This window comes from Amblyomma mixtum, chromosome 2 (genome assembly GCF_055824585.1).
Source record: "Amblyomma mixtum isolate Tamu chromosome 2, ASM5582458v1, whole genome shotgun sequence".
NCBI classification, from domain to species: Eukaryota; Metazoa; Arthropoda; class Arachnida; order Ixodida; family Ixodidae; genus Amblyomma; species Amblyomma mixtum.
In genome coordinates, this window is record NC_143013.1 from 131677381 (window position 1) to 131965738 (window position 288358).

Genomic DNA, 288358 nt, shown 5'->3' on the forward strand with positions numbered 1-288358 from the left:
AAGTCAACATCTGGACATATGTGGATCATTATAGCGACCGACTACCTGACCCGCTACGCCGAGGCACAAGCCCTACCGAACGGAACAGCCGCGGAACTCGTCAAATTTTTTGTGTAGTGAATTCTTCTACGGCGCGGTGCCCCCGATGTAGTGATCACGGACAGAGGAACAGCATTCACGTCGGAACTGACGCAAGCTATCCGGCGTTACAGCAAAACGAGCCACCGGAGAAGAACTGCATTCTATCCGCCGATCAATGGACTGACCGAGCGCCTGAACAAAACCATCGCCGATATGCTCGCCATATATGTCGATGCCGAACACAAGACATGAGACGGTATCCTGCCTTACATCGTCTTCGCCTGCAACTTCGCAGTGCAGGAGACCGCCCAGATGGCGCTTTAGGCTCGTCCATAACAGGGAGCCCACGACCACGCTAGACGCCATGCTGGCCAATATCACCGAAGAAGATAACGTCGACGTTGCCGCCTACCTTCAATGCGCGGAAGAAGCCCGAAGACTTGCCATATTACGGATCAAAGAACAGCAGCAGACCGACGCCAGACGCTACAACCTACGAAGACGCAACGTGGAATACAAGCCAGGAAACCCAGTCTGGGTTTGGACGCCCAATCGCCGCAGTGGATCGAGTGAAAAGCTTTTGCGCCGCTATTTCGGCCCGTACGAAGCCTTGAAGAACTTGACTATGATGTCGTCTCTGACGAAATGACTGCATCCCAGCGACGCCGCGTACGACGAGAATTTGTCCATGTCGTCCGTTTAAAGACATATCCGCGCTGAAGGACGCCGTGTTTCCACACCCAGTGTACATTTTTCCACAATCCGTTTTTAATTGTTCGTAGCCGCATTATGTTCTAAAGCACCGGGTAGGTGCTTCTTTGAGAGGGGAGCAATGCCGGGAATGTTTGTAGTGTTTGCTTGCTCATTCTTCAAAGTTAGGGCCACCGCGCATTATCGTTTTGCATGTGATTCAAGACGCGCCTAGATTTATCGCGATGAATCGTACCCAGGCAGAGCTGATTCTCTTTTGCGCCAGAATGTTCTAGTAACTTTCCAAGCTTTTTCTCAAATGTCGGCTGTCAGCTTTAAAAAAAGCATAGCCGAGAGCGGCTGGCATTCCGTTCGACGACCGCCCAGCACTCTTGTTGCTACGCCGCCGCCGAGTGATTAAATTCTTTGCGGGCGCAAGTCAGCCCAAATAGTATTCCGTTTAGAAGCCATTCTGGCTGTTTGCCTGTCCGCCGGACTGCAGTCACTACTACGTCACAATATTCTACCAATGAAACAGTTATTTAAACACTAGCTCTCACTGGAGACCCTACGCCAGTAGAAAATAAACTAAGTCGCCTTCTTGTTCTGTGCCGTCTTTGCGCTGTAATAATGAGTGAAACTGTAAGTCGTTTCAAGAAAAATATCCTGTTATGCAAACCATATGAACTAAGACAGAATGCGCCGCCGCGGTGGCCCAGTGGCTATGGTGCTCGGCTGCTGGCCCGAAAGACGCGGGTTCGATCCCGGCCGCGGCGGCTGAATTTCTTTGGAGGAGAAATTCGAGGCCTGTGTACTGTGCGATGTCAGTGCACGTTAAAGAACCCCAGGTGGTTGAAGTTTCCGGAGCCCTCCACTACGGCGTCTCTCATAGCCTTAGTCGCTTTGGGACGTTAAACCCTATAAACCAAGCCAAACCCAAGACAGAATGCAATGGCGCATAAATTATGGTCTACAGAGATTAGCATCACTAAGTCCAGAACTCGTGAATGAATACCGCTTTATACTGAGGCTCCTGCAAAATAGGGTCTCTTCAAAAACAAAAAAAATAAAAAAAAATTTTCAGATTTTGTGAGCTTAGAAATTACTGTTTAAACCATCTTTTTATATAAGTCTGGTGCATTGTTTCTACTTTATATTTATTTAGTATGAAACCGCTGTTCCACTGTAAAAATATTGTTTTATGTGTAAAATTTTCCCTTCGAATATATCCCGCCTTTGTTTCTTTTGTTTCTTTCCTGAATTTAGGCATTTTAAATAGACGGTTGATTCTTACAACTATTTTTTATCACGAACTGTATTGTGTCTGAATGGTGTCGGAATCATATCAGATTACGCTGCTGTGTTTGCTGCCAGGGAGGCATACCCACGTCAGGCTCTTTCGTGCCTCTTATTGTGCCTTCCGAGGCAATCTGTTCTTGAATTTTCGCTATTAAAAAGAAAAAGTAAAAAAGAAAAAGAATCGCCACGTGTTAGCGACTAATGTGAAAATTACAATTAATCGACCTTTATTTCATTTTCTTCTAAATTACGGCATATTAGTATGGGGCTCGACAACCGAAGAAAACATACGAAAACCACGTGTACACTTCATGTACTGCAAAAAGCTTTTTACGCATAGTCAAACGAGTGCTACTGTCAAACCACTCTAGCTAGTTTTTCTTGACATCTGAAATGATCCTAGTAACATAGCTTCCTCACTACATGTGTCTGACTACACACGAAAAATTTCCAAAAATACTTGTTTTTTTCGAACACTGGCCAACCTACAAAGACGAGAACAAGCATACGAAGCCCGCAGCGGAGACTCTTCACATACCACCTACACACATTAGAAAATAGACCACCTTGATTACTTAATAATTTATCTCAAGTAAACATTTTCCACTCAGAATCATCACTTCAAGGTCTACTTTCACACTTTTTTTCATAAATCCAGCTCCCCACTGAAATAACGTCTTTTTTTTTAAAAAAATAATGTCACATTGTCTTAAAAAACAGTGTACACATAAACGGGAACTTTTCCTCCCCTCATATGATTATTTGTATTCGCGTTTTGCATTCCCGTTTTCCTGTATGCGAATCATGCATTGTATACCTTTTCCCTTCTTTTCCTGTGTGCGAAATCATCCAGTTTTATACGTTAGTATTTCACAATTTTGGTGGTGTATAAGTTCATGTTTTGACTTTAAAATGTGACTACTGCTGCTATGCCATCGCCAATGTGGGGGCGTGTGGCTTTGTCCAGCTGCAATATGGCGGCTTTTACTCCAAGTCTATGCCATCAGGTACATTTTGACGGCAAATAAAGTTATTATTATTATTAATATTATATTACACCCAACAGTCTTGCAGCGACACTCTGCTTGTTTTACTAAACAATTCAAATGAAGAACTTTGTAACCGTTCTCAGCATTCAAATATCGACATAAACAATTTTTGAAACTGTGTACAGGACAATATTGCGCAAATTTTTCCAATTATGGCGGAAGTTTTTCTTGTTTCCCTTCCCCTAAAGCAGGCTGCTACGAATACCTCTACTTTTTCCCTAGCGCGTCCTATTACGCGACGGGGTATACAAGCTCGTTCGGTCGGAAAGCCGTCGGCATCGTAGTAGTAGTAGCTGTGCGCACCGCGCGCCGGAAAAAATTAGGCAGTGGCTTAGCTCTGGTTAAGCCTGGATATACAAGCGAACAGCTTCAGTTATGCTTGGTTTGACGGCCGTCCACGCACTGCCTGTACTGAGGCGGAGGAGGAGACGGAAATCGGCGCGGTTAAAACTGCCCGCAGGAATACGGAGAGGAGGGTTGCCGGCCGCGACGCGGGAAACACGCGGCTGCAACGAAAAGTCAAACGGTGGGCGAGGAGGCGAAGCGCGCGCAGTAGTAGCGACAGCGGGGAGGCGACGCACATGCGCAGTAGCGTGCGGCTGCGCCGAAAGGTCAGGCGACGGAGCCGGCGGCGGCGACGCCTGCGGCAGCGGCGATGAGCGACCACCTTCGCGGCGCGTGACGTCACTCGGTTTCGCGCATGCGCATAACTCGTCAGTTCAGCTCACGCGAAAAGAATCTCGGCTCTAACCCGCGTAGTGAAGTTTTCGCTTCAAAAAATTAGGCAGTTGCTTAGCTCTGGTTAAGCGAAAAGCTGCAGTTACGCTTGGTTTGACGTCGTCGCTGTCGCACTTGGCGAACAATGCACTGGGAGCACCACGATAACGATGGAGGCGTTCAGCCGTCCACACACTACCTGTACGGAGGCGGAGGAGGAGACGCGCGTGTAGTGACTACGGTGCTGTCTTGGAAGGTTGCTTTAGAGACATTTACTGTGGTGTCCATTCCTTTCGGGTGTACACCAAGATATGAGAGACAAGCATTTCCTTTCCTTAAAACCAACTTTCATTTCATTTCATTTCCCTTAAGGCCCTTACGGCGCGGTTCGGGTATCCACCGAGATATGAGAGAAAGCGGCTTCGTTTCCTTTCCTTAAAACCAATGTTTATTTTCCTTCCGTTACTGCGCGGTTCGGGTGTCCACCGAGATATGAGAGTTTCCTCGCTCACTGTTTGTCTTTTATTTATTTTTTTGTGTCGCATGTGACGTCACTCGGTTTCGCGCATGCGCAGCTGTGGCAAATCTTGGCTCCGATGGCTGACGCGAAGCGCGGCTGTGGTGCGGGTAGTGAAGCTTTTCGCTTCAAAATGTGTCGTGCCAACCATTTCCCAGAGCATGTTCTGGGTGGTGTCTTACGATTCAGCGTTCCGTGCAGCATAAACTGACTAAAATTAGAGCCTAGCTTGGAGCAGGATTTCGAAGCAGCTACCTATAATCGGGTGCTGCGGGTGTGCGCCCACATATGTGAGACAGTTACTGCATCATGACCTGCGCCTCGACAGAGAAGCTGATGAACATGGGGGTGTACGGCACCTATGAGGAGCACAGCGAAACCATGCTCAGATTTCAAATGGAAAGACTTAAAAGAACAGCCGCTGGCCGCGCACTACTGATCAAGCTAGGATACCCGGCAGAAGACGAGGGCGAAGACAAGACAGACATTGACAACCAAATAAGGAGCACTTTCTTGGTTAAACCAGTGCCCAGAAACATGGACCCGAAGAACCACGAAGGAAGACGGGCGGCGAGATCATTGGAGTTGGACAGGTTCCTAAAGAAGAAACAGATGGGCTCCGGCGGATATCCTCGACAGAGAGCAGGCCACCACGCTCAGACGACTACAAACAGACACCTACCCAAGCAGAGCCATGTATCACAAAATGTGGCCGAACAGATACGCGAAAGAGTGCGTGTGGTGTGGGGGCTACGCCACAACGTACCACGCCACCTGGGGCTGTGAAAAAAGCCCTTTACTACCAATAGTACATAGCCCTAGTCTATAGCGGTGGGAGGCCCTCCTGGCTGACTCCGACCCGAGCACTCAGCTTATGCTGGTGACGAGGGCCAAGGCAGCGGCGGAGGCCAACGGTATCCTGGACTAGGGAAGACCGACCACTGTAGCTCCACATCTATCTATCCCCATACCCCTACTCCCTAACTCTTCCTTTTGAAAAACAAAAATAAATAAATGTTTTTACTACTACTACTACTGCGTCATTTCTATTTCCAAATCCAATTTTCGTCTCTTTGAGCGGGCCGAGAAGGCAGTAAGAACAAATGGGATCCTGTACTTAGGAACACCACCTGCTGCTCAAGACCCCGAACCCTAAAGCCCGTACCATTTTGTGGAATAAAGTTTTATACTACTACTACTTCATCACGGCACCTATTTCTTCTTTCACTCCTACCTTCCTCCTGTCCCTTAGGGTGCGGTTCGGGTGTCCACCAAGATGAGAGACTGTTACTGCGCCATTTCTTTTCCTCCAAAATACGTTGCGTTCAAAGGTGTTTCCAACGGGCAAGGATTCACGCTGAACTCGCGATGGCGTTCCGTGAACTCCCTTGTAGGAAGGAAGACGACCATCTAGTGGGCGGTGTTGTGACTTTGGGCATCCCACCGCAGGCCACCAATGTTGTGCCATAGAGGTGGTCCCGTTGCGCTCGTCACCTGTTTCGTGACTGAGCGTTGCCAGCTCTCTTAGCGGTAGCGAAGACTCCGAGTCAGGCGTCGGTAAGACTAAGAAAATGCTTTATACATTATGCACAGGGCATAATATAGTTCAACATCGGCACGGGGGCCGAGAGCTATACAACGCGACTGTTCTCGCACAGCGACGATCAGCGAGACACCAGCACGTCACACCATCCGACTCCACTCATGAGCAGCACTCGACTCACGGTGGGTCGGTCACTCGGTCACTCCGTCACACACTTCCAAGCTGCAGCGTTGGGGCTTATATAGCCTGAGGAACGGTGGCCCCTCAGAACTGGCCAATCCAAAGGCAGCACTCGACGGCAGTCCGAAAGGACCAATCAGCGATCGCGCGGGCCAACCGCTTCAAATTTTGCCGCGCGCGGTGGCGTCCGGGAGAGAAGGAATCTGGCGCCTCGCTGTCTGGCCTCTTGCGACAGGTCCACGCGTGTTGCTTGCAGATGCTTCTCCTTAGGACTCCGCTGCCGTACGGCGCAGCATCGTGGCTTGTCAGGGAGCGTTAGGGCGCGTGCCTTGCGGCGCAGCACCAGGGCTTGTCAAAAGGGACGCTCGTAGGAGAAAGTTAGCGGCCGGCAGAATTGGAATCCGGGCGGGTTTCCCGGCATGACAGCATCCCCGCCATCAGATAAGGCGCCGGGAAGACGAGCTGCTTCCACGTGGCTCGGATGCCAGGCGCGCATCTTCGTCAGGCTCTTCCAAGTTCACGTCCAGTCCAGGTAACTTCACGAGCACCAGGTCCCACTCGCAGGCCAGGAGCTCTGCTGACCTCGTTGTCGCCAAGGCACTCGACCAGCTTCGCTGAGGTCGTTCCGATCCCCTTGCTTCTCGCCACTGGTCATGGTTGGTAGTTCTGCAGACTACAAAACCGACCGGCAAAAGGCAACACCCAACACAAGCAAGTGCCCTCTGTCTCCCATCAAACACCAGACGAAGACATAATCCAAATTAACCTAACTAAATTGATGTCCCCATTTATTCCCACTGCAACAAGAGGCATGTGTACGATCTGGTACACAAGATTCAAACAACCATTTTGCAAAGTATCAACACATCAAAATAGCAGGAGCACTTAATAATCAACAATAATAATGAAAATAAGATTGGTCCCCTTGAAATCATTTGGACCGAAAACACATTACTGAGGAAGCAAATGAGGTCATTCATTTTTGCCCCTTTCTTCCTTCGAACATGATAGTTTGCTGCAAAGCGAGAGAAGGTAAGTAACGAGGAGGTCACTGAAAGAAGCGAGGCCTAGAATGCACGACTTAGAGCATCGGCGTTCGCGTTCAACCTTCCCTTCTTATCGCGGACAACCAGATTGTGCTGCTGGAGGGTCATGCTCCACCTCAGCAAACGGCCGCTTTTAGACGACATGTTACTTAACCAGGTTAGGGGGCAATGGTCCGTTTCCACAACAAACTTAGAACCGGAGACATAACAAGCCAGCTTCTGAACTGCCCACACAAGGCAGGCGCACTCTTTTTCAGAGGTGCTGTATGCCTCTTCCCTACAACTTAGTTTTCGACTCAAGTACAAAATTGGTCGTTCATGACCACTAGCATCTTCTTGGCATAGCACCGCTCCCATTCCGCGATCACTCGCGTCACATTGAATGATGAAACCTTTCGAAAAGTCTGGCGCCGTTAGAACCGGCTTATGGCTCAATGCTTGTTTCAACATTTGGAACGCATTTTCTTTCTTCGAGTCCCACGTCACCTTAACGGGCTCCGATTTTCGAAGCGCGTCTGTTAGCGGGCTGGCAAGGTCAGAGTAGTCTCTCACATAGTGTTGGTAATATCCAGCTAAACCTAAAAAAGCCCTTATATCCGTCTTAGTGGTTGGCCGGGGATAGTTTACAATAGCGGCTACCTTGATGTCGGAAGGTCTACGCCGGCCGCGCCCCACCACATGGCCCAAATAAGTCACCTCACCGCAACCTAGGTGACATTTAGCTGGTTTCACAGTGAGGCCTGCCTCTTTCAACCTGCACAATACAACTCGCAAGTGCTCGAGATGTTCTTCCCAAGTGTCCGAAAAGATGGCAACATCGTCGAGGTATGGCAATGCAAACTCGCCCAAACCATGAAGCACTCTGTCCATCAGGCTAGAGAAACAATACGGCGCGTTTTTAAGTCCGAAGCTCAGCATGAGTGGGCGGAAGGTTCCGAACGGGGAATCGAACGCGGCGCAACGGCTAGCCCGTTCCGTAAGGGGTACTTGCCAATAGCCTCGCACGAGGTCCAGCAGAGATATATAATTTGACTTCGACACCGTCTCCACTCTTTCTTCTAGGTTCGGTATCGGATATGTCTGATCTCGGGTGATCGCGTTCAGACGCCGATAATCAACGCATGGCCTCGGATCCTTTCCCGGAACCTGGACAAGTATCAGGGGCGATGTGTAGTCGCTCTCACTTGGCACTATAACCCCCAAGTCACGCATGCGCTGAATCTCCTAAGCCATGATTTTTTTCTGCACGGGTGAACAACGATACGGTTTACTGCGGATCGGTTGCTCAGATGTTAGCTCGATGTCGTGCTCTAAGACCGTGGTCTTTCCGGGACAGTTCGAAAAAACCTCCTTAAACTCGGAAACTATTCCCTTTAAATCCTCCTTTTGGGTGGTACTTAGACGCGCGTCCAAAGTCAGCTGTTCCAACATTAGCTCTAAACCACAATCTTTCATGTCAGCTGTCGTCAGGATTTCCGCCCCTTCCTCATCGGCAGCATTTATCGTCATGCTTACAATCGCGTGACGCTGAATGTAGGGCTTCATCAAGTTGCTGTGATAAATTTTGTTGGGCCGTCTCCCTAATTTCACTTCGTAGTTGGTATCGGAAAGCTTCGATACAACCTTCGCGGGTCCTTCTCAGTGAACCTCGAGCTTGTTTTTCTTCGACGGACGCAGCAACATCACTTGACTACCCACTTCGAAGGTGCGTTTTTTTGCTGACTTGTCGTAATATCCCTTTGACAAGATTTGCGCCGCCTTCATGTGCCTCTCTACAATATCTTTTGTTTTCCCGAGCCTCTGAAGAAGTTCGAGGACGTAGGAGACTACATTTGGGTCGTCATCACTGCCTTCCCAAGACTCTCGCAACATGCGCAGCGGAGTTCTAAGGCTTCGGCCATACACGAGCTCCGCGGGGCTAAAGCCTGTGCTCTCATGGGGAGCAGACCTCAAGGCGAACATAGCGGCGGGAATGCAGGCCTCACAGTCACAGTGACGCTCAAAGCACAGGGCTCTCAATATGCGCTTCAGCACCGAATGCATTCACCCTACTGGATTAGATTGCGGGTGATGGATAGAATTCTGTGCACCACTTTAATGCCGCATCTTTCCAAAAAGGTAGAAGTTAGGCAGCTGGTGAAGACGCTGCCATTGTCGCACTGGATCTCAGAAGGGAACCCGACGCGTGCGAACATTGAGAGCAGAGCGTCCACGACCTGGGAAGAATTTAGCTCCTTAAGTGGTACCGCCTCCGGGAACTTGGTCGCGACGCACAGGGCCGTCAGAACATACCTACACCCGTTCGTTGATTCTGGCAAAGGACCTACAATATCAATTACCAGTCGCCGAAAAGGTTCTGTTATGACTGGCACTAACTTCATCGGCGCCTTCCACTTGTCAGTGGATTTGCCCACTCTCTGGCAGGTTTCGCAAGATCGCACGAATTGTTCGACATCCCTCCAACAATACGGCCAATAAAACTCCTGAGCCAATCTAGCCTTGGTCTTTTTTTAAGCCAAGATGCCCTGCCCACGCATTTTCGTGCGCGAGTTCCAGTAATTAACCGACAGCGATATTTTCGAGGGATCAAAATCTGCTCATATTTGCGACCCTGCTTATCGGTGTAGCAGCGATACAATAAGCCAGATCTCTCGTAAAATGAAACCCTCTTTTTCTCCACTCCCAGTCTGACGCTCTTCATCAGATCGGCTATTGAGCAGTCTTGCTGCTGCTCGCGAATGAGCGTTTCCTTTTCAACTGCGGCCAGCTCCTGCCAGCTGGCGGAAACCGGAGCGAGTATGGAGCCCGCGTCGCCTAACTGCGGCGTCGTGTCCAGATCGCGGCTAGCAGTGCACGTATCACTCTCAGTCTCGTCCAAACCGCGCTCTCCCAAGCCAGACTCCGAGCTCTGCATCTCCCGTGTCTGCCCGCCACTCAAGTTACTTTGATCGCTCCGCGTGCCGCACGGCTGTTCGTTCACCGACCCAAAGTCCAGTTCCCTCGACAGTTGGCGCGCTTTGGATCGCGTGAGGGCCATGTACGCCACGTCGGCAAAGAATGATTTGCCCTGATCCTTCAGCATCTGCTCCGAGCTATTTGAGAACAGGTAGGGAAAGTGCTCCGGAAGGGCGGCAGACACAGCGGCTTCTGTGTTAAGTTTTCCAAACTCTCCTTCAATGATGACCGCTGCGATCGGTAAGCAGACACTCTCATCCTCGGCCACTTGCCGTATCCAAGCGCATTCTCCTGTAAAGTCACTAGAGGAGACGAAAGACGGGTGGACGACGTCCATAGTTGCTGCCGAGTCCCGTAGTGCTCTGCACTTCTTGCCGTTTACTTTAATTTCCTGCATGTATGGCTCCAACAGTCGCATGTTTTTGTTTGTTTCCCGTATCGTTGCAAAAGCAACTTTCTCTTGGCAGTTCGCCGCGATGTGCCCTTGCTTTTTGCAGTTGTAGCAGATTAACGGCTTCCGTTTTTCAAAAGAACGCGTCGCATCGTTTCGCTGCTTGGGACCATCGCTAGCATTCTGAGATGCATTCTGCCCTTCCTTCACAGTTTCTTTGGTAAGGGACTCGTCTTTCCGAAACTCGCGACGCTTGATTTGCTTCCGTTCGTCGGGCTTCCTTGAAAACCCGTCTCTCTTATCTGCTTTTTCTACACGCACTGCCCTGCTGTGCAAGCTGCGGCGGAGGTAATACTCTCCAGCTAATTCTGCTGCCTTGTCTAGCTTAACCTCCTTTAGCCTATCTTGCAGCCAGAGCTTGACATCCTCATCAATGCAATGGTAGAACTGTTCTAACGCGATGCATTCGACGACTTTATCGCGGTCGTCGTAAACCTCTTCGCCTTTCAGCCATTCAACCAGGTCGGCTTTTAGACGAAACGCGAAGTCACTCCCTGCCCTTCTGTGCATACCGGAACCTCTGCCGGAAAGCTTCGGGCGACAGTTTGTACTTTCGCAATAGCGCCTCCTTCACATCACTGTAGCTCTCAAACGCCTCTTTCGATAAGCAAGTTATCACGTCAGATGCCTCCCCGGGAAGAAAGGCTAACAGATTCTGTGCCCAGAGGGATCGCTCAATGTCATTCCGTTCGCACACATGCTCAAATTTAACGAGGTATTTAGCCATATCCTCGCCGACTACAAAGGGCGGCAGTTGGTCGCGTATTTTTGGAGCGTTAGAGGGAACCGTCGTCGAAGCAAGACTAGGCGCTGGCGAGGTTTTTCGGAGCTCCAGCTCTTTCATTTTAACCTCGTGCTCTCTAAGCGCCTGGCGCTCTCGCATCTCCTTTTCTTTCATTTCCTCCTCGCGACGTTGACGTTCCTTTTCTCTCTTTTCCTCCCGTTCACGCCTTTCATTGATATCAGCCCAGGCCTCTTCGGCTTCCTCAGCCGTCACGTCCGCAGTCCTCATGACCTCAAGGATCGCATTCTTTCTTTTTGTTGAGCCCAAATCAATGCCCAACTCTTCACAAATTTGGAGAAGTTCTTTAACCTTGTAACTCTCCATCGTTCACACTGCCTCTTGCTGTTTGCCCTTTTAGAAACTACTTGCCGTACACTACTATATCGCTACTAGTTCGGTACGCGCAAGAATTTCACACACTGCCTTGTTTACCCCTTCAGCATCCCTTGGTTTTCAAAACACTCTTCCTAGGCTTGAAACACACAAGGTTAACGCAATGCTACACCAATTCTTTCTCTAAGCTACTATAACCTGTGTTAGAGAAAGTCTGGCGTTTGAGGAAAACTTCAGGCACTCACCGCGCCGAGGTAGCTGATGTCGGTCGATCCCACCGCTGCCACCCAATGTTGTGACTTTGGGCATCCCACCGCAGGCCACCAATGTTGTGCCATAGAGGTGGTCCCGTTGCGCTCGTCACCCGTTTCGTGACTGAGCGTTGCCAGCTCTCTTAGCGGTAGCGAAGACTCCGAGTCAGGCGTCGGTGAGACTAAGAAAATGCTTTATACATTATGCACAGGGCATAATATAGTTCAACATCGGCACGGGGGCCGAGAGCTATACAACGCGACTGTTCTCGCACAGCGACGATCAGCGAGACACCAGCACGTCACACCATCCGACTCCACTCGTGAGCAGCACTCGACTCACGGTGGGTCGGTCACTCGGTCACTCCGTCACACACTTCCAAGCTGCAGCGTTGGGGCTTATATAGCCTGAGGAACGGTGGCCCCTCAGAACTGGCCAATCCAAAAGCAGCACTCGACGGCAGTCCGAAAGGACCAATCAGCGATCGCGCGGGCCAACCGCTTCAAATTTTGCCGCGCGCGGTGGCGTCCGGGAGAGAAGGAATCTGGCGCCTCGCTGTCTGGCCTCTTGCGACAGGTCCACGCGTGTTGCTTGCAGATGCTTCTCCTTAGGACTCCGCTACCGTACGGCGCAGCATCGTGGCTTGTCAGGGAGCGTTAGGGCGCGTGCCTTGCGGCGCAGCACCAGGGCTTGTCAAAAGGGACGCTCCTAGGAGAAAGTTAGCGGCCGGCAGAATTGGAATCCGGGCGGGTTTCCCGGCATGACAGCGGATACGTGTCCGCTTCTAACTGTGTTTTTGCCTTGTTTTGCCTGTTTTCTCGCGTTTTGCGTAGGTGGAACAATACCCTCCATGGCAACGAATGCGGAAGACGCACCTGCGAAGAGATTCCTGGCAAGATGGGCTGATTCTCAAGTAAAAAAACCCAGCCGGAACCCTAAGGCGCAAGCTAGGCTTAGCTCGACGCTGCCGAGCGAGGCATCGTCGTCGACAGCAACGCGGGCGCCCGCTGATTTGCCACTTGACGCAGCCTCCACGTCCACGCTACCTTCAACGTCTACGGGCCTCCAGCTTGCTCCGTCTCCCGATGCAAGACACTGGCCTGTACCATGGACTACTCCAGCGCCTCCATGCCTGTGGCACTTCCTCAAGAAACGGTGCCCATCACATCTGTTCAGTACTCTCATCAAGGGCCGACACCAGCGTTGGAGCCCTGCCGCCTCCACTGATGCTTCCCGTGAGTCAAGCCGCGCTTCCACCTGCCGCTCACTCTTTCCGCGTCATCATCAAGCCCACATTGAGCTTTGATATGACTGAAATCACTGCCCGGAATGTTCAAGCCACAATTGACCACGCTCTTTGCTCTTGGAACTACTCCGGATTATTCGTTCATCGCCCAACGAACACCATCACTGTAAACTTGTCATCCTTGGTGGAAGCCCAAAAAATGTGCCCAGTAACACAGATCCCCCTGGACGATAGCAAGCGTTTCCCGGTGCAAATATATTTTGCATCTAGCCCTGATGCCCTGCGCTGCATGGTTTAGCATGTCGACATCACAAGTCCTGCGGATAAGGTGCGCGCAAACATTCGCTGTAAGGCTCACGTAGTACTGCAAGCATGGTCTATTGGGCGCCGGGGCTCATACCTGCTCGCTCTTGCAAGGCGCTTTGACTCTGCCAGAGTACCTTACCAACTACGGTGTGATCATTAAACCACAGCCCTTCCCACCACGTCGTGTTTTTCGCTATCATTGCCACAATGAAGGGCTTATGAAGAATACCACCCCTAATTCTGCTGCTGTGGTCGATATGAATGAACAAACAGTTGTGTGTGCCCTATGCAAATCGCCGGACCATGACATAACTGCCATCTGTGAAAAAAGGACATTCCCACAAGTAATCGCCTTGCTGCTCTCGCATGTGACGACGACGACTTCCTTGAACTTCCTTAAAATAACCCCGTCTGCTCAGCAGCGTTCATACGCACAAGCGGCTCACCTTCGAGGATCAAATGGTACACCAGAATGGTTCTTAAGAATGGTCTTCAGAATTGTTCTGGCAGCCGCGCATTCTACGTCTGCTAACCGCCACTTCTTGCGTGCAGGCATTTTCGAAATGCCCCCTATTCCCAACGGGCGCACCGGCTGTTGGAAATCAACGCAGCCAGAGTTCAATCAGGCTGACCTGCTACAATTCCACGTGGCTGACCGTCTGACAACGCCCCACTGTGACGTCATTATCGTCGACCATATAAACGAGGTGCAAACTGCGATCGACACTTCAGTACGGTTCTGGCAGCCGCGTATTCTACGTCTGCTAACCGCCACTTCTTGCGTGCAGGTGGGTTAACCAAATTCAACCCTTCGCATTACATTGTAGACCTTGCGGCTGCTGAGCGCTTCTGAAGCTGTCATGTTCTTGTGGTATTGATCATGCGAGTGTATTGATTGATTGGAGCACATCTTAGGAGTCGTGATGGCTGGTGAAAACAGTGACACCATTTCCAGCTTCGCCGCCACCCTGAGTGAGAAGGCACCAGGTAGCATCAAAGAGGTCGCAAAGGTTCTTATTGTGTATGACTTCAAAATTTGCGGAAGCCCTTTCTGAGCTTAGAAATGAAGTCAGAAACATTGACGCATCCACTAAGTCAATCAAAACTGAAATCACATCAGTTTGTTCTTCAATGGACTTCAGTAACGAAACCTTTGAGGAATTACGGTCCGAAATGAAGTCGTTACGAGAGGGGTTGACAGAAGTGAAAACTCAGAGCAAAGAATTCCAAAAGGAATACCTGAAGCTAAACAAGGAACTGAAGGACTTAAAACTAGATGGAACTGAAACATTTTAGCAGGAAAAACAATATTGGAATAAAAGGTGTTCCAGTAACTTCGAATGAAAACCTTGGTGAAGTGATTGAGAAAGTTGCCAAATCACTTGAAGTAGATTTTTCAGACAGCGATGTCGAAGTTTGCCACCAGGTTCCAACGAAGGCAAAGGGACCTGATAACATCATAGTGCGGTTTCTTTCACGAGCTGCCCGCGATAAGGTCTTGCAAGCAGCCAAAAAACAGACTGCACACATCCCCCCTGGGCTTTGAGGAAGAAGACACAGTGTTCATCAATGAATATCTGTGTGCTGAAAAAAAAGATACCCCTTAGAAACGTCATCAAGGCAAAACGAGAGAATGAGTGGCGCTTGGCATGGGTTTCTAAAGGCAAAATACTGTTGCGGAAAACAGCAACTTCCCAGGTCATTCATGTGACGTGCGAAGAAGACCTCGACAAATTATTTTAGCCGCATCTTTTCATATTCCCTCACAAACCAGTTCCCTCATGGCGTCGCTAACGGATGGCATCAAAACCATTTCCGTCTTTCACAGTAACATTCGAAGTATTTGAAAAAACATATATCTACTTATCTCCTTTCTATCATTACAAAAAAGAACATTTCACCTAATCGCAGCAACAGAAACGTGGCTGAAAAAAGGAAAGAGTGTAGTCGTTCCAGGTTACACGATGATATTTCATCCACGTTCGTCTTCCACTCGTGGTGGTGGCGTTGCGTTTTTGTGAAAGCAGGTCAACATTTCTCGGTCTTGCATGATCACACATGTAGCACTTCTTTTATTGAAGCCCTCTTTATTCATTTAGAACCCTGGCTCACAGTTGGTGTCGTTTATCGGCCTCCTAATTCTTGCCAAGCTTCTTGATAAATTTGAAGCAATTTTATCCTGCCTGACACGAAAGCCAAAGAAACGCATTCTTATTGTGGGAGATATAAGCATTGATATGAACAATGCAACGCACAGCGAATGCGCGTATTTACTCAAGTCTTTTTCCTTTCAAAATATTATCAACACACCTACTCGTGTTACGAGCACATCAGCAACGTTAATTGATCATGCACTCGTTAATTTCACCACAGGTATTACTGCTGATGTTTTCCATGACCCCTTGTCTGATCACCATCCCATATTTGTCAACATAGATAATTTTCCAAAAGCAGAAACCTATTTTCTCACCGCCTTAGCAAAAGAAACTACCAACTATTGCGTGAAAATCTTTTATCAGTAACTTTGGATGAGATTTATCACGAGAATGTTGACACCGAATTTTCAAACTTTATTAATATTCTTCCAGGTGCGATATCAAACAGTACTGGAAAGATGAAAGCTTGGTCTCGCAGCATACCAATTTGCCCCTGGATGAACGAGCCCATTCTTGAAGTTTTAAACAGAAAGGACTACTGGTATAACAAATGGAAGCGTAAGAAAGAGAACGACTTTTATCTGCGTCAATTTAAGGCGATGCGTAACAAGTCGGTAACGATGATGAGGGCTCGCAAAAGGGAATTTCGCACACAGCGCATAGAGAGGGCAAATGAAAAGTCTAAAATACTCTGGCACATTGTCAAAGACATTGTGGGTATCAAACAGGCATCGCATATACTCCCTGAAACAGTACACAGGGGGACAGTGGAAAACTTCAACTCAACTTTCGCCTCTATGGGCCCACTCCAAGCGCAGAACCTACAGGACTTAAAACTTAAATGTAATACACCTTGAGTCTAAGATCCCTAATAGTTTTTTTTTTTCCCAGTTGAACTAGAAGAAATACAGTCTATTGTTTTAATGATGCCGACGAATGAAGCGACAGGTTTGGATGGCATAAGCAATAGTGCTGTGATAGAAAATTTTGACATCTTTGGTCCCGTCTTGTGCTCGCTTTTCAACCATTCTGTTAATGCTTCCAAGTATCCGTCTGTATTGAAAACAGCGAAGGTAGTACCAGTATATAAGGACGGTGACCGGAACAACGCAAATTGCTACAGGCCAATATCTCTTCTTAGCACAATTAACATCTTTGAAAAAATTCTTGCAAACAGATTCAACAAGTTTTTAGATAAATACGGTATCCTCAGTACACAACAACATGGTTTCAGGTCACACTATTCAACTTCCATAGAAGTTCTGTCACTTACCCAGAAAATTAACACGGCTGTGCACAATGGCATGCTAGTTGGAGAAATATTTTTGGATTTAAAAAAGGCATTCGACACAGTTCATCATTCTATACTGATAACAAAAGTAAAACACTACGGCTTTCGTCATAATAATTCCGACCTACTCACTAGTTATATCAATGACCGTCAACAAGTTGTGGTGATGAATTCCTTTACATCCTCACCGCACATGCTTTACACTGGAGTTCCACAGGGATCCGTACTTGGTCCATTGTTGTTTTCCTTATACGTTAATGACTTACCTTCATTTATCGGCTGTTCAAAACTTCTGATGTATGCTGATGATACATGTTTAATAATATCGGCAGATACAATGAAAGAGCTAGAAGAAAAAGCGAATCAAGAAGTCCATAAAATAGCGCAATGGTTCTCAGCTAATAAGTTGACAATAAACACGAAAAAAACTAAATACCTGATATTCCATTCAAAGAAAAAATTAATCGACCCAACTGATGTCAGAATCCTAGTAAATAATGCACTAATAGAACACACGTTTTATTTAAATATCTAGGTGTCACATTTGACAGCCACTTACACTGGCAAAACCAAATTCAGGCAGTCTGCGGGAAGTTGGCATATGGACGTCATGCTCTTCATCAGGTTAAGGAATTATATGACATGTCTACATTAAGAATGCTTTATTTTGCCTTCATTGAAAGCCATCCATCATACTGTGCCGAAGCATGGGGTGGAAATTACCGTACGTACTTCAATCCTATTATCCGTCTTCAAAAACGTGCATTAAGAATAATAAACAAGTCTAACCGTTTTGAGCACAGCAAACCGTTATTCCGCAAGTCAATGATCCTTCCATTTGATTCATTGTACCGATTAAAAATCCTTATGTTTTCACAACATAGTAAGACACAACCACCCTTTTCATGCATCAATACTTTATCCCCCGCTTCGGTCCACTAGAAACCTCTCCTTCGGCAATTTCAACCTCCCTCCCATCCGCAATGTATATGGTGAGCGTTTAGTGCAGTCTGCTGGGGTAAAAATTTGGAACGCGATACAAATTTCTCTGAAAAACTCACACAATTTTGCTGGTATGTTTAAAAAACACCTAACTGAAATAATTGATTTTACCTGAAATTCTTTTTTCGTCATAGTTTTCTGTTATTATGTACTCTGTATGTAACACGATAGTTTTTACTAACACTCGATGTCCGATACTTCTTTTTGCATGTCATGTTTTCAGAGCTATTTTTTTTCTTTTGCCTCGCCGAATGTTATCTACTAGTGTTATTTAGACTGCATTGCTTTTAATCATGTAATACGCTTACGCTTTTCTGTGTAAGTCTACCGTTTTTGAATTTGCTTTTACGTATTTTGTGTACTTGGACCCGAACTAGCCCTTGGCTATGGGTCCAAAAAGTGTTTGTATTTCCTGTAAAAGAAATTCGAAATAAATTGAAACTGAAATTGACCAGTGCATCCCTCACAAGTGGACTCCACAGATTACACAGCTTCAGAAAATGCCATCACAGAGGCTCGCCAGCGATTAGAAGAACTCACCCAGCGTCGGGAACAGCGTCGTTCTCACTGCTCTCGAAGAATACTAATCGCTCGATAGCAATCTTCACAAGAATCATTTTCAATAAGCACTGGGCCACAATCAGGAGCCGACCACCCGTTAACCATGACTACCACAAGAGTGGATAAAATACTGGCGCTCATGAAGCAGTTGACCTCTCTCATCATACAAGGTCTTCGGCCTCGCCATGGATAGCGCATCATCTATGGTGGTGAAATGGAACTGTCGAGGCTTTGCTAAGAAGGCCTCTTTGTTGAGCATTCGCCTTTGCGACGGAAAGCTGAAGGCATGGGAGTTCCTGTTGTTAGAGCATAAATCACTTCCACTCGTTTCACGATTTAAGCATACTATTCACCATCTATCCCTGATCGCCGTTGCATCGCCTCCTTCCTCAGCCCAGGTAAATCTACAATTTATATTCACAGCTGAATTCCCCATACTCCGCTAGACCTTTCACGGGTGGTGCAACACGCGTCAAGAGGTCGTCGCCCTTCTTGTTAAACCAGCACGTACCCCCCTTATTGTAGTTTCTTTTTATGGCCATCCAAACTCCGCATCTACCAATCTTGGATGGGTTCATTTTCTCCGTTCTACCAACCCGCGTAACCCTATTCTAGTTGGTGGAGACTTCACTGGAGCACACACTTCGTGGGGTTACCCATCAAATTCCTCAAGGCGTGCAGGCATCCAAGGCAGCTTTACGGATAATTCTTTTCAGCTTTTAAGCCACCCGAATACCTCTACCCGTCCACGAGGCGGCCCATATTCACCTGACTTGACTTGGTGGCTAGGCCCCGGTAACCCTCGTTGGGATGTTGAATCATTTCCCTTACTCCTTCGCGTCTACGGAAAATACGCCGCAGCGTACGCATAACATCATGGGACTCTGTACGTGCTGACAATCGTTTATCTACATTCAATCCGTCTTCAGCACTGTATACTCTTATAGCGCCCGGCGACGCTATAAAGCGCCGGCGCTGAGATAGGCGTTATAGCACGCGCTAGAAGAAAATAAAGATGGACAGCGCGTGCTCGGGGCGCACACCCGGCACGGGCAGTTCGGAACTAGAAGCCTGCCACGCTGGTCGTCTCTCTCTGGTGCTCCGGTGCGACCCCGCAAAATCCTCAACAGTGGTGACCCGCGAACCGTGCCTTCTATCGCAGCGGCGTCCTAGCATGGCGTACTGGCAGGATCCAAGTTTCGACCCGCCGCTCCCAGCGTTCCGGCCTGCAGGCGTCGGCGGTCGGTTCGCCCAACTGGAGGCTGCGATGTACCTGAACGGCATCACCATCCAGCCGTTTAAACACGCAGTCCTTTGCGACATCCTCCCTCCCGACCTCCTGCGTCGGCTCACCTACTCTGCCTTCGGCTGCCGGCCATACGATGAGCTGCGTGCGGCCGTCTTGGCGGACTTCGGCGCCTACTACGTTCCGCCGCCGCTCTACGACGCAGCGGACCCGTTTTCGCCGCCGCCAGCCTCTGGCCCTGCACCGGCCTCGCTCGCACCCACGCAGCCTCAGCAGCCCCTCGCCGCATCGCCGCCACTCCCGTCCAGCGTCTCCAGCCCGGCTGTCTCTCAGCCTTCATTAGAACCCGGCCCGCCTCAGCAGCCCCTCGCCGCATCGCCGCCACTCCCGTCCAGCGTCTCCAGCCCGGCTGTCTCTCTCGACGCCACACCAGGTGGGATCCGCACGAGCTCCGCCTCGCGTCCTGCTCCCACTACTATCCGACCCGCGCCTCTGGCTCTGCCTCCTTGCGCTTCAGTGGCGTTGTCGCCAGAGCCTCCTGCAGCCAAGGACGACTCTGCGGTAGCAGCCGTGCCGAGGCTTCCGGCATCTCCATCTACCTCGTCACTACCGCCAACAGCTCTGCAGGCCTCTGCTGTGAGGTTGAAGCCGCCACCGCAGCATATGCCACATACCAGCCCCACTACCCTGCCGACCACACCGCCTGCCCAAGAGGCCTCACCCCAAGCCCTCAGTACGGTCAACCGCTTCTCGGATTCTGACCCTGGCAGCTCGACACCGCCGCAGCAAGCGTCTGCTTTGGTGCCTGACTTGAGCCACCTTCGGCACCGTATGGTCGAGCTACCCACACCGAGTAGTGCGGCAGTTGTCCATCCAAAAGCTGTGTCTTTTGCTGCCAGCCAGCTATCTGATGTAGCAGTCTCAGCTGCACGGCCTGTCATTACAACAACCTTCTTGCAGCCACCCACAGCCGACCATGCTCACACGCGCATCATCCCTCTCCAACCGCTCCGGAATGTCGATCCTCCTTCCCCCAAGTGCCTGACATTGCGCCCTGCAACTTCTTCCGCCATCGTCACGGCTCTCACCGTTGTGTCGACGGTCATACCTGTGCCAAATATTGTTACAGCTGCTGCTGTCGCAGCACAGCTTCTGTCAGTCCACGGAGCCGATTCGCCCGCTCTTGTGCTTGTGACGACGTACTCGGCGCATCAGATTCCCACCGACACCGGCTCCAACGTTCCCACACCGACGACACTTGTGTCCGCGGGCAGCACTACAGTCGGTGACGGCCCGACCATGGCCTTCCCTGCCCCCATGTCCTTTGTCAACTCGGCACCCAGTATCATTCGCCCGTTGCGAAGCAGCCAGGCTCGTCCACCTGAGCCCGCGCACTCCACCCGACGGCTCTTCCCGGCACCTGACATGAACTTACCGGACTCTCCATCTCTGCCCCGTCGGAGCGCAAATTTCGCTGTTCCGTCTAGGCGGGGGGCCCTATAGCGCCCGGCGACGCTATAAAGCGCCGGCGCTGAGATAGTCGTCATAGAACGCGCTAGAAGAAAATAAAGATGGACAGCGCGTGCTCGGGGCGCACACCCGGCACGGGCAGTTCGGAACTAGAAGCCTGCCACGCTGGTCGTCTCTCTCTGGTGCTCCGCTGCGACCCCGCAAAATCCTCAACACTCTCTATGCTATTCTCGCAACTCATACTATTACCAATACTGTAAATGAAGGCAACCCAAACCTGTACCCTACACCTCCTGAATCTGTGGGCTCTTCGTCGCCAGGTCGATCATTATGCTTCACGCCACCCCGAGGACCCCTCTACCCTCTCTTCACTGAGCTACCGCACGCGCGCGGCGTTATGCGAAGCGACTAGGCAGGCTACGCTGGGCTGCATGGTGTGCCCGCCTGTGCTCAGCGCAGGGCAATCGACATCTTTGGAGAGTGGAGCGCCCTTCTCAAGTTTCAGATTACACAGAAAGCATTCGTCTCGCGCTGAATGTGGATGGGCATCCATTTGCACAAAAAGCAGCCCGTCTGTTTTTCCCGCACCATGACTGCACCTCTACATCTCCTCTTGACTTATGGGTTGCAGAGCCCTCCGATGAGATTAATTCTGACCTAACCATGGCAGAATTGCTGGCCTCCATTGAACGCCAGAAAACTACCACTTCTCCCGGGCATGACGGCATACCTAACTCTTTATTACGTAACTTGGAAGGGCTTGCTTTCAAAAACCCTACTTGATACTTTCAACCAAGTGGCGTATTCTGGCGTCATGCCTGGAGAGTGGAAGCATTCCATTGTGGTCCCAATACCAAAATCAGGTCAGCCTCCAGTATCTCTCGTCCCTTCGTCCAGTTTCTCTCACACCTACCATCTGCAAGCTTTGCGAAAACATTCTCTACGCACGCTTGTCGTGGTGGCTGGAATATCGCGATAGTTACCCAGATTCTGAAATCGGTTTCCGTCCAAAAATTGTAGCGGAGGATGATCTTCCCACTTTGGCTGGTGACGTGCTTCACCACTTTCCGCAGTCACCTTGTTCGAACCCTGATCGCTACAGACATAACAAAGGCATAAGATATCCTTCACTCTGCCAATCTTGCCTTTCTTTAAACTCTTGGTCTCTCTCACCAGTTTCTCCTCTCCATTCATGCCTTTTTAACAAATCGAACCTTCAGTGTATGTGTCCACGGAAAGCCCTTTGGTAACTTCACTTCCAAAAGAGGAGTGCTCCAGGGCTCCGTTCTCCCCCCCCCCGCCCCCTTATTCAATGTGGTTTTTATGCGAAGCATATTACTAGAGCTACACTACAGCCCGTCGAGCGCGGCGGTGGAGCTACCATTGACCTTGAGCGTGACCACGTGACACCACGTGACAGCGTGACGTCACAGCAGAGGAGAGATGGCCTGCCGGCTCGCGCGGTCGGCCGCGACGGTGGAGGCTCCACATCAGAGGCGCGGCGGCTGACCACGTGACAGCATGACGTCACAGCACAGGAGAGATGGGCTGCCGGCTCGCGCGGTCGGCCGCGGCGGTGGAGGCTCCACATCAGAGGCGCTGCAGCTGACCACGTGACGCTACAGCAGCGGTATAAAGCTGAGCTTGCCTCGCTCTCCGGGCACTTACGAGGCGGCCAGGTTTTGGGATGCCGCCTAGAAGCAGGGCTGATTTGAACGAGAAGCGAAAGCTTCAGCGTGCCACGGAGACCGATGAAGAGCGGGATGAACGTCAACGAAGGAAAGCCATGTATTACCAAGCCTAGCCATCAATATGCTTCGCATCTGACAAGGCTTAACCTTAGCTAAGCCTCAGCGATTTTTTATTCCTATTATTCGAACCCTAGAGACCATATTTTGTATCCGTGTGCTTGTGTACGCTGATGACATAACCTTGTGCTGCTGTCACCAATGTGCGTCTATCCATCAGTCGGTCCTCCAGCACGCGCTGCATGTCTTGACATCACGCCTCCCACCTCTGGGTCTAACCCTTTCGCCTACTTAATCATGTTTATTCGCATTGGAAACAAACTCGGCTTACGGAAAGCTCTCCCTTTAAATTTTACAGTAGATAGTTCTCCAATTTCTCAGGTAGAAACTGTTCGTATTCTTGGCCTCCTCCTTCATACATCTGAGACTGGCACTCCATGGCTGGCAGCCACCCGTAAACCGGCTCACGCTACTATAGGTCTGATTCGTCGCATAGCTATGCGATCTGGTGGCGCGCGTGCTCATACCGCTTTCCAGCTTGTGCGCTGTATCCTTCAGCCACGAATAATATCTCAGGCACCATTTTAACGTCTCACCCGTAGACAGTGGGACTCCCTTGAAGCTATCAATCTTGAGGCTATGCGCGCAATAACATATCAGCCCCGTTTAACATCCATACCCGTGCTTCAGGAGTTCGCCCAACTTAATACTCTCAGGGAACTCATCGACCAGCGGGTGGCAAACAGTGCTCGCAAAGAGTGTCAGAACTTTATAGTTTCAATACGCTCCCCATGTGGTTGTACTGTCCGCTCACAGAAAATCGCCCCACTGTTTCCACGTAAGTATCAGCCGCGTATCTGCCTGAAGGGTGCATATTGTACACCGATGCATCACATACTGCACATTGGGGAGTTATTGCTGTACATAGTCCCTCCCATCCGCATTTCAACTGTCGTGTGACATACACCGCAGATACATGCACCCCCGGGCATTGAAACATCAAGCCATTTACAATGCCATTGCTTCCCTTCCGCTCGTTCCCACATTCAATGCCATTGCTTCCCTTCCGCTCGTTCCCTCATTCAATGCAGTTCTTTACACCGACTCCCTCGCCGCCCTTACACAGCTTAAGGCTGTTCGACGCAAATTCCATATTACACAATGAATTCATCTGCTCTGCGTAAACTACCCATGCCCTGTACACATACACTGGATTCGCCGCCATGCTCACGATCCACATAACATTCAAGCAGATGATATTGCTCACACTGACACATCAGACGACCTGCCACCTTCCCCTCTTCCCCTAGATTCGTTCCTGTCCCACGTCTGCGATTCACAAGCTCTGCGCCAGCGAACACGCGCTCTAATTCCTCCGTGTTCGCACCCTCCCCCCCGAGGTCTCACTCGGCAGGAGGAGGTATCAGTGCGGCGGATTCGGGAATGAGCGGCTCTGTGTTCATCTGTCCGTCATCGGTGGCGTGATAAAGATCTGCCAGCAACTTACAGCTGCCATCTCTGCCGCGCTGCACCGGAAATTTGTGATGTGCGGTACCTGTTGTGGACTTATCCAGCGACGGCCCCTATTAGAAAACGGCCCCTCAGGGAGGTGGGCCTGCGGTGAAACCGCGAAGGTGACTATCTGAAGTGGACTATGAACAATCAGTTCTCCAGCAGCCTATGCGACTGCCTCGCCTAAACTGGTCTCCACCTCTTCTTTTAACTTTCTATATCCTACATTCCACTCCCCCTAGCTCAACTTATAAGCCTCATGGCAGCCGGCGCCGTCATTTCGGCAGACGGGGTTGTTTCGACGCGCGTCTTTTCTTTCGATCTTTACTCTCACATCTTTCAACTCTTCTCTGTCTGCACGTGGCAGCGAGTGTGGCTTAGCCCCAGCGAGTGGGCAGGCCCGTACACTTTTCCTTTCATCCTTCCTACAGTCGCGACAACATAAACGAGCTGTAATGCCAAATTGAAAAAAGGTGAAGGCGCGGACAAGAGAGACGAATCACACACACGAGTGCTTTCGTCTCTCTTATCCGTGTCTCCGTTTCCGGAAATCAAGATGAACGACCAGCTCGCCCAACAGGAGATTTTAATGAAGGGGGAGGACCTTTAGAATATTCTAATGAAATAAAAGATCGATTCATTGATTGAATGATTGATTAATTAATTCAATCATTCATTCATTGACTGAATGATTGATTGATTGATTGCTTGATTGATTGATTGATTGATCGATTGATTCGTGGAAATCGTCTGTTATTTAGTTTCAGTATTATTGATTATGGCGCACAAGATGACACCGTTTCAGAAAATCTATGAAATATGATACGACTTTTCTCTTGAATCTGTTATGACAAACAATATTAATTCAAACAGTTCAGAAACGGTTCACAGCCTTTTACGAAAGCCATGTCGTCTACTATAGATTCCGCAATTTTCTTACAGGTAGGTTATGACAGCTTCCTGAATGGCTTGCTCCATTATCTTCCAAAAAGATCTCATTAATGAAATTGGTAGGTAGGTGTTTTACAGCAGCTTGTTGGCACCTTTGCACAAACAGGAATCTGAAACAGTCATTTTAGCGCGAGAACTCGGCCTACATGTTCCGAGCATTTTTATAAACTTCGCATTATTATCCTGTCTAGCCGATTTCCCTATTAGACCGAATTAAACGTCCCGGGCCCCAGCCTTTATTTTGCACTTCATCCGAGAGTAGGAGTCAACCTACGCGTGGAGTCCTTTCAGCCAGTCGCGTGGTTGGCTCGCTTTAGCTTTTATTTAGTTTTTTTCGTTTCCGTAAATAAATAGTTTAAGGCGCGGACTACATCGCCGGAAATTAGGTCCACAAAAATAAATATACGCGTGGAATACGCGTGGACTCTGCTTGAGCCGGTCGCTGCGTATCACTCCGCCGATGGCAGAGCAGAGCGGCAAGCCGCCACGCGACTGGCTGAAAGGCACACCACGCGTTGGATAACTCCTCCTCTTTTCGAAGGTGAGCTAAGAAAAGAAGGCGGGAGCCGGGACGTTTAATTCGATTTAATAAGGAAGTAGACCGCAGACGACAATAATTCGAAGCTTCTAAGAATACTCGCAACGTGCACATCGAGTACCCGTGATAAAAAGACGAGCTCAGAATCCTCTTTAGTGTGCTATTAATTAAGTAAGAAAGCCTCCAATATGCTCGTACGAGAGGCACTAGCTGATCTGCGCAACGCTGATTTACATGTTGGAAATGCTGGTTGGTTGGTTTATTGGGGTTCAACATCCCGAAGCGACTCAGGCTATGAGGAACGCCGTAGTGAAGGGCTCGGGAAATTTCGACCACCTGGGGTTCTTTAACGTGCACTCACAACGCACAGTACATGGGCCTCTAGAATTTCGGTTCCATCAAAATTCGGCCGCCGCGCCGGAATCGAACCCGCGTCTTTCAGGCCAGCAGCTGAGCGCCGTAACCACTCAGCCAGGAAATGCTGCCAGGGCTTGCGGACGTTTCTGAATAAAATGTAAAGGGGGGATGGAGGGGAACGGGGGGGGGGGGGCTGAGCTCAATCAACGTAATCTGTGACTTCTAAAAGCGTTCTAGCTTGACGTTCGGGCTGGAAGCGAGCCCCGCGGCTCGGAGTCGCCGTCTTTTTTCACACATTGACTCAGCGTTGTTGTCAAGCTGCACAATAGGTGATAGCAAGTTTGAACTCCTGCTCACGTTCTTACAGCCTCAGATTTGGGATCCGTGTGCCATGCTAGGGCCATATTCACCGAAGTGTCATGCTTAAATACAAAATTTATGTGTGAATTCAAGAAGCTTCTCGAAATAGGAAACCCATATTTCCAAGGGTACAACCAAAAGTTGCGCTGTTACTAAGTTATAAAAGCAGACTGCGTGGACCGAAAAAGCAGATGCTTTGCATTTTATTTTCTGTTTCAAATCGTGTGTGACTTTCATCCGTTCTCTTCAAGTCCTAATATTACGTGAATTAACTTGCAGTGCAAGCACCTTAGCCAACTTTGTTATAACAACGTTATTGAAAACAAAAGGAAAAGAACACAGGACTGTATCGAATTCTCGCGAGCCACGCAACTTGTGTTGAGCTGACACATGACTCCGCAGCCACAAACTGATCTTTTTAAATTTTTGGCCATTCCAACCAATGTTAATGGCCTTGGTTTTTGGGTGGTTTTATTGATGTCATACACCGTTGCTGACTACGCATTTTCCACTCCTAATTTAGTCTTTTAAAAAAAAACTCGGGAATACAGGAAAAAAAAGCAGTGCAATGAACTTACCACTAGTAAGGCAAGCTAGTAAAATATTTCTACGGAACAAGACAGAACCTGTAATTCTACACTTCTATCCTAAATTTAGTTCTAAAAATTACAGCATCTTAGGCTGTGCCTCCTGCTTCACCTTCTTTTCAAACACACAAGGGCGTCGTTCACCAGCTACCATTTGCGGCAAGATTGCTCACATAACTGCCTTACAACGTGAATAAATAAGCTTGTGTGGCATGCAAGAGTTCATTACACACATCCAAAGACGATCTGCAGTTTAAAGCTATTTGTTGCACAATAAAAATTGATACTTGAAGAAACTGGTTTGCTTTCAAGATAGATTAATATCAGCTATGTGGGTTTCTTTTACGAATGTTAACTTCTTCAGCCCAGTTCAGGATGTCACTAAATAGGCTCTTCCCCTTTGGCGTGAAAATACCAAGCCATAAGTTGGCCATCTTCACTTGCTTGTATTAAGTTTTTCATGTTGTTGTACTTTTCGCAATTGTTCTCTTGTTGATGAGAAGGTTTGTTTCGGTGACCTGGTTATTTCTTCTATTTCTTGGGCTGTGTTTATCATTGTGAAGACAAAAAGAATGAAGAGATGTTTTAACCTTTTTCACTTACAGGCAAGAGTAGAACTGTGCATATTAAGGTGACACACCTGGTTTGCTTTCAAGATAGATTAATATCAGATGTGTGGGTTTCTTTTACTAATGTTAACTTCTTCAGCCCAGTTCAGGATGTCACTAAATGGGCTCACATTGTGAAGACAAAAAGAATGAAGAGATGTTTTAACCTTTTTCACTTACAGGCCAGAATAGAACTGTGCATATTAAGGTGACACACCTGGTTTGCTTTCAAGATAGATTAATATCAGATGTGTGGGTTTCATTTACTAATGTTAACTTCTTCAGCCCAGTTCAGGATGTCACTAAATGGGCTCTTCCCCTTTGGCGTGAAAAGACCAAGCCATAAGTTGGCCATCTTCACTTGTATTAAGTTTTTCATGTTGTACTTTTCGGAATTGTTCTCTTATTGATAGGATGGTTTGTTTCGGCGACTTGGTTATTTCTTCTATTTCTTGGGCTGTGTTTACCATTGTGAAGACAAAAAGAATGAAGAGATGTTTTAACCTTTTTCACTTACAGGCCAGAGTAGAACTGTGCATATTATGGTGACACAAACATGAAAACCAGGTGTGTTAATCAATTTCAACCTAATTATTTTGGCATCGAATGGCTTTCTTTCAGAGGTTACCTACATTCAACTATGCATGTAAAGAGCAAAACTCCCTCGCCAAATTATCAGGACTCCTGCGTACACCAGGACTGTTTTAGAGCAGGTTTGTTTAGCAGCGCACAGGGTTTCGGCAATTTTATTTTTCAGGAGGAATCAAGCCTCCAAGAACTGTAGTGGGCATGTGATCCTCCTGTCGGGCGCCAGTCACGACTGCCCCGGTGCTCCTGGAGTCGCCAGAGTCACCGCTGTCTCAAACGCTGTGCTTGTAGAATGGCTTCTTCTCGACACGTGGTGCGACCGCCTTTTTTTTTCCATCATCCTCCTTTATGAGCAGCCGCTCAAGCGATGAGCGGTTCGGCAGCAGGCGGACAACGACTGGCTCTACAGATGGTGTGTTCGTTCTCCTGCAATGCCCATCAAACCAGAAGTTTTAAAGTCTCTATCATGAAATATTTGGTGCTGTTACAAAACATTCATCTCATATTTACGCAACAAAGGAATGCGTTTCTTTATTTTTATTTTATTTCTACAACTGCCTGCAGCACCCAGGGGCATTATAGCAGGGGGCACAATAACAGTAAACATATACCTAAAATCAGCATGTGAACAATACTGAAAGTAAACAGTAAAGCACATTTGCTTAAAAATAAAAAAGAAACGCATCACTGAAATGTCAGTACGAGAAACAACTTTAAAATGGTGGAAGAAAGCCTCTACGACAAATTGCACGCCAGGAAAGACTGAATATGTTTACCCGTTTTGCATTGTTCTATGCTCTTGGGAAGCCTATTCCAATGTGAAGACGTATGAGGAAAAAAATGATTACAAAACACATTAGTTCGACATCGCGTAACAAGAACTTCCAGCTTATGATCGCGCCGTTCAGAGATAAAATGTGGAGGTAGAATGTACAAGCTCTTGTTTATTCCCGTGAGATAAGAGTATAATTGGAAAAAAAGTTCTAATTTTGCGGTTAGTCTCCGGTAAGCCAGTGGTTTCCATCTAAGGTTTTCTTTAACTAATGTGACGCTACTACGGAAGTTATAGTTGCCAGAAACAAACCTAGCAGCGTGGTTTTGGATGCGTTCAAGTTTTTCAACAAGATTAGAGCTTTGAGGGTCCCATGCCGCACAAGCATACTCGAGTACTAGACGAACATTAGTTACGTATAGCTCTTCTTTTACTTTTGTGGGGGCCTCATAAAATTTGGTCTGATAAGGTTTAGCGTTCTAGATGATTGGTTGATGGGGTTAAACGTCCCAAAGCGACTAAGGCTATGAGAGACGCCGTAGTGGAGGGCTCCGGAGATTTCGACCACCTGGGGTTCTTTAACGTGCACTGACATCGCACAGTACACGGGCCTCTAGAATTTCTCCTCCAAAGAAATTCTAGCCGCCGCGGCCGGGATCGAACCCGCGTCTTTTGGGTCAGCAGCCGAGCACCATAACCGCTGAGCCACCGCGGCGGCCGTTCTAGATGACTTTAAGTTTAAATATTCTAAGCGTCGATTCTATGTCAAATTTTCTGAAAAATGGACCCTTATATACTTGTAATGTCGGACCTTTTCAAGTGGTAGTCCGTCCAAATTACAAACTGGTCTCACAGGAAGACGTTTACGGGAAAATGACACATACTGACATTTAGCGCTGTTCAAAGACAGGCCCCATGTAGTGCACCAACAATGAATTTTGTTCAGTTCACTCTGTATACTGCTTACATCATAATCATTTCATATAATCCTGTAAATGACACAATCGTCGGCATATAATCTCATTTTACATTCAAGCCCTTCAAAAATGTCTTTTATAGACTAGAAATAGGCATTAGGCCTCATTTACGGAACATGCTTTGACGTGCTTGACTGTGAAGCGACAGAGGCCATGCATCAACACCGCAAAGCGGCACGGTACCCGGAAAAGGGTGGGTTGCTATTAAACCCCAGGCGGATTTAATGCATTCAAAATCAAAGAGAGTTAACGAAGGTTCCTTGAAGCAGCAACCAAACCCCGAAAACCGTTAATAAGTCGTGTTTGCTCCTACTGCCAGAGGCTGAAGGCACTGGCAAGGGTGCTTTATGTTTAGAATATCCTTCTATTGCGCATTATACAGGTCTTCGTAATGTCTGTAGCTGTAGTTTATATAATTTATTCCTTAGAGGGGAAGGCTGCAATCGCTATGATAGTGCAATGCGAAGCCTAAATTTTCAACAATATTCTCAAAAGCGCATAAAAGCACCAGGCGCCAGCGACGCAGAGAGCATGCTGCACCCGTATGCTCACTCAGTGCAAAGGTTAATCCTAAAGGCCTGAGCAGCTTATGGGATGAATTTTAATACTATCCTACCATGCATTACTCGTCTTTTCGTGCTTCGTGTGCTTCACCGTTTGTCCTCGCACGCTATTCTCCAAAAGCAAAGCTGCAGTTTAGCCCGTTTCAGGGCGAAAGCACTCGTAAGCTCACCAACATCAACCAAGAATCTTGTCACCATACGTGCATACACGTAGGTACGATCTTCTGCCGTTGCTAGCAACCCTAGTTACAACGCGAGCTTACTCGGATAAGCTCGGATAAGGAGCTGCTCGGACAATCTGGGGTATTAACGCTAGTAAAGCTCGGGTAAGTTCGGAGGAGCGTCGCGCCAGCTGAGCGAGACGTTTCTCAAGAAGAGCAACATAGAACGCACAATTTCTACCAGTTGCTCTGATAGAAACAGGCCCCTACCAGTGCAGTGGAGGATCGCTTAACCCCTGCGTCATTGCGCTGGTAGTGGTATGAGGATTCGACATCCTTTGTGACTGTTAAGCAGAGAATAACCAATTCTGTATACAGACGTCATCTATGACATTTAAGTAGAAAATAATAAATTCTGCATATGTTGGCAATAACCCACTAAAGGTATACCGTCTTACCCCTAAGGTGGAGTTTATGTGCCCCCTCAAATTGAAGAATGAACACCTGCTTTCGCTCGTCAACTCAGTTTAACTTCGTTAAACTCCTCTCAGTTTTCGTTCAGTTTTCGTGCACGGCACAGCAGCTGAGTAATTTTTCCGGGCGAACACAGCGAGTGCGAACAATTTTCAACGCCTCTGCCCTAACAGACTGCATGAGAAGGCATGCGACAGCAGTGCGGTCTGCGCTCTTTTGACGAATGGTGCACAAGTAAACAGTGCAAGCGAGCTCACCTCATGAGCGGTGGTCGTCCGCAGTGCGCTATGTAGTAGAGTAGATCGATGCAGCACAGATGGGCGCAACACTTGACGGCGAGGAGGACGAGAAAGCACACGAAGACGCAGAACGTGGTGAGCATCACGGAGAGCAACAGCGCCACGTCCTCGCGGGGCGCCGCCGTCGGAATCTCCACGGGAGCACCGAATTCTGCAGGTGTCTCGGATGTGGAAGACCACGGAGACGAGAACGAGTTTCTGTTCGTCTCCGCAGGGCTGCGCGTATGGAGCAGCGAACGAGCTTACACCCATGCACGATTCTGCAACTCTGGCCAGCTGAAGCTAGGCATCACAATAACCATAACACCTGAGCAGTACTGGTGCGGCCATGACATTGCAATTTTCAGTGGGCATTTCGAAAATCTGCAATAAATTGTTAGGCTGTAGTGTAACCCATGCGCCACCAAGCAAGCACTCCAATTCTCTTGGAGAACATTGACTTAATAAATCAAAAGGATATTTGTTGCAAACAAAGCGCGTAATATACCACTCCAGCTACTTCTGCCATTTTGTTGGCGCCCCTGAAGCCTATTCATCCAACCGGCCAACGAGTTAGAGATGCAACCTTTTATTTATTCCGCCGATGCTGACCTGTGCGTATACTTCACTGCTTAAATGAAACCAGTCGTCTTTATTTCAATGAAGAAAGCCAGGGTGAAAATCCAGTGTCAAAATTGACTTTAAATCAAAATATAAATGAAATAAAAACGCAATCAATCGGAGGACTGACAATGAGAAGTTTTTTGTCTGCCTTCAAATGACTTTAAAGAAGTCATTATTTGGACATTAAAAAGTTTTAATACAGCTTGTCGTTTTGCTCTGGACTCCATTTGGCTTCCGAAAAGGCAACTTTACAGATCCCAAGTTTTTATCATTCATGCATACCTCGAAATATGGAAGACATATCCTCACCCTTAGAATATTTCAAATTAATTTTTGTCTTCTTTTCCATTTATTTCGCCACAATAAGTTAATCGTGTAATGTAGCAGGCAGGTCTCACGCATTGGTCACAACCGTCTTTGTCCTCTTCGTCGGTCGCATGAAGCAGCTCTGGTACAACTGCGGTGCCCTCCCGTCCCTGCAGCCTACGCTTCGGTGAACGCCTATTCTTCTCATCCCTCTACCTTCACTGAATTGTCACCGCCACCTTCTCGAGTGGTGTCTCCACTTCGCTCTCGCGCTGCTAACCCGTGGCGCACCACGGATAATCGCCCTATCTGCTGCGCATGTGATCTGCAGGGACACGTGGCCAGGCCCTGTTGCCAGCGGCTGCCAATGCCTTACTTTCCGGCTCCTGCACAACCATATGGCTAAGATGCACCCGCTCCAGCCTTCTCTTACCCTCATCCGCTGTTTCCCTCCTCGTATCGTGACTCAAACGCTACCTACCGGTCACCTTCGCCTCGTGGTGGTGGTGGAAAACATTTATTTACAGATAAACTTCGGGAGGTGAGGTATGAGCTGACCCAGAGGAGGCCAGCCCTCACAAGTACTAGGTGGAGGTCCCTAGTTCGGGACCTCAGTGGCGTCGGCCGCTGCCCGGGCTCGCGCGAGGGCCTGCTGGTCAGAGCAGCCGAGCAGGGTCGCCTCCCAGTCTTCCCGGGTTGGGTTGGGGTGAGGGGGGATAGCAAGGTTGGAGGGGCAGGCCCACACCATGTGGTAGATGTCCGAAGACTTCTCCGCACAGTGCGGACAGCTGCCCGAGAAAGAAGGGTCGAAGTGTTTCAGAGCTGCCGGGCACAGCAAAGTATTAGTATACAGGGGCAGCAGAAGCCGCTCCTCCGCCTTTGACAGACCTTTACACGGGCGGGGATAAAGACCATGGCCAGATTGATAGAGTAAAACGATGTCTTTAAACGAGTAAGCTGGAGTGAATTCGAGTTCCTGATCATCGGGGTCGGAGGGGAATGTCCGGTGAGAGAGCGCGCGGGCGGCGGCGTCAGCTGCCTCATTTCCCTCAAGGCCCATGTGAGCAGGAGCCCAAACGATACGCCGCTGAGCGGGGTCCCCGGTATAGACGCTGTTTTGGAGAATGCGGTAGGCTAGATACGGTACCCAGCCCTGCTCGACGTTCCGACATGCCCCTCGCGAGTCGTAAATAATTGTTTTTGAATTGGAATGAGATGCAGCCAACGCAATGGCGACCTCCTCCGCGTGTCTTATGTCACGGCCTCGGCAAGTATGGCCGTTCACTGTTTTGGATTCGTGGACGACTGCGGCCGTGAACCATCCCCCATGGTGGGGGCCGGAGGCATCCACGTAGAATACGCCGGGTTTCGATCCATAGTGGCGGGCCAGGGCTTCCGCCCGCGCCAGGCGCCGGCCATTATGGTCCTCACGGTTCACGTTCGCGGGAAGAGGGCGCACGTGGAGGGCGCATCTCCACTGGGATGGAATACGTACGCGCTCTTCCATGAGGGTGGTGTGTTGGATGTGTAGTCGGGCAAGTAGGCGGCGACCCGACGATGTCTTCGAGAGACGTGTGTATTGGTTGGTCAAGTGAGCTTCCCGGAGCTCCCGAAATGTGTTCACCATGCCCAGCCCCAGGAGGCGCTTGTTGGAGGTGGTCACGGGGAGGTCCAGAGCCCGCTTAATAATTGTGAGGAGGATGACTTCGAGTGAATCCTCGTCTTGCTTCCGCAGGTGGAGGTATGGAGTCGATTATAGAATTCGACTGGTTATAAATGCATGCGCCAGCCGCAAGGCGTCCTTACATCGTAGCCCCCCGCGCTTGTTAGAAACCCGGCGGACTAAGCGGCCCACCTGGTCCACCACCTAAAGGAGTTTGGCGAATGTTGTTTCTGACCGTTTGTCTTGATGTATAAAGAGCCCCAGTACCCGGACTTCGATTTTTTCAGGGATTGGACCTGTCTCAAGAGACAATGAAATTTTGGCTGTGCACTTTGGTGAGGGGCGTATGTGCACAAATTCAGACTTTTGGGTGGAGCATTGGAGGCCGCAGCGGCGAGCATAACGGTCCACTATGGTCGCCGCCTCCTGCAGGTTGGCCTCAATGTCTCCAAGGCAACCCTGTGTGGCCCACAGGGTGATGTCATCGGCGTACAGCACATGCTGTACACCGGCGACAGCGCCCAGCTGGGCCGGTAGGCGCATCATAGCCAGATTAAATAAAAGGGGAGAGAGCACCGCGCCCTGTGGCGTACCCCTGGTTCCTAAATGAAAAGGGCCATGTTCCTTATCCTGGATTCGAATGTAAGATTGTCTATCTGTCAAAAATTGCCGAATGTATTGAAAGCCGTTTCTGCCGCAGTTAGTTTGAGAGAGGTGGGTGAGAATGATCTCGTGGGTAACGTTGTCGAATGCTCCCTTCAAATCCAAGACGAGTACGACCTTGTCATTGTGAGGACATTCGACGGGGTCGAGGACAGCCCGATTGAGTTGTAGCAGGACATCCTGTGCAGATCTGTGTGAGCGAAACCCGAAAATGGTGTCTGCGAAAAGATGTTTGGATTCCATGAACTTGGACAGCCTGTCGCGTACCATCGTATCCATGAGTTTGCCCACACAAGAAGTCAGAGAGATGGGGCGGAGGTTGTCCGTGTTGATGGCCTTTCCAGGTTTAGGAATGAAGGTGACCAGGGCGGTCTTCCAGTCGATGGCGAATGGTACTTCCCCAAGCCAGACTGAGTTAATGTAATTCAGTGAAGACAAGTATGTCGGGTAGGGGAGGTTGGCTAAAAATTTGACTAATTTTGTCCCGACCCGGAGCGGTGCCACGTTTCATTTTTGCCAGGGCCGCCCTCAGGTCATGGAGCTGGAACGGTTGATCCAGCTCAACGTTCTCAGAACCTGCATAAGAATACGCCGGCCCGCGGGGGTCCTGGGTGGTGCACAAGTACTGGTCCCGGAGCTTGTGCGCCAACTGAGTTGTATTGCCCTGAAAGCTGTGTATGGCTCTTTGGAGGTGTTTTTGAGTTTCCGTGCGTGTTTGCGTGCGGTCAATTAGGGCGCGAAAAAGTCGCCACGTGTTCCGGCTTGACATTTGCCGCGCGGCCGTGTTGCATCGTGCCACCCAGTTGGAGTCGGCGAGTTGGGCCCAAGGAGGATATATAAAACTTGCTGGAGTGGAGGGGGCGCTTGTCAAGTGAAGCCGGCCGCCGCCATCTTGCCAGTGGCAGAAAGCGCGCTTGACGCCGGCTCGCGCTGCTGCTTTGGCGCGCTGTTTGAGTGCAAGCTGACGCGACGGGCATGCAAACACCAACAGTTTGATAATGGTTGCCTCTTGCGTTGCCTACGGATGTGCAAACAGGCTGAAGAAGGGTTGTGGCCTCACATTCCACCTGTAAGTACACGAAAACGTGTTCAATTGAGCCCTACGCGCGCGTTGTCGAGCGGCGCAAACTGATGTGGTAGATGTGTGCAACAAATAATAGCGCCTAAATTACTGGCAGGTTTCCAAAAGATCCCGAGCTGCGGAGCCTGTGGGAGCGGGCCGTTCGCCGTGAAGGATGGCATGCAAAAGATGGAGATCGCCTGTGCTCCGTACACTTCGCGCCCGAGTGCTTTGACCGCACCGGACAGACGACGCGGCTGCGCGCGGGAAGTGTGCCTTCTGTGTTTCCTGCTTTTCCGCAGCACCTACAGAAGCCCGTGAGTATTACTGGAGAATGTTAAACCATGACACGCCAGGCAGAATTATTCGCCTTTCTCACGTGAGAAGTGTTCGTGGCAGTGTTCAGAAGGAAGTGACGTCTTCCAATTCTGGAAACTGCTCCCAAGACATCGTCTCCATCTTGAATTCAACCACTACTGTAGCCATGGTAGATGCAAAAAGCACGGTCACTGACATGCGCAGGTCATCAGTCTTGCAGCCCGATGACCACGACTACACACATCGCATTGACTGGCCCGAAAGTCTTTCTGCTTTTGTCGGTGCCGTGGGGCCATATATAGCAGGCTTCATTGTGCGAAAAGTTAGTGCAACGACAACATGCGATTAGTGCATCACAGCCCTGCACTCTGATGCGCTTGCGCCTTTAATTAAGCAGAAGAGCCGGGGTGGACTTGTTTCGCCGTCGCAAGACGTCATTGGCCTGTGTGAAGCAGTTGAGAAGGGGCTGCGACGGCTGCAGGCTGAATGTGATGCCATTACAACGGTGCTGGCAAGGGCAAAACACCTTATCTTGGAAGTCCTGGGTGTGTCCTCAGAGAAAAAGTGGTTCCAGAAACTGGAGGAGCACATCCTTGACTTCGATCCGCTTGACAATCATATCTACAATTTGTGCAAAAAAATCGCTGAAGAGTACGTGAAAGTGAGGATACACCACATGACAAAGGAACGAAATCGGGAATTGATCAAGAATAAAGTCAGACCAGTTCTGTCAAGGGTGATTATCTTCAATCACCAGTAGGTTGCCTCTCACCATTATTTTTACTGTGCGTCTGATTATTAAGCTTTTTTTCCTTAATATTTGTTCAGGTTAACTGCTTTCTACATGCCAGTTGGCTGCTGATGGATGAAAAATAAACGTTTACAACTCCAACCGCTTGCTTTCATTGTTTTGTAAACGCGAGCAACTTCATAGGCAGCGCGAAGAAGCACGAGCGCGGTTGCGCACTGCTGCTTTTTGCCACTGGCAAGATGGCCGCCAAGGCTTCACTCTCCCGTATAGGCGCGTATAGGCGGCTTCCACTCCAGCAAGTTTTATATATCCTCCTTGGTTGGGCCGCATACTCAGCCGCTCGTTGAGTGAGCTCGGCGATGCGAGCTTTAAGTTTCCGGTTGTGCTTCTGCCGGCGCCACCGACGGACGAGGCATTGCCGGGCCTCCCAGAGGTGGAGCAGGTGGTTGTCCACATCAGAAACCGCCTCTGAGAGCTGAATTTGAGTTTCGGAGGAGCGAACGCTAGAGAGCAATTGTTCTGACCAAGACTGGTAGCCTTGTTCATGTATTGGTGTGGCAGTGTTAACATTTTGCCTGAGCTTGGTCCAATCTGGGAGTCGGGCTTATGTTGTTGGTCGCGCGAAAGGATAGGTCCTAATCGTAATGTTCATAAGGCAGTGGTCGCTGCCGAGGGTTTCCTCGGTGTTGACCCAGTCTGCATACTGAATGTTGTGGATGAAGGTCAAGTCCGGACACGTATCCCTTGTCACGGAGTTGCCTATACGAGTTGGATGGATGGGGTCAGTGTGAAGAGTGAGGCCCAGCGTTGACGCAAGCTCCACCAACTTGCGTCCCCGCTTCTCTTCACGGCAGTAACCCCACATCCGAGAGGGAGCGTTGAAATCGCCCACATTCAGGAGGGGGTCCCGACCCGCAACTCTCAGCGCGCGGCTAAAGAGGTCCGCGAATGATACATTCGGCAATTTCGGATTGCAGTATATATTGAGTATGTGTAACGGTGGGTCCTGCTTGCGGAGTGGGAGGAGGGTTATCATTACATAGGAGTATTCAAGTTGTACGTCTAAGTCGACCTGGTTGGCTGTATAATTTCTATGAACGCACAGACAAGACGAGGGGTCCTGCTGGAACGTCGTATAATTTGTTAGTGTGGCGCCTTTCCCTGGCTCTTGGAGGGCGACCACCGCTGGCAAATGCTCAAAGGTTGATAGGAAAAGCCGGAGGTCGGCGCGCTTGGAACGGGACCGGAGCCCCCGACAGTTCCATTCAGTAATCGTAATGGGGAAGCCGATTTGGAAAGGGGGAGCGCCTACACCGAGGGTGTCCCGCCATGCTCAGATTTTGACGGGATAGGTGGTAGTGAGGCTGCCCCCGAGCCAGATACAAGGGGCTGAAGCTCAGCACCTGGAAGGGGGCAGCTGTCTTCGTCATCGTCGAGATTATTGACTCGCCGGGATAATCTGGAGGGCCGACCAGATACGTCCTTAAGGGGACCGGCTCTGCGAGAAAGGCGGGGGTTAGTCGCGACGTGTTGAGCGATCATAGAGGGGATAGCCTCCATGACTCCAGCTATGAGGCGTCCCATCGCTGTCTCCAACAAGGTGTCAAATTTGGCATTGAGACGGGCTTCGAGTTCGGCAAGGGAAGGTTCCAGAGCCGGTGTCGCCGCCGTCTCGCTCTCCATAGCCTCTGTGTCGGGGCTTTCTAGAGGGAGGGGGAGTTGTTCTAGCCTCTAAGGCTTTAATTTTGGCAAGTAGCATCTCGTTTTGGGCCCGGAGAGAAGCTACAAGGTTGTAGAGCTCAGCGTCAGCCGCCGAGCGAGGGGCATAGGAGATGGGGTGGGAGGTGGAAGCAACCCTGCCTGAACCGCTCACCTGTTTGCCAATTTTGACAGCGTTGTCCCAGGAACCGGCCGGGCCATTCATGTCTTGGGAGCGGGCTTGCTTCTCCTGGCCGCCGTGTGGGGGTGGTGGTGGCACTTCACAGCCCCTGACGTCCTTCCCGCTGGTAGGCGTCTGTCGCTTTGAAGCGTCGCTGCCGACGTTACCAGGGTGATGTGGCTGCCTGCCCGTCACGCTGGATTTCCCGCCCTTAGGGACGGCTGGCTTGTTGGGCCGGTATTTTGCAGTGCAGTCCCGCGAGTTCGTGGCATGGGCACCACCACAAACTGCACACTTGGGCATAAACTGGTGAGGGGCCCGCACCCCCTCTTCTAAGGCTGCCTGCTGTCCACACAGGCCACATTTATCTTGTGCTGGGTTGGGGCAAGCGTCTGCCCGATGGCCGACAGGAATAGTGCGCAAATACGGCTGCACTGAGACGATTTGAGAGTTGTAGTGGACATATCTTGGCTTCACCGTGCCGGCAAAGGTGAGCCGGGCCTTGTTTGAGTTGCCGAACTTGCGGATATCCAGTAGAGTGCCGCTCCTCCACTGCACGCTAGGTTGAAGAGATTCGGACGTCTCATCGTTGGCCACCGTAATGACTCCGGGCGGCGGCAACCGCCACTGGGGTCCCATACTAGGGACCTCCACCTAGTGTTTGTGAAGATCGGTTCCTTACGGGCTGATCCAAACATACCTCTGTTCATTCGTAATAAATGTTTTCACCACCACCCATAGCAGACGTCGTCTTCATGTTCTTTGAGATGGCCGGCGAGGGGCACATCTCCTTTGGTCGATTTGATGGAAAAATCTCCCAGCAGACGGTCTGCGCCGTGGGCGTTCCGGGTGCTGGCGAGGATCAAATTTTGTTCCTTGCATAAAAGGAGGCTCAACTCAGATGCCTTAGGCGCCCCGAGGAAAGCGCCGAACGTGGCACCGAGCTCGCCGTATTGAAAGACGTCCCGGATGGCCAATGACTTCCGGCGCTTTACGACGATGAAAAAGTCGTCTAGGTGAAATTTTAAGGCGAAAGGCTTCAATGTCTCATTGTTGTAAGCAGCAGTTGTCGACAGAAATGTAACGCTTTTCAATTGGTCGAAATGGTCGTGACGTCAAAGTGCGCGAATTTCAAACGGGGCCAATTGTACTTTGGCTAGTAACCATGCAATCAATTGAAGGGATCGTATAGTGATCCTCCAAGTGGGACTGAGCTTAGTTAATTGCTTAATTACCCAATTAGCCTAATTAATATTTCTAGTAAGCCCATATGAATAAGTAAAAACGAGTAGAAAATTGGTCCAGCTCGGGAATCGAACCCCGGTCTTCGGCGTGCGAGACGAGCATGCTACCCACTCCGCCATGCCAGCCAGATGGCTTGGAATGAACAAAGACGCGTCTAGTGAACACGGTGTCTTCGCTCACTCTCATCCTCCTCCCTTCCCTTCCGGCGAGGTTTAGGTGTCCACCGAGATATGAGAGAAAGACACATTTCCTTTCCTCAAAAACCAATTTACAGTCGAGCGAGGCATAGAACCTAATAGGCGATGGCGTTCTATGGACTCCCTAGCAGCGTTGCAAGACGCTGTCGCGTTCCACTCTTAGAGGCGAAGATTAACGTCTTAACCACACATCAGTGACCACACTAGGTCATATAAGGTATAAAATGTCCTGAACAGTGACTTAACAGTGAACAGTACACGCGGTGATAGGATCAATGCGGTGCGAAGTTGCGGTGCGGAGGGAAACGTTGGAGACTGGCGTAGTGACGTTGTGAAGCCGGCAATACAGTGCTTCGCTTAGAACTGACACGGCAGCTCCTGTGTCAACGAGCGCAGAAACGGTGATAGATTCGACATGTACAGGCAGAACCTCGGCAGGGGAAAACGGAGGACTTGTAAAGTTCTACGAAAGCACAGTGCTTGCCTCCGGCACTGCGGCTCTTAGTTTTCCTCAGAAGCTGAAGGGAGTCGACGGATCATGAAGAAAGGGATCGGCGACGAGGCGGAGGAGGATCGGCGGAGCGTATCGCGTCTGCAAAACGTGTGGCGCTTCGGCTCCGTCATTTTTTGACAGGAGCCACGACTCAAGTCATTGGATCCCATCAACTTCGCTCCCTTTGGATTCGGCAAGTTCATCGGCACCCGTGGACACCAAATTCATTTAGGTGGGCCCCCTTTTACAAATTTTAACGCGGTTTTTCCTTCCCGCCTCCGGCGCCGACGCTAAGCCTAACGGCTGCGCCGGCGTTCGGCTGTGAGGGAGCCGCTTCTTTCGGCAAGATGGAAGAAACACTTCTGCAACGCGGCTATGACCCGGACGCCATGCCTTGGTCGACCGTTCCCGTCACTGTGGAACCGAAATCGGCACCCGCGGGCTCGATCCGCAATGCAAGTCTTCTGCGTCTGCTTGAGCGCCGGTCCAGACGTGAGGCCAAGATAGCGGCGAACGCCACGCCAACCACCGACAAGGCTGCTGCTACCCGCCAAGCTCCCGCCTCGGAAAAGACGAAGGACGCCGGCCCAAAGGGCCTCAACCCAGTTAGCAAGTGGAGGCCCAAGCCTTCACCAAAATTTCAGGGGCACTTTGACTGTCTAAAGTGCGTAGAGGTGAAAGCGTTTTCCGCACAACTTTCGGTGCTTCTGTGGCACTGGTGGCGTCACATATAATTGAGTACTAATTACTGAGTGATGACAAATCACTAATTAATAGTTAATTACTGATTAATGTCTGAATGTTAATTAACTGCTAATTAATGACGCTTAAGCATCGCCTTTAGGAGTGGAACGCGACAGCGCGTTGTAGCGCTGCCAGGGAGTCCACAGAACGCCACCACCTGTTCGGCGCGATGCCTTGCCCTTCGAACGCAATGCTTTTTGAGGAAACGAAATGGCGCTGTAATTCTCTGTCATCTCTGTGCACACCTGAACCGCTCCGTAGAGGGAGGGAGAAAGTGGGAGTGAAAGAAGACAAAGAGGGCCCGTAATGAAGAAAATGAAAATTGTACTTGAGGAAATAAAATCACGCAGTAACTGTCTCACATAGGCGGACACCCGTCAAAATTCAGGGGGGCACTTTTTTGACCTAAAGTGTGGTCACTAATGTGTGGTTAAGATGTTAAGCTTCGCCCCTAAGAGTGGAACGCGACAGCGTCTTGCAACACTGCTAGGGAGTCCATAGAACGCCATCGCCCATTCGGTTCTACGCCTCGCTCGACGGTAAATTGGTTTTTGAGGAAAGGAAACGTATCTTTCTCTCATATCTCGGTGGACACCTAAACCTCGACGGAAGGGAAGGGAGGAGGATGAGAGTGAGCGAAGACACCGTGTTCACTAGACGCGTCTTTGTTCATTCCAAACCATCGAGCTGGCATGGCGGAGTGGATAGCATGCTCGCCTGGCACTCCGAAGACCGCGAATCGATTCCCGAGCTCGACCAATTTCCTACTCGGTTTTATTTATTTATATGGGCTTACTAGAAATGTTAATTAGGCTAATTGGGTAATTAAGGAATTAACTAAGCTCAGTCCCACTTGGAGCATCACTTTACGATCCCTTCATTTGGTTGCATGGTTACTATTGATTGTAAAACATTTTATTCGCCGGGAAGAGCTTGGCAAGAGGTCGCGTTAAGTGGTCGAGAGTACATAGCCCTCGACGACTTTGTCAGCCCACTCCACCGCCAAAACTTGCGTTCTGTGGTCAGAGCTAGCCAGCACGGTCTCCCACCGCTCGAGAGAAGGAGCTGTAACTAGATCACCCGGAGGTGGCTCTATTTTGCAGTCCCACAGGATGTGATCGTAGGTAGCACGTTGGCCACAGTGTTTGCAGTTTGGGTTGTAAAGATCTGGATAAATGTGCGCGAGGAGTGATGGGGTGCGTATCGATCTCGTCTGTAGACGACGCCACGTAACCTCTTGTTCTTTAGTAAGTCTTTTGTCTGGAGGGGGGAAAATTCTCCTCTCTAGTTTAAAATGATTGGTGAGATCATGATATGTGATCATGGAGTCCTTCGTGAAATTCAGGGAGCCAGACTCATCCACTGCCCGGTCGACGAAACCTCGGGCTTTATTGTTGGCTGCCTCGTTCCCCGGATTCCCCGAATGGGCTGGGACCCATATCAATTCGGAATAATTTGGTGAGAATTTGGTTGCGTTAAGGATTCTAAGGGAGGTGTTTGTAATTCGTCCTTTAGCGAAATTACTGATAGCCATTTTGGAATCGCTGAAGATGATGCTCCCTTGGGTATGCGCTAGGGCGAGGGCTATAGCCGCCTCTTCTGCCGTTTCAGAGGATTTCGTTTTGATTGTCGCCGAGACGATGTGGTTACCATTCTCGTTCACAACCACAATTGCAAAGGCATTGGTATTTTTGTATTCTGCCGCATCTACATAAAGTGTTCCAGCGCACTGTCTGTATTTGTTATGTAAGGCTTTGGCTCTTGCTTGTCTTCTACCCTCATGGTGTAAGGGATGCATGTTTTTGGGGAGTGGTTTGATTAGTAGGGCCGTCCTATAGTCGCGGGGTAAGTCTACTTTAGCATCGTTATTCGTAGGTTGAAAGTTAATTCCGACCCTGGTAAGAATACTCCTGCCAGTTCTGGAATTGGCTAATCGCGCTGTTTGAGCCATTAAATGGGCTTCTTTCAGTTCATTGTAGGTGTTATGTATTCCTAACCTCATAAGCCTTTCAGTTGAGGCATTTAGTGGGAGTCCTAACACAGCCTTATAGGCCTGCCGTATCATACTATCCAATTTGTCCTTTTCTGCTTTCGAAAATTTGAGATAAGGGGTGGCATAGAGTATCCTGCTTAGCGCAAAGGCCTGCACTAGTCGGCATAAACCTCTTTCCCTCACCCCTTGTCTGCGGTTAGCTATGCGGCGGATTAATCGCGCCGTCGCTTCTACCGTGCGTTTTAGCTTAGTGAGTGTATCAGTATTCTTTCCATTTGTTTGTAAATACAACCCCAGTATTCTCATGGTCTGTACCTCTTTGACAGATCGTCCATTAACATAGACGTTTATTTGCGGGGGGGATGTCGTGGTACGCCTACCTCTTTGTTTACGACGGGTCACGAAGAGTTCAGATTTTTGCTCAGAACAAGTGAGGCCGGATTCCCATGCGCATGCCTCAATGATGTCCACTGCTGCTTGGAGTGTGTCTTCTATGTAGCCTTCGCATCCTTTGGTTACCCAAAGTGTGATGTCATCTGCATAGAACGTGTGATGTAGGTCTGGTATTTGTGCGAGTTTGGGGGGAATTTTGATGAGGGAGAGGTTAAAAAGGAAAGGGGTCAGGACGGAGCCCTGTGGCGTTCCTTTACTTCCTAGTGTGATTGGGGCAGACTCTATTGTTCCGACCGTTATCACTGCTGTTCTGTTAGTGAGGAAGGATCGGATGTAGTTGTACGTGCTTTCTCCGGGGTTGATTTCTGACAAGTTTATCAAAATGGCTTTCTGGGTGACGTTTTCGAAAGCTTTAACAAGGTCTAAACCCAATATTGCTTTCGTTCCTGTTCCCTCGTCAGCTTCAATATGTCCTTGTTAAGCTGCAAGAGTATGTCCTGGGTAGATAGTTGGGCCCTGAATCCTAACATTGTTTCAGGTAGGAGGTTCATGTCCTCCGCATAGTTTTGGAGCCTATTGAGGATGACATGCTCCATGAGTTTGCCTAGGCATGATGTCAATGAAATTGGGCGTAGATTCTCAGTGCTGAGTTTCTTACCCGCTTTAGGAATAAAAGTGATTTTCGCGTGTTTCCACTCTGGTGGTATGTTGCCTGCATGCCAGTATTTGTTCATAAGGTCTGTAACCGCCGCGATCGACGTTGCGTCTAAGTTCCTGAGAGTCTTATTTGTTACTTTCTCTGGTCCTGCCGCAGATGTTGTCCGCAGTTTTCCAATTGCGTACCAGACCTCTGCGTCTGTGATGTCTGCGTCTAAATTTGGATTAGGAGTCCCCCGGTAGTCTGGTTGAGTGGTACCATCATCCGTGTTTAGATAAGCCAAAGTACAATTGGCCCCGTTTGAAATTCGCGTACTGTGACGTCACGACCGTTTCGACCAATTGAAAGGCGTGACATTTCTGTCGACAACTGCTGCTTACAACGATGAGACATTAAAGGCTTTCGCCTTAAAAAGTGCCCCCTGAATTTTGACGGGTGTCCGCCTATGTGAGACAGTTACTACGTGATTTCATTTCCTCAAGTACAATTTTCATTTTCTTCATTACGGGCCTTCTTTGTCTTCTTTCACTCCCACTTTCTCCCTCCCTCTACGGAGCGGTTCAGGTGTGCACAGAGATGACAGAGAATTACAGCGCCATTTCGTGTCCTCAAAAAGTGTTGCGTTCAAAGGGCAAGGCATCGCGCCGAACAGGTGGTGGCGTTCTGTGGACTCCCTGGCAACGCTACAACGCGCTGTCGCGTTCCACTCCTAAAGGCGATGCTTAAGCGTCATTAATTAGCAGTTAATGAACATTCAGACATTAATCAGTAATTAACTATTAATTAGTGATTTGTCATCACTTAGTAATTAGTACTCAATTATATGTGACGCCACCAGTGCCACAGAAGCACCGAAAGTTGTGCGGAAAACGCTTTCACCTCTACGCACTTTAGACAGTCAAAGTGCCCCTGAAATTTTGGTGAAGGCTTGGGCCTCCACTTGCTAACTGGGTTGAGGCCCTTTGGGCCGGCGTCCTTCGTCTTTTCCGAGGCGGGAGCTTGGCGGGTAGCAGCAGCCTTGTCGGTGGTTGGCGTGGCGTTCGCCGCTATCTTGGCCTCACGTCTGGACCGGCGCTCAAGCAGACGCAGAAGACTTGCATTGCGGATCGAGCCCGCGGGTGCCGATTTCGGTTCCACAGTGACGGGAACGGTCGACCAAGACATGGCGTCCGGGTCATAGCCGCGTTGCAGAAGTGTTTCTTCCATCTTGCCGAAAGAAGCGGCTCCCTCACAGCCGAACGCCGGCGCAGCTGTTAGGCTTAGCGTCGGCGCCGGAGGCGGGAAGGAAAAACCGCGTTAAAATTTGTAAAAGGGGGCCCACCTAAATGAATTTGGTGTCCACGGGTGCCGATGAACTTGCCGAATCCAAAGGGAGCAAAGTTTATGGGATCCAATGATTTGAGTCGTGGCTCCTGTCAAAAAATGACGGAGCCGAAGCGCCACACGTTTTGCAGACGCGATACGCTCCGCCGACCCTGCTCCGCCTCGTCGCCGATCCCTTTCTTCATGATCCGTCGACTCCCTTCAGCTTCTGAGGAAAACTAAGAGCCGCAGTGCCGGAGGCAAGCACTGTGCTTTCGTAGAACTTTACAAGTCCTCCGTTTTCCCCTGCCGAGGTTCTGCCTGTACATGTCGAATCTATCACCGTTTCTGCGCTCGTTGACACAGGAGCTGCCGTGTCAGTTCTAAGCGAAGCACTGTATTGCCGGCTTCACAACGTCACTACGCCAGTCTCCAACGTTTCCCTCCGCACCGCAACTTCGCACCGCATTGATCCCATCACCGCGTGTACTGTTCACTGTTAAGTCACTGTTGAGGACATTTTATACCTTATTGACCTTTTTGTTCTTCCGCGTTGTTCTCACGACGTCATTTTAGGCTGTGACTTTCTTTCGACCCACCAGGCAGTGGGTGGGCCACACCACCCAGCTCGTTACTTCGCCGTTTGGAATAATATGCTCTACCACGGTAACTACCTCTCCGAGAGGCGCAAATGGTCCACGTGAGCTCTGACGTCTGCGCTGGTTTCCACGCTTACCGCCGTGTGCTCACGAAGTGAGTTGAAAACACATGCAGGCTTGCGTTTGCGGTACTACTGGCGAGGCGTGTGTCGTTCTGTGCGACAATATATTTTCTCCTGCCGAGTTTTCCAACGCCGGAAGCCACCTCACCTAGCCTTCCCACCTCGCCCATGCAGCCAATCCCCTGTCCTTCCCGCCCATTCGACCGCTTTGGGATTGATCTTTGCGGACTCCTTCCTCCGACTCCTGACGGCTATCGTAAAGTCATCGTCGCCATCGACCACCTCACCCATAGTGCGGAAACTGCGCCGTTGGAGCCCGTCTCCGCGAGTGATGCGGCACATTTCATCCTTCATCACTTCATCCTTCGACATGGCGCACCCAAAACCTTCTTCGTGACCGCGGCCGCGTCTTTCTTTCGGAAGTCGTCGAGGCAGTACGCAAAAATTCAGGGGGCACTTTGACTGTCTAAAGTGGGTAGAGGCGGAAGCGTTTTCCGCACCACCTTCGCTGTTTCTGTGGCACTGGTGGCGTTACATATAATTGAGAACTAATTACTAAGTGATGACAAATCACTAATTAATGGTTAATTACTGATTAATGCCTGAATACTAATTAACTGCTAATTAATGATGCTTGAGCTTCGTCTTTAGGAGTGGAACGCGACAGCGCGTTGTAGCGCTGCCAGGGAGTCCACGGAACGCCACCACCCGTTCGGCGCGATGCCTTGCCCTTTGAACGCAACGCTTTTTGAGGAAAGGAAATGGCGCAGTAATTCTCTGTCATCTCGGTGGACACCTGAACCGCACCGTAGAGGAAGGGAGGAAGTGGGAGTGAAAGAAGATAGATAAAGAGGAGCCATAATGAAGAAAATGAATATTGTATTTTAGGAAAGGAAATGACGCAGTAACTGTCTCACAAAATTCAGGGGGGGCACTTTTTTGACCTAAAGTGTGGTCACTAATGTGTGGTTAAGATGTTAAGCTTCGCCCCTAAGAGTGGAACGCGACAGCGTCTTGCAACGCTGCCAAGGAGTCCATAGAACGCCATCGCCCATTCGGTTCTACGCCTCGCTCGTCGGTAAATTGGTTTTTGAGGAAAGGAAATGTATCTGTCTCTCATTTGTCGGTGGACACCTAAACCTCGCCGGAAGGGAATGGAGGAGGATGAGAGTGAGTGAAGACACCGTGTTCACTAGACGCGCCTTTGTTCATTCCAAACCATCGAGCTGGCATGGCGGAGTGGATAGCGTGCTCGTCTCTCACGCTGAAGACCGGGGTGAAGGATGGCGGCCTGAGTCTGGGACACTTATTTCTGCGGCAGATTGTAAGCAGATTTTGTTTTGTGCGCGATGTAAGCGATCTGTTTTTGCGCACTGTGTGCCAATTAAGGCTCGGAAATGCACTGCCGGACTTTGTTGTCACAACCGAAAGTTTCTCGGGACGTATTTTTGGTTACTTTAGAGAGGTTGTCGCGAGTGTTCGATTCCTTTCTGTTCGATTTTCGTATGAATATTTATCTTCTGTTAGCAGGAAAAAGTTGTATAAAGATTTGTGCGATGTAGTTCTTCCACAACCTATGTACAGGGCCTTATACAATGGAGGCCAGGGACGCGACGTACTTAAGCGTGTGAAGGCGATGCAGGTGCCGCCAAGTGCAAAAACTTTTTTCTTTAAATTACATACCGGAACACTACCAGTAAAGGAATTCTTGGAAAGGAAGCAGTTATTTCTACCTTGGGGATCACATTGTTTAATTTGCAAACAACCAGAAACAATAGACCACGTTTTTTTGCACTGTTGGGAGGGGGTATACTTTTGGGACATCTTGCAACGGACTTTAAAAAAGGAATTTCGGCTCGACGCTCATGGTATCCGGTACTTGCCTGTAGAGAGTGAGGATGGGACACCATTCGACCTCATTATGCTAATGGGCCTCCATTGTATTTGGCGCTCCAGAATGGCAGGATATCATTGCGATCCTGATGCACGGCCAGCACGGATCTATTTTCGGGAGTGCATGCATAAGTATATTGAAGTTCAGAAACTTGCTCCTGAAGCTCCCGAGTGGCTCGAAAGAGTCGAGCCTTTGGTGACGCTTAAGGAGTTTTAATATGACGAAGCCATAAGCACCCCCGGGCGGATAGTGTTGTTAATTATTGCTCATTGCACTCTGTAAGTGTATTTGTGTACTGTGGTTCTTGCCGAAGTCAGGCAATAAATAAAAAAAAAAAAAGCTGGCATGGCGGAGTGGATAGCGTGCTCGTCTCTCACGCCGAAGACCGGGGTTCGATTCCTGAGCTCGACCAATTTCTTAATCGGTTTTATTTATTTATATGGCCTGACTAGTAAAGCTAATTGGGCTAATTGGGTAATTAAGCAATTAACTAAGCTCAGTCCCACTTACTTGGAGCATCACTATACGATCCCTTCAATTGATTGCATGGTTACTAGCCAAAGTACAATTGGCACCGTTTGAAATTCGCGCACTGTGACGTCACGACCGTTTCCACCAACTGAAAAGCGTGAGATTTTCTGTCGACAACTGCTGCTTACAACGATGAGACATTAAAGGCTTCCGCCTTAAAAATGTCCAATTATTCATCGCACTACGTCTGCTTACCGTCCCGAAACCAGCGGCTCAATCTAGCGTTTCAACCGCCCTCTTACAGACGTGCTCGCTAAGTATGTGAACAGCCACTACTCTAATTGAGACAAAATCCTTTACTTCGTTACATACGCGTATTACACCTCCAAGAAAGCTACCACTGGGTTCTCGCCTTTTTCCTGCTCTGCGGTCGCGACATTACGTGCACCATAAACGCCATCCTTCCTTATCGTTCTGACGCTTCCGAGTCAATGCCACTTTCCCAGGTTGCTCAGTACGCCGAAGAGTGCCGCCAGCCTTGCCCTGAATTGACCAGAGAAACAGAGCAACGCCAGCAACTCAGCCGTGACAGCTTCACTACGACGCTCTCCTACCCTCTAGACTCGGCCGTCTGACTCTGGGTCCCTTCCTCCCCCACCCCACGCTCGTTTTTGCATGAAAGTTCTGTTCAGCTACAACGGTCACGCGTCACTGAGCAAACTTCGGCGGTCACCTACCACGTCGAGCCGCTCGCCTCCTCATCAAACCTGCGCCGTCGTGGGCGTGAAATTGCCCAAGCCAAACGCCTAAAGCCTTACTATGACTGCCGAGTTGTGTGCTTGCCTTGAGTCGCCAGGATGGCTCTTTCTTCGCCGGAGGGTCATTGTAGTATAGCAGGCCAGCGCAGGGACAGTGCAGGCAACCGCCGATGAGGACAAAGACGGTTGGGACCAATGCGCGGGACCTGCCTGCTAAACCGCATTTTTTAACTAACCCGACGTCGCGCTGGCGCTCCCTTGATTACTGCCTTGCCACTGCCTTCTGGTCTTCGCACGGATCCCCCTAGCCCCCTTACAGTCCGCACAATTTAGCAACACAAGATCTGCCGAATACCTCAGAAACTGTTCAAATCGTCGTTTAATAATCAACGTCAATCTCGTTTTACAGCAAGCGATTATTCATCATTTTCCTAGGTACTAAACGGTGTGTGCTGCTTCTAGATTGTCGAAGCTTCACTCTCCGAGACTTCACACAGGCGCCAAGATTTTCCAATTGCGACACCAGTAAGGCTCTCGCTGTAAAACAAAGTTACAGGGGATGGACAAGGCCTGGTATTCGCCAAATTTGGCAGTCACCTATCAAGAATTCATCGAAGTTCAAGTGCTTTGCTGGCGTCAGCTGTCACGGTCTGCATTGAAATCAGCAAGAAATCAGGGAAGTTTCATCTACGGATGATTCCTTTATGCAAGTGTCCGCTGGTTTCAGCTTTCGTCTTCGTCTTTCAATTGCTAAAGCATGACGTTCGTCTTTCGAACCACTCGTTTGGTGGTGAACGTTCCACCCTTCCTCAGGCTGCCGTGAACTCAGTGACTTGTTCGTAGGAATATTGAGGATGGTTTGTGTGTTCACAATCAGTTACACTCGACTTGTTGTGAGCACATGCCCGTCTCCTGTAGGAAAAAGAATCTCCCATTGATGTCCAGTAACACTTGCCCTTCGCCAGCTACGGCCATAATATGCACACGAACTTCCTCATCTCCTCTGGCCACCTCAGTCGCTGCTTCGCTTGCCTGGTTCCGGAACGGCCGGCTTACCCGTATGTTCTGTTTGCTCCCAGCGGCAGCCGCTGACCGCGATACGCCTCGATGTCGCCGGAGTGCAAGTGCACCGACAGGAAGACCTTGAACAACCTGGAGAGCGCCTCGCGGTCCATGTACACCAGGCCATCACTGCTGTTGGTGCCGTTCTTCACGGTGTTCATTACATTCATAGTGGCGGCGTCCCCGTGGACCGTGTGCGCCTGCCCAAAGTGCGCAGTGGAGCCGGCGCTTAATCAGTCCCACACCGCGTTACGGGCAGTCGCAGCCTCACGAGCGAAACGCTAAACGATCGTGACTCAGCCGTATACGAAGGCACCTACCTGGTTTGCCTCATACAGTGGAGGCCATGGGCGTCCCACTGTACCCAGGGGCGCCTAGTGCCCTGGCGTCAGGACCCCCCAACGTGGACGCACCGCGTTACTGCGCTTGGCAGCGGACAGCGCACGTTGGCGTTCTGCTGCCCCCGGTGGGAAAACAATGCGCCCCCTGGGAATTTCTCGCGAACCCAACGATCGCAAAGAAGGAAGAAGAGGTCATGTCGCATGACAACAACAACCCATTATAATGACAGCCCCACAAGCATGGTCTATTTAATTTAGTATCTAACGTCTCGAATAACTTGCTGCTCTGTCAGGTTAACAGAAGAATTTAATCTGCTTCCGTGCCCCGTTTACTTCTCCTGCCGGAAGTTCTTGCCTATTTTTGTTCTTATTACACTTGTTATCGTAAACATCACTTTAAAAGTGTCCAAGCGACTTCGCCGTAAGAGGCGGGAGCACAATACGATCTGTTCTGTCCAGTGCTTCTGTAAGGAACTGCTACTCTTAACTGAGACTCACACTTTTGCTCTCAGTTTAAACACTTAAAATGGGGAGCTCTTCAAGTGGTCCACAAAATACCTCTCGTCACACTCGTTATGTTTGTACTCATCAGTAACAGGCAGTCGTCGACGAAACAACTACCATGACCATGTAATAAGCTTGATGTTCCCTCTTGCTGCAGTGGGCGTAGACAGGATGATGACGATGTAAAAGTAAAAAAAGTTCTCCATATTTATACATGTGAGCATTTTTCTCTCAAATTCTTTACCTAATATTTGACGAAATGAAGTTGCCTTTTCGGCTCATGCTGAATCTCGGGTTACCTACTGGTAGCCATACTGTGAATTTTTTGCTCGTTCTTTGATTATTGCGTGGGTCATCTAAGGTTTTGCCCATCCGCAGCAGGTGATGTGTGGGTATGAACACTGTAAATAAGTTGATCATTAAAGTAGAATTGATAGTGCTCTACGAAGGCATGCAAGAGCGATTGCGCCGTTTACCAGTTTGTAAGACCGACTTTCTAAGCGTAAAATGAGCTCCTGTTAGACTGGATTGTACATACAGCCCACTGCTCGTTCTCGAGCGAAATTCTCATACGAAAAGTTTGGTGCTCGTTAGTTTAGGACATTCACTGGCGAATTTTAGTCGGAAACCATTGGACCGCTTTTTCTGTACGTATCTCGTACGTTCTCCTTCAAATAAAGGTGCACTGCGCTTCTCTATAAGAAAATCATTATAATAACAGATCACATTTTCATTTGAAAGGTGGCTAAGGTTGACGTTAATCCGTTTTCCCTCCGTGAAAGAAATATTTAGGACCAACCGGTTTCAGCGGTTTACAATTTATACACCTGCCTTTTGTTCGAAAAAGTGACCGTTTCGTACCGTTTTATTGCATGCGAAATCTTCCGAAGGCAGGAAGCGTATCACTCGTAACTCTACCATACTACTATAGCAGTTCAGCTACCGCGAAAAAAAGGTAAGTTTGGTTTGGTCTATTGGGGCTTAACGTCCCAAAGCGACCCAGGCTATGAGGGGCGCCGTAGTGAAGGGCTGCGGAACTTTCGACCACCTGGGGTTCTTTAACGTGCACTGACATCGCACAGTACACGGGCCTCTAGAATTTTTCCTCCATCGAAATTCGGCCGCCGCGGCCTGGATCGCACCCGCGTCTTTCGGGCCAGCAGCCGAGTGCCGTAACCACTGCGCCGCCGCTGCGGGGTGGAAAAAGATAAGCACAAGTGATTGATGACCGGTGCGGGGGAAGGGGGGGGGGGGTCCCGCTGCGCTGAAGTTCACGAAAACGCCAATAAGTAAAGCATGCTTTCTTCAGCCCTCAGTCTTAGCGAAGGTTCAGCAGAAAGTTCCTGCTTATAATTAAGTTTTATGTTAATTCTTGCGCCTAGTTGGTCGTCGGTCACTTGTGACAAGCTTTTTCTGATGCGGCTATACCTCACTGCTCTCAGCAATGAGAGTTAGCTTTGCGGTGACAAGCTCTGCATGCTGAACCGAATTACACAGCTCCTTGTTGTCGATGAAGAAGTGTGCAAGGCAAACCTTGAACTACTTCATAACTTTACCCTAGCTTTACAAAAGAAATGAATCATTGCAATTCGGTTTGTTCATCCGCAGAAGTAGATAAGCGCTACTATGTTTCCGTCATGCACCGTTTCAGGAGGTAATTCAGTTTCTTAAATTTGGTTGGTTTATTGCGGTTTAGCCTAGCTTTACAAAAGAAATGAATCATTGCAATTCGGTTTGTTCATCCGCAGAAGTAGATAAGCGCTACTATGTTTCCGTCATGCACCGTTTCAGGAGGTAATTCAGTTTCTTAAATTTGGTTGGTTTATTGCGGTTTAGCGTTTCAAAGCAACTCAAGCTATGAGGGACATTAAATTTGGCAGTGTACTAAACTTTAAAAAAGTTAGTCTTCGTACATGCTACTGTTCATTGTACATATTCAAATCTACTACTTTCAGCACTGCAGCTTTACTATGTAGCTGAGAGTCATAGGTTACGCGTTTAGAGTTATTCTTACAATATTGAATGCAAAAATTATTGAATTATTGAATGTCGGTCTGAGAATGCTTTTCGAGCACTGTTGTCGAGCCTGCGGCGTGCGTGAGTGCTCACTTACACTTTATCGCCTTTTCTCTCTTTTGCATTGACGCCACTAGTAATTCTCACATCTGTACACACAGTTGATGCCGCTACTTTCTTTCCATTTTCTTTATTGCCATGTGTCACTGACTGGGTAGCCGATGTTGTTTATTTGGCATGTAGGTATGTATGTATCCCCCCTGCAATTATGCTGTCACGGCGCTGCAGGAAATTCAAGCAGTAAATAAATTATCCGCGCCATTCTCTCGAAATAACCCATTTGATTGAGCTGCAAAACCTCCTTTCTTGCCAGCCTGTGCCAGGGTTACTTCAGCTTGCTTGAGAGTAAGGGCGGCCTCTAAGCACACCAGCTTCGACAGCTTCCCGCAAAGACAGCTTCTTATTTCCCCAGTCCAGTTGTAGCGTGCACTGCATTGCGAGCATAATGGAGACGTGGTAGGTATAGCAGTTAGCCGGAGCAATAAAAAAATTCTACAGTCTTAACGTAGTTGAACCGAGTAGGCTTGCGAAAAGATGTGTTTAGCCTGCTATGAAAACGATTTCTCCAAGAGTCCTTGCAGCTGCCCCGCCACCAGAGCGGCGCATGCGTCCCCAGCAGCGTCTAAGGAGTGAGCGTGACGTCACGCGGCCAGCGTTCGCAAGCCCAGTTTTTATGAAGTCGTTTTCTCCCTCAGTTTTTCACTCTCCCAGTCAGTCCTTCATGCTTTGATTCTGGTATGTTTAAAGACCCAACTCCATCGCCGCTTTTCGGCGCACGTCCTGCGCGCTTGGAGGTCTACGCGTCGGCCAGAACAGGTCTGCGCATGTGCGACGCGTTGGCCGCCGCCGAGCGCGTCCACTACGCGGTCGCATCCGACAGTGCCAGATATCGGCCCCTGCGCATGGGCTCTAGCGCGCGCGTCGGAAGCGGGTCCGGTTGAAAACAACTCGAGGATCACGGAGCTCTCGGGGACTCTTTTCTTCAATGCTGGAGCTCTATCAGGTTCCCTCAAGTTTTCTTGGAATCCTTGCAGCTCCCCAACCATCTTTTGTTCACGGCTTGACATTCTTTCAGACGGCTCGCGAGGGGGAGCGAGCCAGCAACAGGAAGGAGCATGCAACTGCATGCCACTTTTCGATGCCCGTCGCGGCGCGTGCTCGCCGCTCAGGCGCTCCGCATGCGCGCCGAAAAGCGCCGATGGAGTAGGGCCCTTAGTGCGCGCGTATGCGCGACCCGCGGCGCGGCCGTTTACAACAAGGAGGTTGATCTACAGTCAGTTTTCCGCGCTAATCCGCGCATGCGCGCGCACAGCGGAGCTAGATTTTACCGCACGCTATCACGTGGCGTGATCACGGGGGGACACACTCTCTTTTTTTTACTATATCTTTACTTGTTAAGACTAGGCTTCCAGGTTGTCACCGGACGCTCCCTCCTTAGTTTTTTTTTCCTCCATGCTCGTAGTGGACGAAGCCAGCACAAGGCGCGAAGGAGGTCCAAGAAGCGCATGCGCAGTCCTGATGGCACATACTGGCAGAGGCGGCAACGCCACGTAAGCTGCCGTCATTAAGTAATGCGCGCGCTGGCGGCACAGGTGCGGTAGCGCCGTCTACCAGCACGGCCAATAATGAGCCCCTGTTACGAGGGTTACCCTCAAGGATCAAATCAAATCAAATCTTTATTTCAGCATTGCAAAAATGCTGAGGATCGTGGACAAAAAGCCTCTTTATGGGCTTGACTAGGCCCACGGCCCTTTTCTACATGGCAGCATGGCATACAGCAAGAGAAAATTGTTCCAAGTTAATTGTACACAGCTCTCAGAAAAGAAGAAAAAGAAAAAAAAGACAAATGAAAGTTCACAGAAGGTAAGCGACTTGGTACAGTTATTAGGAATATAAATACAGGCATGTATGAAACAAATCTACGATGGAGGCAGTTCTTAATGCCATAGAATATTGCATGAAATGTCAACAAGAGAATGACTGCAATAAAAACTAAACAATGACTAAAGGAATAAAACATTCATAACAAAATGAAAACCGAAAGAAAGAAACTTCTACCTACATTTGTTAAAGTATGAGGGAAGGAGATGATGCAACATTTGAAGTCCATAATTTCATCGTGAGAGTGGAATTTCCCAGGTTTCAGCTTGTCGTGTAGTACGAATACTAGTTTTTAGCTTTAGGTTTCCAATCTTAACTAATGCGGTATTATTCTTTTTTATGCCAGCTTCATAGCGCCTGAACAAGTTAGCATCGTACATGTCCGGGATAGGAAGTAAGTTTAATTCAGCAAAAAGTGGTTGCGTGTGACTGTCAAATGAAGTCTTCATGATGGCGCGAATTGCTTTCTTTTGAGGAATATACAGTTTATTTTTGTTTGAAACAGTAGTAGTGCCCCATACTAGGTGACAGTAGTTTAGACTTGATAGAAATAATGAATTACATATTAGAAGTTTAATGCATTTTGGTAAATATGATCGTAACTTTGAAAGAATACCAGACCCGCGAGAGACCTTTGTAGCAACTGATTCCACTTGCAAGTTCCATGACATGTGTTAATCGAAGATACTCCGAGACACTTGACTGCAGGCACGATGTCAATCACTGAATCATTCAGCTTTAAAGCAGGTAACTTGCCCAGTATACGATTTTTTGATCTGAAGAAAATCGCTTTAGTTTTTTTGTGTTTATATGTAGTGAATTTGAACAGCTCCAGGATGATAATTTTACGAGTGCTTTGTTGGCGTCTTTAATTATGTCAGCGGGGTTTGATCCGGTAAGAAGCATGGTGGTGTCGTCACCATACATTACAAACATTGCTACAGTGCTAATGTTGATGAGGTTATTAATGTAAATGCAAAATAATTGAGGCCCCAGGATACTTCCTTGTGGTACACCTGCAGTAATTAACTTCAAATCAGAATTTTTATTATTAATGACCACCATCTGTTTACGGTTCTTGACAAAAGCTTGTCACAATTTTCTCGACTGGGGTTGGACCCCTTTAAGGAGTGCTTGCGCGCTAAAATTGGTACCGTGCAATTCAGGGAACAGCCCTCGAACCCCGACCGTGATGGCCAATTACATTCGACTGCGTGTGGTTGCGAGAACAAAAAATTAAGATAAAAAATTTGTCGCGATGAGTGCTTGTAACGTTTTCAGCAGCTAGCATGCTACTACTTGAGCAAAAAAAGCTAATTCTTTAAGGAGACAGAGTACGCGCTATAATTCTCATGTATTTTAGCTGATGTTCGAGGTCCTATCTCTCAGGACGAATTAGCTGTCTGAACGTTACCATTGTAATCAGCTTTCCCTGCTGTCTTTGCTGAACATACAAAGAGTGTTTAATAGCCATTTATTAATTTTTGCTCCTTTCTTTACTGAACCATCACAGTCTTTGAGTTAAAATCGGCAATAAACATCCTGTAAAAGAAAATTTACCGCATTAATTTTCATAATTATGGTTTAGTACACTCTTTATAGTATTTGTTAAGCACAGGACAAAAATTATATCCTAGTGCTTGTGGTTCCTGAGAAGAAAGAAAGAAAGAAAAAGTATTTATTAAGCATAAAACATGAAATACAAACAGACAATTTCAGGGACCCAACAAAATTTGTTTAAGGGTGGAAATGTGGAAAAAAAATGATGCTTCAAGATAATTGCCCCTCAACATGAAAAGTGCTGTATATGGAGGGGCAGATTGATAAACAAATACGAGCCCAGGCCTAGATGGCATTTGTGTGCGGCATTTGAATTAGCTGCCCCTATTTTATCTGATGTGATCAGCTATATATTCAACCTGATTTTAAAAACTGGAAAATTCCCTGATATTCAAAAAAAATCATTCCCGTGTTTAGAAAAGGTCACAAAGAGCTTGTAAATAATTATCGACTCATTTCTATACTTTCCTCGCTTCGTAAAGTTATTGAAAAGTATTTACACTCAGAATAAACAATTACTTAAGCAAGTTTAACTTACTGAAAGCTTCCAATTCGGTTTTCGTTCGGGAAGTTCTACCAACCTTACATTGCTTTGCCTGACTGACTATATTAAACATTTACTGGCGGGTTGCTCAGTGGTTACGGCGCTCGGCTGCTGACCCGAAAGACGCGGGTTCGATCCCGGCCGCGGCGGCTGAATTTCGTTTCGATGGAGGCAAAATTCTAGACGCCCGTGTGCTGTGCGATGTCAGTTCACGATAAAGAACCCCATGTGGTCGAAATTTCCGGAGCGCTTAACTACGGCATCTCTCGTAGCCTGAGTCGCTTTGGGACGTTAAACCACAACCAAACCAAACCAAACAGTGGTCTTCTTGTTGGCTTGGTATTTTGATACTTTACTAAAGCGTTTTGCACGATTAATCAAAATATTTTCTTTACCATACTTGAAGCTTATGACATAACTGGTTCAGCTCTAGCCTTTTTAAAATTTATTTACTTGATAGACACAATGTGGTGTTCGTAGCTGGTGCATTTTCTGAATTTCGGATTACTATCATAGGTGTCCCCCAGGGATCGATTCTTTGCCTTTTGCTCTCTTTAATTTACATTAGTTATCTTCCTGATCAACTTACTGTCACAAGTGTGTATTCTACACGTTTGCATAGCATGATGCCCTGGAGCCATGACATCCATATAATTTAGAACTAAGTGTATGCTTTTGCGATCAAAACAAAACTTCAAAGCACATCATCATCATCAGCAGCAGCAGCAACGCATCATCATCAACCTGAGAGGGCAAAAGCCTCTCCTATGTCTCTCCAATTAACCCTGTCTTTTGCCAGTTGCGACCACCGTATACCCGCAAACTTCTTAATCTCATCCGCCCACCTAACCTTCTGCCGCCCCTGCTACGTTTGCTTCCTCTAGGAATCCCCTCCGTTACCCTTAAGGAACAGCGGTTATCTTTCTTTCGCATTACATGCCCTGCCCAAGCCCATTTCTTCCTCTTGATTTCGACTCGGATGTGATTAACCCGCGTTTGTTCCCTCTCCCACTCGGCGCGCTTCCAATTTCAACGTTACAGCCACCATTTTTCTTTCCATATCTCCCTGCGTTTTATTTAACTTAAGCTGAACCCTCTTTGTTAGCTTCCACGTTTCTGCCCTATAGGTGACTGCCGGTAAGACAAAGCTGTTGTACACTTTTTTCTTGGCGGATATTGTTAGACCGCCATTCAAGATCTGAAGAGAACATGCCATGTGCGCTCCACCCTATTTATATCCTTCTAGTTACTTCCCTCACTTGATCCGGATCGGCGGTCACTACCTGCCCTAAGTAGACGTATTCCCTTACCACTTCCAGAACCTCGCTAACAATTGCGAACTACGGTTCCCCGGCTAGGCTGTTGAACATTACTTAGGTTTCCTGTATCTTAATCTTTAGTCCCACCGTTCTCCTCTGCCTGTATAACTCATTGATCATGCTTAGCAGTTCATGTCCTGAGTGGCTTAGCAAGGCAATGTCATCAGCGAATCGCAAATTACTCACGTATTCTAAATTAACTCTTTACCCCAATTCTTCTCATTTCAGGCCCCGGAGTACCTGCTGTAAGCAGGCGGCGAATAGCATTAGCGAGATCGTGTCTCCCTGCCTGACACCTCTCCGAATTGGAATTTTATTGCTGTCTTTATGGAGGACAATAGTAGCTGCGCTATCTCTATAAATATCTTACAATATTTTCACATAACAATCTTCCACTCCCTGATTCCGCAATGCCTGCATGACAGCTGAGGTTTCACTGACCCAAATGCTTTATCGTAATCAATGAAGGCTATGTGTAGGGGTTGCTGATATTCTGCGCATTTCTCCATTACCTGATTGATAGTGTGAATATGGTTTATTGTCGAGTATCCTTTACGAAAGCCTGCCTTATCATATGGTTGGTTAATGTTTAAGGTTGTCCTGACTCTATTAGCGATTACCTTAGTAAATACCATATAGGTAACGGACAGGAAGCTTTTCTGTCTGTAATTCTTCAAGTTCTTAACGTCTCCTTTCTTATGAAATAAGGTAATGTTAGCGTTCTTCCAAGCTTCTGGTACTCTCGAGCTTACAAGGTGTTGCGTATACAGGGTGTCTAGTTTTTCTAGCATAATCTCTCCTCCGTCCTTCAACAAATCTGCTGTTACCTGATCCTCACCAGCTGCTTTCCCCCTTTGCATTGCTCTTAAAGCTTTCTTTACTTCCTCCTTCTTTACTGGCGGGTTGTTCCATTGATGTGCTCGACTGCCTCTCTCTGTAACTTGATGATTACATTCACTACTGTATAGGTTTGTGTAAACTCTTCAGCTACTTCAACTATGTTATCCGCATTGCTAATGACATTGCCCTATTTATCTCTTAGTGCATACAACTGTGGTTTTTACCTATGCCCAGTTTTCACGGCTACCTCCTTTCTTTAGAGCATGCTCGATTTTCTCCATGTTAAGCTTTCTTATGTCGGCTACCTTGCGCTTATTTATTAAGTTTGATAGCTCTGCTCTGTCTCTGGAGTTAGACGATTAGAGTTAGATTAGAGTTTTAATTAATTAGGCCTTATTAGGACTGTGCCTCCGAGCCTGGTCCCCACGGTTGGGACTGGAGCATCTCAGCCTACTGCCTCTGTTGCGCAGAGCTGAGCCAAGAAACGGTCGAGGCGATGGCGAGTCAAATGACGCTTATGTACAATATGTACAAGGGCTTTTACATGATAGATACAAGAACCAAGAGTACCACGGGCTAGCAGAAAGAAGTAGGGTGGCCGCGGACAAACGTAGCTCCGGCGTGATGGCTCTTCTGCTGTCTCTCTGCTGCTCGGGCTCAGCGCGGCTCCGTTTTTATAGCCGCCGGTGTCCGTTGCGGCAGCCAGCCGTTAAAACCCTCCAATTAGGTCACGGCACTGACCACCGTTCAAATTACACGTCTGGTCGAGAGGGGCTCGGCCGTTGAAGGCTTGCAGACTGGAAAGGGCGGTCGGCGAAGCGTCATAGGAGTTCAAACCAACCGTGAGGAGGAGGAGGAAGAGGAAGGGTCCGCGTCGGTGAGGCGGGATGATTCACGCTGCAAGCCGCGACATGCCCGATGAGAGTCGGGGCTTGCTTTGCGCGATGACGGGCGCACGGCGCTGGTTTCCAGAGAGGCCAGCGGAATGTGGGCAAAAGCACAACAGCCTCAACCCCCTTCAGCTTGTACCTCTTATTAAGCCTAATTACGATAGCTGCCACGCTCTAGTTTACTGTAAAACTCCTCGATGTTGCCAGCTATATCCTGATTTATGAGGAATCCCACAACTGGTTCTCGTCTATCTGCTAATCAACGAGAGCACAGTACTCGCCCGCCCTTTAGTACTGTATGCGCCTCGTCTGTCCTCCTAACCTCACTAAGCCCTATGACATCCCATTTAATGCCCGATCATTCCTCCAACATCAATGCTAAGCTAGCCTTACTGGATAAGGTTCTTACGTTAAACGTTTCCAGGTTCAGTTTCCAATGGCGGCCTGTCCGGGGCCACTAATTCTTAGCACTCTCCGCTGCATCACAGGTCTGACAGCCCCTTGGTCAATTGATACGCAGCCGCTGGGGATTGAGGTCCGAGGGTTAATTGTGGCAGCGTGACTTTCCATGGTATTCAACTTGATTCTCCACTAAAATTTCATCATGATTTGGACCCGGTGAATAAAAATCCAATTGGAATTCGTGCATTAATAAAGGCTCCTCCAGCACTCTTATCACTCTACTTTGCTTTTATTCACTCACGAATCAATCGCGACCTTGTAATTTTGGGGGAACACTTACATCTGTCATTTTCACTGGATCCAGCATATTCAAAATCAGGCAGTTCGTATCATTATCAGCAGTCTATACCTTGTTACTGCTATGACTTGGAATCGACAATGTAATATCTTATCTTTCAATAATTTGTTTCATTACAACCTAGATATCATGTATTTTGGATTAATGAACAACACACTTTCTTTTGAATCTTCTGGCAAATGTTATTTGAAGAATTATAACCCTACTAGCTTTGCAGCTGCAAAAAATATTTTGCTACCTCAAGTTTTTACTAATTATGGAAAACGGTGTTCTGATTTTCCATGCATTTCTCTGTGGAATAATTTACCCCCAATATAAAATCGCCTTTGTCTTTGTCGATGTTTAAATCAAATTTGAAAAAGTTTTCTTTGCTGAACTAAATGGAGTGAAAAGCTTCTGTCCCTTTCTGATATTCTTGTTCTTAATTGTTTACTAGAAATTTTTCCCATATTTGTTGTGGTTCAACATTTGTATCCTGGTATCCTAACTGGTATGTTTCTATATCTCTTTTAATTAATATCTTGATCGTTTTTCACAGCGCTGTTTTTGTTTTTTTTCCAATACTATTTATAGCGGCTTGTTGTTTTTCTTCTGCATATCTCTCATGTTCTTCGCTCTGATAATATCTCAATTCATTTCCATCAAATATGAAGTTTCTCTATACAATATATGTTGTTATTACTGATAATGTACTTGTCTTTGTTGCTGCTTATTTGTTATTCAATTTAGTATAGATCTATCGGAGGTCCCATGAAAGTCGCTTGAGTTTGGGACCCTCACCTGTATTCCGGTTGGTTGGTTGGTTTAGGGGTTTAACGTCCCAAAGCGACTAAGGCTATGAGAAACGCCGTAGTGGAGGGCTCCGGAAATTTCGACCACCCTGGGTTCTTTAACGTGCACTGACATCGCACAGTACACGGGCCTCTAGAATTTCTCCTCCAAAGAAATTCAACCGCCGAGGCCGGGATCGAACCCGCGTCTTTCGAGTCAGCTGTCGAGCACCATAACCACTGAGCCACCACGGTGGCACCTGTATTCCGAATTTATATACTTATCCAATATGTACCCAATAAACTTATTCTTATTGTTAATCTTTAGGCATCACCTTCATTCATTGTTCCAGCCACGCAAAAAAAAAGCAGCCGCGGCGCTGGGGCGGGGCGGTGAGGGGGGATTTGAAATACGACTTACACATCACGTAAGCAGCATGAATAGCGGAGTGTTCTAGATATAAAATCAACCAGCTTAATTTCATCGGCAAAGCGAAAAAGTATGCAGCACGCAGTTTTTGTGACTGGGGCATTGTTGCTATGCTGCCAGACTTGCGTGCGTAACTTCCAGAAACGGTATCTGGCGCGCCTTTCTCGTGGCATTGTTGGCCTGTTGGCGTTGTTCACGGGCGTAGCCAAAGAAGCTCTCCGCTCAATTTTTCTTGTAATTGCGCATGCTCGTACGAAAACACTCTGATCCGATATAGTTATTTTTCTACCCGTTCAAGCATACATATATACATTGCGTTCCGTACTTATCTGTTCGTGTTGCAAAAAATTATCCTTCGCAAACCGCAGCTCTATTTCTGCTCAAGCACAGAGCTCAGGGTAGCTTATAAGAGTCTATAATTTTATATGAATAATTTAGCATCAGAACACGCCTGGACTGCCCGGAATCGGTGAAAAATCAAGGCGAGTGAGCTAGCCGATTTGAGAGGCTGCGCCATCTGGCGAACTGCGAAGGAGTCAGTATCCCTCCTCGGCGCTTGGATAGGTCTCGCAGAACCCCAAATGGCGCTACCTGTCTAAGCTGCTCCTCCGCTCTCCAAAATATTCTCCGCGTAGACGACAGCAGTTCTTCGACCGTTCAGGACAATTCAGGCAAGTTCCGATGTTTAGATTCTTATCGGAAATCGCAGACTATCATAAGCTACCCTGTGCTCTGTGCTTGAGCTGAAATAGACCACTGGTTTGCTCAAGGTAAGGTTTCACAACTCGGACAGATAAATACGGAACAACCTGTATATTGCCCGAAGGCGGTTTTTTATTTCAGTATGCCGCAAATTCGGAATAAGAGAGATGACAGTGTGTTATAGTGTGTATTTCTCTTCCGCGTTGCATCCGAGATGATTTCCCGCTGCAGGCTGAATCAGGGAAAAAACTGGAACCAGCGACAATGCTTCCGAACTGTCTCTTAACAATAAAAATACAATATTAACAAATGCTGCTGCATTTTTGGCAGTCATATCCTCTCTAATTACGCTCACTAACATATGCTACAGACTGCACATTTTTACAGCAAACTAAGCTACCTGTAATTTACATGTAGTTTAGGCTCACTTTTCGCTAAAGCAAGGCTCTCATGCTTTCGGTTTTTCGCTTTCTAAAGAATGCTGCCACCCAATATTAGAAGATTACGCACAGCTGACCTGAAAGACGACGATGTAGCGCTTGCGTTATCGCTCATCGACCGCCATTGCCGCTATACCGAGGACAACAACATCCGCTTCCTCCTTCCTGGCTCCAGTTCTTCAAGAACGCCACCCTGACAAGTACACGTGACATTATTTACGGCAAGCGTCAGGTCTGAGGCACTGTCGTTTCTGTGCCATGATGGGGATTCGCGGCACAGAAAGATTTATGTCGCAGTCACTATAGATTAAATCACCGCAATAAAAATTCGCATCTAGAACGTTTGTCGCGAAGGCTAGCTGCGCCACACCCATCCATTCTTCAGAGTTTAGCATCTTTTGGTAAGGCATGACAAGGCGTGACCCTTCCCCCGCCGCACTACTCTTACAACCTTTAGAGGAATAATAGTTTTGCACCCCCACCCTGTGCTGGTCTGGCAGCCGCATGGATGAAATTCGAGCTCAAACGGCTCCGTACACAAGCGGCGGCAGTCGCAGCGCGCCTTCTTCGTTGCGCGTAGCGTCCACACAGCTGCAGGACCCGCACGCCGTGACGCCGAAGCGGCCGGGCACGGAGGCAGACAGATGTGTAACGTCACAGCTTTCAAGGAGCAGTAGTTCGAGGCGCCACCGCCAGGTGCAACAGTTCAAGGAAAAAATGAGAGGGAAAAGTGCTTTACGCGTTTTCATCGTGCAAAACACGATGCGGCTTCAGTCGACTAAGTAATGCCACTTTTTATTCCAGTACAAAATTAGAATGCCTGAAATATAATGCCTATCTCTTTAATGTGGTGTACTTCTGTTGAAGCGCAGAAAATGGCGCAGCGAGCGACGCATGCGCAAAACAGCAAAACTAGCATGTATTTTTTTTTCGCTATATCATAAATTTTATCGCACTTCCGATCATGAAACTGCCCCGATAACACGTGCGCATCGTTTTTCTCGTAATAGTCACCCTAACGCCGTCTACCGTGAACGGGCCCGCACCGAAACATATAAGATGTAATTTTTTCTTCGAACAGCCAATGACTGGAATGACCTTCCATCCGAAGTGGCGACCATCATCAATCATGTTGCATTCAAAACCTCAAAACCGCCATTGAAGACCATCTGTGTTTATATTAACTCTTTTGTTTGCCCACCCCTCATGTAACCTGTGGACCCTTGAGGAAACAATAAATAAATAAATAAATAAACTTTTCATCTCTTATCACTTTTTTCTTTCCTGTAATCACTTCCACTTTCTCACTTTGCTATCACTTTTTTACCAAATACTACTGCTGATCATATTCACAAAGTTTACTTTTGACACAATGTGGCAGTCGACAAGTTCTTTCGCAGTACTGCGGCCTCACAGCAGGGCAATTTATTCTGGCAAGCTACCGATTCAGAGAAGCGAAAATGAAGAGCGAGAAAGGAGAACATCGGTAAACTATACAGCCAGGAGTTGAGCGACGTTGTGCAATTCAAGTCTAGTCGCTGATTGCCTAAAAAATATTTTTCAAAAATTGAGAACAATGGACAACACACTTTGTCTCTCCAGCTGAAGTCTTTATAAATCGAAATTTTTAATGTCAAAGCGCTTACGAAGCAACGCATTTCTTGCATGAGGAAATTCTTCTTCCGCTTCACGTCTCACTTTTCACTTGAGAGCTTCTTCGTAGCACTTCTGAAAAGCAGTTCAAAATAACCAGCTACATAGAGCCATCACTGTTTGCCTCGTTTTTTACCCTGACGCGGCGTCATGTCATAAATCTTGTCGAGGCAGTAAATTGATGCGGAGCCCTCTGCATATTTTCGGCTCTGCTTTGCTCTCTATGTAGCACTAAAGTTCATTACTGACCGCACCTGATCACCCTGTTGTAGTGACAGTAGTAATTACTCTGCCATTGTGTTTTTCATGGAGCACACTCTGGCTTACATCATCCCCGTAGCACTTCTGTTAAAGGGATTTTTAAGCGTTGTCTAAGTTTATGGTTGCTAATATCCTCTGGTTTAAAATTATAAATTGGAGGAATTCAAAGCGAAGAATCTCTTTATATACCGCGGGAAGCACAACGCACTAATACGTATGTTTAGTGCCGAAAGAGGTCTTCCTGCTCCAAATATCACCATCATCGTCATCAGTCATATTACACCCCCTGCAGGAGAAAGGCTTCTCCAATATCTCGCCAAATAGCCGAGGCCTGTACAGGCTACCGCCCTCTTATCTCCGCATATTTCTTGACTTCATCGATCCTCGTAAGTTAGTTGCGCTTCCTACTAGGCTTGCGTTCTCTTGGAGTCCAGTGTGTCATCCTTAACCACCGCCGGTTGTCATGCCTTCGCTTCGAATTACGAGGCCTGCCCAAGCCCATTCTTTTTTATTTAGAAGAGGATATGGAGATATCGTCTTTCGTTTTAGATACACCCTGGACTCTTTCTATCTCCTATCATTTTTATTTCGACACCTCCCTACTTTTCGTTCAATGTAAGTTGAACCCTTTTCCTTAGCTTACGCATTTCTGCTTAATATTTCCTCATAATATGTTTGTAACATATAGCAGTCATATACTTTTCCATCGAAGAATACTGATAGTACATATCAAAAGCGCTCACCCATATCTTAGCCTCGTAGCTATTTAACTTTCGTGGCTTGGATATGCCGGCACTACCTTAGCTGAATAGATGCAATCCCTAAGCATTTCAAACGCTTCCCTGCCTATCGCAAACTTCTGTTTCCTTCTGGGGCGTTTGAACATTATCTCAGTTTTCTCCATATCATTATCTCGACGTATCGACCCGGTTTGCCTTCAGGTCTAAGTAATTGATCATGCTATGTAATCCGTCCACTGAGTTACTTCAAAACGCAATGTCATTAGCTAATCAAAGAATACTAAGGTATCTTTCACTAACTCTTATCCCCGAATGTCCGCAATACAGGTCGATGAATGCGTCCTGTAAAGACGCAGTGAATAGCTTGGGAGAGATAGTGTCTCTCTGCCCTACACGCCTGTCAACGCAGCTGCTCGGGAGCACTTCAGTCGACGCCACACTTGTGGATCGCCGGAGGGCAGTCGAGCTTATCGACGCAAACTTTGTAGAATTCCCAACAAGAGCCACTGTTCCGCTCCCTCCGCATTTGCACCGGCAAATTATTTATCATTTTATGGGGGTTTAGCACACCAAAGTGACTTAGGCTATGAAGGGCGCAGTAGTGAAGGGCACCGGAATTTCCGACCACATGGGGCTTTTTCACGTGCACTGACATCGCACAGTGCACGGGCCTCCAGAATTTCGCCTCCATCGAAATTTGGCCGCCGCGGCATGGATCGAACACGCGTCTTTCGGGTCAGCAGCTGAATGCCATAACAACTGAGCCACCGCGGCGGCTCACAAGGAAATGAAGCTAAGGGTGACGATTCGTGGCTGTGATCGATGAGCCTGACTGCGTTTTGCAGCATCCAGCAAAAGACTGTGGACAATTTCGAGGACGCTTTCGTTGGCGCTGTAAGAAAGAGAGTCCCCACATTACAGCGCAAAAGCCATTACACAGATGATTCTGTTACCCACGACGGTTCCTCTGTTAAGCCACCGCGGTGGCTCAGTGGTTATGGTGCTCGGCTCCTGACCCGAAAGACGCGGGTTCGATCCCGGCTGCGGCGGTTGAATTTCTTTGGAGGAGAAATTCTAGAGGCCCGTGTACTGTGTGATGTCAGTGCACGTTAAAGAACCCCAGGTGGTCGAAATTTCCGGAGCCCTCCACTACGGCGTCTCTCATAGCCTTAGTTGCTTTGGGACGTTGAACCCCATAAACCAAACCAAACCGGTTCCTCTGTTGTAGCAGCCTGCTTTGCGCCAATGGTCGGCACAACAGGGCAGTGTGCGCTCCTTTCGCTTCTTCTTCGAAAACCATCGAGATTGCGGCAGTGCTGTTGTTAGCTCTGTTCCTGTTTGGTCGCCGCTCTAAACCACGGCTACGAAGCTTAGCAAGTCCGCAGCTGCTCTCATGGAGCTGCGCTGGCCAACTCACACACTCCCAGTTCTGCAAGCCCACTACTGTAATGTCGTACGCCGAAGCACAGCGGGTGAGACATCCTCTTTCACTACATCCCCTCGCCTAACTGAATTGACTGTGTCGACTTCACCGACGACCTCGTGAAACGGGCGGGCTCTTAAGATACTCCGTTCACTTCGGCTGTCCCCCGACTCGATGACGCGCGTCGGGCCATGCGTCGTCTTGTTGGGCCACATCATCGAGACGCCGGGTCTCTGCTGCAAACCGCCGCCTCCCCTCTTCCTACGTGGTTTCAACTCCCCTGTGCATAGACGGCCGAGCTTATTCATCCCTTCTGTGGAATCGGTGCACCCTGTTATCAGGACTGCGGCGAGGTCGAAACACTTGAGCACCTTCTGTGCCCTTATTCGGCTTCAGACATGTTCCAAGAGAACTCGCTAACAGAGAGAGAGAGAGAGAAAGAGCTATCTCCACAAACTAATTCTCCCTTCCGCTAGCAGTGATAGCCTTGTCTTTATTCTTGTCCCGCACGACAAAACGCGACACGCCTTTAAGCTTATAACTCGATTTATCGAGGAGGCGCAACTGCTTGCGTGCATCTAAGCTTTCAGACTTCTTTGTCCTCGCCTTGCCTCTCTTTCTGCATTTGCAGCTCTTTTACCATCACTGTCTTTTTAACCTGTTTTACCCCAGTGTCGCGCTACGAAGGCGACCTACTCGAAAGTCAGTTGCACTGACAGCGTTCCTCGATTTATTTACTTCATCATCATTAATAATCTCCACTCCACCCGCTCGCTTCGCCTCCACAGCCCAAAGGTATTGAAACGTAGGCCTACCCTCGACGCTCGCTAGTCTAGCGGGTGAGCTAGCTCTAAGTCTCTCGAAGAGCAGCGAAACAATGTGGAGTCACATTTGCAGCTCGGTTACAAATGCCCCACGATGGGCCCTCCGGAACGCCTAATGCGAAGAAAAATATGTACGTTATATTCCTGTGGGTAGTACTCCTCTCCGAAGTCGCCCGTATTATGACTCTTTCTATGGAACCGTATGTACGCATTGCTGCCGAGACGCAGCACTAGACAGCTAGCATGCTTGATGGATCGGCGAGCAACCTTGTAAAGGCGTTAGCAGAAAGTCATTTGCGATCAAATCCTAGCTTGCAGAGGATATCCGTTCAGAAAATAGTCACTCTGGTGTCATTTTTAATTGCTAACAAACTCAGGAACAACCATAGCTGCTCGGCCATAACTTATATTATAGTTATGGCCATAACTGGACATAGCAAACTCAAACCCTTTAGCGCAACATCATCTGGAAACTGGCCATACCATCGACTGGGACGCAGCACGTGTAATTACAAAAGAAAAATCATTACTGAAACGTCTTCTCATAGAATCATTGTACATTCAATCCACGCCAACCACGATTAACCGGACCCGTGATAATCTCCAAGAGATATATACCTGCGCACCCATCGAAAAATCAACCATATATAGCTCCCCTTGCCGTCCTTCGTTTCATTGTGATCAAGGCACCCGTACGGGCGCCGAAACGTCACTTTCTTTTATTTTCTTTGTATCATTGGCGAGTGTATGTTTTCTTTGACAAATCAGCATGAATTTCCCTCCCCTTCCCTCCCCTAGAATTCTGCACATATATTTTAGTTAATGATAGTCAAATCGAGGAATTTTCGGGAAGTCAAGAACATCTGTGGACCCTAATTCCGCTTACCTAACAAGTTCATATTGCCACGTATCATTGTAGCGTCCGTTCATTCGCGCAACGCCGCAGAAAAGGGGTGTTATCATTTTTGTTCGTGACGCGAGAAGCGGCCGGGCTAATCTCGATTGTTCACAGCCATGAACTGCATCTACGTGTTTCTAGATTAGTCTAGACGATCTCCACCTGTTACCTCGAAGTTTCCTTGCCGGCTTTAAATTGAACGATGCCGCGATCAGCCGGCATTCGTAGTTCGAAGACTGACGAGCACGTTTGTTGCTTACGCCGCCGCCGAGTGATTCAGTTCTTTTGCGGGCGCAAGTGAGCCCAAATAAAGAGCTTCGTTTGTAAGGCTTGTTGCTGTTTTCCTGACTGCTGGATTGCCGTCACTACAACGTGACATCTGGTGGAGGTGCGGGGTAACCTTCCATGTTCCGGACACCCCCTACAAGTCGTGACGCCAGCCCTCTGAGTCATTCACCGCAGGACCTGAGTCCAGTCCACCGCGCAAGCCGACGTCTGCTAGGTGACGCACCTGAGTTCGGGACTCTGCCGGACCCTACCCGGAAGCGAAAGCAAGTAGCAACGTCCACCATGAGCTTGCCCCAGACGACGACTCCAATCATTTTTCACCAGCCCAGGGTGCCATCAACCTTCGACGCTACGCCTGGTACCGGCCCGAAAGAACGGCTGGAACAGTTCGACCGTGTGGCTATCTTCAACAACTGGGACGATGCCACTAAACTTAGGTATGTCTTCTTCGCCTTGGAGCGACCAGCAAGAATCTGGTTTGAGAATGAGGAAGCTAGCCTGACGAATTGGGAAACCTTCAAGGAAAAGCTTCTCAAGACCTTCACAAACGTCGTGCGAAAAGAGAGAGCCCAGCAGCTCCTTCAGTCTCGCATACAACACCCAAACGAGACCGTTGTAGTCTACACTGAGGAGATGAAGCGTCTCTTCCGGCGGGCCGACGCAAACATGAAGGAACAAGAGAAGGTGAAGTTTCTTATGCGAGGAGTTAAAGAACAACCCTTTACGGGCCTCGTACGGAACCCACCCAAAACTGTCGCGGAATTCGTCGAAGAGGCATCCACCATGGAAAAAACACTTGATGCCAGAGCCCGCCAGTATGACCGCCAGCAGCGTTTTTTGTCAGCAAGCTGCATGGACGCCGCTGACAACGATAACCTGCGGGAGGTTATACGTGAAATTGTGCGAGAAGAGCTCCGACGATTGCTGCCAACAGGAACGCAGCCGCAGCTCACTTCGCTCACCGACGTCATCCGGGACGACGTGCAACAGGCCTTGGGTGTGACACCGACCACCACGCAGCCTCTGGAGCCTCCAGCCATGAATTACGCCGCAGCAGTGCGCAGTCCCGCACCGCGACGACGGGACCCAAGCCCCTATCGGCCTGAGCCAGCTGCGCTGGACCGCCGCCCTATTGCCCCAACCCGACCGTCCTACGAGCGTCGCACAGGGCCGAGGAAATGCGACGAGTGGAGAACACCGGACCAGCGCCGCCCTCTATGCTTCCATGGCGGCGAAGCCGGTCAAGTCCTCCGGCACTGGTCATACAGAAGACTGGGCATCCGAGGGTTCTCTTACGACGCTCCACGACCCCGACCCGGCCAGCGACCAGCCGAAATCGAGGAGTTTGTGCGTGGGGAAGGATGCTCATCGCCGAGCCGCCTATCAAGTTCCCCGTCGCCATCTTCACCGCGCTTTGTATCTCCTAGCCGAGGTTACGCGATGCGCGGACGCTCCCTCAGCCCCCGAAGGTTAAACTGAATAAAGCAGCCTCTGGAGGCGAGGTTGCTTCTGAGCGCAAGAACAAAGATCCTCCATCGATGAAAACGCAAGACCATGCCTCAACTACGACGACAACACCCACGACGACGACGACGACGACGCGGCCAGACATGAGCCTTATACCACCTCCCAGAGAAGTAACGTCGGAATACGCGCACCGCAGTCTCACTGCCCGACGAAGCCGAGATCCTACACCGAAGACAACGTGCAATACGAAAACGCGAACAAGTGACCTTGAAGTTATGGTCGACGATCACGCGGTTACTGCCTTGGTGGACACCGGAACTGACTACTCCGTCGTGAGTGGGCTGCTCGCTGTCCGATTCAGGAAGGTAACAACAACTTGGGTTGGCCCCCGCTGATCCGCACCGCAGGCGCCAACTTGATTACGCCGTCAAGACGCTGCACCGCGAGAGTTACTGTAAACGGGAGAACCTATGCGACAACCTTTCTGTTCCTACAGCAGTGCTCGCGAGACGTGATTTTGGGAATGGACTTCCTGAATGAACATCGAGCGATCATCAACCTTCGATCTAAGTCGATCAAGCTGTCCACGGACAAAGCCATACCTGTTGCGACGAGCGCGACTCATCACGTTGCCTTAAACATCCTCGACGAAGCACTCAGCGTGCCGCCCCGATCAAGTGTCCTCGCCTGCGTAGGTACTGGAGACATCGAAAATGCCGAAGGCGTCATCGAAGGGAACACCCAGTTACTCCTGGATCGAGGATAGGGCGTCGCAAGGGGTGTCGCCGAAATCCGACATGGCCAAGCCCAGGTGTTGCTAACCAACTTCACCGAAGAATACCGGCATCTAAACTAAGGTACGACGATCGCTTTCCTCGACGAGCTGGCAGACATCAGAGACATAATTGCCCTACCCGACCAACCCATAGAACCATCTGACCAAGGCCATCAACCAACTTTTGATATCAACCGAGCATTACCACGGAGCAGACAAGACCAAATACGCAACTTCTTCAAAAGTACAGCGGTTGCTTCTCATCAGCATCGAATGTGCGACGAACCCGGCTTGCTAAGCACCGCTTCACAGACGAACACGCCCGACCACTGCGACAGAGCCCCTACCGCGTATCGCCGCTAGAACGCTAAGCTATCCGCAAGCAAGTTGAGAAAATGCTTCGTGACGACGTCATCCAGCCATCGAGGAGCCCCTGGGCAGCACCAATCGTCCTAGTGAAAAACAAAGACGGCACCCTTCGCTTTTGCATCGATTACCGCCGTCTGAACAGCATTACGAAGAAAAATGTCTATCCCCTCTCCCGCATCGACGATACATTGGACCGGCTGTGCAACGCTAAGTACTTCTCATCGATGGACCTGAAGAGCGGCCACTGGCAAATTGAAGTCGACGAAAGATATCGCGAGAAGACTGCGTTCATCACACCAGACGGACTCTTCGAGTTCAAGGTGATGCCATTCGGCCTCTGCTCTGCCCCAGCTACGTTCCAGCGGGTAATGGATACGGTGCTCGCAGGCTTGCAGTGGCAAATTTGTCTAGTCTACTTAGATCACGTTGTTGTCTTCTCCTCAAGCTTTGAAGACCATCTCAGAAGGCTTCAGATAGTGCTGGAAACATTCAAGTCTTCATGACTAGCACTGAAACCAGAGAAGTGCCACTTCGCCTACGAGGAGCTGCTGTTCCTTGGCCACGTCGTAAGCAAGGATGGAGTTCGCCCAGACCCTCAGAAGACGGTTGCGATCGCAGAGTTTCCACAGCCTAATGACAAGAAAGCTATACGCAGATTACTTAGACTGTGCGCGTATTACCGGCGATTTGTGAAGAACTTTTCGCGCGTCGCTGAACCTTTGACCCAACTTACCAAGGCTGACGTGCCTTTTAAATGGGAAATGCCGCAAACGGAAGCTTTCAAAGAGCTCAAGCGCCGCTTACAGTCGCCTCCTGTGCTCGAGCACTTTGATGAAAACGCCGAAACCGAAATCCATACCGACGCAAGCAGTGTGGGCTTAGGAGCGGTCCTCGTTCAGAAAAATGGAAGACAGGAGAAAGTTATTGCGTACGCTAGCAGTTCACCGTCGAAAGCCGAGGCCAACTATTCGACTACCGAGAAAGAATCTCTCGCCATTATTTGGGCCACGTCGAAATTTCGCCCCTACCTGTACGGACGACCATTCAAGGTTGTGAGCGATCACCATGCTCTGTGCTGGCTAGCCAATTTGAAAGATCCCTCCAGCCGCCTTGCTCGTTGGAGCCTGCGCCTTCAAGAATTCGACATAACTGTAGTCTACAAATCTGGCCGCAAGCATTCCGACGCAGACTGCTTGTCACGAGCCACCATCGACGCAACACCGGAAGAGGAAGACGGCGACGCTTTCTTAGGACTGTTAAGCGCCAGCAGTTTCGCGCAGGAGCAGCGCTCGGATCCTGAGTTGCAAAGCCTAGTTGATTATCTGAAAGTAAAGACCGCATCGCCTCCCCGAGGGCTCAAGCGCCAACTGTCGTACTTCGTATTTCACAATAATGTCCTCCTGAAAATGAACTTCGCGCCCAACAGGACAGTGCATCTTCTTGTCGTGCCCAAAAATCTCAGGCAAGACGACCGCAGGGCATCTCGGGATTGCTCGCACGCTGCACCGTATACAGGAGAAGTACTATTGGCCGCGGCTAGCTACCGACGTTTCCCATTACGTGAAAACGTGCCGTGAATGTCAGAGACGCAAAACGCCTCCGACTAGACCAGCCGGACTCCTGAACCCCATACCACCGCCAACTAAGCCCTTTTAGCAAATGGGGATGGACCTCCTCGGCCCCTTTCCGACTTCCTCATAAGGTAACAAGTGGATCATCGTGGCCACGGACTACATGACCCGCTACGCCGAAGCGAAAGCGTTCCCTATTGGTACCGCAACAGAAGTTGCAAAATTTTTTGTCGAACAAATTCTCCTGCGACACGGCGCCCCCGAAGCGCTCATCACAGAGAGAGGAACCGCATTTACAGCGGAGCTGACGCAAGTCATCTTAAACTACAGCCATACAAGCCAACGGCGGACAACTGCCTATCATACACAAACCAACAGACTCACAGAGCGTCTGAACAAGACCATCGCAGACATGCTCTCCATGTACATCGACGCCGAACACAAGACGTGGGACTCCATTCTGCCCTACGTGATCTTCGCCTATAATACTGCCGTCCAGGAGACAACCAGGTTTACCGCATTCCAGCTGGTATACGGCAGGAAGCCCACGACAACACTGGACGCAATGCTCCCGCACGTTTCCGACGAAGACACCGTCGACGTCGCCGCCTACCTTCATCGTGCCGAGGAAGCCCGAAGACTTGCGCAGCTTCGCATTCAAGACCACCAGCACACCGACGCCCGACGCTACAATCCGTACCGACGAGACACGCATTACAAGCTAGGTGATCGTATTTGGATATGGACGCCAGTTCGCCGCCGCGGATTGAGTGAAAAGTTTCTGCGACGCTACTTTGGCCTGTACAGGGTTCTCCGTCGCATCGGTGACCTCGACTATGAAGTCATCCCCGACGGCACGACAGCATCTCAGCGACGCTGCACACGCCGGGAAGTCGTACATGTCGTACGCCTGAAGCCATATTATGAACGCTAAAGGACTCGAAGTTTCCATTCTCCTTGTTTATTTTCAACTTAAAGCATCGAGACGATGCTTCTTTGGGAGGGGGGTAATGCCACGTATCATTGTAGCGTCCGTTCGTTCGCGCAAGGCCGCAAAAAAGGGGGTGTTATCAGTTTTGTTCGTGACGCGAGGAGCGGCCGGACTAATCTCGATTGTTCACAGCCATGAACAACTCCATCTACGTGTTTCTAGATTACTCTAGATGATCTCGACCTGTTATCTCGAAGTTTCCTTGCCGGCTTTGAATTGAACGATGCCGCGAGCAGCGGGCATTCGTAGTTCGAAGACTGACGAGCACGTTTGTTGCTTACGCCGCCGCCGAGTGATTCAGTTCTTTTGCGGGCGCAAGTCAGCCCAAATAAAGAGCTTCGTTTGCAAGGCTTGTTGCTGTTTTCCTGACTGCTGGATTGCCGTCACTACAACGTGACAATATGCATGTACAAGAATTTCCTTTAAATAAGCAGGTAGCATGAAGCGATAAAAAACATTGACTTGCCCTGAGGTTAATCTCGTTTCGTTGGATGCGAACTGTTTTCGGTGCGATAATTGCTTCCTGACGCTTAAACGCCTTAAAAGGGCTTGATGTTTACACCTGCAGCATGCGCAAACCTCAGCAGGAATTTTTCTGCCGAAGCAGTGAGTGTCACAGGATCTTCACTGTTTTCATATGCAGACATCTGATAGTCGAACTCTTTCACGTTAAGAGGTAGGACCACATATGTTTAAGCAGACCTACGCTGATTGAATTAAGATATAAATGTAGGGTCCACATATTATGTTTCAGATAGACCTGCATTGATTGAATTTAGATATAAATGTCCCTTGAGGACATCCTGGTAGCTGCGGTTTTTTGGATGCCACTCCTGTCATAAAAAAAATGGCACCTGTGAGAGGAATCTAGCACACGCGAATTCATGACCTGTAGCTAAATGTGACTTTGTGTCTCGAATATCGCAGGCGAGGGTGCCTAATAGAAATGAAAACAAACATGGCTAGAAATCGATAGAAGATACGTCCACCCTCTTGATATATGCTGTATATGGATATTTCTCACTGGAGTGTAAGTCGTCTTCAAAGTGTGCGCACTGAAAAGCTGTACGCACTACAGCCTTGTTGTCTCCTCTATGTTATGCAGGCATCGACAGATGCGGGCATCTGAGCAGTAGGCCAGAAATGGTGCAAAACAGTTTTCACATCGAAGACTGCTCATGGTAGTGTCCATCGGTTTCTACCATGACAAATATTTCATGTATCAAAAAAATACTCCAGTAGGTCAAACGAATGCCAGTATGGACCTCGCTTCCAAAACCAGCGACCAAAGTTGCCAAAAATCCTGATGTGAATTTCTGTCTATCTTGCTCGATAGATTGGTTTGGTTTGGTTTATGGGGTTTAACGTCCCAAAACGACTAAGGCTATGACAGACGCCGTAGTGGAGGGCTCCGGAAATTTCGACCACCTGGGGTTCTTTAATGTGCACTGACATCGCACAGTACACGGGCCTTTAGAACTTCTCCTCCAAAGAAATTCAGCCACCGCGGCCGGGATCGAACCCACGTCTTTCGGGTCAGCAGCCGAGCACCATAACCACTGAGCCACCGCGGTGGCTGCACGATAGATCACAAATCTCTTACGCTCGTGTAAACCTCAACAGCGAATACTGTAGTGTCGCCTTACCAGTATTTCCCGACCTTTTGAACGGATTTGGTGGTTGAATATGGTATTCTCCTGTGAAAACAAAAAGGAATTATGAGGCAGTCGACGCATGCAATGCATGTAATGCTCAAAAGGTTATTCATATTATTTTTAGCGAACCTCAATGTGAAGAAAAAAGCGGAAGTGACGAGTAAAAACTTACAATCAAGGCGCCCGCAAGGTCGTTCTTGAAACATTCAATGAACTGAAATTGAAATACAACGCGAAATGACGTTAAGATCTTCGCGACAATATCTGTTTTGCTGCAATCCTAGCAACGCATTTCTTCCTTTGTTGAACTCTGGTCATACTCAAACGATTAGGAGACCACAACTTCTAATGGAAGCTCGGCAGTACAAGGCAAGTTGAAGAAGATAATAAGAATTTTAAAAAGATAAGAGTGAAAGCTGCCTTAACTCCATTGATATCATTAGCCTCCTCGCAGCACAACAGTCTAGAAATGTACTGCAACCCTTAATGTAAGCGATAATAAAGAATTTAAGTAACTACACAATGACATATGATCAGTACCTGTTAGCCAGTCAAGGGTGAACAGCGGCAATGAAAGAGAGGGCGCATGGTCTGCGAAGCCTCATAATGGCATACATAATGTCGAAAGTAAAAATGCTCCAAAAGGGCTGAAGTCGCTAATGTGTGCCGCAAACTGAAGTGGAAGTTTCTGGTCATGCGACATACGGAAGTGAATAAAAAGTCGCATTTTCTCAAAAGCCTTTCTCAGAGTGAAACACACACTGAAAACGATAAGTTCTTAAAAACTTCTGTGAAAGCCATCTTCGTATTAGACAAACATTTCACAAAGCTTTATACTCAAGAAAAAGAACAACCTACATGTAGCTCGCAGCTCAGTTTTGGCACATTTTGACCGGCTCGTCGATGATAGTTCACCGGCTATGGCACAGCCAAATTACAACGTATGGCGCAGATAAACGAGCGCCGTAAAATGCTTCTGCAAGCCAAACGGGCGTATTGTTCGAGCTCAAATTCCGCACAGAAATGACATTTGGTCGGCAGAATTGTTTTATACTACGTTGTTTCGATTACTTACCTGATTCGATCAGAAGTCGGACATTCATATCGTCTGCAGTGACAACGAGGGAAATTAAGCTGCTCTGTCATCGATCGCACCGGTGGCGCGATCTCTTTTGTTGGCCCGGAAGATTCGGCAAGGGAGGATGGTCGAGTTGTTTTGCGAAAGGGTTGAAGATTGTTTTTCAACTGCTTTGTCGATAATCACAGTAAACGTAGTTTGTTGAAAACCTCACTAAATTTCAAGTCCTTGGTGAAGGAGAGTCTTGAGATATCCCTCCTATGCCGAAACTCCATGGTCGACAGACCAGACGGCGCCACCGGTGCGATTGATGACAGAGCGGCTAAATTTCAATCGTCGTCACCGCAGACGACGCGAATATGCGACTTTTTGGATCGATTCGGGCAAATAACTCGAACAAATGTAGATAAAACGATTCTCCCGAGCAAATTCCGTTTCTGTGGTAAATTTTAGCACGAACAATAAACCCGTTTATTTCCACAACAGTCGGTATATGTTGTGCTTCGCTCGAGGAACGAAAGCACTGTGAAGGAATCTAAAAATTATTTCTTAAAGTATTACGCTGATGATGCAGACACACTTCCCGGTTTTCAAAAACAAAGCTTATTCGACTAACTTCCGATTTTCAGTGATGAAACTGACAAAAAAAGTAGACAAATATGCCAACGCTAACACAATGCTTAAAATGTTTCTTCAAGTGCCATGGCTATGAGACAGAGTATAGTGTATGTTAACGTTTAAGAGCGAGAAAATGAGCACCTTACTACGCGATGAACGATTAAATGTTACTTGTGTTCTAACGTGGAGGACTGCACGAGAGCAAATAAACACTACCGTTTTGAACCAGCTGTCTGGTTAGAGAATACACTGGGGGCATTGCATTCTTTTTCAACTGGGCAGGCCAAAAGGCGAACTCCGAAGTTAGCTACAACAACACACCTTGTCTCGGGTACCTCCTTTAGATCGAATAACCAATCCAAAATTTCACAACCTTGCGGAATTTTCGTTCAGCGAAAATCTATTTCACAGTTGCCCATTTTGTGGCCTCGAAGGAAGAGGAAATGTATGTTTTTAGGATTATTTTAGGCAGTTTATGGACACAGTTGTCAGCTGCTCTCAGAAAATGAACCTCTATGCGCCCCCACGCAGATTTATCTCATGGTATATACAACGTGATCGCCAGGTTGTGTGACGAGCATAGCGAATTCTGGACGCCCTGGGGCTTGTGATTTCAAAGCTATTTCACTCAGACTTTTGAGAAACGTCCAGAGAGAAATGAAGAGGGCGAATGAATTCTGAAAGAATGTACCATTAATTGCTCACAACAGCCTAAATGTTCTCAACCAGGACTGAAATAATTGTTGAAGCGAATGAAGGACTAAGGGAGAGCTGAAGCCTTTTCAGTGCATTTACAGTGCTTGACTTTACAGGTAACGCCCGTAACGCCTCTTATAATAGAGCCGGAGACGCAGTAAAACTTTGTCCACACTGGTACCCACCTTTCGCTTGAGCACAGGCGTCCCACAGACAGCCTGCTTGAGCTGGTTCACGTCCTGCGTGTCACCCTTCACTTCCTTGAGGCATGAGACCATGGTAGACTCGAACGCCTGTTTGGCCTGCACATCAGGTCGAGCGCTGGATTAAGCGGCTAGAAGACCGCCAGCGAATTCACGGTGTACAAGTGCTATGACTGCGTGCGTCGGATGCTGCGGCCGTTCGTTTCAAATCCCGTCACGGGTGTCGCACTCTCATCCCATCAAATTCAAGTCGGCAGCTAGATTATTCGAATATTAACGCTGACATTATTCGAATACTAACGATGAATATTAACGAAAGATGTAAACGAGTTGTTTCGGGAGCGTGCAAATGTTCTGTCTACATCTGAAGTGCCCTTGGAGGATTCTCTCCGCTTTTTTTAGTATTAAGTTGTCATTCAAGAACGACCATATTTCTTGGCTTTACTCCCCATGGTCCCAGAAACACTTATCACACTATTCTTCCCGACACACAAAAAATGTAAAAAATGGAATTGCTCTGTCTGCCCTTCGCTCGAGCTTACAGAATTCGTATTTTCACTTTATCCGAGAGAATGTATTGTTACAGGTCAGCAGGCTGAAAACTGCTGGGTTCAATGATTCGGCTATTTCGGCAACGTGTGAAAAGTTGGTGAGGACGGATTTCGTCATATCAAAGAGGGAAAAGGCATGTAAGAAAATGGCGGTCATTCCCTACATGCACAAAGTAGCACATAATTTGAAAAATGTAGATGGAAGGTTTGAAGTTGATGTTGTTTTTTCGGCACCATATAAATTGAGCGCGCTTTGCCGGGCCACCAGGAACCGCAGTGAAAAGGTCTTAGGAGTTAGTCCGTTCAAATGCCCTGTTACTCACAAATCACTGGTGGTTGATTGCGCATGTTCTGTTGTTTATGAACCTCCACTATCATGCAAAAAAGTCTATATTGGTCAAACAGGTCGGTGTATTAACGTTTGCCTGCGGGAACACCTTAACTCACTTTCAGACAGAAGATATTCGCATCTTAAAGATCACTGCCGCGGTTGTGGGAAAGAAAATGATAAAAAGAGACAGAAAAAGTGCCGCCCCTTGGTCACAGAAACCAAAATTTTGTTTCGCCACCGGTATAAAATGACCAGGGAAATTACGCAAGCTTGTTAAGGCGGAAGCCTATGATGCCTCATGGTTGTAAGCAGGAGTTGTCGACAGAAATGTCACGCTTTTCAATTGGTCTAAATGTCGTGACGTCACAGTGCGCGAATTTCAAACGGGGCCAATTGTACTTTGGCTAGCAACCATGCAACCAGTTAAAGGGATGGTACGGTGATGCTTCAAGTAAGTGCGACTGAGTTTAGTTAATTGCTTACTTAACCAATTAGCGTAATTAACCATTATGTTGTGACCAGATAAATAAATAAATCCGAGTAGGAAATTGGTCGAGTTCGGGAATCGAACCAGGGTCTCCTGAGTGCGAGACGAACACGCTAATGACTCCTCCGAGTAGGAAATTGGTCGAGGTCGGGAATCGAACCAGTGTCTCCTGAGTGCGAGACGAACACGCTAATGACTCCGCCATGCCAGCTTTTTTTTTCTTTTTTTCTTTATTTTCAAGATTGACATGGAAACAATAAGAACACTTCAGCTACACTTGAGCAGATGCGGGTGAAGTTAAAATTTCTTAAGTTTCACTAGATCATCTAGTAGTGTTACCCACTGGGGTGGGTCACGCTGCGCCTGGTAACATTCCCGCAGATAAACAGCACTTTCAACAAAGTTCTCACGCGTACTACGAGTGTTTATATCCGCATGCCTTACTTGCATTCGCGTTTTCCACAAGCTGTGGAGGCCAAGAAGGATTAATAAGTCATAGGGTACCTCTTTGCGATCAACTGGTAGAAATCTGATACCATAAGGGTGTAGTGGTAGTTCTTTCTTGATGGTTCTCTGCAGGACATCCCAGAAAAATATGGCGTCCCAGCAGTATAGGAAAACATGTTCAATTGTCTCCGGCTGCTTACATAACAGGCAATTTGTTGTCCATGGGACAAAGATTCCTTTCTCATGGAGCCAGGTTTTAACGGGTTGTGTATTAGAGTGCAATTTGAAAAAGAATGTTTTCACTGGCGGCCGGACCGGCATCTTTCTCACCCGTTTTAAAATATCGTGCCCTAGGCCTCCACGGCAAGGTGCACGATACAAAGATACAAAAGTGGCGGCAGCATAATATCATCCAGATCCTTATACAGCTTCTTTTTGTGAACGTTATACAGGTATTCTAGTGAAAAACGCACTTCCAACAACCTGAAGGAAAGGACAACCTCACGCAAATATCCGTTTACAGCACCACACATGTTTCCACACGATGACACTATGATTCCGGGAAGCAGCCTTTGCAACCGCATTTGCATAACAGTTCTCAAAAATATGTCATTTTGATCACGAAGGAAAATAAAGCGCGACACCACTTGACGCAAAAACAAATGAACCAGTCCAACACCACCGCTTTTGACTGAAATAAACAAGTTTGTTCGCCTGGTTTTCTCCCAGGTCGACGCCCAAAGAAAAACTGCAAACACTCGATGGATTTTTTTAATATTGCTGCGCGACGCACAGAGCACATTCTAGCTCGCTGGTTCGGAATGAACAAAGGCGCGTCTAGTGAATACGGTGTCTTCCTTCACTCCCATCTTCCTCCCTTCCCGTTACGGCGAGCTTCAGGTATCCACCGAGGTATGCGATTCAGATACATTTCCTTTCCTCAAAAATCAAATTACCGACGAGCAAGGCATACAATGACGTTATGTGAACTCCCTGGCAGCGTTGCAAGACGCTGCCGCGTTCCACTCGAAGCTTAACATCTTAACCACACTTCAGTGACACAAGCAGCACCATCACGCTTATGGCTTTCGCCTCACCGCAGTTTAGGTCAACAAGTGCCCCTGAATTTTTTCATAAAGAAGAAGGAGTCACAGTGTGTCAGCCAGCCTTCATTAACGTTAGTTGGTAACCAGGTATCATTTTTAGGTAATTATTTTTTTTTTCGCTTGGGTTTCGGGGGCCTTTGATCGGACTTCGCCACGTGGCATTTGTTGCGATTGTTATTGATCTTGATTTTGCTGGACCAATGCTCTTTGCTCGGTTTCTCCGGTGAATATTGTATATATATATATATATATGTTTTCTCCTTTCAATAAAAAATTCAGTTTCAAGCAGTCGCTCGACTGTGTAGTCTTCGTGCTTCGTCCTTCGCCTTGTTCGCGCGGTACCCCCCAACGATGAAGTACAAAGTTTACAAGTGAACATGGTGAACACCCCCGGATTAAAGTCCTGAGTACTTACGTCTTCTTCCATTTCGTGTACCTTATTGTTGCAGTCAGATCCCGATCCTGTAATAACAAGTATTGAATGAAGCAGTAATTAAGCACACCTTATTTGATGAAAAACTGTAGCGCTCGAGAAAAGGACAAAACGAAGACGATAACATATGCGCTAACTTTCAACTGAAACTTTATTCAATGCACAAAGAGCTTTTAAATACTGCGAGAGCATCAAAATATCGTCCCACGAGCCTATCACACCGCAAGTCACTTTTCACTTTTTGTTCGGGCCATCAAGAAAAAATCATCTCCTTCTTTGATAGAGATACAGACCGGATGCTTACACACTTATCTTCTAGGGTTTTTATTCGTCTTGCTTCAATAATCTCCCGTGTTAGCTGTTTCCTGCTTTTGTTAATCACCTGGCATTCGTCGAACATCGCCATGCATATATCTGGTTTACATTCCTCACAGTTTTCTGAAAGATTGCCTTTACCATTTCCTATATTCTTATTGTGCTCGAGTAGCCTCTCGTTTAGGCATCTCCTGGTTTGGCCTATGTAAACCTTACCACATGACAGTGGCAAGGAATGTACACACGACACCTTCTGCGCAGTCAACAAATTTCTTCTTTTGATTCTTTGTACAGCTTTGATTTTTCACAGAGCAAGGGTTTGTGATCTTACATAGTTTTGCCAATTTATCTGGGGCCGACGACACTACCTGAACGCCTACTCGTTGACCTATCTTTTTTAGACTGTGGGAAATGCTGTGCATGTACGGAATCACTGCTGTTTTTCTACATTTCTCAGGCAGAGTTTGACATTTGGAATTATTCTTAGCCATTGACACCAAGATAGCTTTAGGATACCCAGACTCTTGCAACCGTTTTACCTCTTCCTGAAAACTACTGTTCACCTGGTGCCCACACGACTTTTCCAGAGCTTTTTTGAAACACGTGTGGACCATACCTCTTTTTATCAATTTAGAGTGCGCTGAATTGCAAGCAAGCAAGGATTTGTTGGCACTAAGCGCATAATTGACAGCACCCTGACAGCTGAAAAGCGAGAAGAGACTGCTCTTCCCTTCCGACAAGCGCACACGCTCTCAGGCGTATCATTCTGATGACGGCTGTCCAATCTTGTATTTTGAGTGTATCTATCTACCCCTGTAACTAAACCTTTAAGTGTCGGTGTTCACTGGCACCGCCCTCGACCATAGCGACGTAGTACCTGAAACGTCCTGTAATACTGTCATAACAAGTGCCTCATTCATTCACCCTTGCACGCAGGGGCGCCGAGAATTGCGCGATACTCAGCATTGCAATAAGTATGCACGCAGGAGTAAGTAAAAAGGCGACACAAATTTTCCTATGGCTGCTTTTTTTCGATATTCTCATCAAATATATATTGCACAGTAGTCGGCCACCATCCTCGTACCGAGCTCAGTACATATGAAAAGGCTAGCTGAAGTGGAAGGCAATTAATTTTTTTTATTCAAGAAAGAACACAATGAGGGCTTTCGCCCCATCCATCGGAGAAAAAGGAGACAAAGCAGGAGGGGAGATGAGACACCTTTCCAGTATTAAGACATAATTCAAGCTTGCAATGAATTCACATGCGGTTAACTACGTGGGTACCAACACAATCTGTGCAGTAACACAAATGGTACCCAGACGAAGCTCGACGCAATTTTTTATTTCATAATTTGTTGCAGAATACGCACATGAAGCTATCAGTCACCGAATCAAGGGAGCACAGAGATATGTCTTCCATCTGTTTTTTTTTTAATTTCAGGTGTTGATCAATAGGAAATTAATAGTGCAGTTATTTTATCGCTGAAAGATAATTACAAAGAACAAAAACAACACACGCCATCAGTGGCATTCGAACCCACTACCTCCGAATGAGCTGTTCAGCAGCCAAGCTTTTCGCAGAGCTCGGTTACACGATTTTTTTGTATATCCTGCCTAATTCGCAGCTTTTCTTTTGTTTTTGCAAGACTTGTGGTTTCGCTGTGCGCCTTTCTGTCCCAAGTGCGGAAATCAGAGTAGGCAGAACTTAATTGGGGCAAAAAAGAAGTATCAAGATAAACCACATGAGATTTGGTTCCATTAACTACGAGCGACTTTAAGTCATACTGAACACACCTCGCTTCATTGTCAAAGATTACAGAAAGTGTTTCCTACACTCGAAACGGAGCGAAACCACGGAAAACATGAGGCGTTTTAGCAACGGCGATAGCCTAGTGGATGACACATGATGGACCGACATTGTGAATCTGTTTTTTCTGCCAAAGACCATTCTGTAGAATGATTGTACACCTAAAACAATCAAATAATTGCATGCCCAGACCCAGTATGAACCAGAGTGGTAGTCACTCTTAGTGCTTAGTTCATTGTTGCTTAGATGTGTCGAATTATGATGTATTCGCTATGTGCTCCGAATTGACTCTTTTCTCGTGCTTGTTTGTTGATGTGCCACTGTTTGTAGATAGCTCATGTACATAAAACATCGCATCATTGTAATAAGTACCATGTAAAAAAAAAGGCGATAGCCAAGGCGTCTAACTGAGCGGCCCTTAAGGAGATCTGTTGGGGCAGCCACGGGTTCCACTCTCACTCATAGATATTGATTCCATTTGTTTTTCATGGTTTGACCTCTAACTCAGCTGCAGGTCCAAACTAGGCACCCGGCGAAGCAACAGGTCCCGTAGGGAAGCTTTCGCTTCAAAACGTGTTGCACGAGTAGCCACCAAATTTACTCGCCGGGAAGTGCACGCCGCTCAGGATTTAAATAAATCCTGCGGTGTTCCTAACCATACCATTCCTAATTTTCATTACTGCTTGGTAGTGGGCGTCTTTCTTTCACAGAAGTCAACACAGTGTTTTTTTTTTGGCTTTGAGACCGTCCTACCGACCACTAATGAAGAGTGTAAATGTTAGGGAGCAAGCAATAAAACACTTCTCCTTACCATTCTCTTTATGCATTGCCGACCACCATATTGGTGAATTTCGCTGCACCTGTGGCTTGCTAATAAATAGTTTCCTCGTACGAACACGGGCTGCACACACTGTTAAACTTTGAATAATGTAGGAGTAAAAACTAGTTTCAATAAACAATTATTTGTGTTAAGCCACGACACTTGCTGCCTTGAACTGCAAGGTGTTGTGAAAGATGGCATCCAGAAATTCACGCCTTCAGGACCGCTACCTCGTTATCAGATGTCTAATCCGTGAGTCACTTCCCGACTTAAAAAGGCCAGTCTCGTTAGCTTTAAGCATAAATTCTGTGGACGTGTGGTGGGTCATGCAGACTCTACATTCAATTAATCTGACGGAATGACAGAAAGCAGCAAAGTGACCAGTTTCGCCCCGCTCTCCCGAAATACAAGTGAGTTTGTCCATAATGGGTCCACAGATAGGAGTCTAATCTCTGGGTCTGTGGAGGGAGCGTGGACACAGTGTAGCAATCACTGCCACTTACTCCACCCTCTAAAGATAAAAACTCCTTTCTTTCTTTATTCTGTGTTTCTCACGTCACTTGTACGAGCCTTTACAGTGGAGAATGGGATTCAAACCATAGAGTTTATTTTACATAATGCTGCGTGTCCAGCATGCAAGTTGTCCCACTAAACTTCCATGATTTACTAATTCCACGCAACTAGCCTCCGCCGTGCAGCCTTCTCTGGATTGGTTTTTTGAGGTTTAACGCCCCAAAGCAGCTCAGGCTATGAGGCACACCGTAGTGAAGGGCTCCAGAAATTTCCACCACCTGGGGTTCTTTAACGTGCGCTGACATCGCACAGTACACGGGCCTCTAGAATTTCACCTCCACCAAAATTCACCCGCCGCGGCCGGGATCTAACCCGCGTCTTTTGGGCCAGCACTAGAGTGCCGTTGTCACTGAGCCACCGCGGCTACCGCCTTCTTTGGAGTTTCCTGGCTATGGATAACAGGCATCTTCCTCCCCTCACCTCTCAAAAGTGGCTGCTCACCGTGTCGACCACGTCCTGGTCCTTTTGCGACCGTCGAATTACGTGCTGCTCAATGACTATGCCTACACCCCAGTAGCATTTTTTAGGTGGGACAATAAACGGGCGCCTCACCGCCGTCTTACTCTCTCAGGAGTAGTAATCTTGTGTTAGCTAGGCACACAGCGACGCGAAGCCGCTTAATCGGCTTCCTAGCGGAAGCGACAGATTCCAGCTTAGCCTTATAAATGAAGGTGCTCGGATATCATAGAAGCGGTACCCATAGGTACGTCCAAGAAGCATATAACACAATTTGAGGTTTTTCAACTTGAAATATAACGTAGTTCATTTGATACAACTCAGAAATAAAACACATGGCTTTAAACCATTGGCTGGTTAAACTCGAAATGGACACCGCATTTTCAATTAATAAATCTACAGATATTACCTGTGTGCTGGTATTACCTGCTGCCTCTCGAGCAACTGCAGATTCCGCACATCGCAATCTCTAATTTTTTTTGATACACTACCGTATCGTCTTTGTTAAAAAGAGTTCTTTTTGTTTAGCGCTCAAATCTTTAAATCATTACCTAATGCTGTAGAAGGTTTCGGGCTGAGGCACCTATCTTCCTTAACTTTTATAGGTCAAATTCACCATCACTAGAGTATACCGAAATAGGTTCAGAGGTCGCTGAAAGGACTTTTCTTGTACATTGGCACTTTCCTAAACCAATCACTGGCATTAAAGAGCTTGAAAAGAATTTTCGATGTATTTATGGTTGAGATTATATGATTATCTCTGCAATCAGGAAGCCAATATGGTAGTCTACGTATATAGAAAAAAATCATAGCTGCAAACGAACCTGAGGTAAAGCAATCTTCTGCTGCAAATGCAGAAGAACACAGCAGAGCAGCAAAAAGGAATGATGCGAGCGCCATGGAGTCGAACACAGGAACCCCGCCGCGCACCAGTTACTCAGAGTGGTTTGTCAAGCCGAAGGCTTGAAAATCAGGCTTTTAAATGCTGCCTATGCTATGTGGCCCCTGTTTTCTAATGGTTTCGCGAAGACATCGCGTGGGCCGGATGGAGCCAAAGCTTCAGCGACCGCTGTCACGAATGACCCATCCTTCGTGCTCAAAGATCATTGTCAACCCAATGAAGCCATCAGGGAATCTTGTTTGGCCGCACTGAACACGCTACGAACACAATCCTGCCTCACCACGCGGGATCAGTGGCCACAAAGGCTAGCGTAGAAGAACGATTCATGCGGTGGTTCCCAATAGGCAGTGTTGGTACCGTTGCGAGCTGGAATTAAAAAAAAATGAAGCTCAATCTTTGAATCCACACAACAAGCAATTTTTGCTTAAATGACTCCATATATGTGGTCATCGGGTGCGCTGTCTTTTGTCGAAAATTCTTTTTGTTCGCTTCAATTATATCTGGGTACCGTTTCTCGGACCCAGCGAACGCTATATCGTTCTTTGTCGCCACGAGGATGCGTGAGTAGGGGACGTTGTCATTGTGTACCCACGTGCTTTCGAACGAGAACTGCGGCAAAGTAGCTTCCGAAGCTGGCGGCTAAAGACAAAATAGCACGCAGGCACGCGAACAAGCAATAGGAAGGCTTGTTCAGGTAAAATTTAACTTGCCTTGATTTTGGTGATGAGAAAACGGGTAAATATTAGTTACTAAAATTAAAGCGTGTGGCTCACGCTGCGTTAAGCGTAAGTGTATCGTCGAGAAAGGACGATGGCGTCAGGCAGGCACGACAGCTTCATGTGCAAAGGACCTTCGGTGACTATCCTCTATTGGTACCCGCTTTGTTGGTTAATTGATTTTACACACTTAAACGAGTCACAAGGATATAACAGCAGTGAGGAAACAAACACAAAGAGTATGTACATTTCTCAATTTAACCATTTCTAAACAATACGCTGAAAGTAAAGTGCTAAGCACGAACACCTCAGTTGCAAGAAACAGCATCTAAAAATTGTCTTGAAAGGTGGAGGGCATGGAGCGCCTAGAAGGGAGCTCAGATTTATAAGGCGGAAGCCTTTAATGCCTCATAGTTGTAAGCAAGAGTTGTCGACAGAAATGTCCGGCTTTTCAATTGGTCGAAATGGTCGTGACGTCACAGTGTGCGAATTTCAAACGGGGCAAACTGTATTTTGTCTAGTAACCATGCAACCAATTAAAGGGATGGTACAGTGATAATCCAAGTAAAAAATAGAAATAAAATCGAGTAGGAAATTAGTCGCGTTTGCGAATCGAACCAGGGTCTCCGGAGTGCGAGGCAAGCACGCTAACCACTCCGCCATGCCAGCCGGATGGTTTGGATTGAACAAAGGCGCGTCTAGTGAATACGGTGTCTTTGTTCGCTCCCATCTTCCTCAGTTTAATGACGGGAAAATTGAAAAACGAAATAACAAGAAAAAATAAATAAAGAAATTAACATATACAAAACAAAAATAAAAGGCTAAAAATAAATAATTTTTTTTAGAAATAGAGAAATCAGTGCTAACCAGTGCGCAAGGAAAGGCTATCGCCTTGCAGCACTTTACAGAGACAAAGTGCCTCCAGAATTTTTCGTGGTTCACGTTAAAATTATGTTTAAATAGGGTCGCATGACAGCTTAAAGTTGCAAAAGTTAAGATATGACCGCTTCTTCCTGACGATACTGTAGCGCCACCATATGGACTGCCGCTTTGGTAAATGCAGAGGAGTTGCCAGGCACGTGCTGAGTAGAACGTTGAAGGCACAGTGGACGTATTGTTCGCCGGCCGTCGCCACTTATCGGGCCTGAAGCCGTCTACAATAAATGTGGGGTCGTGCCTCGCGCCCACAACAGCTTCGAAATCATTAGTCAGATGATAAGTGCTCAAGCAGCTTGAAGGTAGTTCACGTGGGCAAGAACTTTAAACATTCAATGTTTGCTGGGGGGCCTAAATCATATAGGATAGACGAATCAAGAAATATCTTATATTTCAGCCGCAGCGAGTCTCGATCGCCGTCGGCACTGCTCTCCCGTTCACCAAGCAGCCGTCGAGCAAGCTACAGGGGACGCCGTTCTTCTGTTGCAATAATCGTCAAAGTAAAACGTACAGATTTTTTTTGCTCATTCTTATTTAGAACGAATAGAATACATGAGAACTTTATTCGAAGTTTGAGAAAGAAATGTTAATAGCGCTACAGCAAGACGTACACAAGAAAGACTGACACAGGACATGCGCTAACTTAATTCAAAGTGCTTGTGTACACGCGGTGGGAAGGGGGTCAAAAGTCGCAATACTCTAAAAGCCCCTCCATGGTGCACATGATGCATCCGTAAGTTTACAAATAAAAATGAACGCGGGAGCAGAGTAACTAACTGGTCCTAACACTTGTTCGCTAAAAATAAGAAAAGAATTAATGAGAAACAATATGCCCTAATATAATTGTGAGACATTCCAGCGGCGCAAACAGACACGGGCGAAGGTAGAAGAAACAGGACGAACGCCGCTGGAATGTCTCACAATTGTACTAGCAGTCAACTAGCCCAGATGTCTACGCCCTTATGTAATACAGGAATGACTGACGTTAGAATAACTCACACGCAAAATAGAGAATCCATGAACATCCCACACCTCAAATGAGTAAACAGCAGTGTGACATAGATAATAAAAAAACAAAAAGCTGAATAGCAGAAGTTAACTAACACTTGTTCAATCTTTGCTTAGAATTTAACCTGAACTACAACACACGATGGTCATAAACAAGAATTATAGCTTTGCTGATACAAGACTAGTTCACTTGTTAAAATTCAATACGTCAAATTAGATAAAAAACTAAAAGACAAGACCTAGTAAGCAGTAAAACCTTCAATCAATTGCCCCTTGTACGCTTCTGACCTTGACAGTGATGTTACGGTTAGACAGTGATGCCCAGTGAGGCAGTGAATACATTGATGCACGGCATGTTGAACGTCACTCTGTTTATTTAAAAATGGAATAATCCCATATTCACAGCCTTGAAGCTCTATTTTGTCCTTGCTTCTGGTGCTTTTCTCGAAATGTTTCGAAGGTTTTGTGTGATTGGGCCTCTAGAGCGGGTTATACGGGCATATTATCTTGAGCATACTATCAAGGAAAGAACCAGATGGAGCTGGTTTTTAGGGTGCCAGCACTTATCATGGCTGTTCCCTGCACGTAGCAGTTGCGTGTTTGCCTGAAGCCTGCTTCTGGCAGGTGGTCCCCTTGGCACGGCAGCACGATGGCAACCTGTCCACCGGGTTGCGGGTGTTGTAACTACAACTCAAGAAGACAGCAGACGAAGAAATCGATCTCATGCAAGTCGTTCTGTATTCTTCCTACAGCAATTAACAGCATTCATTCAAAAGAGTTGGGAACGGGGGGAGATACCCGGGGAGTGGAAGAAAGGAAATCTAGACCTCATTCCCAAACCAGGGAAAGAACTCAAACTACAGAACCTTAGGCCAATATCGTTAACCTCCTTTGTAGGCAAGCTCATAGAGCATGTCATACAGAATAGGCTCAGTGGATACTTGGAAAGTAAGGAACTCTACCCAGACAGCACGCTTAGATTCAGACAATAACTATCCACCAACGAAGTCAAGCTACAACTCAAAGAACTGGTATTGGAAAGGAAGACTAGCGTCTCGAGAGTCGTAGTGGTACCAGACGTCAGCAAAGCGTTTGACAACGTCAAACACTAAGCGATCCTGTCACACCTCAATCAACTAAATGTAGGTAGGTAAATGTAGGTTGATAAAACTATATCAAAAGCTTCCTCACGGACCGAATGGTGAACATAGAAATCGGGGGCATAATAAGAGAAAACATTAAGCTATGAAACAAAGGAACACTGCAGGGATCGGTGCTACCGCCTAACCTTTTTAACATTGCAGTAATCAGGCCGCCAGAACGCCTTAGAAAGCTAGAAGGTCTCTGTCACACTCTCTAGGCTGACGACCTCACCCTTTCGGTCGACAGAGGGAGGAGCGATGGCCAAACAGAAGGCACCCTACAAAGGGCAATCTGGGAAACGGAAAGCTGTCTGAGACCCATAGGGCTAAAATGCTCGCCGGAAAAATCGGAGATGCTAATCATGAGCAAGCAGCAGGAGGCTGGTGGCTCCAGCTCGTGGTGAACAACACCCCGGTCCAAAGGGTGGACAAGATCAGGATACTGGTTATGTTGACACAACAAAATGGTAGAAACGCCGAAACAATAAACAGACTGGAAGCCACGACCAACCAAACATGCAGGCTTCTCAAGAGGATAGCAAACAAAAACGTGGGGATGAAGGAGGCGAACCTATTTAGGCTTGCCCGCTCTTTCATCATTAGCCGAATCACCTACGCTATCCCGTACTTAAAGACAACTAAAGCAGAGTGAGACAAGGTAGGCATCCTCATCAGGAAGGGTGTGAAAAGAGCCCTAGGTTTGCCAGCGTGCACATCAACCGAGACGATCGTCAACCTAGGAGTGTCAAACACCCTAGAGGAAATGTGCGAGGCGAAAATCACGGCACACTATGTCAGACCAACTGGCAGCAAAACGGGCAGATCCATCCTTAGGCAAATGGCCAACCAAAACCCAGAAATGCGAGAGGGCATAACGGCCATCCTCAAAGAAATTGCCAACAAGTTAAGACTACCCCCATCGAAGAAACATGCACCCCATACACAACGAGGAACGCAGGAGAAGCAGAGTCCAAAGACTCCAAAGCTCCCTCCACAAAAAACAAGGGGTAGTGTACAACGATGCGGCAGAGTACGCAGTAGGGTACTACGCTGCAGTAGTAGTGAGCGACAAAGGCGAGCTAATCTCGCGCTGTAACTTAAGACACTCTTCATCAGAGGAGGCAGAGATGACGGCAATTGCCCTGGAAATCACAAATCCATCAACCAGAATAATCATCACCGATTCTAAAACTGCAATAAAAGCCTACGACAACGGTAAGGCGTCCAAAGAGGCCGGAAAATACTGCTAGCAGGCAATGAGAACGTACCCAACGAACTAATTAACAAAATATGGGCGCCCGCCCTTAGTGGACTCACAGGGAACGAGATCGCCAACGAGGTCACCCGAGGACTCACACACAGTCTCCAGCGCAGGCAGACTACTCCCTGTGCAGAGAGCGAGGCTTAACCACATACAGAGAAGTTCTAGTACACTACAGAATGGGCAGGACAACCCTCCCCCCCCCTTCCCCCCATAGATCTCTCACAAAGAAGGAAAAAGTAATCTGGCGAAATCTGCAGATGGGTACCTTCCCAAACCAGTATATTTATTTCTTTCTTGTACACCTGAAATCCCCCTGAATAGGGGTATTACATGAGAGGAAACAATACACAAAATGAATCTGAAATTAATGACATGGGGTTTAAAACAGAACATTTTCAATGACTTTTTTAAAATGGACGGTGCTGGTTTGGAGGGCACAAATGGCATCCTGAAGTGCCCTCTTCCAAATGCAAAAACTGTGATGGCATAGCGACCCTAAATCATATGCTCTGGGCTTGCCCAGCGCTGAACGGTCTACATGGAATCAAATAGTAATGGGAATCCTCTCTCCATAGCCAGGAAGAACAAGCCCAAAAACAAGTCATCGGTCACGCCCAGGCCGCCGCCGGAAGCCTACTGATTCCAGCCGACGTCTAGTGGGGAGATAGACGGTGAAAGGGCCAGCTGCGCCTCACCCGATCACCCATACTCTCTTCGGGGTGCAAATAAAGTGCTTTCTCTCTCTTTCTCTTATGCTTCGTTCCTCATTTCGCGTGCGCGCGTGCATCGCGCCTACAACGCTTCGTCTCCTTCACTACAGCGGTCAACCTGGTTAGCTCTATACGTGTTTACCTATGGTTGGATGGAAAAACTTTATTGTTGATAAATTTAAAGTGTTCTTGACCCTTACGGGTCACTGGGTACAATGGTCGATCCTTGGTCCAGGATGCCGCACTTGACTGCTGCCATCGTGGCTCGGCGTACGAGAAATCGCCCTCGTCCTCGCTGGCCAGCAAGTGCTCCCACTGCATCACACTCGGGTTGTTTATTCTTGGCTGTAAGTCTGGCTTAGGGCAGCTCCATGTGAAATGTTCTAGAATAGGTTTACCGTGACACCATGGACATTCGTCTCCATATTGTGTAGTTTGTGCGCGCGTACGTACCGGTTTGTAGTCTGCGCCAGTCTACCGCCTGCTCTTCGGTAAGCTTTTGTGGCGGGGGTGGGTAGCGTTTCCGCTGTCCCCTGCAATGATCGACTATTTACGTATTTACCCATGGCAGGTTGTGGTGACGTCACAAGGTCGCGTGACCTAGCTGGCAGGTCAACCACCTGCTTTCATAAAAAATACACACCTCGCCAAAAATTTGAGCGTAGCAGTGTTTAATGACGCCAGAATTGCGGAACACACCCTGACATATCCATTTCGCATCATCATCATCAGCCTCACTACGCCCACTGGAGGTCAAAGGCCTCACCCATGTCTCTCCAATTAACCCTGTCCTTTGCCAGCTGCGGCCACCATATCCTCGCAAACATATTAATCACATCTGCCCACCTCAGGCACTCTATTCAGGCACTGCTATTCATGATCTAAGAGCGCCTGTCAAAATACACTTCCGCCACGTGCAGTGTTCTAGTAGCAAAGGCCCGAACGGAGAATTGGCGACCGTGCACAAGAAGGAACTATACCAGTAGCTGCCTAACAACAAAGGCATCGGAAGCAGTGCTGGAATCCAGAAGGCGGCGACGCTCCTTATCGACGATGAGGCCACGTTTCCTGATAAAGCCGGCCCTAATGAAGACGAACGGATTTCAGCAACAAAGAGCAGGCTTTGAAAAACTTTAGCCGGCCCAAGTTCAGCGTCACAGACCCTTCCTAGCTGAGTAGAAAGCGCGTTTTGTTCGCGGCGAGGGGGCACGGACGAGCCTGGTCGTGGCTCATAGCGGAAGGGGGACCGCGCCGCAGTCAGTGCCGCGCCGAAACGTTCCGCGCCGAGCCCCCGGGCGGCCCCGCACACGCCTGAGCCAGAATTCCGCGTACAACAATATGCTCAAATATGCTTGTACAACAATAACAATATGCTCGATATATCTTTAGCCACATCCGTCACTGGCAACTGGAGGCCACTGGACGGACAACTGCTTTCTCGCCGTCGGAGACCATGCAGCGAAATGTGCGTGCGTGAGGGGTGGGGAGGGGGGGGGGGGGGGGAGCGTGGGAATGCTGAGGACAAAGTGCCCGTCGCCGGGCTCAACCGCTGGTGGAAATCGCAACTTGCGCGAATTCTGCTTCACGGTGTTACAACTGCTAGCGATACGGTCATGGCTCACACATCTGCCGGGGCCGCAAAACATGCGCGAAATGCCCGTCACATCACGTTTCTGAAAACTGTGAAGCAGCGCCGTGCTGTGCGAGCTGTGAAGGAGACCATCCATGTTGTCCAACATGGAAAGCAGGCAAGTAATTACTCTCAAAACAAAGGAAACATTTCGTTCAGAGAAGCTCGTCATCGACTTTCACGACCATTGCAAAAACAAAATTCGCCGATGTGGTGCAACGGGCCTGAGCAGCACACCAGACTTTGGCACCTGCCCAGGCCACACACAGTGCGCCAGCGGCAGGGTCATCTGCGCACCCGGCAAGCGCGGCGACGGGCGCCCTGCCACCTCTGACGAAAGGCTCGCCGGCTGTATCGGCACCCCGCAAGGCTTTTCTAATAGGGAGAGGCCTAAAACTCGTGATCCCGCAGCTATCCTGCGGTCATCCAGAGCCTATGGGGAGGCGATGAACACAACGCTAACATCACCCTTGTTTCAGCGGAGGCGTAGCTCTCTTCAGCAAAAAAGAAAAATCCAATAACGGGCCCAAATGCTCCCGAGATCTGTTTTTTTCACTACACCCCCAAAGACTTTTTCACATGACATTTTTAATTTACTGGAATTGTAGATGTTAGAAAACTATCGCGATCTAAAAGGCACTTTGAACTTGCTTTCTCCGGTCCTCCTATGTCTACAAGAGACCAATTTAGGAGCTCTACAAAAGATACTTTAAAGAGATATAAAAACTTTCGGTGTGACCAAGAGCAAGCAAGTAGGCTGTCTAAAAAGGGTGCTATTGTTGTCCAAAGCTATGTTGGAAACCACGAACTAAATCAACACCAATTATGAAGCTTTATTTGTAACTATCCTTTATTTTAAAACAATAACAATATGCTCGATATATCTTTAGCCACATTTGTCACTAACACTACATGACTTAGAAGCACTGTTTGAAGAGGTCTACACTGAAGAAAAATGTGGCAGCAAGTTCGAAACCTAAATGACAGCTGCTCACCCTTCGCAATTCCTCTTTTAACAACACCTGGCACACAAACAAGTATAATGTGTAATGTTGAAACTCGCACAGTTAGTGTGGACAGCCACAGTCCTTGTCCCAGCGGTGCTGCTCAGCAGGTCGGCGTTCGCAAGCGCGCACCCGAGCTTCGTCAGCTTCGTCTTCTGTCTTCTTCCTCTCCTTCGGCAGCGCTAGCCGCTGAGGCAGCAAACCCCGACAATCTTTCTTACAAAGGGAACATTAAAGCACACTGGGGGAGCACTTCGCCAATTTTTCAAGTTCTTCGCACTATAGCCAGTCATTTTTAAAATGCAAGAACATAGCCGAAATACGAGGTCTGTTAGAAAAGTATCCGACTTTATTTTTTTTTTGCGAACACCTGATGGATATGAAACAAGTGCGCTTACAGCAGTCAACCTTGAACCCTCGGGCGCATGCACGAATTTTTTCCCGCCTGCCGATAGCGTCAGTCCCTGGCAAGCAGCGTTTGAGTGAGGCAGTGCGCAGTGCTCTCGTCGTTTTTTTGTTGCAACGAAAATGGCGGAGCGAGAGGAGCAGCGCTACTACCTCAAATTTTGCCAGAAACTTGGCGATAGCCAAGTGGAAACCATTCGAAATGTTCAGACGGCTTTCGGTGATGATGCTATGAGCAGCACACAGATTAAGCAGTGGAGCAACTGGTTTAAAGACGGCCGCACATCCGTGGAGAGAGAGCCACGCTCCGGTCGGCCATCAACATGCCGAAATGACCAGGTAATTGCCGAAGTGAACGCTGTGGTGATGCGGGACTGTTGTGTGACTATCCGAGAAATTGCGGGAGAGGTGGACATCAGCAATTTTTCTGCACATTCCATTATCACCGAAGATTTGGCCATGGAGAGAGTGGCAGCGAAATTCGTGCCGAAGCTGCTGACAGTGGAGAAAAAGCAGCTTCGCGTTGAAGTCTCAAAGGAGATGCTGCATTCCACAAACAGTTACCCTGACTTCACCGACGCCGTAATCACTAGTGACGAGTCTTGGGTGTACGGGTACGACCCGGAAACCAAATCACAGTCGTCACAGAGGACGCATTCCACGTCATCAAGACCAAAGAAGGCCCGCCAAGTGTGCAGCAATGTCAAAGTGATGCTGACTGCTTTTTTGACTTCCTCTGTGTGGCACACCACGAGTACGCACCCCACAGGGTCAAAGAATGACTAAAGAGTAACAGAGATGTCCTCCATCGCCTACGTGGCGCTGTGCGGCGCAAGAGACTGGAATTGAGGTCAACAAGAAATTGGCGCATCCCTCGCGGCATTGCTCCTGCACATTCCTCGCATTTGATTCAGACTTTTCTGGCGAAAAACCAGACTCCTGTAGTTCAACAGGCTCCTTACTCTCTTGATATGTCCCCCTACGACTTCTGGCTGTTACCTAAAATCAAGAGGCCATTAAAAGGAGCGCGATTTAAGAAAAGAAAGGACATTATGGCTGCTACGACAGCAGAGCTAAATTCCATTCCGAAAAGGGCCTTTTCGGAATACTTCCAACAATGGCAGCACCGCTGGGAGATGTATATGGAGCCCCAAGGAGACTACTTTGAAGGTTATTAGGTTTGGAACGCTCCAGTTATGCCAGTTTTTTTTCTTCGGCCAAAGGTCGGATACTTTTCTAACAGACCTCGTATAGAGGAAAAATACTATATTCTAATTACCCTTCAACAAATCAAAAGCACTCTTTGCCGCCAAAGAAAAAAAACTGCTCCAGGACACTACCACATACACTAAGAAATGCTTGCCCTTCTTTCCCACAGTGCCGTAAAAGCACTCTTGGATTTCTTGAATAAACAATTCATAGAAGGAAAAATACGCCGCGAGTGGAAAAGATCCATTATAGTACCATTTGTGAAACTTGGAAAGCCGTCATCTACCCTGTCTCGCTGTCTCGCCAAATTTCTTGAAAGTATTCTTAATATAAGATCACCTTTCTTTCTTGAAGCTCGCAAACTTCTTGACATGCATCAATGTGGTTTAAAAAGAGTTTCTCAACAACTGACAGTCTAGTCCGCGTCGAAAATACAATCAGATAAGCTTTTATGCACAAATAGCACTGTCTTGCCGTCTTCTTCGATATGGAGAAAGCATACGACACAACATGGAGATTTTAGATTCTTCGCTACCTAGCAGGTCTGGGCATCCGCGGAAGGATGTTAAACTGTCGAAATTATTTGCAGTCGAACCGCTCAATTAAAGTAGGCCTGGGATCAACCCTTTCTAGCTATTTTGTTAAAGAGGACGCGATTAATCAGGAGCGTTTAGCAAACACTTTTTGTTGTAAAAGTACATTCCATAAATAAAATAACCCCGAAGTCTAGTACGTATTCAGTCTATGTCGACAATCTTCAAATAGCCATCACGTCCTTCAACGCAGTAGCAGGCAGGAGAAAAATACAGGTGACAATAAACAAACTAGAAACATAAGCCGACAAAAATAGATCCAAGTTTTCCACACAGAAAACAGTGGCTGTTCTGTTCTCACTAACACTAGGCCGACAATCCGGCCCCACCTTCCATATAAGCAAAGCCAAACTACCTATAAAAATGAAATGAAATTTCTAGGTGTCACCTTTGACAAAAAACTACCATCCCTACCTCACGTTAATGCTATCAAAAAGAAAGCTTCCCGATCCTTGAATATACTTAAGTACTCTCACGAAAACACAAGGGTTAAGATAGGGCATACCTCTTACAAATTTATCGCTCCGTAGTACGCTCTACATTAGCTTACGGATGTGAGGTATGTGGGTCAGGGAGGTCATCGTGTCATAAATGACTGGACACGGTATATTATTTAGGTTTGCGTCCTTCGACTGGCGCATACAGGACGTCACCCATGAACAGCCTTTATGTAGAAACCAACGAGCCACCACTTACACACAGAGGAGCCATGCTCAAATGTTCGTTCATTCTAAAAGTCCTTTCGCTGCTAAAACATCGATGTTACCCTATAGATATAAAGTGCCCATCTAGAACACTGCAACAACAAACCGCAAGTGACCAGGCCACAGCTCTTGTGATTAGACGAGATGTGCCAGTATATTGGCATACTGAGCACATTGTCTGGTACGGTACTGCGTAAATACGATATCCATTGCCTCCATGGTACAATATCCTGCAATCTGTGACTTTACTCATACACAGTTTCGTAAAAAGAAACTCCACAATAATATATAGTACAAGAATTTCTTACACTCGAGGAAAAGTAAAGTACTTTCACAGCTTTTCATACAAATGGTTCAAAAACAGATGTTTGTGCTGGAAGTGCACTGGCATAATGGTAATGGAATTTAATAGTAAGGATTTCCGCAGTATGCACCCATCTTCACTGCTGAATGTTACATCTGTCTAGCCATAGCAAAAATAGTAATCGAGAACAACGCACGTAGCATTATTTACACAGGCTCGTTAAGTGTACTTATAGCCCTTCATTCTAAAATGCAATCGCTCCGCTGCTTGGCGACACCATACACAAAGTAACAACGGCCATAACTCAAAGACAAAACATAATAAGTCTAGGTCATGTCGGAACAAAGGCAATGAGAGAGCTGACTTGTCCGCTGCTCAAGCTGATGGGAAGCCGATAAAGGAAGTAAAATACTTTTTACAGATTGCACTAAGTTCGAACACCATAAATTAAAAAAAGGCAGTTGGCTTCCAAGTAGGAAGTAAACTACAGACTACACTTGATAAAGCCATTTTTAGGTGAATGGAAGTCATGTCTGCACCAAAAGCATTTCACTGAAGTTATTTTATGTCGCCTTTGTATAGGCCACGCACATCTTACACACAAATTTCTATTGACAAATGAAGACAAACCTGTTGCTAAAAAATTTTCAGATCAACAAAGAGTTAATCACAATTTATTATCAGTACGAATGTCGAAAAACTTAGGAAAACGTATTATACTTAGTTTATGATAAACGCATTTATTTATTAATTTATTTATTTATTGAACCTCACAGGCCCCAACGGGCATTGTGTAAGGGGGGTTGCAATATCAAAAAGGATTTCAGTAACAAGAGGCAAACACTGGGTATATCAGTTTCAAAACAGAACATAATTCACAAGAACTAACAGAAAACAACATCGTACCTACACAGCGCGATAATTACAGGTGCATACATACGTATACACAGAAAAGTAAGGCTAACATGGTAACACTTGTACGTTGTACAAAATAACACATGTACTTAGTGCTAGCAGTACAAGTTTAGCAAATGTTCACAGAATGGCGCAGGGTTAGGTAACGATGTAATTGCATCAGGAAGATCATTCCAGAACGAAATGGCACGAGGAAGTGCAGATGAGTTGAACGCTTTTGTACGGCCGAAGATGAGAGAAAAACTAAGATGATTACGCAAGCGTCGAGATGTGCGCAGTGGATTGCTGAGTGGCAGAGGTGATGGCCTATCTGCGTACACGTACTTGTGTATCAAGCATAGAAGCGAGACTTGGCGGTGTTTTATTAAGAGCAGGGGATAAAGTTCTTTTTTCATTTCAGACACACTTGATTGGCGGGTATAATTGTTAGAAATAAATCTGGCAGCTCTGATTTGTGTCGACTCTAATTTTAAGTTCAGACAGTTTTGATGTGGTGACCATATCGGAGATGCATATTCAAGCTGGGGGCGAACGTAAGTCACGTAAGCTAACTTGCGAAAATGAGCAGGCGCATTTTTAGGTTACGGCGGAGATAACCAAGTGAGCGAGATGCTTTAGCCCAGATGGAAGTTCCTTATACCTTACACCATTCCTTATACCCATTGTTACTACTCTTGGGAAAAGATGCAACCGTCGACATGTCTTGCGTGCTCATCTTTTTAAAAGGAACAGGTTTCCTCGACGAACTCTAAACTTTACACACTGCTTCATTTTATTTTTTGATGCACGTCAGCCACCTTCTCATTTCTGGAAAGAAGGCTGAGGTTATGTTTTATTGCTTGGGAAGCTAAACATACTTACCAGCCAAGGATGGCTGCTGGGGGCAGCCTCCCTTCTTTAAGGCTATTAATATTAGCCATTCATAGCATTTCTTACTTCAGCACTAGGTAATATAAAACAATGTTTTAGACCACCTACAGCACTGATATTATTATTTATATAAAATTCTGCAGAAGCCCTATATCTAAATTCTGTAGAATCCCAATACCTTGAGTTTGGCACATGATGGCCTGAGTTGCATATGTGCCATAAACCCCATCACAACAGACTCTTTTTTCTCTTTACGTGAATGGCCTGCCAATACATATCCGAAATCTCGTGTTGTCATGTACGCAGACGACACGTCTCTGTTGGTTGAAGCTGTCTTGAAGATGCTCGAATGATAATAAATAGTGAGTTGCAATGCACTAAAAATTAGTTCGTCTCTAACAGAGTCTTCAAGTAACAGCGCAAATAACACAGGCGGGACACAGAACGAGAACACACAACGAGCGCTGACTTGCAAAAAACACACAACGAGCTCTCGTTGTGTGTTCTCGTTCTGTGTGCCCCGTCTGTGTTTTTGCGCTGTTACTTGAAGATGAATAGCCAACATGCCCAAGCTGCTGTTCTGTCTAAGAAAGTGGCTTTAAATATGGCTAAAATTAAATACGTTAATTTCAAATCACTGTTAATTTCAATGTCAACTAATGCCATTGTGGGATTGTGGGAACGAAAATCATAAAAAGAAACAGAAAAAGTGCCGCCCTTTGGTCACAAAAACTAAAATTTTGTTTAGACGCCGGGATAAAATGACCAGGGAGATTATGGAAGCTTATTTCATAAGGAAGAAGGAATCACAGTGTATCAGCCAGCCTTCTTTGGCTGAGAAAGAAGCTAGTTGAGAAAGAAGTATCGTTTTTAGATAATTCGTGACTTGTTTCATTTCGGTTCTCAGGGGTGCCTTTGTTCGGAGTTCACCACGTGGCATATTGGGCGATTGGTGATCTTGATTCCGCTCGACCAATGCTCGTTGCTCTGTTTGTTCACGTGATCATGATGTATATATGTTTTCTTTTTTCAATAATAATTCAGTTTCGAGTCAGCGCTCGTCTTTGTGTCTTCTTGCTTCGTCTGTCGTCTTGTTCGCGCTGTTCCCTCCCACGATGTATTATATTTCAGCCTCTTCCAATCAGAGCTGGCGTACTGCATTGCATCCTCGGGTGTAATTTATCCATCATATGTTGATCCTGTAATAAAATTGCAGAAAAGAGATATTAGAGTAATGAATTTTGCAGCGGTCAGACCTTCATATAAATATTTATTTGTATAGCTAAAATTTTGCTATTTTCAAATTTACGAGACTATATAGAAAAAAATTTCCCCACTTTCAGATTTACGAGACATTCGCTTAGCCGTTCCTATCCATAACATTATTAATATGCGATACAACTTCCCATTATTTTCGTTCACGTCGCGTACGCCCAATTGAAACTCAGCCTCGCAATGAATAAACTTACTTCCAAGATCGCACAATCAATATGGTCCCTGACGTCTTAGATTTTGTGGTATGAATGTTTGTAACACCCTCCTCCCATCCTCTATCTTGCTTTCACCTCCCGTTAAACCGCTGAAGAAATTTTCCATTTCTCGAAATGTGCCCTAATTACTTGCCTTCTTGTGGTTAAATCGTGTTTTCATATGTTATGTATAATAACACTGCTATAATAGGGTTTCTGGCAACCTTTTTTTGTTGTTCTGCGATGCTTAATCCGAAAATAATTACCGTATGTACTTTTCTATTCTGTACATTTCCTCATTGCTCTGAATCGTGAACTAAAATACTTTTGTTTTAAATAGGGATCCATCACTAGCCACCTGCTAAGGATTCTTGAATTTCTTTGTATGCATGACATGTATGCATTCAAGAATAAAAATTGAACTGAATTGTCGACAGACTGCCTGTGGACACAATTACACAAAAGTAAAAGGCCGAACATTATACGAAGTTTAAGACAGGCGGTTATTAAACTTTCAATGCACTTTTCTCAATTGCCTGGGTACGCACAAATATCTGCAGAAGGTTTAAAACTAAATAAATAGACTGCCTTGAGTGGCCTAAAGACTATATCGACAAAATTTTCAGACAGCATTGTACTGTCTAAATAGATTTTTCTAAGTCCACTTGTTGATTCAATTGTTGCCGCATTAATTTAACTACAGAAGCAAACTAGCTTTGAAGAAATATAAATAGAATTTCTTAAAACATATAGGCTACATCAAGGTTGCGTGCCGTTCAAGTAGAATACAGGTAGCAGTAAAGTTAAACACCACTACAAACAATTTAGAGTGGCACCACAATTCCTTCGATATAGCCGCTGCTGGGTTACAATGGAGAGCGACTTAGGTTGCTACTGAGTGGGTTCAACTGCAGCAGTATATATCGAGGACAACATAGCTGGCGTTTAGTGTGCCACAATTCTACGTTGCAGGAGCCATCCAGACACCCAGCGAAAGCCCACCTGACGGCTGAATATGCGTACATGAACGGATTATGTCAGCCTTGCACACACGCGTCTATTTCTTCTGCGTCCTCCAGGGCCTTCATCGCCTGCATGGCCTCCAGGCCCTGAGAAATAATTTTGTAGAAGACAGCTTGACTTCTTCCGAATATCATGCTGCGTCTTCTGCGTGCTGAAACCGATGTGTAATGCTGTAAGAGGACACTATCACTTCGCGGGTACTCGTTTTGGTTGGCTTTTCCGCATGGGCCACGAGCACGCGGGACACACCAGGTCGGAGCTTCACCAGATTATCTTGTTGCCAAATCGTACGTCAGACCGAAGGCTTTGATGACCGCCGCATTTTCGTCAACAACTTTCCCTTTTCGCTTTCCAGCGCTCGTCCCTGTGAAGCCAGTGGGACGACGATTTATTTATTTATTGCTTCCTCAAGGGTCCACAGGGGACATTACATGAGCCCACACCAGAATATTGTCAAGCACAGCATGCGCGCTGAAAAACAGTTTTGAACATGCGACCACGCTAGGAGAACAGAAAATAAACTTCAAGCGTAGCCAGAAAACCAGAGGGTTTCTATTAAGACATGAGGAAATTGAATAACGCTAGAACTACAAATGCCTTTGCAACTCCAACGCCCAGCAGCATCGCTGAGTGGACAGCGTACCTAATTTTTACCAAAGGGAGCGCCAGCTCACATGTCGTCCAGGCAACACTCCATGCAAGCCTCGCTTCAGGAGCCATTAATTTTTCCTCCTGTGATTTCAACATCCCTCATCGATGATGCACGGAAGATGTAGCACCGTTACAAATCGACATACTGTTCAAGAAATGGCCAGTGGGGTGCGCTCGAAGTTCGTTATATCATGTTGCAGAAATTTTTTTTTAATAAACAGATTCACAACAGCGCTACGGAACGAGGACAGAAGGAACACGAAAAACACAGGACGGGCGCTGTAGGCGCTGTGTCCTGTGAACACAGGACAGCGCCCGTCCTGTGTTTTTCGCGTTCCTTCTGTTCTCGTTCCGTAGCGCTGTTGTAAATCTGTTTATTAAGCATGAACCAACTAGCCCACACCAGAATCCTCTAGGACAAATTTTGTTTCATAAAAACCTCACACCAAATGCACTGGCTTCGATGGGAGTTGTCAAAGGGAATGACTTTTTCTTCCTTATTTACCGCCGGGGACAAAAGTATCTAGACCACGTGCGCCTAAAACGATTCTGAAAGCTCTGCTATTAGCTGGCGGTTGGAAACACACTTGTGGAGGTGAAAGTAAAAAATTTGTTCTTTCATCTCCTCAATTGCAGTCTCCAGCCGTCGGGTTATAATAGAGCTATCGGCTAGGTTTGAGGACCCCGTGTTCCACTGACTTTTGTCCCAGACTGTAAAGCAGCAGTAACGAAGTTGAGGAAGTGTATGCATCATCAAGGAGAAAGAGAGGAACATGAGGTGATTAAAGCTGGAGCGTTCTAAGGAACGGCGTTTTAAGGAGCGTTGTAAGGAAAAGAAGCGTGATCGTTTTTTATCGCTTATATCTCATTTTTCAAAAACCATATTGCTACAAGATTTGACTGCACCTAGTAATAAAAGAAAAGCGTTGCCTTCCCAAGAGTGAACACTAAGCCTATGCGTTTAAGCAGAAGACACAGCTTACTATGTGAACAAACCAATTAACCCTCGGCCCTCAGTCCCCAGCAGCTGCGGAGCAACTGACCAAGGCGGCGGTCAGATCTGTGACGCAGCGGAGGGTGCTAAGAATCTCTGGCTCCGGACAGGCCGCCATTGGAAACTGAACCTGGCAACGTTTAACGCAAGAACATTATCAAGTGAGGCTAGCTTAGCAGTGCTATTGGAGGAATTAGCCGGTATTAAATGGGATGTCATAGGGCTTAGTGAGGTTAGGAGGACAGATGAGGCGTATACAGTACTAAAGGGCGGGCATGTACTGTGCAGATGTACTAGCAGATAGGCGAGAACTAGGTGTGGGATTCCTCATTAATCAGGATATAGCTGGCAACATCGAGGAGTTTTACAGTATTAACGAGAGAGTGGCAGCTATCGTAATTAGGCTTAATAAGAGGTACAAGCTGAAGGTGGTGCAGGCCTACGCGCCTACATCAAGCCATAATGACCAGATAGTTGAAAGCTTCTATGAGGATGTGGAATCGGCAATGACCAAAGTAAAATCACAGTACACTGTACTGATGGGCGACTTTAATGCAAAGGTAGGTAAAAAGCAGGCTGGAGACAAGGCGGTAGGTGACTATGGCATAGGTTCTAGGAACAGTAGGGGAGAGTTATTAGTAGAGTTCGCAGATAGAAATAATTTACGGATTATGAATACCTTCTTCCGCAAACGAGCAAACAGGAAGTGGACGTGGAAGAGCCCCAATGGTGAGACTAAAAATGAAATAGACTTCATACTGTGTGCACACCCTGGCATCGTAGAGGATGTGGAGGTCCTCGGTAAGGTCCGTTGTAGCGACCACAGAATGGTAAGGTCTCGTGTTAGCTTAGATTTGAAGAGGGAACGGAGGAAACTGGTGAAGCGAAAGGCTATTAACGAGTTAGCATTAAGAGGGAAGGTAGAGGAATTCAGAATGTAGCTGCAAAACAGATTCTCCGCTTTAACTGAAGAAGACGACCGTAGTGTTGAAACAATGAATGATAATCTTACAGCTATCGTTACAGAGTGCGCCGCAGAAGTAGGTGGTAGGATGGTTCGACAGGATACCAGCAAGCTATCTCAGGAGACTAAAGATCTGATTAAGAAACGTCAAAACAGGAGGACGTCTAACTCCACAGACAGGACAGAACTAGCAGAGCTATCGAAGTTAATAAATAAGCGCAAGGTAGCCGACATAAGAAAGTTTAACATGGAGAAGATCGAGCATGCTCTAAGGAACGGAGGTAGTCTAAAATCAGTGAGGAGAAAACTGGGCATAGGTAGAAACCAGATGTATGCGCTAAAAGACAAACAGGGCAATGTCATCAGCAATGTGGATAAGATAGTTGAATTAGCCGAAGAGTTCTACAAAAATCTATACAGTAGCGAATCTAATCATCAAGTAACTGAGGGAGGCAGTCGAGCACAGCAATGGGGCATCCTGCCAGTAACAAAGGAGGAAGTAAAGAAAGCCTTAGGAGCAATGCAAAGAGGGAAAGCAGCTGGTGAGGATCAGGTAACAGCAGATTTGTTGAAGGACGGAGGAGAGATTGTGCTACAAAAACTAGCCACCCTGTATACGCAATGCCTTGTGACCTCGAGAGTACCAGAAGCTTGGAAGAACGCTAACATTATCTTAATTCATAAGAAAGGAGACGTCAAGGACTTGAAGAATTACAGACCAATCAGCTTATTGTCCGTTGCCTACAAGATATTTACTAAGGTAATCGCTAATAGAGTCAGGACAACCTTGGACTTTAGTCAACCAAATGATCAGGCAGGCTTTCGTAAAGGATACTCGACAATAGATCACATTCACACTATCAATCAGGTGATAGAGAAATGCGCAGAATATAACCAACCCCTATATATAGCCTTCATTGATTACGAGAAAGCATTTGACTCAGTGGAAACCTCAGCTGTCATGCAGGCATTGCGGAATCAGGGTGTAGAAGAGTGCTATGTGAAAATATTGGAAGATATTTATAGCGATTGCACAGCTACTATAGTTCTCCATAAAGTCAGCAATAAAATTCCAATACGGAAAGGTGTCAGGCAGGGAGACACGATCTCGCCAATGCTCTTCACTGCCTGCTTACAGGAGGTATTCCGGGGACTGAAATGGGAACAGTTGGGGATAACAGTTAATGGAGAATACCTGAGTAATTTGCGATTCGCTGATGACATTGCCTTGCTAAGCCACTCAGGACAAGAACTGCAAAGCATGATCAATCAGTTAGACAGGCAGAGCAGAACGGTGGGGCTAAGAATTAACATGCAGAAAACCAAAGTAATGTTCAACAGCCTAGCAAGGGAACAGCAGTTTGCCATTGGTAGCGAGGTGCTGGAAGTAGTAAGAGAATATGTCTACTTAGGGCAGGTAGTGACCGCAGATCCGGATCATGAGAGGGAAATAACTAGAAGAATAAGAATGGGGTGGAGCGCATATGGCAGGTTCTCGCAGATCATGAATGGTAGCTTACCAATATCCCTGAAGAGAAAAGTATACAACAGCTGTATCCTACCGGTACTCACCTATGGGGCAGAAACGTGGAGGCTAACAAAGAGGGTTCAGCTTAAGTTAAGAACAACGCAGCGAGCTATGGAAAGGAAAATGATAGGTGTAACGTTAAGAGATCGAAAGCGGGCGGAGTGGGTGAGGGAACAAACGCGGGTTAACGACATCTTAGTTGAAATCAAGAGGAAGAAATGGGCTTGGGCGGGGCATGTAATGCGAAGGAAAGATAACCGCTGGTCCTTAAGGGTAACGGAGTGGATTCCAAGAGAAAGCAAACGTAGCAGGGGACGGCAGAAAGTTAGGTGGGCGGATGAGTTTAAGAAGTTTGCAGGGATACAGTGGCGGCAACTGACAAAGGACAGGGTTAATTGGAGAGACATGGGAGAGGCCTTTGCCCTGCAGTGGGTGTAGTCAGGCTGATGATGATGATGATGACTATGTGGACGACTTTACACTTAGGCTAGAGAAATTAAATTTTAGTGTTCTCGAAATTGTGCACTCGCAAAGAAAATGTGATTGCAGGTGTACAGTGGAATGTTACTTAACCATTGCTCATATTTAATGGATACACATGAATATTATGTAATTTTGTGCCCGCTGCGGCCCAGTTTCCATTGAATATCAATGATTTCGTGAGCCGCACTAGCGATGAAAACGACAGTCGTGTGACCTACCTGCGTCGCCGTCTCCATGCGGCCCGCCGCTGTGGTTTACACAGCCGCGGGCCATGACACAGGCATACGTAGTCCTTGCGTCAATTATGGGTAGAAACGGCCGTTTTCTTCAGCCTCGTCGTATCCCGCCACTTGTGCGGTAGCTGCAGCGTGTGCAAGAAGCAGCCCACCCAGCTATGCGTCGCAGCGAAAGGGCGATCACCGCCAGTATGCTTCTCTTCGCCTTTGTCGGCAGCCCGACAAACGGAATGGACTGTCCGTCAATCCCTATGCCATGTGAGAGAGCTAACGCCAACCTTTCAGCCGCAGCCTACGTTGTAGTGCACGTTCTTAATATGAGCAAGTGGTTCCTCTTGTCGATATTGACACTGGTTATCCATATCCCTGCAGTCGCGGGGACTGCAAAATGCGTTTTCAGCTTGACGAAGCGAAGATTAGATGCAATGATGCATCGGTCTGGGAGGTTATTGTGCTAAGAGAAGTAAATTCTTTCTATTAGAGCTCACTTGAATTGCAGTTCACGTGAAGTGAAGGAGACCTCAGGCTAAAAATTCCTGCTTCATTTTGACTCGTGTCGAGCGTATTTCGGTAACTGAAAAGGCGATCATATTCAGTGTCCAGTCTTCTTTTTAAGGGAGGTCAAGGGCTTGAGGCCTTGCTACTTTTAGACGGACATTTCGCTGTTTTTTTTTCTGAGCTCTGGGCAGCTCAACGGTGAGAACTGCGTTTTTGCAGGTAATGCGAATACATTCATCTAATAATTGGGCACATTAGGGGCTACCTAATCAGTAGTCATTGCGCAAAGCTTTGTTCGTCCAGTATAGATTAGGGAAGGAGTGATCGAGTCTTGCATTTTATACAAGATTACACCTGTGTGGCTTCACACACCTCCTATGCCAGTGCTCTTCTCGACGGGAACCTGTGTGCTTGGGTTCGCAGTGGCCGAGGCGGTGATGCAAGCGCACGGCTGCATGACCAAGATGAGCCGACCTGTTAAGCCCGAGGAGTTCGATGTGAGTGTCATACTTGCAACTATAGAGCAAACTCGCGTACGATGAGGCAGTGTTGGAAGCCAATGGGAAAACAATGACAAGCTGACCGCTTTCGGAATGCTTTGAAGTCTCTTGTTCACGCAGTTGTTCTTGGCGTATCTGTATGCATTTTTCCTACCCTATTTTTCGGACCACAATACGCGGATTATACATGTTTAAAAGCTGAAATTTCGCGTTGTGTGGACATGCGAGGTTTAGTTTTTAGGATTGTTGAGTAAAGAAAACGACGCCTAGCGTCTAAGCCGAACCAAAAAAATACGTGGCCCTACTGCGCCTGCGGCTTTTTACCCAGCTCAATCACATAATCAAGTCAGCACCCATAAGCAATCATTTCCGATATGCAAGTGCATGCTGCTCGTGCTGGCTGGTTTCCGATCAGAGCTTCAACTTGTGAGTACAACTGCAGAAGCTCATCGAATAACGACACGGGCGGAGAAGTAACACCTTGTGCTGAGGCAGCTGATGTAGGGATCCCGGAAGTTCACCAACGGCTTCAGGAAAGCCCGGCTAGAACCTGCTGTAATAACGACGTCAGATTCTGACGGCAATGATTACACTGGCGAACATTTGCCATGTGGGAACTGCGCTGGGCTTAGGCAAAAGGCACTGCAGTAACGACGACAGACGAAGAAGACAGCCCTGGAGAAAGTGATTTTTACAGAATTTATAACTGACTTCTATGCGGTCTGTGAAGGGCCCAGAAATATACTGCTGGACAAGTAAATTTTTGCCTTCCGGTTGTGTGCTGCTGACTGACAACGTAAGAAACCTACTTTCAATCAAAATTCGCCCTACCGGATTATGCATCGGATACGGAATATCTAAAGTTTTTACGTTAAGCCGAAATTGACTCCTGCTACAATACATCGAGCGCACGCTAAGCTCAGGAAAATACGGTACTTATTGCGCAGACACGGGCGTCATGCGCATTACGCAAGCTGATCCGCAGTGTCTATTAAAGTCGCTTTGAGAGAAAGGTAGCAACCTCTTCCTTGGTGGCGTAAATGGTAATGTTTCGCTAAACGAAGTTTGGTATTCGTGCGTCTCCAGAGACCATTGGGCAAATCGTGCGTCGGTGTTGTATGCAGTCCGTCGCGCGTGTTCATCTCAGTGGGATAGCCTTCGATCCAAACAATCTATTATTGTAAAAGTTTCTTTCATCACCGCGCGTGCTTACTATGTGCACATAGCCTAAAGAAATTTCGCTTCAATAAAATCAAAGGAGTACACATGAAGGCTGTAAAGCATCCTTACTCGTTCCTTATTTGAAAAACAGCCTACAGCACGCGGCCGATGGCAGTTAATATTTGTGCAATTAATTGCCTCTCCTCTTTTATCCCTTCTCGCTCGGGGTGGCGCTGGGAAGCATCCCGAGTTAGCTTTCACGCATTTCGTTTCTTCGCAGACTACCTACTCAGCGAAGACCGAAATAAATACTCTTTGTATTTACCGCGAACTTTGGGCCATAATCCACTTGGAAGCAATGTCGTTTCAATGTTAACGGATGAATTCTGCACTTCATTTGTTTGGTTCGTTTCTGCGATACACGAAAGAGGATGCTGCAATAGATGATACGCGAAATAAGCGGCGCTATCTCATTTCACTCCGAGAACTACGGCCACCATGCTGGCTCCGTCAAGAATACAAAGCTGCAGCCCGGATCAAGTTTGGTAACGGATTAAAGAAAACTTTGTGCAGATTAACACAAGACGGAGGGAGAAACACCTACACACACGCGAGCGCAAACCTAAGTTTGCGCTCGTGTGTGTTCGTGTGTTTCTCCCTTCCGTCTTGTGTTATTCTGCGCAAAGTTTACTTTAATATGTCGCTACACCAACTGGCCTAACGTTCTGCACTACCAAGTTTGGTAAAGAGGGTTGCGCTTTGTGTGCACTGTTAGAGGTGAAATTCCGATGCCCTGTTGCTCTACGCTGTGCACTCCGCAAGGACACTAAGATGCGTACAGGAACAAGGTATGCTTCAGCCTCACGCCTGTTATTGTTGTTTTTATTTTCGCCGGGCGAAACAGTTTTTTGAAGACCTACGCAAATGCCAGGTTTCATGTGCATGCATGCTCCGGTTTACAGCTTTTCGTTTCTCCGATCATTTTATGCAAACCATACTAGGCGATGCGTGTTAAAATAAAATACGAAAGAGAGTCTGTTGTCTCTGATCAAAATGGAGAGCAAATTTTGTACACTTATTAACTCTGCGAAAGCGCATAGTCGGTCTGATATTAACGTATCTGCAAGTATATGAACGATGTTATAGATGAGGAAAATGTTTTCAGCTGGCGTACGCTGGGTGGTGCTCAGGCCTGTAGCCCGTTCGCAAAAAAAAAAAAAAGCTTTCAATAACTGGCCGTCAAATCGTAGCCCCATGCTTGCATTGCACTTGAGCTACCAACCTCGATCGCTCGTCCGTGTGCAGTGGGATGTAAGTGCACGTCAAAGAACTCCGGCTGGTGAAATTATTCAAGAGCCCTGCACTTCGCTGCTGCTTTCTCTCTGCCTTTTCTTCTCTTCTTTCTCGACCCCTTCCTTTACTGAGCGGTTGAGGTGGACAGATATACATTGCAGTGTCTGCGTCTTTCCTTTTCACAAAAACAAATTGTCAATTATTTCAAGCGCCGTAATACACTTAACCAAAATACAACCATGCGCAGATTAGTTGCTGAGCTCTCTGCATGCGCAAATAAGGATTAACATTTTATTCCCTATTTATTTATCGTGTTCAAGCGGCAACAGCTTACTCTGCAAAAATGCAGTTCTATTTTTCTGCTCGTTTGGAATCCAGCCAAGAGGTGGAAGCCAGCCTGCCGCCCTCAAACCTGTACCCACGGTTTGGACGGAACCGGTGTAGCCTATTCCCTTCCTTCTTTCTTTCTACCTTTCTCTTATTCCTTTCTTCCTCTTTCCTTTCTTTCTTCCTTCCTTCCTTCGTTCATCCCTTCCTTTGTTACTTCAATTCGTTGTATTTTCTGTTCTTCTCTTCTTCTTTCTTACTATCTTCGGTCTCCCTTCCTTCATTGCTTTCTTTCTTTCCCTCTTTCCATTTTCATTCCTTATCTTATTTCTTTCCAGCTTTCTTCTTTCCATTCTTTCTGTCTTCCGTATTTCTTCTTTCCTCGCTTCTTTCCAGCTTTCATCCTTTCCTTCTTTCTCTCTCTCTTTCTTTCTTTCTTTCTTTCTCTCTTCCTTTCTTCCTTTCTTTCTTTCTTTCTTTCTATCTTCATTTCTCTCCTTTCTCTACCTAACAGTCTTCCATCTCTCTTTCTGTCTTTGTGCCTTCCTTCCTTCCTTTCCATCTTTCTTTCCTTCTTTTTGTAGTTTTTCTTCCTTTCTTTCTAGCTGTGTCGTCCTTCCTCCCTTCCGTTCTTTCTTTCCTTTTTACTTTATTATCCTCTTCTTTTCTTGGTACCTTCCTTTTCTTATTTCTTACCTTATTCCTTGCTTTACTTCCTGCCATCTTTCTACCTGTCTTCCTTTGTGTTCTCATTCCTTTGCTTCTTTCTATCCTTATTTTTTGTACGCTTTTTTCTTAGTGTTATTTTAACTTTCCTTCTTTACTTCTACATTTCCTACATTCTTTCTTTCTCTCTTCTCTTTATTCCTTCCTTTTTTTCTTCGCTTCTATCATCTTGCTTTCTTTCCTTCTTTGATTCTTTTTATTCCTTCCTTCCCCTCGTTCTTCCCTAGTTTCATTCTTTCTGGTTTTTTATCCTTCTGTCTTTGTATGTTTTGCACCTCCTTTATTTCTAGCTTTCTTTCTATCTACCTTTCCTCCATGTTTTCTTTAATCCTTTCCGTCCTTCTTATTTTCTTTATTTGCGTCCTCCTTTTTCCTTCATTTTTTCTTTTTTGTAGCTTTTTTTATTTCTTTCACCCGCCCTTTCTTTCTTTTTTCTAGCTTTCTTTCATCTCTTTTTCCCCCTCTCTTCCTTCCTTTCCTTCATTCTTTACCTCTCTTTGTACCTTCCTTTCTTTGTTCCTTTCCTTCTCTCTCACTCGCTTTCTCTCTTTGTTTCTTTCTTCTTTTCCTTCCTTTCTTTCCTTCTTTCCTTCCCTTTTCCTTTCTGTCTTCTTCCCTCCTTTCCTTCTATTTTTCTTTCATTCTTCCTTTCATTGTGAACTCATTCATTTCGTTTTCCTTCCTTCCTTCCTTCCTTCATTCCTTCCTTCCTTCCTTCCTCTCATTCTTCTTTTCTTCCTTTATTTCATTCTGTCTTTCTAGCTGTCTTCTTTCTTTGTTTTCGTTCTCTATTTACTTTATACTTTCTTTTACATTTCTTCTTTCTTTCCTTCTTTCTCCCGTCATTCTTCCTTTCATTTTTTCTTTCCTTATTACTTCCTTTATTTCTTTCGGGTTCGATCCCGGCCGCGGCGGCTGAATTTCAATGAAGGCGAAATTCTAGGAGCCCGTGTACTGTGCGATGTCAGTGCACGTTAAAGAACCCCAGGTGTTCGAAATTTCCCGAGCCCTTCACTACGGTGTCTCTCATAGCCTGAGTTGCTTTCGAACGTTAAACCCCAATAAACCAAACCTTTATTTCTTTCCTTTTTATTTCTTGGTGGTGAGGTGCTGGAAGTAAGAGAATATCTCTATTTAGGGCAGGTAGTGACAGCTGATCCGGATCAACAGAAGGAAATAATTCAAGGAATAAGAACGGGGTGGAGCGCATATGTCAGGTTCTCTGAGATTATGAATGGCAGTTTATCAATATCCCGCCAGAGAAAAGTATACAACAGCTGTATCTTACCGGTACTCACCTATGGGGCAGAAACGTGGAGGCTAACAAAAAGATTTCAGCTTAAGTTAAGGACAGCGCAAAGTTAAGAGATCAGAAGCGGGCGGAGTGGGTGAGAGAACAAACGCGGGTTAATGACATCCTAGTTGACATCAAGAGGAAGAAGTGGGCTTGGGCAGGGCATGTAATGCGAAGGCAAGATAACCGCTGGTCCTTAAGGGTAACGGAGTGGATTCCAAGAGAAGGCAAGCACAGCACGGGGCGGCCGAAAGCTAGGTGGGTGGATGAGACTAAGAAGTTTGCGGGGATACGGTGGCCGCAACTGGCGAAGGACAGGGTTAATTGGAGAGACATGGGAGAGGCCTTTGCCCTGCAGTGGGCGTAGTCGGGATAGTGATGAGGATGATGATGTCTCCCTTTCATTTCTTAATTCATCATTCCTCCATTTCCTTACCTCTTTCTTTCCTCCTTCGTTTCTTTGCGGCTTCCTGCCGTTCCTTTTTTTCCTTCCTTCTTAATTTTTTCTTCATTCCTTCTGTGCCTTTGTTTCCTGTTTCGTTTCTTTCTTGCTTCCCTTCTTCCTTCCTTTGCTTCTCTTTTTCTTTTCTTCTTTTTTCTTTCTGCCTTACTTTCTTTCTTTTTTTTTCTTTTTATATGTCCTTCCTCTGCCCTTCTATCTTTCTTAGTTCCTTGCTTCATTTCCTTTTTTCTTCCTTTCATTCCTTCTTTACTTCTCTCTATCTACCTTTCCATCTTTCTTTATTCCTTTCTTTGCTTTACATGTTGCGCAGACATTTTCCTAAAAGTGGCTGAGGATAAATGCTCATTATCGCCCGGTGGCGCCTTAGCCCCCCGCTACACACCTTAAGACTGATGCGTGAATATTTTTGTTGGCATTTAGTACTTACCCCTTTCTTAGCCCTTTCTTACCCGCGGGAAGCGCTTTGTTAATAAAAAAACTCTGAGTCTTTTTCATAATTTTAAAATTGATGTAAATATCATTTATTTTTGAAATACCTGACAGGCCAATTGTAACAGAAAAAGCAGAACAGAATGCAGTAAACAGTAAAAATATTTGAACACATGAAAAAAGAAGAGTACGGTTGGTTTGGTTTGGTTTATGGGGTTTAACGTCCCAAAGCGACTAAGGCTATGAGAGACACCGTAGTGGATGGCTCCGGAAATTTCGACCACCTGGGGTTCTTTAACGTGCACTGACATCGCACAGTACACGGGCCTCTAGAATTTCTCCTCCAAAGAAATTCCAGCCGCCGCGGCCGGGATCGAACCCGCGTCTTTTGGGTCAGCAGCCGAGCACCATAGCCACTGAGCCACCGCGGCGGCAGAAGAGTACGAGACCACATGACAAGGAAATACGAAAGAAGATACGCAGTACGGGTTGAAGCACAACATTAAAATGAAATAAAATGCATGTAGGTCACGTAATTGTCAAGTACTATGATTATTACTATTTAAAAAAACAACAATCAAACAAACAACGCACATGGCTCACCAGAGCCGAAGAGTAGATTAGTCCGCAGGGTGAGGATGAAAGTTTTTTACGGTAATTTTCATTGTTGAACCTAATTTTATGCACTCATATCTTGTTTGCTGCCCAATGCTTGGTCAATAAAGTTACTGATGTTGCTACACCGACAGGCACAAACTGTGTAATATTGACACAGAGTTAGATCATGAGAAAAATCAATTTTCTGTAAACGTAAGTGAAGGGAAAAAAATTGGCGCCATCACGTTTTATTTTGATTGCAATAGTATGGCTGTAATCATTCAGACGCCGTCGATCTCCTCGGCGGCAAAAAAAAAAAAACACTTCTTCTGTTGTCCCTTGTATTCAACCGCGAAGGAAATAATCCATAGCAGTCTCATTAACCCAGAATTATCCATAAAGCGACATTATGACGTGTATAAGCGGGTGCGTTCGCGAGTCTGAATCGATTTTCTCTTCAATAGGTTGTTGCGGCGTGGAGTCTTATTTTCGCAAATCTTTGCTAGACTCACCTCAGCTCATAGGCTGAGAATGATGAAGGGCTAGTTAAGGTTATGGGAGTCTGAAAATGTGAAAAAAATTCGGTGTGTGCCTGTGCAGAGTTCTTGTCAAGCGGTACAACCCAGTCTGCTATGAAGTTCTCAGAGCTGCGTGAGGTTGCTGCCGTCAGCATGGTGAAAATCCTCTCCGCAATTCGCAATTTTATTCGTGAGATCCTGTGAATTTTATAGAATTTTTTTTTTTTTTTGCGGTATTCGCCGCACCATAGTGCGCACAGGTGACTTCGGCTGAGTGTAGAAGGTAGAGGTAGCCACCCTCGTAGATCAGAAGCGGAAGTCATTTTTATTTTTTTTTAATTTTTCATTGATGTTCTGTGTATGACTACCAAACTTCCGGTAGTGTATAAATAAATTTCAAAAAACAAGGGAGTGTGTACAGGCCGCCCCCAGGGTGTGAGAGAAATCACTGACACACAAAGAATTAAAGAGATGCTGCATTACACAGCGACTTTCTCTATAATCACCGAAACTGAATTCAGAGGGTGCGCTTATCTAAAGTTTCAATCTTTGTTTCGTGTATGTTTGCGCGGATGGCGTTATTTTGTACGTTTTATGTGCGCGTGCCAGCTGCCGCCCGCCCAGGCGGGAGGCGTGCGTGACGTCACACGCCTCGCAGCGGCCTGCTCCCGTTGCGCCGTCCTGGCATCGGTTGAGCCGTCGCGCCTGGAAGTTCAGAGTTGGCGGGATGGAAACATAAAAGAGATCGACCGCCTAGAAAGTGGCAGTGAGAGTAACGATTATGTCACTGAGATATCGAAATGGCCGTGGACTATAAAAACGGATACAACCCTCCGCCTCATCGAGCGACAGTAAAACTTGGGTTGGGCCTAGTTGGTACATGATGTTGTGAAGGAGTAGGTTGCGCAACCACGGGACGAACCACGAAGAAAAGACACAGAGACACACACAAGCGCACTAACAACTGTTTACTTCTGCCTGGGAACGCTTACTTATACACCTGGCCACGCATGCTCGAACGCAATCTATAACAACAATAGTCATGCCAAGGGCTGTTAACGCTTTGGAAGCTTTCCACATAAAGGAAAGAGCTGTAGACTGTATCAGTGACACGTCCGTCGCTCTGTACGTAGCCGAAATCAATTTTTTGCGATCGCGCCTGCGTTAACAGCCCTTGGCATGATTATTGTTGTTAAAGACTGCGTTTGAGCATGCGTGGCCAGGTGTATAAGTAAGCGTTCCCAGGAAGAAGTAAACAGTTGTTAGTGGCGCTTGTGTGTGTCTCTGTGTCTTTCTTCGTGGTTCGTCCCGTGGTTGCGCAACCTACACCTTCAATCAATCAATCAATCAATTTTATTTCCTTAAAGACCCCTTTTCAGGGGCATTACATAAGGGGTGGGTACAACGTTTGGTGCGACAAAGTAATCATGCATTATGATGATGACAAAAAGGTGTTAGCTCTGCGTGCGAAGTTCGCGGGACAGGTTATTGTTGCAATGTCAGCGGGAAGGCCATTCCAGTCCGCGGCGGTGCGTGAAAAAAATGAAGCTGCGAAGGTGACTGTGCGTGCACGTGGACGGCTGATCTGGAGTTGATGGAGAGTGCGGTGAGATATGCGTGCCGGAGGGACCATGTAGGGTGCAGTTCGTAGATGGCTGTAAAAGAACTTGTGAAATAATAAAAGACTGGCTGTGCGGCGGCGCAGCTCGAGTGGCTGTATGCCTGAAAGCGATTTCAGATATGTAACACTCGTGCTGTAATGATATGAAGAATGAATAAATCTGACTGCGCGGTTTTGCAAAATTTCTAATGCGTTGGTTAGATAAGCTTGATGTGGATGCCAAATGGGTGATGCGTATTCTAATTTCGATTTCACAAGTGTTTCGTAAGCTAATAACCTAACATGCATGGGCGCATCGTGTAGATGACGTTTTAGAAAACCAAGGGATTTGTTAGCTGAAGAAATGATGTTAGTTATATGCGTTTTCCAGGAGAGGTCAGCGCACAAGGTTACCCCTAAATATTTGTATGATTCTACTGGCAGCACGGGAACGGAGTCTATGTGATAGAAGGGCACGAGCGGGTTACGGCGGCGATGAAAAGAGAGTACGTTGCATTTGTGAGGGTTAAGCTCCATTAGCCAAATTTTACACCAATCCCGAATCTTGTTAAGGTTGTTTTGGAGAGATAATTGATCAGAATTGTTATTAACTGCTTCATAAATAACACAATCGTCAGCAAACATGCGAATTTTACAAGACACATGCGAGGGCAAATCATTTATGTATATTAAAAACAAAAGGGGACCTAGTACGGAACCTTGAGGGACGCCAGATGTTACAGGAAGGAAGCTGGAAGTGTGTTCATTTACAAAGACGGACTGAGTGCGGTTAGTTAGGAATTCTTTAATCCATGCAACAACATTAGGATCGATATTAAGGTTAGATAACTTGTATAACAGGCGTTTGTGGGGAACTTTATCGAAGGCTTTTTTAAAATCAAGAAATATAGCGTCAGTTTGCAGGTTAAGATCTAGGTTGGCATGCAAGTCATGAATAAAAAGGCTAGTTGAGTGTCGCAAGAAAAGCCTTTCCGGAACCCGTGCTGCGCAGGATGAAAAAAATTGTTCGAATCCAAGAAGGCAATGACATGGGAGAATATGACGTGTTCCATTAGCTTGCAAGGCACGCTTGTTAAAGAAATGGGGCGATAATTTAATGGAGAATTTGTGTTACCGGATTTGAAGACTGGAATGACCTTCCCATTTTTCCAGTCACGAGGAAGTTGGCCAGAAGAGAGTGACTGCTGGAATAGCAAACATAAGTAACTGGCACTGGTGAGTTTCGCATCCTTAAGAAATTTGGCGTTGACATTATCGAAACCGGCCGAAGATGAAAGTTTCATTTTATCGATTAGTGACAGAATTCCCGATGCGTTAAATTCAACAGGTGACATAACATTATAAATAAAAGTGTTTGGCACAGAAAAGGGGGCATCATATTCATTAGTGAACACTGATTTAAATGCAACATTGAACATGTGAGCACACTCTGCATGACTAAGCACGTCTCCTTCACAACAACATCGAGCGACGGCGAGTAAAACGAGCCTGTAGGATAACATTTCGCACAGGCGTGCGACCCGCAGTGGTAGTTGTGCACTTATAATCCAATTTGACATCATCCAAACTAGTTTTCCTGAATTAGATATTGAAGCATTTCTTTTGTCGAAGGTAAATCACGGCATCGCCTTCATTCATTGCTCCAGCCACACAAAAAGACGCGGGTTCGATCCCGGCCGCGGCTGCCGAATTTCGATGAAGGCGAAACTCTAGAGGTCACTGTACTGTGCGGTGTCAGTGTACGTTAAAGAACCCCAGGTGGCCGAAATTTCCGGAGCGGCTTTGGGATGTTAAACCCCCAAAAAAACCAAACCAAACACAAAAAGAGCGTCGGGGGCGCCGGGATGGGGCGGGGGAGATTTGACTTATACACCACGTAAGTTGCGCGAACAGCAAAGTGAGTGCTCGACATATAAAAGCAGCCAACTTAATTGCATCGGCGAAGCGAAAAGGTATGCAGTGGCCGTTTTCGGGACTGGCGCACTGTTATTACGCTGCCAGACTTGCGTGCGTAACTCCCACGAACGAGATCTGGCGCGCGATTCTCGTGGGCTTGGCCTCGTTGGTAGATTGTCACCGTTATTACTTTCTGATGGGCTCGGGCATGAGCCAAGAAGTTCTCCGCTCATTTTTTCTTAAAGTTCAGCATGCTCACCTGGAAAATCATTACTTGATATATTTATGTTTCTACCCGTTCAAGCATACGTACATATTGCCTGCGGGCGGTGTGGTGAATGTGGCTGCAAATTCGGAATACCAAAGAACTGTGTGTTTGTAATTTGTATTTCTCTTCCGCGTCGCATCCGAGATGACCTTCCGTCGGAGGTCGGTTGAATCAGTGAGAAAAGTGAAACTAGTGAAAATACTTCCGAACTCTCTCTTCGCAAGGAAAATACAGGTGTAATAAATGCTGCTCCGTTTTTGGCCTTCATATCCTCTGTAATTCAGCGCACTAACATGTGCTACACAGAGTGCACTCTTTTTTTTTTCTACTAAACTCTGCGGTCTTTACAAGTGGCCTGTAATTTTCATCTAGCTTAGGACCCCTTTTCGCTAAAGCGCGACTGTCAGGCTTTCGGTCTTGCGCTTTCTAGGGATTGCGAGGTGGCGCACAGCTGACGTGGAAGACAACGATGTAGCGCTTGCGATATAGGTTATCGCTCGCCATTGTGGCTATATTGACGATAACAACAACCGCTTCCTCCTGCTTGTCTCTAGGTCTCCAAGAACGTCTCCCTCACAAGTACACGTGACATTATGTTCAAAAAAGCGTCAGGTCTGAGGTACTGCCGTTTCAATGGCAGGATGAGGATTCGTAACAGAGAAAGGTCTACATCCTAGTCGCTGTCAATTCAATCGTCACGATAAAAATTCGCACCTAGAAGGTTTGTCACGAAGGCTAGCTAAGCCACACGGATCTATTCTTCAGAGCATAGCATCTTTTGGCAAGGCACGACATGGCGTGTTCCTTTCCCCACCGCACTACTCCTACAACCTTTAGCGGAACAATACTTTGGCAGCCCCACCCTTCGCCGGTCTGGCAGCCGCGTGGATCGAATTAGAGCTGAAAGGACTCCGGAGACAAGCGGCGGCACTGGCAGCACGTCCCATGCGTGGCGCGTAGCGTCCACGCAACTGCTGCAGGCACATACCGTGACTACGAAGCGGCCGGGCCGGCAGGGCGCGGAGCCAGGGGACGCGTGACGTCGCAGCTTCCAAGGAACAGTAGTTCAGGGCGCCGCCGACGGATGCACCAGTTCAAGGAAAAAATGAGGGGAGAAAGTGCTTTCCACTGGCTTCGTGCAAAAAACGATGCGGCTTCAGTCGACTTAGCAACATGAGATTTCCTTCCAGTAGAAAACTAGACGCCTAAAATTTAATGCAATATCCCTTAAAGTGTTTTGAACTGTATGCTTTTTTGGCTTATCAGAATTTAAATAATGCGCACTGGTTTCTGCTGTCTCTTATTTTGCTTGTTTGCTTTCTCTTGGGGTACGCAGACGATTCAGAACTTCCTGATGCAGTGTGCTGAGCGGCAGCAACCTGGGACATCCAACCCGCTAGTGTTCCTTATGGTGGCCTGCTCGGACACCAAGTACCTCGATGGCGTAAGTGCATGCGAATAGATACAGGGGTGCCGGCTAGAATCGTAAACGTAAACGTCTGATAATGTAGCAAGCACTTCTTTACACTTGTACACCAGTAGGTACGGACAGAAATAAAGAGTAATAAGTAATTTGGGCTCGCGAAAGCTCTGCTTATACACCAAAGAACACGGTAGTTGGGCTTTCGTAATTTTAATGACGATGGGGGTTTATGCACGATACTGTGCAGCCTGTACGCACAATGGTTTCTCATTTCGCTTTCAAGAATATCCCACCGACGCGGCTATAAACATGCGTGTGGTGGTTGAACGTAAAGGGGCTGTGGCTGAAGTATTTTCAGAGGTTTCAAGAGTTAAGGCTCCAATTACATCCAACGGGGCGCTGATTGGGATGCTGATTGCCATTTCATGTGTACATTAGCATGGACATACCGCATCCTGCTCTGTACTCTCAAGCAGCAGCTATGAAAATGCTCGTTAGAGATAAATCATAATGCGCACCCTTTCTTATGTGCACATTCCTTTTCTCCCAAAGTATAGCACAAAATACGCCTTGTTCTCGCGCTCAGGTTGGTAATAGTGCATCTGATGTGAAAGCCACGAAACATTTGACATTTCTTTTCTTTTATATCTTTTTTAGGTTTTATATCTTTTTAGGTTACTAAAGAAGCAAATCGAAGGCACGTAGTCACACGAGAATTTTGAAATCTCCCTGGCTCTCTTTTAAGCTTGGAAAGCGGAGCAGAGGTAGAGTTGCTTAAAAGAAACCAAATTAAATTGGCATCAGTAAACATTTTCCACTACTTTTGCAATTTTGCTTGCTTTATGGATAAAAGTGAGAATACCATTGTTAACCAGTCAACCTGGCACAACTAAAATATCCTAGCCTTGTCCAGAAGACAGCTTATAAAGCTGCACAAGTCAATACATCGCGTTATCATGTTCTAAATATTGGCACAAGTTAGCCATTACGGTATCATGACATGCGTTAACTTGAAAATGTCTCGATAGCCCTTTCTCTAGTCGTTTTTATCTCGGCAGGCTGTTGAGTAGGCGCTGCAGAGAAGCATTTGCTGTTGAGACTACGCCAAGTATTGTGTGTTCATCGATAATTAGGAGGCAGCGTTTGCGTCCCTCTACATGTATGGTGACTCAGGCAGCGAACAGCGCGCTTAGAGATGATGGCTACTCGCAAATGAAATAGTAAGTTCACACTCTTTAAAACCGCTCACATAGCAGCCGTCGGGAACGTCGAATCCGACGGCAGCTACGGCTGCGCTCCAGCTGACGGTTGTAAGTAGATGTGTCGATGCTAGTTCGGAGTAAATAACAATTCTCATTTTTTTTATTAATGAACAGCAGGTGCCCACGGGTTGCTTTCTAATTTATGACAACTCCGTAGCAAGCATTCTGAGTGGATCAACTGAAACGAGGACACGAATTAATATAGGCGCTAGTGATGTTACGGCTCATGAATAACGCAAACACGGCGTAAAGGTACAAAGAAGAAGAAAACCTCGTGGTTTTTTTTTATTTTTAGGAAATCTTGAGCTCTTCAACCGCAACTCATTACATGCTATACCAGAATGTGTGAGCGGTTTCCAATGAGGAGCATGTATTTTCACCAAAATGTTAAAACTGAGGGCGTATTAGTTTTCACTGGGGAGGAGAATAAAGGAAAGAAAGGCCCCAGGAAGAGGAACCGTAAACAGTCTAAGCACGAAAAATGCGTCGAAATAAAACTGGCGGCCATGTGATCGTGTAGAAGAACGCAGCCATGTGCAGTATTCTTGGACAAAAAAATTGAGTATGGAAATATTATGTGGTACTGTTATGGAAATACTGAATTTAATGGTCCATTCTCCCGACGCGTAGCGATATCCTTCTTATAAACATTTGCCACCGCTGGTATCGTGCAGTTAAGACTGCCATATAAAACCAAAGGGGAAAGTTTTTGACAGGAGCCATTTAAGACTGCCGAAAGGAGATCTGCAGATATACTGATTAGTATAGTGATATCTTGCAATATATGCACGAAATCGCGTTCATCAACTCTTTCCCAATGACAAATGCGCTTCTCCAGAATTGCTGCTACGCTACTCTATGGCGAAAACAAACTGAAGTTAATCTATTTGACAAATTTATTCAGGATAAAAACTTATACTGTACAAAGCTTAGTGCTGCTGTAAAAAGCATGTATGCGACTCTGAATACATGCTTTTATGTCATAAGTGGTGTTCAACAGCTTTAAATTTTATGGACAGAAATATTTTGCCAACGGAGTAAATTCGACAGTACTTCTATGTGGCATAAAACGAGACCCATAGATTTAACGAAATAAAACAACATAAGCTCAGTTTGTGCCCTTTCTTCGAGTTGGGTTCTTTCTTGAATCTTTCGTCTAACTGACTGGTGGTCTAGAAGAAAGTAAAAGTTTCTCTTGATCCTAATATGGCCCGCATAAAGTGGTTCGGTTTGGTTTATGGGGTTTAACGTCCCAAAGCAACTAAGGCTATGAGAGACGCCGTAGTGGAGGGCTCCGCATAAAGTGTTCTTGCAACTAATAGTGTTCTTGTCCAGCCAGATTCCATGTAGTTTTTACGTCCTGAAACTGTTTGGCTTATTGTTATTCTTTCATTCTTCCTTTCTGACTACAGACGGCCTACTGCATGTTTGACCAAGAGGAAGCTATTTTCGTAAGTTGCGTTAAATCCGAACCTATCCATATCTCATTGCGTTCTCCTAAAATGGCACTACTCGGTAGTGCGTAGTAACATATATGAAGCGGCAAATATCCTTGTGCGCTACGTAGAAAAAGCCAGGAAATATTAGACTAAAGATAGATACTACCAAGCTGTCAGTGTGGTAGCTGAGTTTTTAAAATCTGATTTTAGGCAGACGAGCTAAGGACGCGAAATGCGATTAAAATGACCAACAACGAGCTCAGTGGCAGTCCTTGATGCTAGTTTTCTTGACGTCAGTCAGTTTTTCTGATAGTTGCAATTTTTTCTGGTCATTGGCGACGTGCGCGTTTGGCGCTGAAACCGCCGATGAAGATGTATTAAATTGTCAAAAAAAAACTGAACGTGAAAGACTTAGTCGAAGACGCACCGGACGTGTTAGGATGGCATCACTAGCCTCACCTGAGCTCCATATTCTTACTCAGACTGCGGGATGATTCACGCAGACAGCTCATCGATAGTGTCATTACAAAAGAACACTTCCTCCATAAGAAGAGATGATGTAGCCAGCTGTGTTTCATGATGCTAACATTTTACAGCGACAGTTGTTAAGGCCTGGTTTTTGGTCTGCTTGAAACCGATGTTGATCAAAGATGAAGGAGTGCGAAGAAGAAGAGCGAGAAAACGCAAGTACAACGCAGCGCTCTCATAGGTGGAGACACAGCGACGTTAGCTCTGACGTCACGTATGGCTTACGAGCACGTCAAATACCTCGCAGGGTGCCGCTGCCCCCTCCCTTCATCCCCTCTCCTCTATTCCTGGGTTTTTTCCCTACCTCCACCCGTCACATCGGGTGCCCGCCTTATACTCACGAATCAGTGGCCCTGCGTAGCAGTGAGCGCCACATGGTCGCACGAGAGACGCATGCCTGCAGGCACCCCCACATCCACGTTGTGGGGTTTCAATTGGGGTCGAGATAAATACGTTTCCCACGTTTAACTTCGGCTGACACAGTTCAAAGCCGCGCGGACCCCACCCCGTGATAGCGTACTCTACCGAGCGCACGCCGACCGCGGCGCGCCTTGCTCGGGGGGAACAAAGGAACGACACTGTGGCTGACACAAACAAGGCATTTATTGCTGCAACAACAATAACGCCAGCTAACAACACAATACAGTGGGAAATCGAGGACGACCGACCCACCAGCACAGTTACGAGCGAACGTTCGCCCACGCTAGGGCAGGGGGAAACTCCGAGGCCAGACGGGACGAGCTTGTGGGAGCATGTTCCAAACACGAGGCCTCGCGCCCGCTGGCGAAGAGTGGAATTCCGCGTCAACACGTCCGTGCGCGCCGAAATCCCGATCCGAAGACTGCAGTCTGTCCGGCGGGCGCGCGCAGCAGTCATTCCATCCATGGCGCTCGTGGCGCTGCGACACCGATACCCTCCCTTGTTAGTTAAGGTGACTAACCATGCTAAGGAGGGTGCATCGCGGGGAAGCCAACCAAAAGGGGAAGATGAGGGGCAAAGTCGCACTAGCACTCTCAGCGGAAAGTATTCGCTAAGCCCACCCAAGGACCTAATGTCAGTCGAAGGGCGCAAACGCTAGAAACAAACATTCACATGGCCGCAATAGTAAAAATCCAGCGATTTTTTCTAAATAATTCATTAAGAAAAAACAGTTGTTTTTGACTTGATTATGTATCGTACGTCGTCGAGACCACTTTCTCTAAGTTATTTGCGCATAAAATTGCAAACTATCCGAAGAATCAGAAGACCAATGCAAATTAAAGACTCCACCTTCTCAAATAATAAGAACTTGGTACCCCTGTCATACGAGCACCGCAAAGGCCTTTGAAAATCCGTTCCTCACTTTTAAAGGCGGACGATACGCAGCTACTTGGCACTAGTTTTGCGTCCTTGTCACTGACGGCCTTCAAGGCGAAGGCACCTGCCCGGGACATCTGCAGCCCAAAGAGCGCCCTGCGAGCACGATTGATCGCAGTGCCATCCAACACATCTCAGAAAATAAAAACAAAAAAGAAAAACTAGGCCTCTGGAAAAGAGTTTAATACTCTTGCTTTCTGGACGGCAGGTATGATTCATGCTCAAAATTGAAGGTAGTAAAAAAGTTTGAATATCACGACAGAGAAAAATTGGAGGACGCTTAAGCTTCACCTTTAAGAGGGAAACGCGATAGCGCGTTGCAGGTGGTGATGTTGTAAATAAACGCATTTTTCATTTGTTTCCATTGTTTCACTTAATTAGTTATCAATTACACATGCTCTCTAATTTTTTTAAAACAACCCGACTGTCGAGCTAAGCGGCGGAGTTCTGCTTTACTGGCGCCTCGATAGGTTGCATGTTCCAGGAAAAGTGTGCGGTCCGCTGAGTCGGGCTCTGGCGAGCACTGGGCTCCGCCCACTTGTATGCACAGTGCCATTGCAGTGGTATTGGTCGAAATTGGGCGAGAGCAGATTTACTAAAGCTCCGCCTAGTTATCGAAGGGTTTATAACCCGCTTCAAACAAAGAGCGAAGGAAGGAGCGGCCTAGCCGCATTGGATATTTATTTTTAGCATTCTGGCACCTTTGAGCCCCCCTCTTTATAATTTTTTCACTTCTTGTATTTAATTTCTTAATCACTTAATTACAACAACTTCATTAACTTGTCATCGCCTAGCACGCACCAATCAATCATCAATCAGCAGAGCCACAAGTTACCATGATAGGGTTTTTTTTTTCGTAGCGCCCGATCATCTCCCACACGCGGTGCCGACTGCTACTACGCCGACGTCTTTTCGACCGGACGAGCTGCATGCGCTGTTGCGTAAAACCTGCTGCTCCTGATTCCAGAACCCATCAGTGTTTTTTTTTTACAGAGGGAAGAAGGATTAAATTCTAAGGTGCACGCATGATTAAAATACTCCACTCTTGCTTTACAACTTTCACTTCAGTGACCTTATGCACCGTAATGGGTGCCAGAACTCAGACTGCTTCACCTTCGGCCTCTACCATGTAATACCTTTCTGGCTGATACTTCGAGGTTTTCTTCCTTAGGTGAAAATAGGTGCACTTCCTCTGTAGGACTTCGATGGGAGTCACGTTACACGGGTATTAATTGCTTTGGGGAGAGGCAATACCTTTGTGTCATCACTTTTAGCTGTGTGAGCTGGCTGTGGGCTTGTGTAATAAGAAGGCGCGAACATGAAAGACGCACTCAGGAGACGACGTTAACAGGGAGAGCGCACATATTCAGCTGATTTTTATCGCCTCCGTGTGCCAGCTTGTCTCGAGTGGTTTTTTTTAGAAGGTCCAATATTTTAAAAAAAATGCATCTTACTTTAGATTTCTTTAGCCCTGGGGCTATATTGGGTTCTATGGCGGGCACCAGGCAACAGGCAAAATGGTTTAATTGCTTCTCTAAAGAACTAAATAAGTTAAGCAACTATCGTATTTTTTATTTATCGATTATGTTTTAGGAGCACAATTGCAATATAATTACAGTTCATTGCAATGACTAACGTTAAAATTAATTCACGATTTAACAAGGCCCTTCATCGATTACGAAATAAATAGAAGCGCCTGCACAGAAAAGCCAAATCTGCTCCCTCTCCGTCCTGTTAGGCACAAACAGTTTCTGAAAACATACTTTTCTCCTATTACCGCTGCCAGAAACAAATAATTTACTCGCAATCTCCCGTAGCTACTACATACTAGTCCAAAGAAATTTTGGTAAACTGTACCATATCTCCTGAAAGCAAACGAGACCATATACAACTAAAAAATACTTGTGGCTTGCCACTAGCTTACACTCAAAGCCCAAACGCGTTAAATGGATATCTTGCATGTGTTTACTGAGGAAGATTATTTCAGCATGCCATTTTTTTCCGATTGTATCTAGCCATTCATACAGCTCGTCACCATTAGTGCTCAGGATATTGCATCACTAATTAAAAACTTTGTTATCTGTCGGACCGGACAACATAAACTCGATTATTCTTAAGAGCACTACTTGAATTTCCAGTCATATTTTGTGCCATTTATTTCAGCAATCATCATCTTCCGGAGAACTGCCTACTTACTAGAAAGTAGCCAAGGTCATCTCTCTCTTCAAAACGGCCAACAAAAACTCACCTGATAATGATCGGTTTATTTCGTTATCACCCATATGCTGCCAAATACTTGAACATATTATCGCTTTTTCAATTTACAAGCAGCTGGAATGAAATGACAATTTGATACCAAGTTACCTCAATTTACCATTGACTTCATTCTAACATAGATAACCAGCAAACAGACTGCATTTCTATAGTTTTCTAAAGCATTGGACACAGTTGCACACAGCAACCTGTTTACTAAATTATCTACCCTTTCTCTTGATTGTCTCAAATTACCTTGGCTTCGCAACTTTCTTTCATTTCGTGAACAATTCGCAGTTGCAAACAGCTATTTCCCACCACTATGAGACGTATCCCCAGGAGCACCACATGGAACCATACTCGTATCCTTGCATCTTATAATTTACATTAACGTTAAAGCGGACCTTCTCTCTATCACTTCATCCCGTTTACGTCTTTTTGCAGATGACGTTGTTTGCCGTAAGATCACTTATATATGAACCTACGACATTCAAAACGATCTTCAGACTGTTGTTGATTGTTGTAAAAACTGGAAGATGATTCTAGTCTAACAGATGTAAATCTTCTATGACTTTCACCGCAAGCATGATATCTCTAACTTCAACTACTCTACAAATAATATCTTCCTATCCAAGGTTATGTCATCAGAAGGTTATGTCAGAATTCCGTTCACACCGACCCTTTCATCCTATTGTCACATTTTTACAGTCTACAACAAAGCATCGAAGACATTAGGTTTCATAAGTCGAAACCTGCGAAACTCGCCTAGCTTCATTCGCAAACTCGAATATCTAAGGTTTGTTCGCACAAATTTGGAAATCGCATGATCTATAATGATCTTCCCATCAAAAATATCTTAGAAATGCCTGAGTTCACTCAAAGCAGGGGGGCCAGGTACATTTTGACACATTACGGTCCCTCACAGCCGTCTCCCAGCTTAAAAAGCGTAATGATATACACATACATGAAATGCGGCGTTCAATTTCGCTTTTCTCTTTATTTCATGAACATGGTAACCGCTACCTTTCGTTTCAGCGTCTCGGATCACCTCCCCGAACTTCGCGGCACTTATATAATCCTCTCAAATTCAACCGCATATATACGGCAAAACTCACTCATTTAATTCACCTGCCTTTCCTTGAGCAAATAAGCTCTGGAATGATGTTCCTGACAGCATAATCTCTTTCTCTAAACCTGGAGACTTGAAAAAGCACCTACGTATGCGTTTATCGCTTTGTATTGTTCCAAATTTTGTACTATGGTTTCCGCTGCTCTTAATATTTGTTTCTTATGTACCGCTGTTCTTATTCCACCTGGTTGCACTTTTTCACATATTTAGGTTTGGACTTTCTTCCTGGTTTCTATTTTGGTGTTCAGAGTTACTTTTATTCCCTTCCTGCTAAACTTTGCATTCCTACAGTGTAATTGCTTTGTAACGCGTCCAGTGCACCGTTATTCTGGTTTATTATTTCTGCATGTTTGTTTTCTTCGATATTCCCCTTGATACAATGGTTCTCAAGGCCTGTGAGGTAAAAGTAAATAAATAAATAAATAAAGAGAGTGCTGCCAAGAAAAAAAAGTTAAGTTAATTTCAGCGTGTGTTATGAGGTAAGAAGTCACCCTGGTAGTCTGCTTCACACTCCAACTCAGTGCCAATGAGCGCCTCTGACGTCGGTCGCTGAGCCCTGCGCTTTGCATCACACTGCTGACGCCACCTGATGCCCAGACGGGCGGGCCGGGCGGCGGTATAGCTGCCAGTTTCGCTTCGCGCCGCGCCTGCGGAGGTTACCACTGCGTCGGAACATAATGCGTGCTCTCACTGTGCTTTCAATACACCTCAAGACACCTGCAAGGTAGTTATCGTCTGTTGCAGCGGCAGAAAGAACGGTTAAAGTAATTTGCAACCGCTGAGCGCGCGACGTGAGCTGCTTTTGCATACCCAGAGCTTTTTATTCGCTGAACTGTGCCCAAGCACCACGCATGTTTCAGCCGTCTTGACACCCTGGATGGAAAAGCTGAGCGTAAAGCCTCTGTGTGAGAATACCTATTGCAAACTGTGATTTTGCCACAGCTTCAGGCCGATGCAGATACTTTCTGCTCAAAGAATTTATTCCGCTCGAGAAAATAAAAAATGCGAAATGTTTCGATAATTGAGCTTTCAACCAATGTTAACGGACTGAATTGAGCTCGAAGTGAGGCATTAGGGGCTCACGACTAACTTATTTACAGCGCATCTAACGTTCAGTGCGTGATGCATTTCGCTACTGAAATAGGTTTTCTTAATCGCTTGCCACCCGCCGCGGTGGCTCAGTGGTTATGGCGCTCTGCTACCAAGCTCCTGTTTTGGGTTCGAACCCGGCCTCGGCGGCCGCGTTTCGCTGGAGGGTAAAAGGTGAAAGGCGCGCCTGTGCCGTGCGACGTCAGTGCACGTTAAAGATCACTGTTAAAGATTTATGTGCGGTAACCCTCCCCCGTGGTCTTACCCGTGCAGAGGAGGTTTCACTTCGGAGGATCCGGGTCGGGGTTGCCCAAAACTCCGGTCATGACACGAAACTCGCCGCCATTCGAAGGTTTATATCCCCGCCCCGGGTGTCCAGTATGCAAAAACCGAAATCCTGAGGCCGACATTCACCACCTGCTGTGGGTTTGCCCGGCGCTGAAGCCGACAAAAATTCGGCCTCTGGCGGCTTGCGAAAGTCTTTCTCGCCCAATATTAGTGCTTCATACACCCCTTGGACACAAGGAGATCATCGTTCACTCCTCAATTTCATTAGATCAGCGAACATTTTCTGATTTATCTAGGCAGCCTCATCAATCATTACGTACCGTTTTACGCCCTGAGGCAATCAACATCGCTAAAAAAAAAGATCACCAGGTCGTCTAAATTATTCCAAAGCCCTCCATTACGTCACCTCTTTCTTCTTTCACTTCCGCCTTCCTCTCTTTCCTTATGGAGTGGTTCGGGTGTACACCGAGTTGTCAGGCAATTACTGCACCATTTCGTTCATCAAAAAGCAATTTTTAATCGCTTGCTACAGTAAACTTGCCTATATGAAAAAACTTGCCGCAAACACGGAAGCCAACCGCCACCGAAACCAATGTGCATAGGTGATGTTTTTTTTTAATTTTTGGCGTTCATCAGTGGAGGATTAATAGGGTAAATATTGAAAGGTAATTGATTAGAAAGCAGAAAAAAAACACCGCATCCCGCCGGTGGGATCCGAACACACGACCTCCTAATTTCATTTCCGGTGCTCTAGCAACTGAAATACACCGACTGTTATCCAATCTTTTGCCTTCAGGTTATTTACGTGTACTGGTAGCTAACCTTGAGTGTGTTTTCCAGCGCCACCATCATCCATAGCGGTGGACGCACAACGACCTCTATTACAGCGAATGCCACGTCGTAGAGCACCGGACGCGAAATTCGGAGGTCGCTGGTTCGGCTCCCACCGACGGCATTTGGTTGTTTTTTATTTCTGCTTCCTAATCAGTTATCTTTAAATGTTTATCCTATTACTCTCGCACTGATGAACACCAGACATTAAAAAAAATCCCCTAGACTCCTTTGGTTACGGTGGCTGTTGGCTTCCGCCATGTGTGTCAAACGAGCCTCTCTTTTCTCTTTCCTTATCTGCTACTTACCGAAAGTTTTTTTTTAAGCGAACGTCCCTATCATGGTTGATGTGTCTGCTTAGGGCACAACCTAAGCAGACATATTCTCTTACTACCTCCAACACCTCGGTAACAATTGCGAACTGCTGCTCTCTTGCTAGGCTGTTGAAGATGAATTTGGTTTCCAGTATGTTAAATATAAGACCTACCGTTCTGCTCTGCCTGTCTAGCTCATTGATCGTGCTTGCAGTTATGTCTTGAGTGGCTTAGAAAGGTAATGACGTCAGCGAATTGCAGATTACTTAGGTATTCTTCATTAACTCTTTTCCACAACTGTTATCATTTCATGCCCTGGATTACATCATGCAAACAATAGCATTGGCGAGGTCGTGTCTCCTTGCCTTAGTAGAATTTTATTGCTGACTTCTGGAGGGCTATCGTATTTCTGTGGTAGCTATAGATATCTGCCAATATTTTCATATAACACTCTTCTACACCCTGATTCAGCAAAGCCTGCATGAGAGCTGACGTTTCCACTGAGTCAAATGCTTTCTTGCAATAGGCGTTGGTTATATTCTCCGCTTCTATCACCGGTCGGTCAGTCACAGTCAGTAAGTTCAGGTGACGGTTGTATTAATGCTGATTTGATGCCCCGGCAGTCCAGCGTCCCAGTGCCCAGCGCCAATCATGCCGATGCTCCAGTATCATGACCCATGTTGGTCAGGGCCATGTTACCACCGGCCGACCTCTCCACCTTTCCCTCATTAAAAATCCTTTCTCTCTCCATGTTGGTCCAAAAAACAGATACAGCACTGGGACACTAAGTGCAATGGCAATAAAGTATTTTTATACAACTTCTGGTTTGTACTATAGTTTGGAATGATCATGTATAAGTCTTCAAGAAAATGTTTCACAGACATTTCCTAAAAAGTGGTTGGCTTAGCCCAGTTGGAAAGCGAATTTCAGTGACAGCTCGGGAGGGGAAAAATGGTGATGCCAATGAAAGTGTAGGGTTGGCGTGAGTCCGTCTTGAAACTGACGGTCACCCATCCATACATTCTTGCACATATATGGCGGCACGCTGGTGCGCCGTTGACAGTGTTGGTGTAGCCGGATGCAATGAGGAGACAACGGGTGCGAGGGTTCGAATCAGGGCTGTGGGGTGAGGTTGGGCGTTGCGTTTTTACAGCGCTGATGGAGTGCTGAGGACAAACTTAAATTTCCGGTTTACTGAGGTGACTTCCGGTTTAGTGAGGCGATTTTTCAGATTGCATTAAATAGTGGTTTCGGGTTTTGGCGATGCGTCGTGCGCGGACAGGGCCAGCGACACGGTTCGAATGACAGCCATACAACTTTCGGTGCCAAAGAAATAGATCCATCTCTCTATTGAGATAAGTCTTGTGATTTAGGTGCATGACTATTCATTTCAAGAGGAAGACGATGCACTGTTTCTCGAGTAGACTTTCGCTCGAGTAGACTTTCGCATTTTACGCACTTTTTAAGGCCCCGCCCTAATGCGGCATGTCGCATTAGGGCGGGGCCTTAAAAAGTGCGTACAGTTGCTCGAAGAAACGGAAAACGCCGCCGGCACTTTCGTCTGCGATGCTTTCATTCACTACGAGAAGCGACAATTTACCACTGCTGATTCACTAGCAGCAGTAGTTTGGTATCTTTGATTAGTAGTTGTTAATTATAGCAGACATGATTATTTTTTATTTCAAGCAGCATATTGTACATACTACAGTCAATGAGTACTTATAATGCCATCTCGTCGCCACGGCAACGTCTGCTTCATCGACTGTTTACGACGGTGCAAAGTAAGTTCGCATGGCGAGCGGCAGCCCGGCTCAGCAGACGGTAATTTGACCGCGCTGCAAGAATCCCTGCTTCGCTGCTGCTCGCTCCGCTGGAGTGCGAGGAAAGGAGACCCAGTGTTGTGGTGTGCCGACTCGCAGGATAGCCGTGGCGACATGGAAAAGCTTCGTCGGTAAAAGCAAACGAGTCGCGGTGTCCGCATACACGGCAGACTTCTTCGCGGCTCAAAAAAACAGGCAAGGAGAGTGGGATCCATGGCGTCTAGTATCAATTTCCTAGCCCGTCGCTCGCACGAATCGCTCCAGCGCATTCCGTTGTTCGACTAAGTGTAGTAAATTGGGGCGACGTCACGATGACGTAGCAGGAAGGCGGATCCGTGTCGTCATGCCGCCGTCACCGCGGCTCGAGCCAATCAGCGAAGAGCGAAGGCGACATGTCGCAAAACGCGACATGTGACGAGTATTCTATTACCACTGCAGCATTTAGGAATGCCGTAGTGGTTAATTACAGCTTTCAGGGAATGCGAGCTGTGGTGTAAAACGCTTCTTTCGCGCAGTATAAAAGCGCAACAGGAGAGAAGTGTTGGTGCCAAGCGTGCGTTCCTCCCATTAAGCCTACTTCTTTTGGGGGATTTAGAATATATCAGTTTATATGCAGGCTGTGTGGTTGTTACCATCACTGCGTGCTATGCAAACAATCGGCCTTCGAATTTCTACCATTGGAGATGTTGTGTACACGTGGCAATCCTCGACAGCTGCTAAGAGCAAAGGAATATACCATATGGTGCATGGCGTGCGGAATAATTAGACCAACTTTGAAGGGCCTTAAATATTTGTCCTGAATTTTGCAGAAGTGCTCTATATTCATTAAATGCGTTATGATACAACCTTCTCCCTCATCTACGCAGAAAAAGCTCAACCTTCCCCCTGCGGAAAGAGAAGTCGGTGACCTTGTGTTTGTAAGTGCTTCCCTGGTAAGGTTTTACAACTTCATGCATTTCTCGAAACGCTTTTTTTTTTCACGAAACCAGTAATCTTTGTACACAAGGCTTATTCCCGCATTTCACAGCCTAGGATAGAATTTTCAACAATGTTCATCTGCTTTCTCTACAATTCTAATATCAAGGTAAGTGACGGAAACATCATAGCACCGATTCTTTCTTGTTAATGCAACTTGAACAATGTAATGGCATATTTTTGTAAATTCGGAACTTCGATTCAGAAGAGGGCTGATGCGGGTTGAGGTTGAAAGTTTTTGACAGTTTAGAACCGATTTCAAGGAATATACACCAATAGATCCCATGGTACAAGGCCTTAGGCAGACTTCTAATTTAAATATAAGTAAAATTCTATAACCGCCTATACAGTGCATGTAATGCAGGGACCAAAGACAAAGCGAACGATACAGAGTAAATGTGTATCGCGTTCCCTTTGTCCCGTCTTAAGCGCTGTGACATCCTTCCGCAAAGCTTTGATATCTTACATTTTTCGCAGTATTGGTAATCATGCATCTCTGAATAATCCGAAAAAGAGTTTTGACGCAGGAACTTTTAATGTGTTATACAGGGGACCCGTAAAAGTGGTTAATAAACTGTAGGATAATCTGCCTCTATACTTCGTAGCAGTTTTGTAATGCTGCAGCAAATTAAAAAAAAATTGATTCCGAATAGACAGGTTGAAAAGAAACCGACCATGAATTCTTAGAATACCAGTCAACATCCACCGCGTGGCAAAATGTATATTCAGTAGTCAGAAATCAAGTATGCATCCTAACATGAGTTTTCGTTTTGTTTCTATCCCTATTGGTCTCCAGGGTCTCTACTCTCCTGTCTTGCGCAGCGCTTAAACACGTTGACGGGTCAAGAGCGCATGGGCTTTGTATAGATTCAGCAAACAAAGATTATTTTGCCATTACCTTCCGCTCCGACGCATTCTTAAGCATAAACAGTAGAAGTCTTGATTCGATAAAGGCATCATTTCTGAGCCATCATTTCTTAAACCCAAATGAGGCGTTAAAAACAGGCAGCATCTACTGTTTTCAGCGCGTTTCAAGACGTCTCTCTACCGCAAGCCTTCCACGCACAGCTTTCTGCGACTGCATTGCAAAAGAGTGGGATGGATATAAAGGCATTCCTAGCAACAGTTACAGCCATTTCCAGGTCCCCGATGCACGCAGCCGAAACAGGAAACTGGGAGCTGGTTAGATCATTGGTGAATGGCCGACTCGCTATCAGGTGGCGTTGCCAGGTTTCATTCCCTTGACTAAACGAAACACCTGGACAAGTGGTAATGATGCTCTTAATAGGGCTTTATTGTTCGTCTTTCGAAGCAACTTAGAGGGAAGAAGTGATTCGCTCCTTGAAAGCTTGGCATTGTATAAAACCCATCTTTTGTCTCGAAAATACCACGCTGAAAACAGAATAATTAACGACCTTTTTTGCTTTTAAGAAACGTTAATTCTGAGAAAGATGCAAAAAAAAAATGGGCGCTGAATTAGTTGCGCACCACTTCAGTATTCACTCCGGTTTCGGTTCGAGGCTCGGTTTTAAAGTCAAGCAAGCTTTAGGCAATGATCAGCGAAATCGAACTTAAGCTCCGCCTTAAAGGAATGACGCGATAGCGGTATTGCGTTAATAGAGAGCGATAGTGTATCGTTCCCTGGTTTACGTTACCGTTTACAAGCGCGCCCATTACTACGCCCATTGCCGGGCCGCTAGCTCTTTGCGCAATCTCTTTTAGCGTTGCGGAGAGTTAGCGTTAAGTTAACAAACATGGCGGCACCCTGCACGGCCGCTTCGGGCCAAACACACCCTCGCTGCCGCATTCTTCGGCGCCGTTTCCCGCTCTAAATGAGGGCATTCGCTTTTAATTGGCTTATTTTCACTCATACGTAAAGGTTAAGCTAGCCCATGTTTTTGAGATAATTCAGCGATTTTCGAGCAGTTAGCCTAACTATCCACGTGAATGGCCAAAATAGCAAAGACAGCACTGTAATTTTTGTGCCAGCTTTATCATTTCCCTCTATTCTTACATTTTTACCCCTTTAAACGCAAAAAGTCTGTAGTAATGCTAATCATAATCACCACTAAATGCAGAAAAAAGTTTCTCCACTAGAGTTCAAACGCTTTGACTTACTGTCACTAGATGGCGCTATGTTTACATGTTTATGCACAGCTATGCACAGGTGGCTATGCACAGGTGGCAGCTGGGAATTCGAGAGGCGGTACTGAGAAGGGGTCCGAGCTATTTCCAGGAAATGAGGGCACAGTCGCTGATAAGAGGCAGCAAGATCTGGAAGTTAGGAGGGAGTGGCAGAATACCCTAGTGCTTATCGCTGGTGACTCAAACATGGGGCGCTGCAAAAGAGCTATTCTGGACCGGGTGAAAGGTGATAGGCGGGTAGCAGTCGGGGTGTTTCCAGGAAAGACAATGGACGATGTCCTGAGAGCGACTAAAAGTGAACTTTCCGAGAAGGCTGCAAGGCGTAACTTGGTAGTGGTAGCGGCGGGGCTAAATGATGTCCTGAATGGTAACGCCGCACAAGTAGGGAAAACATTAGCTGAGGGAGTTGACGGTATAAGGGCGATAGCACAGCAAGCGCAGATCGTGGTGTGTACAGTGCCGGAGGTACAAGGAAGGAATGCAGAGGTTGCTAAAGACGTTGTGAATCTTAATCGCGAGATAAGGCAGTTAGGCCTCGAGAAAGGCTTTGAGGTGGTAGAAATAAACAAGGAAGTGCACAGGGCAGGTTCGGGCAGAGACTTTGGACGAGATGGCATCCATTTCAGTGGAAGGGTAGGAGAAGAGATAGGCAGGCGCCTGGGAGGCCGAGCGGTAGCTTTTTTAGGGGGTCCACGGTGGCTCAGGGCGTAGGTGTAAGGAGAAGCGATGTAAATGTAACAATGGCGGCTGATCCCAACAAAATGGCCACTAGGAGGCCCAGAAAGAAAACTACGAAAAAGAAATTTAACGCCAGGATCAGTTACATAAACATGCAAGGGGGTAGAAAGAGAGCGAAATGGCTAGAAATAGAACAGCAGTTAAAGGACGAAGCAGTAGGTGTGTACGCTCTATGCGAGACACATCTGAGGGATCTAGAAGATCCACCTTTCATCGATGGCTATGTCTGGGAAGGTGCAACAGAACAACAACGGAGAAGAAGGGAGGAGGAGTAGGTATGCTGTTACATCAAGGAACAAATTGGCAAAGAATGAAATCAACTTGCAAAGAACATGTTTGGGTATCAGGTACAATTGCTGGCAAAAGGACATGGCTAGGGGTAGTTTATTTAGGGACCGGGGACAAATGCAGGCAAGAAAACAAGGATCTAGTTAAGTGCCTCAATGACGATATAAAGCAGATTGGAGACGGTGTCGATATTATTTTGCTTGGAGACATGAACGGCCACATCGAGGATCTGGGTGGATACACAGATTGTAACGGGAAGTTAATGCTAGACTTGTGTGAGCGGCACAACTTTGTTATTGTCAATAGAGAAACTAAATGTGAGGGACAAATCACGTGGGAATCCCGTAACAGGCAAACAACCATTGACTACTGTCTAATGTCGCAGGGCATCTATAGCAAGCTCGCAATAATGGAAATAGACGAAGAGGGGAAGGAAAGCCTAGGAAGTGATCATAAACGTATTAGTCTACAGTTGGGAGCCCTAGTCAAAAGAGAAATGCAACGAAGTCCAAAAGACAACGCAAAATTAAATGATGAACAAATAGCGCTAATATCAGCCGATATAGAAGAAGTAATTGAGAAACGCCACATGGAAAATTGGGATTATAATCAGTTGGAACTGCTCATCGCTACAAAAATGAAACAAGTGAAAGGAGTTAACCGCTGGAGAGGAAAGAGGAAGCCACGAAGCTGGTGGAATATGGAAATTAAGGAGGCCATCGAACAACGACGGGTGGCTTCAAGGGAACACAGAGAAGCAAAGAGGGCGCAGTTATCTGTAGAGGAAATAGGAAAAAAATGGGAATCTTATCGACAAAAGAAACAGCAAGTTCAGGTCCTAGTCCAGGCTAAAATAAAGCAGTCCTCTGATAAATGGCTGGCTGAAGTTCGCGAGGCAAATAAAGGGGGGCCAAGAAAATTCTGGAACCATATAAGCTGGTTGGGAAAAACAAATCAAAGAAAGCAGGAACAGATTATAGATGCTGAGGGAAAATGTTTGGAGGGAGACGATGCTGTGGACTACATTACGTCATTTATAGCTGCGTCTTTTAGCGACGCCAATGGGGTAATCTCCCCAAGTGAGGCGGCAACACAGGACAGCACAAAAGAGAACAGCTTAGAACTGACTAGTCTTAACTGGGAAAAGGCGGAAGCGAATATTCCTAAAACCACATCCGCAGGGACAGACGAAATTCCAATTAAGCAGATTAATGAACTTGGCCCAAGAAGCAAGGACGCGCTGATAAAAGCACTGGAGGCAGTCATAACAAATCGGCAAATTCCGCACAGCTGGAGACAGAGTAAAATGAATTTGATTTATAAAGGGAAAGGAGATAAGATGAACATAAAATCCTTCCGTCCGATTACGATAACATCTGTTATGTACAGGCTGGCAATGCAGGCGGTGAAATTAAAAATGCAGTCATGGGTAGAAGGGAATAGGATACTCGGAGAACTTCAGAATGGGTTCAGAAGGGGTAGGCGGTTAGATGATAGCCTGTTCGTGCTTACCCAATGCATAGAAATAGCTAAGGCGGAAAATAGACCTCTGTTCATAGCCTTTCTAGACATAAGCGGTGCATACGATAACGTGAACAGGGAACTCCTGTGGAGCATATTGAAAGATTTAGGTATTGGTGATGAGGTAATTGATTTTCTACAGGAAATCTACCGAGATAATGAAGTTGAAATTACATGGGAAGGAAAAAAAAGTACCACAACGGTGGGGGTGCACAAAGGATTAAGGCAAGGTTGCCCTCTATCACCGCTGCTGTTCATGCTTTACGTGATAAATATGGAAAGAAGGCTAGAAGAAAGTAATCTGGGTTATAATCTATCGTACAGATTAGGCGGAAATGTAGTTGAGCAGCGACTCCCGGGTTTAATGTATGCGGACGATATTATACTGTTAGCAGATAGCCAGGAAGATTTACAAACTTTGGTTAATTGCTGTGGAGACGAAGGAGACGCTCTAGGATTCAGTTTTAGCGCAACTAAATCAGGTGTGATGATTTTTAACGATACAACTGATCAGGTGTTTACAATACAAGGCCACGAAATACCCAAAGTGGCCGAATACAAATACCTCGGGATATGGCTAAACGAAGGGCAGATATACACAGAAAAGCATGAACAGGCTCTTAGGGCAAAAGGACGAAGAGACGCCGGGATAATGAAACATAGGGCATTATGGGGGTACAACAAATATGAAGTACTAAGAGGTATTTGGAAAGGAATAATGGTGCCGGGACTTACTTTCGGCAATGCGGTTCTGTGCTTAAGGGCAGAAGTTCAGTCGAGATTAGACGTAAATCAGAGAGCTGTTGGAAGATTAGCACTAGGTGCCCACGGCAAAACCACAAACGAGGCAGTACAAGGGGATATGGGCTGGGCATCGTTCGAGGCGCGGGAAGCTAAGAGTAAAATACTATATGAAGAACGCCTGAGGAAATTGGACGATAACAGATGGGCAGCTAAGGTATTTAAATACTTATACAGAAAGAACGTTGACTCACAGTGGCGGAAAAGAACTAGAAAACTAACCAGTAAGTATGCCGGTCATGAGGACGGAGAAAGAAAGAGCATTAAACGACAGGTTAAAAACGCGGAAGTTAAAAATTGGATGAATTCAATGGAAAAGAAACATAGTGTAGAACTATATCGATTCTGGAAAAGGCAGATCAAGAAAGAATTTTTCTATGATAACTCAAGAGGCAGTGCCCTACTTTTTGAAGCTAGATCAGGGTGTCTTAGAACGCGCAGCTACAAAAAGAAATTTAACGAAGAAGATGACACATGTGCAGTGTGTGGTAGATCTGTGGAAACAATTGAACACCTCATAATCAAATGTGATGGTATCCATCCGGATGTCGATGCAGGCACAGTCACTCTTTCTGAGGCCCTAGGGTTTAAAGATAACAATGGTCATGTAAATAAATCTGCAGTGGAAGTCCGTCCGTCCGTCCGTCCGTCCGTCCGTCCGTCCGTCCGTCCGTCCGTCCGTCCGTCCGTCCGTCCGTCCGTCCGTCCGTCCGTCCGTCCGTCCGTCCGTCCATCCATCCATCCATCCATCCATCCATCCATCCATCCATCCATCCATCCATCCATGCATCTAAATATTCACATGAGCGACGCTGCGCGGTGCAAACGAAGGTGACGCATCTGCGTTTTTTACACGGTTCGCAACGCATTGAGCACAGCGTACACAAGCTTAGGGCGTCATGTGCAATAAAAGTCTATACTGTTACACTTCAAGAATAAGGCGCTACAAAACACACCGTCATCATCATCACTCGTCTTCCCCTTACGGTAACATTCAAGGGAGAGACGGTATGCTAAAACGTCTTCTAACGAGAGCAGCGCTAGCCGAAAAGTCCGGCGTCCGGTAACACCGTAAAGGATAACCTGAACACGGCAATGATGTACTAGAACTTCTAATGCCACTATATGCGGAATTGGTCATTCTCTACTTCACATTCATAGATCGCTGGGAGTCCCCATATTACTCCTGGCGCAATGTTGCAGCGGTTAAGCGATGCGCCACTTACGTGCAATGGCGGTGCTCAAGGTCAAGGAAAGAGGCTTTGAATAGACGTTTTGTTACACTAGTGAAATCAGATTAAGGGTGTAGGGCGCATGCAAGAAAAATTGGCAGTGGTTTAGCTCTGGTTAAAGCTGGAGGATTTCTTTCTTTATTTACTTATTTATTTATACAAAATACCTACAGCGCCCCCACTGGGGTGATGTTGTAGGGGAGAGCGAGAGAGGCGATGGAGAGCGCGCGGCAGCGGCGGCGGCCCCGGCACGCTAGCTGTGCGCCGCTACTGCGCATGCGCAACTGGCGAGCGCGGCGGCGGCACCTCGGTTACCTCGGAGTCACCTGCGCAGGGACGGCGGCGGCGCGCCAGCTGAGCGCCCTGTGACGTCCCTGCTCCTAGCGCATGCGCAGTACGGCCTTCCCTCAGCTCCGCGAAACGGCTCGGCGACTCGCGTAGTTTTCTTTTTGCAACAAAAGCAGCCAGGACGAGACGTCTGTGTTGTAGGCCTGCTCATTCTCCATCTGTGAGGTGAGCTGCGGCGGGCCAGCGCGCTCGGCGAGGGCAAAACAGGAGGAAAAGATGGAAAGTGCGCGCCTGCCGCCCGAGCGCTCCAGTGGCTCTCTCTCAGTTGGCTAGCGTAAACAGCACTGTTCATGTGCAACGCAGGTGTGGAAAATCACACCCCCACTTTTCTGTGGCGCCGGCACCGTTGCACCAGTACGGGGCTACCCCTACCCAAGGGAGGTAGCCAAGACGACGAAGATTGCTTCCGCGAGTAGCTTGAGTGCCAGTGGACGCAACGAGCCGGAGGTGTTTTGTGCTGGTCGGGAAGGAATGCGGGCGCCGCGAGTGCAGATCCCTTCGAAAGGGAAAGACAAGAAACAGGGGCGTCGCTGTGCGCTGGCTTCAACCGCTCGAGCGCTAGATCATGCTCTGTTCAAGTTGACGGGAAAAGTAGAGAGACGGCGTTCGAGGATACGGGAGGGGCCGAGATAATAGAGTTTCAGCATAGTGAAATCCACGGTCCGCGGCCAGGATTCGCTTCTACGGGCACCACTCCGTACGAGCTGACTGTAGTGATGCACAACTATTGGAAAATTGACTATCGATAGTATCGAGAGTTTTTTTGACACTATCTATAGTATAAAATAACTATCGATTGTTCTACTATCGAGAGTATTACTATCGATAGTGCTGCTATCGAGAGTATTACTATCGATAGTGCTGCTATCGATAGCATTACTAGCGATAGTACCGCTATCGATAGCAAGACTATTGATAGTGGAACTTTCCATGGTAAGACTATTGATAGTCACAATACTGATATTATGCATTTGTTGGCCTGCAGTATAACCAAAAGACTTGTAATACAAAACATTTCCGACACTTTACCTATGGAACGTCTGCAGAGCTCGACGACGCGTAGGCCGCGAGAACAGGCGAGTCCTCTCAGTTACTCATACCATTACCTCCATACCACACACTCGGGAAACCAAGTTTAGGGTGCAGTGGGTACGTGTGGTTTATTTTATAGAATCAATAGTACTATAATAACAAGTAGTATCGATGCGGCTATCAATAGCACTATCAATAGAACTATCGAAAGTACTATCGATAGTACTATCAATACTACTATCGAAAGTACTAACTATCGATAGTACTATCGATAGCGTCCTACCGACAGTACTATAGTCTTTTTAACCATCGATAGTTCGACAGTGAATGAACCATCCATAGTATCGATAGTACTATCGATAGTTTTGTATCACTAGCTGACTGGTCCTGACGTGGCAGGCGCGCATGCAGTTGACGCGCATGCGGCGCCATCTATCGCCCTCAGGGCGTTCTACGCACGCGCAGTGGTGCTTACCGGAAGCGGATCACGGTAGCGGATCGCTGATGGCGCTATGCTATAACTCTGTAATGGGGCTGAAGGGCACCGCGCACTAGGCTGTAGCACACAAAAACATGCGTCGCTGTGTTTAGTTCTGCAGTCACGTGCGCAGTGCTGGGGTGGCTTGCTCTCGTCAGCTGTGGTCGAAGATGGCGAACATCGCGGAGCTTGTTGGCTTATTGGCTTGGTGTGGGCGAGGCGGCGTTTACTGTAGCTTCGAAAAAGCCTGCCGGTAAGCGAAGAGAGGTTCCATAAACAATCTCGGCGCAGATGCATGAAAGTTCCTCCGTGAATGCAGATTTGATTCCGAGCACGTTAGTGGAAGAGCATCGACGCACTTTACCGATGGACCGTGTGCTGTCAGCGCTGCTTTGAAGTAGGAATGGAAGCGCTCAAGTATTCCGTTTGTTTGGGGATGCTAAGAGGCATTTCGCAGACCAGCCGCTGCGTCAAGTTTGAGGAGTTTCGTGAAAAGCGATCACTTCAACTGACGATCCGTGAAGCTCGCATTCTTCGCCGAATACAGTTTAATCTCCTATGTACACCAGCCAAACTTTCTCTGTACCGGCACACTTCCACACCTCAGTGCCCAAACTGTCCACACACATATGCAGATATAGAACACTGCCTTACACAGTGCCACGTAGCCTTCCAGTCCCCCGCCTATCCTTTCCCACCACCCCCACCGTGGCCCATCTGGCTTGCCTCCCGGGACCTGAAACTGCAACGCGCCCTCGTCACCTTGGCCCAGGGCCTATTGAACGCCTGACATAAAGGCTGTTAATAAAAAGTGTCACACCACCACCACCACCAACTGACGACCGGGGCCCGTGGCAATAGTTGTTGGGAATCCATGTAGATCGACAGAAAAGACGAGGGAAAACACATGAAGGGGACAAACAAAATTAACAGCACTCGACAGCTCCCTCTCCCGGGTCTATGCGACGGGCCAGGATCATGTTCCTGGAGCCGCGAATTGTTACAAAAATTTATGGCTCCGGCGCGTTGACATTGTCAGTTCAAGCAAGAAATGCCGCGGTAAACGTCATCGCATCTGACGTGAACACTTCTGATGAGCAGCGCATTATCTCAATCAGAGCACCGGAATGGACTCATTGCATTCGGCGGCTGATCCGCTGTGCGACTGCAGCTTGTATGGTATCGTGTGTTAGAAGGCGGCTTGGGCTGGTGAGGTGCATTATAGGAAAGGTCCTCTGCATGAGCAGCATCCCCACTAGGATGTTCTACAGCGGTGACGCAGCCTGAGAGCCTGACTTCGAACACAGAGGAAGGCTGGCTTAAAAACTGAAACAGGCTCAAAGCTATATTTGGTACACTTGTGCATACAATCAGAGTTAAGAAACTTGGCTATGGGAATACTCGCTTGCACACGGGTTCCTCGTCGGGACAGGAGTAAGCATGTAGGCAGTGGTGTTCCTAGGTTGTCTCACACCCGGGACAAGTAGGTCTTCGTCACGGCCCGTAGTAGTGAAGCCAGGAAATCATGTCGGATGGGTGCTTCCTTCCAAAAAAAGCGTAAGAAACGTGTGCTTAGGAGGCTATGTAGTGTCGTCGGTGCCGCGGAAAGGGGCAGATTCCTGCGCGCGGGTTGCAGGTAACCGCAGCATTCATTACCGTTCATGCCCTGTCAAGCCGGCGGAGGGAGTCTGAAAAAATATGACCCCCCCCCCGTTGTTACCACTCCACAACAGAGAGGTCAGCCGCATTGTATTTAACCGCCACATAGAGGATTCCTGATAAGGAGCTTCCATCATTTGGTGCCGATTGAAAACATAGCTCGTGCCGCGTGGTGTGCCTACAATGAGTCAGCTCCTGCTTTGCCGCGCCTTTTTGTGTACCTCGCCTCTACACAAACTTTTGCCGCTACATTCGCTGCAGGTGCGCATATAGAAACTCATCGTTCTGGCGAAAATGTGCCGCTGAATCTAAGTTATAAGCAGCAGAGTCGTATGAGAGCTCCCTGTCGAACCCACACACAATCGTGTTCGTGGTGTCTCCACAGGACACATATGCCCACAAAGCATAGTCTCTATTCCGCGACAAGTCTATACGTGCGCGCCCTCCCTCTGCACGAGAAAACTGCATGTCTAGTCTCTCGTCTGAGGTAGCCGCAGCTGGTTTTGGAACGAAGTCTCGGTTTTTAGAATGACGAATGCAGAGAATTGGTGCGAAACTACACCTCAGCCAAAACCTTTTCATGCGAAACCAAGGAAATGCTAAAAAGCAGAACTTAACCTGCACTGGTGTTGTTACTTGACCAGTGCTGTTAAGACTGGAGAACTCTGCAACCAATCTAGAAAAGGCTAATATGACAATTTTTGAATGATAGTGTTTTCTTTCTACTGCAGAGATGCACCACGCCTTATTCTTGCCAGTCCTTACCTCCATTTGTGGGACGCGCAACTCTTTAACCTGGGCGCAACAAGAGAACAAAGCATTCAAGGAAAACATGAAAGCAACAGCATTAAAAAAGTATAGCTATGAAGACTACAATGAATTCTTGTTGAATTTGACAGCAAATTACAGGAATAAAAATGAGATGAATTATTGCACACCTTTCCGAAAAAAAAAATTTAACAGAGGGACTGGCTGTGACAGTAGACTGTTGGTTATAAAAGTTACATGACACACATTTATTGCCAAATAACAGAAAACCAGGCTATAAAAGTCATAATGGTTTATTTTGAAACTTGCATGACTGAACTGAGTGAGGAATGTTTCAGGTATGTTAACGACTTCGACATTTCTATTTGTTCTCACTGCCAACAGAAGTTCTGAAGCGGGACATTTTTCACTTTTTCTTCTCTTCCTGCTTAGAAATGCCTCAAGGACTTCCACGCAGACCTCGTCAAGAAGAGAAGGAAGGCCTGAAGTCTTAACAAGGAGAGCCATAATAAAGAAAAAACTAGTGTGATTTTACCTAGAAATATATTGCGGGTAATAGTTATCACCACAACCATCTCTTGCCTTTTATAGCGTACTTAGGGTAACTAAGTCTATACTGCAACAGGATTTTAATTTAGATCGGCAAAAATATGGCAGTCACATCGGCGCTCGTGGAACAGTGGAGCTGGCATAAAGAACAAATACGAACTGGCACTTGCTCCGCTTGATTAGTGACGGCTGGACAAAGCGCAAGAATGGGGTTCTGGAAGCGCAATCACGAAGCGCGTGGCGCTTTTCTTGGTGTGTCCTTCAGCCACACGACCCTTGCACATCACTGGTATTCTGAACTATGTCACAAGGCGAAAAACGCATAATATTTTAGTTGCCGACTTTGCTGCCTAGGTCCCAACATTTAAAGCTACAGAGTGAAGTGTCTATTCTTCGGTGACTTTGCGAAAATCACCTAATTCTTTATTATTCTCAAGGGTCCCTATGCAGCACATTACATGAACAGTGTGCATAAAAAGATAAAAAAGAAACGTGCATGATTTAGAATGCTGGACTGGTGATATGGACTGGTAGATTTGCCTCTTAGATGGCGGAATCAGAAAGTAGAAGGCTGGTAACTGCGGCCACTTTGGGCTAGAGGTTATGTCATTCACGGCCGATCTTCAAGAAAAATGTTTGCTGTGGGTTAATAGCTTTCGGTTGGTACTGGCGGGAAATAGGATGTAGACGTGGGTCTATTGCAAGTTGTAAAAACAGCGGAGAAAATATGGAGCATTATCCGTTTTTCATTAAAGCTCATCATCTAAAGAGTAGCATTTCCTCGTCATGTGTTTTCCGTCCATAGCCCAATATCGGCGGTGACCTCTGAAGGGTTGGTGGCCACTTCAGATGACCCTGGAAGCTGATTCTCAATAGAGCAGAACGTGGGGCCAGCTGGTGCAGCGACATATTCAAGAAAACACTGGGCATATCAACACAAGACGGAGGGAGCAACACGTACTCACACAGGCTCGAACCTGTCATTGCATTGCCTTAAATGCAAACACTACATAGACAGGAATAATAAGAAGAAACAGCAGTGGCGCCCTCTCCTCCGATCTACGGTGGTTATCGGGAGAACTTCCGATAGGGTGACTCGGGAAATTGTGGAGGCCCTCGAGATATCTACTACGGAAGGCTGCGTGAGTAAGGCATCGGTAGCCGTTCTCAAAAAAGAACTTGATTTTCTTCGCGACCGATAACCCGCTTTCGTGGTCGTGCTTTCTGGGCATTTCAGCTGAGTTTGAATTGTTTTGTGCCTATCACTGATGCTTTATTTGCTGTACCAATGTGCTCCCACAGGTGTTGCACTGGCTATTGTACGCTTGCGCCCTTTCTGCTTCTTAAGGCGATGTATCCTTTCCGAAAATACAGTGGCAAGTTTGCGCTAGTGTGTGTGTACGCGCTTCTCCCTCCGTCTTGTGTTACTCTGCGCAAAGTTTTCTTGAATATCTGATTCTCAAAAAAGCACTCAGCGTCACCCAGAAACGATTATGAAAATGCCGGTGGGCAATTCTTACCAGTAGCTGGAGTTAGTAATCTAATTCGTTTCTTTTTTTTTTCACTTGGAACAAGGCAATTAGGAGGCTGCTCCAGGAAAAAAAACAGCAGTTGGAAAAGTTGGAAGGGAGGTCTTCTAAATCTGTTGCAGAGTTAGACCACACGGCTACGAAGCGAAGTATGCGAACGTACAAATACATTGGCTTATAGCACTACTGCGCGAGAAGGGGTGGTCGTATTATGAATACATCAATTTCGGACATTTCTTCCCTTCTTAGGCGATGACATTAGAACCGCCCTGCGTCGTCGTCTGGGTGAATCCTCCGCCTACCAATTTAACAGGTGGAGAGGGAAATCCTCCTGTCCACTTACAGGCGAGTGGAGTGAGAGCCAGCACTAGTAAAATTACAGCCAGCACTAGTAATGGCTAAAGAAAAATGAAAATGAGTAAGAATGAATCAGTAAAAGTGATAAAAGAAGCCTTTACGAATAAAAGTGGATTAAGAATATAATCCGAATTGTAATAGAAAGCAATGGGTACGCAACCAGAATAGAACAGGTGTAGATCATAATGGAATTAAAATAGAAACAGAATTTAAGTATACTGATGAGTTAAAGACAAGAAAATCATAATTAGGTTAGGTTTGAAAGTGATGAAAATGCATTTCTCCGAATTAATCCAATCGATCACCCCTTTTTTCTGTCAAACACCACGTTGAACAATGGAAAGCTCAGTCCTCTTATATTGGTAGCTGCTGACAAAAGACTATTGAAGCGTGCTTTTGTCTTTCTTTCTCTGTCGCCGTCGCTTTGTTTGCGCTGCTCATGTTTCCGTACTCTTGTCTCCCAAAACGGCTCTATTCTGGGAGTTCTTATATGTGCTTGTGCTATCGAAAACCAAGCGCCTCCTCACAATTTGGCAACCAATGGCAAGATGTTTTACACGACTTAATGTTTCGTTTTCCATTTCCATCTTGGTGGCTTTAATTTACCGGAAATCGGCGGCTAACGGCGCAACCCGACAATCAAGGTCGCGTCCGGTGAGTGCGCATCTTTTGTTTCTACCTTGACTTGGGGCTTATATAACTTGTATCGCAGCCTACCAGAACTGGTCCCAGTTCGACTAACCTACTTAATTCTAGCAACCGCGCCTGAACTCCTACACGCGATTACATATTTTCCAGGCTTCAGCGGCCATTGCTTTACCCTTTTTAGGACAGATAACAGCCCACCACATCCGACTGATACATCTAAAATATTCAGAGACTATAGCAAAGCCAATTGTACTGCAAATAATTAAAAGCTTGAAATCTTTGTCGACACATATATGCCCGATTTCTTCCATCGTACGGTCGAAGAACATTAGATTTCATTCAGAAAAAAATTAGGAAATTAATAAATAATTACGTAAGATTGTATTGACAGCCGAGTAAAAACCGCAGCCCTTGGTTCACAGGTTGTTTCCAGAGGCTGCTGTACAAGAAAAAAATGCCCTTCCATAAAGCCAAGCTAGCCAACAGTCCGTTACATTGGCTTCCATACCGCGACGTCCTTTCACAGTATCGCGCTGCCCTTAAACAAGCCAAGAAATCATTCCTTCAAAGTGTTATCAGGCTGCCTAAGAAAAATGCCATAGCAATTGCTGACGATGACGGTCAACTCATCCCTAGTAATGGGTGCTACAGTGTACTGAATGATATTGCCGCCAGGTGTCCCCGGGCGGCGCCGAAAGGACGAAGAAGTGAGGAACTCGCGTGCTCTCGGAGCTGGGACTCTGCTTCTCTGTTGGCGGCTTGCGCCTAGCCTGTGTGATTAAGGACCCATCCGTGACATTTCTGGTGGAGGTGCTGGGTACATCGCCCTGGAATATGTCGCACACCCCTCCTAACACCGAGGACCCCAGACCTCTCCCTATCGACACGCCAGTGCATCGGGTCAGTCGCGGCAATCTAGGACTGCCCCCTGAGCATAGGCTGTTGGAGACTACCTCGGCACCTGGCCGGCTGCCTCCTGAGCTCAGGCCATTTGACACTACCTCGGCGCCTGCCCCTCAACCAGTCATGCAAGGCGCCGCGTACTACACCCTCCAAAACCCACGGCTACCAAAATCCTTTCACGGGACTCAGCTGGAGGATGTGGAAGATTGGCTCCTCCAGTTTGAACGGGTCGCCGCATTTAACCAGTGGGATGACGCCGCCAAACTGAGGAACGTTTTCTTCAGCTTGGAGGACGGTGCTCGGACGTGGTACGAAAACCGTGAGGACGCTCTTTTGTCATGGCATGAGTTCCGACGTCAATTGCTCGCCACGTATGCCAGCGCTGATCGTCGGGAGCGAGCTGAACGCGCCTTACAGTCCCGCATGCAGATGCCCAATGAAACGGTTACCATGTACGTCGAAGACATGACGCGTCTCTTCCGGCGGGCTGACCCAGCCATGTCGGAAGCCAAAAAGCTGCGCCACCTAATGCGTGGTGTGAAAGAACAGCTTTTCGCCGGCCTCTTGCGCAGCCCCCCAAGCACTGTTGCCGAGTTTCTAGCAGAGGCTGTCACGATGGAGCAGGTTCTCCGGCAGCGTTCCACCGCGTACGACCGGCCAGTCCTTGCTGCTTCTATAACGGAGCCTCTCCCGGCGTTCAACACCAATACCGACTTCCTCCGTGACATGATCCGCAATGTCGTCCGTGAGGAGCTGCAGAAGATCTGTGGTACGTCCCTTTACCCTTTTCCCGCCACCTGTCCTCTTTTTGTATTCGCAATGGCGTACTCTACAAGAAAAACTCACGTAACGGTGACCGGACCTACCTCCTAGTCGTGCCATCAGACCTCCGCGACGACATCCTTTCAGCGTGTCGTGATGAGCCCACATCTGGCCACTTGGGATTTGCACGCACGCTCGCCCGAGCGTCAGGCCTATTATTGGCCTAAACTTGCAGCGACCATCCATCGCTACGTCAGAGGTTGCCGTGAGTGCCAGCGTCGTAAGTCGCCACCGCTAAAGCCTGCAGGTTTGCTCCATCCAATTGAACCACCTCGCACACCTTTTGACCAAGTCGGCATTGATCTTCTGGGCCCATTTCCTGTGTCAGCATCTGGCAATAAGTGGATTATAGTTGCGACTGATTATTTGACGCGCTATGCGGAAACCAAGGCGGTGCCGCGCAGTACATCCTCGGAAATCGCGCATTTCTTCATACACCACATCGTTTTACGACACGGCGCCCCGTCTTCCGTAATCACCGACAGAGGCACTGCGTTTACTGCACAGCTCTTGCACGAGGTGTTCAGCTGAGTCACACGACCCACCGCAAGACTACTGCATACCACCCGCAGTCAAACGGGCTCACGGAGCGCCTCAACAAAACCTTAGCGGACATGCTCGCCATGTACGTCGATGTACAGCACAAGACCTGGGACGAGATCCTCCCATACGTGACGTTTGCCTATAACACGGCGCTTCAGGAAACGACTCGCTTTACGCCGTTTCGCCTCGTCTACGGGCGTGACGTACAGACAATGCTCGACGCCATGCTTCCGTGCGCCCCTGACGACCAGGAGCTCACGTCGGACGCTGAGGAGTTTACCCAGCACGCAGAGGAAGCCCGGCAACTGGCCCATATGCACATCCGACGGCAGCAGGCCACGGATGCACAACGCTACAACCAACGACATCGACACGTAGAGTACCACCCCGACGACAAAGTGTGGGTATGGACCCCAGTACGTCGCCCAGGCCTGTCGGAGAAGCTCCTGAGCCGCTACTTTGGACCGTACACAGTGTTGCGCCGTATCACGGATGTGACGTATGAAGTCCTCCCCGATGGCACTCTACCGAGTTCGCGCCGTCGACCTCAGCCTGAGGTCGTGCACGTACTGCGCATGAAGCCTTACTGTACACAGTAAGGGACGTAGCCTCTTCCGCGTGTTCTTTTTATTAGTGCCTGCAGCGGTTGAGCGGCATGTGACCGTTTGTTCACTTGCTTACTTCCTCCCGTTCACTCAATGTGCGCCCACGTTTTTGCTTTCTTTTTTGGGGAGGGGGAATAATGCCGCCAGGTGTCCCCGGGCGGCGCCGAAAGGACGAAGAAGTGAGGAACTCGCGTGCTCTCGGAGCAGGGACTCTGCTTCTCTGTTGGCGGCTTGCGCCTAGCCTGTGTGATTAAGGACCCATCCGTGACAATATCTTTACAAAGTCCTTTTCAGGTGCCACGACTGCTCTAGTACCCAAGCTACACAATCAGACTTTCTTGCCGATGGATCCTATCATCATAGATTCAGTCGGAGTAAATATGTTGATCCCAGGTTCGCAAATTTCGTCCTCTTGCGGTGTTGGTGAGATTAATTCAAAATTTTTCGATATCGCTATATTCATAAATCATTTTGGCCAACATTCTTTACTAGTGCCTGCACCACATCATACTGCGTAAGGACAGGAAGGTGGGTAAAGTGGTCCCGCTTTTAAAATCCGGTAACGCTCATTGCCCTCTTAATTATAGACCAATCGTATTAAATAGCATCCCATGCAAATTATTAGAGAACATAACATATTCTAACCTCATAACTAGAGACCGGATTTTAGGCAAATGCCTATTTTTTTCAACGCCTCGTAGGTACACTGTTTTCACATATGAGCACGAATTAGGTGTTGACAATATGTTTAATACTCTATTTATAGTGCCTATAAATGCCTATTTTGGGTTTCAGTGCCTATAAATGCCTATTTCCGACGTCGGTGCCTAAAAATGCCCTATTTTACAGAAAATGGGCCTGAAATACGCTGTGGTTTTGCTTTCAGATTCGTTTTGCTTTCGAATCCATTTCGGTTTTGAGTAGAACACACACGTGGCAACATTAGATGACCTCGTCAGTTGGCTGTGGTGTATGCTGCACCTACGCCGGCTGTGTACACAATACCAACCACGTCAGCCGAAAATATCGAAGCAACCTTTTTCCTATTTTCTGCCATTTTATCGTGGCAGCTTGTTGATGTCTTTGGCTGTTAAAGTGGTAGTTGACCAGATGGCACCACATTTCGGAAAGTATACGGAGTAAGTTATAGGTTCGTCCAAATAATTCCCAGTTGGTTCCAATTGAAACCAACAGTAAAATGGTCCATAAACCTGCTGGAAACAGTTTAACTGATTAAAATTTCCAGCTGGGTAACCTGCCTTATTTTCGTTCCTTGTGCCCCAGATGGTGCTTGTCTGCTACTGCTTCCGTAGCTTTAACAGTGATTTCTAGGTGGATGATGTTTATTTTACCATGGATCCTCGTGGATGTACATAGGCCCGTGCAGAACTATGATTAATTTCGGCATATTCCGCATCAAGCAACACTGTGTGTAACATTTTCTAGCATCTCGAATTTATGGTTTCCACACCCTTCTAATGGCAAGCACCATTTGATAGTCGCGTGGCTTCAGACACGTGAAGCCACAATATATAAAACACTGTTTACACAAATGACAACATATTTATTACTGTTGAAGCATCGTGTATGTCTGAAATAAATTAGTTCAATTACTGTGTGAGCGAAGACTGAACTCATTTGTCAGATGCTTTGAATTGACAATGTTTCTATCAATTTCTAAATACATGGCCTCCTGTTAAGGTGTTCATTGTATCTACTTTTGTACACGACAAGCCAATTGTTTGTTTCGAGGTATACCAAAGTGTTTTAAACGGGTTGGTAACCGTCCCTTTTGCTCTGCTGAAGCATGTGTATCGTACGAAAAGTTGTGGGACAGCCTTAAAAAACGACTTCTAATGTTCGTACCTTGCTTAAGGTCCCAAATCATTCCTGCTCTGTTTTTGTTTTATTTTACGGCAGATATTGCGCGCTGAAGTCCGGAACTGTGTGCACTTTTGATAAAGTTTATAGTGCCTATTTTTCTCCGTTACGTGCCTAAAATGCAATTTTATCCGCCTATTTATGGCGCCTAAAACGTGTTTTTTAGTGCCTAAAAATACGGCCTCTACTTTTTTTGTTACCATCCCCTTGAGATTCTGCTGACTTTTAGCCTTTTCACCCTGTTATGTTTTTATCGCTTTTTTGGCTCTTTACACCATGTGACATTAACTGTGTATAGTCATTAAGTGTAGTTTTCATTTTGTTACCATCCCTTTTGATATTCAGTTAATTGTTAGCTTTTTCACCTTGTTTTGTTTTTATCGCTTTTATGGCTCTTTGCACCATGTGACGTTGACTGCATATGACTATCTTTGCCACTGCCTTCCTATATATTGCGTGAGTTTCGCTCAATAAATTCAGTTGTCAGTCAGCGCTCCTTCCTGTCACTTCCTAGTTTCGCCTTCGGGCTTCTTCTTTCGCGCTGTTTTCACCAATGTCTACACATAACGTTCCTCAAATGGAAATCGTTTTTTACTTGCGTCCAGCATGGTTTTCGCAAACACAGTTCATGTGAAACACAGCTGTCATCTCTTACTAACAACACATAATGCTCCCTTTACCATGGATCAATAGTAAACTGCATCTTCCTTTACTCTGTAAAAGCTTGCGACAAACTCCCAACGTACTTTTAAAATTAGGTACTCCGGATGGATTGAATGTTTCTTCTTTAACCCCCTCCCTGTTTGTTACAGCTAACTTTTATCTCATCTAATTTTTCTGTACAATCCGTTGCCCCAGAAGGCTGTTTTGGCCCCGTTATTATTCCTGATATATATTTACTTCCTGACTGTATTTCCTCATCCATAAATCTTTGCGCCTTTGACTGTATTATGTAACGTGACATAGCTAACGCTCATGATAACATGTTCCTGCACATTGTCCTTGACGTTATCTCCATTTGGTTTAACGAGTGACTTATGAGTTATATGCCAGTAAATGCAAAATTATGACAATCTCGCTCCATACGAACTTGCAGGGGGTGTAAGAAAGTTAGGTGGGCGATTGAGATTAAGATGTCTGCGGGGATCCATATGTATCAGCAGCGCGAAGACCACACAGGAAGAAGAAGGAGAAGAAGGTAAAGAGCGCTGAACTTCCAACTTTTATTTGAGCAAAAATTGAGCCCGCACTTTTATACACATACCAGGTAAAATCCCACCAGGGGGGTAATCAAGGCGTGCATCGAATTGGGACCAACACAATGTCCAGGGCATCAAAATGATAACTACTATCGCACTATACAAAGACTTCCATGAAAAGAACGAATGACGTGCGGAAAAAACAAGACAATGTAAAAAAACAGGGTTGAGTGTGCGCAAATGGAAAAAATGGAAAAACAGGGTTGAGGGCGCGAATTTTGCTAAAAGAAGAAAAAAAACATGAGAAGACGAGACACGGTAACAACGTAAGCGATGCGAAGGGATGAGCGCCAACAATTAACACGGCTAGAACTGAAATGCAGTGTGCCCCTAAAAACCAGGTAAAATCAGGTAAAACCAGAGAGAAAGGTGATTTCTTTTTCAGATAATGAGATGGAAGGGGTGCTTACGCAACCTTCTTTGAGCCCTGAGATGTAGGTAGCTTCAATGATTTCGCGTGTTAGTTGGTTTTTATGTTTCTTTAAGACGGTTGCTTTCTTAAAATGAGGAATGCACTTCTTTTGGCTGTCACATACGCTGCAATGGGCGGGCAGGTTCCTCAACGGCGCCCCAGTTAGATCGTTCCTATGTCCATTAACCTTTCGTTTAAGCATCTTCCTGTTTGGCCTATGTACGCCTTACCGCAAGCTAAAGGTATAGAGTATACAACACCCTCCGCACAAGGCACAAAAGGATCTCGGTGCCTGGTTGTACAGCTACTATTCTTTTTCTTTTTATTAACTTTGTTGCACAGGCTTGACAGGCGCAGAGGGGCTGAAAAGACTACGTCTACGCCTGCTTTTCTGCCAATTTTCTTCAGATTATGCGAGATTTGGTGCAGGTATGGCAGAACGGCGACCCTTTTGTTCCGCTGTCGCGTATCATCCGGGGATTCACATTCATGCTTCATACTTATCAGGACTTTTTTTGCAACAGACGAAAGGAGAGATTGCGGGTATCCTGATTGCGTCAGCCTCAGCACTTGGCTCGAAAAACTGTCCTGCAACCTGTGTTCACAAGATTTTGTGAGTGCGTTCATAAAAGTTGACTTCACGATGTTCCTTTTTACAAGTTTTGAATGGGCTGAATCGTAGGGTAGGATGGGCTTATTGGCTCTTGGTTCAAATAACCAGCACACATGGTCCTCTCCAAAAAACAACGAAATGAGATGTAGGTAGCAAAATCATTGAAGCTACCTACATCTCAGGGCTCAAAGAAGGTTGCGTAAGCTCCCCTTCAATCTCATTATCTGAAAAAGAAATCACCTTTCTCTCTGGTTTTACCTGATTTTACCTAGCTTTTAGGGGCACACTGCATTTCAGTTCTAGCCATGTTAATTGTTGGCGCTCATCCCTTCGCATCGCTTACGTTGTTACCGTGTCTCGTCTTCTCATGTTTTTTTTTCTTCTTTTAGCAAAATTCGCGCCCTCAACCCTGTTTTTCCATTTTTTCCATTTGCGCACACTCAACCCTGTTTTTACCTTTTTACCGTGTTCTTGCCTTCTCATGGTTTTAGCAAAATTCGCGCTCTCAACTCTGTTTTTTTCCATTTTTCCATTTGCGCACACTCAACCCTGTTTTTTTACATTGTCTTGTTTTTTCCGCATGTCATTCGTTCTTTTCATGGAAGTCTTTGTATAGTGCGATAGTAGTTATCATTTTGATGCCCTGGACATCGTGTTGGTCCCCATTCGATATCACGCCTTGATTACCCCCCTGGTGGGATTTTACCTGGTATGTGTATAAAAGTGCGGGTTCAATTTTTTGCTCAAATAAAAGTTGGAAGTTCAGCGCTCTTTACCTTCTTCTCCTTCTTCTTCCTGTGTGGTGTTCGCGCTGCTGATACATATGGATCGCAACCAACTAGCCCGACAGATGGTGTTATTCTGCGGGGATGCAGTGGCCGCAGCTTGCAAAGGATAGTGTTGATTGGAGAGACATGTAGTTAGGCTGGTGATGACGATGATGACCAACACGCTTATACCCTACCCCTAGAGAATTAACTCTATAGCTATCGAAAATACCAATTTCTACAAATATATGTGAGTTCACCGAACAAACAACTTTTCATGGCATGTTCATGCCAACCATATCGCTAGCAATGCTAATTGCGTGCTTGGTTATCAGCGTAGGAACTTCTCTGAAGCGCTAAAGCATGTCAAACTAATTTTGTAACGCACATTAATTCAACCTGAAGTAGAATATGCTTGCGACAAACCGACCGAAATTACACGTTCGAAGGAAGGCCTCCCGTTTGTGCCTGTTTCAGAAAATTTATTTCACTAAGGCCTTACTGAAAACTGAACCCGTTTCTGAACCAACATATCAACACGTATCTGTCAAGCATATAATGTTCGCGTCCCACAATGCCATATAAATCTGTTTTCTGAGTCTTTCCTGCTGAAAACTATAACTGATTGGAACCACCTGCTCTTTCCATTGTCTGCGTTCAGGATACTGTGGCATTCAAAGATGCAATAAAAAAATTTGTTTCTGCCTAGCCCCATCATTTGTTTGTTGTTTGTTTTTTGTTACTGTGCGCAGAGCCATTTCTTTAAAGATTCGATATGTTCAGTCCACGCGTCCGCTTTACTACCCCGTAAGCTTACTTTGCATCTTCAGATCTTGTTTTCGTCCGTCCTTGTATTCACTCCCTCTGTAACGCCTCATAGGCCTTGAGGGCATATAGAAAAATTAAAGAAAAAAGAAATGCGCGTGACTTAAACTTTACATAAATTAAAAAAAAATTTAGCCGAGGAATATACACATTCCACCCAGCATTTGCCGTTTGCGAACGGTCGTATTAAACTTAAGAGCTGTGGAAACCAACATTACGTTCCTGAGAGGTATGGTTTGTGATTCCATTACTTGGAGCTCATCAATCGAAGAAAGCCTTTGCGGCTGCACTTTGAACTCGACTGTGCGCTCTCTGAATATCCCCGCGACTGTATTTTACTCACTTTCAAAAACTGATAACTTACTAATCTCCCTTCACTGGTGGCCGACAAAAACTGTTCTCGTAACAAAGAACTCTTGCTCGGATATTTCTGGTGCGATGTGAATCAAAACTGTGAAGTAACTACTGAAGAAACTATCTAGAGAGAAAAAATTTAAGGTAGCCCAATCGAATTTCGACGAGAATTGGACATGATAACTATCTTGAGGAAGTCGAAATATCATCTATGTGCTTAGACTCGGGTACATTGTTCAAATGGGACTCAGCACTAATTTGTGAAAGTATTACTACGTTTTACTATTACGTAAGTACTTCTGAGTTACCCATTGCGTTGCAGCGTCCCCAGACTAACACCCACAGGAGAAAGCAAAGTACGAAGAGCTTATACGAATGGAAAGAGTTTTGTCGTTTGCATGGAGTGTGTATGCCGAAAGTGGTACACGCGCAGTCAAAGTCACAATAAGAGGAAGCAAACAAATGACGCGTGGTCGCACCGCTGCGCGACCGCCGAGGACTACGACACGCTGCAGAGTGTCCGTCTGGCACGAACCGATGGGAATCTGGCAGGTACGCGATATATTGTCACGGCGCGCTGTTTAGGCTGGCCGACGGCTCCGCTGTCCTGGCTGAATCAGACCCTCTCAAAATACACACTCTGGGCACCCGACACCGTCTTATATCGCAGGCTTTCTGCCCTACTCTCCTTCTTTCGGTGAAAAAGCCGTGATGTGTGCGTCTGGGTCCCCTGGAAGCAGTGCATCCAATTTTAAGGCGAACGCCTTTAATACTGTCGGCCAAAATTCTGCCACTGAATAGCTGTCAATCAAACTGATGACGCTATCGGTGGTGTAGTATGTCGTAGCCATAAATACTCATATCTTGGTCATTAAGTGCATTGCGAAGTAATTAGTATTCAATTAATTAGCGATTAGTCAACGATTAGGTATAGTTGGTTATTAGTTAATTATTAATTAATTATTACTGAGTGATCAGTAACTTATTATTGATCAGGCATGAATTAGTGCTTACTCATTATAGTGATTAGGTGTTATTTAGTAATGCTTAGTAATTAGTCATGTATACGTAATCAGTCATTAATCAATACTTAATCACGAGTTAGTAATAAGGCATTGAATAATTAGTAATTAAACAGTAATTAGTCTCATTTAGGTCAGACGACATCCAGTGATGGCGTCGGCAGTGCCACTGATGAACTCAATGAGTTAGTCGCTTCTCCTAACTACGCATGCGCTTGCCGCTAGGTGGCGCACCAGCAGAATAATTCAGTCAAATAAAGTGAAAAGAATAAGCCGCAGAAGCGTTGTCCTTCCACCAACAGCAAGCAGTAAGCAACAGAGGCCGTCAGAGTTTTGAGGAAAAGGCTTTTGATTCTATGCACTTTAGAGAATCAAAGTGCCCCTAAATTTTTTTATTGCTTTCCTCGACAAATACTGAAGCAGGCTGAATGAAAACGGTCATCAGTTAACTTTTTTCTGGGAAGGTGCCAATGTTGAAAACCTAAAAGCTAGAAAGCTGGCAGAAACCAGTTTCAAATTATGCTCGTATGTTGGTGTTGATGTGAAAGCAGCCAACAGCCACAGAAACCAAGGGGCACAGGGGATTTTTTAATTTATTTGTTTATTTTGTGGTGTTGATCAATTTAGAATATTACTTAACATGTTATCGCTTAAAGCTAATTGATTAGAAAAGCAGAAGAAAAAACAACCACTGCCGCCGGTGGGATCCGAACCCACGACCTCCGAATTACGCGTCCGGTGCTCTACCTCTGAGCTACGGCGACGGCTGTCAAATCTGCTTTCGGGGGTATTTATGTTTACAAGTAACCTAACCTTGAGAGTGTTCATCAGTGCCACCCACGTTCATAAGCGGCGGACGTAGAACGTCCTGAGTTACCACAGGTGTGACGTGGAACGTCAATTGTTAGTTATTGTGCTGGTGCCAGAATGTATTCATTGAGTAACACTGCTACATCCAGCATTATTTTTCGTTAGTGTTTGTTGTTGTTTTGCATTGTCACACTTTTTACTGTATTGCCTCTCCTGCTAGGGCCAGTTTATTGGCCTGCAGTATCAATAAATAAATAAATAAATAAATAAATAAATAAATAGAGGGCGGAAGCTGCGTGAGAATCCTCTTATGCTTCCTATGGCGTCAAGGCTGCCAGAACCGAGGCCTTCGCTAAGCAATTAAGCAAACAAGGGAAGGGGAATGAGGGGCTCGTTATAAATATGAAAGAAGCCAACAGCCACAGAAACCAAGGGGCACAGGGGATTTTTTTAATTATGTCATTTGTATTCTTTAAAGGCAACTGTTGTGTAATCTCTTTTTGTTTTTGAGAAGGGGAGGGGGAGATCGCGTCTTCTCCGAACGGCTGCATCTTTGATACTGTCCGCTTCTTCTCGTCGCCTGTTTCACCCGCTTTGCACTTGTGTTTATCTGTGTGTGAAGGCCCCGTCCACCAGAAGCCCAAGCAGCAGCGGATTCAAAAGCGAAGGCGAAATCCAATCCATACACAATGGGAAGACGATCAATACAAAAGCGAAATGACAGCCAATACTCCTACCGAATATTTCGAGCATGACGTCGTACGATCTCCTGTGCCAATCCTCTTGTGAAAATGTTGGCTAGCAGACTGAGGCTCCCCCCTTAACTGTTCTTCACTTTCTTTTTGCTGCGAAAGCAACACTCCGACAGCCAAAGCGAGACCTCGGGTGGCCGCCGTCATGCCGTAGCTACGCTGACCTTGTTTCAGTTTGTCGAAATGGTCGTGGCGTCACAGTGCGCGAATTTCAAACGGGGCCAATTGTACTTTGGCTAGTAACCATGCAACCAATTAAAGGGATCGTATAGTGATGCTCCAAGTAAGTGGTACTGAGTTTATTTCATTGCTTAATTGGCCAATTAGCCTAATTAAACTTTCTAGTCAGAGCAGATAAATTAAACCGAGAAGGAAATTGCTCGAGTTGGGGAATCGAACCAGGGGCGCCGGAGTGCGAGACGAGCACGCTAAACACTCCGCCATGCCAGCTCAGTGGTTTGGAATTAACAAAGGAGCGTCTAGTGAATACCGCATCTTCGTTTACTCCCATCTTCGTCCCTTCCCGTTATGGCGAGGTTCAGGTGTCCACCGAGATATGCGAGACAGACACATTTCATTTCCTATAAAACCAATTTACCGACGAGCAAGGCCGAATGGGCGATGGCTCTCTGTGGACTCCCTGGCAGCGTTGCAAGAGGCTGTCGTGTTCCACTCTTGGAGGCGAAGCTTACCCTCTTAACCCTCTTACCCTCTTACCCTCTTATCGGTAACGTTATTGGCGAAGAAATCTCGGCCTCAGACCTTGATGCATGCCATCGCATTCCTGTGTATGGAAACCCTTCTGCATTTAACGTTGTTGCCCAGTTCGTCCTCCGCAAAAAACGCGATGCAGTCCTTCTAAAAGCGAGAAGCAATAAGAACCTTTCCTGCAAAGAACTTGGGTTGAAGGAAAAGACACAGGTGCATATAATTGAGCATTTATGCCCTGATCGCAAGCGTTTGCTAGCACTGGCAATCACAAAGAAAAGTGAGGCAGGCTGGAAATTTGTCTGGGTCCGTGGAGGTCATATCTACGCACGAAAAATGGAAAAGAGCAAAGTGCTAAACATTATGACCACTGAGGACGTGAACAAAATGACCTAAGTCAGTGCACTAAATCGATGGCTCCTCTTGAAAATGGAGAGTTATCATTTGCTTGCTCCGGTAGCTTTAAACAAGGTTGCCGAGGAACCAAGTCTGAAGATTTTCCATTTGAATTGCCGATCAGTGAACAACAAGAACGATGAAATACAGTCACTTTTCGACGCTTTTAAATTTTCCTTTGAAGTCGTAATGTTCACAGAAACCTGGTATCATGACGAATCGAACTATTTAATTTTAGAGGGCTACACGCATTTTGCCCTCAATAGATCTGACCGCAAAGGTGGTGGCGTTTCAATCCAAGTTTTGAATACTCGCGCAGTTACAGAGGTAAAGCAGTACACTTTATCTACTGCTGACTACGAAATGCAAACTGTTGAGCATGATCGCGAAGTTTACACTGTTTTATATCGCCCCCCAGACGGTAGTTTCGAGAAATGCCTTGATATGCTTGAAAGCCTTTTTGATTATGTGTCCATCAATCGACAATCACTGGTTTTAGCGGGTGACGTGAACGTTGACATGCAAAGCATCTCGACCAGACAAACAAAAATTATGTCCCTTTTTGATGCTTACGGACTTTCAAACCTTATCAATACTCCCACTCGCATAACCTGCTCTACATCTTCCTCTCTAGATATAATCGTTACTAACTCGGAAATTTCTAATGCAAAGGCTGGCACACTTCTATCAGACGTAAGTGACCACATTCCAACTTTCGCTTTCATTCCTGCTGCAAGGTCCAATTCTGCCCGACAAAAAGTTTGCAATAGCTATCAGCGCATAGATATGATAACCCTGGAACGCTTCCGAACGGATATGTGTGCAGCTAGGTGGGATGATGTGATGCGCTCAAAGGATGCGAATGACGCATACAGCATCCTGGTTAAGAAACTAAAGGCTGTGTACGATAAATGCTTCTTGGTTGATCGTCCTCGCAAACAAAAAGCTATAAAGCCGTGGTTAACGCAAGACCTACTGCGCAAAATAAAGGTTAAAGAAAAGCTGTTTGCACAGTTTATTAAATCCCGCGACCCGTCAAAGCTAGAGAAATACAAGAAATACCGCAATTCTCTTAACCGAGAGCTGAAATCCGCGAAGTTCAATTACTACAACAGCACTTTCTCATCCATGTCTGGTAAAAATGTGAGTGCGAAATGGTTCCAACTAAACAAACACTTATACCGAAATGCCAAATCTCCTGTTACCTCAGTAACGAAAGCCGGCATCGTTATTACCGGAGACGATCTCTCAAATGCATTTAATGAACATTTTTCGAGTATCACAAAAACCCTACTTTCTTCCACCGCACCGAATCCCGGCTACGCTTTGCAAACACCAATTGTTGCCGAGTCTATATTCCTTTTCCCCACAACTGAAACTGAAGTCGTAACCGTTTTTAGCAACCTAAAATGTAGCAGTGCAGAGGACAAAGATGGATTCCGCATAAAACCTTTTAAGTTTATTATTGACTTACTTTCTGCACCGTTAACTCACATTTACAACATTGCTCTCGCTACAGGGATCTTTCCGACAGAAATGCAAGTCGCAAAAGTTATTGCCATTCATAAAGGAGGCGACACATCAGAATTATCAAATTACCGGCCGATCTCGATCCTGCCTGTGTTATCAAAGGGTTTAGAAAAAATTATGTGTTCAAGAATAACTAAATTTTTAGATAAGCATGGTGTCCTATCTGACCAACCGTTTGGCTTTAGGCCTAAAAAATCGACAGAGACAGCTTTGATTAAACAAAAAGAACTAATAGTTGAAGCCTTTGAGAAGAAATGCCTGGTCCTTGGCATTTATGTCGATTTTTCAAAAGCCTTCGACTTGCTCAACCATAATCTGCTGCTGCAAAAACTGGAACACTACGGAATTAGGGGAGTCACTTTGTCTCTGCTCAAATCATACTTAGCTCATCGCAGACAAATGGTTTCTCATAATAACAAGTTATCTAGCCTTGAGCCACTTCTCTCTGGTGTTCCCCAGGGCAGCATAATGGGGCCCTTACTTTTTCTTGTTTACATTAATGACATCTTTTCAACCCCTGCCGTTGACCTTGTGAGCTTTGCTGATGATATTACAGCACTGTTGTCGGGTAGCACAGAAGCCGAATTATTTTCGCGAGCAAATAAGTTTCTGGAATATCTTCACGAGTGGTCAAGAAATAATCGTCTAAAAGTTAATTCTGAAAAAACGAAGGCCGTCTTATACCGAACAAGAAACAAAACTGTTCACACCAATTTCACCCTATCATTAGGAGGCAAAACAATTGCAATCGTGAAAAACATAAAATGCTTAGGAGTTATCTTCTCAGAGTGTCTCACCTGGGACGAACAGGTCAATCATGTTCGGAAAAAACTGAATCGCTTCAACGGTCTTATTTGCCAACATAGGGACACACTTCCGTCTCGAGTAAAGGTCCTCATTTATCAAGCATTCTTTCTCCCATCACTAACTTACTGTCTCACAGTTTGGGGAACGACGACCCAGCACAACATATCCAAACTAATAACAGTACAAAAGCGGGCAATTAGACTCATAGCAAACGTATCGAGGCAGACCCACACACATCCATACTTCATTAAATTTGGCATTCTAAAGTTCACTTCTTTGTTTCCTTTCAGATTGCTATCAATACACAACAGCGGTTTTTACTAACAATGAAACCACTCTCTCACTTCTAAAAATGTCTCGCTATTCAACCGTCTACGATACCCGCTCTCATTTTCCTTGGTCACTGCCTCTTTGTCGGACCAAATACGGTATGCAATCTTTATCTTTTATTCTGTCGAAATACCTAAACATTTTAGAAAATAAACACATATCGCTAAAATGCATCACGGTAAAGAGCCTAAAAATCATTTCGTATCTTTTTGAAGACGTTTAATTACAACTTGTTCCGAACTGTGATTAAAGCTGTAACACGTGTGAATTCTGCTGTTGTACACCTGGTTGATGTGATGCTTTTGGTATTTTGAGTATTTATGACGCTTTTTGTTGTGATTAGGATACTAATGTTTAAGTGCCACTGTAGATATTATATTCATGTTGATACTTTATTTATTGTTTTCGAGTGCCTCACCTGTAGCTGTCTTGTAAACTAACAACTGAGGCAATACGTTGCCTCAGCAGTGTGGGCGCAGGGTGCCTCTCAAGCTGCATTCAAGCAGCTTTTTTCCCTGCGTCCTCTCTCTCCCAGTAATACTTGTACTTGTACCACTGTAATACTTGTAATACTGTAATACTGTAAGTAATACTTGTACCACTGAGAGCGAGAAATAAAACTTCAACTTCAACTTCAACCACACATCAGTGACACAAGCAGCAACACCGCGCTTAAGGGGATATGTTAGGGTAAAACCCCCCAAAAAACGAATTTTCAATTTTGGCACACAAAAATCGACCGCACTACAAGGAACAGGCCTGTGGAAGCGCGACGTCGAGCGCCCGCTCAAAACCGTTTAAATATCGCGCTAAATTGTTCCGCGCATCCTGGCGTTTAAAAATGGCGGACGGTCGTCGGAGGCCGGTTTGTTTATCGTTGTATTTCGCGGTTTTCTTCATTATCGCCTGTTTTTTTTTGCTTGTATGTGCGTGGCAAGTAAACGGTAAATACTAAACGATCATATGCTGTTGAAAACGTTTAATTATTAGCAGATATGCCGCTAGTGGTGCTCTTGTCGTGTGTCGTCTTTGCATGCGTCTTTGTTGTCGTTCCCGCAGTTACCATCGCCGTCGCCTCTGTTTATTGTTTCAAACCTATTCCTTGCCCACAATCACTTGAGTGATTGTAAAGTTACGTACGATGGGCCATATGGTGGAATGGAATCTGCTGGAGCTCTAAAAATCTTTGGACGACCTGTTGAAAAGCACCAACTAATGTACACAAGTTACATCGGTGATGGAGTCAGCAAGGCATACATTTCTGTCAGAGATTCGCAACCCTACGAGAAGGCCATAGAAAAACATTAATGTGTAGGACATGTCCAGAAGCGAATGGGCACCAGGCTCAGGAACATCAAGAAGAATGAGAAGGGGAAAGAGCTTGCCGATGGTCTGCCACTTTCCGGGAAAGGACGCCTTACAGAAAAGGACATCGACTACCTTCAGGTTTACTATGGCAAGGCTATTCGGAGAAATACAGACAGTTTGGATAATATGAGACGAGCTGTGTGGGCGATGTATTTTCATAAGTTATCCGCAGATACCAAGCCCAACCACGGACTCTGTCCAAAGGGGCCATCTTCATGGTGTGGGTATAACCGAAGCCTTGTTGAGGGAACCCTTGAGACCTACTACCACAAAAACTACATTCCTGAGGCTGTGATGGACGTCATCAAGCCGGTGTTCAAGGTTTGTCAGATCCAGGTCTTCTGAGCAAATGTCTTCATGGGCGAACACAGAACACCAATGAGTCACTCATCCAACTCATCTGGTGCCGCTGCCCTAAGACAACATTTGTCAGTGCTGACACATTGAAGACAGCAACTAGCGATGCTGTAGCCTACAACAATGACGGCAATTCTGCACGTAAAGCTGTTGTGGAGGCTCTTGAAATTGTTCCAGGTGTGTTTTGCAATGTTGCCCTCGACAGGATGAACAAGGAGCGTGTTGACAGGGCAAAATTCTATGGCTCTGCCTAGAGCAAGGAAAGACGACGGGTTAAAAGGAACAATAATAAGGGTTTTGGAGACACCAGCAAGAAAGACAGCAATGAAATGTATTCTCCTGGGGCATTTTGAGCATCCATAGGCAGTATGCGAACATAAAACTTCATTTTTCTTAAATTGCGTTTTTTATGAATTCTTCAAATTAATGTACCTTTTCTCAGAACGTGCTCATCCGATTCCAGTGAAAGTTTGAAGACGTGTACTTCAACCAGTTCTAAATAATCTGAACTAGCAAAATTACTGATTATTTGAATGATAATACTAGAAAAAAATTAAAATTCAAGATAACCTTTCTTGTGTTACTGTGCATGCAGTTATATTATTTCTTTCTCACAAAAACCGACGGAGATATGACATCTATTTAGTTCAGATGTAACCTGTGGGTATTTAGAATAACACTGCCCAATATCATCACATTCCTCTGTGTGGCTACAGAGAAAAGGTACACTGCATATTTAAACACACCTGAAATTTTTGGACTACGCCACAGAAAGGTTACGCCATCTAGACAAAAATAAACTGCGTCATAGTGTACCCAGGGACATCTTCTGTAAGCACGTGAAACGTGATGTGATTATCTGTAACCGTTTATAAAATATAGCGTTAAAACTAACATGCAACATTTAGCCTACCATACCATAGAGAGTTGCGGCGACATTCGTGCCGAAGCTGCTCACGATGGAGCAAAAGCAGCTTCATGTTGAAGTCTCACAGGACATGCTGGATTCCACGAACAGTGATCCCGACTTGATCAACACCATAATCACTGGTGACGAGTATTGGGTGTACCGGTACGACCCGGAAACCAAATCCCAGTCGTCACAGTGGAAGCATTCCACGTCACCAAGACCAAAGAAGACCTGCCAAATGCGCAGCAACGTCAAAATGATGCTGACTGCTTTCTTTGACCCCCGCTGTGTGGCACCCCACGAGTACACACCCCACAGGGTCAAAGAATGACCACACAGTACTACAGGGATGTCCTCCGTCGCCCACGTGTTACTGTGCGGCGCAAGAGACCGGAGGCGAGGTCAACAGGAAATTGGCGCATCCATCACGACAATGCCCCTGCACATTCCTCACACTTGATGCAGACTTTTTCGGCGACAAACCCGACTCCTGTAGCTCAACAGACTGCTTACTCTCCTGATATGGCCCCCTGCGACTTCTGGCTGTTTCCCAAAATCAAGAGGCCACTGAAACGAGCGCGATTTCAGACAAGAGATGACATTATGGCTGCAACGACAGCTGAGCTAAACTCCATTCCGAAAGGGGCCTTTTCGAAATACATCCAACAACATGCAGCACCGCTGGGAGAAGTGTGTGGAGTCCCAAGGAAACTACTTTGAAGGTGATTAGGTTTCCAACGCTCCTGTTATGCCAGTTTGTTTTCTTCGGCGAAAGGTCGGATACTTTTCTAACCGACCTCGTAAACTTGAAACTGCGTGTTTGTAGTGCGGGTATTAGTGGACTGCATGTGGAGATAGCAGATGGCGTACAGCGTTGCGCGCGCAACGTGGTCTGCTCTATCGAATTCTGCTGCGATAAACATTTGAAGGCTGGTCAGCCCTGGCAGGGGAACAGCGAACATACAACCAACTCTTTCGAATGACACCTACGTCAAATCACAGAGTTTCAAGGAACTTCTAATACACGATTTGATGGTACGTATTCTCTTCGGATCGATCAAAGGCGTTTTTTTTTTAAATCCTTGTAGAAGTCAATATATCACCTCCTCTGCATTAATTGTCAGTTATGCGGTATTTTTTTATTTATGTGACAAGAGACTTCAGTGCAAAAAATCTTAGTTCTGACTTCACATCCATTCACTGATTGTTTCGATGAACAAACTTCATGAAAGTCAAGAGCAGGTGTAGCATGGTAAAATTCCTTGTAAATTGGCAGATGATCATTTATAGCCAGTTGGGACGGCAACGGTAGCACTTCAAATGTTGTTTGCCTATAAACAGAAAGAGCACAAAGGGAAACGTGGAGACTAGGCCGAACGACAGCGGATCAGTCCCAGAGTGCGCACTTGTTGGGCGGGTTCATGCGGGCACCCGGTGAACAGCTAAATGCAGTTGAGAACTCAGGCATGTTCACCAGTGGCACGACGCAGCGAAACCGACCCGGAATATACAGTGCCGTCGGTCTGTGCTCATCCTCGCACCACTTCGCGCAGTGGCCAACGAAGAAGAGCTGCTCGGCCGTCATGTTGACGCTCGGCAGCGTGGTGTTACGCCGCTGCTCTGACAGCGCCAAGAAGGCAGCGTACGCAGTCATCGCTCCCGCGTAGTCAGCCATGTTTTCCAGGTCCTCTTGGTGATGTGGCAACATAAGGCCGGCGCTAGCCGCTACCTGCGAGAAAAAGCGATGACATCAGTAATCCCCCATTTGATCATCGTGAGAGAACGTCCCCAGTAGCACAAAAGAGGTTCTGAATTTTGGGCCCTTGTGGGCCCGGCACGGGCTGCCCATAGAGGCCCGACGTGGGATATGTGGAAGATTTGCAACTCGGCATAGCGCGGGACCCATAGGGTAGCCCAGTCGGCCTGCTACATAGCACCAGTAGGTGGCCCCTATGGTTTACATGCAGAAAAACGATAAAGAGGGCTTTCCTCGGTCTATTGTGGGACCCAGAGGGGCACTAATGGGCTTTTAAGAGGCGACCTGCAGGAGGGCTAAGGTGGCAGTGGAGCGGGTACCCAAGCGGGCTACCCGTGCCAGGAAACCCATGACCAAGATAACTTCACGGGAACACTGTCGTAGCACTACGAAGGTTGTGGGATAGGTATGTCCCTTCAGCGTCACTCGCGCTGTGCATGTTCCTGATGGCGTTATGAGGTGGCCCCCTGCGGTGCGAATTTACGGGCCGTCCAAAGCCATCGTTACTTTCCTCACCTGCGCAGCGAATGGTCCATTCATCATCACAGAATAATCGGCTCCTGGGTCGACTAGAGCGGTAACTTTTCGGCCGTCGATAACCACTTCTAACTCGGATGTCCTGGCTCTGGAGTTGCACGTCGTCCTCGGCGTCGGGTCACGGGTTCGTCGGGTATGTGAATCGTGGGTGGGGCTTGTGGTCGAAGCTTTTCTTGATGGCGGTGTAGTTTTGAAGGCGGTTCGCGTCGTGGTCGGCGTAGTAGGTGCGGCGTCTTCATACGGCGTGGTCGCTGTAGGATCTTCATCGTTTCATCGGCAAGCAACCTGGCCTCCACAGGTTGCTTTGTTTAGTTCCCCTACGGTGGCTAGGGGACCTTCCTCGAGCAGCCGTGGCGTAGCTTCGGCCCGGTGATGCAAAACGTGCGTGGACGGTAACGGGGAGCGGGAAAGACGGCTTGGCGACACGTACTCCCCTCTGCGCAGGTAGTCGTAGGTTTCCCGTGGTCGCTGGCCGGGCAGCGGTTGTGGGGTGTCGGTGGCGAAACCTCGAAGGCCGATGTGCCTGTACGGGCAGTGGCGGTGAAGGATAGGTGCACTTCGCTGAGTCTTCTACTTTTATCGGAGGGCACGTACTGCGAAGTTGTTTCAAGAGCCATCCGGTCCAACGCACGTGCGAGCACCGGCTTTCCAGATACCAGGAGGCGTAATCGCTGGCTACGTACGCCTGCTACTTGCAGCTTCGTGTGCGCCTGCGTCGTCGTCTTCGTCTGGACGCTACAAAAAGAGCCCCTTCATCCCCACAGCCTTCACTTGGCAGTAGCGGTGAAGCATGTGTGCACTTCGCTAAGTCTTCTGCTTTCATCGCTGGTTAGTGCTAAGAAAATTTACACTCCCACTAGACTATTTCTGTTCTACGCTTCGCAGCTGCTGCCTATCCAGAAACCGCTCATTACTAGTGTGGTTACAGGTGTACAGTGCTTTGTTTCCATTTCGTGTTGCTGTGTGCCGGTATTTCTCTTTTTTTTTGGTTTTGTGCAAAAGAAACTAGCCACCTTCGTCATGAGTAAAGAAATAGCCAAACTAAAGGAAGACGTGAGAACTGAATTGGCTAAATTAAAGGAGGAACTGAAGCAAGGAATCAAAGCTTTTCGTGAGTCGCCTGAACGAGACTTGCGAAGTGAAATCCGAGAACTGAAAAATGAGCACAAAAATATAACCCAGAGTATGGAATTTGCACATAAAACGATAGACGACCTGGAAGAAAAGCTAGACGATGAGGTAGCAAAAAATGCGCAGCTAAAAATAGCAAATGAAGCACTGCACGCAAAATGTTCATCCCTAGATATCAAAATAGAAGATCTCGAATACAGGCTCCTTCAGTCTGAACAATATTCCAGAAAAAGCAACCTTGAAATTCAAGGCGCAATCATGAAGGAAACTGAATCACACCCCGAAATACTGTCCCACATTGGCAGCTTGATAAGTTAGCCTATTGAGCAAAACTACATTGAAATCTCCCATCGCGTTCTGACGAAGTAAAACGCCCACAAGACCAACATTGCCGTCCAGTTTCGATCACGAGCAAAGCGGGATGCTGTTTTGAGAAAGGCTAGGAAAAAACGGTTCACGAACACTGACCTGGGTTTCGAAGATACAACCCCAGTTTATGCAACTGAACATCTCTGCACAGCGCTGAAAAAGCTTCTTGGAATGACCTTGAAAAATAAATACGAACACAGCTGGAAATCAGTTTGGACGAACAAGGGAAAGGTTTTCGCAAAGCAAACAGATAATACGCCTATCATTCAGATATGGAGGGAATGTGATGTCGAGAAGGTTGTTTCCAGGCAGATAGGCGGCACATCCGCTCGTGACGAGAGTGTGCAGGAATGATGACTCTGCAAATCCAGAACATAAGTTGTACAATGAATTATCAAGAGCTCGCTTTGCCTCCCGAAGTCAAATGTGATTTCCCCTTGAGCGAATCTGTTATTCATATAAACGCGTGCTCAGTTGGTAACAAGGAGGATGATATTGCTCTGTTTTTGGATCAGTTTCGCTTCAAAGTTTACATTCTTATGATTTCTGAGACATCGCATTCAACTGATTGCAAAATATTAAATATATATGCTACGGCAATTTTTTTCGCAATCGTCCAGTAAGACGAGGTGGTGGCGTGGCAGTTCTTCTCAAGAAAGCAAAGAAATGTTGCCTGCTGTTGGATTTCAGCACTGTAACGGATGACTATGAAATCGTGACTGTCAAAAATAGGAGCGATATCATCTCCGAGCTCTATCGCCCTCCGGCTGGTAATATTGCATACTTTATGGAACTTTATGAATCTCTTTTGGACTATGTGATAATAACCTTCGCCTGACCTGCGCTTGAGATTTTAATATTAACATGCTTCAAGAATGCAATTCTGTTTCCGAGTTTAATGACATTTTGGTTTCATCTGGTTTCGAAAATTTAGTAATGACGCCAACTCGTATCACCAGAACTACATCATCAATACTTGACCTCCTCGTAACTAATATCGATACCACTGTTTACAATTCTGCCACTATTGCGTCCGACATAAGTGAACATTGTCCAGTTTTTATGGCATATTGTACCCACTCACTCAAATCTATCAAACAAAAACAGTCCTTTATTGCTCAGCACATCACCCAGAATTGTTTACAGGCATTTCAACAGGACATTCTTTCGCAACACTGATCACCTGTGACTAATAAAACAGATGTTAACGATGCCTATAATGAATTAATTACATGTTTGTGCGTGTGGACGCTAGGCAGTTTTCATTGAAGGTGCACAATCCTTCAAAAAAATCCAGGAAGCCATGTTACCAATGGCTTACTCAGGACCATTTAAAGAAAATGACGTACAAAAACCGTCTTTACTATTCTTTCTTGAAGACACGCTTAGAAACGACCTTGAAAGAACTTAAAAAAGTTAGAAACGAACTGAACAGTGACCTTAGACGGGCAAAGTGTGCATATTATGAGCACCTGTTTGCACATGTTACCCAGCAGAGCCCAGACATTGCTTGGAAGGCTATGAACAACGTTCAGGGTCGTGAGAGCAAAAACTATATGCCAGGTACTGTAATGGTAGATGGTAATCAATTACGGAGCGAAACTCAAGTAGAACACTTCAATCGTCAGTTTGTAAACACTGCGGCTGCATGTACTGGCACCCCCTCCCCAAATTCGCACCATAGTGCCATCACTGAAACCATATTCCTCCAGCCAACTGATGAATCAGAGATATACAGTACTTTTATGTGCCTACGAAAAAGTAAAGCATTGGATATTCACAAACTGCAGATAAGACCAGTCAAGTACGTTTTACCGATAATTAGTCCTGTACTTGCACATATATTTAATTTGATTCTAGAGCCTGGAACCTTTCCTGAGAAATTGAAAACAGCTAGAGTATCTATTATTTTTAAAGGTGGCGAACGCAATTTGTCTACTAACTACCGCCCAATATCTGTGCTCCCTACCTTCTCCAAGGGAATTGAAAAAAATCATTTTCACTCGGATAACAAAATTTTCGACAAAGAAAACGTTATCACAGCTGCACAATACGGGTTTAGGAAAGACAGAACAACAAAATCAGCTCTGTTAGCGCTCAAAGAAAATATCTTGCGGAATATTGAACATAATTTGTTAACTGCTGCCATTTCTGTAGATTTCAGCAAGTCATTTGATTGCTTACATCACAAAGTGCTCCTTAGTAAGCTGCAGTCATATGGCATTCGCGGTAATTTTTTGACCCTGTTGGACTCCTACCTCAGCCACAGGACTTAGTGTGTATATGTAAACTGTTATATTCCCTGCCTCCTGCCAACTACACACGGCGTTCCACAAGGTAGCATATTAGGACCGTTATTATTCAATACTTATATAAATGATCTTGTAAACATAGATGCCACAGTTCCATTTATAATATATGCTGACGATAGTACCATACTTATTCCCGAGTACAATGTGGACCGACTAATAATAAAATGCAATGAAGTCCTCCAGAAGTTGTCCATATGGTCTCAACTCAACGTAATTAAAATAAATACAATGAAAACAAAAGCAATTATATTCCGTGCCCGAAACAAGCCTGTGGAAATACACCAGTCTATTAATTTTTAGTTCCAGAACATAGAATTTCTGGCCGTTCATAAAATCCTCGGTGTACATTTTTCTCAGAACTGAAGCTGGGATGCACGCACTCACTATCTTAGGAAAAAAAATATCCTCAGTTGCAGGAATGATACCGCGTTGTCAGAGACTGCTTCCAGTAAAACCTAACTTCAAGTATACAATGCTTCATTCAATTCCTATTTAAACTACTGTTCGTTGCTATGGTCCACAACAACCAAGACCCCTGCTACACGGGCGTTTCGAATGCCTTCCAACCGAATGTCATCCGACTCGACTGCCAAACCAACGCTGCTACACGAAGTTTTTCAACGGCATTCGGTTCAGATGACATTCGAGTCGACGGAGCTACGCGTAGACATTCCAGATTTTGTAATGCCTTCGAGCCCGAACCGACCAATACCCGTCGCCGCTGTCGTCGCTTCGCCCCGCCCACAGCCGAGCGACTGCTTTCGGCTCTGTGGCTGTTCGTTTCGATACCCACTGCTCGCTTTCTTCTGCTGTTTGTTTAGCAAATAGCTCGTGTTCTGTCTGAGGGAATGCTTGAAGATAATATTACACCAACGAACATTAACCGCGTCAGCATGAAATTTTCACAGGAGTGCGCCGATGAGGACGACTGTACTCATACTGTTGTTTACATTGCTGCCTACGAACAGCTAGAGCTCTTTTCATGACATAAAACGTAATCTGTGTTTTAGTTCTATTAAACAACCTGTTTTCTTTTTTACCAGTTGTACCCGTGCTTGTTTACGCCGTGCGACATTGTGTCGGAAGCGATGATGCGATCGCACGCTTGAGAAATACGACAGCCGGGTTGTTGACATCGAGCAGGACCGGCGCTTCTCGCTTCTTGTCCCGGCTTCCTACGACGTGACCAGTACTTTATTTCAAACTACTTCATGCATAAATATGTTTGGCGACCATTCGCTTTAACTGGAACGGCCTAACTTGTTATCCACAAGCTAGCGACGGCGACGACTGCTGCTGGCCGTAAAGCCCGACTCGGCAGTCTGGGTCACATCGGCGTTTGCCGTTCATCGTATACGTGCCCTGCGGTGTAAGCAATAGTTGATTTCAGGTCGCTGTTGCCAAAACTACACTCGGTGACCATTTGCATTCGCCAATGCTTGTGATTCGCTCTTCACAACCACCGCAATCACAGATCCAACCCGGCGGACTCACTAGGCCTAGTCGTCGCGGAAGGGAAGGGAGCTGTCGTCGACTGAAATTAATTTGGCAAGCGCTTATCGCTGGTGAGTGTTCAGGTGTGCACATGTGAAATGTAGCCGTTCGTATCGCTCATTTCGAAGCGCGAACATATTCACACGGCCGCCTCATCATCGCGCTTTCGCTGTGTCGTTGGCCTGACAAATCTGTCCCATTACAATGATATTATAGTAAACTAGATATTTCAATGTAATGACATGCTGGTGTTGAGCGTGATATATAGTGTCGTTGTCGGACTAGTGTGACCGCCGCCGTCGTCGCCGTTCTACGCTGAAAACGAGCTGAGGCTTTCGAATGCGTTTGGAAAGTGTCGTGTAGCACCGCGGGAGTCCGTCGAGTCCGAATGTCATTCGACTCGGATGTCATTCGACCGTTGCCGTGTAGCACAGGTATAACTTAGACAAATTATATTTGTTACAATAAAAGGTTATCCGTTACATTGGAAATATTAGACACCTTTAGCATACCGTGTACCGTATTACCGTTACCGGTACCGGAGTACCGCGAGCCTGCGCGCAGCCAATGCGCATGCGCAAATTGCCTTGACGGGGCCAGATGGCGCCACATACCCGGCAGCTGTGTTCGCGCCCGCAGCGGCGGAACCAATCAACGCGTGCACAGAGGCGGTAGGCGGGCTCCCGGTAAACCGGTAACGGTAGCGGTAACACGGTACACGGAATGCCAAAGGTGTCTATTGAACCAACATCCAGTACTAAAGATGGGTTTGTTTCCTTTAACATCATAAGGGCCGATAACTTGTACAAATATCGATTACTCCAAACATTCTTTTTTCCCTCTAATGAAGTCAAGAACTTACTTTCATCTCTGGCATTTTTAACACTACGTAGCACGGATATACACACAAGAAGTAAAGATTTGTGGGAAATCCCACACTTCCGCACATATTATAAACATCAATCATTAGCACATAACCTGTCATCAATGCTTAATATGTACCATAACACAACTCGTCTAAACCCTAAGAAATTGCGCCAGTACTTCATAACATTGCGAACAACATTGGATGTTATACCTAATTTTTCTACTCTGCTTCCTTTCTTTACGATTTCGTACTATTATTTATGTCAACCGGTACTATTCCTAGCTCATTTTGGCGAATATGATGCATCACATACTGTATTATCTTGCCCAAACTAGTTTTGTTTTTGCGTACGGTGTACATTGCTATTCACATTATGTTTTTTCTCAACTTCACAGTTCTGCCATGTAACGGTCTCCTGGGCCCCGTCAAGCTGCTCACCCAGCTTTTAGCCCAGAAGAGCATTCGAGTTCTTTCTGGGAAAAAAAAGATTGATTGATTGGTTGATTGATTGATTGATGTGACCAGCTTCGCCGCAATGGAAGCACAGCGGGCGGTTGTCGGAAGTCCTCCAGCGTCGCACTTCCTGGGGCTTGGGCGTCGTACTTCCTGGGGCTTGGGCGTCGTTCGTAGGCTGGGCGGGCGGGGGCAGGGGGCGGCGTTCGGTAACATCTGGTTCACGTTGAAGAGGCGGACTTCGGCTCTCGCGTTGGGGCTGAGGACTGCGTACTGCAGCGGCGTAGGTTAAGGGTGGAGCTTGAGCTGGACGCGAAGATGACGGGGTGCCAAGCGCATGTTGCACTTCTTCGCGTACGATTTCTTCAAGGGTCGCAACTTGAGGCTGGTATGAAGGTGGTTAATAGGCGACGCCACTCTTCCCGTACAACTTCGCGGATGACATCCCGCAGGTTGCCTCCGAATGCTGCGCCATTCGAAAAAGTTGTTGAGGTAAATTCGAGCTGTCGAGGGAAATGGCGGGCTCAAGTTTCTAAAGTTTTCTCAATGGTGGCTGCTTCGCTGGTGAATTCAGCAACGATCTTGGGTGGATTACGGGTCAAACCAACGAAAAGTGTCTCTTTAGCACCACACATCAGAAGCTCCACCTTCTTATCTTCTGTCATGTCAGGATCGACTCGTCGAAAAAGGAGCTTCATGTCTTCTACGTATGCGGTCACTGATTCGTTCGGGTGTTGGATGCGTGACTGACTGACTGTAGCAGCAGCTGAGCTCTTTCTTTCCTGATGGTGCTCGTGAAAGCCTTCAGGAACTCTTGCTTGAATAATTCCCACGTCGCTGGACAAGCTTCGTAGTTTTAAAACCAAATTCTCGCTGGTCCTTCCAAGGCGAAGAAAACATGGCTCACTTCTGTCTGATCGTCCCAATTGTTGAACACGGCGACACGCTCAAAATGTTCCAGCCATTGTTCAGGATCCTTGCCAGGTGAAGCGTTGAACGCGGGCGGCAGTCGGGGATGCTGTAAAATGATGGGGGCTGGTGTCGTAGCCATGGTTGAAGTAGAAATTGAGGGGTCCTTCTTCGCTGGCATGCGGTCTGGTAGCAGTCCGAATTCTGGTGGACACCTCTGGAGACGACGGCTGCTTCACCCTTCGCCTTCGGTTGGGACGCCTTCTGCAGCTTTCTGCTGATGTTTGAGACGGCTCGGGCTGCTCTGACGGCTCCCAGGGGGTGAGGGCGACAGGGACATCCGTTAGCACGTCCGCCAGAAGTCACGTAGTGGTGACTGCAGTCGGTGGACAGGAAAACAGCGAGAATGTCTCCGAAACGAAACTCTTTATTTGGGCAGACTTGCTCCCGCAATGAACTGAATCACTGGGCGGCGGCGTAGCCACAAGCGTGCTCGGCGGTCATCGAACAAAATGCCGGCCGCTCTCGGCCGTGCAATTTTTAAGCTGATAGCGAGCTTTCGAGATAAAGCTTAGGAAGTTGCTAGAACACTCTGGAGCAACGTAGAATTGGCTCCACCTGGATGCGATCACTCGAGATAATATAGGCGCGTCTTGCGTCACAAACAAAGCGATAAAGCGGCGTGCCGGGAGCTTTGAAGAATGAACAAAGAAACATTCGCGGTAATATTTCATTATTCTGCGCACCTCGAACATTGCCACACTTGCTCCTGTTGTCTACTAAGCCTTCTGAGGAATAAACTAAAAAAGTGAGTCTAATGCAAGAAGCGATATCAAGAGATGTCGGATGCAGGCGCATCATTATGTCCCTGTCACGCATGTCCCTGTCACGTGAACACTGAAATGTGAGTGCCTTGGTTAGGCAACAACGCAGAGACGAGATATAAGGAACATTAGAAGATACACACGGACTCTGACTATCAGCATCCGTATGCGTCTTTGATTGTGCCTTGAGTGTCGTCCCTGCGCTGTTCCCGAACCATGCAAAAGAACCAAAAAGCCTGCCAATTCACTCTTCTAATCAGTGCCTTGCTCTGACAGCGTGCAAATTTACTGAAGGAAATCCCTGACAGCATTCTCAGGTGAATCACTGCTGAGCCTGTACGTGTGGCTTGTTATTCAATATTTAGCAGGTTTTACCAGCGAGCGCGGCTGTGCATGAATGGCAAAACGTCTGTAGACGCGCATGAAATCTAGGAAGAGCTCCTCCATGCCAACGTGGCACCTCCTTGCGAGCGAGCAAGGAGGTGCGACGTCTCTGCTTACTCGCCGCTGTGTGTGTGGACTTCGCTCCTAAGTGTGCGCCCTTCGCGGACATTATTCGGAATAAAGGCATTTGTGTAACGGTTGCCGTGTCGGCCGGTCGGCGCTTCCTCAAAGTCCGCACAACACAAATACGGAGCTTATGCTTCAAGTGCATAAATTTAGTCTGACGAGCGGCGCCGAATAGGCGAACCGTTGTCGCAGTAATGCGCATGGTTCAATGCTTAGCCCGATGCCACTGGCCGGTTGAGAAAAGATGCAGAGAAAAAAGCCGACAAGTACAGATTGCTTCCCTACGCACTATTGATAGCTTTAACTTCAAAAGCATGAGCTTGGATTTCGTTCTGACCCCAGCTGTTGGAGTTGTTTATGCGTGCCGACGTTGCGATAGCAAAGGCGAGTACGAGCACAACCGTTGCGCATGAGTTTCGCACTTTGTAACCTTAGGCGTAGATAATAGATGCTAGGAAAGAAGAAATCGCACCGCTAGAACTTGCGAAAATAGTATTGTCAGTGTAAGCTTTTTAGATCCGCGGAGAATCGCAATAAGTCCAATCCCCAGTGGCGCCGATCGTTACAGGAAGAACAAGATTTATGAAACCATGTGTCCCTGTGTTGACACGCACTGCGGAAAGGTGCATCTTTGGCTTCTCATTCGCTTTTTTTTTGCGGCTTTATGAGCTTTATGCAATCGTGTTTCCATTAGGCTCACCAGGGGCGCCTGCAATTAGACCTCCACTCCCCGTTTCTTGCCTGCGTAGCCCGGTGCCACAAGGATTGGTTAATTCGCGAATAGGGCGCGCTGCGTCTCCGTTTCTTCGCGCGAACACAGGCGGGCACATAGATACAACGTCCCCTGTAGTACAACTGCTCTCTCATCCTCCGTCGAGGAACGCATCGCCATTCGTCACGCATGGAAAGAGGCTTCCAAAAAACTCGAGTCGCGTCTTTGCGACCCGCCACCGCCATACACGAGAGAAGTGGAGAGAGCATCACTCAGCACGTTCGAGGTTACGCGCTATGCGCCCGAAAGGAGTGAAATTTTCTCCGAGCTTCTCGAATTGTCGACGACGCGCGCACGTGATTCCGATCGCGACTCGCCGGCTTACTAAATGTGCGCCGATTTCTATGTGACCTGTTTAACTTTCTTTGGTGCCTTCATTGCTCCTTTCTTTATTAATTTGGAAATTTCACGTTTTTCAGAAGCCCTGCTGTGAGAATCGTGATCGGAACCTGCACCTCATCGTTGCATTTTGTGGTAAAAAAATTTTCAAACTCCTAACTAAACCTTAAGGAGCCGAACGCATTAGCTTTAGAAGCCACTTAGCCCTCCATCGCAATTCCACAACCACCAAAACCCTACGCAGGCATCCATCTTGGATTGGACTCTTTCTTTCTTCGCAAAGGGACGCTGACACCATTTAGACGCGCTCATTCGCTTCTCCTCTACATCGCCGTCGTGGCACGCTCACGACTCACCACGTCAACCACAGAGCAGCGAAAGCTTCCCACACGCTGTGACTGCTGGCCAGCTGGCACGCGCCAACCCCTCACCTATCATCCGCCTTTGCATCTGGTGAGAGGCGTCGCCCTCTCATTCGTTGATTGTGGTGTGAAATCACGACTTCTGCCGACCAATGCTGAATTATGGCCTCCGAGATCAACCGCCCTGCGGGTGGTCTCAAAGGCTATGGTTGAGTAATTGTGAAAACGCTCACGGTTCTTTCTCCAAACGTCCGCTCTAACTCTGTCGCGTTACACGTTGTATTCGGTCCACTTCCCTTGCTTGTCAGATATGCACACCTGTGGCAATGTGTCCCTTTCTAATTTATTCTGATTGTTTTTTTTTGGAAGAATTCTTTTTTCGCATTTTTTGATCCTTTCATTCATTTTCTATTGATTTATCCCGACTATACATTAGCTTTCGTATGCGCTTTCCTTCATGATATTTTTATGCCAACTTCTTTGTCGAGGGTAAATTCCCGTGGGGTTACCGCGGTGACCACTGCAGTTGTCGGGGAAGCCGGAGGGTGGTAACCACGGTGAAGGCGGAGGAGGATGGTTAGCGTGGTGCAATGCGGAACCGGAGTGTTCTGCCACTGTAACAATCTGCGCCGTGGTTACCGTTGAAGAGGATGGGTGCAGCCAGAGAGAAGGAGGGCTTAACGGCAACGTAATTATCGCGGAAGATGGAGGGGATGGAGAGAGCGGAGGAGGGCGTAACCGGATGGTGTTTGCAGCACCAACCGCAAGGGTACCAAAGTTCTCCAGTGAAAGGAGGAAATGGGAAGAGCTTAAGAATACGCAAGCGGTATCTGGCGGCCACGGGTTACTGCGGAAGGACTAGCGCACAGCGAGATAGGAGGATGGTGCAACGGGCAGATGTTCACTGCGGAAGCAGTGGCAGGAGGGTTTCAAGTGGAAGGAGGAAAGTCTAGGAATGCCTAACCGGAGGCTCGTTACTTTAGCAGGAGGAGGGAATGGCGACAGCAGGATTGCGCAACCGGCGGATGGAGGCCACGGGAACTATTAGAGGTGTGGTTTGCATGGAATAACGAGAGAGCGGCGGAATGCGGCACTGGCCATATGTGGCGGCTGCTGCGACACTCGCCGCCTGAGGCGAGGCTCAACGAAGGTAGTGCAGTGCGCCTAGGACGGCGGACTGTAGAGCAGCGCTAGTCGTAGAACGATTATGTGTGCTGATGGTGAGCAGAGTCAGTATTATTGTAGGTTTTCCATGCAATAGCGACAAAAAAACCTAAAGTGATGGTCGAGTTGTATATGGCGCTGTTCGAATCCAAGTTAGGGCTTATGGGTGATTTACGGTTGCTTTTCAGCTGGCTGGCTGCCATTTTTACGGAAATGTTCGGTCGTTTTCGAATAATTAGGTGCTTCATGTTCACGGCGATTTCCAGACAATATTCATTTGCATTTCAGAGAATTCTAGCTAAGAGCATTTTACCGTAACAGAATTGATGGACTAGTGAAAAGAGTGAACACGACGCTCAGGCCACTGGCGAGCGTTACCTCTCACGCTCGGGTTGTCACGAATACACTATGCGACCACTTTGTCCCTATATTCATGAAAAATTTCCTGCTGAAAACAGTTGCATCATGCAATAATACAAATATCATAGTCTTATCATTCAAATCAGAATATTATCATACAAATGTCATATATTTATGTAAAATCATACAGTCATCATAGAGGTGTCCTAGAATATCATACGAATTATATGATATATCATACAGATTGTATGATAAAGCCTTTATGAGGTTATTGCATCATATAACTTTTTTTCAGCAGGGTTGCCGCTGTATGTCGCTCAGTAAGTAGATTATCTTTTGAACGTTTCATTTCTCAATAACTTATTTCCTGGTCATCAACACTGACTTGAAAACTGGCAGCTATCAGTAAAATAAAGGCAGAAAACTGATCCTCATGTGTATCATCACAAAATACTTTCGCAAGTAATCGATTCCTCAAGGGATGAAGACGCACTCACTGCCTTGTAGGAGTTCTGCACGCACGCCGTGTTGTTCGCATATCGTTGTCTGGACTCAACGGGAAGCCAGTCTCGCAGCTCGTTGTTATTGTCGAACTGCGATCCAAGAAGGTCGTAGCCATGCATGACCTCGTGACTCACAAGCTGCAAAGGGGAAGAGTTAAATTAAACGGGCTGAACGTTATTCTTACATGTAATGGGCACTCGTAGTAGGAGTGCCACTGGTTGACACGGTGTGGCAGCAACTTTTTTTCACGGCGTTATGGAAACAAGCCTTAGCAATACCTCGCTTGACTAGTTTAGAGTGGTTAGAGTCAAAGGGTAGAAGCCCCTTTTTTGTTCTTGGTGAGTACATCCAGCACACATGGCCTTTTCCAGAAAAGGTTGGCAACAAGTCTAAAAAACGGATGGAATTGTTAGTGGCTAGTTCGTGAGTAAACTTCAAATGGGATGAGCATAGAACTATAGAACTATAGAAACATAGAACTATGTACACAAAGTGCCGGACCGAAGTGATATACAAGATTCCGCTGACCTGTGGAAAATTTTATATAGGTCAGACAGGGGACTGTGTGAACGAGAGGTTGCGCAAGCACAGAACAAAAGTCGGCGCTGGTGAAGATGGTAATCTTGCTCTGCATTGCAGTAGATGACCCGGAAAATGTTCCCCACGTTTCGCAGATGTCACCATCGTGGGCTGCGGAAAAACACTGAAGGCTCGTGAAATCTTTGAGGCCTTCCAGATTGCCAAACATGGTGATGCTTGCGTCAGCTCACCATCGATAGCATTAACGGCAAAAGAATTTGATTATTTGAGTGATCATGTTTGAGTGTTGTCTTGGCGCATGCGTGGTGATTACTTGGCGGTCTGTACTCAATGAAAAATTCAGTTGTTAGTCCAGCCGTTGTCCTGTGTCGTTCTCTTCTTGTGTTTCCGTCTTTTTTGGCTGGTTTTCTCCCTTGACATGCCTTACCAACAGGCCCACCATTCTTCCCTGCTCATTTATTTGCAGTTGCCAGCTGCCAGTATCTACTGGGCCATTCGTGCTTCCAGCTTTTGGCTGTGCTATCTCTCCTCAGCTGTTTGTGGTAGGTATTGTTTTCCAGTGATGCATACCTTACCTGCCTATTTAGAAACATTTCGTAGACCTAGGCTCACAGCCGGGTTTAGAAATGCATGCAGAGCTCTACGTGCACTTAGCAGCAGTACCTCCCTGTATAATCACATGAATCTGATCCTGAAGTACATGAATGTAATTGCATGATCTGTATGAAATAGTCGCTCATGAAGCTTTTGACTGCTGCTGTTAACATAATAGAGTTTACACTGCTTCAGGTGCAGTGACTATTTCACACATGTTGCCTCTTATGCATATGTGCCCTCTGAAAGGGCGAACATATTCCTTTATCCCTTTAAAAAACATTGTGTTCTATCATGATGCTTTACCGGTATTTCTGGTGTATAGACCAAAATGTCACTCAGTATTGTAACATGAAGCGGGAACTCAGTTTGTCCAATGTTTTAGGGGTCCTAAAACATTGGACCAACACAGTTCCCGCTCGAGTTATTGATCACTTCGCTCTCGCCCTACCATAAGCTTGCCGTCCAGGTTGGACAAATTGGTAGAGCGACTGCTCCAGTGAAGTGGTGGTTCTGAGTTCGAACACCGGACCAGGACAAATCTTTCTTTAACTACGAAGTTTCTGTGAAAGCTGTATAGCTTTCCTTTGTAGCCATTTGGCTGTGCTCGAGTGGATGTCAATGAGTAAAAACTCCTTATTACAGATCTTTTGTCAACGCCAAACTGATTCAGTAGCAACAAATAGTAGAAGGGTAAAAGCATGCTGCTCCCAATAATTTGTTAAGCATGTTATAAAATGTATGCTGTATTGTTTTAACTGCTGCAAAGAAATAACGGTGATGTTAGATGCCCAGCCCCTATTAGGTAAACATAGCTCGCAATTAACACACTGGATCGAAAAGAAATATGGACTTCAACCCTCACGACGACCCTCACCCCAGTAAAACAAAAAGTGCCAGTGTTGCCATACTTGAGAGCTTTGCTCTTTAAAAGTGCAGTAGACTGCTACTCAAAGTTGACAAAAAAATGCGTCTCGTTTTCTGTATGTGCATTCCACAGTGCTGATGCCATTTTCACTGGCCATTGACATTCAGTCGCATGATGTGCACCCCGCTCCTCGTGTTGATTTTGTTTGTCTTGTGAACCTGCCGTCAAAATCAGTGCAGGATAATGCTTCTCCAGTTGATCTGCAGTTAACCTTGTCCTTTGCCAGCTGCTGTCACCCTTTCTCCACAGAGAAGGGCGGTGGGAGTCCAAGCCAGGTGGAGTTGAAATATTTGACTAGTAGTGGACAGGGATCCTGCGGTTTGTTGAGGACACAGGCAAATTGGAGACTTATGGAAGAATTTTTTTACCAGCCAAAAAAGAAGTATACACAAGAGACAACCGCACAGGACAAGGGCTGGTAAAAGCCGTAGTCCTCTGTGGTTCTCTCTTGTGTATGCGTGTTCCTTGGCGGGTAAAAAAATTCCTCCGTAAGTCTCCAATTTGCCGGTTTCCTCCACAGATTGGAGGATCCCTGTCTGTTACTAGTCAAATTTCACTACTCCACCTAGATTGGACTCCCACTGCCCTTCTCAAACTTTTGAAATCCTGTTGCCCTAGCAGATCATTAGCTGTCGGTTGTATTACTTTCGCTTCAGTGAAATTTGACATGTAGCGGACAGGGATCCTAGAATTTGTGGAGTACACAGGCAAACTGGAGACTTATAGAAGAATTTTTTTACCAGCCAAGGAAGATGCATACACAAGATTCGTTGTCTGTGTTTCACTACTGAAAGTTCTAAATGCGTGCAAAAGTGTATCGTGCATTCGGACGTATTTTGAAAACTCAATTTTTGCAGCGTTAGGTTTTCGGAATTGGAGCTGTAGCATTGCCGCCACAGAATCCCGCTCGTTAACAAAGCGCACACTTATTTGCTAGGTATATATTCGGTATACCGCAACCAGTACACGTCACTGTTTGGAAGGTTCTGTCGCGAAATTTCTGATTGTGCAAGGTAGCTTTTCTTTTAAATTCAAGCGCTCTCTATTTGCTTTTTCCTGTGCATATTCATTGGTCGTTTCAATTCGGAAGCGTTGGTGCCGCAAGACGTGCATAGGGAAGCTACGGTTGTGCACAAAGCTCCTGAATTTTTGAAAGCGCAGCTCTGACAGTTCTCGTTGTCATAAATAAGTACAAAGCAGCCTAATCTTTTTGGACACACCATTTCATGCTCTTAGCTGTTTCTGAGAAACAGGCTGCCTTTTTTTCTGTTAGCCTTTTTTTCTGATAGCCTATGCATACACGGGCAGCTTGATTGCAATATTTAGGGCAATATTTATAACAGGTGCAGTGAGCCTTGGTGCATGTGGACAGAAATTAAGCTAGGGTGGGGTGGGGTATTTTCGCACAGGGTAATGTTATGCGGAGGGTCTGGCGTATTGAAACCGAGTCTTTCTGAGCTCTTATTAGACGTCCCAGCACCAGGACAGTAGTTGAGGCTTTTCTTCTTTGTTGTCCAGTCAATGGTTTCCATCACATAAAATAGCCTTAATTCTAGCTATCCCGTGGCCGTCTAACAGAACGATGCAGATATACTGAAGTGATCAGTGTTGCATAAAAGTAGTGAGAACATTGCAAATGCAAGACAACTTCATTGGTTTGCAGTGCACTAACGTGGCAGTCATAGAGAATTACACATTACATTTGCAAATCTAAATTGTGCATAATAGTATGGACTGGCACGTAATGTGCGAAGTAATCACAGTTATCTTGTTCATGCCAAATGCTAGTGTCAAACATTGTCAGTATTGCATATTTATAAAGAGCAGACATGCTGCGCCTAACTTGTCGTTGGATAGATTTTATTACTATGAAAGCAAAAAGTTTACACATGGCTGTCGTGTTCTTGCGTGGGAAGTAGTATTACCTTAAATGAGTATAAACACCAAATTTTTGGTTATGTGTGTTCTTTGTAGCGACGTGCTGGGCATTCGTATACATAGAATTGTTGCATAGTATTCGTCTCCAATCGCTAAATAATTACAACCAGATTTCTTTTCTTCCCTGTTTCAATAGCATAGCAATTGCTATGACATCAATGTTCAGTATAGGTTATGGAAGGCACAAAAAAGCTACGATATCGCTACTTCATCATTTTAATTAGTTACAATGCTAAAGCCAGCCTGCCTTAAGAGTCGGAATCACAATGAATGACGAAGCCGCAATTATATTGCAGTTTTCCTCATGCCTCCCCTGGCTTATACTGACCTTTGATGCCATTGCCATTGCTCAGTTTTTAAAAGTGAAGCAGGAGAGAGAAGATATTTAATTACAAATTATTTAGCAGTCATAGGCGAATACTGTGTGGTTATCCGTGCATAGTAATGGCTTATGCATCATTAAAAAAAAAATGTGCAACTGAAATTTGCTCGGCTGCTGACCCAAAAGACGCGGGTCCGATCCCGGCCGCGGCGGCTGGAATTTCTTTGGAGGAGAAATTCTAGAGGCCCGTGTACTGTGCGATGTCAGTGCACGTTAAAGAACCCCAGGTGGTCGAAATTTCCGGAACCCTTCACTACGGCGTCTCTCATAGCCTGGGTCGCTTTGGGACGTTAAACCCCATAAACCAACCCAAACCAAACTGAAATTTGTTGTCTGCCTCTTTGAGATGAAAAATTTTGAATTTTTCCTTCACTATTTTAGAGCATGAAATTCAGTTAATGGTATCTGAGAAACAGGAATTGCAACAGCCATTTCTCTTCAGCAAGAAAACTGTCATTGGTTTAAGTGTTTTTCCGATTCAAGGTTACCTTACATTTTAAACTGCACAATGTATTATGTGACAAGAAACTGTCAAGCACAATAGGTGTGGTTTTAGAAATGACTGGAAGTGATAAGGGAATACATTTACTTAGAGCAGGTAGTGACCGCTGATCCGGATCATGAAGGGTAATAACTAGAGGAATATGAATGGGGTGGAGTGCATATGGCAGGTTCTCTCAGATCATGAATAGCAGTTTTTCAATACCCCTCAAGTGAAAAGTATACAACAGCTGTATCCTACCGGTATTCACCTATGGGGCAGAAACGTGGAGGCTAACGAAGAGGGTTCAGCTTAAGTTAAGGACAACGCAACGAGCTATGGAAATAAAAATGATAGGCGTAACGTTAAGAGATCGGAAGCGGGCGGAGTGGGTGAGGGAACAAACGCGGGTTGAAGACATCCTAGCCGAAATCAGGAGAAAAAAGGGTGCTTGGGTAGGGCATGTAAGACGAAGGCAAGATAATCGCTGCTCCTTAAGGGTAACGGAGTGGATTCCAAGAGAAGGCAAGCGTAGCAGGAAGCAGCAAAAAGTTCCATGGGCGGAGGTTTGCAGGAACACGGTGGACATAGCTGGCGAAGGACAGGGTTAATTGGAGAACATGGGAGAGGCCTTTGCCTTGCAGTGGGCGTAGTCAGGCTGATCATGATACTTGCAGAAGAGCTTGCTCATGTTAAAATTTTCATTTCGTAAATATGTGCTTGTTTTACATGCACACAGCTTTTGAAAGGACTAGCATAGTGATAATTGTATTGGGCTTCATAAAATTGTAGCTCTGAATGAAGGTTTGCAATGAAAGGTGTCTGCACTTGGTCACAATATAGGTACACACTAGTGGCGACATGACACACACGATCAGTACATTCTAGTTGTATTCTTTCTTTTTTTCCATGGGGTTATATGCAGGATAGTATGAAAAGGGCATTGGAATTGACTCTTACTTGCATTATTTTCATTCATGTTTGCAGGCACCCGGAGAAATGCACGCATAGCCAAAGCTCTTTCACTCAGCCGAGCAAGCTACGGCATCATCCAGCATCTTAGTTTCTTTTGAGCGCTTACAGCTCACTGCGGTGGATTTGGTAGATGGGTTTACTTTGCTTTTGGCAGTGTTCTTGGCATTTAATGTCAAGTACACCCCAAAAACAAAGCGGGCTTGTCTGTTGCTTGAGACACTAATGGGGCTTGATCCTAGCGAGCGCCTCCCGAGCGTGTTTTGGGCAGCCACAGCAATCACAGCAATGACTTGAGAAATAAAAGTTATCAGTGTTGTACATTTGTGTAATTATTTCTTGAACCATTGTTATTCCCAACGCAGACAGAGCACCATACTAATGTGCAAACTGTAGTGTAGCCATAAAGTAGTTGTATGAGCAAAAATTATTCTACTCAAAGATTATAATCCCTTTTGCTCATTACTCTTTTGTAGATGTAGCGCAGGTGGATCCTGCAAAACATATGACCAACTTGCTCTGAAGAATATGTGAAATAAGAAAATTAGTAGGATACATTGAAAACACGTGAAACTCCTTTTGAAGGAGTAAAATAAGATCTGGGCTGATACTCCTTGAAGGAGTATAGTCACTCTAACAAACGGAGTCCTGGAACTCTACCTGAAAGAGTAGTAGGATGCTGTTTCAATGTGGTAGCTTTACTCCCTCGGAGGAGTGCCTGTACTCTATTGCAGGAGTAGTACAGTACTCCTTGAGTAGGTGTTGGATCACTCTTTGTCCAGAGGGAGTAATTTTATTCTGGAAAAAGGAGTGGATTATGGGACAAGCGAATACTCCTTCAAAGTGTGTTCTGGGCACTCCTCTGCACTCCTTTAGTTCTAAGAGTGTAATGCTAGTCTTTTCTATACACGCTGTTCTGAAGAAATTAGTTCTACTTTGACAACTAAAAGCAGCGTACGCAAATTCAAAACGTAATGAAATAACGTGTACTAGAGACCGCAACGAGCCTTTTAAAAATAACCGCTACTTCGAAATTTCTCTAGGCAACCGCTGACAGATTCATTATCGAACAACATACAGAATCTCTCGCGGCGACTGCAATTTGAAGAACACATCACGGGCTAGTTGGTTTCCCATCACACGAAAACAGCGCAAACTTCACGAGGACGCAGAAAGGGGAGACGAGACACAGGCGCTAACAACTGAAATTTTATTGCTCTGACAAATTGGTAAATATACACAGGACATCAAAAACAACAAAAAGTGTAAGACATGAAATAGACAATCGCAACAGGAAACGAGCAGGGAATCATGACTGCTGAGCTGTCGCAAAGAAACGAAATTCCCTATCCAGAAAGGCTACGGATGGGGTGCTGAAACAGCGGTCTTTTAGGCCTGTGATTTTTGTCGCTTCAATTATCTCTCGCGTGATTTGGTAAAATAATAGATCGGGAACAAAGTAGGAGTAGATGTATTTTCAGCCCCAGATCGTCTGTCAAGCCTGTGCAAGCGTGTAAATCAGGTGGGTCGCAGGTACGTTGGCTGCACCACGAATCATCGTGATCGGTTTGTTTCCTGTGCTCAAGGCGTAATCTACTCAATTCCCTTGTCTTGTGGCCATGCTGACGTAGGACAAACCGGCAGACGCCTTAAAAAAAGACTGTCACAACAGAAATACAATGTTAGCACAGGCATCTCAGGCCATCTGGGCGTTCATTGCCGCGATTGTAAATGCACTCATCAGTGGAGTGACACGAGCGTGCTGAGCAGGTGCAGTGACCAAATCACGCGAGAGATAATTGAAGCGAAAAAAATCGCAAGCCTAAAAGACCGCTGTGTCAGCATCCCATCCGGAGCCCTTCTGGATAAGGGAATTCGTTTCCTTGCGACAGCTCAGCATTCATGATTCCCTGCTCGTTTCCTGCTGCGATTGTCTATTTCATGTCATACCCTTCTTGTAGTTTTTGATGCCTTGTGTATATTTACCGATGTGTCAGAGCAACCAAATTTCAGTTGTTAGTCAGCACCTGTGTCTCGTCTCCCCCTTCTGCGTCCTCGTGAAGTTTGCGCTGTTTTCTGTGACTGCAATTTGTTTAGTTCAGGTACGGGAAGTACAATTATTCAAAGAATAATTACATATATTGAATAGAAATCTAATCATATCGTGTGGCATGTAGGCAAGACTTATATCTAGGCAATAGTTATTCAGACCTACTATTTATAACTTTTCCACGTGGCGCATCTACTCAACGTAGAAAGCAGTGCCCCTTAGCTGTAACACCACAGGTGGAAAAAAAAGCTGCAGTGAAAAAAACCATCCCTTATTTTCTGTATTCCTCAGCGAGAAGTGCAAACAAGAAGGCGTCTTGACGAGGTAGAGATATCAGCCGTATTTTCCCAAGGGAATTCCGGTATCACTAATACATACAGCCGGTCTGCGGCAAACCGCGCCACGAATGCAGCAGATCAAGTACTATACCTAGCCCGTTTTTTTTTTTAACAAGATGACGGTCACTGACATTGAAAGGTATTTCGCTCTTCTAGGGCTCCATTTTTGCTAGCGTGGTTAACCATGAGATGTATTTCGGTACGGAAGTTTTCAAGCTCACCATTCCGGCACCGCCGAAGTTGAACGCAGCTGGGCCTTCGGAAAAAAACAAGGTCGGGTGGAGAATAGCCGGCGAGATTGTTATGAGGTTGGCTTTCCTCACGTAGTCACCCTTCAAGTCGGTCTCATCGTAGATGACCCTTGTCTCATCGGCCCACGAATTACGGGCGGAAAGAGACGAGGCCTTCAGCAACGTGCTGAAAAACTGCTCCTTCGGCACGTCCTCAAGGGGCGCTGCACGGGAAGACAGTTTTGGAAAATATCAGTTCACTGATCATGTACACACCAAAAATTATAATTTCGCTATTACAAACATTTTAGCAGCCAACTATTGTGGAGCGATGCCATATGTTTGGAACCTAGGTAGCTTTTTTGCAGTGATAAAACTGAAAATATTTTGTGAAGATCATCCGCCAATGCACACGCGATATGCAAACGCCAAAAAGGTAAACGCGCCACGACATATTACAGAGAAGTGCAAACAATAATGCTCGGAACAACAGACCTTCTGAGTCACATTTTGGTCTTCACCCTTTTTAATTTTCCGTTGAGCCTTTTAAGCAGTCTACCTTTTCCAATAAGGCATTATTTGGCCTCCGCTCCAGCTTCAGTGATCTCAAGCGCGTGCTGTAAAAAGAGCTACTACTGGGGCTAGTTGCAAATACAGGGTCTGTTCTGAAAATAGTAGGACTGGTTTTTCCTGGGCGAACGGGCGGACGAGAGGCGGTCTGCGCGTGCAGGATCGTAGAAGGGGATGATTGGGAATGATGGGGAAAATCGGCAGTCGGCTCTCGGCCGTTGAAGAGAGCAGGTCGCTTGTACTGTGAACCCCTGTCGAAACGTCTCATCACGTAGACTCATAGAGCGCTTACTGGATCAGCGATACGCGATCAAATTTTGTATAAATCTTAGTAGCACGGGCAAAGAGACTCGCGACATGATTAAGGAGGCCTATGGTGACGCTGTCATGGGTAGATCAGGTGTTTTTTGAGTGGCACAAGCTGTTCCGAGAAGGTAAGGAAAGCGTGAAAGACGACGACCGCTCCGCACCCCTTCGACGAGCAAGACGAACGAAAATGTGTACCAGGTGAAACATTTACTGAACAGGGATCGTAGGATGAGTATCAGAATGATTGCTGATGACATGAGCATTCCTCAAACCCAAGTTTTTGATATCGTGACAGAAAACTTAGCCATGAGGAAAGTGTTCGCGGAACAAGTGCTAGGAGTGTTGTCAGAGGAGTAAAAGGCCAACCCGAAGCGATCTACCAGGATCTTCTTCATGTGAATGAGGACCCCGATATTTTGTCTATTACAAGCCGGCAACGCTGCCTCAGCCCACCTACAGCCCTGACTTGGCCCCGCCAGGCTTTTTCTCTATTCCCGATAATAAAATCGACACACAAGGGGAAACATCACGGATAGGCAGAGGCGGTTCAACAGGCTGTGACGAGGGAGCTAAACAGCATTCCGGTCCGGGCGTTCCTGGAGGCGTACGAAAACTGGAAAACTCATTGGCAGCAGCGTGTAGGTGCGGAAGGGTGCTACTTTGAAAAATTCTAATCGTCTGTAATATTCTCATGAAAAAATTTTATTTGAAAAAATCAGTCCTACTACTTTCAGAACAGACCCTGTACATACTTGAAGGAATTGGTGAGCGCTAAAAACCACGGAAAAAGGACGAACACACAGGACGAAGCGCTTTCTAACAACTGTTTTAATCTCAAAAGGAACATGACTATATACACACGCGTTGTAAGCGCGCGTAGTTTTTACCTGTTTTCCTTTTTTCCTTTATTTTCATTCTTGTCAGCGCGTGGGTTCCTCCCTCTTCTGTGGATGATAAGACGTCAAATGTGTGTATATAGTCATGTTCCTTTTGAGATTAAAACAGTTGTTAGAAAGCGCTTCGTCCTGTGTGTTCGTCCTTTTTCCGTGGTTTTTAGCGCTCACCAATTCCTTCAAGCGTGCTGTAAGTTTCGAGAGTGGATCACTTAAAGCACTATTCCAAAATTTCTGAGCCTGATAATTGCTTTTCTGCATACGGATGCGAATTTTAAAGGTCTCTCATATAAAGCGCAATGGGTCTTTTCTTGCTAAACAATTAAGCGTTAACCTGAACCCGAATTTCATATGTACTCCTTGCGCTCGCATATTTTCTCACAATGAAGTTTTCATAAACATTTTAGTTAAAAAAAACTCCTTCATTTAACATAATCTACAACTCTTCGACAATCGAAAAATGTGCCTATACAAACAAATGCTCATGCAAAATATTTTTCGCTCTTTCAGCCACATGAAGGGTTCCTCTTTTATGTCTTTCACTGTTTCTAATTTTTCATTTACAACATTCTCAATAGCGCTTCCGCGAATTCCGGCGTACTGGTCAAAAACGCGTAAACTACACTTGCAATTTTAAAAACACTGCTGTTTAATGCCTCGACGATGACCTCAAACCAAACCATTTTTGTACTGCCACCAGTATCACCATTGCAGAAATGCATTTACTCTTCTGCGCCTTCCTGCAAGATTACCGGAAATCACTCATGCAATGACCATCACATGGAAGCCTCTACATTCAACCTGATTAACATGCAAAACTTTCCTGGACAACAAGTGGCACCATTTACACGACGGCGACAGGGAACATGTAATTCGCGAGAATAATTTCAACCCGAATTGAGAGAGAAGTAAGGCATCCTATCAAATGATGGGCGCAGATGTTGATACTGACGACTTACTCTTCTTACGCTCTTGTAAAACCTGCACTCGCACTTAACGGTTCTGCCGGCCACAGTTAATCAATAGACTGCACGAAATATTTAAGATACCGGCAGTCAATTTATGTTCTCCGCCATACAGCACGTGGTGCTTGCAGAAGAATGAAGGAGAACGAAAAAAGGCTGAAGCAACCCATCAAATAGTGCCGGAAATATTTGAGTTGTGTGGTGACTATTTTTCCAGCAGATATTGCAATAATAAACAATGTAGTACAGGTAGGTGCTTGGAAATTACAGGGAGTGTTTCATTCACTGGTGCATTAGGGAAGGTGTGCATGGACAAATTCTGGACCGACTGCAGCGCACTTGTAAGCCACCACTAACACAATATCCGCAGAGTGGGCCGATTCTCCTTCCCGCAGCAGCTGGACGCTGCTGCTCTTTCCTTCCCAGTGATGGAGCCCAAAGTCGTGGAAACACGGATGCGAATGATCATATTCATGCAGGGCGCGGCTTACTGACAGGCTTGATCACCGTAGCCTGTCCTGCGCCACAACCAGGGTTGCCAGATGGCTCCGGCCTCTGGTAGCCAAATTGGCCTATGTAGTAGCCTTTGGGCTACTACATAGCCAAAAGCGAAAATTTTGCGTAGCCCAAAAGTAGCCAAAAATATTTGTTTTTGGGACGACATTTCTTAAGCATATTAAATTAATTTTCGGCAAGAATATTTACATATTTGATTTTTTTTCCCGCACATGATGTCTGAGGTGGTGCCCACGGCGTGTTCTTTCCGTTGTTACGTTTCGCATCCCTAATGCGCGCTAACCAGTGCGGCTAACCAGGTGCGCTAACCAGGTCCTGAAGATGGGACCACAGTTCCACTTTTCATGCGCGGTAGTAGGCCATATCACCTGAGGCGGGTTACGACAGCCAGTCTGCACGCGGCAAAGAACGGCGGCGCTATATAACGCAATTGCAGCTCTAGTTTATAAATATTTCACCTTTTAAATGTTCGCGTGCAGATTACACACATCGACAGTGAAAATACCTTGCTGTATACTTACGCAGCCTCACATTTCAATTTTATGCATTAAGAGAAAGGGTCTCGCTGAGAGCGTCACCTCAAAGCACCTAGCATGCGCGTTCTTGAAGCTGCATTCGACGATATGCATGAGCTCAGAATAAATTAAGGATATGCGCCATTAGATGATAATCTATGTCGATTTCATCTTCAGTCTAAGAGTACGTTCACAATAATGAGAAAAACATTTTACTCTGGAATTCCGGCTCCTTTTTCCATTTCTTTCTGTAGTTCCGGATGTACATAGCCATTTGCTCATTCTGACTAAAGTTCTCGTAGCGACGGATCTAATGCCATGTCATGCCACTAACTTCCGCCGTCCTCGTTAGTAGTTACAATGGGTTCCGCGCCGCGCCAAGGGATGGGCACCGCGTGGGTGCACGCGGATTACGCAACGGACACGGCGCTCTCGCGTAGCTCGCAATGAATCTCGAGGGCTGCACGTGTGCCGCTTGAGGCAGCAGAAAACAGAGTAGGCTCTTGCTAGTGGCGCGCTTGCTGTGCCCACCACGAGATTAGGAAGAAACAGAAGAATACCTTATTAATGCGTAAGCAAATTACTTGCCTCATGCGTACCTTGAGCAGAATGTGCCCGCAGAGCCAGAATAAACAATACAAGAAAAGAATATGCCTGGCGGTGGGTTTCCAACCAGCCACTATCGCAGCCGAAGCGGACGCCCGAACCACTAGGCCACGTCTACGGTTAACGATTAATATGTGAGGATCATGAAACCGCGCAACAGAAGCGAAACAGTAGCATTTAATGCTTATGCATTCGCACCACGTAGGGAGACTTAAGTTCTCTTTGTGTTTTACCTCTATTCTGGTACCATGGTCACCCGTGGTGCACCGCCAATGGGAGAACGCTCACGTGTGCAGACGGCAACAGTCTATGTTCGGTGGCGCGCGGGCGCGGGTGGCGTTAGTTCGCGAATTAAGTGGAATCTATAGGCCGTGAAGTGTTTTGCTGGGGGCAGCTTTCACATAGTGTCCACTCTTTATAAAAGAAATCGAAAGGCCATGAGTAAAGCAGAAATTTGGGCAAGTTGGTACGTATACTCATTCTTTCAATAAACCCAGTTGTTAGTCAGCGTCTGTTTGTCTTTACCCCTCAGTTTCCACGTCCCGTCTTTGTTGCGCTGTTTCAAGAATGAAAGGCCATGATCCTTGGCCGCCTGACACACGCACGTTTTCTCGAACACAGCGTTTACAAATTGTCATTTTGTAGCAGACGCGCTCAATTTCTTTAGCCTGCTATAGCCTGCATTTTTATTCCAACATGCCTTTTATTTCTGTCCCTGCGTTATTGTAAGAGAGCACATTATAACTACTTTAACTCTTTTTTTCACGCATGAAAAAGATGTAGCCCAAAAGTAGCCACATAGCCAAACCGAAATTTCTGACGCCAACTCGGACAAAAAGTAGCCCAATTTGGCTATTAATAGCCCAATCTGGCAACCCTGGCCACAACCAACTTGAGATATTGACAGTGCTAGATAAGATTTCCCTCCTTTGCGTAAAAAATCGGCTGAACAATCGTCGTGAGCTGCTGGGCGGCAAAAGCGCTACTTCGCGTGCACACTTTTTACACTCTAACTCTAGTGCAGTCGTCGCAGTATGAACTTCGTCCGAGACAGCAGTTCTAGAAGCTTGCTGTTAGGAGGTTCAGGGCTGAGAGGTCCGAGACGGCAGTTCTGGAAGTTTGGGGTTCGGAGGTTTAGGGCTGAGAGGCTTGCCGTTTACCCTCTACGCGTTGTCGCCGGCGCCGCTCTCACTGCTCGATGTCTTCGTCGCCCACTGCTCCATGGTCTGGCTGTGCTGCCCACAGGATTCTCGCTCGGAGGCGAGCACACCTGGTGTTTGTCGACAGCGAGCCTCGCGAGCGTCACCCGCATCACGACAGCACTGCGGCACGACAGCAGCTGTGCCATCCGCCGGAGCAGTATTTAACGCGACAGCGCTAAAGGCCCAGTTTTCCAGAAAATTCGCTGTAGGAGTTGTCAGCGCCAGCGTTGTGAGTGAAAAATCAGGAGCACTACTCTGGCAGGTGGTGTCCACAGAGCAACTTAGGAGGCAGGCGGGCCACAGACAGGGTCTGTTCTGAAAGTAGTAGGACTCATTTTTTTAATAAATTTTATTCAATAGAATAGTACAAACGACTAGAAATTTTTCAAAGCAGCACCCGTCCGCACCTACACGCTGCTGCCAATGAGTTTTCCAGTTTTCGTACGCCTTCAGGAACGCCTGGACCGGAAGGCTGTTTAGCTCCCTCGTCACGGCCTGTTGAACCACCTCTACCGATCCGTGATGCTTCCCCTTGAGCGTCGATTTTATTCTCGGGAATAGAAAAAAGTCTGGCGGGGCTAAGTCGGGGCTGTAGGTGGGCTGAGGCAGCGTTGCCGCCTTGTGCTGGGCAATACATCGGGGTCCTCATTCACATGATGAAGATCATGGCAGATCGCTTTACGGTTGGCCTTTTGCTCCTCTGACAACACTCCCGGCACCAACTTCGCGCACACTTTCCTCACGGCTAAGTTTTCTGTCGCGATCTCAAAAACTTGGGTTTGAGGAATGCTCATGTCATCGGCAATCATACTGATAGTCATCCTACGATCACTGTTCAGTAAGTGTTCCACTCGCTACACATTCTCGTTGGTCCTGCTGGTCGAAGGGCGTCCGGAGCGGTCGACGTCTTCCACTCTTTCCTGACCTTCTCGGAACAGCTTGTGCTACTCAAAAAACATCTGATCTACCCATGGAAGCGTCACCGTAGGTCTCCTTGATCAGGTCGCGAGTCTCTTTGCCGAGTTTACCAAGATTTACACAAAATTCGATCGCGTATTGCTAATTCAGTAAACGCTCTATGATACTGCGTGACGAGACGTTTCGACAGGGGTTCACTGTCCAAGCGACCTGCTCTCTTCAACGCCCAGGAGCCGACTGCCGATTTTCCCTAGCATTCCCAATAGCCCCCTTCAACGATCCTGCACGCGCAGACCGCCTATCGTCCGCCGGTTCGCCCAGGAAAAAACCAGTCCTACTACTTTCAGAATAGACCCTGTAGTTCACGTGACTTTGCGGTGTCATCACAAACTGCCCACCGGAGAGAGCAAACTGCCCACCGTGGAAGGTCGCAGTTGATTGGTCGCTCGGAAAGAGCAAGCTGCGCCGCACAGGGCCCACCGCTGGGAGCCCATGTCATCGCACGGCAGTGACGCATCGCTTAACCTCTGCACTAGCGTGCCAGAAGGGGTATGAGGACTCTCAGAGATCTATGAATCTGAAGTAGAGAATGACCTTTTGCGTATATGGGTATTAACCCACTACGCTATCGCCTCATATCTTTCATGCGGAGCTTAGGTGTCCCTTCCACATTTTTTCGTTTGTTAATTTCTCCCACCACACTTAGAAGGAATACTGGTTTCGTTTGGTTTATTGGGGTTAACGTCCCGAAACGACTGAGGCTATGAGGGACGCCGCAGTGAAGGGCTCCGGAAATTTCGACCACCTGGAGTTCTTTAGCCTGCACTAACATCGCACAGTACACGGGCCTCTAGAATTTGGCCTTCATCGTAATTCAGCCACCGCGGCCGGGATCGAACCCGCGTCTTTCGGGCCAGCAGTCGAGCGCCGTAACCACTGAGCCACCGCGGCGGGGCGTGGAAGGAATACTGGCTCCGTCGCCTCTTGAGGAGCACTTCGCTTCCGAGCTGCACCCGGTCGCGGAAAGAGAGAAAACACAACCGATTACGCCCGCTGACGGCGCCAATGGCCTTCTCGGCTCCGATAGCGAGCGGGGCGCGGCATCGTTGCGCACGCATCGAAGTTTTCACAGCTTACCCAGCAGCTTGAGATTGACACCTTTCTATTTTTCTCACGCAGCAGCATCCCTTCATTTTCCTGCTTTGGTCATTTATTCCTTGATTGCCCTTCCTGTTTTGTTTTCCTTTTTCTTCCTTCTCTCCTCAACAGTGTTTCTTTATTTCTTGTTACAATCTCTTTGTTAGCAACGGAATCCATTCATTTTATCCCCTACTTCACCATTTCTTCCGCGCCTCGACGCCTCTTTATTTTACATCGTTCACTACCGGCCGCTTCGATTGGTGACGTTGTACGGGCTTCATCTACGCGGTGGCTTGGAGTGTGCGCCGTTTAATGGTTTACGCCGTTAAAGAGGGAACTAGCAATATCATAGCAGCACTCAGGGGCACAGGGAAAGGTTCCTGAAAGAAACTCTTTTTTGGGCAGACTTGCCTCCACAAGCAACCGAACAAGTCGACGGCGGCTATTGTAACAAGCATGCGCTGCGGTCTTCAAGTAAAGAACTCCCGCCAGTTTTGACCACGATAAATTCTCTGATGCTACAGTGCAAAACGCAACCGCAGCATTATCGAACAACATTCAGGTTTTAGCGCTTGGTTGCAAGCATTTCAAATGAATCCGGTCCCATTTCGTCACATAATATGATAACAACAGCGTGCCGATGACAGTCAGCAACGCGAGGGGCCTGTGGGAACGCCGAACAAGCCTGCACTACCTTCCTGGCCTTTCGAACCTATCAAAATTGCATACGGCACACGGACCACGCACAGCGTTACATTATATGGGCCCCTGCTCATCAGGGGTTGGCAGAAAACGAGGCAGCAGACGCAGCCGCCCGCGCGCTCTCTCACCGGGCTGTTTTCTCCTCCCCACTCGATCAGGAACCCGATCCTAATCCGATCTATACCTTCAAAGATATTACAATGTATTATCAATATTGTCATCGCCTTTACCCTCGCCCATGTAAAGGCCTGAAGAAGGCGGATGAGTGGCTCCTTCTCCGCCTTCTCACCAGTACTTTTCTGTGCCCGGCAGCACTAAAACATTTTGACCCCTCTTTTAACGGCAGCTGCAGTGCATTGTCTTCTGGCACCTATCACATGGTGTGATGGTGTGGGCCTACCCCTCTAAGCCGGTTATTCCCCCCCTCCCCAACCGAACCCGGGAGGACTGGGAGGCGACCTTGCTCGGCTGCCACGACTTACAGGCCCAACAAGCCTTAGTCGGGCGCGCCCGTGCGGCAGCCACCGCCACTGGGGTCCCATACTCGGGACCTCCACCTAGTGCTTGTAAGGATCAGTCCCTTACGGGCTCATCCAAACATACCTCCTGTCCCTTCTTAATAAATGTTTTCACCACCACCTTCGTTCATGTCTTCTTCACTTTACGATCGGGACGATCGCTTGGTGGCGCCGGGTAATGTTACGAAGAAGACAAAGCTGGCAGTGGCGCGGTACGGAGCGCTCCCGCTAGGCCAGCGGCCATTAAAATCATCTCTTATCCATCGTTAATCACGCCTCATTCTTCGGCGGGCCGCCACGTAAAAATATCAGATAGGACTACTTCTCATTCAACATATGAAGGATGGTTTCTATAAAGATATAAATTTGCGATTCTGAAGAGATAGTAACACTAGTACGTATCGAAATTACATTTTTGCAGTTATTGCTTTTTCTGGCAACATTAAAATAGCCTGAGTCGTTTTGGGACCTTACAGCCCCATTAACCTAAACATAAACCTTTTCTTTAATTCGCTTTAAAAATAACTTGTAATCCATGGTTCTTTAGAATAAGGATTCGTTAACACTCCGACGATGACTAGAAGCTCTCGCTGTAGCTTTGAAGAAGACTATGAATGTTCTCTTTTCTGTTTCGAGGTAGGGCTGAAATTCTTCGGTGAATATTCTCGTACTCGATCGGAAAAGGCGAAGGAGTCACAAACGTTGGATATTTTGTCTACTAAATGAATCGTTAATTTGTCATGCCGGTGTTCATTGTTGAGCTTCCTCAGCAGCACCTGAGCCTACCTGTTCAGGAAGCGGGTGATTCTTTTTGTGGTGCCAATTCATCGCTCTAGAGACAATATCGTGTTTGCCTCGATAGTAACGTCAATTTTCATTGCGTCCGCGACTCCTACGAAGACCACAACGGTTGTCTGAGATTGATCACTTGCTGTTTCCTGAAGTACATTGACGGCTATTAGAGCTTCCGGGGTTATGATCGGAGATATGGCCTCATCCTTGAAAAACGTGGTGGACTAATTTTGAAAGTCGATGTTAAGCTTGTTTCTCAATCAAATATTTCATCTCAAAGACCACCTATTGGTAACATTGCTGTAGGATTACGAAGGCCGTAAGGTATGTACGTCCATTAATGGTCATCCGTGTGCTGCACCGTCTCGATGGTGCAATAGGGTAGCCCAGTGTCGCCTATTTTCTGGCCGTCAAAACAGTCGCCACTTTCTTGAGCTCACTCGCAAACGGTCCACAGACGACAGGGTAGTCTGCTCCTGCGTTCGCCAAGGCAGTTACCGGCTTTGCCAGATGCATTGATCAAATTTGGGACACGCCGTTCTCGTTCTTCGACGCAGCGGTGCCGTCGGGCTGGTGTTTGTATGCGGCAGCATCATAGTGGATGCGGTGGGGTCATGCGTCGTGGTTGGTGGAGGACCTGCATCGTTTCGTAGGAAAGCAACCTCACCTCCAAAGGTTACTTTCCTTAGTTTACCCTGCGAGGGATGCAGAATCTTCCCTACACTGCCACTGCGTAGCTACGGCGCGGTGACAGAAAGTGCTAGGCTGAAGGCAATGGTGCGCGGCAACGGTGTTTCGGCACATACTCCGCCCGACGCAGGTAGTCGTCCATTTCTTGCAGCCGTCGCGGATCGTAGCCGAGGTGCCTGGATGGCAAGCCAACCAAGAGAAGTCGGTACGAGCAACGGCTGGTTTCACCACACTGGAAACACAACGGCGCTAGTTGGAAGTCCACAACCCAAGGCGTCAAACTCCCTGCGGCTGGAGCGTCTCTCGTAAGCTGGGCTGGCGGAGGCCACGGGGCGGCATTCTGCAATAGCTGGTCCACGTCGAATAGAACGGTGGGGGGGGGGGGGGGGGGGTAGTGTTGAAAGCGGTGACTTCGTATTGTAGCGGCCTAGGTCAAGGCTTGACCTTCTCTTTCAGTCGCCGGTGACGGGGAGCCAAGCGTATGCTGCACTTCTTTTGCGGACGACTTCCAAGAGGGTCGTTGAGGCTGGCTCGAAGGCGCTACGACGCTGCTCCTTTTGGCCATGTTCAATATCATACCACGCATGTTATCCCTGTCTTCTCTACAGTCTGAAAGGCTTACCGAGGATACTTTGAGCGGCATCGATTAGTGGACTCGCGAAATTTTCTGAATCATGGCCGCTTTGCCGGCGACTTCGGCTACAGCCTTCGGTGGATTGCTAATCAGCGCAGTGAAACGTGCGTCTCTAGCACCTTCTATTAAAAGCGCCTCATTCATCTCTTCTTTCCGGTCAGGGTCGGCACATAGAAAACCCGTTTCATTTCTATGTACCGAGACACTGTCGTTTGGGTGTTGGTTACAGCACTGCAGAAGAAGCTGTTATTTTTTTTCCGGACTACGCTTTTGAAAGCAATAAGAAAGTCCTGTTTGAATGAACTCCATGTCACCAGAAAAGCTTCGTGGTTTTCGTGCCTGTAACTCTGGCTGAGACTCCAAAGTAAAGAAAATGTGCCTCACTTTCTTATGGCCGTACGATCTGTTGAGCACTGCGGCACGATAAAACTGCTGTAGCTATTCTTGCGTATACCTGTGCGATGAACACTTCAATGTGGGCGGCAGTCGGGGCTGGTGCAGAATAATGTAGGCAGGTTTAGTTTAGTAGTCGGGGTTGACGTGACGCTGTGACGTCCTTGCTTACTCGTGTGTGGTCCGAAAGCAGTCTATTGATGATAGCCTTTGAGATAGAGTCTGCTTCGCTGCTCGTCGTTGGTCGTGGCGGCTTCGATGGCTTTCCCCGTGCACACTTCTGCGGTACTTCGAGGGGCAGGCGCCAAGGACATCTGTCACCTCGCCCTTCCACCAGATGTCACGTTGTGGTGATGGTAGTCCGGCACTCAGGGGCACAGATAAAGGCTTCCGAAAGGAACTCTTCATGGGGATGGCCTCCGACAACAATCCACTGAACTCGGCGGTGACGCTGCCAATACGCGTTCTCGACGCTCGTTTGAGCTGCGAACCACCGCCGCTTTCGGCTGCGCTCAAATTAAATCACATGAAGTTTTTGAGATACGGTGCGTAAGGCAACAACAACCTAGAACCACGTAGTGACGCGTTCGCTTGGCGGCAATAAATCGTGACAAATTTGGTGCCATCTTCAGTTACAAAGTGACCTAAGCCGCGTTCCGGTGGCTTTGATCGCGAACATACAAATACAAACAGTCCAATGATTTGCATCACTCGATAGTTTTTTTTTTTTCATTGCGTAATCTATAAGTATTCCACGTGTTAAATACCTTGCCCATAACAGAGGTCGCTGACCGAAACTTCTGCATGCAGACACACTTTGGCACCCGCACTCTTTTTGGTACAACAAACTTCTGTACCTCCATAACCCCATTGCATGATTGTGTACTACGACCTCCTTTCTGATATAAGAGACTCCGGTCTAATATTTTGAGCTACCTCAGCTTACCCTGCACAAAGGTACGTATACTGAGTCACTTCCTTTAACATAAATTTTCTCTTTCACGTTTAAAATTTGCAATGACGCATGTTCATCATCATTTGCGTACTACATAATATGAAAAAGTGGAGAACTCCCTCAAGCCCATGCTCGTAGACACAGATGTTTGTTTTACAAGTAGGCTATTTGTGACGAAGCACCCCCGTCCATCAGGTGTCTAGCACTAAAACTTCGCAGGTTCAAATCGAGTGGAACCAGTCTTCAGCTTTGAAGAGAGGAGTATTCGATTATGTGCGAAGGGACCCCGAAAAATTGGAGGCTTATCAAGGTTAAGCCCAGTGGATGCGAAGCATGTCCTTAGCGTTTGGAGGCATCTTGACCGCACACACGCCCGGCGCTAAGACGCTGGCGCGGTTGCGGGCACAGAGACTGACGCGCGGCGGGCGCGCGCCGCCTCAACCCTGGCGTGACGTCACATATCACGTGATGCAGCGATGGAGGCGCCGCCGCCGCGTCGCGCGCGACGGCGCGAACCGAAGCGTGGAGGCCTCCGCTGGGCGACGTCCGACGGCGCGATATGAGGCCCCATCTGCAGCCGGTGTGACGTCATCACGTGACGTCATGTCACGTGACCTACTTGAAGGTCACTTGAAGGTCAATGGTGGCCACCGCCGGGCGTCGCGCGAAGGCCCGAAACCTACGTTAATATGCTTCGCGTAATAATTTAGTCCGAGGGGATTGGTTTGGTTCGCTTTATGGGGGTTTAAGTCCTAATGTCACTCCGGCTAAGAGGGATGCCGTAGTGAAAGCACCCGGAAATTTTGACCACCTGGGGTCCTTTAACGTGCACTGACATCGCACACTACACGGGCCTCTAGAATTTCGCCTCTATCGAAATTCGACCGCTCCGGCCGGGATCGGACCCGCGTCTTAAGGGTCAGCAGCCGAGTGCCATAACCAACCACTTAGCCACCGCGTCGGCGGACATTGACGGGAGGATTAAAATGGTGCTTTGCGTGTGCCATGTCGCATATTATATTGTCCTGAAATGCCTATAGGAACGCTACAGTAAATACACACCTTCACATAAATTCACCAGTACGACAATTATTAGGCGTCTCTGGTGACTTGGTAGCTGCGGCGAAAACAGCTTTCATCACACAAAGCACTTTGCAGCGCTCTTCGCCGCAGGTTGACTTCCGTCACAGCTACGAACCTGGCTGTGCTTGCTGCCTTCTGCGTGACCACAAGTGGACAACTGATTGACTGCCCGGATTACAACAGAGAGCGATATGACGTCATCACAGCATCTAACCTGGTCCCAGTGACCTGCCCCACGTCGCCTGCTTCGGGCTAGAAAAGGAGCACCCGTTTCTCGTCTACCCTCATTTGGCAGCGGCGAAAACAGCTTTCATCACACTAAGCATTTTGTTGCGCTTTTTACCGCAGGTACGTGTAAATTTTTCGAAGCTTGTGATTTTTGTCGCTGCTAACAAGTGCTATCAAGGTGCGGTGACTTCTGCATCGCTGTTTCTGTTTCTTGTTAATAATAGAGTACCCGTGTACTTAGCTAGTCATGAGAAAGGATCTGCATAAAATGAAGGCGAAACAAAAGGAGAAACTAAAACAAAGAGCTAAAAATTTTTCAAGGAACCATTGAAAGAGACCTACGAAATGAAATTCGGGAGATGAAGTTAGAACAGCGAAACATAACTCGGAGCTTAGAATATGCACACCAGGATATCAAAGACAAGAAAGAAAAGCTAAATGCTAAAGTCACACTTGAAAAAGAAAACGGGTAGTGCAGGAGAAGTGCGTAAGCATGGAAAAAAAAATAGGGACCATGGGGGGTATGACTCAGGCAGAACAGTATTCCATGAGCAAAACATAGAAATCCGAGGAGTAATAGTGCAAGAAATGGAAAATGTTGTTGAAATAGTCAAGCAGTTCGGCAGTGCCTTGAAAGAACCCATATCAGAGGACGACATTGAGATGTGCTACAGAGTGCCGACACGAAATGATGCTGAAAAACAAATTGTTGTGCAATTGAAGTCCAGAGCATAACGAGAAGCTGCTCTGTTGAAGCGAAGGAAGGCAAGACTTCTTAACACTGACATAAATCTGGACAAGTCTGACCCCATCTATGCAACGAACACTGTTGCCGTCCTAAAACACTTCTCGGCGCAGTTATCGGTAGGAAGCGTAAACAGCGGTGGAAATCGGTTTGGACGCTGAACGGCAAGATTTTTGCAAGAAACTCGGATGTTGAGCTGGTCATCAAAATTGAGCATGAGTGAGATTTGTGGAAGATTCTGTATAGCAACACTGTAACGTGTGGCTGTACAGTTTTCAAGTGGAGTACCTTGAATTTATTTATCTAGCTGATCTTAAATTAACCAGTCAATCTGATATATCTGTTTTGCACCTTAATTGCCATCCCATCCGCAAGAACCGTGACGAGACTGGTGAAAAGTTGCGAGGATTTACATTCGAATTTAGAATCCTGATGATATCTCAAAAATGGTGTAATCATTCATCTTACATCCTTCAAATTTGTAGGTAACCAACATTTTTTTAAATCGTCTCCGCAGACGCGGTGGTGGCTTGGTGCTTTACGTTGACACAGAATTGCATTGTGAACAAATGTCCGAATATTCGGCAATAACTGCAAATTTTCAAGTTCTGACGATAAAAACCTGTAAGGAAATCAACAGCGCTGTTTACCGACCTCAGTGTGGTAATGTGTAAGATTCTTTCACGTTTTTTGACAAAATAGTTATTCTTTCACTTGTGGCGGGGATTTTAACATCGATATCATGGACGGAAAAAACAATTACGACTTCGATGTTAGACTACTCTAAGCCGGTTACAAAAATGTCTCTACGACTTGAACACGTGTTGCACATTCCTGTTCATCAACACTTGACCTTGTTATCACTGATCTCAATACAGATATCCGGAGTACGGGCACAATCGCATCCGACCTAAGCGATCATTGCCCAGTTCTTATGACCTTTCCCGGTCCGACAAAAAACATTCCGCCCGTGAGTTCACCTATCAGCTTATTTCTGAAAGTGCTTTGGAATCAATTATGCATGACGTTACTGCCTATAACTGGAAATTTGTATTCGATCAGACAGATGCTAACAAAGCTTATTCTGCCACTCTTGAAACTTTCCTTGTAACCTATAATAAACATTTTCCGCTTAAAACTGCAAAGCGATCTCGGAAAAGTAAGAAACCCTGGGTGACTTCAGAACATATGAAATGTATCAAAGAAGTGAATAGCCTTTATCACGCCTTTTATCGTTCGCGATGTCAAGACAAGCTATGGGAGTTTAAGAATGTATGAAACAGACTAAATGTTGCGCTTAAACAGGCAAAACATTTGTACTACAAAAACCTTTTCTCTTAAACTATAACTAAGAATCCACCTGCCATGTAGAATATTGTAAATCATATTCTTGGTAGAAGAAGGAAGATTGTTCCCCCAAAAACGACACTTCATAATGGCGTAAAGTTGTGTGGTGTATAACTTTCAGATCATTTCAACCGGCATTTTGCTAATACTGCCCAGGCAGCTAATTTAAGCCCATCGATGGTAAGCACAGAAGGCCTCAATCCCTCTCATAGTTTAATTCTTAAGCCCGCGGACACTGAGGAGGTCTACCACATATTTATTAGCATGAAAAACAGTAAAGCGTTGGATCCCAATAACATTCAGATGAGGCCAGTAAAATTTGTAATACTTTTGTAATAATTTGTAATAATTAGTAAATTGTAATTTGTAAATTGTAAATTGTAAATTGTAATTTGTAATTTGTAATAATTTGTAAATTTGTAATAATTTGTAATTTGTAATAATAATTTGTAAATTTGTAATTTGTAATTTGTAAAGATCGCTCCTGTTTTAGCAGACATTTTTAATTTAGCTCTCGAATCCAACATTTTCCCCGATGACAAGAATAAAGCTATAATTACTGCAGTGAACAAAGGAGTCGATATATATGTTGTGAATCATTATGGGCCAATATTCATCGTCAGAATTTTTCTAAAGGGTTTGAAAAGGCTATATTTCATGGATTTAGTTATATTGAATAGATTTAATAACTTCATCGAGAAAAGCATCATAGCAACTGACTCCCAATATGGATTTAGGAAGGAAAGATCGACATAAATGACATTACTTCTATTTATAAAACAGGTAGTTGAAAATATAGATTCTGGTCTTTTTACTCTTGGTCTGCTCATTATCTTCAGTAAAGACTCTTGCTCTCTCAACCATAATGTTTTGTTAGCTAAATTATAACAGCATATAATACGGGGCGGGCCGCAGAGTTTAAGTATTTTATACCTTAAAGACAGTGTCCACTGTGTCCATATGCATAATGTTCAGTCATCACTGCTGCCCCACAAACCGTAGTACCGCATGGTAATGTTTAGGCCCGCTATTAGTTAATCTGTATATCAATGATATAGTTTTTATTAATCAATCAGCTAAATGGTTGATATATGCTGATGAATGTACCGTTCTTTATAAAGGTGAAGATTCAAACGATTTAGCTCTGCAGTGCATGCGAATGCTTGAATCCCTATCAGGATGGTCCCAGTCTAACTGCATAATAATCAATCCCACTAAGACTAAGGGCCACTAATACTACTTACACCAAGAAATGAAGTTTTCACACCGTAAAATAAGATCAGTTATAAAAATAAAGATATAACACAGTACATGAGCCTAAGGTTCATGGCGTTAGTTGTAATTGTCACCTAAACTGGGATCACCACATTAATCTCGTCTGCAAGAAGCTGTCTGCTGTTGCAGGCACTCTGTCCTGCTGCAGGAACCTTATTCCCGGAAGAGTCAAACTGAAGTAAGTTGCAGCAAGCGTTATTTGCGCCCCACATAAATTATTGCAGTCTTGCCTGGAGCTCAATAACGAAAAAAATACGGATAAAGTTAATGTGCTTCAGAAAAGAAAGTCTCACGCTGTGGCTAGTGTTGGAATGGACGCATCTACAAACAACCTATTTCCGAAGCACGGGGTCATTCGTATCCGGCACAGTTATGAATATTCACTCTTAAATAAGCTCTATTTCTCCTCCGTTGAATCTGAAAGTTTTCTTTAAAGTGTTGAAACATTATAACAGCGAACAACAGGTGTATTCCCTAGAAACCCGCTGCTAGTTACCTATTTCCGCACCCAAAACAATTTTCAGCCATTAAAGCATAATGTTCCATCACTTCTAAACAAATATCCAGAGGAGTTTTTCCATCTAAGAAAGAATTTAAAAATTATTTCTGTAACCTCAACTGAACTCTTACGTGTCACCCTGATTTGTTGTATCTTGCCTTAGTTTTAAACTGACTAATTGTTCTCAGGCCGAGTGCTCCCATATCATCAAATGATTTTTCTTTCTTTTTTAGTGTCTCACTGTTTGTTTCATGCGTATTTACGCTTTTGAGACGTGCTTTATTGGCCATATATATTTTAATGTGATTTTTGATGAGTGCAGTTTTTTCTTTTTGCTGATAATCTGCGTTGATTGCTGTCTTGTAAGGTGACTCCTGGGCTCTTGTCAAGCTGCTTAGTGCTACTTTTAGTCCAGGGGACAATTGAGAGTTTGTATTTGTGCCGCTCCGGAAAATAAACGAATTGAATTGAACTTGATGCACCTGCTCGCCTCTTTTGCTGCCCATCTGCGACGCCCATAAACTGTTATCGGAGAAATGCACATAGAAAACCTCCACGAGGTTTTAAATGTCATAGCGTCAGAGGCGTATTGCGGGGAAAATACCAGCATTCTTCTGCTTTATTGCGCTATGGGGTGTGTTCGTATCTCATCTAAGCCGATAGCTAATGTTTCTCAACCGCCATATCATGTGCCTTAACTCTACCGTCGTTCATTCAGCGCGCCAATTTCTTTTTTGAACACAATTACAACATTCAGCCAAGCCACCGACCACATTCTTTCATGCGCATTGGGCACCATCTACTTCAGCAAAAAAGCTAAAACTCCGCTCATTTTATTGTCGTCCTCAAAGCTACCTAGAGTCATCTGCACCTGGAAGAGAGTTACGTCATTATGCCACGAAACAATGCAGAAAGCTTCCCGTTGTCCGAAAAGTTTTCTGCAGTAATTTGGGACCTCGCCTTTTACTAACAACGGAAATTGTGTAAACTGAGAAACATTTCTTCTCGCATGGACAGATGATTTCGCTTTACTACAGCAAAAAGCGCCGCTACGACAGTACAAAAATTTTCGTCGTCTGGCTGGACCGACTGTGTCGCATTTATCGACTGGTAAGCTCAGAAAAAAGGCTCCAAGTTCAATCCAACACGCTACTTTTCTAGTTAACTAGGCCAAATGATAGGATGCAGGGCTCAAACTTGTCTTTAACACAAGACTGATCAGTCTTATTTTGAGCAGTTGACGCATATCTCCATCATTTCCAATAGAACCTATACGGCGCAAAAATAATGCTTCACTTAACTCTGGAGCACCTGTCTCACGAGCGCTTAAGTTAGCAGCTCGGCCACGTGTAACTGTAAAGTGCGACGACGGTACACTTGCGAGGCCGTTATCGAGCTTTGCCCAATGTGCCAAAAGGGGGAGTCGTACAAAGCTTTCAGCGATTGAAGCCTTGGTGGACTACATCTGCGCAAACATTCTATTCAAAGACTCATCTGAAGATTGCTCCTAACATGGCCGGCGTATCCACTGACCGTAGTATTGGTCCACGGAGGCGCCATCTTTCTGCCATTTCACTCCACCGATGTAGTGGTTCATCTTGGAGAGTTTGCGAATGGCCACACTCCGAGCTTCGCCCGTGATCCACCCGGAGGATTCAAATGATGTCTGGAAGGCCTTCCGGATGTTGGTAACCATTTCCTCGGCTTCCTGCAGAGTCTTCTTAGTCACCGCTGTCCGTTGTGCAGCGGCAGAAGCAAAAAAGAAAACGCGGCTTACTTCCGTACCAACGCACCAGTCGCTAGGCTACGCAGCTTACATTTATTTTAATGCGACAGCATTTGGGTTTTCCTATTACAAAATTTCCCGGCTTCTGTCTCACAAAATTCTGATTGGCCGTCATAGGTCACATGACATTGTTAAGTCGTTACAACCTCCCCACCGTGACGCTGAGCATTAGCATTACGGGAGCTCTTGAAGAGCAACCTAAATTTCAAGCCCCACCGTTCGTATCGTTTGATACAGCCACCTGCCGGGGCAGTCGTTGGCGTAGTTCTCAATGACTGCACCACTGCGCCAATAGTAAGGCCATTTCTTTACCTACACTGGCTACACTAGTGCAGCCAGTGTATCATGATTTTATGATACACATGCAACACCAGTGTAGCCACTGTAGGTAAAAAATGACCCTAGTTTATAAGGACTTCCCGAGTTTCTGAAGGCAATTCACAGAGATCAAGGCAGATAATCAACATCATCATCGCTCTGAATACACTCACAACAGGTCAAAGTCGTCTTACATATCTCTCTAATCAACACTATCCTGTGACAGCTGCGGCCACCCAATCTCCGAAAACTTCGTAATCTCATCCGCCCACTTAACTTTCTGCCGCCCCTTGCTACGCTTGCCTTCTCTTGAAACCCACTCTGTTACTCGTAAGGATCAGCGGACATCTTGCCTTCGCATTACATGCCCTGCCCAAGCCCATTTCTTCCTCCAGGGTTCTACTAGGATATCATTTACCAGCGTTTGTTCTGTCATTCACTCTGCCCGCTTTCGGTCTCTTAAAGTTCCAGCCACCATTTTTCTTTCCATACCTCGCTGCGTTGTCCTTAACTTAAGTTGAACTCTTTTCGTTCGCCTCCACGTTTCCGCGCCATCAGTACCGGCAAGATAAAGCTGCTGTATACTTTTCTGCTGGCGGAATTGGTAACTGCCATTCATGATCTCGGAGAACCTGCCAAATGTGCTCCGCCTCATTTTATTCTTCTAGTTAGTTCACTGTCCTGATACAGATCTGCGGTCATTACCTGCCCTCGGTAGACGTATTCCCTTAAAAATTGCAGCACCTCGATGCCAATTGTAAACTTCTCTTCCTTTCTGAGTTTGTTCAACATGACTTTGGTTTTCTGCATAATTTTTAGACCAACCGTTCTGCTCTTCCTGTCTAACTCACTGGCCATGTTTTGCAGTTCAAATCCTGAGTGAGTTAGAAAGACGACGTCTTGAAGGAATCGCAGTATACTAAGGTATTCCTCATTAACACTTATCCCCACCTGTTCCCAATCCAGGCCTCCACTAAATAACTCCTATAAACCGGCGGTGAATAGAATTGGCGCGATCGTGTCTCCCTGCCTGACATCATTCCTTATTGGAATTTTATTCCCGGCTTTATGATGACTGCTGTGGCTGCTGCCCCACTACATATACCTTCCAGTATTTTTAATTAAGGCTGTTCTATACCCTGATTCCAAAATTACTGCATAACTGCTGAAGTTCAGACTGAGTCCAATGCTTTCTCGTAATCCACAAAGGCTACATATAGGTGTTGGTTATACTCTGCGCATTTCCCTATCACCTGATTGATGGTGTCAGTATTGTAGATTTGTGGGTTGCATTAGTACGATCACGCACAATAATTCCCGTCCGTCCAAAATAATGAACACGATAACAATTTACGATAAAAGGAAGCATTCAGAAACTATGAATTCACTCGAGAAATTTTTCGTTAGGCTGCTTCACCACATTTGAAAGCATTCCGTGGAAACTAACTGGTTGCTTTTTAAGAACAGCATGCATGAGTTGATACCAAAATACATACGCACTAGAACTGTAACCGAAAAAAAGTTATCACCTTAGTTAAAAATCACTCTGAAACGTATGAACAACAAGAAACATTTTCGCTGTGCTAAACGAAATATGAACCAATACTCATGGGAGAATTATTTCACGGCTCACCAAGAATTCTAGTTACTTTTTAACAAAAAAAAATCAACCATGATAAAAAATAATCCTGAAATATTTTGGAACACATTCGGGGATGAGATTAAGAATTTTCGGGAGGTGCGGGGCCTGCAACTGCCAATAGACAGGGTTAATTGGAGAGACATGGGAGAGGCATTTGCCCTGCAGTGGGTGTAGTCGGGCTCAAGATGATGATGATCACCACAACATAGGGATACTAGATAATCAAACAGCCTAAGATCTAAGCAGTAGTTTCCGCTCTGTATACAACTTACAACGTTTGCCTCATTACGATCACGCAGTCATGTCCGGTGTTACTTTTAATGCTGCCGTCATCGTGCAAATTCTTCTGTCAAAAAGCTCGATCATCTCGTATCGATGGAATCCACTCTGAGGTTCTAAAGGAATCTAGTGTAACTGTCATATGTTTTACCAATCACTGCCATCAGTAGCGGTGCCAGAAGACTGGAAAGTAGGCAAGATGGATCTAGTTCCGAGAAAATGTCCTCCATCTTTCTGTTCTTGTTGTAGTCCCATTTCTGTTACAAGTGTTTCCTCAGAATTAATGGAAAATATGTACTGTTTTCTCAAACAGTGAAGCTCCTAATGTCTACATTTCTTTAATCCTAACCAGCACGGCTTTCGCAAAGGATCTGGGAGGAATGGCACGGCACGGAAAGGCGTGGGCGAAAGAAACAGAACATAAACTTGTCTCTCTCTCCGCGCCATTCCTCCCAGAGCATGCCACGCCAACTTGTCCAAACCTTTACGCTACACGCTTCGTAAAGAACTCTTATGTGACTGTCACCTCTTTTTATTTGCAATCTTCATTTAAGCATATCCGTTGACGCAATCTTCTTGGATTTTGAAAAGCTTTTGATAAATTTGCGTATCAATGACTTCTGCGGAATATTTGAAGAATAAAGCTCTACCGTTTTGTATTCGACTGGATATGCTGTTTGTTGGTTTATTGGTTTGGTTTATTGGGGTTTAACGTCAAAAAGCAACTCAGGCTATGAGGGACGCCGTAGTGAAGGGCTCCGGAAATTTCGACCACCTGGGGTTCTTTAACGTGCACTGACATCGTGGCATGGATAGAACCCGTGTCTTTCTGGCCAGCAGCAGAGCACCGTAACCACTGAGCCACCGCGGCGAGGGGATGTGCTGTTTGCTTACTACCAGCAACAATATCTACAATAAGCCGTCGACCACTTGATCTCCAGTACAATAAGTTGCCCCGCAAGGAACAGTACTGGTACCCTCACTCTTCTAATCAACATTAGTGATCAACTGAATATTACCTCCTCATATCAGCTTATTCACAAACGACTGCTTAATCTACAGCTCCATTAATAACTCTGACATTTCAATACTTAAAGAGTACTTTCAACGTGTTGACGCCTCGTACATCTAATGGATTATGCGTTCGAACATTAACAAAACGTAATTTCTCTCTTTTCATCGTCGACAACCCAACCAACTCGCAAAAATTGTCATATGCATCTCTGAAATATCTTCTATTAATTCGTATAAATACATCGACTTCCCCATCCCTAATACTCTAAACTGATTTCCACATGAAATGAACACTACTAACGAAGCCAATGACACTCTTGGTTGCCTCTGTCGAAACCTGCTGCTCGCCTATTCAACGGTAAAAAAGATAACTTATCCCGCATTTCCCCGGCGTAAATTAGAATACGCATGCCTAATTTCGGACACTCTTTTCAGCACACTCGGATCAGTTGAAAATCGCGCTGCCGGATATTTTTTGACTGTACTCAGATTGCTTCAGCCTCAATATACTTAAAATCCCAGGATAACGTTACTAATCTCGAATCGAGACGCCGAATCTCTAGGCTTTGTCTTCATCACGAAATTTATCGTGCACATGACCAGGCATCGTCATCACCCCCTGACCAACATTAGTGCGGCGCGTCCAGATGCAGCCTTTTCCAGAGCCCTTAGGATGCAGCGCAATGCGGTGCCTTCGAACTACGCGCCACACCAGATTGCGGAGGTGCCACTTTGGGCAGTACCAAAACCATCTATACGGACAACAATCCCAGGGATAACAAAGAAGACGCACATTCCAACAGTCGGACTGAAACAGCTGGCGCTGTCATACATTACATCTATGTTTACTAACACCCAGCATGTTTTCGTGGACGGATCCGTGACGACCACTTCTTCAGCTGCAGCGGTGATAGTGCCAGGAAATGCCTCATGTCACCGTTTCAGGCTCATGCACAAAACGTCCTCTACGGCAACCGAATTGGCAGCCATACGAGAAGCCGTCCTTTATATTGGTCACCAGCCAGCGCAGCAATGGACTGTATTCTGCGACTAGAGATCGGCATTGCAGGTCGTACAAACTTATCTAAAACCAAGGGCATGCGAGCAGCTGGTTCAACAAATTGTGGTTTTGTTAGCCGAAGCTTTCCACCGCGGCCATATCATAAAGTTTCAATGGATACCGAGCCATTGCGGCATAGCGGGAAACGAGCGTGCTGACGCCGAGGCTCGGATGGCACACAGTGATGGTGCTTTCATTGAGATAGCCTTTTCTAGATCAGACATTGGAGCCTTGTTGGCGCATTTAATGCAAGCGGCAATGCAGTCGCACCGGCATGATTCGAGTCATCAACAGGACCGCGTCTGTAAGCTTGACGCTGGCTCACGATTACATTTGCCATCTATGGTGGTGCGACGTCATGGGACTTTACTCCACCGGCTACGGCTTGGTGTTGCCTACACCAAACACTATCTTCACAAGATCGGCATCGAAAGTAACCCAAATTGCGCACAGTGCCACACTCCAGAGACTATTGGACACCTTCTTTGCGAGTGCCCGAACTATACTGCTGAAAGAACAACATTGGAGGCGACCGTGAAACGACTGGACTCTCGCCCTCTCTCTGAGGAAACTCTTCTGGGCACCAGGACGAGACGTTCTGACTGGTGCCGTGTGACAAAGGCCCTGCTCAACTTTTTGTGTGAAACAGGCCTGGATACTCGTCTGTGACCGCCTGTGCACAACCTACATGGTTAATGACGTGTCGGTGTTTGTATTGCTGACACCAGTTTTATGAGTTTTATGTGCGTCTACTCACCGCGATGCGAGTGCCAGCCAGTGTGGTGTGTGTGGTGTGTGTGTGTGTAGACATCACCCGAGAAACTCATTGTATTATGCCATCATCAGCCTTCATTCGCACTTTCCTTTTCCTTTCCCTCATTAAAATTCCTTTCTCTCTCTCCTTATCGTGCACAACTTGACAGTGAGATTTCAGTCAATTAACGAGCTCATCGCCCATCAAGCTGCACCAGCAATCCTAAAGCCATCTACCATGCCCCACCAAACAATACCCTGCTTGTTTACTCTATTCGTGAAACCAGCTAGGGACTGAAACAGCCTGCCCGTTATGTTGTGCACCACTCAGACCCACTTCAGTTCAAAGCTGGAATCGAATCCCACTCTACTTGAACACACAGCCAATCCCTCAAGTAACACCCCCTTTCTAGAGAATGCGAGATATTGTTACATCCCGCCAGCCGAAGAATGAGGCGTGATGACCTATGGCAAAAAGATGGAGCTTTCGTAGATAATCCAGAAAGTGATGGCTCATGCACACTATATGAACACAATGGGATCGGCATTAACCGGAGGTTTGGCGGGGAAGTCGCAAGAACATTAGACGCTCCCTGCACACCGCAATGCAGGCAACTGAAATGCTATCTCGTTAGTCCTCTGAAATGTAGGTAAGGCCCCGAAGTTGTTTTTTGATATGTCTCATTTTCTTCTAACAGTGAGGCGCACCAACTTTCACGTCAATACTTCGCTGTTATATTCTGCGCAGTTTTACTGGAATGTTTTTGAATTTTCGCATTTGGGGTTCTCTAATGTGAATTGACATCGCGCTACACGCGGGTGTTCACCAGCGGGCACAACTCAAATCTCCAAACACGGAGCGCGAGACGCCTATCCACTGCCACTCACTGAACCACAATCACGGCACTTTTTAGAAACAAAAAATTGCGAGATGATAGAACATCTGATCCATAACAGCTGGATTTACCCTCGATGACCACATAGACACCTTTGTTCTTCGTAATGCTGCTACTCTAAGCTGAGGCTTCACAGCTGCACCAGAATTCTGAAGTATGAAGGGAGGCGGAGGCAGATCGAAGGTGGTGGTGTGTCGGTGGGCAGCCATCTAGCTCGGAGAGTGGAATGGGAATGGTCGAGTTGGAATTGACTAGTCTGCACCGACTTGTCAGTTTATTCGGGGCAGTCATCACGACGTTCACGCCAGCTTTTCGACCAACGAATTTCAGGCGATGGGAAACGTTGTGAATGTACAGTACTCCTATCACCGGCCTCCTTTCTTCCTTTTTCTTTACCTCATCTTGCTGCTCGGGCCTAGCCTGCATCAGGCGTTTTTTCGTCAACTTGGCAACAGATACCAACAGGTGCAAGGGGCAACCAGACGTGCCAAGCCATTCTGCCTGGCGAAGAAACCTCACTCCAATTTTGTGAACACAGGACTTCCTCAAAGCATTTGTGAGGCACAAGTTCAGAATAGCCCTCTTGGTGAGCTTTGAGTGAGACGATTGTTAAGGCATTGGCGCTTTCTGCCCTCTTGGCACATAGCATCAGCAGGCCTGCCCTCTAGTGAACTCAAGTAGCAGGTCCAAACATCTCAGAGACACTTTAGCAGAAAGCGCGTGCGTGACAATAAGTGGGTGCAAAGCTTGCGCAAGGTGACCCACCTCCTTCATTCCTGTTTCTAGCGCATTCGGGCCTTAGTCATCATAAAGAACAAGGTAGTCATCAACGTACCTGAATTCTTTTTAACACTTGTACCAGCGAGGGTTACGTCAAGGAACCTGTCTTTTCGAGCCAAATACAAATTAGTGATTAGAGGCGCGATACTTGAACCAATGCACACGCCGCGTCCCTGAAGAGGCACTTTTCCTCCCAGAGGACTTACGAGGGTCGTTCAATAAAGATTTCCCCTGACTCACTTCCTTTGGACGGAGAGCAACGAAACTTTGCAGATTTATTAGTCCTTCTGTACATAGGTGCCACCCAGGGCCACACACTTCTCCCATTTTTTTATGCATCTGTAAACACCTTGCTTGTAGAAGTCAACAGGTAGCTCCAAAAGCCAGGTTGTGACTTCGGAAATCACAGTCTCATCATCTGAAAAATGCTTGCCCTTCAAATATGACTTCAATGTTCGAAAGAGGAGGCAGTCCAATGGTGTGAGGTCGGGTGAATAAGGGGGATGCGGTACAATTTCAAAGCCGCAGCAGCGTGCTTCCATCTGGGCAACATGAGAGTTGTGAACTGAGGCATTGTCTTTCAGAAGGCGGACACCTTTGGTGAGCATGCCACGTCTCTTGCTTTTGATGGACTCCCGCAATTTCCGCCACAGTGAAGCATAGTATGCCCCAGTAATCGTGGCACCATTTGCTAGGAAATCCATCAAGACTACTCCGTGCTGGTCCCAAAAGACTTTGAGCATGACCTTGCCCGCCGAGGGCTGGACGCGTGCCTTCTTTGTAGGCAGTGAGTCCAAGTGCTTCGATTGCACCGACTGGACATTAGTCTTCGGATCATAGTAATGGACTCAGCTTTCATACTGTGCAATCAGTCTGTTGAAAAAGTCCTCCTGGTTTCCATGGCACATGGTCAAAAGAGCCTGGGAGCATTCGACTCGTTCCTGCTTTCGGAAAGGTGTGAGCAACCGGGGAACCCAGCGAGAGGATACCTTACGCATGCGAAGATGGTTCTGAATTATTTTTTCCACCGACCCCACACTAATCTTGATATTTTGGGCTAGGTCTCGAACGGTACGCGGCGAATTTCTAAAATGGCGGCCTCTACTTGCTGGATGGTGTGTTCATCGATAATGGAGTGAGGTTGCCCTGCAATCGGAGCTGTTTCCACCAATGTCCGACCATATTTGAATTGACGATGCCAGTTCTTTACTACACCATACGATGGGGAATCCTCCCCATAAACTTGTTTTGCCGCATCGAAAATCTCCCTTGGAGTGCGGCCTTTCATGTACAGGAACTTGATGACTGCTCTGTATTCCACTGCATCCATTATCACACCTCACACCACTTCAGCACCTGTGAAAGGAAGACCGTTATTAGTTAAGAGTTGCATATTAGCACGTGACCTATAGGGACTTAAGTCATTACACGTGCGCAGTTTCAGCATCCTGCAATAAGTAGAAGTGAGTCAGGGGAGATCTTTATTGAACGCCCTCGTAAGTCGGCCTCAAGCACACTGATAAAAGTTCCAAGAACCCCTGAGTGGACATCCCGCAGGCGTTTTGAAATGCAACAGTACCGTGCGTATCTATGCATTCTTCTTCAGACACCATTAGCTCGTCATGAGGTATGGAATAGTATAAATCTTTTATATTAACTGAGCATGCGGCAGAGTCAGTGCTAGAATTGTCATTCAAAAACCTAGCTGCATCGTCCGAGGATTTCACCACAAATTTGTAGTGTATTATTATTAGTTTTCATTTTGCGTGCAAGACTACGCCAAGAATAATTTGCCAAGTCCCTCCCTTAGAAATTATTGCCCTCAAGGGCCAGTACAGTTTAAGAGATTTTACAGTCAAAAACGCGCCCAAATTAGTCCTCTTGAAAGTTTTTATGCATTGAAGGAGGCAGTCAAATTTAAGTTCTTTGCAGAGCTTCATGCAACTAACTTTGCTTTCCTAACAGCCGATGTTTTGTGCTCGTCAACCACAGAGCTAATGGTTTCTAACGCCATAGCTTTGTACAGTTCCTTGGAAATCACGGCAAAGCGCCCCTCTTTGGCCGAGATCAGCAACGCAAGGTAATTGTCTTTCAAGTGCCTTTCAGTGCGTCCCGCTGGCAGATTTCTTCCGCAGCGCTGGTAGAGCCCGACGACGTCACCTCCGTGGGAAATGCACCTTGCACTTTCCGATTCAGAGCCTGCCTTGGCAACGCGCCGCGCCATGGCAAGAAGCTCCGCTGTTATCTTCATAGTCATAAGATGGCAAACTGCGGCCCAAGTCTAGGCACCTCGCAGGCAGATTGTGGCAGAACATCGGCGCCAAGCGTGTGGACCTTGTTTTCAAGGCTCTGCGTGGTCGTGCCTCTTCTCCTTTCATTGAAGTAGGCACGCAGCATTGACAAAGTGGAGCACCAGAAATGGAAAGGTGTATTTTCGGCGGAGTCGGCGTCGTTGGCCTCTACCAGCGCTGCGAAAGAAATCTGCCAGTGAGACGTACTGTAAGGTATTTGAAAGGCAATTCCCTTGCGTTGCTGACCTCTGACAAAGAGGTTGGCTTTGCCGTGATTACCGAGGACCTGTTCAAAGCAAAGGCGTTAGAAACCATCAGCTCTATTCTTGACGAGCAAATAACATCAGCTGTTAGGAAAGCAAAGTTAGCTGCTATGAAGCTCTGCAAAGAACCTAAACTTGACTGCCTCCTTCGAGACATAAAACCTTGCAAGAAGACTAATTTGGACGCGTTTTTCACTGTAAAAACTCATAAACCGGACTGGCCCTTGAGGGTAATAATTTCTGATGGAGGGACTTGGCAAAAGATTCTTCGTGTCTTCTTGCAAGCAAAATTAAAACTACCAACAACTGACAACCCATTTCAGGTGAAATCCTCGGACGATATAGCTAGGTTTTTAAATTACGATTCTAGCAAAGGCTTTGCCGCGTGCTCTGTTAATGTAAAAGATTTATACTATTCCATACCACATAACGGGTTAGTGGTGTCTGAAGAAGAATCCATAGATACACATGGTGGTGTTGCATTTCAAAATGCCTGCGGAATGTCCACTCGGGGGGTTCTTGGAACTTTTAGCAGTGTACCTGAAGTCGACTTACGTCCTCTCAGAGGGACATTGTCAGCGGTGTAGCACGTCAGAACAAAGCAAGGCTTGCTAACTAGCAGACTGGTTGCCTAAAATTCGTTGGAGCCACTTAGATATCTCTTAAGTGCGGGAAAGCGAAAGTCGTTTGCGACTCATTGCAGTGTGAGTTGAATACGTCGCGCTTGAATTCATTTAACGACAGAAGAGAAGAGCGTGGCGAGAGGAAGCGGCGACGCCACGCTGCGTATGCGCAGCCCGTCGGCTGTTGTTGCTTGGCGGCGGATCACACTGCTTCGACGTCCTTTCATCCGATGAGTCGTCATCATCCAAGTTTTCTCGCTTTTGAGCAATTTTTATCAAATTATAGATCTTCCGGTGATCTTAAGTGCTAATTTGACACTTATCTGCCGTTTTTCAAGCCATTCTGTGAAAATTTTAGCCATGCTGTGTCGACTTGTGGTGGATGTGAGGTCACACTGTTCCTGTCGCTTGACGCATTTCGTTGTTTTCTTTGTTCGCTATATTTCGCTATAATTAATTAACTAATCAATCTACAGCCATCAAACTTGGCGTCAGGGTTACATTTTGTCCTCTATATCTGATGCTACTATTCGTTTCATTCTATCCTGATTAGTTGCTGCGTTAATTGTGAAAGACAGCGTTACCCGGACGCGACCTTGGCCGCGAGTATGAGCCATAAAAGGCTTTCGCCTTAAAAAGTGTATCTTCAGAAACGCGTCGTGTGCATTGGTTCAAGTATTGCGCCCGTACTCAGTGATTTGCATTTCGCTCGAAAACACGGGTTCCTTAACCCTCGCTGGTACAAGTGTTAAATTATAATTCAGGTACGTTGATGACTACCTTGTTCTTTGTGATGACCAAGGTCCGAATACGCTAAGAAGAGTAATGGAGGCGATGGGTCGCTTTACGCAAACTTTGCAGCCACTTATTGTCACGCACGAGCTTCCTGCTGAAGTGTCTCCGAGATGTTTGGACCTTCTACTTGAGTTCACTAGAGGGCATGCCTGCTGGGATTATGAGCCCAGAGGGCAGAAAGCGCCGATGCCTTACCAATCGGCTCACTCAAAGCTGACCAAGAGGGTTATTGTGAACTTGCGCCTCACAAATGCCTTGAGGAAGTCCAGTGCTCACTACGGCAAAAAACACCAAAATCCTTTCATCCTATGTGCAGTAGGCGTGATCTACAAAATCAAGTTCACCTGTGGTCAGTTTTATGTTGGACAAACCGGAAGGTGCATAAATGACAGACTAAGAGAACACTCAAACTCTCTCAAGAACAGGACTGGGGAGAACCTGCCGGCGCACTGCAAAGAACACGGCTGTTTCCCGCTCTTCAGCGGTGCAGTTATTTTAGGCCGCCGAAAAGACCAGCTTCAAAGAGAGATTTTTGAAGCAGCAGTAATTCTTAGTTCGGGGACAAACACATGCGTGAGCAATCCATCTGTGACGCCTCTCAAGAGAGAATTAGAATTTCTGTCAAAATGACTAGATTTGGGTCACGACGACGTTCTCTTGTGTCACACGTGCCATGGGTGCTAATCATTTTGTACCTAATGCTCCCTAGACAACATTTTAGCTTTTTTTCGTTCTTTGTGTTGTTGATGAGCGCAAAGCATATATTTGTTGACGCGGGTTTCAATAAAATCAATTGTTAGTTGGTGCTCTGTGGTGTGTTTTATACGTTTTGTCCTTGTCTGCCGCGCCGAAGCATTTCTTGAACTATCATTTTTCTTTCCATAGCTTGCTGCGTTGTCCTTAACTTAAGCTGAACCCTCTTTGTTAGCCTCCACGTTTCTGCCCCGTAGGTGAGTACCAGTAAGATACAGCAGTTGTATACTTTTCTCTTGAAGGATATTGGTAAACTGCTATTCATGGCCTGAGTGAACCTGCCATATGCGCTACACCCCATTCTTATTCTAGTTATTTCCCTCTCATGAACCGGATTAGCGGCCACCACCTGCCCTAAGTAGGCATATTCTCTTACTACTTCCAGCACCTCGCTACCAATTGCGAACTGCTGTTCGTTTGCTAGGTTTTTGATTTTGAACATTATTTTACTATCATCATCGAAACTTCTCTCCTTTCTGGAACGCGCACTCTCTGCTAGAAATAAACAGCCTACCCTGCGCCGTCGTCTGCTCCTGTTCCTTCCTTCTGTCCGGATACCAGGCACGACTGTCCGGATACCAAGCACCACACAATTCTTATCTACAAGTAATCTTGAACCAGTGATCCGACAGTGGTGCCTAAAGAGCCCACTACTGCACTGGACTCAACCTGCATCTTGTATGCAGATTTCTCGACTGAGAATTAGCTTCCGCTCTAATCACACTATGCTACGTCCGGTAGGAACCAAAATGTTTTTTCCTTGAGTTATAGTTCCTTCAAGGCATTTTTTTTTCAAACTAAGCTTTAAGTGATTGAAATTCAATCAGTTCTAGACATTTTGGAAGCTTCTTAATGACGCAAAAAATTTTTTTTTACAGAAACTTTACTTCTAAGGTCTTAATAGCGCTCCTCTAGTAGGAGCACATTCAGGGTTTCTATAATTTTTTTATTTGCAGGGCGAATATCATCTTTTTTTTCCCTATGCTATATTAAGTATTCATTTGCAATACTGTAAGTCCGGTCTGACTGTTCCTGTGTCCACTGTGAACGAAGGTACTCTTCTTGCTCTGCACAAATGACACTTAAGAAAGGTGTAAACAGGGAGGGGCTGCCGGAGGTGCTGTCAGGATGTTGTGGGTTGCTTGATTGTTTGCTGGCGCCGAAATCATAACTAATCGGGTCAACCTGCCCACCACGCACTCTCCGTAAGTTTGGATGTGGTGGAGCGACAAACTTTTCCACCCCACGTGCGAAAGACGAGATTCGGACTGCTGACCGGCGATAGGGGCCACGCCTGATTAGCCGTTGAGCGGAGGCATGAGGTGTGTACAAGTGCAGTAAAAAGCAATTTGCTCAGATAAACATCAAAAAGAAAGTGCTACAAGCCAAAGCCCAGCAAAATAGCGTCAGTACAGAGATGCAAAATAAATAACAAACACAAAATGTGCACGCAAGCAAGCTGTTCACATGAAAAGGGAAGCATCAGGGCAGCAACTGAGTACAACAACTTTACAAGCTTAAAGCAGTACTGCAGGAAAGATTAGGACGAGAAGCTCTGAGGCAGAGGACGAAGAAAAAGAGTTCATGAGAGTGGGGAGAAACGATGGCTTAGCGGCGGAGGGGCAAGGGTGCGGTCGCAAGGAGCGTCGGGCTGCGAACGCCCGTTGATGGGCTGATGGGGTGTCGCGGCTGCGGACGCACTTGGGCCACGCTTCTTCGGGGCCACCGTCACCGTGGTCTATGCATCAGAACCCCGATTAGGCCCGCTTCCCGACCACTTCCCTGGCGGACTTCATTCACGCGTCCTCACGCACCGAAATCTCCAGGCCAACTCCACGGCTCGCGTTCCCGCCGCCGTGTTCTCGTGGCAAACAAACAAACTAAAAAACCGGTAGGCACAGCCCGCCAACTATGTGGAGATCTCGAAAAGGAAAAAACAAAAACAAAAATTGAGGAATAAATGCGAGAGAAAGCCCAGAAAATGACGAGGATCATATCCGAAGGCTTCGAAGCGAGCCGTGGCATTCAACCCACAGCTCCCTGTTCTTACAAAGTACAAGCGCCCGTGTCCAGGCGACAATACGGGGAGGGGGCGGAATGGCCTTCGAGGCACCTCCAGCGTCGCGAGGGGTTAACCGTCCACGTGGGAGGCCAAAATCGTCGCCACCGCGCCGCGACATGTTTTCGAAAGAGAGAGGCGCCTTGGCTACCTCGGCCGAAAAAGTGAAGGACAGGGCAGGCACGAACTTTATGACAGATGCCCAGAGCAAGAATATTTCTATCTTTGACTGCATAGCGATTCTTGCTTGGGCGACTTCCTTGATACTGACTGCACTTTTGCGCCGGACAGCGCAGCTAGGGCAAGAAATCTTGGGTTACACTCCAGCCACTTGGGAAGTAATGAGTGTGAGACGGTCCTAATATCTCGGGCCGGTGGGCCTGCAGGCGACAGCGCTTTGCAGAACGAGTAGCCACACTTGATCTCTCGGCACAAGTGCGTTGGGTGGCGCACGAGTGTGCAGTTCAAACCAATGAATGTAAGGAATCATAATACTAGGTGGAATGCGTAATATATACGGTATCGTATGGCTCGAAGCTACAGAATTGCTTGCAAGATTTTCATCCAGCTCGAAAAGGAAGACACCTAATACTTGAGAATTTTTTTCCCGTGTACAAAGCGCGATCTTACAAAAACTGGGCACTGCGCACTACCATCGACCCCCCCCCCACACACACACACAGACACGGTAGATGGAATTCAGATTTGTAAATATACAGTCCTTAGTTGAATTTATTATAATTTGAGAACATTGTTCTGACGACACTTGCCTGGGGTACGAGGGGTGCTAGAGTGACAAAACACGGGTTCCAGCAAGAGAATAGCTATTGTTAACGTAGAACAGCCCTCATTACTAGACAGAACTGACGTAGCTGGACAATAGTATCCTGATAGCCTTGCATTTGCGCGAACTTTTTGCCTTACCAAGACTGTCTTACTCGCCAAAAGTGGCCAGAATAATGCGCTAGGATATTGATTTTCACACTCATAATTTCCTTAGTTCTATAGCCTCTTTTCAGCTACATTTCCTCTTCGTAACTAACAGCAAGTACTTTTTCCGAGGTCTTTTACCCACCCGCGTCCAGGTACTGGCTCGAGAGTGCCCGGGGCATTGAGCCTTGGACGAGCTGGTAGCAAATGATCTCAGGATCAGTATCGCTGTCGTCGCCGGCCAAGTGTGCAGGGATGGTGTGCACCACGAGTTCTCGGACGAGACTCCATGCCATTAACCACCGCAGGCCATGCGGGCCCACAGCGGTCGACACGAGCAGGTCAGCCAGTACTTGGAACTCGTTCGTGTCGACAAGAACCGTGTCGCTGGCGCCGTAAGAATTGTTGGTGTATCTCGCAAACTTGTCGCCCCACTCGTCTGGAAAAAAGAGCACCACCATTCATCAGTGCGTGCAGAGCACTTTTATGCTTGAGCACCGTAGAGCGCTGATTTTAAGGTATTGAAATCCACATTTTCGACTCAAAAAAGCCAGCGCTGAATGGCGCAGTAAGGAACCAAAAACATGTGCCGTAAATATTTTCATCTTGTGTAGATTTAAGTGGGAACTGCTTTGCTGGTAATGCTTAGATTATGCCCGGATGTCTTACAGATGACTTAGATGGTGGTAGCCGGGTGTCGGCCATGATTACTGGCTGCTGAACGTGCACTTTCGTAGGCCGCTTCTGTTCTTTACCCTAGGCACTGCGCTTGGCCTCCCTGGCTGCTGTCACTGCTTCATAAGCCTCGAAAGCTGCCGTTTTCCATAGTTCGAAAGCGTGGTTGCCTTCCTTTGCCGCTTTCTATGCTTTACGTGCCGCAGCGTACAGCTGATTCCATTTTTGTGGTGGGCAGGTACTTCGCGTCCCCGGCTCTTAGGGAAGCAAAGCAGCTCAGTTTGCGCTGGTCCTGGTTCAAATATCGCTCGGGTCTACAATTTTGGTAAGTTTCTCCTGCTGCTTCCCATTCGGACCAAAAATTTTGGAACATTTTGGAGAACTCCGCTTTCTCATCTTCTCTAGGTTAGCACGATTATCGCCTTAGCATGCCGAGAATTGGAGCTAGAAGTATTTCATGCCGAATAAAAATTAGAGCTTGCGAACAGTGCCAAACTACAGCGATATATTTTCGATAATTTGTGGTCAATTGCGCAATTTCTCGTATCGCATTAACAGTAATGACGGTGGCAGTGTTGAACAAGAGCCTGCTAGAATTTAGACTGCAGGATCTGGTTATTGTCGCAGGCAGTTGCGCACTCTTTCCAAATACTTTCTGTTCTGCTTTGAAATGTCAGTGGTTCTTCGTGTAAGTAATTTTTCATTACACTAACGCACAGTCTAACACGGTCATCTCATAACAAAAACATCACCAATGAGGTCAACCGCGGGCTACGATGCGCATGGAATATTTTGAGCCCTGCTTCGCTATGGTGCTCAAGCAGTCCGGGAATTTCTTAGAATCTCGACACTTATCAATTCATTTGCGCTGCGCGCCGGATGTTCAGCAGGAATACACAATGTCATTCAAGGCTGTGCCAAGATCAGAGCACTTCAGTCGCGTGGGTTAAGCCCTCCCATACTTTAGCCTCAACAAATGAGAAGCGGACAGTGCAGATACCATACTCCGCAAAGCTTACAAGACAGCCCTGCATCTACCAATGAACACCTCCAACGAAAAACTACTGGCTCTTGGAATTCACAACACCTTCGAAGAGATCAAAGAAGCCGAACTGGTCACGCAGTTAGCTAGGCTCCAGCAGACTCCTACGGGGCGCTCGCTCCTTAGGCGACTGGGGCTAGGCGGAACTGCGGAATTCGAGAATCGTACTACGAGCATACCGGACGCAATTCGCCAGACGCTAAAGGTTCGCTCCCTTCCCCGAAACTTGGACCCCAGCTTGCATGCGGCCCGTAGGGCAGCCCGGGCGAGGTATGTACAACAAAATCTAGCTACAAAATCCACAACGGTATACACGGACGCGGCTCCGTATACAGGAAGCTCACATAACAGCACAGTGGCGGTAGTTATTGATTCCAACCTAAACGAATTAGCTAGCTCCTCAGTGAGGGATTGCACGGTAGCCGAAGGGGAGGAGCTGGCCGTATCTCTAGCGGCGGTAGTCGGTTATCGAAGCAACATGTCCCTTACCATCCTTACAGATTCGAGAGAAGCGTGCTGTAACTGCATGAACGGCTGCATAGGTCGCGCCGCGCTCCGGCTCCTCCAGAGCGCGACCCCACCAAAAGTCACACATAGCATTTACTGGGTGCCAGGACACACCGACATAGCGGTGAACGAACGCGCCGACGTGGTAGCTCGAGGGTATACGAGCCGAGCTTCCTCCCAATCGGACGATCTACCCGACCGAGTCGGCCCTACGTACTCAGAAATTCTCAACTACTATAAGGGGGTACGGATCCGCTATCCGCCGCCTCATCCTCATCTAAATCAACTAGAGGCAGTGTATTGGCGTAGATTGCAGACAGGAACATTCCCAAACCTGCATATCCTTAGCAATATTTACCCGACGCAATATCGGGACACTTGCCCGTGGTGTGGCAGCAAACCATCCCACATCACGTGGGAATGCAGTAAGAACGACAGCTTTCGCAAAGAACCGAGTGAAGAACAGTGGGAGAGCCGGCTCTCCAGCGGCGATCTGGGTTGCCAACAAGGTCTGATCCAGCACGCCCAACGAGGAGCGAAGCTCAGCGGTACACTGGAATAGGGGCACCGACCCTGTGAGAAGAGGGAAGATGGACCTCTTCTTTCTCGTCTGCTACTAGCACCTTTATAGAGCAATAAGTCTTTCCTACCTACCTACCTCACCACACCACGGCGCACTGGAGATTTTTCTTAGTTTGCCTCATCCATTCACGACGCACTTCCTTGACTAGTTCCAAAGCATCATTTCTCATCGGTTAACTACTGCCGTTTACATTGTCCCTTCCGCACTGGCGTACGCGCATTTGTGTATGTAGGCAACATGGGTTTTGTGAATATGAGGTGTGTGTGCTTCTCCTGCAACCCTGTGCAGCCGCTACGCTTGCTTCCAGTGCCGCCGTGGGCTCTAGACTATAGCAGAGGCACCGCTCTTAACATCTGGCCCCATTTTTATGAGAGTGCCTATCAATCCAACTAAGTACAAATGAAATCTCAAATCTAATCTACACTACTGATTTTTCCAAAGCGGAGACATCATTACCTACCACTCAATCACTCGATGCGCTCTCCCAGTAGTACGTTGTCGGAAACGTTTTGCCCCGCCATTGCTTTCTGCTCCTGCTGGCATCAAATCACGCTAAGTACAAAACCACTGCCCCTCAAATAGTTGCCACCAAAAGAAATGCAATACAAACAGCAGAGCATTATCTACCCGAATAGCAACGGCAGGCGAGTGTGTCGGTGTCGGGTCAAGGACGGAATGTACGGACACCGACTTGGAAATTTTTACCAGCCAGACTACCAGTGTACTTTAGATCTGCCGCAGTATGTTTATGTTTATGGGGTTTAACGTCCCAAAGCGATTGAGCGATGAGAGACGCCATAGTGAAGAGCTCCGGAAATTTCGACCACCTGGGTTTCTTTAACATGCACTGACATCGCACAGTACACTGGCCTCTAGAATTTCGCCTCCACAAAAATTCGACCGCCTCGGCCGGGAGGGAACCCGCGTCTTGCGGCACAGCAGCCGAGCACCATAACCACTGAGACACCGCGGCGGCTCACGCAGTAAAAGTTCTGACCAATTTTCACTGTCAAATAACACAAGCAGCGGGATAAAAACCTGCAGCGGCATGCGGGCTAGTCCGGATGCCCAAGTTTTGAACCGTGTCCGTGACCACGTTCACTCCTTTCTTCTTGGCCTCCTCCATGGCGTCGGCAACTGCAACAAAAAAAAGGCACGTACTATCAAGATGGAAAGAAAGGCGAACTGAGCGGAGCCTAGGCGCTCCACTGTTCGAATTTCTTTTAATCACGCTTTTACTTAGGTGATAGCAAAAAGATGCTAGAGTCGTCCGCGATGCATTCTGGGATGACTCTGACGTCTTCTTGGCAACCAGGTAAAAGCGCGATAAAAATAAATTCGAACAGCGGAGCGCATATGCGCCGCGTTGTTCGCGTTACTTTCCGTCATGATAGTACTATCGATAACGCGTCTTCGTTCGCATAAGAGTTATGGGCAAATTATTTCGTCTCTTTTTTCTCACATGCCATTCTTTTACTTCATTCAAGCACAACTCTGAGCGAAAAAGCGCTTGCGGACTCGGATTGAACGGAGTAGCCCAAAAAAATTACCGACGATTACGTTATTTCCTAATGCGAAATTTGAGCGCAGCAAAAAGCTGTTTCACCTTTTCGATAGATTGCGGCAAACAAATCGAGCAACACATGTATGCGCTATCAGAGAGTTGTTTTTTATTTTTCACACGTATTCCTTTAACAAAGATTCCACTAACAGTTCTTGACAGTCATGAATGAAGCTTTGTGGTCGGAGAAATAGACTGATATATGTTCGACTTGGTACACCAATGCTTGATTCTCAAAGACGAGATCTATACAAGTGCCTCGCGAGGTTGTCACAGCCGTGGGACGCGTTACGAGCGAGAGGAACGGGATGTTCTCCCGCATAAGTGTTAGGAAATTGCTGTTTGTCTTTATGTCAACATTAAAGTCCCCCACTACTAACATCGGTGTGGATCGATGGACGGTTAATGCGAGTTGCAGGAAGTGCACGACGTCTTTCGTGAGTGCGGTAGGGGCGAAGTAGGCAGCTACTACCAGCAAGCCGTTGGGCAACTTTGCGGCGCACAGTTCGCCAAGTTCATGTGACGTGCCAAACATTTCGACTGGTATTGCAGAGAGACCTGTGCGCAAGTAGATAGCGACTCCCGCCGCTCTGTTGTGGTCTCTGCGAGCACCACAGCAGTATAGGAAATCTATGATTTCGAGAGGCTCTTCGGGATCCATCCACGTTTCAGCAAAGCAAAGTACAGAGGAATGGCGCAGAATGTGATCGTGGTGTACGTCCTTGGCATGTGCGGCAAGGAAGCGTACGTTAAGAATGTGGTTGTGAATGATGAATCAAGTGCTGCCAGCGAATGACGCGTCCATTGGCTGTCTGCGTGTGTTACTGATGTGTGGTTAACATGTTAAGCTTCGCCTGTAAGAGTGGAACGCGACAGCGTCTTGTAACGCTGCCAGGGAGTCCACAGAACGCCATCGCCAATTCGGCTGTACGCCTTGCTGGACGGTAAATTTATTTTTTGAGGAAAGGAAATGTATCTCTCTCGCATATCTGGGTGGACACCTGCACCTCGCCGTAAGGGGAAGGGGGAAGATGGGAGTGAACGAAGACGCCGTATTAGCTAGACGCGCCTTTGTTCATTCCAAACCATTCAGCTGGCATTACGGAGTGGCTAGCGTGCTCGTATCGCACTCCGGAGACCCTGGTTCGATTCCCCAACTCGACCAATTTCGTTCTCGGTTTTATAGATTTATGCGGTCTAACTAGAAAGGTTAATTAGGCTATTTGATATTTACATTATTGCATTTCTATCCATCGTGTTCTGTCATTAACCTGTCAATTGTTGGAACTGTCTAGGATGTTCGACACAACGTATATGAAACGAGCAACGTCTTACTGAGTGGGGAAGTGCGTGGTGGTGGTGGGAACGCGGCTTCGTACTTATCTGTTTTTTTTTTCAGCAGCGTCTCCTTCCGCGGACGCTGTTGTCGCTGCGGCGCGCGTCTTTCTTTTCTTTTCTTCTGACCTCTTCATTCTCGTCTATATTAATTAGGCTAATTGATTAATTAAGCAATTAACTAAACTCAGTCCAACTTAGTTGCAGCATCACTATACGATCCCTTTGATTGGTTGCATGGTTACTAGCCAAAGTACAATTGGCCCCATTTGAAATTCGCGCACTGTGACGTCACGAGCATTTCGACCAATTGAAAAGCATGACATGGGGGCGGAGCTGGTTACGAGGCCGACGCCGACGCCGACGACGACGCGAAACCCAGGAACGGACGCCAAAGAGCTGCGCTCTAAAACGGCGCACGTGTTGTCTATTTAGATTTTTCCGTGTCGTCAAACGTGTCAACAGCCATATAGCCATCCTGAGGCTGTCTTGCCTCATGACCTTCTGTGACTTTCCGTACAGTAAGTGTCCAACGTTAACGCAGAGCCTCATCAGTCATTCAGCTAGTTCAGTTGCTGGGTTGTTGAGCAGGGGCCAATAGCGCAAGTACACCGAAGCCGGTAGCTTGGTCCCTTTGGTTCTGTGTGTGTGTTAGCTGCTTGTCGGGGCTCCCCAAGCGGCCGCCACCCCGGCGCCGTTCGAATGTTTTGGTTTAAACAAATGTTAGCGGTTAGTCGGCTGCAAGAAGACGAGTCCTTACAAGGTCGCGTTCCAGCCGCAAAACAGAGCTGGCGCGCGGACCCCTGGAGCTTCGAGAGGTGGTTACGTGTAAATTTGTTGCTTTTAACGGCGGTCCGCATGACGGACCGGATGCCTCAGAGCGAGCAGCAGAGGCGAGAGCGCGGCCAGGGCAGTGCGCGTGGTTCGGACTGGGTATTCACCTGTGTGCTTCCGCTGGCGTCTTGTTCGTTTTTAAGAAAAGAACTGTAGCGCTACCAAGACGTACACAAGAGAGAACCACACAGGACAAGCGCTACACATCATCTAACTTTATTCACTAACAGCGCTGCAAATATAAGAAAAACCAGGACACGTGCAGAGAGATACCAGTTTCTACACAACACTATCTGCAGAACCGTTCGAGATAGGCCATTTCCGATTTGAAGAGGCTCACCGACGTATCGCTAACACAAAGGTTGGTTTATGGTTGGTTTATGGGGTTTAACGTCCCAAAGCGACTAAGGCTATGAGAGACGCCGTAGTGGAGGGCTCCGGAAATTTCGACCACCTGGGGTTCTTTAACGTGCACTGACATCGCACAGTACACGGGCCTCGAATTTCTCCTCCAAAGATATTCAACCGCCGCGGCCGGGATCGAACCCGCGTCTTTCGGGCCAGCAGCCGAGCACCACAGCCACTGAGCCACCGCGGCGGTTCCTAACACAAAATTCACCTCTCTCTCTCTTATATGAAATGCTTCCAATACTTCCCTTGCCCTTGCATCTTTGCTTTTACCCAAAATCTTTATCTCGTGAAACCTTGGTTGACACTTTTTCCTGTACTTTCATCTAGCCTGTGGCAAATATTCTGCCGCTCGAGGGCATTCATAACACTCAGCGCAGTGCTGAGAAAGGTGTGTACCACTTACGTCTTTTACATTTCATGAGAGCCGATTCAAGGTAAAGCTTGGCAATGGCGCGTTTCACAGTTTTCGACCGGGCCGAAGCATACGGTAGTAGCTCCTTCTGTGCTCACGGTGCATATTGCTAACATGAATGACCTTCACCTAGAGTGATGTTTATGTCTAAAAACTGTGACGAACCCCCCACAGGCAGTTCATGCGAGAACCTCAATCCCCCTCCCATTTCTTTAAAAGTATTGACATTTTTCGAAGCGCTAAAACAACAAGGACGCAGAGGGGACAGACAGGGACGAACGCTACTTCCAACTGTTTATTTCGCAAAACCGCAAGTGCTTTAAACAGTTCTCGAACGCTTTTATGACACGGCAGTAAACTGCACGTGCGAGATGACACAGCATAGCTGCCGAGACTAACAGAACCAAGAAGATAAGTGCACGATTACGTTGATACCCTGAGGAAGGCAAGTTCTTTTTTTGGCAGTAAAATAGACGGTGAGCTTACACAAGTGCTACTCAGTGATGCTATGTTCTGTGCTTCTATTATCTCTCGGGTTAGTTGATCACGACTGCGTCCGATGATGTGGCACTGATTTAACAATGGAACACAATTACGGCACTTACTGCAGTGAATGGCTGGGTTGCTTCCGCGGGAATATTTAACATCGTTGTTGTGCTGGTGTAGCCGGTCATTGAGAGAACAGCCCGTTTGTCCAACATACTTTTTGCCGCAAGATAGAGGGATGCAGTACACAACAGTCTACACAGTCCATGTACGCTGTTTGGTGTTTGATACCACCTAATTGTTTGACAGAAGAGTAGGGTTTCGTCAGCTTGCAAAGCTTGTTTAGCTTGTTAGGGCCGTGAATACAACTCTCACATCTGCTTTCTGCGCTATCTTTCTCAAGTTGTGGGAAACAGCGTGCACGTAAGGGAGCACAGCAACCTTTTTTCTTTTACTAGACTTATTTGCGACTTCGTCACGACCGTTCAGGTTCCTAAGGACGCGTTCCGCTACCGAAACCTGAAGTGGAACCGGGTAGCCAGCGGCAGGTAACCGGTTCACTTGTTTGTGGAAACAACGGGGCTTCGAAAAATGTCACAACTGCACCAACTAGCCCGATCCGCTACCCTTCTGACCTTTTAAAAGTATTTAACACAGAGCTCACAGAGTCTGCGTACGTCAACTCATTGTGTTTTTAAAAACTGCCAGGACATCGTCAACATACCTAAAAACCTTCAGTACCCCCTTCCCCGTTAAACCTAGTTCAAGGGCGCGGTCAATAGATGTTACAAAAATGTTAGTGAGTACAGGCGTTACGCAGGATCCCTTGAATTCGGCGATAAAATTTGTTCTCGTACGCGACAAACGTCACACTGAGGTAAAACTGAAGTATCCTCATAAAGTTATCTATTGAAACCCCTGATGAGTTCGGAAATTGAACAGCACCGCTTCCTTTTATAGCATCTCTTACAGCTGCAAACAACTCACTGTGAGGTTCAGAAGTGCAAGATGCCGGGCTAGTTGGTAATGCATGGTTTTCTTTCGGCTTTTTCACCTTTTTAACGTTTATACCCTTGGAAGTGACTACACTGTTTCGGTGATTGTGCAGGATCGCCTTGGACACACACCCCTCTTTGTACTTTATATATGTGTCCTGCATCGAAATAAAATTTCAGTTGTTAGTCAGCGCCCGTGTCTGTGTCTTCTTCCTTTGTGTTTCGTCCCGTTCCTTGCGCTGTTTTAATTCATCGCTCTGAGGGAAAGAATAAAATAAATCTTCTACATCGACGGAAAACACATAACCAATGAAAGCATTTCCTTCTAGAAAACTAATAAAATCTTTTGAACTCTTCTTTTCTTAAAACATGCACCATCTAGCCCAACAAAAAGTTCTTCTAAACCAACTTTGTGCGTTTGGGCCTCAGTGCTGTTACCAAGCGGAAATGCGTAACGTTTTCACAGAATTCGCGCGGTGCTCGCGGGGCAACAACTCTTTGAATACCGGCGTGCTATTCACTCTTTCAGTTTCAACCAAATTCTCCTCATTGGCTCGGACAAGCGCATTGCCTACTGATTACGAAAAAGGTGCGCAGGATAGCGGGCAACGGGATTTAAGGGACAGTTTTTGGGACGAAAGGGGGATCGAGAGACGCCGAGGAGACCGGCGAGCATGCGAAAATCGTAGGACGCAAAGCGCGCGTCAGGGCCCAGGCGAGGTAGATAGATAAATACAGAAAGAGAGGAAAGGCCGGGATGTTAACCAGAAAGATTTCCGGTTGGCTACAGGGCGGTCCAGAGCACAACACAGCTTACGTCTTTCGTTCACAAAAGCAGGGCACTCACATGGGAGATGAGTGATTGTCTCTTAGCAGATCACAAGAAGGGCTGTCGGTCATCGTGATCTGGAAAGCATATTGATTTGTGAAGGCAACGCCGAGCCATAGACGGCACAGGAATGCTGCTTCACGACGTGCTATATGACACCAGGCGATATAGTTGTCTCGAAAATGAAGTGGAGGGGGTGAGTCTGGAATCTCTTGAGTGCGAACTCGCAATAGCCGAACAAAAGTACAGGAAGGTGCAAGAATCTCTCCGGAAAGAGCGGAGCACGCAGAGGGCGGTGGTAGTGCAAGCTCAGAGCCGATCACCCCCTCCAGGTATGGGAGATGGCAGCGAAGCGCTGTGCAGTATAACAAAGCAGTTGGTTAGTTGATGCGGCTTGAAGCCGGTAAGGAGTGAAGAGCGCTTCAGGCAAAACGCAGGCCCCGGCAAACGATGTACAGATCGCAGGCGCTGTTTTGCCGGATGTTGCTGTGTCGGCTATTGAGGTTGAAAGCGAAGAGCAGTGCCTATCTGCTGGCATGGAGATGAACCCCGTGGACGGGAATGCCGACCATCAGGTCATCGATAAAACCAACCCGGTGGGCATGACGGATATTTGGCTGAACCTCTTGATCATGAAGACAAGGACGGATCGTCAGGCGCAGGCGTCCAGTGTGAACGTTCTTCGCGCATCGACGTGGAAACAGTGCGTCAGGGGTGTTGCACCAGTGACGGGGTTCAAATGGCGACGACCTTAGTGGCAGCGGCGTCGCTTGAGGAGCATGTGTCGCAGCTGACTAGAACTGATTCTGAAGCAGCGGACAGAAGCTCAGGAATACTACAGCGGACAGACTGCCATACGAAAGGATATCAGCTGGTGGGGACAGTGTCTGCGTCATTTACCGTGAGCAGAGCACGGAAACCCGGAGAAAGTTTGCGGCACACCCCAAATCACGGCGCGATCTTGGCGTGCGTTTACCTGCTGCTCGAGGGGCTGGCGTTTGGCGTAAATGCGCTACCGCAGTTGAGCACGCACAACATGAAGAAGCCCTCCGAAAACATGGCCCTAATCATCGTGATGGCGCGTGGCCTGAGAGCACTGACCGCCGGGGGGAGTCGTAAGTTAGATTATCGACCGCGACGCAAACGGAATGTCATCACTGCGCTGACCGCATGTGCCGCGCCTATGTTCGGTCACAGACGGCAGTGCGGGAGTTTGATCTAAGGGGACGCCGCTGAATCGTAGGCTGCGTTGGCCATGCCCACTGCACCCTTAACTGCCTCGCCATGCCGCAACGAAGGGTCATACGCTAGATATGCGACACAGCTAGCCTTGGTAGTATGTCTCGAGGCTGAAACAAAATGCTCGAGTATGCGCGGATGCATTAGGTTCCATGGAAGCTGAGAATCCAGAGCTAGAAGGACTCAGTGTTCAGAGACTATAGACATGAACATGACAGCAATGCATGTTTGCTTTCTACACATGTGGTCGCGTTTGTAAAATAGAGGTGTGAGAGGTGCAGGGGAAACAAACGCGTAACCCTGATTCCTCTAGCGAACCGGTACAGCAATTCTCTTTACAGCGTTTCTTTATACTGCAGCACCAGATGTTATCCAATGTTATCCAAATGTTATCTGTTGAAGACTTATGTCTTGATACTCTTCACCCGCATCACATCACCACTACATCTCCAAATGACGCAGTGGCTTTTCTGACGGTGGCTTTTGTTTTCGTATCGACGAATATCCAGCGCGGAAAGCGCCTTCAATTAATCTATCTTATACCAGCCTAGTAAAGCAGATAAGCACTTCATTTCATATGACTGGGCCAAATATCTCTTGATCCTTAGCCCCTAAGGCTAGGAGCACTCGGCCTAGAACGCGGCGGGATGAGAGCGCTACGGAGGCTGATAAGAGCCACTGAATTGTTAACAGAGATTTGCCCGATTGAATTTTATTGAAGGAATCCAACCAAGCTGGAACTCCTCAAAAGTCACCTCCCGCTATGCAATGTGTGATGGTGATTAATGAAGTTATAGATATAGGTTCCGATATACAGCACTGCATGATATACAGCTACAAAGCCTCCCATGCATACATGAGGACATTTAATTATCAGGTTGTGGAAGATAGCGAATAATTCTTTATCAAAAAGAGTACGGTAGCAATCTTCATGTAAATGCGCTGTAACTGTCACAAAATTACTACAGCGCAGCCACATGCTGCCACGTACCGTGATTTTTGGTGACACAATATTGTCTAAACGTGTAAAATAAAGCAATGGGGAGAAATTCCGCAGTACTCCTCTGCTGGGTGGCCTATAGGGGTAAGTAGGAAAGATTTTGCGTGGCAAAACACCATGTTGATATCGTTGCATAAGCTCTGCGAATCGCCGAAGAAGCCTCTAGCAGTATCTGAGAAGAAGAGTCAAAGGATAATGAGCGCCTACATTTGTTAACGTAAGAAGAAGAAAAAAGAACTGCACCTCAGGAATCCATGTATCACACGTGAAGTCATCTATGCTAAACGGCGCGTAAAACGGCTTCGTGGGGTTAACAAGAATAACCATAAATTATCCACTACCTTGAAGTTAAAGTCTGCGGTAATGTAGTTCAAGCAAAAACTGAAAGATTCGAAACAATACTACACTGTCGCTCTACCTAGCTTCCTGAAGAATAGCGCACAAAAATTCTGGAAACATCAGCGCAGTAACCAGCCGACTACAAGGAAACTAATGAACGACGAGAAAAGTGCAGTGGCAAATCAATACAATTTCCTCCAGTCAGACTTTTCGAAATACAACGATGTGCTTCCCCCTATCTCTCAACCTTGTGCCTCGGCGCTTGATCCCTTTAATAATAGCAGACGCCGCAATCCACAATATTCTTCTCAACATTGACCCTAAAAAATCAAACAGTCCTGACGAAATTCCAAACGAATTCCTAAAACAGTAGGCTAAGTGGTGCAGTAGATATACAGGGTGTTTCACCTAAGACTTTCTGCAATTTTTAAAAATAAGCTATTTGAACTAGATGCGCGCTTTTTCTGGCATAGCATTGTCAGTGGTGCAGTACATCATAATTCAACTAAGACGTGCTAACTAGCAGTCTTGTTAACCATTATTTAATAGTTAACTTTTAAACTATTACCGTTGGGCTCCTTAATTATTGAGTGGCATGCAGCCCACCGTAAGTAATGTCCATATCCGTTTTTAGAATTTCGAGAACGCGATTATCCTCGGTGCTGTGGCCCAACAAATTTCGCCTACATCGCGCCAAAATACATGCGGTTTCAGAAGCTTGCAGGCAAAGCAACCTCTCCAGTGAACCTAACTCGTCGAAATAGCCAAAATTTGTTGGGCCACAGCGCCGAGGATAATCGCGTTCTCGAAATTCTAAAAACGGATATGGACATTACTTACGGTGGGCTACATGCCTCTCAATAATTAAGGAGCCCAACGGCAATAGTTTAAAAGTTAACTATTAAATATTGGTTAACAAGCCTGCTAGTTAGCACGTCTTAGCTGCATTATGATGTACTACACCACTGACAATGCTATGCCAGAAAAAGCGCGCATCTAATTCAAATAGCTTATTTTTAAAAATTGCAGAAAGTCTTAGGTGAAACACCCTGTATATTCTTCGCCAGTCGTTATGAACTACTGATCTGCCACCTGACTGGAAAAGGGCTGAAATTACACCTATCCACAAGACATGAGACATAAATAACATTGCTGATTTCAGACCTATATCGCTCACCAGCACTTCATGCAAAATACTAGAACATATCGTTTTAAAACATATCACAATGTTTCTAGAGCGCGAAAATATACTACCGCCTCAACAGCATAGCTTTCGATCGAGCTTATCAACAATCGCTCAACTAACAGAGGTAGTTCATGACCTTTGCGCTCAGTAATAATAACCGTTCTCAAATTGACACGATTTTACTTTACATATCTAAAGGTTTTGATTGCGTGAATAGCACCAAGCTCACTGCAAAACTAGAACAAGCCATTGGAAGGGAGAAGTTTCCGCTTGGACAACAGATTTTTTAACAAACCGCACACGGTTTGTTCTTTTCGACCGTACACCACGATATCGCACCTGTGTATATGGAGTACCACAAGGCTCAGTTCTCGGGCCACCGCTGTTTTTTGTCTTTATTAACGATATAAACAATAATATAGGGTGCAAAATTAAATTCTTCGCCGGTGATTGTGTGATATATAAAGACATTAACAGGCATAAAGGCCATCTTGTTCTTTGTGATTCATTTAACACGCTAGCCGAGTGGTACTCCAAGTGGAAAATGTTTATTAACGTAAATAAATCAGTGTCAATGGCAATAACAAGAAAAAAAGAGCCATCTCACTTCACCCGTTAATAGCGCGAGTCTTTCGAAGGTCGATGAACATAAATACTTAGTAATAGCGTTGATATCAAGCCTGAAATGGGATACACACATAACTATAAGCGCACATAAATAATACCACCACTACGGCACGGTGAAAGCAGCTCTTTTATCTAAAAACACACCTAAAGCTCGCTTTAATGAGTAATAATTTTCTGACGAACAAACCATTTGTGAGACATAATTTAGAATACGCTAACAGAGTTTGGTTTCCTTTCACAGTAGCCAACATAGCTAGACTTCAAGGCATACAAAGCAAAGCCGCAAAGTTTTTTCGCAGCAAATATCGTCCTACTGACTCACCCTCACGTCTCTTAGCCTGCTCAGGCCTTAACACTCTATCGACGAGAGCAAAGAAAGGTCGACTAAAGTTCCTTTTTCAAATTTTGCATCGTTAGTATAGAATGGATACCACCCGGTACATATCATATTCGCAATCTAGAAAAACACGCCATCAACACGGGCATGCGCTGAGTAATCGTTTGCTAACGGCTCATTACTCGAGTAATCAGTGAATGGAATGAACTTAGCTCGTCCTTAACAAAGAAAAATTCATTATCCAGGTTCGTTAAACAGCTAGAGCTCATCAAGGAAGATGATTATGCTCTTATAATGTTTGCTCCCGATTCTTTTTTATGTAACACTGAGAATAAGTAGAACTGAAATACATTTGCTTTTCTGTAAACATTTCCGTCTTGTCTGTGTCTATGGCGCGTACCGCTGTTCATTATTTCTACGTTATATTTTTATTGTAATTTTGTATTACCTTATCGCTTGTATTTTGATTAATTGTGTCGTTTCTCCATTGTTTGTGCCACACTCACACGTACGTGAACAAAAAAATTATTGTTCAAACCTGTCTGCTAGGCTCTCAGCTGAGACCGGCGGTATTGTAAAATAGTAAATAAATAGCACGAAACGGCCTGAATGCAGGTGCTGAAATGAAACAAATGACTTTCTGACTTAACTAGTCGCTGCAGGTGACAGAAGTGAGCACGTTCTAAACTCGCGGAAATTCAAGGCTGTGCGTACAATCTTGCCCTATCGTTCACGGGGCTAGACTGCACTCTCATCAAAAATATTTAGTGCCAAATGATAGAGAAATGCACGTTGAGGTGCACAGCAATCTTGCCGTCGTTCAAGAAGTAAAATCTCTGAACTGTAGAGGAATGGTAAAGCCTTAGTTTCCCCTTTGGAGACGCGACGTGAAGTACTCAGTCACAATGTGCTTGATATGGCGGCAGGAGTGCAGGGTAGGCTTGCTCATTCATGGTGAATCGATAATTCATAGTCCGCCCTTGTATAAAAGCAAACGTGTAAAGGGGGGGATGGAATAGCTTGAGTAGCCACGGGTGCAGTAAGCAATCAGCGGATGTTTAGGTAAGGGTGTACGCTTTGGTTTACTCTTGGGGTTTCATTATGCACAACTGGATGTAGCGACTCACATTGACATGGCAATTTAGTGGGGACGCTGTGCAGGTTGAGTGACATAGGGGTGAGTAGTCGTTGAAGGGGGGCGGCAGGCACGGTCCACTGCCGCGCCTACGACAAGACCTCACAAGGTACCGCAGTAATAAATCGGTGGATTTTTTCCGGACTATAGTGTCTAATAAGACTTAATGTTCTGCTCTTGCTGCCTTCCAGCATCGGGGAGGTGTTGATTATCAATGGGTTAGTAGCATCACAAGCGCCACCGTGCAGAAAAGCAACGTCCGACATTGTAGTGAGTATTATGTAAACCGCCTGCCACCTGCTAGCCACATTTCATGGTTGGCAGGTGGTAAAGAGGAGAGAGGAATTTCTCTCTCCTCGAGTAGGAGACAGGAGCGGAGAAGCCGGAATGTTGCTGCCATGGAAAGAACCTAGAGGGCGGACGGAGGAAGTTCAGACGCAGGCGAATGATTGCGCAATCTGAGGGTGTTTGCAACGGGCACAACCCGATGGTTGGCTACCCTAGAAGGTAGAGAGCCAACCAAGCATTGCCATTCAGCTTTCGCTAAATGATGTGCTAAGCCGGCAACCTTGACCCTTCAAGCAAGGAGAAGACCTAATGCTATTGTACTAAAAGCAATCACGGCACCGGCACAAGCACTGTCTTGTGTTTGCCAGCGCTTAGGCATGTCCATTTTTTCCTTGAGTTGCCGTCGTTCATTGTAGCCTTTAACCAACTATCCGGAATCGCCCCTCTCCTAGCGTATTGTCAATGCAATATAGCAAGTAGCGCCCTCGTAGTTTTTCTGCAGTTTCCTCTGGAAAAAGAAAAAATTCAGGGGGAGCACCAAAATCACCTCACGTGGAGTAAGGCGAAAGCCTTTGTGCCATCCTGCTCAGCTCACTGACACGCTTCTGATTCTTCATTTTGTGCATATGCTGTTACGCTCGATACAACTGGTTTCTAGTTACGACATACTACACCGTTATATACGATGTGTTCGTTATAACTGATTTCGAGTTAAGGTATACTACATCTTCGTCGGCAACGTATAAAGCGAGAAAAGACAAATCGTTTGGCATCCCTTCAAATGACCCACGTCTATTAGTTTGGCCGTATTGAATGTTTGAATTTTCAAGAACTTACGGTTCTGGGAACCAAAGGTCGTCGGTGCGAATTCCTGTGATAAGCTATGCTTCGATACGACTATTAATGTTATCCTCGGTGACGCGCTGAATCGTTTGATGCCACTCCGAATATTCGACGTCAACTAGGTGGTCCACAATCTGTGTACCAATGGTACCAACCACTGGTCGCACTTGAACTCCTCACACGTTGGAGTATGTATAGGGGAACGAAGGTGTACTACCATATTTGGGATGCCACGCTTTTCAACTAGGTTTATTGACAGATCGCGGTACTTGGCATGACGTCGACTTCTGACGTCACATGTTTGATTGGCAAGTTGCTGTGGACGGACGGACAGACTTGCGAGTCATGAGCTAAGTCTCTCACCTTTATATTTGTGCTCTTGATACCTTCGGGTCTCTGCCGATTGCCACTCGCAGGTCCGCACCTCAACGTTTAGCGCTTTCTGTGCTTTTGTAGCGAAAGCGACACTACGCTAGTTGCGGAGCCATTTCGCGGAGCCGAGGAAAGGCCATTCTGCGCATGCGCGCAGATCAGCGACGGCGCACAGCTGACGCACCGCCGCCGTCACTGCTCGGGTGACTCAGAGGTGCCGCCGCCGCGGTCGCCAGTTGCGCATGCGCAGTAGCGGCGCATAGCTAGCGTGCCGGGGCCGCCGCCGCTGCCGCGCGCTCTCCATCGCCTTTCTGTCCTTTTCGATGCGCAGTGGCGGCGCACAGCTAGCGTGCGCCGGGGCCGCCGGCACGCCAGCTGTGCGTAGTGACGTCACTTGCTCCTCACGCATGCGCAGTATGGTCGTGCAAGAGCACGCGAAACGGCGAGACTGTGGGCAATGTAGCTCACGCAACAATATATGGCTACGCGCAGGTGTTGCGCAACCCTCTAAGTTCAACTAGAGCTAAACCACAGCCAATTTTTTTTCTTGCGTACGCTTGATATACGAACGCTGGGCGAATACCCGCATTTGAGCTGAGAATTCGCCGGTAACCTGACGCGCAAAACAGAGCACGAGGGCGGCTCGACGGTGCAGAGCCACGAGATGACAGCCCTGCGGCGGTTGGTCCTACAGGAATTCCCATCGAAAACAGAAAGCGAATTGAACAAGAGTAGAGGGGGAGCCTCCATCCGCTTAGACAAGATGACTTGTCTTCGCGCGGGCAATGCCTTCTTCATTGGCAGAAGAGAAATTGGGATTTCTCTTCGAGGGGGAAGGACCGGCAAGGGGAGTGAAGACATGAAGTGAAAAGGACAGCAAGGTGGCTAACGTGAAATTGAAAAACGCTGTAGTTTATGTGATGGGCGACTGCGGGAGATGGCATGGTAAAACTGTAGTCGGAGTGACCTGATGGTTTGGTTTGGTTTATGGGGTTTAACGTCCCAAAGCGACTGAGGCTATGAGAGACGCCCTAGTGGAGGGCACCGGAAATTTCGACCACCTGGGTAAGTCTCTGCAAAGAGCAGAGGAAAAAAACAGCACAGAAAAGCATGTTTCATGCCAGATGATGCGAGAACGAAGAAAAAAATAAATAAAAAGCTGGAGAAGGTTCCGAGGCGAAGCATCACTGAAATATGAAAGCAGCAGGTGCACATAACAGTAAAAAGTCAATACAGATAACGAGAAAAATAGAGAAATGAGAACGAGGCGATAAAAAGTTTAGAGAAGGCAGGTACAACACTGTTTTCCCTTGTGGTACTCTGTTTATCCTGACCAGGTGCAAGGCCTTATTAACGAATTGCGACAGCAACAGCATTTACGCTGAAAGATGTGCCGCTACGCATCATTCCTTCTGAATATCATATCGAGGAACCTTCCTCCTTCGAGATATTCAGCTAATCTCAGAAACATGGCGTTTTTTGTACAATTTAAGTTCGTGCTACTGGTCTGCTGATTTACGTTACGGGCTTCATCAATTTGCTTTCGTCATCTCCGATAGCTTTGTGCTCACGAGATAGACCATAAGAAGCGACACAGGGCTGTAATATAATTTAGCCCTGTACTCTGCAGGCCAGAAGCACAGCACAGGACTCGCTTGTCTTAGTTCATCATCATCATCAGCCTGACTAAGCCCACTCAAGAAAAACGCCTCTCTAATATCCCTTCATGAACCCTGTCATGTGCCAGCTGGGGCCACCCTATTCGAGCAAACATCTTAATTGCAATCACCCACCTAACTTTTTGCCGCCCCCTGCTACGCTTCCATTCTCTTGGAATCCACTCTGTTAGACTTGTTGACCATTGGTTATCTTGCCTCCGCAATACATAATCATCATCAGTCTCACTAGGCCCGCTGCAGGGCAGACGCCTCTCCCATGTCTCTCCGATTAACCCTCTCTTTTGCACGCTTCGGCCATCGTAGCCCCTCACACTTCTTAATCTCAACCGCCCACCTAACTTTCTGCCGCCGCCTGCTACGCTTCTCTTCTCTCGGAATCCACTCTGTTACCTTACCCTCGAGGGCCATCGGTTATCTAGCCTTCGCATTACATGCCCTATATAAACGTCTTAATGCCGCGGCGCTGACTCAGGGCTTTCTGATTGGGCTGCCGGTGCCAAATTCCCCGGGGTAAAACATCCGCTGCGGCTACCGCAATCTATGAAGCCAAAGCGCAAAAACGCCCGTGTGCTGTGCGATTTCGATATAAAGAACCCCAAGTTGTCAAAATTAATCCTAACCCCTCCAGCATGGAGCTCCTTATTTTTCTTGTGTGGCTTCGCTAAGTTAAACCCTCCATACAAATATCATGTCTTCATTATACCGACCGCAGCTCCTTCCATTCCATTTCCGCCTACAAAGAGGGTAGTGGAAGTTCTCTCTTGAAATCCGCAGGCTTGTGCAAAGAGATCAAATGGATGATTATGACCTAACAGTTGACAGTTAACAGTTCCGGAATCAGAAAACGAGAGCCCACGAACCCATGAACCCACAAAACGAGAGCCTCAGTGTGCCGGAGGGAGGCAAACAACGTTGATGCCACACTGGAATTTGACCGCCCGTTCAATGCCAGCCTGTTTATAATTGTGCCTTCGGTTGCCGAAAGAAAATTCACAGCATTCCCAAGGGTCGCCTGATATTTTGGTAACACCATCCTATTCTAATATTCCGATGCTCATTACTTGTACTACTGGAAAATTTTGTAGAAGTTGAAACAGCAGTTTACTTGTAGAAACACTTATAAAGGGGCTTCGCACACATAAGGTATGCTGAAAAAAGACTGATATCGACTTCTGTACGACTGAAGCGGGACTGTAGGGGTCGGATTTAGCTCTCATACTGTTGAGCCTGAACCTGTTTGGAGCCTGAAGTGGTTTATACAAGTTCAGTATATCACTCATACCGGAAATATCGGACCGGTTCGGCACGTACACAGTTTTATAGGTCTGGCTCTAGCCTTAAAACAGGACGGACAAATTGTTTTCTCTGCCTGAAGAAGTTTATACCGTCCGGTTTTCTGAATACGTAGACAATTGGCAGCGAGTAAAACGTCTAACAGATCGCGCCTACGAACTCAGGAAGGTAGGTTCAGCGCGAAAGCTCTTGTGCTGTCTCATATTAAGAGGTACGGAACAACTCAATCTGAGAAGTGATAGCAGCAGACTAGGTTCTCCTTAGCACTATGATAACTATGCTCGAGTCTACCGAGAAACAACACTATCTACCAAAATATGTACGGGTCAGTTCACCGTGTCTACACAGTGCGGAAGTAGCCATCTTCCTGCATCGGCTAAGCGAAAACGATCGCAAACATAAACAGGAAAAATTAGGCTTTAAGAGATATAAATGCGGCAGGAAATGTGGAGCACTTTCCGACGCTCATTCCGACACTGGATGCGCCATCGCTGCATACATGAATCAATGGATAACGTGTCTATCTGGCAAGAAAACAGGTGGTTAATGGCTCGAGACATGAAGGTAGCGATTCGGTTCTTTTCATTTCCTTGAAATGCATATCCTCGCTCTTTAAAGTGCAGATTTTTTAAAATTCCAGCCACTGCTTTTTTCATCTGGCAATGTGTGCCACTAAGTAAAACTGGCCGCCCTGTCTGAGACACGACCACCCTACACCTTACAGGTGCTCTTCAACAATCCGGATAGCCCGCATACTGTAAGCAGGAGGGAGGCGAGGATTAAGTAAAGCGGCGATGTTCGACTACATCATCTTTGTTGATCGCCAAACTGCAGGCGACCCATTTTTCAGTTAGGCTACGCAAGTTGTTCTGCATCGGTTTACTGCAGTCGACTGGATTCATTGCGCGGGTCGCCAATCCCGTGATACCAGTTTCATTCTGCTGAGGCCTCTTAAAGTAATGCAGTGGAGTTGTCTAGAAACTTCCGATTAATATTAAAAACGAGTGCGACCGACGACAACGGCCTCTAAAACTTTAAAAGCCTATAATGAACCTGCACAACTACCTCTACAACTCTCTTTTTTACATAATAAATATGTACATACACCTCTTTAAATCTGCACAACTGCCGATGTCGCATCACTTCCACTGTGGGGCAGTCCGTCGCTTTCTAGAACACACTTCTGCCAAACGAATAGTGCATCTATTACGGCACCTCCGCTCCTGCGTGCCTGATTTCCTTTCCCTTTACGTATAAGACTGATGTAAACAGTCGCCAAAACAATGGGTGTTTTTTTTTCAATTTGTGGTGTTCATTAATTGTATATTAATAGTGTAATTAATTTATGCCTTAAAGATAATTGATTACAAAGCAGAAGAAAGACCCACATGGCAAAGGTAGGACCGAACCCACAACCTCCGAATTTCGCGTTCGGTATTCTACCAGCTGAGCTACGACGACGGCTGTCAAATCTTCTCCTTTCGGGGGTATTTATGTCTAGTGCGACGGAACCTTGAGAGCGTGCGCCACTATCGTGCATAGTGGCGGACGTATTACGTACTACACTACCGTACTACATTACCGTTACATTACATTACTACATTACATTACATTACATTACTACCGTACCATTACCGCAAGTGCCACGTTGGAAAGCATTCGAAGGGTGAGGCCAAAAGCTGTGCGAGAACCCTCTTATGCTACCTATGGCATCAAGACTGCCAGATTTGAGGCCCTCGTTAAGCTATTCGTAGAGCACCGCACTTGAAATTCGGAGGCCGTGGATGAGAATCCCACCGCCCGCAAGTGATTGTTCTTTCTTTTTTCTTTCAATTATCTACATATAAGCCATTTTAAGCCATAAAATAACTGCTTTCTCAAATTTCAATTTATCAATACCACAAATTGAAAAAAAAAATCCCCTATGCGCCTTTGTTTCGGTGACTGTTGGCTTCCGTCATGTATATTACAACAAGCACCACTTTTCCCTTCCCTTGCCTTCCCTTCACATTGCAATGCCAGATCAGCACGCGTCCAGCGAAGTATGTATAATTTAAGACCGCCTAACACAAGTATTTATTTTTCGAACTGCAGGCAGTTAGGCCTATACGTTGTCCGCTGCTTATTTTCTATCTCTCTGCCACACACTTGTAATGAGCCTCTGAAGCAAGCGCTGAGGTGGCCTGTTTGTGAATTATGCTGGCAGATTTCTTTTAGGGCGTCATTTTAATTCCCTATGAACGACGCGCAACGGAGTATATAATCATAGGAATATGTTCGGGCTTCTAGCGAAAAGTTTATCGAATCTTCTTCTTGTACAAAAACTGCGTTTGTAAAATATTGCTAGAAACAAAATTAGCTGCCAGTGATGCAAACGGCATGATGGGAGATCGCTCGCTGCAAATCTTAGGCTACAGACCATGAAACAGCAATTCTGCTTGAACGGCTTTGTCACTGACCTGCCAGCCGCTGGAAAGATTTTGTTTTTATTGACTGCGTTATTGTATGACTCCAGTTGCGACTGCGTGGTTATTCTGCTTTAAGGTATCCACAACAATTCAAATAAAGAGTTTTCTTTAGAGACAATTTTTTTTACTTCTCATGAGCACGCAGTAATATCGATCTCAGTAATACAAAATGCATGTCCGAGAAGCGCCTAAAGGCTGTAAGCTTAACGCTTTACATGTGCAAGCGTTCCGGTGGCTTCTTTTCTTGCTCAAGTTATGAACTAAGGGCGAATGCTTCCTTACCTTGTAACTCTATCTCCTGAGTCCAGCTTTGCGGGACTCTCTCGATATGCATGCAAGAAGACGAATGCGCTATCTTACACAGCCTTTCGTAAAGAATGATGTTCGAAGCAAGGTCGCCGGCCCTATCAGCATGGACCCCGTACAGCTCCAGGCGCTGCAAGTAGAAAGCATTGGCGGCGGCCTTCGATCTCTGCGCCAACGCCTCTCTTTTGAAGGACCAGGCTCTCTCCGCAGACGTGATGCCGAACTGCAAGAATGATGAGTACATTTCCAGTGTATCTGTACTGCTATTAAACCGACAAGCGAAATAATTGTTTAGTTTAGAAGAACTTCTATTGGGGCTAGATGGTTCATTGCACTCGAGAGAGCTGAGTACAATGAACCATCTACCTTTTTGAAGCTGAGATTTCATATCTTGAACAGTTCTGTTGATTGCACATGAGATTTCTTTCTGCGCATGCCTACGTTTCTCTGTATCTGCTCGCTTTTCAGAGATTAAAGTTAGATGAAGTGTGCGCTTGCTCTACGTCGTCCTTTAGCTGTGTGTGTGTTCTTCCGCGCTACTGTTTTAGAGCGCAGCTCTTTGGCGTCCGTTCCTGGGTTTCGCGTCGTCGTCGGCGTCGGCGTTGTCGTCGGCCTCGTAACCAGCTCCGCCCCCCTTTCATCCCCCCAGCGCTATCGGCGTCAGCGGCATCAGTCAGTCGCTGCTATCTCTTCCCTCCTCCCTTTATCGTGTTGTCCGCTTGCTGCGCGCGCTTCTGCCCCCATCGTTTGCCGCTGGGTGTACACGCCGCCCCCCTCCCCCCTCTTCCTGCGAGTCTCCGGTTGTCAAAGCGCCGGCTCGAACTTAATTCCTTTCTTCGCTCCTCCTCCAATGCAACCCCTGTGCGGTGGCAATCAGAGAGCCAGATCGGTGGCGGCGGATCTGTATATGTGCACCGCCCGAGCCGAAATTGCGAATACGTGTGAAAAATAAAAAAAAAATTCTGTGATAGCGCATACATGTGTTGCTCGATTTCTTTGCCTCAATCTATCGAAAAGGTGAAACAGCTTATTTGCTGCGCTCAAATTTCGCATTAGGAAGTAACGTAATCGTCGGTAATTTTTCATATTTTTTTGAGGGAGGGGGTGGGGGGAATGAGCGGCTGCTCAAATGTCATTCTTTATTATTTTGAGCTTATTTTCAATATATGTGCCAGGTTGGCCCATTCTTGCCTCTTGGTTGCATGTAAGCAATGCATTTATTGGGCATAAATTTCTTTGCTGTTGTATTGGCACAGGGTTAATGATTCCCATTGTATTGTGGCGACACATCATTGTGTACACTCCTTGCAGAATGTCTAAGGGGGTAATAAATTACTGAGCAGAGAGTATGCCCTGTGATAAATGCGAGGAACATTACTGATTTACTTCACACTTGGCGTGTTCTGTTGTCGTTAGTGGTTACGTATGCCTTGCCTGCTGCTTTCCAGTGTAGGGGAGCGAGGCATGTCATGCTCCACTTAGCAGCCTTTTTCCTTTCTGGAGCGAAATAACTGTTATAAGTTATTTATACATTCATATATCCATTTATCCATTTACGCCATCTCAATGCGCTTGGCATTGCAGGTTGGGCGAGGAGGAATTACCATGTTCATTCGCGCAATGAACACGCACGTATAAAGAACGAACCCCGTACATTAGCTGTTCAAAAGCGCATTTCTGTTCCCTTGAGTAGCGAACGCGTCCCATCATTCGGCGCGAGTCTCTTGATAACGACAGTGACTGGCACGAGACGCCCTTTTAAGAAGGGCCTCTTGAAACTCCAGAGTAATACAGAGTGTCATCTGTGAGGTGTCAAGAGAACTATATCGCACCATACTAGACGAACCGTTAATATAATTGTTCAGCAAGAAAATCGAGCATGAAAAGAAGCTCCAGCTGTCTGCAAATGCTTCTCGGTTTTATTTACTATTATAAGGATTTTAGGAGCCTTTCTTGGTTGCTTTTCGCGCTGAATGCTGATTAGCCCGAGAGTGAGCTCGAGTTTGTTTCTCTTGAGAGAGCGTTATAGCCTGATACGTCATGTATACAAGCATGCTTACGATAACAATTCAAAACTTTCTGCAATAAGTTAGGCGCTGACATTAAAAAAGCTAGAAGTGATTATTACGTGAGGAAGTTCTCCATGTCTGCTCGAAGGGAACATGGAACACACTTAATGATCTTCTAGGTAAAAACAGAACCAACACACCCGTCTCACTCCACATTCATGGTGCGAACTGTGATGGCGCTGACCTAGCGAATGAATTTAATAGGCATTTCTTATCTGTCTTTCCGCCAAAATCAACTGATGATCCACATCAAGATGCCTCGGTGTATATAACCAGTAAACAAAGTAATTCCATGTTTTTCTTACCATGTACTGATTCAGAAATAATTACCATTATTCACTCCTTATGCAGTATAGTGCTCCAGGTGTCGATGGCATAGCTCCAGTCCCGATCAAGAAAGTAGCAGATGTCATTGCGATACCATTAGCACATATAGTCAACCTAATGTTCTCGACAGGCACATTTCCACATCAGTTGAAAATAGTGCCACGTATCATTGTAGTGTCTGTTGGTTCACGCTCAAGGCTGCAGGAAAGGGCTGTTATCATTTTTGTTCGTGACGCGAGAAGCGACCAGTCTAATCTCGATTGATCGCAGCCATGAAGGGCTGCATCTACGTTTTTCCAGATTACTGTAGACGATCTTGTCCTGCTATCTGGAAGTTTCCTTGCCGGCTTTAAATTGAGCGATGCCGCGAGCGGCGGACATTCATAGTTCGACGACTGACGAGCATGTTTGTTGCTTACGCCGCCGCCGAGTGATTCAGTTCTTTTGAGGGCGCAAGTCAGCCCAAATAAAGAGCTTCGTTTACAAGACTTCTTGGTGTCTTCCTGACCGCTGGACTGCCGTCAATACAACGTGACAATAGCTTGTGTCACTGCCATTCATAAAGGGGGTGACATTAATGATTCAAATAATTATCGGCCAATCTCCATTCTTTCAGTTTTCTCTAAGGTTGCGGAACTTGCGATCAGCACACGTCTCTCTCAATATCGCGACAAAAACCATGTCATCTCTAAGCAACAGTATGGAATTCAAAAAAAAAACAAAACAACTGAGGCCGCCTTACTGGAAATCAATGAAAAGCCAATAGAAAACATAAAATAAACTGTTAACAGTTGGCATATTCCTTGATATGAGGAAAGCGTTTTACTCGAACAACCATAACAAATTGCTTGAAAAGATGCAGTGTTATGGAATACGCGGCGTTCCTTTAACCTTATTTGCTAGCTACCTTGACAACCGATCAAAACATCTATCATTAACGGTATTTCATCTGGGATCGGTCAGATTGTGTCTGGTGTGCCACAGGGTTCCGTTCTAGGACCAACGTTGTTCTTATTATATATTAATGATATCGTCAACCTTCGTCCAGCAGACAACATTCTAATCTATGCAGACAATACTAAGGTATTTTTTTCAGGGCAAGATAGTAATATTTTGCAAGCAGCCTCCAATAGTTTGTTATCCCAATTGTCTGTTTGATTAAAATCAAATACGCTAGAACTTAATGTCAGGAAAACAAAGTACATACTGTTTAGAGCCAAAAATAAGGAAGTTCCGAACAACTTCCAAATTCACTTCGAACAAGCTCCGATAACTCGTGTCAGCTCTACAATGTTCCTGGGAGTCATTTTTGAAGAACATTTACTCTGGACAGAACATGTAAACTACGTCTGCACTAAAATGGCTCGCTCTGTTGGTATCTTAAATAAATTTCGCACAATACTGCCTCGAAAATTCAAACTACAAATTTATTTCTCTCTAGTCTTTTCGCATGTACAATATTGTTTTTGATCTGGGGAACGACTACCTCAACCAATCTTGTGAAAGTACTCACTTTACAAAAAAGAGCTGTACGAGCGATTGATAATATACATTACAGTGAGAGCACGGGTCCTTCCTTTCTCAACCATAGACTGCTTACCATCACCGCCGCATACTACAAGAAGCTTGCTGTTAACATCAGAAACCTTATGAAAGGAAACTGGCAGACTTTTGAGAGCACATATTTAATTGCCCAAGCAGCATACAGTCTTAGACACCCTCAATACCATGCACCCTAATCGCGTACAAACTATGGATTCCAAAAACTAACTCACATAATTCCTCATACATTAAACACCTATCCATACTTGTCACTACAAAATATGTCCGAGGTCAGATTTAGGAAAACTGTTCATGAATATTTTTGTTATAGCTAGTTGTGGTGTGTTTTTACCTAATCAGTTTTTGTCTTTATGTTTTGCTCTTAGTTTTGTTGTGCTTAGCACTATGCATGACTGATCTCTGTTTCGTTGTCAATATATCCGCTGCTTTTCTAGCTTCTGTTACTTATGGAAATTTTGTACCATTGCCAAGTGCCACTTTGTTTTTTTTTTACATGGGGAGGGCAGGCCTCTGTCAGGCGCTACTAGGCGCCTTTAGCTTGCTCTCCCTTGTTTGCAGTCTCTGTACTGCCTAAACAAAACCAATAAATGAAAATGAAAAAATAATACGCTCTCTAGCGCGCAAAAAGCGCTGATGATTGCGATTTGTTTTACTTTGAAGCTAAGTGGTACAGGATAAAGGATTTTTTCGACCAGCATTGTTTATGTCGTGTTTTAACCCCTCTAATTTTTTCTGGAGATTTCAACCCACGCAATGCAGTCCACATAATTCCTGAGATATTTTTTTTTGCAATGTCCGTTCACAATGACAGTAAGTACAGTGTATATAAAATGTAAAGCACACTCGCATGTAGCGAATAATAAGTACTCATCAAATTTTGCATCTAGATTCTCAACTTTCTTTTGCGTGCTTTTAGCGGCAAGCGCAGGCGCTTTGGGTTGTCACTTGTGTGCATATAATCTGTGTTTTTTCAAATAAACTTTCAGTTGTTAGTAGCGCTTGTCCTTGTCCTTCCTTCTCTGCTCTTGTTCCTCGTCGCAGCGCTGGTGAAGTTTTGAAGATGTACCAACTATCTCCAACCACGATTTTGCTCCAGTACTCCTCAGTGCAGCAGAAATCAACCTAGTAAATAGAGCAAGTAGTAAAGTAACAAAGCGAGCCAATTGAACGTACAGTAAGAAAAAAAAAGAGAACATGATTAGCACAAAGATGAAGTAAAAGGCTTGTAGATATTTTAGATACTATGCTTTGGGAAGCGTATTCTAATAATTTATCATCTTCAAAAAGACTGACGTAATCAATGAATCAATGCATTTGTTCTCTATTTAATTACTGCTGAACTATTAATGAATGAGGGTTACGCTGAATATCGGTTTTAGAGTGAAAAATATTACAGAAAATTTTAGCTTAGGACGCCCCCTCACCTCCGAAGCATGTCCAAACCTAAAAACTATTGGCACATGACCGTTACCACCTGAAGGCTGGTTCCTTTGCCAACCAACTTCCGGTTGCGGATTTCTCACACTAAGTGTAACCTCCTTTTTACGCGGTAAACAGCCACTGGGTGGATCTGGTCGTCACTCTCCTCCGGCTACTCATTTCTTCCCTTTCACCGTACACTCCTACTTCCTTCCACGGTAACCACACTTCATAAAGTTCCAGTGGTAACTATCCTCCGCATTTTTCTCTCCTCTTTGCACGGTTGCCATCCTCCCTGTTGACAAACAACCGCTCATACGACACCGACGCGAAACCCAGACACGTGCGCTTAACAGTGCCCCTGTAAATTGGTTTCATCAATAAATGTTTTCATTTGTGTTCATATTATTAGCGCTATGTATATGAAATAGGTTCTTTCCTATTATTGCGTAAACGCTCACCGTTATTGTCAACAATGGCTTACTTTCCCTTGCTCCGCCCTGACGTAATCACCCATAACGAAGCATAACAATCTGGTACCTCCGTAATTTTTTCATAAAAACTTTATAAAGTTATACACATAAAGTTATACACAGAGACTAATACCGTTCCAAATCTTTCGTGGTGGGTTTCAAGCTCTAGTTAAATTTATGGTGCAAGGGCTTTCCGGTAGTTATAAATACGCCCATTACCAGTACCGGATATTTTCCCATAGTGTAGCTTCTTGCGAACCAAACAGCACTGAGATCACTAAAGGTAGTTATGACAAAGGCAGGCTGCGCAGCAATTTGGGCGTTGGTAAGCAGTAAGTGCAATACGTCGTTAACCACGCCTCAGTTGGAAAATGACTGCGGACAAAGCAAACCAATTTTGCAGCTTTCATATATCATTGCCTGACAGAATTTATCCTGGGCTTAGCATACACTGCTGACCGAACAGCTATGGGTAAAATAAAATCTCGACAATACACTAAAATGCAAGCATTACCGGTCTCCAATTAGCAGAGAGATGAGGCAAAGCTTTAATCTTGCTTCTGGGCAGTCGATAAAAAGAACACATTTAGAGTGTTTGCCCGCAGGGAATGTTACTTGAGCTCTACAGCCTTAAATATCGTACACATTACGGAAGAATCCATACAAAAGAGCATAACTGCGAAGTTATGCGTGCCCGACTGGCCACATTTAAAATTAGGTTCAAGAATTCACAGATTGCGGTGCTGTGCGCGACGACTACTATGGCAGTTCCTGCGAAGCAGTTCTTGGCTGCGCTAAAAGCCTGCGTGTGCGAGACTCTTGTAGCCGCCGGGAGAGCGTTCTGAGGGCAATGACCAAGGGTGCCACCGGGCATCCCGGTGTGTGTGACTCTGATGCTTCCATGTGGTGTTGAAGCATGAATGTGCCGCTCTTGGTCGGTGCTATTGCATTTAGTTCCTGTCCTGAAGCCGGCGCTGGCTGTTGCACATGCAACCAGAGGTAGCTGCAAGGTGCTCCTGTTGATAAACAATCACCAACCTCTGGCTGGTGATGGTGGTGATCGTTATGCCTGAAGCTTGTGAAGGTGGGTTCACCAGCCTGAGGCTTGATATCCCACTTTCGGAAGGTGTTACGTGCTCCTACTTGTCAGAAACCTGCTCATGTGCAGAAACGAAGCTGTAGATTTAAGTTGATTGCAGCCTCCACGTGAAGCATGGGGGTGTGACGTGGGTCACCGGCATCCCGTGCAATGGCCGCTCACGTCTCGATGCCTCTCGTTCACTCCCTATTTGATACCTTCTGTACCCTAACATCCATTTCAACGCGAGCCCAATCACGGAAGTAGGCTTCAGTTGCAAAGCGCTACCAGGAATACAAGTGCAGCAATTTTATTGTTTGTTTGTTTGTTTGTTTGTTTGTTTACGGGGTTTAACGTCCCAAAACGACTAAGGCTATGAGAGACGCCGTAGTGGAGTGCTCCGGAAATTTGGACCACCTGGGGTTCTTTAACGTGCACTGACATCGCACAGTACACAGGCCTCTAGAATTTCTCCCCCAAAGAAATTCTAGCCACCGTGGCCGGGATCGAACCCGCGTCTTTCGGGTCAGCAGCCGAGCACCATAGCAGCAATTTTAAGGCGCTGAACGCGATCTCTGCCCCTACCGCGAAACTGCTATCGAAAGTAAATTCGTGCCCGTGTGAGCGGGGTTCCCTTCGAGCGGCTCCGCCGGGAAAGAGCCTCGCAAACTCAAAGTACGACGATACTCCGTGTACACTACCTTTACTCTGATATTCATAAAAACTATTCAACAAGCGTGCAGGTACGCAGTGGCGTGACACACAGAAAGGTGACACAGAATGGAGAAATATGCTTTAGTAAAACGAGCTTTTGGGCAAGTTGGTCACTTTGCTTCCACATGCTGCAGGTTTTGGACCTGCTGCAGGCTTTACGCTGCAGTTATGTGGAAACAGAAAGGAGAGTCTACATTCGCGGGAGGTAGGTGGCGGAAGGGTGTATGGGGGTGCGCCTCGCGGGTGGCTCTTCGAAACGTCGGTTCACCGTTGTTACACAAGTACAGAAAGGCACGACCCCGATTATATGATGACTTCTCAGTGCATTATTTTGGTCCTAACAAGACCGTGGTGGTACTTTGTCAGCTTTACAGGAATTATGTTGCACCCCGTAGCTTGTGGGGAGTCGATGAATGAGGTGTTTAAAACTTGTAGATGCTTTGGAATGCTGTGTAGCACCAGAATAGAAGGCATGGAGGCAGATGTAGACGCAGCGCTAGCACCATGTGTGGCAGTCTCTGTCCCTTTCTTGTTTTTTGATATGCTACAGCCTCACTAAGTGCGAACCAAGAAGCGCAGCTTTCAACGTTACTGAAGACACTTCAGCTTTCTTGTCGTTTCCGGGTATCAGAAAGGACTTGGCTCTCCATAATGAGACACAACAGCGCAGTCGCTCATTACCTCTTGGCAAGGCACCTCAAAAATATTCACTAGTTACCAGAAATCGAATGAGCTTCATTTAGTAGAATCACGGGACACCACAAGTCCCGTAATATAGGTCATTCTTTTCCTAGCCTGTCGCTTGTGCACATTACATTTCTAAAGCACTGTTAAAGTGTTTTGGAAACTGGCGGTTGTAAGAACTTCCCGACCTCGAGCATTCCGTCGAAGATTATGCTTTTGAGGCGGCCATCAGAATGGCATCGATTGGTGCAATTCAAAAATAAAAATGCCCATTTTTGCAAATACTTTAAAGCGCTGGATTTCTAATAAAAATGTTTCATTCTGAACAAGTTGATGGTTCATGATGCAAGCAAACTACAGCCCACAAATAACCGCCACACTAATGAGGCGCGTATAGAAGTGTGCATTCTTCACGTACACAAGCCTTTGCGTATGTGTCCTCTTTAGTGTGTGGCGTTTGTTTGTCTACTGTAGTTCCCTTGCATCTAATTTAAACGTCGTACCATAATAGGTCGGTTGCTTTCATATAAAAGTGTGCTAAAGGATCATGTGTTCCACGAAAGCATAGTTGCTGCATTCTACTTTAGCGCTACATCAACCTCCCTTTCCACAAAGCGGCAGCACAACATCAACATCCACTGGACATGGAGAGAATGTATTTTAACAGGTGGCTGTAGCTGCGGGCATGAAGGCTGTCTAAACGCCAGTGCAAGAGTTTCAGTTCGCGCGGCCTCAGATGGAGTGGGCATGCAAAAAAAATACGGTTGAACTTTAACTTTTCGCAGGGTCGAAGCGGTGGCAATAAATTAAACCACGTCCCTGGCTATTATTATGTGAGCGATTCTTTCAATAAACTTTGTAATGCTTCTGCACATAAAAACATGCAGTCACCCCTTGTGTTTACGTACATTACAGTGCCTCTCCCGTGTAGGAAGATCGAGTTTTTAATTCACATTTTTAAATCACAGAAGAATAATTATTTTGTGAAGAAGAAGATGGACATCTTCGCTGGACGCCGACGAAGAAGAAGCGGTTGTGGGATTGCCATCGCGCAGATCGTGTTGGTCTTGGTCGGCCCGCTCCATCGCTGACCTCGACGCCGTCCCGGACGTCCTTCTACATTTGGTGGAAGTGCTGCCTGATCTCCTTGCCTCACGTATGCTAAGACGAGCTCGTATGGCTGAAGACGAACAACCACCGGCCGCCCCGATGACCCAGCCGGTTGTCTGCTCTGGCTCCTTACGCCAGCACGACCCTGCGCTCTTTAGCGGCACCGACGACACAGACTGCGATGACTGGCTTGCTTCATACGAGCGAGTGAGTTCCTACAATAAGTGGGACGACGTCACTAAGTTAACAAATGTCGTCTTTTATTTGACCGGAGTTGCCAACTTGTGCTATCGTAACCACGAAGCCGATATCACGACATGGGACACATTCAAGGCTAACCTTACCACCGTGTTTGGTCGTCGTGCTGTACGCAAGCTCCGCGCCGAACAACGCCTGCACGATCATCACAGCGGCTCGGCGAAACATTCAAAAGTTACATCGAAGATGTGGTCCATCTCTGCAGTCGCGTCAACGCACAGATGTCCGAAAAAGACAACATCAAGCACATCCTGAAGGGCATCGAACATGACGCCTTTCAAATGTTAACGTCCCGGGATTTGACTACTGTGTCCCAAGTTGTCAACCTTTGCCAGAGCTACGATGAGTTGCGCAAGCAGCGCCTCATTACTCCACCACCTTCCGGGCCTGTGGAACCACTTTCTGGTCTCTCCTCTCCATTTGGGAGCTCCACGCTGCTGCAGCAGCTCAAAGACTTCATCCGGGAGGAAGTTGCTCGCCAGATATCTTTACTTCCGACGAACTGCGAGCTGTCCCAAAATTTGGCGCCCCTTCGACAGGTCATTGCCGACCGCGTGGCAGAGGCCCTTCCCTCTGTCGCTCCACCAGCTCCCATGCCTCAACCCGCACCAGCCGTTGAGCCCCTCGCATACGCTGACGTCCCTGCCGCTTCACCACTGACGCCCGCTCCTGTCGCACCGCTCACGTACGCTGCCGTCGCTGCCCGACCACAACCAGCTAGCTACCCTTTGGTCTACGCTACGCCTCCAGGACCTGTACAGGAATTTCTTCAGGGGCAACAGCCTTTTATTCCACCTCCTCCGCAGCGCCGCAATCCATGGCGAAAAAGTGACAACCGTCCCATCTGTTATTCCTGTGGGTTTGCTGGCCATGTTGCCCTGTACTGCAGAAATCGCACTCACGACGATTTTGTATCGCGCCTAATGTCAGCTTCCTGGCAGCCACCCCGAAATCAGTACGCAGCCGCCGATCCATCTGCAAGTTCCGTCGCGAATGACCGTGGCTCCTTTTCTCCTCGCCGCTCAACCTCGCCGCGTCGCCGCTCCCTATCTCCTCTGCGACGGCGTCCCAATCTTGCGCAAGAGGAAAACTGATTGCCGCAGTTCCTGAGGCGAGAACTGCGCAACGAGCGAACTGTCGAAGGCCTCACGTATCTCCCGCGAATCTGCTTGAAGTTTCTGTTGAGGGCGTTATAGTACTGGCTCTGGTCGAAACCGGCGCTGCTGTTTCTGACATGGCTGCAAGTCTTTGCCGTTCATTGCGCAAAGTAACGACACCTATTTCAGGATTCTCACTTTGCACGGCAAGTGCCCAGCCTGTCAACCCTATAGCGGTGTGCACAGCACGAGTCGTCATTCAGGAAGTTGTGTACGCCATAGAGTTCGTCGTTTTGCCTTCCTGCTCTCATGATCTTATCTTGGGCTGGGATTTTCTGTCGCGCAATAATGCGGTGATCAACTGTGCTCGTGCCGAACTGGAGTTCTTTGCGCTTGACGTACCATTGCCGAACGTTCCTTCTCCGAAAGTCGTCGTTGCCGAAGATATTGACCTCCCTGCGTGCTCTTTCGTCCTTGTCCCCACCGCTTGTGATTTTCCCCGCAGTACCGATGTCCTTTTCACACCCTCGCCCATCTTTCTAAACCGCAAAAGTCTTCCGCTGCCTTATGCCGTACTTTCTATATCAGCTGGCCTCACGGCGCTCTGGATTTCTAATCCGTTCTCCTTTCCCGTCTCCTTGCGTCGTGGCGAATGCCTGGGCACCGTACAGCTCATTGATTCCATTCTCACCGCTGACGCAACCACCGCTTCGCAGCCTGGTGACTTGGCTGCACTCACACCACCGGTTCTTGCGCCGGACCAGTCGTATCCTGACGTTTTCCTCCGCTCCATCGACGGCAATCTTCCTCGCTCTCAACGCACTGAACTTCTCGCACTGCTTCATCAGTTCCGTTCTTCATTCGACTTTCATCAGCCTGCTTTGAGCCCCACATCAACTGTCGCCCATCACATTGACAGCGGTTCTCATGCTCCTCTGCGTCAGCGCCCCTATCGTGTCTCTGCCACCGAGCGGCGAGTTATTGAAGCCCAAGTTGACACTATGCTTCAGAATGGCGTGTTCGAGCCTTCTAACAGTCCGTAGGCCTCTCCTGTAGTCCTGGTGAGGAAGAAAGACGGTTCTATTCGCTTCTGCGTTGACTACCGTCGCCTAAATAAAATCACGCGGAAAGATGTGTACCCTCTACCGCGTATAGATGATGCATTCGACTGTTTGCATGGCGCTGAACTCTTTTCTTCGCTCAATTTACGCTCCGGTTACTGGCAGGTACCCATGGCTGCGGAAGATCGCCCTAAAACCGCATTCGTCACCCCCGATGGCCTCTTTGAATTTACCGTCATGCTTTTCGGTCTGTGTAATGCTCCAGCTACATTCGAGCGTATGATGGACACTATTCTGCGTGGCCTGAAGTGGAAGACGTGCCTGTGTTACCTTGACGACATCGTGGTGTTCTCGCCGGACTTTGCGACCCACCTCTCTCGCCTGAAGCAGGTCTTGACATGTCTTGCGAATGCCGGTATGCAGCTCAACTTGAAGAAGTGTCGTTTCGCTGCTCGTGAGCTGACTATTTTAGGCCACGTTGTGTCCAAGGAGGGTATCCGCCCTGATCCCGCCAAACTTCGAGCTGTGACTGCCTTCCCGAAACCTACTACCATTAAGCAACTCAGGAGCTTCTTGGGCTTGTGCTCATACTTTCAGCGTTTTATAAGGAACTTTGCTTTCATTGTCGGCCCGCTGAGTCAGCTCCTTGGCCATAACTCAGATTTTTCGCTGTGGTCACCAGCATGCGACGCTGCCTACAATACTTTGCGCCGCCTCCTCACAGCTCCGCCCATCCTGCGCCATTTTGACCCCCAGGCGCCCACCGAAGTTCACGCAGACGCCAGTGGTATCGGCCTCGGCGCTGTGCTTGCTCAGCGCCCCTCATGCTTCGGCGAATACGTGGTCGCTTATGCCAGCCGTACTCTCACGAAAGCTGAAACTAACTACTCAGTAACGGAAAAGGAGTGCTTGGCCATTGTCTGGGCACTCACAAAGTTTCGACCTAACCTTTACGGCTGTCCTTTTGATGTAGTCACTTACCATCATGCCCTCTGCTGGCTTTCATCGCTCAAAGATCCTTCCGGGCGGTTGGCACGATGGGCTCTTCGTCTCCAAGAATATAATATCCGTGTCGTTTACCGATCTGGTCGCAAGCATACAGACGCCGACGCTTTGTCTCGCTCGCCGCTTCCAGCCGACCTTGCTAGCCTCTCTGCCTTGGACCCCGTGGCGTTTACGCTCGACGTCAGTGACATGCCCGCCGAACAACGAAGGGACCCATGGATCGCCTCTCTTATTGACTACATCTCCAACCATTCGAAAATTACCCCTTCACGTGCCGTTCGCAGCCAAGCTTCCCACTACGAGATTTGGGATCACCTCCTTTACCGGCGCAACTACAATTCAACTGGACGGAAATGGCTCATCCTGATCCCGCGCCATCTGCGTACCGCAATATGTACAGCTTTCAACAGGAACGGGCTGCATGTACAGCTTTCCACGCCGATCCGCAGTGCGGTCACGCCGGAGTTTTCAAGACGTACTCTCGAATCCGTCTTCGCTACTATTGGCGCGGTATGTACTATCGGGGACAAAAGTGGTATACTCCACGCGGCGGGAGCCGGAGCAACGGAAAACTGCATTGCAACGCCACCTACAGGCGCCATCTCGGACCCAGGTAGCCAATCTGTGACCTTTATTATCAGCAGGCATGTCGCTTGGCTCGTTTCAATGTTTCAAAAGTGTGCTGCATCCACGACAAGATAGCCACGCGCGCGCGGGCATTTGATCGCATCATGACGATGCAAGCGCCCGCTCTCAAGCCCTATCTCGAACGCGCTTTGAAAAAAAGAAGACACAAAATGAAAAGAGGGCTACTGCTGCAGCGCCGCTCGGCATTTTGGCGAGCGAAAGCACGAAACATTGAAACGAGTCAAGCGACATGCTTGCTGATAATAAGGGTCACAAATTGGCTGTCTGGGTCCGAGATGCCGCCTGCAGATGGCGTTGAAACGCAGTTTTCCGTTGGTCCGTCTCCGCTCGCGTGGAGTATACCACTTTTGTCCCCGATAGTACAACTGGGTTCTTCGGTACGTCCGATCGTGCCTGGCTTGCCAACGCCGCAAGCCTGCCTCTCACCGTTCGGCTGGTGAGTTACAGCCTCTCATATGTCCGCTTAAACCCTTCGACCGCATTGGCATTGACTTCTACGGCCCTCTTCCGTACACAGCTGCCGGCAATCGCTGGGTCATTGTCGCGGTCGACCATATGACGAGATATGCCGAAACTGCCGCGCTCCCAGCTGACACAGCCCGTGATGTGGCCGGTTTCTTATTGACGCACTTCATTCTCCGTCACGGTGCTCCTCGCGAATTGCTCAGCGACAGAGGCCGTGCTTTCTTATCTGACGTCGTTCAAGCCATGCTCGCTCAGTGCAAAATCATTCACCGCACTTGCACCGCCTACCATCCGCAAACAAACGGTTTTACTGAACGATTTAATCGCACCCTCGGTGACATGTTCGCGAAGTACGTTGGATCCGATCACACCGACTGGGACATTGTGCTGCCTTGTATCACCTATGCATACAATACTGCTCCCCAATCCAGCACGGGTTTCTCTCCGTTCTTTTTGCTTTACGGTCGGCATTCATCTGCTCCCCTTGATACAGCGCTCCCCTACAAACCTGATGCATCTGAATGTACCACCGTTACCGAAGCTGCACAGCACGCCGAAGAATGTCGCCAGATTGCCCGATCGTTCACGACTGACTCTCAATGGCGCCAAAAACATCACCATGACACCACTCAGCAGAATGCACTACACTTCGAGCCCGGCTCGCTCGTGTGGCTATGGGTTCCATCCAGCAGTCCCGGCCTCTTAACAAAACTGCTCTCCAAGTACCATGGGCCCTACCGTGTCGGCGAGCGCACTTCGCCAGTCAATTACATTGTTGAGCCTCTTACACCACCTTCTGATTTTCGGCGCCGTGGCCGTGAAACTGTACATGTGCAGCGCCTTAAGCCGTTCTACGACCCCATCGTATCTTCGTGCCCTTAAGTCGCCAGGATGGCTCCTTTTTCTCTGGGGGGCATTGTGAAGAAGAAGATGGACCCCTTCGCTCGACGCCGACGAAGAAGCGGTTGTGGGATTGCCATCGCGCAGATCGTGTTGGTCTTGGTCGCCCCGCTCCATCGCCGACCTTGACGCCGTCCACGACGTACTTCTTCTACAATTTGTTCGACTAGCTACCCGCTTAATGCAACCTGTGAAGTTTTGAATTTATTTAAAGTTAGACAGCCGCTGTCAATATGAACTTGCAGTAGCGAGTCGACTTTGCCCTTTGTATAAAATGGTTTCAGCACGTTTATCTACCGTCATGGAAAAATAACTACGCACTGGTTCTATAACGCGAACCAGTGCGTAACCACAAAGAGACTGTGTAGGTACAGAGGATGACGTTCCTCTGGTGTCCGAGAACAACTAGGTCTCCCGCGTTCTGCTAAAAGCGCCATTCTATCAGCATGTCTGCCGGTTTTATGTAAGCCCCGGAATTAGGGAAGAAGCTTAACCAAATCGCTACTTCAAAAAACAGGAAACAAGGATGATATTGAAGGGCACGCACCTCTATGACTCTCTTCTTGTTGACGAAGATTAATCCAGAGAAATGGAAGATGAAGATGGCACCGAAGCCGAACTCGAGCGAGCACCGCACCAGTGTATCCACCGGATCAAACGATGAACTGATTTCCAGATCGTTAAGATCAAGGTTCAGTGAGGCCAACCATGCGACGAGGTCATTGGTCTGGAAATAACACACATCCACGTTTATTTTTCTTCTTTTCTTAAAAGGAAGAGACCACTGTGCGTCACATTCACAGCAGGGTCTCAAATCTGTCTGCTCTGCGATCACGTGACCACCCTTGCACGTAACTCGCGCTGCTATCGCGTCTTCGGGTGTGGCGTACGTTTTTCTATGATCAAGCTACAACGCATGCAGCGCTATAGACCAGAATTCAGAGCCGCTTCCCGGCGCGGCCATTTTGCGTCGACTGGCGCGCCGCGGTGCGGGCGTTTCTTTGGGGACTGTGGGCTTGCGGTAGCTCAGCGGTCGCGCCTGCATATAGCCGCGCTTCGGGCGCTAAAAAAACATTGTTGAGCATACTTCCGCAGCATGGCTGTGTTTCAGGGAGTATCTACGTTATCAAAGCGATAACATTGACGCGTTTTAATGGCATTTAGTTTGACATTCAGGCTAATTGTGCCGGCTCTTAGAACGCGCTCGTGCTTATATGGCTTCCGTCTTCGTGCTCCACCGCAAAGAACCTTTTTGTTCAAAATCAAGCATTAGGTGTGCGGCTAGCATGCAGTTGCAATTCCCATGTACTCTTATTCCTTCCTGCCGGCCGCAAAGCCCCCCCCCCCTCCCTTTCACAAACAGGGCTTTCTTGTCGCATGCGTGGTGCTCCAGTTTATCAACAAATTACCGCTGTAAGCTCAATTGAGTCGCAGCGCCAACAGAAAACAAATTTTGTCATGGTTTATGCAACCTGGTGCATAAAAACGTACTTTCGCTGAATTTATCAAAGCTTGAATAGATATGAGCAGCTAATCCACCTTTCACTAATTCTGAGGTCCGAACTCGCGTTATTTTATTCAGGAGCTCTCGCCGCGTGTGAGAGCATTGCGTAGCCGTTTGGCTAAGTCTGGAAAATGTAATGAAATCGCGCATATTTTCTTATGATTAAGGTAGATACCGCCCCGCCGGGGTGGCTCAGTGGTTACGGCCCTCGGCTTATGGCCCGAAAGACGCGGCTTCCATCCCGGCCGCGGCGGCCGAATTTCGATGGAGTCGAAATTCTAGAGGCCCGTGTACTGTGCGATGTCAGTGCACGTTAAGAAACCCCAGGTGGTCGAAATTTCCGGAGCGCTTCACTACGGCGTCCCTCATAGTCTGAGCCGCTTTGGGACGTAAAACCTTAATAAAACAAACCAAACTAAGGTAGATACCAACAGCAGAAAGATACTATAGATAAACCTTTACCCCCCCGGATCCCTCTGAAATGCGTGCGGAAAAAGCAGCTGAAATTGGTAGCGGTCATGCTTACAATCGTGTGCATGAAATGTGTTTAATGGGAACAAGAGCTTGCTCTTGTTCTCATTAAACACAGCGCAAGGATGCCGAACACGTATTGGTGATCGAAAACACGCGCTCCGTCGGGACAACCTTCAGTCTGCAGCTCGCCTATCCAGTTTACTACTCCACTGAGTCAAATCAATAGATCTACATTCTGATGCATAAAATTAACATAGATGATAGCGCACGTAAAAGGCGACAACAACAACACGACAGCGCAGAAATCTGCTTAGAATGCCGGTTTCCAGTTCTTACACTACCTGGTCGACTACTCTCGGATATCACGTTAACGAGTAACTGCGCGCAAGATAACCGCAGTACTGTCTGGAAGAGGGAAAATGTGAGTAGTGACGCACAGCACACACCCTCATACCTTAGCTGATGGAGCACAACAACGGTAGAAGCGAACACGTAAACATGCGTTCTACGCGCGACACCGGTGCGACCCGCAGTCGCTCGAGCCGCGCGCGCCGGCAGATGGCAACTGGTGTCGAGAGTAGGGGCGCGCCCGCAGCCTGGGTGTGAGGGTAAGCTATAGCCTCGCACCTCGTGCAGCCTTTGTCATCATCGGATGGTACGCGAGATCGAAAGGCGCTCTCCAAAAGAGACGCATCGCGCAGCCGCAAGAAGAAAGTCCGCAATCCATGAAGCAAGCGACTAAGAGAGGGCGAAGAGGCAGAGTTTGAGAAAGGACAGTTCATGATGTACGCAACAAACGATAGCATTGTAAGTTTTTGCTACAAAGCTAAACAACATTTCGTGCAGCTCTAATGTGGCATTTGTAAAACTAGTAATGCCGTGTCTGAAACGTGAGTGCCGCCGCCCAAGGCCTGCCGTACGTGAACCAGCGTGAGCAGCAAGAATCTGCTGAATTTCGAGAGGCATATGCGCTCTTAGCCGTTGCGCTATTACGCATCGTCTAAATGGACCGAAACCTTTGCCCAAATTCGCGAAAGCGAGCTGTAGACAACGTGTAACAGCATTTAGATTCAACTGTCGCGCAAAATTACTAGGTGCAGCTAAAACTTGGTTCTCGTTCATGGCATGCTTGTGCATATTGCCCCAACATACAACCATGCTGTTCGCACTTTAATACGTTTTGAGTCCGGTCAGAATTTGCAGGTGCACGCATTCCGTAATTGTTGCAGCTACACTGCGCGTACATCACTCAGCTCTCGGCAACAAATTATCAACATCACACTATTTTCGTTTTCTTCGTCTATGCAGGGCTATCTTAAATGCGAAGAAAACGCTCGAGTACTTTAGTTATTCTGGCTGTGTTTTAGAGGCCGCAGGCACCGCAGAGGCTATTGGGCTATGTGTTTTCATTACTTCAAAAATATCTGCACCACTGACTAAAAGCGCCTAAATTAAGATTACCTTTTCACAGCTTTCAACAAAACAATAAAACGTGAGTTTCAATCAAAGGTAAATTATTAGATTCCCTCAATCTGCTCAATGCTGGGTGTGGGCACACAAGAATGGCTGCTGTCAGATGAGTGCGAGGAATTCGTTCCTCTATCAGGCTTGAGCTTTAAGGAGCATTACGACGACCCCGTGATAACTATGAATATATGAATTTATAATGAGACATGTAAGGCTTGCGTCGATGTGGATCAAGAGAATATGGTAATCGCAGCAATAGCCTTCACGGTGTTGACTCGATCGGGACAAATATAGAAGCATTTCCACTGAATAGGGCGCACGTAGACAACTGTAACGATTTCTTCGCGAATTTTTCACTTGAATAACTCTCACAGCTATACTAAATGAACATTTGCAAGTCTGAGTTGAAGAATGGGGGCGAAATTATTAAGGATAGAGGTGCAGCATGCCGTATTGTTCTGTCAAAAAACATAACAGCAGGATCTAGTGTATTCGGACTAAGCATTTTCAACGAGGCAAGAAGGGACGAGAAATAGAATCGCCGGTTGCGCTATGACCTGTTGCTGGAAAATTATTATCGACATTATTACCCGAAAAAAAATGAAACAAACTGTTCGAAATACTTAATGAATTCTTTAGGCAGAATTCACCTAGAAAACGCAGGCTACGAATGCAGAAAGAAATGTGCCTCTTCTTGTTAATTGTCAGGGGGAAAATTACGCATTCCCGCAGTATGCACCGAGCGCTGCCCGATCGCCCTGCTCCAGTGATTCGTGTTAGGCTGCTACGGCATCATCTCGTCGTCGCTCGGTTCGTTACAACCAAGAATTTCTTTGTGGACTGACACGGGCTGCTGGGCACCCTTCCCAAATGGTGACACCGCTTTGTTGTCACCCAATTCCACTGTTCGCCCCGCTGAACAGAGCTCACCATTCCGTCTGGCGTCGGCGGTGGCCATATAGGGTGCATGCGATTTTTGCCCCTTTTCTCCGCATGTTACTTTGGCTGTGTTCACTGCTACATACCGGCGGCGTGCTCGGACAGTTTCGCGCGAACCAAAAAGGGCGGCGTCTGCTGGTCAGTTGCACTGATTTGGAATACGCAGACCAGTCGCTCTCTATCATACGTGCGTCGACCATACCACCGGCAGGTCTTCGAAGCCCTGCAATCTGCGGCCCATTCTGGCATTCGCGCTTTCAAGATGCTAAACGAGACAGGTTTGCTATGACCTTGCATCAACATCGATGTTTGTGGCCGGTGGTGCGCGCGCTTCCGTTGTGAACAGTCTGGGGCAAACCATCACACTAACAACCTGCCCGCTCATATTGCATTTCCGTGTCTAGTCGTTCGCATCAACCACCTCCACCTCTACCTTGTCAGTCCGGTTCCCCCTGCTGGAAACCGTCGGTGCCTGTTTAGTGGCATCCACAAGCACACAAGGTGGCCTGAAGCGATGACCATCTTGGACATTGCTGCAGAGTCAGTCGCAAGCACTCTCATTACCTTCTGAAGTAGCTGTTTCTGGTCGCCTCGACCATTACGACGGGCAGTGATCAACTCCACCCTGCCCTGTTTAGCAGCATATCGAGTGTCCTTAGCGTCAACTTCTTCAATACGCCACTGGCCGCCCGAATCCCAGCGGCATCACAGTGTGTCCGTCTGTGCCTGAAGACTTCACTAATGACGCCGGCTTTCCCAATGTGTGCCTCAAATGCCCCTCTGTGCACATGATCGCCTTTTACTTCATTTATGTTCTGTATTACAGCTTAAATAAACAGATGGTAGTAGAGCTGGTGAATGTCTTCTCTGTCTTTTCTTGTTTCTCTCGTGTAGTATTTCAGCTGAGGTGTTCACAATTTCTGCCACACTATCGACAGAATGCCCTTCATTAGACAACGTCTTCCACCGCTGAGCTTAGGTTCTGCACCAGTCTTTGTATTCCAGTAGATTTTTTATGCGTCGCCGAATACCTTTGCAGACGCATTAGACTACGCCTGCCGTATACGCACCGCTATGGCTACAGTGTAACAAAACGTCAACGGGAGCATTAGCCTAGTACCCAAATCTTCAGCACATCGCTCATGTCTTCGTGTGCCATGGTGGGGTACGCCCAACCTTAGGACCACCATATGGTCCTCCGTTCAGGGTACTCAAGCAGGACAGCCAGGAATATAACACAGGCGAATATTTCTAAAAGGACGAGAAAAGACGGGACACCACTGCGATGTTCTATCCCGTCTTTTCTTGGTCCCTGATTGTGTATAAGTTGCGCCGTGTTGTACTCCTAGCTGCCGTGAATTACAAACTAGCCCGATCAGCTACGCTCGCAAATTACTCAAGCATGCTCCGAAGGTGTTCGCCGCGAGGTATTCTCTTCATCATCAGCCGCGAAGATAGTTTCGGCCGATCTTCATTGAGCCAATGCGGCAGTACTCTGACGTCTTTGTCGCCTCGACCAGCGCATTACATCCCGACAGGAGCACCAGTACGGTTCGCCACAGCAACACAACTCTATATACTCAAGGGTGTTTTCCAATCAGGCTTCGTCTCCCCTCCGGCTTCCTCACTTGAGCGAGGGAGAGGAGGGGGCTTCCAGTAGGCTTCTGACAGTTTAAGGAAGACGACTGCCGTTTCATTTCCTCCAGGGGCACAATCCCTGCTTTCAGCGGTCACCAGTGGAACCAAACTGTCGTGGTTGGTTAATACCAGAAATATATTTGCGGACGAAATAGACTGTCCTCCGTCTTGAGCCTTCCCTCTACATGTTTTCTATAAGCGAGTAAACAACCTTCCCCGAAATTGTTTCCCCAGAATTACTATAAACACTGCGGGTCCTCACGTTTTTGCACGCCAAAAATTGACTAATATGTACCCACACTACTGCAATACGTTCGTAGTGCGGCTTTTTTGTAGAATCGCTGCGTTGATATAGAGCATTAAAAGTATGGCCATCCCAAACATCATTTTGCTTTACTATACTTTGGTGGCCTAAGAGCACATGTAATATCCAGGAGTACCGTTCATTATCACGTATCATTCTCCATTGTAACGAATTCCGGATTTCTGAATTCTCGCAGTTTCTTGGCGCTAGACGTACCTCATTGCGGTTCGACCTTGTCATTGCGACGCAGGCTTGGAAGAGCGCCGCCGCTTTCTGCCATCCTGTCTGTCCCGTGGCCGGAATACGAGCGGCATGCGCCGACGATATGCTGTTCCAGATGATGGCGTCCTTCATCTGCGCTCGAACAAGCAGGCTTGTTGCTTATGGTTTAAAGTTTTGTACTTACTTGGAGCCCACATCATGCAAATCTGCCGCCATAGCAGAATCTACAAATTCCAACTATCTTTTGTAAAGCTACGCATCTGCCCATTTGTCCGCCGATTGAGTTTACTCGTCCTATTACGTCTCTTTGCTCTCAGTCTGATCTCTTCGCGCCGTGGCGGGTTTGAATACAAGTGGAGGCAATAATTAAATAACTTTTTTATTTATTTGCGGTTTGCCCAAGGTGAGCCTCAAGATCAATACACACAAATCGGTGAGGCAGTATGCCCTCGTGAAGTTGTGCCTTCGCACTGAAAATATAGTTCTACTCAGCGCTCGTCTGTGTTGTTTCCATGTACCGTCTTTCGTCGGTTGCACTGTTCAACCAAACATGCACTTAAAAAATACATAACTTCCGGTTCAGTTTATTCATTGCTCCTGGACCGGTAGAGTAACGAATTTTAAACTTTTATATAACAATGCGGCTCCTGGAAACGATGACGTCAAGGCTGCTCTTATTGCATCCATTGCTCACCTGACATAAATTTCTTCCTCTATAGAATATATTCAATAATTCATCAGGTACAGGAATATTCATAGACAGCATGAAAATTGCACGGGTGGTCGTTTTATACAAGGGCGCTTCACTGGATGGCGTCAACAAATAGACGAATTTCAGTGTTATATATAATTTCGAAATCATTGCAAATGTTATAAAAATTCAACTTTTTTTAATGATTTACAGTTCCTTTTGGAGGAGCTATTGTAGGGGTGCGTACGAGGCCGAACCGTTGTGTAGGATCTGGCAACATAGACAGGCGTAGCCAGCACCAAGAGAGCCGGGCAACTTCGTCGTCGTCAGGCGCACCGTAGTGTCGGCGCATGGCGGTAGCGGAACCCGTCATAGATGGCACACTAGTTTCCCACGGGGCGAAAAGGAGCCAGCCTGGCGTCTTAAGGGGAAGAAAGAACAGAGGGGTCGTAGTACGGCTTCAGTCGGTTGACGTGGACGGTTTCGCGGCCACGGCGACGGAAGTCTTCAGAGGGTACAACGGGCTCAACGATGTAATTGACCGGAGAGGTTGCTTGAGAACTCGGTAGGGACCATGATACCGAGCCAGCTGTTTCCGCGAAAGGTCGAGAGCCGTGGAAGGCAGCCATAGCCACACAAGGGAGTCTGCAGGATAGGAGCTAGAGGCTGCGCAAAAAAACACGGACACAAGGTAGAAGGCACGACACGAGCGCAGTAGTAGCTGAGGGACTGCGCCCTCTCTTGTCGGATAAAGAAGGGTTCTTCGTCCTTGCGCCAGAAGTGATTTTCGGCAAAAAAGCGGGAGAAGCACTGAAGAAAAACTTCAAAGAGGTGACTCTGAAGCCAGCTGCTATCAAAAAACAAGCCATAGTTTTGCTGCAGGGAATGAACCTTGACGGTTTGGCTGCTGCTGTCAACAACAGTAGAGGTAATGTTCTGGATCTGTTCTTCACGGAAAAAACGCATAAGCCGACCGTTCCATTTAGGGCTATTGTGTCAGAGCGGAACACTTGGCAGCATGTCATTTCAGGGTTCCTACAGCGACAGTTGGGTTCACTTACGCTTTCGGACCCTTTTTTGGTGAAGAATTCAGCAAGCGTTGTCAAGTTCCTTTCCGAGCGGGAAGAAGAAAAAAAGTACTTTGCCTTCAGCATAGACGTAGAGGACTTATTTTACTCTCTACCCCACGCTCAGCTCATGAAGAAAGTGAAAGACTGCATTGTCTTGGACAACGACGAGGTGGCTTTTGTGGCCAAATGTGGCATATCGGTGGAAAGTTTCCTTGAGCTGCTTTCTTTTTACCTAGATTCTACTTTCGTTGGGTGGGTTGGGAAAGTCTTTGTCCAGAGGTCGGGAGTGTGCATAGGCTCTAGAGTTGCGCCCATTTTGAGTGACATTTTCTTGAGTAGAATGGATCAGGAACTGGCGGAAGATCTTGTTGATCTTGCAGAAAAGGTATTCCGTTATGTGGATGATTTTTTGGTTTTCCCGCTGTCGACTTCTCCTAGGGTGGTTCCGGACGTCGTCAAAATTTTCAGAGAAAGGGGCGACGGCTTGAAGTTCACCTTTGAACTACAAGCCTGGGTACTCTTCAGTTCCTAGACCTGAGTATCGAGTGCCTTGAAAAAGGAGTATGTTGGAAGTACCACCCTCGGACCACAAAACCACTCCTGAACTATGGTTCTGGGCACTCCAAACTGATTAAGGCTGGCATAGTGACCTCCTGTTTGAAAGCTTCCCTGGAAAAATCCTGTGAGCATAGGGTTCAGGCCAGCTTCCAAGCACAAATAAGGAGGTTGAAGGAAGCCGGTTATCCTGAGCTTGTTCTCGGCCAGATCACTGAAAGGATCTTAGCCGAGACAGGGAGGGCGGGTGGTCAAAAAGAAAACAGAAAAGGACGAATTGTAGGGATTCCATACGTTCACGGAATTTCGCACAAGATAAAAAAAGTGGGGGCTAGATACGGAGCAACTGTCATTTTCACCGCAAGGAATAAGCTGGCGGGGGTCTGTAGCGCTGTACGCAACAAGCTTGAGCGAGAGGGCCACAGAGGAAAAGGTGGATGCACGGCAGCGCACAGGAAGAAAAACAGATTCACGGATTGTGACACGAGGGTGGTTTATGAAGTCCCCCTAAAGTGTGGTAGGCCATACATCGGCCAGACGGGCCGTTGTATTAATGAGCGGATGGCGGAGCACCGTAGGTCTTTGAAGGGTGCGGTCTCGTCTAACCTTGCATTGCACTGCAGGAATTGCCAGGGATGCTTTCCACAACTGAATAAGACCACAATCTTATTCAGACACCGAGACCAGATATGCAGGGAGATAGTGGAAGCATATCTCATCAAGAAAAAAGGAGATACATGCGTCGCTTCGCCTTCCGTTCGCCTGCTGAATGAGGAGATACCTTTTCTACGCAGTTATCTCTGTACGAGTAGGAAGTACGGAACGTTGGCCTGAACGGATGCCACCTGTTGGTTTTTCCTTGTTTTTTGGTGGTTTTTGTTTTGTTGAAGTAATTGACAGTGCACGCGCCAAAGTTCCTGATTGTGTTGCGTTTGTTTCTATGCGTCTGTACCCTGGGTTTTTTGAGCGTTATAAGCATCTGATTCCTGAAATAAAAATTTAGTTGATAAAAAAAAAAATCAGCGCTCGAGTCGTGCCTTCTACCTTGTGTCGGTGTTTTTTTGCGCAGTTGAAAGTATGAATTCCCACCAACTCGCCCAGTTTTCCGTCCTTATTGAGCTAGAGGCCTCCGAAAAGTCGCTGTCATGTTTTTGATGCCACTGGGTCTGCGTGGTAAACGAGCGAGAAAGCTGACGGCATTCTTCGGCGTACCTGGCGACATCGGAGAGCGGCGTGGACTCGTAAATGTCGGGCCGGTAGCGATGAAGAGTGTCCATTGTGCAGGGGGGCTCGCGCCCGTACAGAAGAAAGAAGGGAGAGAATCCAGGGGCTGTTTGCGCCGCAGTTTTATACTCGTAGGTGACGAAGGGAAGAACCTGGTCCCAGTTGGAGTGGCTAGCGTTGACGTACGTGGCCAGCATGTCACTGAAGGTTCAGTTCGAACGCTCGATCAGGCCGTTGGTCTGAGGGTGGTAAGACGAAACGATTCGATGGATGATGCGGCATTCTTTGAGGAGGGCCTTAAGAGCGTAAGATACGCGTCCACGGTCGCTGAGCAGTTCATGAGGAGCACCATGGCGAAGAATCAGGTTCTTTAGAAGAAAGGAAAAGACGTCACAAGCGAACGCAGATGGTAATCATGACGTTTCAGTATAACGTGTGAGATGATGCTAGATCTCTGAGAGTTGTTACAAGAATAACCGCCATATTCTTGGTGCCCAACGTGAATCCAGAGGTGTGACAAACCGAGTGTCGGTGTGACCGACTGCCGACACACAGGCTAGTCATGGCGGCGAGAGGGATTGACTTTCATTTCCTGCTGTGGTTGTCCAAGACGGCATCTCAGCAGCAGCATCTTGACACGGCAGTAACAACTACTGCGGGTGCATTCCCAGAGGTTGACACTAGCCCTTGCGATATTATATCGTTTGAGCCGAGCAGTGATTCACACGACACACTGGCTCAGACAAGCGGCGACGCTCGGCACTTCTCGCCAAGCGCTATGCCGCCAGGTAGGGAGAGCATGGTGCGACCTGTGCAATCTTGCTCATCCCACGCGGCCCCTCAGCCAGAACTTACTGGCCAAGCCAACCCCCAAGAGGCTGTGTTGCGCAACGCCTTGCGCTTCATAGAGAGCCTCGCGGGAGAGGCTACGGGTGGACCTTCCCAGCTACGGCGGCTGTCATGATCTTGTCAGTGTCAACGAGTACCTTGAGCGCACGCTGACCTACCAGCAGGCGACGGGGCTTACCGATGGAGAGATTCTGGCGCGTGTCGGGCCAGTCTCAGTGACCGATCAGGTTGCCCGCTGGTTCCGCCTCACTGGCCTCCGGTCACGCGCAATGGAGGAGTTCCGAGCGAAGTTTCGCGAGAAGTTCTTGCCCGCATATTACGAGCGTCGTCTGAGGTACGAGTTGGAGCTGCGCCCTCTTTATCCGGACGAAACCTTGCCTAAGTACGTGAAGGCGATGGACGAACTTTGTCGTATCGCAGACCCCTTAGCTTCAAACGCCGAGAAGACAGTGTCACGCGGCAAGCTCACCCTACCTTCGCAGCCTACCTACGAGGCGTAAAGCTCCGGTACTTGGACGAACTCGCCTCGTCAGCCAAGCGCATATAGGCGGACATACTCGCGGCCCGCCCGTATCGGCCACCACCACCAGCGTCGCAGGCTCTTGAGCCGCGATGCGCCTGGAACGGAGACACTTTTCGCATCCGTTCCCGGGGACCCGAAACGGTTGCATTCAGTGACGGGCAACTGAGAAACGGTTGGGAACTGTCAGACCAAGCTCTCGACCCGTACACGTATGCTATGCGTGCAGCACACGCTGCCTCTGGCCAAGGCACGCAAAATCGGAACCGACATACCGACCCGAGGACGCTAGAGCAAAGGGCAACTGCGACGGTAGGCCCGGCAGGGAGGAACGGTCAAACGGCGCGCAGCGACAACTGCCCCGCCAGGCAATGGCCGAATACCCTCTGCTACCGGTGCAACCAACGAGGGCACTACGTCCGGGAGTGCAGACGCCCCGTGAACCGAGAGCACGCGCTTTCGGGAAACGAACACAGCCGCCGGTGAGCAACGCTGCACAGCCGGCGGCGTCAACAGCGGTGCTCACTGAGTTACACGAACTCCTAGCCCCGCTGGCTTGTCGTTTGGAACCACCCAGCGACACGCCAGTACCGCTTATTGACCTTACAGTGACCCTTCAAACGAGCGTCGAAAGAATTGAGTATGCTTTGAAATGTTCTGCGGCACCCGGACACTCAAGACTACTTCATCAACCCTAGCCTACAGTGGAAATTCATAGTGGAATGGGCGCCTTGGTGGGGTGGGTTTTATGAAGGGCTAGTAAGAAGCGTGAAGACAGCTTTGAAGAAAATAATCGGGCGTAATGCTTAGCCGTCGTCGGCTTGACTACAGTACTTGCCGAGGTCGAAGCAGTAATTCCAGATTCCTCTCGTATGTCTACGATGACCTCGGGGATGGCTGTTCTGTTACGCTAGCTAATTATCTTTCTGGAAAGCGCTTGAAAGCCCTGCCCTTGCCCGAAAAGAGAGCGGTTAATGACACAGCAGCCTCCCTCCTAACGCTATGGAGGAAACGAAAGCAGATGGTAGAATTTTTCTGGCAAGCATGGCACACGGAATACGTACGAGAGCTGCGCTCGGCTTACGCCTCTAGGGAGCAAAGGGGGTGACACTGAAGCCTGGGGACATTAATTGGTCCGCGAAAGTCTTCCTGGCCTCCTATGGAAAAGCGGAGTAGGTAAATGTGTTCCACGGACGCGACGGAAAGATGAGGTCTTGCAAAGTCCGGCTGCCGAAGTGCAAAATGGTTAGACGACCTGTACAGCTTTCGTACCCGATTGAGCTGTCGGAAGCGTAGAATGAGTCGTTGACCCATTAGACGGGGGAGGGTTGCGACCTTCCGGCGCGAGGGTCAAGCATTGACTCACCCTACCGCCCATTAGTGTGTTTTTTTAGAGCGCAGCTCTTTGGCGTCCGTTCCTGGGTTTCGCGTCGTCGTCGGCGTCGGCGTCGGCCTCGTAACCAGCTCCGCCCCCTATGTTACGCTTTTCAATTGGTCGAAATGCTCGTGACGTCACAGTGCGCGAATTTCAAATGGGGCCAATTGTACTTTGGCTAGTAACCATGCAACCAATCAAAGGGATCGTATAGTGATGCTGCAACTAAGTTGGACTGAGTTTAGTTAATTGCTTAATTAATCAATTAGCCTAATTAATATAGAGGAGAATGAAGAGGTCAGAAGAAAAGAAAAGAAAGACGCGCGCCGCAGCGACAACAGCGTCCGCGGAAGGAGACGGTGCTGAAAAAAAACAGATAAGTACGAAGCCGCGTTCCCTCCACCACCACGCACTTCCCCACTCAGTAAGACGTTGCTCGTTTCATATACGTTCTGTCGAACATCCTAGACAGTTCCAACAATTGACAGGTTAATGACAGAACACGATGGATAGAAATACAAGAATATAAATATGAAATAGCCTAATTAACCTTTCTAGTTAGACCGCATAAATCAATAAAACCGAGAACGAAATTGGTCGAGTTGGGGAATCGAACCAGGGTCTCCGGAGTGCGATACGAGCACGCTAGCCACTCCGTAATGCCAGCTGAATGGTTTGGAATGAACAAAGGCGCGTCTAGCTAATACGGCGTCTTCGTTCACTCCATCTTCCCCCTTTCCCTTACGGCGAGGTGCAGGTGTCCACCCAGATATGCGAGAGAGATACATTTCCTTTCCTCAAAAAATAAATTTACCGTCCAGCAAGGCGTACAGCCGAATTGGCGATGGCGTTCTGTGGACTCCCTGGCAGCGTTGCAAGACGCTGTCGCGTTCCACTCTTACAGGCGAAGCTTAACATGTTAACCACACATCAGTAACACACGCAGACAGCCAATGGACCCGTCATTCGCTGGCAGCACTTGATTCATCATTAACAACCACATTCTTAACGTACGCTCCCTTGCCGCACATGCCAAGGACGTACACCACGATCACATTCTGCGCCATTCCTCTGCACTTTGCTTTGCTGAAACCTGGATGGATCCCAAAGAGCCTCTCGAAATCATAGATTTCCTATACTGCTGTGGTGCTCGCAGAGACCACAACAGAGCGGCGGGAGTCGCTATCTACATGCGCACAGGTCTCTCTGCAATACCAGTCGAAATGTTTGGCACGTCACATGAACTTGGCGAACTGTGCGCCGCAAAGTTGCCCAACGGCTTGCTGGTAGTAGCTGCCTACTTCGCCCCTACCGCACTCACGAAAGACGTCGTGCACTTCCTGCAACTCGCATTAACCGTCCATCGATCCACACCGATGTTAGTAGTGGGGGACTTTAATGTTGACATAAAGACAAACAGCAATTTCCTAACACTTATGCGGGAGAACATCCCGTTCCTCTCGCTCGTAACGCGTCCCACGGCTGTGACAACCTCGCGAGGCACTTGTATAGATCTCGTCTTTGAGAATCAAGCATTGGTGTACCAAGTCGAACATATATCAGTCTATTTATCCGACCACAAAGCTTCCTTCATGACTGTCAAGAACTGTTAGTGGAGTCTTTGTTAAAGGAATACGTGTGAAAAATAAAAAAAAAATTCTGTGATAGCGCATACATGTGTTGCTCGATTTCTTTGCCTCAATCTATCGAAAAGGTGAAACAGCTTATTTGCTGCGCTCAAATTTCGCATTAGGAAGTAACGTAATCGTCGGTAATTTTTTTTTTCATCTATCAATATGTCTCCCACTTGTCGCTTTCCGCCAGATGACCTTCTGGCCGTGCCTCCCAAGGGGAGTGCCTAGGGGGGGGGGGGGGGGGGGGGGTCATTTGGAGGCTCGCGCTCCGGTCTTCCGAAGAAATCAGTTAGGAGCCTTTCCAGCTCATCCAAAGCGGAAGATCTTTCTATGAGCGTGGGCGCCGGTGCCCCCAAAGGTGCCGCGGTTGGAAGGGGCTTTACTGCGTGAGGAAAACGCGTTGTACTCCGGACACGGTACGACGAGCAGCTAGCTCCGCTGACGCTCGAGCGTTCCGAGAGATGTGCAGTTGTTGGCTATTGATCCTTTGTACTTAATCTGTAAATAAATTCAGCGAGTTAAGTTTTCATCGTCTGGGTAAAGTCTTATCATTTATGATTAGGCCATCGAATAGCGGCAGCGACGCACAGTTACAACAGTTCTTGGCTTAACATTCGTTCCGTTCCATTGAAAAGAACTGGACTCTGTCCAAACCACCCTAATTGACCTCATTATAAAATACATGCAAGTAATTACAATTAAGTGCACTGAAAGCGCGTCCTGGTTCAATGGGCGGCTGCGAAGAGCTAATAAAAAGAAAAAAAGTTTGTATTAGGGGTGTGCGAATATCAAATTTTTCGAATACGAATCGAATACGAATACTTGGTTCCGAATATCCAATCGATTATCGAATAATCAAGGACAGACGCATTTAACCACTACAGAACATTTATTTTAGCACCCAAGAACATCACAGTTGAACTATCAGCGATGGAATGAGCGCAAAAGGTGTGTGTGGCTGCACAAAAAGTATCAAAGTCTCGAACATTGTTCTTAGAAGAGCGGAAATAGTGTAAATATCAGAGAAGATGGCTAGTATATACAGCATTGATCAAGGCTAGCTTGCCATAAGCACAAAGGCGCGTTGCTGGGATGAACATAAAAGGTTGTCGTGAAGGAAAAACTGACTGCTCCACATGGTCAGGCAGAAGTAGTTCCCTTCTAGCTGAAACGACTTCTCCAACCAAAGAAAATGCCCTCTCAATTGGCACTGAACTGACGCGTATTGCGAGGTATTTCGTGCACAGCTCTGACTATATCAGCTTCGCAGGTATAGCCACAAAGAAGTTCACCAGCGCAGTCAGCTACTGCATGGCCCAACGTTACGCATTGCTCTGGGTGCCGCCATGTTATGTGTCTGTCGATAGGACTTGCGGACCGAAATGAACGCTGGTGCTCGAAATAGAATATTCGGCTTAGATAGGAATATTCGTGTCGTGTCGAGTATTCCAAACAACAGGAATACCAGGATTTCGAATCGAATACGAATACTAAAAATATTGTAGCGTGCAACGCGAAATAGAACACCGGAGCTGAGACGACAAAACTGCGGCGGACCCTCAGTGGCCAAGCGCGCGAGCGAGAGCGAGCTAACTTCTTCCTCTTCTCGTGCATGCACTACTTCTTTCTCTTCGAATGCTTGTATCAATATAATAATCGAATTATATTCGAAAATTTCGAATATTCGCACACCCCTAGTTTGTGTAGAACACAAAAGAAGCGATAAAAATTACCAAAAAATGCTCAAAACTACCCATCACCAGTTCTACAGAGGCGTTTTGCCCACCATGCTATCTAAAACCCCCGACGCTTTTGGAACACAATTAACCCCCAATCGGGTCCAGATTCATACTTCACAAATTCTAATGGTGGCCAGCTGGACGATTCCCGTTCCGCTCAACCCTTCAAAGGAGCTTTTTCATCTGTCTTCACTGAAGAAGACATCACCACCTCTCCAGTTCTCAACTCAATTCGCGGTTATTCTATGCCCCCAAATAGTCATTAGTGAGGATGCTATTCTTTATTTGTTAACTGACCTAAAATCACCACGAGCCCAGATCGGCTGGGTTTTAAAAACAAAATACTAAAAACATATCTCAGAATATTTTCAAGCCCTGTCCGCACTTTTTCATCAGTCTTTATCAACTGGCTCCTTCCCTCGCGACTGGCATATTGTAACGTGGCGGCCAGCCGAAGAATGAGGCGTGGTGAACCATGAACGAGAGGTGATTTAATGGCCGCTGGACTAGCGCGAGCGCTCCGTCCCGCGCCACTTCCAGCTTTGTCTTCGTCACACTACCCGGGGCCTCCGAGCGATCGTCCCGATCGGTGACGAACAGACGCGCGAAATGGCGATGGTCTTGAGTGGAGGATTGAACAGTATATACAAGATGGTGCAATGCTGGCCGCCACAGTGGATGAGATGATCGAAGGATGAGTCCCGGTCCACGAAGCATCCGGGCCGGAGGGTGCCAGGAGCTGACGGCCGAGGTCCTTGGACGCACCGGACGGCAGGGGCAGGGGGGGGGGGGGGGGGGGGGGCGGTGTCTTCACGAGTGCGTCTTGGCTCGGTCGGGTCTTGGGCCGTCGTGTCTTGTGGTCCGGGCGGGGGACGAGGCTGGGGTGAGCGGCGAGGTCGGTTCAGGTCGGGTGGGCTGGGGCATGGCTGGGCGGCGCGGACCAGGCAATCACGGTCTACGCCCACGGCAGGCGCAGGGCACCGAAGCTCCGGGTCCAGGATGGCGATGAAGGGACCCCAGTACCTCACACCAAATGTAACGTGGCGGCCAGCCGAAGAATGAGGCGTGGTGAACCATGAACGAGAGATGATTTAATGGCCGCTGGACTAGCGCGAGCGCTCCGTCCCGCGCCACTTCCAGCTTCGTCTTCGTCACAATATAGCCAAAGTAATACCTATTTTCAAATCGGGCATCCGCTCTGATCCTCTAAACTATGGACCCATTTCATTGACTTGCACCTTCTCCAGTTCCTTGAACACTCAGATAATTAATTACGTCGAAGATGATAACGACAGATTTAAATATCATCACCGTTTTCGCAAGGAATTTTCTTGTGGTACTCAGCTCGCCGGATTTACTAACGACTAATTTACTACTTTACAAGCCGGAATTCAAGTCGATGCTTTGTTTCTAGGTTTTTCCAAGGCATTTGATCAGGTTCCCCACTATACACTAATTCTGAAGCTATCGCATCTCCATATTTAACCACAGGTACTAGCATGGATTAAAGACTTCCGTTCATCTCGCGTTAAGTTCATTTAGTTAATGGTTCTATCTCTGCAATGACCCATGTCACATCTGGTGTACTCCAGAGGAGTGTGCTTGGTCCCCTGCTGTTTCTAATATTTTATGCGAAGCATACTACTTTAGCTAAAACTTCAGCCCTTCACCGTGGTTATGCGCCTCCAAATCACGTGATACATGACGTCACACCACGTGACACGATGAAGTCACGACAGTGGAGAAACGGGGGCCCACCGCGCGCCGTCGTTGTGGTTGTGCGCCTCCAAATCACGTGACACGATGATGCCACACCACGTGACACGATGACGTCACGGCAGTTGAGAAACGGGGGCCCACCTCGCGCCGTCGCTGTGGTTGTGCGCCTCCAAATTACGCGACACGATGATGCTTCGCATTCTCCAGGCTTAATCAAGTTAAGCCTCAGCCCTTTTATTACTGATTTACCAAATTGCGTTTCTTCCCAAAATCGATTGTCTGCTGACAACTGTGTTGTGTACCGGACCATTACAAATAACTCTGACCGACAATCTCTACAAATTGACCTTGATTCTATTAGCACTTGGTGCCAGTTGTGGCTAATGACCCTAAACGCCTCCAAAACAAAAGCTCGCCTCCTTTACTATAAATTCTCATCGCTTCCCAACCACATACTCTCTTAACGACATAACAGTTAGGACAGCTTCCACTTACAAGTATTTAGGAGCTTACGTTCCGTCAGACTCAACCTCAACTCAAGCTCAGTCAGTTGATTCTAGCAGCTGCTAACCGTTCTTTTGGCTTCTTAAAACGTAACCGTCGGCATGCTCCAGCGTACGTGCATAAACTTGCCTCTATTACATTAATTTGACCCGAGATTTTCGACCCGAGACCCGAGTAAGCTTCAGCCATTTGGGATCCAGATCAAGCCTACATCAAAGATAACATCGAATCCTGGCATCGAATCCCGGCATCGAATCCGAATCCGATTATTTGCCATCGAATCCGATTATTTGCCGACGATTGTGTAATCTACCGCCCTATTACCAGCAGAACTGACTCTGACACCCTCCAAACTGATCTAACCCAAATCGAAACTTGGTGCAAGCATTGGCTAATGTCCCTTAATATTACTAAAACATGTATGATTTCTTTTCATCGCAGGCAATCTCATAATCCCTCAAAATATGTTCTTTTCGCTTCTGAAGTATAATCTGTTCTTTCCTGTAAGTATCTTGGCATCACCTTAACTCATACCCTAACATGGTCTTCGCATATCACGAACATCGCTAACGACGCAAACCGCACCCTTGGCTTCCTACGTCGAAATCTTCGTTTTGCTACCCCTTCTATCAAATTATTAGCTTATAAAACATTTTTCCGACCTAAACTTGAATTCGCATCAGCAGTATGGGATCCTCATCAATCTAACCTTTCGACAATCCTTGAAAAAGTTCAAAACCGCGCTATCCGTTTTATTTATTGTGACTACTCTTATTATACTAGCGTGTCCTTTTTAAAATCCAGAGCATCCTTGCCTAACCTTGAAACTAGAAGAAAAATATCTCGACTATGCCTATTTCACATGTTCCATCATTCACCTTTAGGATCATCTATCATATCAACAGCTCATCGTCCTTCTAGCCGCAACAACCACATCAAGACCGTATACCCACCCGCTGCAAGAACTACATCTCATTTCCGTTCTTTTTTTGTCATATCATCTCGGGACTGGAACGATCTGCCGCCGGAAGCCGCACTCATCGTCAACTGCATCGACTTCAAGAAAAAGATTGAGGCCAACCTTATGTAATCAGTAATCTTTATGTATCCTGTAATGTTTATGTACTCTGTAATCTTTATATAATCGGCATGTAATCCGCCCATCCCTCATGTAATGCCCCACAACCGGGGCCTTTGAGGTAATAAATAAATAAATAAATAAATAAATAAATAAATAAATAAATAAATAAATAAATAAATGAATAAATAAATAAACTGTGCTGCTCGTTTCATTTTTTTTTCAGACTACTCAAGTTTAATAGCGTCACGGCGTTAAAAACTTGTTCTGGACTTAACAACCTTTCTCATCTCCGTAAACTAACACGCTTAACTCTTTTACACAAAATTTACCACCATCCGTTGCTTCACGATTTCTTTCACTCAGCCTCAGCAGTGTTTCCACGCCGTGACCGCCCTTTCAAGATCAAACGTATCACATGTCACATTTTAACTTTCGCCAAATCGTACATACTCAGAACCACTATTGGTTGGAACCGGCTGCCTTCCACAATCGCAAATGAAACAAATACGACAGCATTTTATGGACTTTTAAAAAACGAAAGCGATGTGTAGTTTCCTTATAGTTGAACTGCTCACCGTTAGTGCTTAGTTTTCTTTGTTTTTTTAGTTCTGTTTATTGTGTAGTTTTCTATGATGTTCATTTTGCGTTTTTGTTCTCCTGCCACACTTTGATGCTTGCTGACTATTCAGGTATTGCGCTATTCTTGTTTTGTTTTTTGTTCAGTTCCCCATATTAGACCTTCCTTCTTGCATCTACAGGTTCGAACTTTTTTACCACTGCCCCCTATGTAATTGCCTTGTGACAAGGGCCTTTAGAGGTTTCTTTAAATAAATGAAATAACTGAAAAATTTTTCAGCACGTGGTGATAGCAACGTTGTTTGGAAGGACGTTCCAATCTACAGCTGTGGAGGAGAAAAGGAATTTGCAAACGTCACAGTGCCAGAAGAATGACGGGCAACTTGCTAGATTTTGACTTAGCTTCAGCTGGTTGTACACCAGTCGGTGACCTGAGTATTTACTAAGCTGCGGGAAGAAAACCCCGATAAGGCGGCATTATATCTCAGTTTTCTAATGACGTGAGCTCAATTCACTGTGTTAAGAGTGCCTTTCAGCCTGCAAGAGTCGTTACGGGCGCGAGTTATGCTCCGGCATAGGCTTTTATTTGAAGTCTAGATCTACTTGCCTGCTGCACGTCGCAGTGCCGTGGCCAAACTGCCGCTCTTTAAACTTCTAAGCGGAACCTCAGTAAACAGCCGCAAGCACTCCGTGCACATCTACGGTGAGCAGTGGTTTCCAGCGTTAGGCCTGATAGCAAATAGCAAAAGAGTTTTCTTCGAAGCGCACGTCAGACTTTATCGACTCTATGTGAAAAGACACCTTGAAGTCATGACAGTCGCTACTCGGACATCACAGATTATGAGTTTTAACCGTAATGTAAAGAGCACTAAGGAAAACAGCGCTTCAGCTGGAACAGTGGCAATACATACCACTCTAAAGTGGTTTACTAATTGCATTATATTGCTTACTATGGCCAGCCATTTAATCGCTAAAATCATTTCCAACAATGTTTAAACGTACATCCTTGAGAGCACTTGTGGCGGACCCCTGGAAGCTGCCGCACACGAAACCGTAGAAGTCGTCGCACGGGTCGATGCTGGGATTAAGTTTCGCGAGAAGCCACTGCGCCATGTAGTGGCAGTCGTCAGTGGTGCACGCGGTCCCCTGCGCTGGGGTCGTGGTCGACTGCGTGGGTGTCGTTGACGTCGGCGCACTCTGCATGATTCACACATGCGTGAGCTCGAAAGGATTATAAGGACACTTCGCAGCGTAGCCACGCATGCTAAGCCACCACAGTACTCATCAACATAGAGCAATTATATTTCCCGGCACCTCACCTCATTTACTATTGTTTTTCCAGTCGTTCCCGGACAAACTACGGCACCCAACACATTGATAACTAAATTTCTGCAGTTTGCAATGTGTATCCTTCCATAATTGACGAAGCTGAAACTTGTAAAACCAATTGTCAATTAAAAAAAAATGGATGATCTTTATGCGTACTCCTGACCCATCAGATACTTGTGATATGTAGTGTTTCCAGTGATAGACTTATTCCTGTCATATTTTCTTTTGAGGTGCGAATTCTAGCGTTACTGGTCTTTTTCCTCTCTCTTTGTAATGCCATATGCCTTGATTAACTTTTAACTTGTGTGAAAATTGAACTATACAGTTTGTTGAGTTTTAATAAATCTGTTCACCCTTCTGTCTTTGATATGTGACCCGGGGTGAGGCCTCATCAGGAAGAATGCCAGCAGCTTCTTCATTTTATCTCATCTCGTGGGCATGTACTGTACATACAAGTTGATGTCTGAATAAAAGGATTGAATTGAAAAACAAATTTAAAAGGTTTGTCACACCTAAACATCTAACAGCTGCAGGTAGTGAAATGGTTTTACCGTTCAGCGGACCAGGCTTGCGGCCATTACAAACGGAGATTTCTGTGCTGCAAGCCACCTCGTCCATAAAAAACGTCGTTTTTACAGTAATGAAGCAACCTACAATTATAGATCGGCGTTATCCGAATATTCCGTTTCTGAGACTCACCTCCTTGCGGAAGAGATTCAGCACATTACATATCATGCACGTGTGCTTCGTTTTCAAAAGTTCTGTGTTAACTTATATTTCCAGCTGTTATCGTCTGAGCAACACCTCCATATTTTAGCTCTATAATGGAGCTAACACCGCCTGCGCCGCTGTAGCGGCCGCGTTGTTTCATGCGAACACCACGCCGGGACGCGTATTGCCAAACCACAATCCCTAGGTGCACTCGAGCAGACGGCACCCAGCAGTGCGATTACGTGACGTGACGTCACTTCCGTCGACATCTAAATTGGCGGCTCTATGTGCGGCCGCGACATATAACGCCGCTGTAGATCATTGTGAACAGGTGCAAGTGGTTCCAAGCGTCTATGCAAGCCGTCTCGTTGAATCCTGCATACTTGCCTCTGAATACTTAAACTGCGTCGCTTCTATGGACATATGAAAACAGCACCGTGGTATACTCAAAATGCGTCCTCCGAGACACCTCAAGCCGACACAAGTTTTGCACAGTGGCGATTTCCCGAAGCGCTTATTTCGAGCAGTTTGTGGTTGCTTCAAGCGTTCCTATTTTTAATTATTGAGAGGATCATCAGAGACAGCGCCGTATAACACTTGCTCACGGTGAGTTTGCTGTGCGTACATAATCTACATGGAGCAGTGACAAGTGTCTGTGTAGTGAAAGTGATTGCAATCGGAACGAGTGCTTCGCCGTCGAGGCAGCGAAATGTACACCTGCTCACTACGCCCGCCGTGTTTCCCGAACGCTGAAATGAAGTTACCGTTGTGCAGCTAGTCGCATTCGTTGCGGTGGTTGCAGTGATCACGACCGAAGCAAGAACACGACGTCGTTTCTGCTACGTATCCAGCGACGATCTTGATCGTGGTTCGTGTGGGTAATGTGCTTGAAAACTGGCTGAAAGTTAAGCTGCCCCCAAATGTGCAGCAACGATTTCAGAACGACGACGCGCTTCTTATTGCGAATTCTCGATCCGGGCAAGCACATTCCCTAGAACAAGCTGGGCTGCAGTACAGGCTGCTAAAACAGTCTGTAATTATAATTGGGGTAATCACATTTTTCAAGTGACTAAGATTACATACTTTACATCATTAGTTGGTTATTCAAAACAACAAAGTGAAGTAGTTCTACATTGAGTGCCGCCGCGGTGGCTCAGTGGTTATGGCGCTCGGCTGCTGACCCAAAAGACGCGGGTTGAATACCGGTCGCGGCGGTCGAATTTCGATGGAGGCGAAATTCTAGAGGCCAGTGTACTGTGCGATGTCAGGGCACGTTAAAGAACCCCAGGCGGTGGAAATTTCCGGAGCCCTTCACTACGGCGTCCCTCATAGCTTCAGTCGCTTTGGGACGTTAAACCCCAATGAACCAATAAACCTACCAGTTTTACATTGAGTGGTTTTATATTGCTGAGAGAGAAAATAAAATAAATGCACTTGCAGCATTTCCGAAGTCATGCGCAGTGGTCAGTGTAATATGTAAACAGGCCTCCTTCCTGGCTTCCTACTGAGAGTTCTTGCTAAAGACATGTTTTTATCTATTCATTGTATAAGTTGCGTGTGAGTTTAAATTGTGCATGCATAAAAAATTCACATTTTAGGCCACTGCGGTCAAATATGAATGCCAATGCACACGAGAAAATTTGGACGTTTGCAACCATTTGGAACATGCAGAATCAGTGGCAACCAAAACATTTCTGCATTTCCCAGAACAGTGACAGTGCAATAGTACTGACGTTTTGTCTAGTTTTTCAGGCCATTATAAAAGCCAAACTAAAAATAGCACTGTGTTGCTGCAAAGAAGCCGAGACGTGCATCACTCGCCTAATGTGCACGACTTTGATCTGCACACTGACAGCGGGCTATCAGTTGTCCTTTAGCAGTTTTTGTGAACTCAAATTTCAGTTGCACAATCCAGAATAGAGCCCTGAAAACAAATCTGGGAAGTTCTGCTCAAGGCCACTCATTTTTGTGCACAACAAGCAGGGCCATAATCTCTGCAACTCCAAAGCATTGTCAAATGTCCCTGTGAATGCAAAACAGAATGAGTGCCTGGTATTGCATAAAAGTCTACTCATGCCGTTCTCATTATTGTAAACATAATGTGATTTGGGAGCCAGTAAACTGGATCAGAGGTAGAGGAAATGCAAGAACCAATATGGAGGGCTCCCATCAGTCAATCAACCAATCAATCAATCAATCAATCAATCAATCAATCAATCACTTTATTTCAGCTTTTTTTTACAAAAACTGAGGGCGGCAAGAAAAAAGCAGTCATTACGACCGCTTGACAAGCCTCGCCACCCCTACAAAGAGGCAGTTTGCTAGCGACTATGATGGTTACTTCATACACTGGTAACAACGCAAGGTACACGGAAAGACAAGGCATGTAAATATATGCATAAAAGGAAACATTTTTTTTTTAAATACGTGCATAAAAAGAAACTCTTTTTTTTAAATACATGCATGAAAGGAAACTGTTTTTACTTTGCATGGACAAGTACTACTTCCGCACAACAGAATAAAGGTTTTACACAACATTTACGGTTCAATGCAATAGAATTCTATACATGGGTACGCATACTGTGGGACCTAGCTTGCAAACACATTTCGAATAGCCGAGACAGACATGCTGAGCAACGTGTCGTAAAAGGGTGTGTTCAAGTATTTGGGAAGAATGTATTTTAGTGTGGAAAAGCCATAGTTTGTTCTGCATCGTGGTAATGAATAGATGATACGCTGTCGTGTCATATACGGTGTCCGGTGTGGTGTAAGTGTCACAATGCTAGAAAAAAATGTGTCGTCTTCGGCTATTATTTTTTTATAGAAGGATGCAAACCTGTAATCGAACATTCTTGTTACGGGTATAATTCTGTATTGCTGGTAGATAGGACGTGTCGGAGCATCATATGGTACATTAGAAATTACGCGAAGTGTTCTTTTTTGCAGTACTAGAAGCTTCTGGATGTTAGATGCTGTGGTTTGTCCCCATACAAGGAAGCAATACGATACATAAGAATGATGGCTCATGATGGCTCGGGCCTTCAGCTGGGAAAGAATACTTCGTACAGTCAGGGAAACATGATAAGATGACCATATTTTCTGGTTATCTCTAGGAAACCTTTCCGTCTCAAGCAGAATTTGTAAAGTTAGATTTCTATTATGAGCGCTACGGTGTCGCAGAATAAAATGAAATAAGGCAAACACTGGTGGTGTTTATTCAAATTCAAATTCACTTTATTTCGGGTAGAAAGCAAGTATACATCATCAGCAAGAGAGTTTAAAAGAGGATGATTCTACCAAGGAAGACGAGGCAAAAGGCGTTTCATCTACGCCTGACAAGGCCTCGCCTCCTGGCGAGATACATTGCACTCTCTACGCTACAAAAGCCGTTGAAAAAAAGTTTGTTACACCATTCATTACGTGCAGAAAACAGACGCATTGTGAACAAGCATTATATGAAATTAAAACCGTAAGTACTACAGAAAACAAGAGAATTTTTCTTCAAAAAAAAAGCTTACGTCACAACCTGTTAGTTATTGTGTCAAAAGGTAAGAACCACAGTTGCATAAATATTTATCTCAACAAAAGATTAGCTCCTAACCAGAAAAATTACTACAGTGGCAAAAGCATGAAGAAGCAACATTTGTATCGACATATTTCAATAATCTAACAATGAACACAGCAATACGAACGAAACACAAACCTAAATGAGATAACAAGGAGACAGATCATTTTTTTTCTACCAGGAGTACTTTTTTTATCCGTGCTTTATAAGTATACGGTGACTGTACATTCACTGCGATGTCAATAAGCTCTGGAAACAAATTTAAAAGGACAGGAATCTGGTAGTCTAACGATTGTGTACCATAGGAAGTTCTGACTTTTTTCTTAGCAAATGAATTTGCCCTAAAGTTATAGCCGCATTCTTGACGTCGGTACTTCCCAAGAAATGAATTTAGGTTGCTTTTTATTTGAGTGAATATGTTGAGTGCCAAGCGCTGTCAAAATATACTTGTAATTGCAAGTATTTCATTTTTTACGAACAGTGGAGCTGTGTGTTCTCGCAACGCTGCATTTTCTATGAATCGGATGCATTTCTTTTGAAGAATATGAAGACGTTCCAAATTACCAGTGGTAGTGGTGCCCCAAACTAGTATGCAGTATTGCAATCTTGAATTAATCATGGTGTAATAAAGCTGGCGTTTGAACCACGCTGGGAGCATAAACTTAAATCTATTTAGCATTCCAATAGTTTTCGCGAGGTCCATAGTCAAATAGTTTATGTGGTGTGTCCAGTTCAAGTTTTCATGGAAATGTACACCCAGAAATTTCTGAGCGCTAACACGGTTTAATGTTTGCCCCTCGAAGACTAGTTTAAGTTTAGTGTCAATCGCCTTATTTTTAGCCCGAAAGGTAATGTAGTTCGTGTTGTCTGTATTGAGTCTTAACTGGCTATGCTGCAACCACGTCGATAATTCTTCGAGCCATGTATTGGCAATCTTCATTAGGGAGATTAGACAATTGCCATGGAAAAACACATTAGTATCATCAGCATACAACACTATTTCGGGGGTTTGGGGTATTGATACAATGTCATTAATATATAAGAGAAATAGGAGAGGACCTAAGATGGAGCCTTGGGGTACGCCATATTTAATTACCTGTGCTGTTGATCTGTTGTTATGAATACTGACGAACTGGAGGCGGTTGTATAAATAACTTTTTATCAAATCAAGAGCTTTGCCGCGGATTCCATAGTCGTAAAGTATACTAAACAATATATCGTGTTTAATGGAGTCAAATGCCTTCCTGAAATCTAGGAATATACCAAGAGTATATAGCTGTCTCTCTATGTTTGTTATTATTTTTTCCTTAATACTCAGTAGTGGTGATTCAACGGATTTCCCTTTTTGGAAACCATACTGTTGTTTTGAAATTATACCCCTAGAGGACAAAAAACTGCCG

General features: G+C 46.8%; 4 protein-coding genes and 2 pseudogenes across 5 annotated transcripts; 3 read left to right on the top strand and 3 right to left on the bottom strand.

Moving 5' to 3' along the window:
* Window positions 1-28587: 28587 nt before the first annotated feature.
* Window positions 28588-51014, bottom strand: LOC149360929 (uncharacterized). Its single transcript, XM_089572546.1, has 3 exons — window positions 50839-51014; window positions 31629-31886; window positions 28588-28850 (listed from the first exon to the last, which is right to left on the bottom strand). Exons 1-3 carry the CDS (start codon window positions 51012-51014, stop codon window positions 28697-28699), a joined length of 588 nt encoding a protein of 195 aa, XP_089428672.1. The 3' UTR covers window positions 28588-28696.
* LOC149360930 (uncharacterized) lies at window positions 36300-37164 on the top strand (annotated as a pseudogene).
* Window positions 47622-146221, top strand: LOC149360931 (uncharacterized). 2 transcript variants are annotated; one of them, XM_089572545.1, is made up of 7 exons: window positions 47622-47983; window positions 55228-55315; window positions 109318-109391; window positions 121324-121431; window positions 124085-124123; window positions 134586-134636; window positions 146137-146221. In XM_089572545.1, exons 3-7 carry the CDS (start codon window positions 109332-109334, stop codon window positions 146188-146190), a joined length of 312 nt encoding a protein of 103 aa, XP_089428671.1. In that variant the 5' UTR covers window positions 47622-47983; window positions 55228-55315; window positions 109318-109331; the 3' UTR covers window positions 146191-146221. The 2 variants fall into 2 exon arrangements, with proteins under 2 accessions (XP_089428671.1, XP_089428670.1); XM_089572544.1 differs by lacking the exons at window positions 47622-47983; window positions 55228-55315 and adding an exon at window positions 108523-108654.
* Window positions 65505-87680, bottom strand: LOC149360932 (uncharacterized). Its single transcript, XM_089569423.1, has 6 exons — window positions 87562-87680; window positions 82749-82795; window positions 79394-79510; window positions 76989-77030; window positions 76808-76858; window positions 65505-65629 (listed from the first exon to the last, which is right to left on the bottom strand). The coding sequence occupies exons 1-6, from the start codon at window positions 87635-87637 to the stop codon at window positions 65603-65605; spliced, it is 360 nt and encodes a 119-aa protein (XP_089425549.1). The 5' UTR covers window positions 87638-87680; the 3' UTR covers window positions 65505-65602.
* Window positions 146222-164967: 18746 nt separating the features above from the next.
* On the top strand, window positions 164968-166204 carry LOC149360933 (uncharacterized; annotated as a pseudogene).
* A 1944-nt stretch (window positions 166205-168148) lies between these two features.
* Window positions 168149-195600, bottom strand: LOC149360934 (neprilysin-2-like). Its single transcript, XM_089567956.1, has 4 exons — window positions 195468-195600; window positions 189870-190102; window positions 181419-181562; window positions 168149-168490 (listed from the first exon to the last, which is right to left on the bottom strand). Exons 1-4 carry the CDS (start codon window positions 195598-195600, stop codon window positions 168149-168151), a joined length of 852 nt encoding a protein of 283 aa, XP_089424082.1.
* Window positions 195601-288358: the final 92758 nt, after the last annotated feature.

Coding starts and splice junctions, on each gene's coding strand:
- LOC149360929 (XM_089572546.1), bottom strand. CDS start 51,014: ATGAATGTAATGAACACCGTGAAGAACGGCACCAACAGCAGTGATGGC. Junction 31,887..50,838: donor GGAGCAAACAGAACATACGG/GTAAGCCGGCCG, acceptor CCATACGCGCAG/CCCTGCGGAGACGAACAGAA. Junction 28,851..31,628: donor GGACGACCACCGCTCATGAG/GTGAGCTCGCTT, acceptor TGGGCATTGCAG/GAGAACGAACACACCATCTG.
- LOC149360934 (XM_089567956.1), bottom strand. CDS start 195,600: ATGGCACAGCTGCTGTCGTGCCGCAGTGCTGTCGTGATGCGGGTGACG. Junction 181,563..189,869: donor ACTTCGGCGGTGCCGGAATG/GTGAGCTTGAAA, acceptor TCCCCTTTGCAG/CTTGTGAGTCACGAGGTCAT. Junction 168,491..181,418: donor TGCAGAACTCCTACAAGGCA/GTGAGTGCGTCT, acceptor TTTTTCTCGCAG/GTAGCGGCTAGCGCCGGCCT.
- LOC149360931 (XM_089572544.1), top strand. CDS start 108,555: ATGCGTCGCAGCGAAAGGGCGATCACCGCCAGTATGCTTCTCTTCGCC. Junction 108,655..109,317: donor TCCGTCAATCCCTATGCCAT/GTGAGAGAGCTA, acceptor TTGGGTTCGCAG/TGGCCGAGGCGGTGATGCAA. Junction 121,432..124,084: donor ACACCAAGTACCTCGATGGC/GTAAGTGCATGC, acceptor TTCTGACTACAG/ACGGCCTACTGCATGTTTGA.
- LOC149360932 (XM_089569423.1), bottom strand. CDS start 87,637: ATGGCGCTCGCATCATTCCTTTTTGCTGCTCTGCTGTGTTCTTCTGCA. Junction 82,796..87,561: donor AGAAGATTGCTTTACCTCAG/GTTCGTTTGCAG, acceptor TTGTTATTACAG/GATCGGGATCTGACTGCAAC. Junction 65,630..76,807: donor CAAAAGGTCGGGAAATACTG/GTAAGGCGACAC, acceptor ACTGCTTTTCAG/AAGTGCTACGAAGAAGCTCT.